The sequence below is a fragment of the Geotrypetes seraphini genome, chromosome 3 (assembly GCF_902459505.1).
Source record: "Geotrypetes seraphini chromosome 3, aGeoSer1.1, whole genome shotgun sequence".
NCBI lineage: Eukaryota > Metazoa > Chordata > Amphibia > Gymnophiona > Dermophiidae > Geotrypetes > Geotrypetes seraphini.
In genome coordinates this window covers 136,418,921-136,649,329 of record NC_047086.1, presented here as the reverse complement: position 1 = coordinate 136,649,329, position 230,409 = coordinate 136,418,921, and the positions used below count along the sequence as shown (strand labels likewise).

The 230,409-nt window shown below is 42.0% G+C and overlaps 1 protein-coding gene and 1 long non-coding RNA gene across 11 annotated transcripts; one reads left to right on the top strand and one right to left on the bottom strand.

Annotated features, from left to right (window-relative positions):
* Window positions 1–1,117: 1,117 nt before the first annotated feature.
* On the bottom strand, window positions 1,118–213,406 carry ASXL2 (ASXL transcriptional regulator 2). Of its 9 annotated transcripts, none has more exons than XM_033936465.1 (15): window positions 213,283–213,335; window positions 180,999–181,081; window positions 179,994–179,996; window positions 161,990–162,600; window positions 161,786–161,906; window positions 138,747–138,855; window positions 106,495–106,675; window positions 69,417–69,532; window positions 42,266–42,392; window positions 38,332–38,466; window positions 33,809–33,972; window positions 22,803–22,899; window positions 11,714–11,819; window positions 9,398–10,082; window positions 1,118–5,466 (listed from the first exon to the last, which is right to left on the bottom strand). In XM_033936465.1, the coding sequence occupies exons 6-15, from the start codon at window positions 138,822–138,824 to the stop codon at window positions 3,010–3,012; spliced, it is 4,146 nt and encodes a 1,381-aa protein (XP_033792356.1). In that variant the 5' UTR covers window positions 138,825–138,855; window positions 161,786–161,906; window positions 161,990–162,600; window positions 179,994–179,996; window positions 180,999–181,081; window positions 213,283–213,335; the 3' UTR covers window positions 1,118–3,009. The 9 variants fall into 9 exon arrangements, with proteins under 9 accessions (XP_033792356.1, XP_033792358.1, XP_033792357.1 ...); XM_033936467.1 differs by having other exon boundaries at window positions 162,018–162,600; XM_033936466.1 differs by having other exon boundaries at window positions 162,032–162,600.
* A 172-nt stretch (window positions 213,407–213,578) lies between these two features.
* On the top strand, window positions 213,579–227,068 carry LOC117356784. Of its 2 annotated transcripts, none has more exons than XR_004538709.1 (5): window positions 213,579–213,743; window positions 214,510–214,627; window positions 216,686–216,759; window positions 225,420–225,486; window positions 225,985–227,068. It is a non-coding gene; the product is annotated as an uncharacterized LOC117356784 (long non-coding RNA). The 2 variants fall into 2 exon arrangements; XR_004538710.1 differs by lacking the exon at window positions 213,579–213,743 and adding an exon at window positions 213,757–213,971.
* The last annotated feature ends 3,341 nt before the right edge of the window (window positions 227,069–230,409 follow it).

Below are 230,409 nucleotides of genomic sequence, written 5' to 3'. Positions count from 1 at the left end.
CCTCTTGCACGGTTTTGTAAAAGGGGGAGGGGGGTTAATATGGTAAACTACAAGTTTCTTTGAGGATAGTAATTTTATAGCATCTCATCTAGATAGGAGGGGCAAGTAGGCACCCATTTTGGGGCTATTGAACAAAAACATACAGGAGCCATTTTACTAAAGCCTGTTATGAAGTTAAAAGTGCAAATTAGCATGCAATGTTACTATGCTGGAATGACAATGTGCGCTAATTTATGCATTAATGCTATGCTTTATTAGTGCCTGGGAATGTTAAGTGCATGGACTGAAAATTCTATTTAGCGAACTGTACTTACCACACATTGTCACTTGTTCAATTAGCACAAGTGCATTTACAGCCATAGAGGGGGCCATTAAATGCATCCTTGCTCCGGGTAGTCTTAATGTATTCTAAACAATTTTTCAATGCGGTAACTGCAGAGGCATGTTGGGCACACCCCACAACAGTTACTGCACAGCATTTGCACTTACCACATGCTAATATTTAAGGTTAACGCACGGTAAGTGCAAAATGTTACTGCACTTCAGTAAAAGGGCCCAACAGACTTCTAAGTGTCTTTATAGAATAGCAGCACAAAAGCAGCCACAATTGTAGCTAAAATGTGGGCATATACACCAGCTTGGTATGCAGCCGAAATATGTGCATAGGTGTGTAACTCTGCCCACATTCCATCCAAATTCCTCCCTGAAGCTTGCCTCTACCTGAGTCACATACAAATATGCACCTACTGGGCCATTTTCAATAGTGCAACTAAGCCTGACTTTGAAGCTTCCCGCCAGACATCCAAAAGTCCAGGAGTAGAAACGTCCATTTTCAAAACCACTAGATGTCCACTTCTTTTTTTTTTTTAAATGAAAATGACCTATTTGGACATCTTGGCCCTTAGGACAAAAAATGTCCAAGTTCAAAACGTCAAAATCCAGTCCATTTGAATGTGGGAGGGACCATCAACAGGGCAGTGAGGCACCTTAAGGGGCACTGCTGTGAACTTCACGGATGGTGCCAGATATATATTTCACTAGAAGCCCCTTTTAGTGTATGATGAATCCTCCAAACCCCCCCCCATAAAAAATAAGTTACTATATCTACCTGTCTATCATCCCAATAGCCCTTATGGCCGCAGGCGGCAACTATATAGCAGTATAGTAAGTTTTGGATGTGTTTTGGTGGCTTCACACATTCCACCATAAAGTGGGTAGGTTGGGATATAGGCATGGATCCCCCTCTCTATGACTCACCTCATTGCCCACCAGGCTACTCCAGACACCTGCTTGCTGCTCTACTAGGATGTCCCATAATATCTGCAGCTGTCATACAGGCTGACATGTACTGTTTCTTTCACATCTTAGGAGAGTGGGATGCGGTCAGTGACCACTGGGGGAACATGGAGGGCCATGCTTCCATGGGCCAGTTTGGGTATCTTTTTGGCATTTAGACACTTTGAAAACAGGTCTAACTCCAAATGACGCCCTGGATGTCTTGCAAAAAGGTTTGATTATCCCTGCAAGATGTCCAAGTGCTAAGCCTACTCAGAGCCCATCCAAAACATGACCCCTTAACATTTGGACATCCTGTAGGGATGCAAGACATCTAAAAATTTAGTTTTGAAAATCAGAACTTGGACGTTTTGGCGATTAAAATGTCCAAGTGCCAGTGTATGCCATTTTTTGGATAACTATTTTTTTTAAAAAATAAGCCCCTCCATGATATAATGTGTGCATCTGAACTATTTTATAAGAAGCATTTTACACATTTATACTGGCACATGTGCATGAAAAACCCTTTAGAAAATTACCCCTGTTATGAAGGGCAGTATTCATACTTTACCAACAGAAGAAGTATCTGCGGACATCTGTCCTTCTTTTATCTGTGGGTACTTTTTGAAACATGCATAGGTCAGAAACTACAAATGTATACACATTGATGGAATCCCTTCTCTGTCCCCACCTCCAAGAACACCCCACTAAATGCAGGTAAAAGCAATGTGTACTTTTGCTCTATGTCAGTTTGAAATTGGATTGTTGCTATAGGAAATAACAATTTCTGGTGTGTTGAACTGTCCTGACACAGTGATCCTATCATGAAATATCCTGACAAATGACACTAACCAGTGAAACCATTTTCTCAAAATATCTCCATTCTCAATAATGACACCAGTGAATGAAAATATTACTCCGTTTTTGATATATGCGGACTGACCTTCAATGACCTTCATAAGAAATGTGGCATGTATAGCAAAGTCATTAATACAATAGTATGGAGATACCAGAAAACCTGAGAGAATACATCCTACATGTACTTCTTGATGGTCACAGTGAATATGTTTCTAACCCTGAAATTTTAATGTCTAATGCAACAAGATTTTGTTGTTTTCAAAAATGAAGAGGATGCAGAGAATCTAGGATTTTAACTTTAAAATATTCTGAATGTGGTTAGTAACTGCTGCTGTTTGGACAATGGCCTAAAGATTATTGCTGAAATTTTGAATCAAAGTGAATTTCTAGAAGTAATTGCTTGATTGATGGCTAAAATTTTCAATAAGAAACAGATTGCTCCTGCTTGGTATAGTGCTGTGTCTGAAATTTTAAAAGGAAGTGATCCCAAATTGGCACTTTAACTAGAACAACAATTTTTTTAAAAGACTTGTGTATTAGATGAGGGAGGGGTGAGGAAATTGATCAGGCTAATAACTGTTTCCTGTAACCATGAAAAACTATATTATTTAAATGAAATAATGGGACTTATTTACATGATTCCTCAAGTGCAACTCTTATCATGATTCACATGGTCTACAGTGACTCTTACTAACAAATAGCTTTTACTTAAACTATAATGTAATTCTGTATACCTGATTAAGCAGTCTGCATCTCCTGTGCAAATTGAGAACCATTTTTCTTGTTCCTGCCTTCAGTTTGTGGTTCCAAAAGGACGAAAAATAAAATAAGGAAAAAAAATCACCACCACTACTTGTGTCCCCCCATAAGTTTTTGTTACCGAACCACGAGGCAGGAGACACACAGTTTTGAAGGGCCAATGCATTCATCATGGCAAAAGGCCCCACAGCCCTTGCACATGATCATGGCTTTTAACCTGCAGTAGCATTTTGAAGAATCATCCATATTGCTGTCTTCAGTAAAGGCCTGAACAGAGATGGGTTGACCATGGTTGCCAGTCTGGCTGGTAGGGATTGTTGTGACAGTTACAGAGAAGGACATAATATTCCCAGTATTGTCTGAACCTCGGTTGCAAGTTGGCTGCAAGATAGGGCCATGGTTCACATCTGGAGAGGTAGAAACACTGATTGTACCTCCGTAAGCAGGTCCAATAAGATGTGCAGTGTTTCCATATATCCTTTGTGACTGTAAAGGTGAATACAGCTGAGACTGATGCATTTGAGAGTCTGCGGATCGGAGAGAAGTCTTATAGAAGTCAGAGGTGTGGTGTAGAATTTTTCCTCCTCCAATGACATTTGCCATTCTGACCTGGGCTGCTGGAAAGAAACCTCTGGCAGAGGATGATCCATCATAAACATGGTCTCCTGGCAAGAAATGAAAACCTGGCTTCTGACTTGCTCTTTTTTCAGGCAGTAGTGCATCCAATTTCAGACTCTTGCCAGGAGTATAGCAGTCAAATAGATCTTCTACACTATGGGAAGCTGGACTTTTTCCTAAATGATCAGAGATCATAATATGTTCATGCTCATCTGCCGTGTCTTCACTATCTAAATCTGTTACATAGTCATCACTACGGTCATCCACAGCCTCTCTTTCACATTCCCTACACTCCATTTTGTCTGTGTTGTCAGGACCATTCAGAAACATACAGTTGTCTAAATTCATGGCAGGAGCCCTTCTGAAGCTGTCAAGAACTCTGCCATAGGTGGAGATATTTAGCAGGTAGTGGCCAGACATAGCAGGTTTTGAAGTCCGTCTGCCCACAAAACCTAGCATAAACCTCTGACTAGTGGAAATATCTTCTAATTGAAAACCTGAGTGACTGAGGTTGAGCTGTGCAGGATGTGGGACAGACACAGAATTCTGTCCTTGTGCCCTCTTGATTAGAGTCTGCAGAATCTGCTCTTGGGTTGCTTTGTCGGGTGCCTCGTGGCCTTGGGACTGATCAAAGTTCTTCTCTTTCAGGTTTTTTCCTGCAAAGAACTGCAAGATCCTTTGGCTCTGAGGGAGATGTCCACTCTGGTAGAGGATTCTTTCAAGTTGCTGCCTTGCTAAGTATGATTGTTTTGCATCTCTACCTTCTCTTTCATTATCACTTCCCACTGATGGAAACACTGGAGTGCTTGCAATGGTGGGTAACTTTCTATCTTCAGCTGGAGCCAGAGGAACAGTTTTCATTTCTCCTTTGGTGAGTGGCTTAGGCATAATTTGTTCTAATGGGACATCCTTCCCTTGGAGCAGTTGGGTAACAAGAGGATTGTTAGCAGGAATGTTGGAACTTGCCCTAGAAAGGAAACCACCTGTGCTTGAGGGATCTTTCTGAGCTTTAAGGCTAGGGATTGCTGGCAAAGTGCTACAAGCTAATGGAGATGATATAATAGATTCTCTGATAACATGGGCCTGAGATGTGATGGGCACTTCTGAGCTTAATGAAATCAGAGTGGCAGTCTTACCGATGGAAACAGGTGACACTGAAGATATCAAAGCTGATGTTTTGCCCAAGTTAGCACTTGGGCTTTTTTCTGCAATGTCAGAAGCTACTGTAACGGTTCTGTTATTATTGGTCTTTGTTTTGGATTCAGTCTCATCAGCTGGTTTGTTACAAACTGGTGACACATCTAAGGTCTTTGTTGAAGATATGGCTGAACCTATTGAAAATGAAGGCTCTTTATCCTTTCTGTTACTGATATAAGTCTTTAGGAAGCCTGAGCCAAAACTTGCTTTTGAAACTGGATTTACTGTCCCCTCTGTGTCATCCAGATCAGCTTTCTTCTGTATATTTGTGTTTGTGTCTTCTAACAGAATAGGGCTTGTGCTAATTACTGTAGGTCTGGATTGTACTGTGGTGGTTTGCTGTAACTGTGCTCTTGAAGCAGTGTAAGCTGATGTCTGGTGTAAGGCCTGCATTTCAGCTTGCAACTGGGCTTTGGGATGATGAAATATAGACCTTCTCGAACCTCCCCCTCTTCCAGTTCTTCCCAAATCCGATGTGCTCCCATTTCCATTGGTTTCACTTGCTGTACTAGTCTCCCCTCCTCCGGGCCCTCCACCTCCTGGACCAGGCCCTGGGATGGTGCCCCCAAAAGAGGCTGCTGTGGCAGCAGCTGCTGCAGCTGCTGCTCTTTGGGCTCTGGCCAGCTGGGCTTTTGCTTTAATGTCTGCCAGGGTCCTGGCTCCTGTTCTTCCTGGACTGTTAGTGGAGGGTGGAAAACAGACCCCGGGAGAGACCTGGCTTCCAGGAAATGGCATTGAAAGGATTTGTGGGCAAGCAATCTGAAAACAGAAAAAAAGGAACAGAATTTGACAAAATGCAAACAAATGATCTAGTCATGCATTATTTTTATTATTCACATTTTTCACACCAGATGTCATCAGTCACAACCTAGTCACTGAAATCACTAGACTGAGTGCCTAAGTCTTTCAATGTGTACATTGTTGCTCATTTGAAGGAACAATAATGGAAGTATTAAAGTAAGCTTACAATTTGACTATGTTTGTAAGGTTTATTTTTTAAAGTTCTAAAAAAATGTTGGTTGATGAATTCTGAGAGGATATGGAAAAGACACACACTGGTAGTTTAGATATCATCATCCTGAGTTCATGTTATATTGACCTGACAAATTAATTATTAAAATCTAGCCACAAATATATAAGGTCAGTCCTAAAAAGGACAGTACCTGTGTATTCTTTGTAAATCTATATTTTACATATTTGAGTGGACTAAGAAGACAACTACATTATTTTTTTCCCCAATAATACTGAATGTGAAAGCTAGCTTTCAAAATCTGACAAATGATAAAAATCATGTTGTTACAAAATAACACCTGGAACCTGGAAGAATCAGACCTTTAAGATGAGTACACAGTAGTTTTTTGTATTATTCAACATTTTTAGCAATTGGAGTTTTCACCAATATAAAGTTTGAAGTGCAATGATTGAACATTGAAGACACTACTTTCGGGGGTTTCACCCCATTGTGATCTGCTTTTACCATCTGAGTGGTTCTGAGCACTGTTAACTATATTAAGTTCTAACTGTTCATATTAATGTTTAGAGTGGGTGTTTTCATATTTGTATGTGTTACAAAATAAAAGCCTGATCAGTTGCTCTAGGTTTTGCTATTGAAGGTGAACATCACAATACAGAGCACATGCTATGATTCTTTTGACATGCGAATAACATTCCCTATAAACATGAGTTACGCAATAGCTGGGAACAATAAAAGAACTCACAATATTTGGATTGTGACTTTTTTCTGCCACAGATATCAATATTTCATTTGTTAGAAATCTTCAAATGGAATAAGATCTATTGTAAAGTACTGTGTCTGAACATCAGTGGCAATCTAAAACAATATCTCAGAACCACAAGGAGGTCATGTTAGAAAACACCTACATGTGGAAGAAGCACCACTTAGGTGTGCAGATTGCACACACATGTAATTGGCGATTTCAGAAAGCCACTATTTATACATGTAGATGGCTGAGATACAGAGATTTCAAGATGGCTTGGTTTGGGCATGGTTTAAAATCCTGATGCTGGAACATAGGGCATTATTTGAGTTACAACTATTATATCTCTCTAATCTAGTGTTATTTTACAAACCTAGTCGCTTGTTGAGATCTTTAAATGACAATAGAGTAGCTGTTCCCCATACTTCAAAGGCTCACCTTGCCTCAACCAGAAATGGTGCATTTTTCTACTTGGTTCCAAAATTGTGGAACAATTTACCAGTAGAGTTAAGGAAGGAAGAATCATTTCAAAATTTTAAGAGACATCTAAAAGCACATTTATTTTCAAATGGTCTCCCAAATTGAATAATGGAATGGGGACCACAATCTGCTTTAATTTATATCAATTTGTACTGATTCGTGTTGATTTGGATTTATTTATTTCATATAACAGTTTTAGTGGATATGTTAATTTCTTTGATGCTCTCAAGCTCTGCCAGTGACAGATTTGTTAAGTGTGCTGTGCCGGGAGTTGTATTAAGACGTGCACTAAAATATGACCGCTATCAGGCCGCTTCAGAGACTTTTCTATCTCTTAAATTTTTTTTTTTTTTTTTTTTTTTAATTTTTCATCTTCTTTCATTCTTTCTATTTCTTTGATTTTTGATCTTGGAAATGTATTGTATGTTGTTATTAAATATTTTTAGTTTATCAGGTACTTTAGCTAGATTGTGAGCCTTCGGGACAGATAGGGTATTTTTTTTCAAGTACCTAATTTCATTTTAGGTTGATACTTTGTAAACCTCTTAGGTCAGTAAAATGCAGGAGCGGTATATCAAATCTTAAATAAACATAAACATACTTTATAAATTTCAATTCTGGGTTTTTCAGCTGCTCCAAGGCACACCTGATTGTTCTGGAGTCTTCAACAGTGACTCATGGAGCTAACCTTTGTAATGTCTACTAGTACCTCAAAAATTCAGAACAAAGAATTAATTTAGCTTTTCTTCTTAACTGACTCCTGCTCTAGCTATGGCTTTTTAAAATGTGGCATATATATATATATATATATATATATATATATATATATATATATATATATATATATATATAATATATATATAATTATGAAGCAAATGCTTACATATGTAGAGGCCAGCAAAGTCCTGAGTGATATTGTGCTTTTTCTGCCTATGTAAATTTATAAAATGGATGCATACTCATGCTCTCCTGCATGTCCATAAACTGGAAGAATTGTAAATGCCCAGTCCTAGACACCCTATTTCTCACATACAGCTCCATGCAAAACAGAGCTTCATATGTGCTAATTTATTATAATTTGGCTACCTCGATAAAATGTAAATAATTTAAATATATTTAATAGAAATAATAAATAGTACAGAAAAATTAGGAGTTTTAAAAAAGATAAATGATACATTAATAGCCAAACCTGAATTGTGGTGGAATCCTCACTGGACTGACAGCCAACCATATTTAACACTTATGATAATACACAGACCATAAATAAGAGAGCATTTTAATAGCCTGAGAGAATTTTTTGCTCATATACATAAAGGGCCAAAGCACCAAGCCATAAAAAAATGTGCTGCTCTTCAACCTTTTTGTAAAAGTCTGCTATGGGATACAATAAGCTCTGTGTACCTAGCTGTGACAACGTGTGAGAAAATGTTTAAAAAAATCTTCTTTTAAAAAGGTGGCCATGTGCCTATACATTGCACCGTCTTGAGTTCATTGTATGACCATTCGATCTGATTCTGTTTGCCCTAAGTGTCAGCATCCAACTTCTACTCTTGGCCACATATGCTTTTATCCAAGGTTTTTGGAGGAAGATTTTGCATCATATCCATGTTTTATGGAAGGCGAGGTGGTCCCTGATACCAATGGAGTTGTTTTCTCATTGCCCCATGGTTGTGCCAGTGCCATGGGGTATGCGAGATTTTCTCAAGTTTGCTCTCTTTTTGGGTGTCACATCTATTTTGCTTTGTTGGTTAGCCCCAATGGCTCCTTCTGTCACCCAATGGAGAGCGTTACTCATCCATTACTTGCAGTTGGAACATCTGGGGGTTCTAGATATTGATTCTCCTAAAGGAAGGTGACTGCAGGCCACATGGGAGCCCTTTTGGAATTCTTTGACTCCTGTAGCTCGAAGCAGATTGTTAAATTTGTTGTGTCACTGTCTGTTTTATCTTTAGAAAACTGCTGCTTATGGGTGGGAGGGGGGTGGGAGGGGGGAAAACATGAAAAATGTATTGTTCACCTGATTTGGTTTGCTTTGTTTATGGCAATTTTCTGACTTTTCTTGACTGCTATTACCTGTACTATTCTGCCAAGTTTAATAAATGTTTGTTTGATTTTTTAAAAAGGGTGTTTGTCTCCGGTGTTTGAAATCTTTTCCCTTGATATTTACCCTCAAAATGGCTGGTGCATACCAAGACTCTAGTGAACATATTTAATTTTACATAAATATAAGATGATGACAGCTGAAAAATCCAAAAGAGCTTACCTAACAGTCTTTGTGTTCTCAAGGTCTGTCCTCTGGTTGAAATGCTTAAATTCTGTAATTTTATATATTGTACAATAAATACTCAATTAAAAAAAAATGTGATCTGAAAAACTATGAGGCTTAGTTGGCACATATTCTTTGTGGTTGCTAAATTTAAAGAGAAATTAACACTTTAAAATTAACTACTGGTACACTTGGTACTGATACACAGCCCAATTTTCTTCTTTACCTTAACCTTGTAGTCTGATTCTTGTTCTGTTGCTTCATGAAAGGACTTTGGTAAGCTCCGAAATATCTGCTGATTGGTGACACGTAGCTTTTTCTCTGGACTAGAAGAAGTCCCATCTTGGTCTTCCGATTTTCTTTTGAGTTCCTTAGAACTGAAGTTAGATGCACTGGCCTCCTTTTCATCATTCTCTTGGTTGCCCTTTTGACTGCTGGTCACAGAGGCTGTTTTAACAATTTCTGGGCTCTTTGGTTTGCATGTGGCTAGAGCAAGGTCATTCTTCTGCTCCATCCTCTCATACTCCTGGGGTGTACTGCTAGGTTTCCCTTCTTCTTCTTTTTGGTAAGATGAATCCTCATTTTTCTCTTGAATGGATTTCTTGATGTCCTTTGGTGAGTCAGAGAGCTCCAGTGTGTCCGTCTCAAAGGGCTTTAGGGAGCTATTAGAATCTGATACTTCTGTTTTTACATCTTTGTTTTCTGTCTGTTTTACTTTCTTCACTGCTGCTTGCTCCTTATTTTCCTTTATTTTTTCTGAAGGTTTTGTCTCTTCTCTGAAGAGAAATACTTTTGGTTTTGGTATGGATGCCAGTTGTTCAGCTAGGGTCCTCTGGATTTCTGTGTCTAGTGGTAGACAGCTAGTGGTCTCTGCAGTCAATTTGGCCGACTCCTCAAGACTCAATTCAGAACTGAGAAAAGAACAGGAAATAAAATGTTACATGTTTCAAAATTCACATCTTTCAGAGATTAAGTACAGTATTTTTTGCTCTATAAGACACACCTAACCATCAGACGTACCTACGTGTAGAGGAGGAAAAACCAAGAAAAAAAAATTCTTAATCAAATGGTGTACCCTATCCCACTGCCCTTCCCTGTACTCTATCCCATCTCTGGTGGTCTAGTGGTAGGCAGCCCCCCCCCACCGGTATCTTGTTAAAATTCTGGTGGTCCAGCGCTGTATCGGCAGGAGCTTTCTGCACTCCTGCCCCTCCCTCACTAGATGGCTGCCTCTTCATCTCTTGTGGCAGAATGGCGCACAAGGCAGGCACGAGCCTTTCACGCTCCTGCTTGGTCCTGCGCCACTCCCTGAATGGCTGCCATCAGTTCTTGTGAGTCCCACGAGAACTGACGGTAGCCATTCAGGGAGCAGCGTGGGACCAGGCAGGAGTGTGAAAAGCTCGTGCCTGCCTTATGCGCCGCACTGCTGCAAAAGATGAGGGATGGGCAGAAGCGTGGAAAGCTCCTTCCGATACAGCGCTGGACCACCAGAATTTAAAAAAGGTACCGGGGGGTGTGCGTTTAAAAATATTGTTATATTCGCTCCATAAAACACACCTACATTTCCACCCACTTTTTTGGGGGAAAAAAGTACATCTTATGGAGTGAAAAATATGGTATATCATATGGAAATTATGTATTTCTCTATTATATAATCACATGTGGTACTTATGCTATGTATCTATATACTACAGGGAAGTAAAAAAGAGTTCTCTATTTGCTGGATTGTCCCACTCGATTAATTTTATAATTATTTACAATTGCCTACACTAGATTTTTATGTTTATTAATTGTCTTTCCTTCATCAATCATATTGTATAATGCAGAAAATATACCTGAATTTTAGTTTAGTGTGTTGACTAAAGTACAATATAACTGCAGACTAAGGTCATCATTTTAGAAACATCTACACATGGAAATAACATTTACACATGTAGATTAGCTATATATGTAAATGGTACTTTCAAAAAGTTGCTATTTGCAAATATAGATATACAGGACGCAGAGAAGGGCATTTAAAATCACCCCATCCATCTCACAGCCATGCTCTTATGCTGATTATAGCTAAGTAAACCTATTTTAACTGATATTTATAAATTATCTAAGTAAAAAAGAATAAAAGGCTGTATAAAAAGAATATAAGAGCATAAAAGAATACAAAAACAATTAAAATATAAGGATCCAATGACGAGTGGAGGTGTAAAGCCGCCTACTATGAATACAATTTGATTGGGGAGGTGGCCTCGCTGAGGATCGTATGTCTTTAGAATTTTTTCATGAATTAGGCTTATTTATAAGGATTACAACCCCTTATACTCTGGCGTTCATGATATAATATTGCCTTTTTCTTTAATAATTAAATAAGAGGGGTACTTTACATCTAAATTTCCAAAAATATCAGAGACACATCGTCCATGAGAATAACTAATGGGCAGACTGTATGGACTGTTCAGGTCTTTATTTGCCGTCTTTTACTATGTTACTATGTTAAAAGCAACTCTGCCAATTAATATGAATGTTTTCATATCTGGAAACTACTTACTTTTGCCCATAATAACTCTCATAAAACTGCTCCTTCCATGGATCCACCTTTTTCTCCTTCTCAGTTTCCTGACGTATTCTCAGTTGCATTTCTGGTGTGAATTCACCTGCAAAGGCCACAGTGAAAGAAGCAAAAGGAAAGGGAAATTAAGCTATAACAATACAAAAACTAAGGATAAAGTCTGTCTGCCATTCAGAGACCTGAACAACTTAGATCTCTAGAAAACACCATGAACTTCATTTACCACATCTTCACTCCCACACTATGCCTCTGGAAAAACAGTAAAGCCCAAGAAACTCCATTGATGGCTCTTAGGGGTTCTATATGAGGAAATGAGATGTCCAGGTCAAGATGGTCACATTTCCACAAAATTTATAAAAGGCTCTGACTAGCATATAGCCTTTTACAAAATAAATCTAAGGATGTGCAGGATTGTGCGTGTATATATACATAAAGAATCCATTTTGCAAATCTATATATGCAATCAAGGCTTTACACAGGTCAAAAGGTTAAAAGAAAAAGTTTGCCTCTTTACAGATGACACAAAGATTTGTAATAGGTGAGGTTCCATTTGGAGTACTATGTTTAGTTTTGGAGGCCATATTTCTAAGGACATCAATAGACTTGAAGTGGTTCAGAGGAAAATGACAAAAATGATATGAGGTTGTATCAAAAGCATATGAGAAGAGACTTCAAGACATGGATATTCATACCCTAGAGCAGTGGTCTCAAACCCTTTGTAGGGCCACATTTTGGATTTGTAGGTACTTGGAGGGCCTCAGAAAAAATAGTTAATGTTTTATTAAAGAAATGACAATTTTGCATGAGGTAAAACTCTTTTATAGTTTATAAATCTTTCCTTTTGGCAAAGTCTTAATAATAATATTGTAATTTATAGCTAAAGAGACATATCAAGAAACTGTTTTATTTTACTTTTGTGATTATGATAAACATACCAAGGGCCTCAAAATAGTACCTGGTGTGCTGCATATGGACCCCGGGCCATGAGTTTGACACCACAGCAGGGGGATATGATGCAGACATTTAAATAATTAGAAAGTATTCATATGAAAACTAATCTTTTTCAGAGACAGGGAAGTGGTAGAATAGAGGCCATGAGTTGAGATTGCAGAATGGTAGACTTAGGAGCAACTTCAGGGAATACTTTTTCACAGAAAGGGTGAAGACAAAAATGGTGACAGAATTCAAGAATGTGTGGGATAAACACAGAAGATCCCTATCTCAAAAAAGGATGCAATCAAATAAAGCAAAATTAAATGACCTCATAGACGGAGTGAGCTCTGGTAGCAATTCCAGTACTTGAGAAGAAGGGTCCATGCTGGGCAGACTTCTACAGTCTGTGCCTCAAAATTGGCAGGGAGAGATAGAGATTAAGTACTATATGTGTACTGTATATTACATCACATTTAAAGCATATACTATGATTGCAGATGCTGCATATCTCTATGGGAAGGAAGGATACATAAGAGTTGCTATACTGAGACAGACCAAAGGTCCATCAAGCCCAGCAGTGGCCAATCCAGGTCAGAAGTAAAACACATTTTATCCTGCTTATCCTAGGAATAAGTAATGGATTTCCCCAAGTCCATCTTAATAATGGCTTATGGTCTTGTTTTAGGAAATTATTCAAACCTTTTTTTAAACCCTGTTAAGCTAACTGCCTTCACCACATTCTCTGGCAATGAATTCCAGAACTTAATTACATACTGAGTGAAGAAATATTTTCTCCAGTTTGTTTTAAATCTACTATTCAGCAGTTTCATTGCATACCCCTTAGTCCTAGTATTTTTGGAAAGCGTAAACACGCAATTCACATCTACTTGTTCCACTCTACTCAGCATTTTATAGACCTCTATCATATCTCACCTGAGTCATCTCTTCTCCAGGCTAAAGAGCCCTAGCCACTTTAGCCTTTCCTCATAGGGAAATCGTCCTATCCCTTTTATCATTTTTTACTGTACTTTTTCTAATTCCGCAATATCCTTTTTGAGATGAGGCAACCAGAATTGCACACAATATTTGAGGTGCTGATGCACCATGGAGCGATACAAGGGCATTATAACATTTTCGTCTTTGTTTTCCATTCCTTTCCTAATAATTCCTAACATTCTATTTGTTTTCTTAGCTGCTGCTGCTGCTGCAGCACACTTAACTAAGGGTTTCAATGTATCTTCACTGATTACACCTAGAACGTTTCCTGGGTGGTGACTTCTAACATGGAAACTGCATCACAAACTTATAGTTCGGGCTCCTCTTTCCCACAAGCATCACTTTGTACTTGCTCACATTAAATATCATCTACCATTTTGATGCCCAGTCTCCCAAGTTCCTCTTGCAATTTTTCACAATCCTCTTGCGATTTAACAACTTTGAACAACTTTGCGTTGTCAGCAAATTTACCCTTTTTAATGAAGCTGCTCTAAATCCCCTAAAAACCCTATGGGTTTCAGGACAGTTACCGCAGGGTGGCTTTGTAAAAAGGAGGGGGAGGGGTAATTATCTAACTATTAGGAAATTAATGATGCTAGTTAATGGTGGGGAAAGGGAACATATTCTCAGGGTTGAAAGCAACAGTATTGTGGTATTATTTTCAAAGATTGTATCATATGACTGTCCTGAGATTGGCATAGCAAGTTGCTGACTGCCCTGTTTATGATGCCAGTTTTTAAAATAGACTCTATTTGTAAGACTTTTAGAGAACTAAAAGGGTTAATGATTGTTTTGTAGATTGCTGGGATTGACCAGTTTTCTATTTCTTGTAAACCGCATCGATCTGTGAGGTTTTGCAGTCTAGAAATGCAATGTAATGTAATCTGCACAGAGTGCTAAATAAAAACTCTGGTCAACTTATTGGGCAGCTGGTTGGATCATACAGGTTTTTATCTATCACTCTTTACTATGTTACTATATTCTAAACATGACACATGCAATGCTCTTAGTGTGTAAATGCAAGGGAGGTGCTCTGTCCTCCTCAAATCTTTAGATTTATCATCAGCTTTCGACACTATCGATCACCATCTGCTCCTGAGCAGATTAGAATCCTTAGGAATCTCAGATGTTGTTCTCCAGTGGTTTCAATCATACTTCAACGAAAGATCATCTAAAGTAATATTTAATGACTCCTTGGCAAGTATAAATTCGACAAATTTTGGGATTCCGCAGGGATCAATTTTATCTCCACTACTGTTTAATGTATTTCTGGCACCACTATTAACTCTTAGTCAGTCAATTGGATTCATACCCTTTGCTTATGCAGATGACGTACAGCTTTTGTATCCTATAGATAGTAGTTCAGATGTAGAAATCACAGAAATAATGACACAAAAGGTTGGGGAACAAATACCTGCTTGGTTTTAACTAGATCGTCTTTCTAGTCTATTGTAACTTAGAATGAATCCATTAGAAAGCATCCTTAAATAGCCAACTCTTTAGGAGACTTTTAAACTTGCTCAGTAATTTTTCTTCTCTTATATTAAGTGGAAGTGAGTTCCAAATTTGAGGGGCTTTAACAGAAAAGATCATATCTCTCCTAGAATATATAATTTTTAATGAAGGAACTACTAGTAAAGATTTATCTTCAGATCTTAAAGATTTTATGGGGGCGTATGGTATTAGATATCTTTCTGAGAATTTAGGGGCTTTGTTTATAAGTATTTTATGTGTAAGTAATGCTATTTTGTAAGTGAATCTGTAGTTTACCGGTAACCAATGTTTTTCCTTTAGAAATGGTGTTACATGATCAAATTTTTTCTTTTTCATAATTATTTTTATTGCGGTATTTTGCAGAATTTGTATTCTGCGTATTTCTTTTAAGGTGAACCCTTTGTACAGGGCACTGCAATAATCAATTTTTGATATGACTAATGAGTGTATTAATATATTTAATGATTATTCATTAAGGAAAGCAGATAATGATCTGATCAGTCTTAACCTATAGAAGCAGGTTCTTACAAGTGAACTGATTTGCTCATGGTTACTAAGCTTTTGGTCTTATATGACCCCAAGAATCTTCACCTTAGTGACTGTTTTAAGGTTAGTTGTGTTCATAATTATGTTGGTTCCTAATTTCTGCCCCTTCCTACATGGAAAAAGCATAATTTCTGTTTTAGCTGTATTGAGCGACAGCTTGTTGTCATGTAACCGTCTAGCTATTTTTGAAAGTTTCTCATTCAGACCTTCCTTTTTTGTTTATTATTTTTTTTTTAGAATTGTATTTAAGTCAATTGTTGTCGGCCCCTATTTCCCTAAATGTATTACTGTAATTAGTATTAATTGTTATGTTTGTTTGTTTTTTATTTTAACCTAACTCTTAACTTATGTAAATCGCATTGAATTTGGAATATGCGAGTAAATCAAAGAATTTAAATAAACTTGAAATTTGAAATTCATAGGGGAGGAGTATGGGCTAGAATTCAGAAAGTTATTAAAATTATTGAAGACTAGATGTTCATACACAAATTAAAATTGAACATGGAGAAGACAAAATTCTTGTTTATTGATAATTCTTCTGATACCAAAATTATGAATATTACAGTAAATAAAATAGTTGCTCATTGTTCTCCTCTGTAAAAATTTTGGGGGTCTGCTTGTATGCCAATTTCCCTTTATTTCCACAAGTAAACTTTCTGACCCAGAAAACATTTGTTCTTATGTAAAAGCTTTGTTGCATCTGAAAATATTTTGATTTTAAGCAATTTCAGTTATTGGTGCAGGCATTACTGCTAACACAAAATACACTCCGAAAAAACTGCCACAACCTAAACTAGATACTACGAAAAGGCAGAATAGTCAACAGGTTCAAGAAAGGGGGCGCTCAGAGGCAATACTGTACAGTATTGGTGTACAGTATTGCCTCTGAGCACCCCCTTTCTTGAACCTGTTGACTATTCTGCCTTTTCGTAGTTTCTGGCATTACTGCTAAGTCAGCTAGACTAGTGTTTCTCAACTTGGTCCTGGAGTACCCCTTTCTTAGTCAGGTTTTCAGGATAACCACAATGAATATGCATGAAAGAAATTTGCATATAATGGAGGCAGTGTATGCAAATCAAGTTTATGCATATTCATTGTGGATATCCTGAAACATGACTGGCAAGGAGATACTCCAAGACCAAGTTGAGAAACACTGAACTAGACTATTGTTATGTCATCTGAGCTGTTTTACTCGATTGATTAAAGTGTTACAGACAATCGTCTGTAGTACCTGAAGATAGGAAGGTGGCCAATGTTACTCCGATTTTTAAAAGGTTTTCCAGGGGAGATCTGGGGAAATTACAAACCAGTAAGTCTGACCTTGGGCAAAATAGTGAAAACAATTATAAAAAAACTAGTCTTTAAGCCTGTTACATTAACGGGTGCTAGAATAGATGTGTCTGTCTGTGTTTCTTTATCTCTCTCTCCTTGGCCACTGTCTGTGTCCTTCTGTCTATTCCCCCCCCCCCCGAGCAAAGCTGTCTGCCCCCAGCACACACTTCCCCCCCAAGCAGCCCCCTTTCCCTCACCCTAACTGTCTCTCAATGGCCCTCTTCTGCCTTCCCCCAGAGCAAAGTTGTCTGTCCCCAGCTCACATCCCCCCAAAGCAGCCCCCTATCCCTCTCCCTATCTCTCCATGGCCCCTTCTGTCTTCCCCGCCAGAGCAAAGCTGTTTGCCCCAAGCACACCCCTCCCCCCAAAGCAGCCCCCTTTCCCTCTCCCTGTTTCTCCATGGCCCCTTCTGTCTTCTCCCCCCCTGAGCAAAGCTGTCTGTCCCCAGCACACCTCCCCCCCAAAGCAGCCCCCTTTCCCTATCCTTATCTCTCCATGGCCCCTTCTGTCTTCCCCCCCGAGCAAAACTGTCTGTCCCGAGCACACCTCCCCACCAAAGTAGCCCCCTTTCCCTCTCCCTATCTCTCCATGGCCCCTTCTGTCTCCCCCCAGCACAACCCTCCCCCCAAAGCAGCCCCCTTTCCCTTCCCCTCCTCTTCTTACTTTCCCTCCATCCTGGCGTCTTCTGGCCTGCTCCTCTTCAAAGCAGCCTGCGATCGTGGTGGCCGGCTTTAGCGAACCTCACAGGCCACTCTCCAACTCGGTAGCACGTTCCCTCTGACGCGATCCCGTGCGTCAGAGGGAACGTGCTACCAAGGTTGAAGAGCGGCCTGCGAGGTTCTCTAAAGCCGGCTACCATCGCAGGCTGCTCTTTAGAGGAGGATCAGCATCAGCGGCAGCGGCGAGTAAAGGCGGGAGGTGTGATCCCTGCCGAGGATGCGGGCAGGGAGAGAGCTTGCCTGGCTTCCATGGTGAGTGAGGGCGGGAGGAGGGGAGTGGCAAGAATGTTCCCTGCCGCTGGGTTGGAACACGGCCACGGATCACACACCACGGCGGCAGGGAACACGAAACCCTAAATGCGCATGCGCGCTTAGGGTTTTATTATATAGGATAAAATTGTGGAACATGTAGACAAACATGATTTCATGAGACAGTCAGCATGGGTTCAGCCAAGGGAGATCTTGCCTCACCAATTTGCTTGACTTCTTTGAGGGTGTGAATAAACATGTGGATAAAGGCGAGCCGCTTGACGTAGTGTATCTAGATTTTCAGAAGGCTTTTAACAAAGTTCCTCATGAGGGGCTCCTGAGAAAATTAAAGTCATGTTGTGGATTAATAACTAGTTATCGGACAGAAAACAGAGGGTAGGGTTAAATGGCCATTTTTCTCAATGGAGGAGGGTAAATAGTGGTGTGCCTCAGGGATCTGTACTGGGACCTGTGCTATTCAACTTATTTATAAATGATCTGGAAATTGGAACTATGAGTGATGTGATTAAATTTACAGATGACACTAAACTGTTCAAAGTTGTTAAAATGCATGCGGACTGAAAATTTGCAGGAAGATCTTATGAAATTGGAAGACTGGGGATCCACATGGCAGATGAAATTTAATGTGGACAAATGCAAAGTAATTTAAAACGGGATGGTAAACAAGATTAAGAATGTTATAATGCCTCTGTATCGCTCAATGGTACGACCTCACCTTGAGTACTGCGTTCAGTTCTGGTCTCCTTATCTCAAAAAAGATATAGCGGCACTAGAAAAGGTTCAAAGAAGAGCAACCAAGATGATAAAGGGAATAGAACTCCTCTCGTATGAGGAAAGACTAAAAAGGTTAGGGTTCTTCAGCTTGGAAAAGAGGCGGCTGAGGAGAGATATGATTGAAGTCTACAAAATCCTGAGTGGAGTAGAACAGGTATAAGTGGATTGATTTCACTGCACAACAAAGTTTTTGCTTCCTGAACACTGCTGGGTGTTTCTTATAGAATTTTGGGTGCTGATCATGAATATTACATCAAAAATTACCCATCACGTACCATTTCAGAGAAATCTTCAATTTTGTCGTGATTTTTTCTTATATTTGGATGCAAACAATTTTTTCTCCCATAAGTGTCTTATCAACAACGGTTTGTGCCGCCTGGGTATGTCCATGCATAAAATCTAGCCAGGTTGGAAGCTGTTTTATGGAAGATGACATCCTGGGCATGTCTGGGCAGGTCTGAACGAGCTTGCGCTGTCTCACCATGCTATAATGGTGGCTTCCATACACCGATCCTGCTCATTTGGTTAATATAGATAGTCCGTGTGTGTATATAGTATCAGTATAGTAAAGTATAGTAGTATAGTAGCTGTAGCAATATAACAGTAAGTAAGCTTGATGCTATAGACGTTTTGGTGTCGGGCAATATGTCTCGTCGGTGTCGTAACAGCCGCGACACATTCTGCTATATCTGTGGGGAATATACACTTACGCCTCAGAGACATTCGATGACTGCCCTTGTAAAGAAAGCCTATCATCTGTATTTTGGCTGCAAAATAGGTGATCAAGACAAGCAATGGGCGCCTCACATTTGCTGTGCGACATGTGCTGTTAGTCTGAGAGCCTGGCTCAGAGGTACTCGAAAGACGATGCCATTTGCTGTTCCGATGATATGGCGAGAACAGAAAGACCATGTGACGGACTGTTATTTCTGTTTGACTAATGTGTCTGGTTTCTCTGCCAAAAACAAGAAGTCAATTGAATATCCTAATCTGCCTTCAGCAATGAGACCCATGCCACATGATGACAGTCTTCCAGTTCCGAAACCACCAGAGGATTGGACCTTAGACGAACCAGATGAAGAAACTGCAGTGCAGGGTTCTAACAGTGACATTGACCCGGATTTTGAACCATCCTCATCAGGCGATCCACATCTGATAACACAGTCCGAATTGAACGATTTGGTCAGAGATTTGGGTCTGTCAAAAGCAAAAGCTGAGCTGCTAGGTTCGAGACTGCAGGAATGGTGTTTGCTATCACCAGGTACGAAAATTTCTGTGTTTCGAGACCGGCATCATGATATAACCAAATTTTTTGCACAAGTCGACACTCTCTGTTTCTGTTGTGACATTGAAGGATTGTTCTCGGTCTTTGGTTGTGATCACAACCCGGAAGAGTGGCGTCTTTTCATTGATTCGTCAATGTTAAGCCTGAAAGCTGTTCTGTTGCACAATGGCAACGTTTATCCTTCAGTACCTGTTGGCTATGCAGCACATATGAAAGAAACATATGAGAATATGGAAATGTTACTAAAGTATGTCCAGTATACCAGGTATAACTGGAATATCTGTGGAGACCTCAAAGTCGTTGCTCTGTTACTAGGACTGCAGCTTGGCTATACAAAGTACTGCTGTTTCATCTGCGAATGGGACAGCCGAGACAGAGAGTCGCACTATTCTAGAAAGAACTGGCCACTCCGTAAAAAGTTAGTTCCAGGACAGAAAAATGTAGCACATGAATCGCTTGTTGACCCGACAAAGATATTTTTGCCTCCTCTTCACATTAAACTGGGACTCATGAAGAATTTTGTGAAAGCAATGAACAAGGAAGGGGAAGGTTTTCGTTATTTAAGACAGATGTTCCCAAGAATAACTGATGCCAAGATCAAAGAGGGTATTTTTGTTGGCCCCCAGATCAGACATGTTATGAGTGACAAGCGATTTGAAGATCTGTTAGTTGGGCCGGAAAAAATTGGCTGGAAAGCCTTGAAAGACGTTGTTGACAATTTTCTGGGCAATTACAGAGCCCCAAACTACATTCAGCTGGTAGACAAACTTCTCAAAGCATACAAGAGAATGAAGTGCAATATGTCACTCAAGATTCATTTCCTCCATTCACACTTGGACTTCTTCCCCGCAAATCTCGGTGCTGTGAGTGACGAGCACGGTGAAAGGTTTCATCAAGACATAGCTACGATGGAGAAACGATACCAGGGCAATTGGAATCCGTCAATGCTTGCCGACTATTGTTGGATGCTACAACGTGATGCACCAGACACTGAATATAAAAGAAACTCGGGAGCAAAACACTTTTAATTCTGTTTCATTTAGTCGCTTGTGCGAAACGTAAACTTGACTATATATTTTATTGTCAGTAAACATAAAAATGTCTATTTCTCATAGTTCTTACGTGATGCAGTAAAACCAAAACCATATTTGAGCATACCAAGTTGGTACCTGTCATAATCACCAAAAACTTTTCAGGAATCAAGACTTAACCAAAAAATTGTTGTGCAGTGTTTTTACTGCATTAAGATTTACAAAGATTAGGGGACACTGGTTGAAGTTACAGAGTAATACCTTTAAAACCAATAGGAGGAAATATTTTTTCACTCAGAGAATAGTTAAGCTCTGGAACGCACTGCCAGACAATATGGCAAGAGCAGTTAATGTAGCTGGTTTAAAAAAAGATTTGGACACGTTCCTAGAGGAAGAGTCCATAGTTTGCTGTTGAGACAGACAAGTGGGAAGCCATTGCTTGCCCTGGATCAGTGGCATGGAATGATGCTACTATTTGGGGTTTTTTACTTGTGATTTGGATTGGCCTCTATGGAGACGGAATACTGGGCTACATGGACCACTGGTCTGACCCAGTAAGGCTATTCTTACGTTCTTAATTCAAAATACTGCTTTGTGTCTCATCTTTTTCTCTAGGAAAATTCAACAGTATATCATCTTTTTACAACACCCCCCCCCCAAACTGGCTTTCTATTGCAGCAAGAATTTTATTTATATTTATTTATTTGCTATTTAAGGTACTAACATAAGAACATAAGAATTGCCGCTGCTGGTCCATCCTGCCCATTAGTCCGCTCACGCAGTGGCCCTCAGGTCAAAGACCAGTGCTCTAAATGAGTCCAGCCTCATCTGCGTACGTTCCAGTTTAGCAGGAACTTGTCCAACTTTGTTTTGAAAACCTGAAGTGTGTTTTCCCCTATAACAGATTCCGGAAGAGCGTTCCAGTTTTCCACCACTCTCTGGGTGAAGAAGAATTTCCTTATGTTTGTACGGAATCTATCCCCTTTCAACTTTAGAGAGTGCCTTCTCGTTCTCCCTACCTATAGTTTAGCATCCTCCTATCTGACAGAAATTTTATTTTTGCTGCACCTATCAGCTCTACTAGAAACAGGAAGCTGTTTGCTTTTCTTTCCCTAAGGAGTAAGAAAACAACTAAATAACTAGATAATCTTTTTTCTTTCCAGATCACTAAGCTGGGCAGTGATATTTCTAATATACTATTGACAACTCATAGCTATAAAGAATTTCAAAGCCGGATTAAAACATATATTTTTGGGAAGTTTCTAATAAGAGAAATCTAGGATGATATTTTGTTTTAGTTTAGATATGCGTTTTATTGTAATTTCACTGTTATCTGCATAAAACTGCAAGGTAAATGTAAAATACAAGATGGCTATGTTATATTATGTTACATTACATTAGTGATTTATATGTTATAGGGGTAAATTCAAGAAAGGCACTTAAAGTTAGGCACCTCGATAGAATTTGTGCTTAACAGTTTCTGTAACAGCAATTATTGCTCATTAACACCAATTAGTTCCTCATTATTTACACATGGATCTGACCTTATTTTATAAGGTGCTGATTTGTATGCTAAACGTAATTTTATGCATCCAGTTTTAAAGAAATTGGTGGGTAACCTCTGTGCAATAGGCAGAGATATGGAGGATGAATTTCTATTACAAGTATGAAGAGGAGATTCTACTTACCCTCTGACAGCCTCTCCTTCCAGCCCTGGGCTGCTGAGGTAAAGAACTCATTGTTAAGGGCTGAACCGCTTAACTTCATGGAACCATCTGCACCAGCCTGTGAGAACCAGAAAAAAAAAATTCATTAATAATAATAATAATTTATTTCTTATATACCGCTATACTTTGAAGTTCAAAGCGGTTTACAATAAAGATACATTTGACAGTACATGGGATAGAAACGGTTTACAATAAAGATACATTTAGTCAGTACATGGGATACAAGTGGGTTACAGTAAAGATATATTTTGTCAGTACATGGGATGCAAGTGGGTTACAATACAAGTGGTTTACTATCAAGGTGCATTTTGTCAGTGTACAGGTGGGTTACCATAAAGATACATTTAGTCAGTACATGGGTTACAATAAAGATATGTTTTGTCAATACATGAGATTCAAGGTGGAAAGTATAATTAGTTTCGGGCCTTGGAATTAGGGGGCGAGGTGGAAGGGTCATGGCGATGAAGAGTTGGGTATGTTAATGTTTGTTTGATTTTATTTGTTTTACTGAATTATGTATGTAACACTATGTAAACGGTTTAGGTTTAAACGGTATAAAAATTTGTTTAAATAAAATAATAACTGACGTGGAGGGGCATAATCGAGAGGAACGTCTAAGCCTGTTTTCGTCTAAGTCACAAGTCGTTCAAAGTAAAAAAAAGCTTAGGACACATTTTCGAAAAATACGTCCAAATTTTTTTTGTTTCAAAAATCGTCTAAGTATACATTCTGCCAATCTGATCGTCTAAGTTGCTAAATCATCCATCTTTATACCACATTTTCATCCAACTTTTTGTCTATGTCAAAAACGCCTAGAACAAGCCCTGTTGGATGTGGGAAGGGTCTGTAAAGTGATCGACTGAACACCCAGACATGGCACCTAAATAGTGGGGTACCTTACAGGGCACTGCTGTGAACCTCACAAAAAGGGTACCATGTCTTCATCTCACTACAGCTCCCTTATAGGTCATGGTGAGCCCCCCAAATCACCTCCAGAATACCCTAGATTCACTTATGTACCACCCCAATAGCCCTTATGGCTGCAGAAGCCACTTATATGCTAGTAGAAAAGGGTTTTGGGGGTGTATAGAGGAGTGCACATGTTTCAATATCAATGCAGTGATTACAGGGGCTTATGGGCATGGGTCCACCTCTCTATGGGTCCCTAACCCACCTCAAGACGGTTTAAGACGCCTCTGTGCAGCATGACTAGGCTTTCCTATGCCAGGCTGCCAGTTGATGATGTTCTGGAGGCACAATTTTCAAGTTGTGATTAATATTTTTATTGTGGGGGGTCGGTGATCACTGGGGTAGTGTGTGGGGGTCTGTATTATGTGTTTGCAGTGCTTATCTGGTCACTTTAGGTGGGTTTTTGTGACTTAGACTATGTTTTAAATGGTCTAAGTTACAACGTCCAAGTTATGTCGATCCTGTGCTGTATAACTTTCGGTTATACATGCAGTACGACTAAGTCTAAGCCTGCCCACGTCCCGCCTAAATCCCACCCTCGACACTCCTCCTGACACGCTCCGTTTAACTCTGGTCATTCAGTGGCACTATGAAGGCCTAGGTCATTTATAAATATGTCCAAAACCCAATTTGATTATCGGCACTTGGACGTTTTTGACTGATGATCGTCCAAGTGCTGACTTAGGTCAGTTTTTGGACGTTTTTCTCTTTCGATTATGAGCCCCATAGTTTTATGTAACATATTATTTTTGGTGTCAATTTTCAAACATCATTGCTAGGTGCAAAGACTGTACACAAAAATATGGTCCCTAATTTTGAAAGGGAAACTATAAGCTTACTTGTAGTTACCCTTTTAAAATTGCCCATGGCTATATAGGACGTAGACTTTGCATCAACTTTTACTATGGACAGAAATTTTGCTAGAAAACAATTTGTGTAGATTTTAAAATCTAATCTACGTATTTGTTTCCAACTCTGCCCTAAATATTTGCCTGGAAATGCCTCCCTTAATCTGTCTAAAAGTTTACACAAAGGAAAGATATGTTTTGGCAGACTGTGTGAAAAGTAGCCTAGTGGTTGAGACTCAGAGAAGCCAGGGCTTAAATCTCCTTGTCCCAGTGATGTCCCAAGTGACCCTGAACAAGCCACATCATCTTCTATTGCTTCAGGTACTTTACAAAGGGAATCATCTACAGTATCTGAAATGTAACTCGTGTTGAGTTTCGAAAAACAAATAAATCAAAACCAAACTATTTTCTGTGATTATAAGGTCATCTCTTCTAGAACATAGTAACATAGTAACATAGTAGATGACGGCAGATAAAGACCCGAATGGTCCATCCAGTCTGCCCAACCTGATTCAATTTAAATTATTATTTTATTTTTTTTTTCTTCTTAGCTATTTCTGGGCGAGAATCCAAAGCTTTACCCGGTACTGTGCTTGGGTTCCAACTGCCGAAATCTCTGTTAAGATGGGTCACAGTAGGCTCAGGAAGACTGCGACATGTAACACAGAAACATCCACCTTCACTAATATTACCTCTACAGAATTCCTTCGCTCCACTAGTGCACTGCGATACTCAGGAAAACAGAAGGGAGGTGGGACTGGAACCAATGAAAGAAACTCAAGAGAACAAGAGCACCCTAAGTACAAATAAAAAAGCCAAAAACAGAAAACTATTACTGTTGGGAGATTCCATCATAAGAGGCATTAACCTTGGAACACAGGGCGAGGAGTCCAAAATAGTGAAATGTCTTCCAGGATCCTCAGCTACCAGGAGTTCCAGGCAAATACTGACTATAATTAAGGAAGAAACTAAGGATTTTAACACTGATGTTGTTATCCATCTGGGAACAAATGACCTGGCCAACAACTCCACACTTGCAGCACAGAAAGCTTTTCGGGAGCTTGGTGAGGGCGTGAAACCTTTTGTAAAGACTTTAGCTTTTTCTGAAATACTGCCTGCATATGGAAAAGGAGAGCAAAGAATGAAAAACACAGAGGACTTTAATAGATGGCTCAGAGCCTGGTGTCATCAAGAAGGCTTCAGGTACATAGGAGGATGGGGAAATACATGGAAGGACAAGAAGCTATATTGCACTGATGGGCTACATATTACTACAGCAGGAAAAAGAAACCTTGCAGAGAAATTTAGACAATATTTTTCTAGGCATTTAAACTAGAAGGTGGGGGTGGTGTATGTAGAGACCACCCCCGGCAAAAGAAAAGATGTGATAGTAGTAAAGGCTGCAACAAAAGCAATATCAGCAACTCATTTCTTAGTATTGCAGCGGAAAGTGAAACGACACAAAAATCCATACGAAAAAGGAGATTATCGCTGAAAAATAGCTGGAAAGCGATGACCACAAATGCTCGCAGTCTAAGCAACAAAGTTCATGATCTGCAAGCCCTGATATTAGAGGCAGATCTAGATATTGCTGCTATCACAGAGACATGGTTCAGTGAATCACATGGATGGGATGCAAACATACCGGGATATAATCTTTTTAGGAAGGACAGAGATGGTCATAAAGGTGGAGGAGTAGCTCTCTATGTAAAGATCAATATCCAAGCGACCGAAATGCAAGGGACCTGGGGAGAGGAAGAAGCGATATGGATTGCTCTGAAAAGAGAAGATGGAACTTCTATCTACGTGGGTGTAGTCTACAGACCTCCGACTCAATCGCAGCAAATTGATAAGGATCTGATTGTGGATATCCAAAAGTTTGGAAGGAAAGAGGAGGTTCTGCTGTTGGGAGATTTCAACCTGCCGGATGCGGACTGGAATGTTCCGACTGCGGAATCGGAAAGAAGTAGGGAGATTGTGGATGCCTTTCAAGAGGCTCTGCTCAGACAAATGGTGACGGAACCCACAAGGGAAAAAGCGATATTGGATCTGGTCCTCACAAATGGAGAGAGTATCTCTAATGTTCGAGTGGGTGCTCACCTGGGTAGTAGCGATCATCAAACGGTTTGGTTTGATATAACGGCTAAAGTGGAGAGCGGCCGCACGATACTTAAAGTCCTAGATTTCAAACGTACGGACTTTAATGCAATGGGAAAGTACCTGAAGAAAGAGCTGTTAGGATGGGAGGACATAAGAGAAGTGGAAAGACAGTGGTCTAAGCTGAAAGGAGCGATAAAAATGGCTACGGACCTTTATGTGAAGAAAATCAATAAAAACAAGAGAAAAAGGAAGCCGATATGGTTCTCCAACCTAGTGGCTGAGAAAATAAAGGCGAAAGAGTTGGCGTTCATGAAATATAAAAAAACCCAAGAAGAGGAGAGCAGAAAGGACTACAGGGTGAAACTGAAAGAAGCCAAGAGAGAGATACGTTTAGCGAAGGCACAGGCGGAAGAACAAATGGCTAAAAATGTAAAAAAGGGAGATAAAAATTTTTTCAGATATATTAGTGAAAGGAGGAATATAAAAAATGGAATTGCTAGGCTAAAAGATGCTGGGAACAAATATGTGGAGAGTGATGAGGAGAAAGCAAATGTGCTAAACAAATACTTCTGTTCTGTGTTCACAGAAGAAAATCCTGGAGAAGGACCGAGATTGTCCGGCAAAGTTACACGAGAAAATGGAGTAGATTCTGCGCCGTTCACGGAGGAGGGTGTTTATGAGCAACTTGAAAAACTGAAGGTGGACAAAGCGATGGGACCAGACGGGATCCATCCCAGGATACTAAGGGAACTCAGAGAGGTTCTGGCGAGTCCTATTAAAGACTTGTTCAACAAATCTCTGGAGACGGGAGTGATTCCTGGGGATTGGAGGAGAGCGGATGTGGTCCCTATTCATAAAAGTGGTCACAGGGATGAAGCAGGAAACTACAGGCCGGTGAGCCTCACTTCAGTTGTTGGAAAAATAATGGAAGTGTTGCTGAAAGAAAGGATAGTGTATTTCCTTGAATCTAATGGGTTACAGGATCCGAGGCAACATGGCTTTACAAAAGGTAAATCGTGCCAAACGAACCTGATTGAATTTTTTGATTGGGTGACCAGAGAGCTGGATCAAGGACATATGCTAGATGTAATTTACTTGGATTTCAGCAAAGCCTTTGATACAGTTCCTCATAGGAGGCTGTTGAACAAACTTGAAGGGCTGAAGTTAGGACCCAAAGTGGTGAACTGGGTCAGAAACTGGCTATCGGACAGACGCCAGAGGGTGGTGGTTAATGGAAGTCGCTCGAAGGAAGGAAAGGTGACTAGTGGAGTCCCTCAGGGTTCGGTGCTGGGGCCAATCCTGTTCAATATGTATGTAAGTGACATTGCTGAAGGGCTAGAAGGAAAAGTGTGCCTTTTTGCAGATGATACCAAGATTTGTAACAGAGTAGACACCGAAGAGGGAGTGGAAAATATGAAAAAGGATCTGCAAAAGTTAGAGGAATGGTCTAATGCCTGGCAACTAAAATTCAATGCAAAGAAATGCAGAGTAATGCATTTGGGGATTAATAATAGGAAGGAACCGTATATGCTGGGAGGAGAGCAGCTGATATGCACGGACGGAGAGAGGGACCTTGGGGTGATAGTGTCCGAAGATCTAAAGGCGAAAAAACAGTGTGATAAGGCAGTGGCTGCTGCCAGAAGGATTCTGGGCTGTATAAAGAGAGGCGTAGTCAGTAGAAGGAAGAAGGTGTTGATGCCCCTGTACAGGTCATTGGTGAGGCCCCACTTGGAGTATTGTGTTCAGTTTTGGAGACCGTATCTGGCGAAAGACATAAGAAGACTTGAGGCGGTCCAGAGGAGGGCGACGAAAATGATAGGAGGCTTGCGCCAGAAGACGTATGAGGAGAGACTGGAAGACCTGAATATGTATACCCTAGAGGAAAGGAGAGACAGGGGAGATATGATTCAGACGTTCAAATACTTAAAGGGTATTAACGTAGAACAAAATCTTTTCCAGAGAAAGGAAAATGGTAAAACCAGAGGACATAATTTGAGGTTGAGGGGTGGTAGATTCAGGGGCAATGTTAGGAAATTCTACTTTACGGAGAGGGTGGTGGATGCCTGGAATGCGCTCCCGAGAGAGGTGGTGGAGAGTAAAACTGTGACTGAGTTCAAAGAAGCGTGGGATGAACACAGAAGATTTAGAATCAGAAAATAATATTAAATATTGAACTAGGCCAGTTACTGGGCAGACTTGCACGGTCTGTGTCTGTATATGGCCGTTTGGTGGAGGATGGGCTGGGGAGGGCTTCAATGGCTGGGAGGGTGTAGATGGGCTGGAGTAAGTCTTAACAGAGATTTTGGCAGTTGGAACTCAAGCACAGTACCGGGTAAAGCTTTGGATTCTCGCCCAGAAATAGCTAAGAAGAAAAAAAAAAAAAAAATTTAAATTGAATCAGGTTGGGCAGACTGGATGGACCATTCGGGTCTTTATCTGCCGTCATCTACTATGTTACTATGTTACTATGTTACTATGTTACTATGTTACTTACTCCAGCCCATCTACACCCTCCTAGCCATTGAAGTCCTCCCCTGCCCATCCTCCTCCAAACGGCCATGTACAGACACAGACCGTACAAGTCTGCCCAGTAACTGGCCTAGTTCAATCTTTAATATTATTTTCTGATTCTAAATCTGTGTTCATCCCACGCTTCTTTGAACTCAGTCACAGTTTTACTCTCCACTACCTCTCTCGGGAGCGCATTCCAGGCATCCACCACCCTCTCCGTAAAGTAGAATTTCCTAACATTGCCCCTGAATCTACCACCCCTCAACCTCAAATTATGTCCTCTGGTTTTACCATTTTCCTTTCTCTGGAAAAGATTTTGTTCTACGTTAATACCCTTTAAGTATTTGAACGTCTGAATCATATCTCCCCTGTCTCTCCTTTCCTCTAAGGTATACATATTCAGGGCTTCCAGTCTCTCCTCATACGTCTTCTGGCGCAAGCCTCCTATCATTTTCGTCGCCCTCCTGTAATGCTTCTGGCATTCTACTGCTGAAGTGGCAATTTGATAAACTGTGGAACTAATTTTACAAAATTTATGTTTATGTTTATTAAAAACTTTCTATACTGCATAACAGCCTAAAAAAGGATCCAAGTGGTGTACAATATATAATACATATTCATCAAGAAAGGAACTCAATTTAAAAATAGGATAGCAAAGAGTAAAAGCAAAAGTTAATTTATTTTTTCTTAAATACTAAGCAATCAACATCTCCATCCTAATAATTCTAATAACAATTCTAATAAAAATAGTCAAATCTCAATAAACCATAATTAATATATACATTTTGTGCCATTTACAGCATCAAAACCTACATACATGGAAGAAAGTTTCAGAAAAGCCACTGCTTACCACAGCATGCACAGTTTAGAAGGTAGTGTGTTTAGGGTATATTTTGTGGGGGACTTTAAAAGAATAAATGTATTTCCTATTTTACATAAGAAATACAAGTATAGTTTTCAAAAATTTTCAGCTGGCATTTACACCTGCATCTAGGCAGGTGCAGCTGTCAGTTAATTACTCTTAGGGCTTGGAGGATTGATTGGGGTGATTCTGCGTTTACATTTGTGGTGTCCAAAAGCATTTCAAACACCAAAACACTCTCAGGCTGATATTCAGCCCCAGGTGGGTGATGTTTTTTTAATCTTTGCCTTTCCGTTTTCTATCTTTACAATGTTTATTATCATGATCCAACCTATGTTTGGAACTTATGTCTCTTATCTTGTTTCCACATCTCTTTTAAATGCTTCCTGGCATGGGATAAATTAGACCTGAATATTCAATGCTGGACTTTATCCAGGGACAAGTACTGAATATCCTGTTTCTTTCCAATATCCATAGGTTATACAGGTATGGCCATTATTCGGTGCCATATATAGTTAAATTAAACTAAACCTTAAGTTTGTAAACCGCATCATCTCCATAAAGATAGAGCTCGACACGGTTTACAGGTAATTCAATAAATGACGGAATGACATGCTTTACGTTTTGGAGAAAAGCCAGGTTTTTAGATGCTTTCGGAATAATTGGAATGAGCCTAGGTTCCGCAGCGGGGCAGGGAGGTTATTCCAAAGTTAAGTGAATTTGAAGAAAAGGGATTTCCCTAATTTACCTTTTAATAAGGGGAAAGATAGTTTGAAACATGTGTGCGAAACTGGTAGTGTCAGGTCTTGAAGAATTCCAGGATAGTGGGATTAGGGAAGGAAGAATGCCATGTAGGATCTTGAGTATAACTGAATATAATTGATAACTGAGTATAATTAGTGCATGGATAACGTTTGGACTGCTCTGACACTAACTGGATAGTACTGCAGTAGTCTGTCTGAATATTGATATGGCGGTATATAAAAAATAAATTATTATTATTATTATTCAGTGGCACTATTTTGGAAAGTGCCATTGAATATTTGGATATGGCCTGATTAGCGGAATGTATTCAGATGGGAGCTTCACCTACATGGACAAATATTCCAGAATATTAACCCGCCTGAGTTTTGGAGCTTAATCAGCTCCCTTTAGACATGTAGTTTTGCAAAATCTATAACGTATGGGAAAATTTTATAAACAATTGATGAAATGTAGTAGGAGTATTCAATTATTAATCTTATAACAACTTATCTCAGATCTCCAAACTAAACTATAAACTATCAAATATAATAATAAAGTGTTTTAATGACACTCACATGAAAATGCACAAAAACCAGTTTTTCGGGCATGCTAGAAGCCAGCATTCTTAGCAAACTGTTCACAGAGAGCTGAGCATAGCAGAGGGGTACTCTAGGGGGTACTGCAATGAATGTCACATATCAAAGTCCTAGGTGCACATGTTGCTATAACCTGCTTATACTGTATGGTGAGCCCTCCAAAACCTACCCAAAACTTACTATACATATTTGTACACCACAATAATAGTCCTTATACCTGCAAGTGTCATCTTACTAGGTATAGTAGGTTTTAGGTGGGTTATTAAGAGATGGGTTTTCCTGTTGCATAGAGCACTCTGAACCCCTGTTCGTTTACAAAAATTGGATTGCTCTAGGTCTAATAGATGTTGGCATTGTAACCTTGATGCTGGAACTTTAGATCACTTGTTGTTTTATTGTCCATTTATTAAAAATTTTTGGATCTCTATTTGGGATCAAATAAATCATTTAATGGAAAATGATGTAGCATTATCATACGACACAATTTTATTTGGCATGCTGATGAGAGCTAAGCCTCAAATATCTGCTAATAATAATAATCTTTTGATGATATTGACAGGAGTTGCCATTCAACAAATAACGTATAACTGGAAAGATTATACAAGGTTGAATTATTGTTTCTGGTGGAATTCAGTATGTCATGTGTTTAAAATGGAAAGAGCGTTGGCAGTTCAAAAAGGTTACTATAATAAATTTAAGGATGTTTGGGGGCCATTTTTAAATTATTCTAATGAATAATTTACACTTTTCCCAATTTTAATTCTTACATGTGGATCGGGGGGGGTTGGATTTCTATTAATAATATATATGAATGATAAGATATTATATTCATGTGGTATATTTTTTGTTGTATATGGAAGTGGGAAGGGGTGGGGGATATATCTTTTTGTTGTATGATATGGTAGATTTTCAAGTGATATTATATTCTAATTGTTTGATATTTACTGTACACTTGTTGTGAATTATAAAATGAATAAAGAATTTTTTTTAAAAAAGGTTTTAGGTGGGTTATAGTGACATATACCTGGGACTTTTAAATATGACAATCACTGCAGCACCCCCTAAGAGTGCCCCTCTAATCTTCTCTGCTGGGTTCAGTTGTCTGTGTCTTGCAGTGGATTATTTTGCAGTTTGTGGCAGGAGGCATTGGACAATTTCCTACCGCAGACAGTGTGTGTGTGTTTGGGGGTGGCGGCGGGAGGGAGTGGGCATGAAAAAAAATTGTATATAATGGGGCAGTGTATGCAAATAAAGTTTATGCATATTTATAGTGGATATCCTGAAAACCTGACTGGCAAGGGGATACTCCAGACCGAGTTGAGAAATACTGGGTTAAACTGAAAAGCTGAACCAGGAATGCCTCCAGAGCTGTCTCCTTTCTGACTGTCTAAATTTATATACCCTGTGAATTTAGATGGACAAATTTAGTCACAGCTTTACTTAACTAACTTAGGAGCCCTTTTACTAAAGTTTAGTGCATGCTAACAGAATTAGCACACACTAAGGGCTGAATTCTGTAAACGGTGCCTACACTGGTGGCATCTACAAAAGTGGATGCCGGCCATGAGTCAATCACACTTTGGCGCCGTTAACAGAATCATGGCTAATGACACCTAAGAAAAAACTTAGACGCCTGCAATGTAGGCCAGCATTTTACAGGTCTAAATTACAGGCATCTAAGTTCTTTAGGCCCTCTTTTACTAAGCCACAGTAGAGGTTTCTACCACAGCCCAGGGTGCTAAGTGCTCCGAAGTTCACAGGAATTCTGAGTGTCGGAACAGCGTCGGAGCATTTAGTGTTCCAGGTTGTGGTAGAAACCTCTACCGTGGTTTAGTAAAAGAGGGACTTATAGAACTGCACTTAATGGTGCCTATGGCTCACTCTGCCCCTAACCAGACCTACTTAGGCATAAGGCACTGTTAGGCATCCTGCTGTAGACATGATTCCAGCACCTACACTACAGATACCTCCTGGAACCTGCTTTTCTTTTTTAATGAGTTTTTAATCGGTTCTAAACAATGTGGTCAATTACCATGCTGATTAAAGCCAAACAAAACAATTAAGTTAGGCAGAGGTAGGGTGCCTACCACTGCCTAACTTATGGTGCTGTTTATAGAATATAGTCCTAAATGCTTAGAAGTCCATTTTATGCCTATGGGCTGTTTTGTATTTAGCGTGTGTTAAGCCTTAGTAAAAAGGCCCATTAGAAAGTTAGCTGGTTAAACCTTTTGCGCACTGACCTGTTTTTAGCAAATGAATGACAAACATTTATACGTGATCAATTTTAAATGGGAATGTCTAGGGTTCTAGTGTTGGGAATGTATTCGGGTTACTCACCTGTCTGTCCACTTCTGGCAGAAGAAGGAGTAGACGTTGCTGACAGTCTCCAGGCAGAAGGGAAAACGTATGTTTGTTGATCAGTGCCCGTAGATTTGTATTCACTAGGATGGAATCCGGAGTTTCCACATCGATCTCGGCACATTTAGTTTTTTTGAGTTGTTCTATAAATAATCATTAAGGGTATTTTGGATAAACATGCTTCAGTTCACCACCCGGTCTCTATCTACAACATCGCCAAAATCTATCCTTCCTTTCATGATTATACCACCAGAATTATTACCTGCTTTCACATAACTTCTTACCTAGATTACTAAAATCTGTTTCCAATGGGTCAGCTATTGAATGGCCTCTCTCCATTATAGCTTATGCAAAATTCACAGACATCATTATGAGTTTTATTTTGTTATTTATAACTTAGGCCTCCTTTTATGAAGCCGCGTTAAGATTTTTTATCACCGGATGCAGTAGTAGTAGCCCTGACGCTCATAGAATTCCCGAGTATTGAAGCTAATACTGTCACGGCCGGCGATAAAAAAGGCTAATGCGGCTTTGTAAAAGGGTTTTTAAAAAGAAATTTCTGATACTCTAGCAGGCAGAAGTCATATTTATATGTAATAAAAATAAAACAAAAAAATTAAAATTAGATCAGATAACAAAATCCACTGTAACAAACACTAAAAATCTCTAAATCATCCATCATTTACACCAAACATTACATTACATTATATTAGTGATTTCTATTCCGCCATTACCTTGCGGTTCAAGGCGAATTACATAAGAGTTGTCAGGAGGTTACAAGAATTGTAACATTACATAGGAATTGTCGTAGGAATTACATAAAAATTACATAAGGATTGTCGAGAACTAAAGGTGATACCTGTTGGGTAATTAGAAACATATTAGATTAGATATGGGTAGAGAGTGGGTAGGTGAAGTTTGGGAAGGAACTGGAAAGTTGGTCCTCAACCTGGCAGCTAGGCTTCAATGCTAAGAAATGTAAGGTCATGCACATCGGAAGCAGAAATCCATGCAGGATGTACTTCTTGAACAGAGAAACTTTAACTAGGACTTCAGCAGAACGAGATTTAGGAGTAATCATCAGTGCAGACATGAAAACTGCCAATCAAGTGGAGAAGGCTTCATCTAAGGCAAGGCAGATATTGGGTTGTATCAATAGAAGTTTCGTCAGCCGAAAGCCTGAAGTCATAATGCCGTTGTACAGGGCCATGGTGAGACCTCATCTGGAGTACTGTGTGCAATTCTGGAGGCCACATTACAGTAAAGATGTGCACAGAATTGAATCGGTTCAGCGGACGGCCACCAGGATGATCTCGGGGCTCAAGGGTCTCTCGTACGAAGAGAGACTGAACAAATTGCAGCTCTACACTCTCGAGGAACGTAGGGAGAGGGGAGACTTGATCAAAACATTTAAGTACCTCACAGGACGTGTCGAAGTGGAAGATGATATTTTCTTTCTCAAGGGACCCTCGGCCACAAGACGGCACCCGCTCATACTCAGGGGCGGAAAATTTCATGGCGACACCAGAAAGTATTTCTTCACAGAGAGAGTGGTTGATCATTGGAACAAGCTTCCAGTGCAGGTGATCGAGGCAGACAGCGTGCCAGACTTTAAGAATAAATGGGATACCCATGTGGGATCCCTACGAGGGTCAAGATAAGGAAATTGGGTCATTAGGGCATAGACAGGGGGTGGGTAAGCAGAGTGGGCAGACTTGATGGGCTGTAGCCCTTTTCTGCCGTCATCTTCTATGTTTCTATGTTTCTATGTCGTGTTAAATAGGTTTTATGTATTTTTTTGAAGAGTAGGGTTTTAGTTTCTTTTTTTAAGGTTTTATAGTCTGTGGTCGAAGACAGCAAATTGGTGATTTGTCTGTCTAGTTTGGCTGCTTTGGTGGCCATTAGGTTGTCATATAGTTTTCTTCGTTTGACATTTTTGGTTGGTGGGTGTGTGAATCGTGAGTGGGTTCTCCTGTGCCGGGTTGAGGTGGATTGAGTTAGTCGGTTGTCCCAGTAGGTTGGGCTTTCTCCATTAATAGCCTTGAATAGTAGGCAGTAGAATTTGAAGTGTACTCTTGCTTGTATTGGGAGCCAGTGTGAGTTGTGGTATGCTTCTGTGATGTGGTCATATTTTTTTAATGAGTAGATGAGTCTTAGGGCTGTATTTTGTATTATTTGTAATTGCTTTATCATGGTCGCTGGGCAGTGGTGGTATAGTATGTTGCAGTAATCTATTAGTCCAAGGATAAGAGATTGTACCAAAAGTTGTAACTGTTTTCTGTCGAAGAATTTTTGGATTTGCCTTAGGTTTCTCATAGTCACGAATGATGCTTTTATTACTTTGTTGATTTGTGGTTGCATGGTACAGCCTCTGTCAATCTGTACTCCCAGAAGTTTTAGTGTGGGTTGAATGGGGTATGAGATCAAGTTTATTACTAGGTTAGTTAAGGTTGGAGTTTTGCTGTTTTCTAGGAGGATGAAGTTTGTTTTGTCAGAGTTAAGTTTTAGTTTGTGCTCTGTCATCCATGAAGCTACTGTTTTGAGTGTTCTGTGTATTGTGCCTGTCATGGTGGTTCTGGGTGGTCGAAGGGGAGGAGAATGGTGATGTCATCTGCATAGCTGTATGAGGTTATGCCATGTTTGTCTAGGTAGGAGCTGAGGGAGGCTATGTATATATGGAATAGTGTGGGAGATAGGGGTGATCAATAATATTGAGAGAATCAGACCAAATAAATACACCTACAACACCTAGAGATTAATTAAGCAAGAGCACAAATAATTTTTTTGAATAATTTTTCACAGGACTAGTAATTCATCTTCTGAAATCGTTATGTTGCCTCCCCATCCAATTCTGCATAAAATTTAAGTTTCTTGTGTTTTTCTCTAAGTACATTCATTCTGCCTCCTCATGAAATCTATTTTCCCTTTCCATCCCTCTTCTCAAACCTTGTTCATCAGGGAAGCTGCTCTTATCTACTCACTTTCCTCTACTGCTAAATTTAATTTTCATGTCTTCTACCTGGCTGCACCACATGCCCAGAATGGCCTTCTTAAATATTTCTCAACTAGACCAAGTCTAGTTGAGAAACATTCATAGTTGAGGCTGTTTTTACTTTAAGCCTCTCCATTCTATAGTGGGAGTCGTACTTTTCAGTTTCTTAGATAAAGCCGGAGCTGGTAATAAGAAAAGATTAATTAGCAGTAATATAACCTTAGGTCTCCTTCATACATTTCCAAACCTGGACTTGCTATCATACCAAAGCCTCTACCTGCTTTTCATTTGTTTGCCCTGTCTGTTTTAATTAGATTGTGAACTCTAGGGAATAGGGATTATCCACCTTATGCTTCTGTACAAATAATCTCTAAACATAATTTCATTATTTGTTTAGCCATTACAAGGGTGGTTTAAAAAGTTTGGTAAAAAAAAAGTAAGTTAAACAATGTAGTCTCCATCGAGGGCTATACATGTAGGGGCTGATTCTATAAAGGTGTCTAAATTGGCTAGCTCCCATAAAAATGGCACCGGCCACATGTCAATCACATTTAGGTGCCATTTACAGAATCGCAGTTAGTGGTGCCTATGCAAAAGCTTAGGCACCTGAAATGTAGATGAGGGTTTTAAAGGCCTACATTTCAGGAGCCTAAGTTCCGCCCACACAAATGCCCATTTAGGTGTTAGGCGCCGCTAAGCACCGTGCGATAGGCACCTATCTTTTATAGAAAGGATAGACACCTATCGCCCAATCTTTTTCTTAATTCTACCCAATACAGATGTTAATGAAGTTTTCATAAACGTTTCCAAAGGCACTGAAAAAATCTATTCTTGGGCACTCTCCAATAAAATTAAACACCACCAAAACAAAATTACTCTGGTTCCACACGGCCACACAGACTGCCCCCACTACCCTATCCCTACCTTCTGGCACACCGCTAAATGTGGAAAAAACTTCCAAGGTACTTGGTATCCTATTAGACTCCATTCTCTCCTATGAACTCCAAATTTCCAGCCTCTGGAAAAAAAATCTTTCTTTAGTTTAAAGCAACTAAGACTGATTGAACCTTACTTCAACAGCCCTACTTTGCTATACTAATCCAAATGCTTGTCCTAACCCAACTCAATTATTGCAATTATTCCCTCTATGCTGGCATAACCTCTTCTAATATGCACAAATGTCAAGTACATGCATTGTTTCCCCTTGAACATTCCCTTCACATGTGCTTGGAAACCCCTACTTACTTTCAGAGGCGCTTGGAAACCCTTGCTTACTTGATTTTATTGTAAGGACAATATTCAAAGCAATCTATCTGCAATGTTTTTGTAGAATGATAGATGATTTTGACATTTTTATGTCACTTTATATAATGTTGCATGCTGGATGGAATAGAAATCTGGCCTGGTAGGAAGCTTTCTCAGCATGGAATCAAGGTAGTGCTTAGCTGATTTTTCAGTTCCACTTCCTCTAATATGGAGAGCAGCAGAGCCATTTTAATATGGAACTTACTGGCTTGGAGTTTGTCAGAATGCTGTGATGCTTTCTTTCCTAAGCTAGACAAGATATTATCTGCTTTTACCGAAGGAGACGGACTAGAATTCTGAGGACTGCTAGATTGTCCATATGGCTGCTTTCCTTCCCAAGCTGTGGAAAAAAGAAAAATAAATTAATTTGTAAGAAATGTCAATATACCTATTTTTTTCAAAGACATCTATTTGCATGGACAGTTTTGCCCACCTTGCTAAACTTTGTTTTGCTTCTTTTCTGATACTATACCTCCGTGGATACACTTCCCAAAGAGCAAGTAAAGAGTCATATTAATTTAAATAACTTTCATTTGCCTTTTTCCTAATACTGGAGTATGAACCAATAAACTCCACACATTACATTACATTATACCCTATTGTGTGAGTTTGAGGTGACTCACCTGTACAGTCTTATTTCATGGCCATTGGTGCAGCAGCAGCTTTACAGAATAGGGACAATGGTTTGCAAGTAGCAAAGTGGGTTTCCCAGCTGGTATAGACACCTGTGTTAGTAGCTCAGCAAAGTATTAACTATTGAAGGCTCAAGGATCTCACAGTGCAGGAGACAAAGCCTTTCATTAAAGCACATTTCTACAATTTCCAGCAGAAATATCACAGTAGAGGAGAAAATGGCCTCCACTGCATCTAATGCAGGGTTCTGAAAGCCCATGCAGGATTTTACATTATAGCTGCTGAGCTAGATTTCTTTGTGATGTTTTTCCACTCTGGCAAAGGAGTTCATATACAAGAAGTACATTTATGAAGGGTTGCTGTAAAGTTCTCAGCCCAACCTGAAGGGAATGACATGGAGTCATGAAACTTACAAGTTATTCCACATAGTCATTCCTAAATTCAACACATGTCTTGAATTTCTGTAACTCTTCCAAAAAATACTCTGATGTCTGCTCACTGAAATACTGCTTGGCTGATGCAATCATCTCCGAATTACTCAATAATTGTCACCCTTTCAAACTCTTTTTAAGTTTGTAAACAGAAAATAGTCAGATGGAGCAAGATCTGATGGGTAGGGTGGATGGTCTATGCACTGAAACCCCAACTGCATCAAAACATCCATCGTTCTGTCAGCCTTGTGAGCAGGTATATTGTCTTGCAAAAAGAGAATTCCTTTCCGCAGCTTCCTTCTCAATGCCTCCTTTAATCAACACAGCAAGTTATAGTAGCATTCTACATTAACTGTTTGGCCCCTTGGAAGATAGACAGTCATTACAACACCTTCCTGATCCCAAAACACTGTGGCCATGACCTCACTTGCTGACTTTTGGATCTTGAATTTCCTTGGCCTTGGAGAACCTGGAGTTCTGCCATTGCATGGATTGTTATTTTGTTTCAGGATCATAGTGGTTTAATCATGTTTCATCAACAGTAATCAGTCGTTCCAAAGAGTTGGCACTAGCTCACTGAAAATGCTGCAAAATCATCTTGGAAGTGTCCACTCAATGTTTCTCGACAGCATTCAAATATTTGGGCACCCACTTGGCTGACAGCTTCTGCATACCCAGCTGCTTGTGGATTATACATACATGTTCACTAGATATCTGTAATGTCTCAGCAATATTTGCCAATCTGCCAAAATCAGGTCAAGGACATGGTTAACAATTTCAGGAGTTGACACTATTTGAAGCCTCCCAGACCTTGCTGCATCTTCAGTCTCAAAATCTCCATGCTGAAAGTTTGCACACCACTTCTTCACTGTGGACTATGATGGTCATTTGTACTTTCTTTTATTCCTGAAAACACAATCTTAACACTGCAGTGCTATTCTTCAGAACAGTATCTTCTCAAACTTTCAGCTACTTTGAGTTCTGGGTCTTCAAAGCACACAGTCTTAGCACTACATGCACATTCCTCGAGCAGTATTTCTCAGGGTTAACTCAAGTATTTCAACCCCCTTTAATCCACCAGCTTACTTTCTTCAGAAACATACTCAGAAGGGCTTTCCTCAAAGTCCATTGCCTCTTCTCTATTTAATGTTACAGCCTCTTCAGAACACACTGACGTGGAGGGGCATAATCGAAAGGGACGTCTAAGTCCGTTTACGTCCATCTCGCAAGTCGTCCAAAGTTAAAAAGAGCCTAAGACACATTTTCAAAAGAGACGTCCTACTTATTTTTACTTTCGAAAGTCGTCTAATTATACATCCTGCCGATCTGATTGTCCAAGCCGCTAAATCGTCCATCTGTATACCACATTTCCGTCCAAGTCCAAAACGCCTAGAACAAGCCCTGTTGGATGTGGGAGGGGTCTGGGGTCTGCAAAGTGATGGACTGAACACCCAGAAATGGCATCTAAATAGTGGGATACCTTACAGGGCACTGCTGTGAACTTCACAAAAAGGGTGCCCTAGCTTCTCCTCACTACAGCTCCCTTATAGGTGACGGTGAGCCCCCAAAACCACCTCCAGAATCCCGTAGACCCACGTATCAACCACCCCAATAGCCCTTATGGCTGCAGGAGCCACTTATATACCAGTCAAAAAGGGTTTTATGGGTGTATAGGGCAGTGCACATGTTTAAGTATCAATGCAGTGATTACAGGGGCATATGGGCATGGGTCCTCTTCTCTATGGGTCCCTAACCCACCCCCAAGATGACTTAAGCTGCCTCTGGGCTGGACGACTAGGCTTTTCTATGCCAGGCGGCCAGGTGATGATGGTCTGGAGGCTGAAATTTAAAGTTGTGAATATAATTTTTATGGGGGTGGGAGGGTTGGTGATTACAGGGGTAGTGTGTGTGGGTCTGTGTTATGTGTTTTAAGTGCTTATCTGGTAAGTTTAGGTGGGTTTTTGTGACTTAGACCATGTTTTACATAGTCTAAGTCACAACGTCCAAGTTCCGTCTAGGACACGTTAAGGGCACTTTTTAAGGTAGTTTGTTAAAAGTGCCCTTTAATAACCACGTAGTGCCAGATTTTCAAAAATTCTGAAAACCAAGGCCAACTGAATCCAGTTTTTTAAAGCAATTTTAATCATTTTCTCTCACCATAAAAGACAGCTTATTACCTATTCCTCCCATATTTAAGAAGCACTTGACTCCAAGCATAAAGGCACCACCAGTAGAGATCAATATACTTACATCTGTCAATAGCACTGAATATTTGGCAATGCCCAGAAGCTATCCAGGTGCAGCTGATATTCTTACCCACATAGCTAACCAGGCAAAGTCAGGACTGCTATTATGTGGTCCAACATGTTTGGCTAGTTATGCAGGCACCAGAACTGAATATCACTAATACTCAAATAACTCCTGACTCCACCCTGACTGCATCGCCGACTTCCCTGGCAGTAGCCAGTGAGGGCTGCAATGGTGAAAGTAGGTATTCAGCAGCACTGTGTCCAGCTAAATGCCGCTCAGTATCTGCTCCCATCCTCTCCTACCTGGTTTAATCATTTTGAATACTGGGCCCATAGTATTTGTTTCTTATTCATTTTACTTATTTAATTCATCTTTACAAGAGAATCCAATAACCCCAACTGACAAGCACTAGAAGAAAATTCATTTCAGAAGGGCCTAGAACCAGTGCTAAGGGGTCCTTTAACAAAGGCCCGCTAAGCGTTTTTAGCACACGCTAAATCTACGCGTGCATGTTAGTCTATGGACGCTTTAGCATACGCTAAAATGGCTAACACGCCTTTGTAAAAGAGGGGGTTAGTTTTGGTCCAGAGAAAGCAGTTTTACTGGTCATCCAAAAGTAGATCTTTCTAGAAGTTTTTAAAATCTCTCCCTAGTTGCAAGCTTTTTTCTCTCCCTGCTAGAATTTCTTCATAATACAATACAAAATCTATCATCACTTCATGTGAAATGAATTTTTAGCTGCTAATTAGAAAACTGGTAATTAAAAACAAAGTCATCACAATAATGATTCAGAGGAAAACCGTGACCTTACCATATAATAAATACCTGTTTTTGCAGATGTAGGATTGCCAGTTGTTTTGACGGCTTTCAACAAAATATGTGGGTTTGAGGAGACTGGCATACCTGCTCTACGATGCTGCTGCTTTTTTTTCTGATGCTGTTGTTTCAAAGCCTGAGGAGTAAAAAAAAGGAAAAAGTAAAAGAGAGGCAGATAACCCCCCTCCCCCAAAGAAAGATGAAGTGAGATAGCATGACAAACAAACATCAGATAAATCAAACAAATAGAAAATGGTTAGTGCTCACATACGAGTATTTATATCATTTAAACAGAAATATAAATGCTTCACACAACCTGCTATTTTTAAATCTCGCTCATAGTGTCATTCATGCTTTTCCTGTTTTCTAGCAGAATTTGCTTTTTTTCCCTCTTTGTCAGTATCTGACCACTCCCAACAGAGATCCATTCCCTCCCTCTAGTGTTAGCTTCTTCCTCTAAACACTTTAAAATTTGTTCTTTTTCTTCATTTGGATTGTACCAAGAAGAGGAGGAAGACTCGGTTTTTCCAAGATAGGATCTAAAATCTTACTAATGCTGCATATCGGTAAAACCACAGTAGGACTACAGACTTTTGATTTTTGTGCACAACTGGTTTTATATCACATGGATGACAGTGGTCTCCAACATATGGCCCCCACCCCCTAGCCCAGTCAGATCCCCCTACCTTTTTTAGTTGGCCAGCTGGCATCCATCCAGCAGGCCTGCCTTCACCCGAAAGGCAGGCCAATGTCCCTTCTTGGTGCATCGTGGGATGTACTGGGGAGGGACCTAAGACCCTGATTGGCCCAGGTGCCTAAGGCTCCTCCCATAGGAACAGTCTTAGGCACCTGGGTCAACTGGAATATTAAGCCTGTCTCCCAGTGCATTCTGGGATGCATTGGGAGTGGCCTAAGATTCCAATTGGCCAGATCCATTAGGCCCCTCCATTCAGGTGAAGGCGGGCCTGCTGGACGGTAGGGGGGAATCTGGCTGGGCTAGGGGGGTTCTGACTGGGCTAGGAGGTGGGGGTACAGCTGGTCGGGGGGAGGTGGGGGGTATAGCAACCTTTTGGGGGTTGAGGGGTGTCCAGCAGGAGGGATTAGGCATCCCTCCTGCTGGTGATGTTTTCGGGGATCATGGGGGGTGTCCAGCAGGAAGGATTGGGCATCGGGAAGGGCTGCCATTCAGGTGAAGGCGGGCTTGCCAGATGGACGGATGCATCCGGACGGCCAACTAAAAAAGAGGGGAGGGGTCTGGCTGGGCTAGGGTGGGTTTGGCTGAGCTGGGGGGGGTTTGGATGGGCTAGGAGGTAGGGCTCCGGCGGCCGCCTACCTTTCAAGGGGCTTAGCATATCTTAACATGGGTCTTTCCTGCACACTAAGTCAATTTCTAGTGTGATAGTAAAAGAGGCATTTTTCTATTTGTTAAGTTTCTGGTCATGCACTGTTAGCATTAGTGTGTGGCTATTTAAAAAAAATTAATTAAGAAGCACTTAACGCTTCTTATTTAAGAGGTATGCCAATAATTTTAGCACACTTCTATGTCCATTCCCTGCCCCAGACATACCCCATCCAAAATAACCTGCACACTTAGTATAAATCTAATGCAGAATGCTCTAGCACAGTGTTCTTCAACCTTTTTACACCTATGGACCGGCGGAAATAAAGTCCAGACCCCACTCATCTCCGCCCCCATAATAGTACTAATTCTAACACTATTGTTTCCATTCACTTTCATATATACACACAATATACTCTTATTAACAACACATAATGGTTAACCACAAAATTAAACTACACAAAGCACACTGTATGCTTCTCAACATTCATTTCTACTAGAACACAACCTCTATGCAAATACGGGACCACAAACTAAAAGTATTAATATATATAAACAAAATCCTAAGCTGCAAAACAGCATGTAGTACAACCCCAGAGAAAAAGAAACAAATGCATTTCTTCCTGAACAGTACAAAATACAGACAGCAGATGTAAATTCTCAAAATTAACACAATTCAATCACTAAATTCATAAATCTAGGCAAATGGATGTCAGGTCTCAGTTTATAAGGATAACTTTTAAGCTTCTAAATTCAGTTTGGCACAAATTTAGGAGGTCACCTTAGAATATGCCTCTCTGTATTATATACAAGTATTCCAAAGAAATAGGTACAACCTTGTACAAGCACCTACTTTATGCATGTGTGTGCTAGGGAAATTTGTTGTCTCCCTCCCTCCATGCTGTGACTTACCTTCTGGCCTGCTCCCGCCTGTTTGGTTTATGCTGTGTTATCTTCGGGCTGGCTCCCTCTTCTTCACTGCTGCAGTGCACAAAGCCAAGGGCAGTGGCTCCTCATACGTCCCGCATCTCGTCTGGAAGCCTTCCCTCTGACGCTGCTACGTCAGAGAGAAGAGCTTCCGGTTCAGGCGCAGGATGCCCATAGGAGCCGCTGCCCGCAGCTTTGTGCACTGCAGCAGTGAAGAAGAGGGAGCCAGCCCGAAAATAACATTGTCTCGGGCCCAATGCATGTGCCGGCCCTGCAGACTGGCAGGAAATTTCTGCGGACCGGCGGTTGAAGAACACTGCTCTAGCATGTCCTACATTAGGCCACTATTTTTAAGTTAAGGGTGCATTAGCTTAGTAAAAGGGCCTCTAATATAGGCTCCCTTTTATCAAGCTGCGTTAGGGTTTTTTTAATCACAGGTCACTGTGGTAAAAGCTTTGATGCTCATAGGAATTCTATGAGTGTCAGAGCTTTTACCGCAACGGCCTATGATAAAATCTCGAACGCAGCTTGATAAAAGGGGGCCATAGCTACTTACATACATTTTTCATTTATTTAATTATTTAAGCTTCAAAATAGCACAATCAAGTAATCACTTGTACAGAAAGCTGAAAATCAAGGGCAAAAATACATAATATCAATTTACAATACTCGAGTAAATAAAGAAAATTTATCGGCAACAGTCTACTACCTATGAGGATCCAATACTAAATAAAGAGAAAACTTTCAAAAGAAGAATCAGAGGAAAACAAATGTGTTAAATTATACTCAGAGAATAATCTTAATGAACCACAGAAAAAACTGCTTCCTGAGATACTGATACAGAAATGCACATAGTAGTCAGAAATGTAGTTTAGTAGTGTACAATATGTTTAATACATAAGGAAAACACAGGAAACTTGGGGCTCCTTTTACAAAGGTGCGCTATCAGTTTTAGCGTGTGCTAGCCGCTACCGCCTCTTTTTAAGCAGGAGGTAATTTTTCGGTTAGCACGTGTTAACCCGATGCGTGCGCTAAAAATGCTAGCGCACTTTTGTAAAAGGAGCCCTTGATTTAGAGAACCCCTTTCTAGATGAAATTTCCCTGTAGTCATTAATCTCCTGCAATGACTAATTTTTTCTAAAGCTTTAGAGCTTCTCTTTTTTTTTTTGTTTCCTTATTCTTGAGTATGTTTAAAATCTTTATAATTGTATATACAGTATAGTCTGTATTTGCATTTTTCTAATGTGAGGACTAATTTTCTTGCAATCAAGTGATCTTGATAATTAAATGTAAATTATAATTATAAAGAAAAAAGGGGCTCCCCATTGTATTAATTAAAGTCAAAGCAGACAAAATTGTTTACCTCATTTCAGAGTTTCTCAAGATATGACCGGGAAAATCAAAACTTTTACACTCCTGTAAAATTTCTCTTCAGTTCTGAAATAAAGCTTATGAAAAAATCCCTAACAGCATTTGTAGCCTAAGTTACAACTGAAGTTGTCCTGGAACTCCCTTTAGAAGGTACTCTAGCTTCTCTGATTTTCATTTAGTCCACAGTTACAGTAAGTCTAATCTAATCTAATCTAAAACTTAGCTTTATATACCGAGTCATCATTCAAGAAAGCTCGACTCGGTTTACAATAGTAACCACTTTCCATTTGCCTTCCCTGGGTCAGCAAGTAATAAGCTCCAACTGGAGGAATCAATTTGAAAGCTAAAAACACTTCTGCATTATTTTCTATTACAAAATTATTAACCACACAGAGGACAGCGTCCAAATTGACAGCTCCACCTCCTTCAGCTCAAGCAATTGCCTCATCTCATTAAGAAAGTCCAAAACATTTCTCAGCCAAGTATTACCAGCTTAAACCCTACTTTCCCCTTTACAGTGGACATCGTAAAAAAAACCTGAAACTATACATCTCCCCCTCTCTAGATGTTCAAAATTTTCCCTACAGAGAACTTTAAATACATTAAACATAAAGGCCCTGATTCTGTATAGGACGCCCAGGAGAGGTGTCCTATACAGAATCGGTCCTACATTAAACCCCGATTCTGTAACCGGCGTCCATGGTACAGACGCCGGTTAGAGAATCGGGTTAAATTAGACGCGGCCGCTATACTTATGGCAGCAAGGGATCTCCCTGCTGCAATAAGTATAGCGGTCGCGGCCGCCTGTCCCATCGCCGACAGGAGGATGCCCAGTCCTTCTGTCGGAACCCCCCTGGAACCCCCCTCCCCCCAAACTGGTAATCGCGGGCAGGAGGATGCCCAGTCCTCCTGCCGGAAAGCCCGACGACACCCCCTCCCCAAAACTAACCTTTACATGTTGGTCGGCTGGACGGGTCTTGCTGCCGTCTAGCCGACGGGCCCGCCTCGTGGAAATGAGACGGGCCCGCCCCTTCCCGGCCCATCCCCGCTAAATCTAAGGCCTGATTGGCCCAGGCTCTAGAAGCCTGGACCAATCAGGCCTTAGGCATAGCGGGTCCGCCCATCCCCACTAATCCTAAGGCCTGATTGGCCCAGGTGCCTAGCCTGGGCCAATCAGGTCTTAGGATTAGTGGGGATGGGCGGACCCGCTATGCCTAAGGCCTGATTGGTCCAGGCTTCTAGAGCCTGGGCCAATCAGGCCTTAGATTTAGCGGGGATGGGCCGGGAAGGGGCGGGCCCGTCTCATTTCCACGAGGTGGGCCCATCGGCTGGACGGCAGCAAGACCCGTCCAGCCAACCAACATGTAAAAGTTAGTTTGGGGGGGGTGTCGTCGGGCTTTCCGGCAGGAGGACTAGGCATCCTCCTGCCCGCGATTACCAGTTTGGGGGGAGGGGGGTTCCAGGGGGGTTCCGACAGAAGGACTGGGCATCCTCCTGTCGGTGATGGGACAGGCAGCCGCGACCGCGGCCGCTATACTTATTGCAGCAGGGAGATCCCTTGCTGCCATAAGTATAGCGGCCGCGCCTACTTACAATGTAGACCAGCATTTTGCTGGCCTACATTTTAAGCGTCTCTTCCTCTACTAGGGAGACGCGTAGGGCCACCTAGGTTCGCCTAAGGCCCGCCTAAGGCCCTTAGGCGAGCTTAGGCATCTTGCGGGTCTCCCTAGGCTCCCGGAGGCGCCTTCAATATAGGCGGCCTGCCTGGGGAGCATTTTTTTAAAAAACGTGCATCCCGATTGGCTGATTAGACAGCTGTAGGACGCCTACTGCTGCCTAAAATCAGGATGCACTTTGGAGAATCAGGCCCAAAGGGTCCAAATCAGAGATCATTCCACCAATTTTTCAAAAATGTTTTTTTTTTTCATTTTTTGGACTCGATATTTTAAATCTGATCTGTACTAGTTTAAGTACAGGTATCCTTCCAAAAGAATGGAAAGAAGCAGTTATTCATCCCATTATCAAAGACTATACAATCTGTTCATAAGAGGTCTCAAATTATTGACCTATTTCAAACATTCCTTTCTTGGCAAAGCTTACAGAAAAGATAGTTTTTCGCCAAATCTCAGATTTTGTAGAACAAACAAAAGTTCTCCATCCAAACCAAACCTGATTCCGTCAACATCATTCCACAGAACTTTCACTTATTGGGTTGACTACTAAAATTCTCTATCACCTCGACTACCACCACTTTGTCTTATTTATCTTTTTAGATCTATCATCGGCATTTGACACGATTCATCATAAGCTTCTTCTGTCTCGTCTGAGTGAAATTGGTATTAAAGACCAGGTCTTGGACTGGTTTTTATCTTTTTTTTACAGATCGTTCTTCCAAGGTAGTGTTTAATTCTACATCGTCTGACTCATTTACTACTGATTATGGGATTCCTCAGGGTTCTATTTTATCGCCCTTATTTTTCAATATTTTTTGGGCCCCCCTTTTAACATTAGGGCAATCTATCGGGTTTACAATGTTTGCTTATGCAGATGATGTCCAACTAATACACCCAATAGATCTAAATAATCCCTCAGAAATAAAATTTATACACCAAAAATTAGAAAAGATTAACTCCTGGTTGGACGTACATATGCTATCGTTGAACATTGAAAAATCCAAAGTAATGATTTTTCCCAACAAGGAGGGACTTTCCTTGCAGACCCCTCTTACATTCAAATCTCAATCTATTAAAACCGTACCTTCACTTAAATTACTTGGAGTAACTTTTGATAACAAATTTCATTATCATCTTCATATCAGTACAGTGGTCCAACATTGCTTTTATCGGCTCCGTATGATCAGATCATTATCGAAACTATTAGATGCCGCATCCTTGAACATTTTGATTCACTCTCTCGTGATCTCATGCATTGACTATTGTAATGCCCTTTATAAAGGTATAACCAAAAAAGAAATACAAAGACTTCAGATAATACAAAACACCGCCGTAAAAATCATATTCAATGCAAAGAAATCTGACCATGTCACCCCCTTGTTGCAAGAAGTTCACTGGTTGCCAGTGGAACACAGAATCACTTACAAAATTCTTCTGTTAACATTTAAGACCAGACAAAACAATCAACCTGAATTTATAAATAATCTCCTTATCCCTTATATTCCTTCTAGGTCCCTAAGATCAACAGCTAATAACCTTTCCTCTATACCGTCACTGAAGTTTATATATACAATGAAGTCTACTATATTCTCTGTCACTGCCCCCTCTCTTTGGAATAGTATTCCAAATTATTTACGTGAAGAATCAAATCTTAATAACTTTAAGCTGAAGCTAAAGACATTTCTCTTCCTTGATGCCTTTGAGACCTTACTGTCCTTTTAAGGGCAATTGAGCGAAAATACTATTGAGTTTAACAGCAGCCCTCCCTATTGTTTTTCCCTAATTGTTCTCTTTTACTTTGCCTAATGTAGTTCTTGCCTTTTACCTTTTGTTCTTGTTTGTCTTTGCTTTTAATAGTTTTTAAAAGTTTTTATAGTTACAGTTTGGGGACGTATTATCACCTCAAACTTGTATCTTAGTTAAAGTTTGTTTTTGTTTTTACAAATTTGTACACCGCCTAGAAGGCTGATTGGGCGGTATAAGAAATTTTAAATAAACTTGAAAAACTTGAAATATGCAATGAGGGGCATAATCGAAAGAAACGTCTAAGTCCATTTTGGGCATAAGTTGCTAGTCGCCCAAAGTCAGCAGTGCCTAAAGTCCATTCTCGAAAAATACGTTCAAAATATTTTTTTTTTCGAGAATCGTCTAACTGTACGTCCAGTCGTTTGATCGTCCAGACCGCTAAGTCGTCTATCTTTATACCCCATTCTCATCCCAAAATTCATCCAAGTCAAAGATGGCTAGAACAAGACCTTTTGGACATGGAAGGGGCCAGCAAAGGGATGGACTGGACACCCAGACATGGCAATATAGTGGGGCACCTTACAGGGCACTGCTGCGAACTTCACAAAAAGGGTGCCACATAAACATCTCACCATAACTCCCTGTGCTTAGATGTCTCTATCATATCTCCTCTCCCGCCTTTCTTCCAGAGCATATGTATTGAGAGCTTTAAGTTTGTCCCCATATGCTTTCTCAAGAAGGCCTCAGTGCATTTTAGTAGCTGTTCTCTGAACTATCTCCATATGGCCATCTACTTTATGCTTTCATAACTGAGCTTTCGCCATTGCATGGAGCACAATGTATTGATGAAACACTGGGATTGATTTCAAAATGGACCTCAAACATACTCCATTAGGCCATGAAAGATTTTCTCACAGATGCTAACAGTTATCTTGACAATGGTCTGGTGCATCAATCTTCTTTGCGGTTTAGCTCTGCAGAAATAGTGAACTGGATCAGCCTAAGGCATTCAAATGTCAAACCAGACTAAAATTCAAGCGCATAAGTGCCTCCACATATGCTATAATGTGTTTGAAAAAGTCCCAAGGATGGTATGAGCTCTACTGAATACACTCAGTTTGGTGTTACTTGTTCGCAGGGTAATCTCAGTGTTGACTTCATTCTGTGTTTCAGACACATGACATTACATATGGCCCCAGAATCGAGCTGACAAGGTTGCATCATATGTTCATTCTAAGATTCACAAACCCTATTTGTTCTTTTGTTCACACAGTGCCAGGGTACTCTTTTGAGAAAATTAAATCAGTACTGAACAAGTCTGCATCAATTGATTCTGATATTTCTTCCAACTTATAGTGTGTAGCTTATTTGCTGTGTTTTGCTTCCTACATGATAGGCACACCCTTGCTAAATAATTTGAGTCATCACAGAACTGACATAATCTCCATATGTTGAGGACTGTTCTGTCGCTCACTTCTGTGCACTGCTGTAGTATTTACAAGCTGCTTATTTGGTTGCAGATAGGTTGCTTTGCTGTTGCTTGTTGTGTAGCCACCCACACTGCACCGAGAATTGTCTGTTGCATGAACACTGTCAGCATACTGATCCTGTTTTATAGTTCTCATCTGCAAGACAATAAGTTCTGTAGTACATCATGTTTCAATGGATGTACAAGGCATCTTCAAAATTTTCCACACTTTTATTTTTTTAAACACTGTTTATTAAATATCTCAAAAGCAAATTACATTACTACCTGCAATGTGAGCTGGCTTGCCTGACACACTAGTCACCTGACATTCTACGACATACCCTCTTACCACTTCTCTTGCGAAAATATAAGAACATAAAAATTGCTGCTGCTAGACCACCACCATTGTGGTCCATTGTGCCCAGCAGTCCGCTCACCCGGCGGCCCTTAGGTCAAAGACCAGTGCCCTAACTGAGACTAGCCCTACCTATGTAATTCTGGTTCAGCAGGAACTTGTCTAACTTTGTCTTGAATTCCTGGAGGGTGTTCTCCCCTTTGACAGACTCCAGAAGAGCGTTCCAGTTTTCTACCACTCTCTGGATGAAGAAGAACTTCCTTATGTTCGTACAAAATCTATCCCCTTTCAATTTTAGAGAGTGCAGAAACTTTCTGAAGAACCCTCGCATTTAGAGTCATGTTCTCTTAAATGACAGTAAGGCTTGCTTTTGTTGGCAGTGCCAAGAACTATTTTATTCTGAGAAAGTCCATCATTCAGAGGGCCATAATCATATGTTGCTTCTTTCTTTCTCAAACTCTGCTCTGAAATTTTCCCAACTGCCACTTAAGTCACCACTAACTTCATGCTTTCCAGGGGTGGAATGTTGTTATTAGTTCACATGAGGACAATCAATATCACTGCAAGCCTTGCTATACACCAGTGTCTCTCAAACTGTGTGCCATGGCACAGTGGTGGGCCCTGAAGTGATTCCGGATGTGCCACAAGATATTCAAGAATTTTATTTTATTTTTAAAAATTCTCTTCATAAGTCTACACTAGAATAAATGGCATGTAAGTTGCATATGCAAGAGTCTGTCAATGTTTTAAATGTCTGTGTGCATAAGGATACAACCACCCAGACAAGCATAACTAAGGGCAAATAATTTTAGTAATTTTAGTTTTATTTTTTATGCAGTAGTTATCCTAACTTGATCTTAAGGTGGCCAAACAGGTTGAAAAAGTGACACCGAAAGCTAGAAGGATGTTAGGGTGCATAGTGAGCGGTATGGCCAGCAGGAAAAAAAAGCTATTGATGCCCCTGTATAAGACTCTGGTGAGACCCGATTGAGAATATTGTGTACAATTCTGGAAGCCGCACCTTCAAAAAGATATAAAAAGGATGGATTCAGTCCCGAGGAAGGCTACTAAAATGGTGCATGGTCTTCATCATAGGTGTATGGGGACAAACTTAAAGATCTCAATCTGTATACTCTGGAGGAAAGGCGGGAGAGGGGAGATATGATAGAAATGTTTAAATACCTACATGGCATAAGTGCGTATGAGTTGTGTCTCTTTCATTTGAAAGGAAACATAGAAACATAGAAACAGACGGCAGATAAGGGCCACGGCCCATCAAGTCTGCCCACCCCAATAACTCTCCCCTACCTTTCTCTGTGAAGAGATCCCACGTGACAATCCCATTTTGTCTTAAAATCAGGCACGCTGCTGGCCTCAATTACCTGTAGTGGAAGATTATTCCAGCGATCAACCACCCTTTCAGTGAAGAAGTATTTCCTGGTGTCACCGTGTAGTTTCCTGCCCCTGATTTTCCACGGATGCCCTCTTGTTGCCGTGGGGGCCTTTGAAAAAGAAGATATCCTCTTCCACCTCGATATGGCCCGTGAGATATTTGAACGTCTCGATCATGTCTCCCCTCTCTCTGCGTTCCTCGAGTGAGTATAGCTGCAATCTTGTCAGCCATTCCTCATACGGGAGATCCTTGAGTCCCGAGACCATCCGGGTGGCCATTCACTGGACTGATTCAAATCTCAGCACATCTTTGCGGTAATGAGAGGGCATAGGATGAAGTTAAGAGATGATAGGCTCAGGAGTGATCTAAGGAAATACTTTTTTACAGAAAGGGTGGTAGATGTGTGGAATAGTCTCCCAGTAGAGGTGGTGGAGACAGAGACTGTGTCTGATTTCAAGAAAGCCTGGGATAGAAAAGAAAGCTCTTGGAGAGAGGAAGAGATAATGGTTAATGCGGATGGGCAGACTGGATGGGCCATTTGGCCTTTATCTGCCATCATGTTTCTATGTTTCTATGTAACAAAGCAATCAAGACTTTGCTACTGTTTGAATCTTCTTATCTTTGCAAACTTGGATTTTCAGCTCTGATTGAAATTAAATAAAAAAAGAGAATTGATGGTGGATGATGAAATGCGTATTTGCTTGTCAACTATCGAGCCACATTTTAAGTTAATTTGTACTCAAAAACAAGCACATGCATTGCATTGATTAGCAATTCTATTCCATCTACTTTAGTTTCACCATTGTTGAAATTACCCATACATAGCTTCAAGAACTTTACATTACATTAGTGTCTTCTATTCCGCCAATACCTTTCAGTTCTAGGCAGATTACAAAAGAATTGGTCTGGGCATACCCAGTGAAGTTACAAGATAGATGATTAGAAGAAGCGCTAGGATCCAGCAGTATATTAGGCATTGGTGGAATGAGGCATTATGATGTCACAATACCAGCTCTGGTTATCAGAGGCTGAAACTTTTCATACTATTTATTTATTCAATTTTCTATACTGTTCTCCCAAGTAGAGAATGACATGGGGACAAATTTTCCCCGTCCCCGCGGGAACTCATTATCCCATCCCTTCCCCACAAGTTCTTGACAAATTTCCGAAACAGCTTGGTTTTTAATTCTCTTCTGAAGGTTTTGTAATTGGGTGTTGTGATCAGCAGGTTGGAGAGGTGGTGGTCTAGTTTTGCTGCTTGGGTGGCTAGTAGGCTGTCATACATTTTCTTATGTTGTATGCCTTTGCTTGGGGAGTGAGTAAAGGGTGACTGTGTTCAGGTTGGTCCATCACCATTCAGGGCTTTGAATAGCATGCAGTAGAGTTTGTAGAATATATGTGCTTGTATAGGGAGCCAGTGTGAGTCTTGGAATGCAGTGGTAACGTGGTTGTTTTTTTTTTCAAAGAGTATATCAGTCTGAGCGCTGTATTTTGCACTGTTTGTAATTGTTTAATTATGTTGGCGGGGCATGACAGGTATAGGAGGTTACAGTAGTCTAGGAGGCTAGAACCAGGAGTAGGAATAGACCAGGAGCCTGAATTGTTTTTTGTCAAAGTATTTTCAGATTTGTCTTAAGTTGCGCATGACTGTGAAGGCTTTCTGGACTGTTTTGTTGATTTGGAGTTGCATGGTGCAGCCTTTGTCTATCACAGTTCCCAGCAGTTTTAGGCTGGGTTGCAAGGGGTAGGTGATGGAGTTTATTTCAAGTTCTGTTATGGTTGGGTGTTTGTTTTTTTTTCAAGAAGTAGGAATTTAGTTTTGTCTTAGTTCAGCTTTAGTCTGTGGTCTTTCATCCACTGTGTCACTGTTTCTAGAGTTATGTGTAATATGTTTGTTGTGTTGGAGGTGGGAAGATCGAAAGGAATGAGGATGGTGATGTCATCTGCATAGCTGTATGAGATTATGCCTAACTTGTCCAAGTACTCTCAAATTTAATTTTTTGTTCATTTTGCAATTTTATAATTTCAATTACAATGTGCCATATAAAACATTTGCTCTGTTTTAGTGTGCCGTGAAAAACATTTGCTTCAGTTGGTAATCTGACTGAGATTCAAGATGGCGTCGAGGACGGATGTCTGAACGGGAGACAGCGAGTCGCTGAGTTTTCTGTATTTACCGCAGTGGAATTTTGACCCGTAATGGGGAAGAAAAAGGGGACAGTTCGCTCTAACCCTCCGGTGTCTGTTATCCCGCAGCAAACAACTCAGCTGACAATTACAGCTGCCTTTGCTCGCTCAGCCATGGTGACCCACTCTACTTCGGAGGTGAGCCAGGAGTTGTCTGGAGACCTTGGCGCTGGCGCTGCCTGGACGATTCTGAGCCCGGAGCAGAGGTCAACTCCTCCCCAACCCGGAAGTCTGGTAGTGCAGGGAGCTGCAGGAGCTCAGCAGCCCAAAGAGGGGAATCTGGACTCCAACAGAGGAGGGCCGCCAATGATGGAAACTTTGCAGGAAGATGTTGGTGTGGAAGTTCAACTAACCTCCACTAACAGTGAAGTAGAGGTGAGAGGAACTTCTATAGAGAACAACATTAGTTTTGGGGAGTTGAAAAGATCAGGAAAGATTGATATGGAACGCTGTGGCAAGCCATATCTATAATGGATGCCAACCTAAAATTGAGTCTTTCAACTATATAAAATGATTATGGAACTATCTACTCCAACCTGGAACAGCAAGGATTGTAACTATCTAAATTAAGTGAGAAATTGGAGAAACAAGAAGGAAAGATGTAGGAAGTAAAGACTGTTCAGTTGGAACTGGTTAAGGAAAGATCATTTATTTCACGCAAGTTGGAGAACTTTGAAAACTCACTCAGGAAAAATAATTTAAGAATATTGAATTTTCCTAAATGCCCAGTTATCTCCCCTGTGGAGATGGCGAGAAAATACTTTTGAGAAGTCCTAGCCATCCCATTGGAAAATTTACCTCCAATTGTTAGGACTTACTTGGATATAAGGAGACCTCAAGGGGAGTCGACCCCTAAGGAAAAATCTAAAGACAATGTTGATTTATCTCTATTTCTGGAGAGTTCTCTTGAGGTGGTTATAGATAGAACCACTCTTTTGTTGACTCTAGCCTTGGAAAGTGATAGGGAATATGTTTTACGTCTATATTCCAGTCATATAAATGACAAATTTTTGGGCTCAAATATCAGGATTTTCCCAGATCTAGCACAGAAAACCAAGAAGCGAAAAGAGTTCTTGGCCTTGCGGCCTAGAACCCTGGCCCTTGGGGCTACTTTTTTGTTAAAATTTCCAGCAAAATGTTTTATTTCTTTTCAAAATAAAAATTTTCTTTTTTTTTGAGCGTAAACAGTTGTTAGATTTTTTAGGACCAAAAGAAGGGTTGGTTTCTTAGTCCATTGATGAATGACCTGTCATCAGTTGTAGGGTGGATAACCATTGCTGTTACTCTAAATTAGAATAATTTGTTTACTTTATTGAAATGTATTTCCTTTCTTGAATCCAATATTTGTGGACTAAATAGCTGATTGTATTTCTATATACACTTAGGTGTATTTATATATGTAATTCTTCTCTTCTTGTATATTCTGATCCTTTGTCAAGATTGTTATGCTTCATGAAAATGTAAAAGGATATAAATAATAAAAGAAAAAAAAAAGAAAAACAGTGCTGCATTTAGTGTGCCAGAGCTAAAAAAAAGTTTGAGAGACACCGCTATACACTCATAGTTCTATAACTCATTATACTATAGCAAGAAAACAACACAGATTCAGAAACTTCTGGCACCATGCTTCAGAATTAAACATAAAGATACATTAAATGCTTCTGTGCACAGAAATCATGCTGTATTACAACTAAGGGGTCCTTTTATCAAGCCGCGCTAGCGGGGTTAGCGCGTCGGACATTTCATCACGCACTAACCCCTGCAGTCAGCTAAAAAACTAGCGCCTGCTCAATGCAGGTGTTAGCGGCTAGCACGGCAGGCGGTTTAACGTGCAGTATTACACGTGTTAAACCCCTACCGCAGCTTGATAAAAGGACCCCTAAAAGTTAAAGGTAAAAACAAATAGGAAGTAGAAAAACAGTGAGATACAATAATAAGCCACTAGGTGGCATCAACATAAATTAATATCTCTAACAGAGGTGGTGAGGCATCTCACAGATGACAGAGCTTACCACAGGGTTCGCACTTCGCAGAAAAGCAGACAGACAACAAAGAGAGGTAACAGCTGCTGAATGTTCATACTAGCACTAAGCCATAATCCTGACTCCAGAATCCTGTTGCTTAAATCAGAGCTTGTTACAAAACGGTAAATCTGTTCAGTCATCTCTGATTCAGGATGATAAATGATGCTTAGTGATAACACAGAGGTTAATACTGGAAGGCTAATAGTGGGGGTGCCAAAACTGAAATATTGTCTAAGGGGAAAGAAATGGCACAGATTCTGTGCACTTCATTGGATTTACATAAAATAATCCAGTCAAATTAGGCAAAGGGTTTAGGAATGGTTTTTTTTATTCCAAAACTAAATATGATTATGCATAGTTCACCATTTTGGAGAATTGTTTCCCACCTCTGGACAATCTGCTTATTGAGTTGCTTTCTGTACCAAACAAAATTAGCTACCCTAATTCAAGCCTTTACTGAAATATTCTGTGCCTTGGCCTACCAAAGAAAGCAGCACGGGAACTTCAACTTATTTCAGGATACTGCAGCCAGATCACATCACACTCATTTTACTGCTGCTGCTTTGGTTTCCAGTTCAGTTTAGGATGGTCTTTAAAATATAAGCTTTACTTTTTTAAACTTTCTATAATTTGAGCTTAAGCTATTATCAAAATGGCAGCCAGGTTTTAGTCCCAGGGGCGACCCAAGTCAGAATTGTATGCTGTGAAATAAGCCCCCCCCCCATGTGCCTCTGCCTTGCCTGCCCACTGCATAGTGGCCACCGCAGTGAAGACAATAGAAGGGGAGCCAGTTTTGCATCCACATCTCCCTTGTGCCCTGTGCGGCCACATTGTCTGCATAAGGCCCTGATTATTCCTTTTTGGAAATAGATTATCTATACCTTTATAGTATCATTCTTTACTACTGACTTGGTAATTTAAATGTGCTGTCTCTCTTTGAAAGTTTAATATTAAAAAAAAGAAGAATGCTTAGTAAGATATACCCATGGCAGAACAAGAAAATAATTTTTTTTCTGCATTGTTCCTGCTATGAATGATTTTTGTTGCTTATTAAAGGCTTAACTGTTTTTGCAAGCTTTTGGAAATCATAATTATGGGTTAAGATATGTATATTTTTGGGAAACATTTGAACAAGAATTATGTAAATCTTTAGTAAATTTTTAAACCCCTGATTGTGTTTATTGTTGGAATCCTATGGAATGCTAGATAGAATCTTCATTATTTATATAATTGATTTTTCTATAACTTTATTAGAATTTTGTTATATGTATTATTCATCTATTGTTATGTGTGTTGCCCTTCAATTTATTATTTTTTTGATTGGACAGCCCATCGGTGGCTCAGATATCTCCTCGGGAGCTGTGCTGCCCTGTATCTGTGTTGATGCACAGCTTATGTCCAGGGGAATTCTCTATATGGTACTGAACATTAATTCAGCATGCAAAAGCATTCTAACGGATGCAAGGCATTGAAATGGGATAGAAACAACAGATCTGCATGAAAACACACCTATGCGCCCATTTATAGACTAGTGCCTAAGCATTTCCGTAGAGATCTGCAAAGTGAGTGTGGCCATGGGAGGGGCACAAGTGAGTCGCGGACGTTCCCTTAAAATGCATGCAGTGATAGAATAGAGGAGATCTGCACACAGTTTGCACACCAGGATATAAACCTGGTTGCAACTGGTGTAACTCATCACGCCCAACGCTGAGTGCAGATCCTGGTGCAACATGCTATTCTATAAAGGGTGCTGATCCTAGAACATCTGTTATAGAATACTGTTTAATGACAATTTTATCAGCTATTTTTGAGCGCCATTCAATGAATCTGCCCATAGAGGATTTAATGCTCTGGGCCCTTTTACTAATCTGTGTTAGGTGCTAACATGTGCCTAAAGCAGTTTAAAATAGCATATGGTGGGACACACTCAGGCATACTGTGGTAAGTTCCAAATCAGAGCGCTAAAAAATATTTTTTTCTGGAGGTATGTCAGGGGAAGAGAGTTAGATAAATTATTACACACTAATAGCACCCACATATAGCACAGTTCTTATCTGTAACAGGTGTTATCCGAGGACAGGAGGCAGATATTTCTCACACGTAGGTGACGACATCCACAGAACACAGTACGGACAATGCAAAAGTATACTGTCACTTTAAACTTTTTGAAAGTCTCAGGACTGCCCACACCTTGCATGTGCCAGTGCCTTCCCACCCATCAGCTTGCAGGACCATCAGTTCAGTAAAAAGAGATAAGAAGCCAACTAGGGGAGGTGGGAGGGTGAGAATATATGCCTTGCTGTCCTCGAATAACACCTATTACAGGTAAGTGGATGCTGTGGAAGGGCAGACTAGATGGGCCATTTGGCCTTTGTCTGCAATCTTATTTCTATATTTCTAAGTAACTGTGCTTTATCCTAGGACAAGCAGGCAGTATATTTTCACATGTGGGACTCCCTAGTTGGAAAAGGGTTTGGAGGGTAATTAGCATTTAAGCAGAGAATACATTTTGCAGAACTGCTTAGCCAAATAGACTATCTCGTCTGGACTGATTCTCCAGTGTGATGTGAAGGTATGAACTGAGGACCAAGTGGCTGTTTTACAGATACCTTCAATGGGAGTGTAATGTAGATGAACTATTGAAGTCGTCATAGCCCTAACTTTATGTGCGGTGACACAACCTTCTAGTGTCAGCCCAGCCTAAGCATAGCAAAAAAATAATATAATCTGTGAACCATGTAGAGAGAGTTCTCTTGGTAACAGGGAGTCCAAATCTGTTTCGGCCATGGTGCGCCCTCACCTGGAGTACTGCGTCAAGCACTGGTCACCGTACATGAAGAAGGACACGGTACTACTCAAAAGGGTTCAGAGAAGAGCGACTAAAATGGTTAAAGGGCTGGAGGAGTTGCTGTACAGTGAGAGATTGGAGAAACTGGGCCTCTTCTCCCTTGAAAAGAGGAGACTGAGAGGGGACATGAGATACTGAAGGGAATAGGCTTTGTAGATAAAGACAGACTGTTCACCCTCTCCAAGGTAGGGAGAACGAGAGGGTACTCCCTAAAGCTGAAAGGGGATAGATTCCGTACAAATATAAGGAAGTTCTTCTTCACCTAGAGAGTGGTAGACAACTGGAATGTTCTTCTGGAGTCTGTTATAGGAGAAAACACCCTCCAGACAAAGTTGGACAAGTTCCTGCTAAACTGAACGTACGCAGGTGAGGATGGACTCATTTAGAGCACTAGTCTTTGAACTAAGGACTGCCACATGAGTGGACTCCTGGGCAAGATGGACCACTGGTCTGTCCCAGCAGCGGCAATTCTTATGTTCTTAAATGAAAGGAACAGTTGAGCAGAAGTCCTGTGAGGGTTATATCCAAGTAATAAGCAACAGCACACTTACAGTCCAATGTGTGGAGTGTAGCTTCACCAGGGTGAGAATGAGGTCTTGGAAAGAAGACAGGAAGAACTACAGACTGGTTCAAATGAAAATCCAAGATTACCTTAGGAAGAGATTTCAGATGTGTATGGAGGATCACCCTATCATGGGTACTGTGTGTCTGTCATAATTAGATTTGTAAGCTTTTACAAGCATGGACTGTCTCTTGTATTTTTAATGTACAGCACTGTGTGCATCTGGTAGCACTATAGAAATAATAAATAGTAGCATGAGTAATAATGTTGTATATGGTGGATCTGAGACAAGCTCTTGCAGTTCACTGAAGAATACTACTTTTCACATGAGATGTTTGAGAGATAAAGACACCATTGGTTCAAAGGGAGGGATAATCATGGCTGATAGAATAATCTTAAAATTCCAAGCAACTGGAGGAGGTTTGATTGGTGGTTTGGTATCTTGATGAATCTGGAGATCAAAGGATGGACAGATAGCGACTTTTTATCCAGAGGTGTATGAAAAGTGCTAATAGCACTAAGATGAACTCTGATTGAAGTAGTTTTAAGACCAGAGCTGGAAAGGTTTAGGAGATAGTCCAGGACTAATGGGACAGGACATGTGTCCGGATGTAATGAGTGAACTTCTCCTTTAATAAGTATTTGTTGAAAGTATGGAGATCTAGGATTGGACGAAGACCTCTGGTCTTCTTTGGTATTAGGAAATACTTGGAATAGAACCCCCCAGCCTCTCTCCTGCAGTGTCCATTGCATTGAGCTGGAGGAGGACCAAGAGCTCTTGGTGAAGAAGGATGGCCTGTTGGGAATTGAAAGAAGACTCTCTTGGAGGATGGTTTGGAGGAATGTGTTTTAGATGAAGAATGTAACCTTGTCTCACTATTTGTAGAATCCAATTGGTGATAGAAGTGAGTGAGATGACTCCTAATAGAAAGGGTTGTAGGTGTAAGCTATAGTATGCGGATTAGGCTCTCTAATAAGAAGTCAAAAATACTGCCAAGATTTCTGCCGAGTCTGCGGTTGGGTCTTTTGAGCCCTCTGTTGATTGAGGCATGTTTGAGGAGGAGCTCTTAAAGAGACAGATGATGGAACATATCTGCACCTGGAATACTAAGATTGTAAAACTGTTTGATAGGCTGGGATTTGGAAGATCTTGAAGGTGACAAGAGTGGTCATGTACTGCTCATGCCTTATGATCTTTTGGGTAGCCTTCTCTATTTTCTTCCCAAACAGCTCGTCATCTAAGCATGGGATATTGGTTATGTGCTTGAACACTGGAATCCAAGCCAGAAACTCTTAGCCATGCTTAGCCCATGACTTAGATAATACTGATGCTCATGAGGTGATATCAAAGGCATCAAAGACTGAACTAGCCATATACTTCCTTGTTTCCAGCAAAACATTATGTAAAAAATCATTTAATTGGTCATCAGGAATAAATTGTTCATAATGAGATAGTTTTTGTACTAATGACTTCATGTAAAAGATCATATAAAAATTGTAACTCAATATTCTACTGGTTAACATTGCATTCTGAAAAAGTCTAAGGGCAAGTTGGTCTAAAATTTTTCCTTCTCTACCAGGAGGGATGCTAGTCTTCTTTAACGCATATCCTACAATTCTGTGTGGATTACAAATTATTCAGTTACTCAAGCATTTTTCCCTAAATGTCTTGGTGGGCTCCCACTCTATATAACATACCTGGAGCAATGGGGATTAAGTGACTTGCCCAGGGTCACAATGAGAAGTGCGGGGTTTGAACCCACAACCTCAGGGTGCAGAGGCTGTAGCTCTAACGTAATACGAAGATGAAAGTGAGGTTAATCAAACTTTTACAAAACAAAAACTTCACCTCACTTAATATGAAGAGATAATCTTGTTGATAGTGTGGCTAAATCTCAAAAATGTTGTTAGCCCCAATAATCAAATCCAATATATAGTATGTCTTAAATACTTGCTGTGTATCATCATCTTCTAATCATTTCAGAAGTAAGACAAGCAAAAGGCAATGGTCCAATCATTTATTGTCCTTTAATCATGCAGCGTTACTAGCATGCCCCGACGGGACCCGTTTCGTTCATAAAGAGCTTTCTCAAGGATTCACAGTAGGCGCTTTTACTTTAGCATCCTCACACTTCATAGCAGATCTGGCTCCAGAAGTGTGAGGCCGCTAAAGTAAAAGCGCCTACTGTGAACCCTTGAGAAAGCTCTTTATGAGCGAAACGGGTCCCATCGGGGCATGCTAGTAACTCTGCATGATTAAAGGACAATAAATGATTGGACCATTAGATGCCTTTTGCTTGTCTTACTTCTGAAATGATTAGAAGATGATTATTGGGGCTAACAACATTTTCGAGATTTAGCCACACTATCAACAAGATTCTCTCTTCATATTAAGTGAGGTGAAGTTTTTGTTTTGCAAAGGCTGTAGCTCTAACCACTGCACCACACACTCCTACAAGGAGTGATTGATGTTGGAGTTGATGTCTGTTAAATCTTGAGCAAGATTGGACTCTGTATAAGGAGTCAAGCTTTCATGGAGTCAGAGGAACCAGAAGGGATACTTCTCAATTTTTAAACATAGTATCTTTCATTAAGTTATGAAAGAAAAGCTTTAGACCAGCGGTCTCAAACACGCGGCCCATGGGCCGCATGTGGCTCTCCAGGTGCTATTTTGCGGCCCGCGGTCTGGACGCGATGATCAACTGCTCCCTTGCTGAAGTTGATTGTTCCGGTCAAAGCTGCAGCCAGCGGCGGCTCCTCGCGCCATCCACACCAGCATTTCTCTTCCCCCTTCCCTTCCTTGTGGAGCAGTAGCGCGTCTGGCCTGCTCCCTTGCTCAGTTGATCGCTCACATCAGAGAGGCTTCTGACGCAGGTGCGGATCTCGCAAGGAGCCGCCACCCACCGCTTTGAACGGAGCAATCAACTGAGCAAGGGAGCTGGCCAGACATGCTGCTGCTCCACAAGGAAGGGAACGGAAGGGGAGGGGAAAGAGAAATGCTTCTGCTGCATAGGAAAGGGGGACCCTAGGGAATTGCTGCTACTGCTGCACAGGGAAAGGGAGGGGGAGGGAAAGGGGAAGAGAAATGCTTCTGCTGCACAGGAAAGGGGGAAGGGAAATGCTGCTTCTGTTGCTGCTGCACCCAATTGGGGAAAGAGAGGGAATGAAGGAGAAGGAAGACAAGGAAGAGGAGAGGAACAAGAGCTACTAAGTTCATGGGAGGGAGGGAAGGAAAGGAGATACCAGACCATGGAGGGGGAGGGAGAGATGCTAGGGCATGGGGGCAGGGAAGGAGGCATATGCCAGACCAGGGAAAAGGAAGGAAGGAGGGAGGAAGAGAAAGGAAGGAAAAAGATGTCAGACCATGGAAATAGGACGGAAGAAGAGAGAAATAGGAAGGGAAGGTAAGACATGGAAACGTAGATTTTGAAAAGAAAGCAGAAAAATTGAATATTAAGTTAATGCCAAAGATGGATGCAAGGAAGAAAGTGAAGACGGAGAGAAAAACAGTCAAAGGACAAGAAGGCCCTGGAAACTTAATTAAAAGCACAGAAAAATAAAGTCACCATCCAACAAAGGTAGGGAAAATGATTTTATTTTCAATATAGTGATTGAAATGTGTCAGTTTTGAGAAAGAAAAGATATTAAACTTTAAATGTGAGGACTGCAGAAAAAATAGTTAATGTCTTATTAAAGAAATGACAATTTTGCATAAGGTATAACTCTTTATAGTTTATAAAACTTTCCTTTAACAGTTAAAAGGAAAGATATATAAGCTATAAAGAGTTTTACCTCATGCAAAATTGTCATTTCTTTAATAAGACATTAACTATTTTTTCTGCGGCCCTCCAAATCCAAAATGTGGCCCCCACAAAAGGTTTGAGTTTGAGACCACTGCTTTAGACAATCGTCTGGTATCTGCTCATAGTCCAAAGTGTCAAAGAATTCTAACCTAGGTTCAGACTCTGACTCCATCTTTATTAGTAGAGCTTGTCCCATTTGTCTGATAATTTTTGTAAATGAGAGGCTCTCTGGAGGTGATCTCCTGCAAGGAGGAGTGGGGAGTGGAAGATGGATCTGTAGAAATTCCATATGGTTTCCCAGCTGAGAGCTCTGGGCATTGAGAGGATGAATGGTGAGACAAATCAGTCATATTCCTCGATGTCTAATGTTGGAGATGGGGAGCGTCAATATGTCCAACAAGGTGAGCGCTGAGCCTGACATTGAGAGGGAGAAGTGTGTCAACTATGATGTCAAGTAGAGTGTTGAGAGACACTTCTTAATCTTCTATGACATCGATTTGATGTAGAACAGGAAGAAGAAGCTCAATGCCTGGATGATGATGTCTCCTTGATTTCGACCGATGTCGTCGAGGAGTTTGAGACCTGGCTCTCAATGATCGTTTAGAGCACTGCTCAGACTGGTTATCGGATAGCACTGCTTGGAATTGGTTATCAAATAGAAAACAGAGGGTAGGGTTAAATGGTCATTTTTCTCAATGGAGGAGAGTAAGCAGTGGAGTGCCGCAGAGGTCTGTACTGGGACCGGTGCTATTTAACTTATTTATAAATGATCTGAAAATTGGACTGACGAGTGAAATGATTAAATTTGCAGATGACACTAAACTATTCAAAGTTGTTAAAACGCATGCGGATTGTGAAAAATTGCAGGCAGACCGTAGGAAATTGGAAGACTGGGTGTCCAAATGGTAGATGAAATTTAATGTGGACAAATGCAAAGTGATGCACACTGGGAAGAATAACCTGAATCACAGTTACTGGATGCTAGGGTCCACCTTTGGGATTAGCGCCCAAGAAAAGGATCTGGGTGTCTTCCTAGGCAACATGGTGAAACCTTCCGCCCAATGTGCGGTGGCGGCCAAAAAATCAAACAGGATGCTAGGAATTATTTAAAAAGGGATAGTTAACAAGACTAAGAAAGTTATAATGCCCCTGTATCACTCCATGGTATGACCTCATTTGGAGTATTGCGTTCAATCTTGGTCTCCTTATCTCAAGAAAGATATAGTGGCGCTAGAAAAGGTTCAAAGAAAAGTGACCAAGATTATAAAGGGTATGGAACTCCTCTCGTATGAAGAAAGACTAAGGGCTCCTTTTATCAAGCCGCACTAGCGGTTTAACGCACATAATAGCACGCGCTAAACCGCGGGACACGCTAAACGCTACCGCCTCCTCTTGAGCAGATGGTAGTTTTTGGCCCACGCGGGTGTTAATGCATGATGAAAAGTCATGCGCGTTAACCCCGCTAGCGCGGTTTGATAAAAGGAGCCCTAAAACGGTTAGGGCTCTTCAGCTTGGAAAATAGATGGCTGAGGGGAGATATGATTGAAGTTTACAAAATTCTGAGTGGAGTAGAATGGGTACTTTGAAAACCAATAGGAGGAAATTTTTTTTCACTCAGAGAATAGTTAAGCTCTGGAACACGTTGCCAGAGGATCTGGTAAGAGTGGATAGCGTAGATGGTTTTAAGAAAGGTATGGACATGTTCCTGGAGGAAAAGTCCATAGTCTGTTATTGAGAAAGACATGGGGGAAGCCACTGCTTGCCCTGTACCAGTAGCATGGAATATTACTACTCCTTGGGTTTTGGCCAGGTACTAGTGACCTGGATTGGCCGCCGTGAGAACGGGCTACTGGGCTTGATGGACCATTGGTCTGACCCAGTAAAGCTATTCTTATGTTCTTATGTACCAATTTTTTCATGTAGGGGCCTGAAGCGCCTTCGTCTGCAATATGCCGGCCATTTTCTCTAGTTTGGTCCTGTAGAGAAGGCACTAGTTCCATGGTAGACATTGGTACAGATGGTGCAGTTGGATGTTGAGGCATTGGTGACCTCGATGATGAGGCATACCTTCGAGGTGACACCACTTTTAAAAATGGTGACCTTGTTTCGATGTGTCAGTGCTTAGAATGTGTTAATGGAGTGGATGCTAGAGAAGACTCTGATGTACGTTGGGATGCTGATGCATGGCTAGATAGAGAAGGATGCTTAGCCTTTTTACCAAGTGCCAAGGCCATTTTTTCCACAGCTTAGTAAAAGTGGCCCTTTGAGATTTATGCTCATAAATTGGCCTTGTTAAAAATTTATTAGGGCTGAGAGTATAACTTTATACTTAACATTTCACTAAACTCTTATATTTATATGCATAACAAGTACTAGGGGTGAATTTAGAGCAGGAAAAATAAGGTTATTAATTTATTTATTTACATAAAAGCTTATCACTGATTTTCAGCATTATGCTCAAAAATCTAGGCAAATGCATGGCAGGCCTAAATTTATAATAACAATCTTTAGACTCCTAAATTAAGATGAGTTTTCCCATCGAAAATTTAGCTAAAAATAGGGCACAAATTTAAGAGCTCAGCTTTATTTGAAAATTATTATCATTATTATTATGTCTTCCTATTTGGCCAGTGCCGACTGATTTTAACATCCTTAATTTGGATCCTACCCAAGGTCCTGGGAATTACAGATACAGTGAAAAATATATGCCATTCTAAAGTAGGGTATTTTTGTGAAAAAATTGATGATATTATAGCTTTTAAATTTAAAATCTCCAAGTATTTTAGGAGTCTAATTTGTATTGCTCCAAGAGTTCAAATCACAATTGCTATTACTATTTGATTGTTATTGTGGTTTTGTACATCCTACCAAATGTTCTCTGCTAGGTTTGGCACTCTAAATAAATTACATTAGTGATTTTTATTCCGCCATTACCTTACGGATTACAGAAGAGGAAATACTGAAGCCTTCCCAAGAAGCTAGCATATTACCGTATATACTCAAATATAAGTTGAGACCCCCCTTTCCCCCACAAAAGGAGGAAAAATGGTTGACTCAAATATAAGTCGGGCGGCTTAATAGTCAAGTATCCTGCCCTGTCAGGCTCTGCACCCAGCCCCTCCCTGCCAAGCTTTGCACCCAGCCCCCTTCCCTCCATCCCTCCCCAGCCAAGCACTGCACACAGCACCCTTCCTTCCTCCCCTCCCCTGTCAGGCTCTTCATCCAGTACCCTTCCTTCCTCCCCTCCCCTGTCAGGCACTGCACCCAGTACCCTTCCTCCCTCCCCTCCCCTGTCAGGCTCTACACCCAGCACCCTTCCCTCCTCCCCTGTCAGGCACTACACCCAGCACCCTTCCTTCCTCCCCTCCTCTGTCAGGCTCTTCATCCAGTACCCTTCCTTCCTCCCCTCCCCTTCAGGCTCTGCACCCAGCACCTTTCCTTCCCCTGTCACTCTGCACTCTTCCTCCCAGGCTCTGCCCTCTGTCCCCCACCCTCCCCAGCCCTATCTTCATACCTCTGCCGATCCATAGTGGAGGTGCAGGAGCAGCGGGTCCCCTGCCGATCCGTGGTGGAGGTGCAGCAGGCAGGAGCAAGCTATTCAAACTCCTACCCCGCTGCTAACCGGCTGCGCAATCTAATTTCCTCATCTGAGTGGCATGAGCAGCAGCGCGATTTGGCGCTGCTTCTCAGCGCTCAGCGGCTTCCTTACTGGCTCCCGTGAATTCAGCCAGTTAGCAGTGGGGCAGGAGTTTGAAAAGCTTGCTCCTGCCTGCTGCACCTCCACCATGGATCGGCAGAGGACCCGCTGCACCTGCACCTCCACTACGGATCGGCAGAGGTATGATAGGGCAGGTAGAAGGGGGGCAGAGCCTTGCAGCGGCGGCGGCCTTAAAAAAAAGTTCTGGGAGGAGGCATTGATTAGAGTATATACGGAAGTATCGATAAAGGATGTGAGAAGCTCCAAACAGCACAACATTCTGTAGTTGGCAGATGATGATTTTGTCAGTGCTCATTGTGTTCAGATGTTGTTCCAGATCTTTCAATATTGCTCCAAGAGAACCAATTACTACAGGGACTACAAGTACAGATTTTTTTTCTAGAGTCAATTAGTTTAAAATCTTGATATTTTGTGATTTTCTCCAACAGTTTATCTTCAGTATGGCTGTCTCCTGGTATTAGGGGCTGGTCTCAGCATGGCTGCACTTTTTAAGGCTGTGTTGTTTGTTACCCTGATGAGCCAGGAAGATTGGAGAAGACGTGACAGCGTTGGAGCTCAAGTCATCTTTTGTCAGCTAAGTCCTTGAACGTGCCTCCAGGTGACTTTGCCTTTTTCTAAACCTGAGCTCTTCTGTGAGGGAGTTTTTTGCCAGTGAAAGTATCAAAAGCAATTTTGATTTTGGTTCTATACTGCTACACTAGTCTGAGGCTTTTTCTCCCTATTTTTGGGTACATTTTGGGTTTGAAGAGGGGGGTACCTCGGTGCCAAGATCATACAACATTTTGAATCATTATATGAACATCTATTACCCACAATTGCTTCTTTTCAACCACAGTGATATGAGTTATACTGTGCAGCAAGAGTTTGTCAGTCTGTATCCTGAAGTCCTAAAGAATTTTGGCTTATCCAGTGTTGTGGTCTCTCTAAATTATGGTTATAGGCAAATGATCTTTTGGTAGATATTCTAGTGTTTCATGTATAATAATAATTATTATTATTAACAATACTAATTTTGGTGTAATACTGGACTCAACTCTCTTGGAAACCAGTCAATAAGGACACCTATAAATGTATGCACAGAGATCAGGTAGGAATTTGAATTAAGACATTTGTGAGAAATTCAGGGGAATCTGCAGTTATAACCCTGGGCAGTAGACAAATCTGTGGGAACTACCTTCCCAGAATGTCCTGGGTTTCGTAGTTTAGTGATGAGATCCATTAGGGAAAGGATTTCTCAATAAATCCAGTACCAGAAAACAAGCAATCAAGACCCCTTAGAACCTATGACATAATCAGCTGAATGTTTAATACCAGGTTAGGAAAAAGGCACTACTTTTCTTACAATTAATCAATTTTTTAAATTATCTGTATAACTATCTATAAGAGCTTCGAAGAGAGGATGCATATAAATATTACAATAGTTTTGGATACAGATTGAGGAAGAAAGGAAACAACTTTAATCACATATGCTATGAAAGTGTAAGTATATATATCAATGGATATGATGAGCATTCAAGCAGCAATTCTGTCTTACATTAGATTAAACTTTGTCCCAATACATGTTAGGAGGTAAATCAGCAAGGTCAAAGAACTTTTTGTGCCACCAAGTATGGTCACAACAAATTGATATAATTACCAGCCTTTTGTCAAACGAATATTTTTCAACTAAAGTTCATCCATGTATTCATCTTGGATGTCAAGCCAATAGACCACAAAATTAACCTCTAGCTACATCAGCCTGATTACCTGTTTAAGTGCCTTCTTGCTGTGCTTCTGAGATGGAGAGATAACTTTACCCGCTGAGATGGAGGGAGATGAACAGCCTGACTGAGGGGAAGATGGCTGGGATAGTCTAGACGGAACTAAAGAAATAAACACACAGAAAGAAAAAAGAAAAAAAAATTATGTAGGCAGTGATTGATAGAAATACGTTTCTAAGGGGATTATTTTTTCTGGTCATGTAAATGAACATTGAAAAGTCATTGGTGTGATGCATACTACATAATTGTATGGTTTGTTATTTGCTAATTTTTATCAATTAATTCCCACAGAAAATTTGTTGGTTATACACTTCTTGGAAATGGTTTACAGATGATGAGTTTTTTGCGGATGGTAAGGTAGGGGGCATGATTTACAGAAGCGTCTTTACAAAACACTATCAAGTCATACAAAAGTTCTGGAACAATATGAAACCTAATTAGTAAAAATCTGAATGTAGAGAAAAAAGGCAAAATCCATAAATTGCTTCAAAATTTAGATAAGTAACAATTGTATATTATGTATATTGATATTAGATCCATGGAGGGGCATAATAAAAAAAACAAAACGTCTAAGTCCCCTTTTGTCCTAGGCCCTATACGCTGAAAGTAGAAGCAGGGAAAATGTCCATTCTCAAAAAAAAATCCCAAATGAGGGTTTTTTTGAGAATGGCCTACCTCTACGTTCAGCAGTTTAAACGGCCATACCACCACTACGTCTACACTTACAACACATTATCAACCAAAAAATAGCCTAAGTCCTAAATGCCTAAAACAAGAACTTTTAGGTGAAGGAGGGGCCATCCCAGCCCATGTACCTAAGGCCCTGCCCAAAGGAGGAATATCAGCTTTTAAGTGGCCAAGTGTTAACTCTGCCCCAGACTTTCCAAGTGAGAATTTTGAGAGAGCAAGATGTAAGCAGCTCAAAGGGAGACTTCATGAAAGTAGACAGTACAATGTAAGATCCCAAGCAACAAGTGAAGACTTGAGGGGTGGTTTCATGTGGAATAGGCCTTTCTGCAGCAGGCTACCAAGGGATGAACAGAGACTTTTTGTCCATGAAAGAAGGAAATGCACTGATAGCACTGAAATATGTGTGAACCAAATTGAGTTTTAGACTAGAGGTAAAGATGTGGAGAAGGTAGTCCAGTGTGGATGGAACTGGACAGGTGACAGGTTCTAGAGCAGGGGTGCCCACCCTTTCTTGGCTTGCAAGCTACTTTAAAAATAACCAAGTCAAAATGATCTACCAACAATAAAATTAAAAAACAAACGCAAAGCACACTGTATGCAGAGAAAATGTTAATTATCATTTATATTTGGGGGGTTTTCAAAGAGGTCAAGGCAGATGACTTTAAAATATGCAATGTCACCTCAGTAACAACTATACAAAAATAGACAAATATACCCCCTCCCCTTTTACTAAACCACGATAGCGTTTTTTAGCACAGGGAGCTGCGCTGAATGCCCCGCGTTGCTCCCGACACTCATAGGCTCCCTGCACTAAAAACTGCTATCCCAGTTTAGTAAAAGGGACCATAGTGCAAAATATAGACAGCAGTTATAAATTCAGACACATTTTGATCATTAAATTTAAAATAAAATAATTTTTCCTACCTTTGCTGTCTGGTGATTTCATGAATCTCTGGTTGTACTTCCTTCTTCTGACTGTAAATCCAATATTTCTTTCTCTCTGCCTTTCTTTCTTTCTGCCTCCAGACCTCATTCCATTTCCCAACCAACATCTCTCTCTGTCCCTCCATGAGTCCAACTTTTTCTTCCTCTCTCCCTGCCCCTCCCCTTTCTTTCTTTCTCTCTCCCTGCCCCCTTTCTTTCTCTCTCTCTTCTTGCTGCTGATTTAAGAACATAAGAATTGCCACTACTGGGTCAGACCAGTGGTCCATTGTGCCCAACAGTCTGATCATGCAGTGGCTCTTAGGTCAGGCCAGGCACGTACAAGCGCCGGGCCCACAGCCTTCCCCTCCCTCCCTCCTCTCCGATGTCAGAATTAATGTTTGGAAGGGGAAAGGCTGTGAGCCTGGTGCTTGTACACACCTGGGCTGACGTCGGGGAAGCAGGGAGAACAGAAAGCAAAGGCAACACAAGTCTATTGCAGAGCCCGGGATGGGCTCCGTGATCGACTCGCGTTGCCTTTGTGATCTATTGGTTGATCACGATTGACCTTTTGGCCACCTCTGTTCTAGAGAATGCAAAGCATACAAGGAAAAAATTTTCAACCATTTGAAGCAGTAGCAGCATTGAGTGGGAGGTTTTCTAGATACTTCAATGACAGCAGATATTGCATCCGAGAGGGAGAAATCATTTACTTGCTTGGTGAAAAAACCACGCTGTTTGTGGTTGGGGTGAAGGAGGGATCTCTCATTCTGTGCCAGTAGTATTGAGAACAGTTGCAACTTCCACGGTTTCTTGGTCAAGAGATCTAGGAGGAGTGGAAACCAAACTTGTCATGGCCAAAGGGGTGCTGTGATTATCATGGTACCACAATCTTGGTGAAGCTTGAGTAGAGTTTTTCTGATGAGAGGTATTGGAGGAAAAGCATAAAGGAATCTGTCCCCCCAATGAATGAGAAAGGCATCCGCTGCAATGCAATTGGGGGTATAGAGTCTGAAGCAAAATTTCCCAAGTTTATTGTTGTGATGGGGTCAACAACAAAGAAAATTGTATTCTGGGTGAATGAGATTGTCAACTCTCTGCTTTGGTAGAAAAGCTTGACCCTGAGTAGATCCAAGAGAGCACCTATGATCTCTAGCACCTGAGAAGGGTGTATATGTGACTTTCAGTAGTTAACAGCAAACCAGAGTAGCTCTAGGAGATGAATTGTTGAGCTGTTTGCAATGATGAAGCCTTGATCAACCAATAGTCTAAATAGAGAAATATGTGAAACACTCTATGCAAAAGGCTGCCACTACTACCAATATGCATTTTATGAAATCTTGAGGGGCCAAGGCCAGTCCAAAGGGCAAAACTTTGTTTTGAAAGTGTCAAGATCCTATGTAAAAGCAAAGATACTTTCTGTGAGCAGGCAGAATGCATATGTGAGTGTAGGCCTCTTTGTGATCTAGAGAGTGAAGCCAATCGCCTTTTCCTAGTAGAGGTAAAAGGGTTCCCAGAGAGAACATGCAAAACTTCTCTTTCAACAAGTATTTGTTTAAGCTCCAGAGGTCTAGAACAGGCCAAAGGCCTCTGGTCTTTTTTGGTATTAGGAAGTACTTTGAGTAGAACCCCCAACCTATCTCCTGCAGAGGAACAGGTTCTATTGCATTTAGCTGGAGAAGGGCCAAGAGCTCTTGGTGAAGGAGGGTCTTCTAGAGGGAACCGAAAGGAGACTTTTTTGGTGGATGGCTCAAATGGCGTAACCCCAAGTGATGACTTGAAGCATCCATTGATTTGTGATAAGAGTCCTACGTTGGTGGAAGAAGAGTAAATAGCCTTCAATAGGGAGATTGGGTAGAAGAAAAAAAGAACTGCTGGCAATGTCCTCTGGAAAGGAGTCAAAAGGATGACTACTGTTTGAATTGAGAATGAGGTTGTGATTTCTGTGTCCTTTGTTGCCTTGCATGGGGTTGTTGAGCAGCAGGCTTAGAAGATAATGAAGATGGCTGATTGGAATGCTGTTTGGTGTTATAGTAATATGAATGTCAGGATGAAGCAGAACATCTTCTAGATGATGAAGTAGATTGAGAAGTTTGTGGTTTTAGATAAAGTTGTCATAGTATCAGTGTATTTTCTAATCTTATCTGCAACCTTTTCAATTTTACCTCCAAACAGCCTTTAGAAGGGACATTCAAAAGGTGTTCTTGAACCAAAGTTTCCAAATCAGAAAATCTAAGCCAGGCCAATTGGTGTAGATGTTCAGGAAAAAAACATCAAATGCATCAAAAATTTGTCTAGCTATATACTTTCTCATAGTGAACAAGTTCTTATATAATTGTCGAAAGTGTTTTAGTTTGTCTGGAGGGAGAAATTCTTCAAACTTTGACAGTTGTTTAGGTAAGGATTTAAAATAAATGGACATGTAAAATTGGTAATCCATAATTCTATTGATGAACATAGATGACTGGAAAATGAGATTGCTAAAAGAGTACAATGTCCTGGCTTTTCTGTCTGGAGGAGCAGAAGTGTAAGATCATGAGCTGTGTGAACGTTTGAGGGCAGATTCCACAACTAATGAATGATGTTCAAGTTGAGTTTTGTCAAATCCTGGACACTTGAATTCTATCCATTGTGCCTATCTTTTTAGGACTACCTGGACTGACAGCAGATTCTCCCAGTTTTTAAATAAAGTATCTTTCACAACCTTATGTAAACATACTTTAATGCATTTGTTTGGTGGCGCTTTAAAGTTGATGAGTTTAAAAAGCTCAGCGCGAGGTTCTTCCTCTGTTTCCATTTTGATGGGCAAAGCCTATAACTGTTTGTCTACACCAGTGATTTTCAACCCAGTCCTTAGGGACCACTTGGTCAGTCAGGTTTTCAGGATATCCACAATGAATATGCATAAGAGATATTTGCCAGGAAAAGAAGTTCATGCAGATCTCTTTTATTCATATTCACTGTGGATATCCTGAAAACCTGACTGGCCAGGTGGTCCCTGAGGACTGGGTTGAAAAATACTTATCTGACTCACTTCGGACCAGATTCACTAAAGATAGCGACTCAATCGCTGTTGGCTGATACTCTGGCCGATTTTAAAACATCGACTGATTCACTATCAAGTTTGCATGCAAACTCCCCGACTCAATTGCTCAGTGAGTGATTGAGTTGGGGCTGAGCACTGACAGTAGTGATAGGAGAAGCAGCCTTCTGTCATTGCTGTCAGGGCTTCTGCCAGGTTTTTTTTCCCCCTCCCCATCTCTCATACCTTTAGTTAAGAGCAGGAGGAATTGCAAAACATCTCCTGCTCCTCCACCCAGTTGCGACACCACTGGGCCTTAGGCCCCTCCGCATGGGGTGGAGTGTTCGGCACAAGGGGTGTTCGGGATGTGGTTGGGCCCGATGGTGCCGATGGCAGGAGGGAGTCGGCATCCCTCCTGCCATATTTTTGAGCATGGTAGGGGGAGTGCTGGGTGGCAGGAGGGAGTAGGCATCCCTCCAGCCATTTGTGGGTCGCCGTGTACCAGGGGGAAAGGGGGGAGCAGGGTTGCTGCACTTCTTCGAGGGAGTAAACAAGCAGATAGACAAGGGCGAGCCGGTTGACATTGTATATCTGGATTTTCAGAAGGCGTTCGGCAAGGTCCCGCATGAATGACTACTTCAAAAAATTGCAAGCCATGGAATTGAGGGTGAAATACACATGTGGATTTAAAAACTGGTTGGCGATAGGAAACAGAAAGTGGGGGTAAATGGACAATACTCGGACTGGAAAAGAGTCACGAGTGGAGTGCCGCAGGGTTCGGTGTTTGGGCCTGTGCTTTTCAACATATTTATAAACGACCTGAAAATTGGTACGAGATGATTAAATTTGTGGACGATACGAAGCTATTCAGAGTAATGAAGACGCAGAAGGATTGCGAAGACTTGCAACGTGACATAAACACGCTCGAGAAATGGGCCGTGACATGGCAAGTGAGTTTTAACGTGGATAAGTGTAAGGTGATGCATGTCGGTAACAAAAATCTTATACACGAATACAGGATGTCTGGTGCGGTACTCGGAGAGACCCCCCAGGAAAGAGACTTGGGAGTACTGGTCGACAAGTTGATGAAGACGTCCACGCAATGTGTGGTGGCGGCGGCGAAAAAGGTGAACAGAATGCTAGGAATGATTAAGAAGGGGATCACGAACAGAACGGAGAAGGTTATCATGCCACTGTACCGGGCCATGGTATGCCCCCACCTGTAATACTGTGTCCAGCATTTGTCGCTGTACATGAAGAAGGACAAGGTACTACTCGAAAGGGTCCAGACAAGAGCGACTAAAATGGTTAAGGGGCTGGAGGAGTTGCCATACAGTGAGAGGTTAGAGAAACTAGGCGTCTTATCCCTTGAAAAGAAGAGACTGAGAGGGGACATGATCAAAACATTCAAGTTAATGAAGTGACGATCGCTGACTTTAGTAAATCGGGGCCATAGTGGATTCCAGAAGAGTTGCAAGTACATTACAACATCAAAGCAGTAAATTCTGGCAAGAGAGCAAGTTCTGAATAGCATATTCCCACTGAATGATGTCACTAATCAAGCTCTGAATAGAATCATATTCTAAATTTCTTTCACTTACAATTGTGTCAGTGATGTTAGGCTTCTAATAGCATTGTGCCAGCCTAACTCCATCTTAACAAGATCTTTGCTTAGGTAAAGAATATACAAACACTTAATATGATTATATTGTAACTAGTCATTAAACCCGTTACATTAACGGGTGCTAGAATATGTCTATCTGTCTTTCTTTCTTTCTGTGTCTCTCCCTGCCCCTGTCTCTTTCTTCGTCTCTCTCCCTCCCACTGTCTGTCTTTCTTTCTGTCTGTCTCTCTCCCTGGCCCCCTTTGTCTGTGTTTCTTTCTTTCTGTCTCTCTTCCTGCCTGCTGTCTTTCTGTGTCTGTTTTTCATTCTCGTACGCTGCCTGCCTATCTTTCTGTCTCTCTCCATGGCCCCCTTTTGTCTCCCCCCAAAGCAAACCAAGATTGCTCCCTGGCCCCCTTTCCCCCCTCCCCCACTTCCCTGTGCAGCAACAGCAGCATTCCCCCCCTTCTCTGTGTAGCAGCAACAGCATTTCCCCTTCCCTGTACAGCAGCATTCCCCCATACTTCCCTGTACAGCAGCAGCATTCCCTCCTTCCCTGTGCAGCAGCATTTCCCTTTTCCCTGTGTAGCAGCAGCATTCCCCCCCCCACTTCCCTGTGCAGCAGCAGCATTCCCCCCTTCCCTGTGCACCCACCCCTTGCCTGCTCCCCCTGTTCCCTTCCTTTTCCCTCCCCCCGTCCAGCAGCATTCCTTTCCTGCTCCCCCTGTGCATATGACCCACAGAAATCTACTTGCCTCACAGAAAAGCGCTGCACCGCGCTGTTGCTGGCCTCGGTGTCTTCTCTACACTGCGGCCAACCCTAGCGGAAACAGGAAGTTGTGAGAGGACGGGCCGCAGTGGAGAGAAGATTGTGAGGCCAGTGGCAGCACAGCGCAGCGCTTTTCAGTTAAAAGCTGTGAGCAGGCGAGAAGGAGCAGGAGGAAAAATAGATGCCGGCAGGGGGGTTTGGAGGTCAGGGCGCGTGCGGCAAGCTGCCGCTCGCGCCTGAAGATTTTAAAAGAGCGCTTGGCGTTGAGGCGTGTGCGGCAAGCCGCTGCTCGCGCCTGAATATTTTAAAAGAGCGCTTGACATTGGGGCGTGTGCGGCAAGCCGCCGCTCGCGCCTGAAGATTTTATGGTAATTGTCGGATGGCTCGGTGTGGTCCCTATGCAGCAGGAGCTGAAAGAAGCGCTGGGGGCTTGTGAGAGGAGCCGCCGCTGCTGGCGACCAAGGTAGGTTCTGGGAAGAAGGCTGGGGACTCGCGCATGCGCACTCCTGCGACCACAGACCTACAGCGCACGGAACACGCAAATAGGAGTGCGCATGCGCGAGTTAGCCTTTTATTATATAGGATAGCATATGATATTGCATTATCAGTTTGAATAATTTGAAACTTAATTAGAAAATTGCATGAACTTAAACTCTGTCAGTCATCTTCAAAATGTATTTTGTAGTTAAAATAGATGTTGCTAATACAGCTCCCCAAGAATACAGATATAACATGAATTGTGTCTAATCTGCCCACCTAAATGTTCTTTAGTTGGGAAAACCAACTTTAAATGTGTTTTTCTAAATTAAGTTTAGTACTTACCTCTCAGCTGAATGTAGTTCAGTATCAAATCTATTACTTTTCAGTCTTTTATTTAATACATAACCTATATTTCATTTAAATTGGAATATATAATTAACATGCATGCTAGAGTATCTCTTAGGGTTATTACCCTGAAAAGTACTCATTTGGAATAAAAGTATGGTACAGTTACATTATAATATTGTCAGGATGAACTAAAACTGCAATACTATGTCCCTTCTTCTTCAAATATGTGCAGTCATCAGCTTAAAATTTTGTAAAACAGTTAATAGGATCCAGATGTGTTAAAATTGCGTGCAAGTAATCAGAATTGAATATCAAAAGTACATGAACATGGGGGCCTTGTGAACTGAAAGCTTGTACAGTTTCTCTTATTTTCTGCTGTATTGGATTACCAAAACATACTAACACAAGAGAATCACCATTTAAAACAAAAACAAGCTTAAAAAACACCCCCTCTAAAAATCAAATGCTCATCTCTGAGCAATGAAGAATAAAAAAACTGAATAATGCAACATATTGTGTTGATGTTTTCCCAATACACCCACTTCTGCACTTTGACTGACCTAAACTTTCATATTTGCACAAGGATTAAAGATTTTTGGCTACAGGATGACATTTCATTATGCAAAAGGGCTTTGTGCCATGCTCAGCAAAATCACTTGGAAAAGACTGCTACAGTAAAATAGTTGGTATACTAACAGGATTTGAAAGCATGTCTGCACTCATTCATGCATATGCACAAACTTGAACTCACTTTATTGCTTAGTGTTACCACTTTCCCAGAAAATAAAATGTGTGCTCAGTGAATAGTAAAGACTTATCTTGACTCTCTTTCTTCCTACTTCATTTTCAGTATGCCTTGCATAATTAGAGGGCAAACAAAGACAGCATCAGATGCTGCTAAAAAAGAATTAAAAGTGTATGAATCAAATGGCAGAGTAAAATAACAACAAAATGAGGAAATAAGCAGGAAATAAGATGAAAACCGGTTTGCAATGGCAATTTTCCCACATATCAGACAGACCATGCAAATTCATGGTTCGAACACAGCAGTGAAATCTAAAGATCCAGGTTTTAGCCTCTACTTCCTATACCTCTTATTATGGGATCAGATGTATGAACCGTTTTCAAAGAAATACATAGGGGGGGGAGAGACAAACATTTCTATAAAGCATCCCAAAAGCTAGGCACCAAAATGATGGTGTTAAGTACAAATCCTGTAACAGGATTTGGATGCCTAGATTGTAGAATCGTACTTAGCACAGATCTTTCCCGGCACGCAATTTTGAGCACCATTTATAGAATCTGCTCTTTATGCATATAAATGATCTTAAATAGAATAATGACAAGCAAAAAGGTGTGTGCCTGTTTGGATGGCGCATACTTTGCTGGTGGATGGGAACAACCAGAGGCATGGGATCTATGATGCATGCATAGTAAAATAAACAGCAAACCCCCAAGTTCAAAATGAGTAAAGGAATTTAATAACACAAGCAATACAATGTCTGGCATGGCCACATTTTACCAAGTCGGCTGCGTCAGTGGTAAAACTAGTTGGGCAATCAACATGCTTCCCTCACAAACTAATATTCTGGTTAAATTAGCCTTGTAACAGAAACCTCTAGAATTCTCTGTCAAAACATTTTTTTTAAATTGACTCATTTCCCTCTGATTTCCCCTCTTATCCTACCACCTTGACAGTCCTACCCCCTCAACCTGCCCATTGAAGCAAGATATTCCCCACCCGCCACAAGTCCATACCCCTACCCATCCCCCAACCTTCTACTTCCAACTCAGGCTAGGCCCCATGGGCATACCTGAAGTCCCTGGTGGTCCAATGGGAATCCCCTAGTGGCTGCTTTGATAAAATGACATTTGTGACTTCTTTAGGCAGCTATTTAATACTTCAGTAGTACTGCAAAGCTGTCATGAGAAGTCATGGCAGCCATTTTGTCAAGGCATCTGCTAGGGGCAGGAACAAGTAGAGTTTGCTCCTACCATCATTACCCTACTGGACCACCAAGGACTCCAGGAAGGCCTGGAGAGACTTATGCTGAGTTGGGGTGGGGGGTTTGGGATGGTAGGAGGCATAGACCTGCGGAGGGGGGATCTTGTTTCTTCAGGGCTAGTTCAGAAGGGGTTATGAACCTCATCGAGGGGGGGGGAGGAGATAGGGATTAGAAGGAAATGGGGCATTTTTCTTAATGCATGTCCTGGATGATATTCAGCCAGGGTGCACATAACTGCCTTATGTGGGCCCTGGCTGAATATTGGCCAAAACCCACATAAGTGCTGGTGGCCAACCCCACTTAAATTAGCACCAGATATTCAATACCAGTGCCCAGACGTAGCCGGGTACTGGTGCTAATTCTACCCAAAACTGTCAGTTTTCTGAATAAACTAATATATTACATCCTAATCAGATGGGGTTCAGACTATGTCATAATATAGAGACTACATTTACTGGGATTACATCTTTTATTCGACAGACAGAACGCATCTCCTCATACCAATCTGGCTTCAGAAAATTCCATAACACTAAAACAGTCCTAGCGGACATTATCAGTGACTGCTGGGCATACTAGATAAAGGAAATGATGGACTACTGTTCCTTCTAGACCTCAGTGCCCCTTCAATATCATCGATTACCCCTGCTTCCTCACCAGACTTGCAAATATTTCCTTTACCTTTTGTGATTGTATCAGGCTGTTTATGTACTGGACCAGACCCAACCCCTGCATCAGCAGCAGTTAATGCAGGTGCAATTGGAGCAGCAGCAGCAGGTTATACAAAAACAAATGGAACTGCCACACGGCTCTTAAGCCCAGACATCCCAAAGATTACAGGGATCCGGGTACCTCACAATGGTGCCTATGCCCATATTAAGTTTTAAGTTTATTATAAAATTTGATTAATCGCTTATTCAAAATTCTAAGCGATGAACAAATCAATAAAATTACAAAATAGGGGGGATAAACAAAAGTAACAAAAAAAAACCTGAACCTTACAAAACATATTAAAGACTAACTTAACAAACATAATAAAACGTGAGGAAAGGATGGGGACAGAAATACAATTTGGTTGATAGAAGAAAAGACACTTATGGTTGAAAACAATAGGAAGGGAAAAAATCTCTAAGAAGTTATGAAAACAAAATGAAGCTCCTAGACAGTCCTTTTAGTCATTAAATGCGTCTATAGAAAGAAAGCTTTTAAATCTGTTCTTAAATTTATCCAAATTTTTTTCTTCTCTTAAGTAAATAGGGAGGGAATTCCATGTTTGAGGAGCTGTAACGGAAAAGATGAAGTGCCATCGTGTATTAATAATTTTAAGTGAGGGGATGACTAAAAAGTTGTTGGTCATTGGACCTCAGTAATCTGGATTAGGTATAAGAAATCAATGATTTGTAAATGAAAGCCGGAGTTTTGTATATCAGAGATTTGAAGGTAAGCAAACTTAATTTGTACATTATGCGATGTGCGATAGGGAGCCAGTGTGCTTTATTAAGAAGAGGAGTCACGTGATCGAATTTCTTAGCTTTCATTATAAGTGTGATTGATGCGTTCTGGATAATCTATAAATGTCTGATTTCCTTTTGTGCTATTCCCTTGACTAGGGCATTGCAATAATCGATTTTTGAAATAACCAAGGAGTGGATTAATATGTTAAGAGACCTTGGACATAAAAATTTTGATATTGAACGGATTTGACGGTCTGTAAAAAGTTGATATAACAATGTTACTAATATGATCATGGTAGGTTAATTTATCGTCGAAGATAACCCCTAAGATCTTAATGCTACTTACCAACTGTAGAGTGATACCCTTAATAGAAATGGGAGAAATAAGTTTGAGACTGTCTTTCCAAGGAAAGAACTTAACATTTGATTTATTAATATTAAGAGCTAATCATCCAGCCACTGGTGAATCTGTTCAAGTTTCTTATTAATTGCTAATGTTTCAAGAGAATTGTTGGGATCAAGTGGATGTAAAAGCTGGATATCATCTGCGTAAGCAAATACGGTAAATCCAATAGATTGACAAAGGGTCATGAGAGATGCAAGAAAAATATTAAACAAAAGAGGAGAAAGAATGGATCCTTGTGGAATATCGTATGTTGCTGAGAAACTTTCAGAGGTTGTATTGTTGAAGGACACAGTTGAGCGATTTTCAAAATAGGATTTAAACCAAAGAAGAACCTGGTCCGTAATACCTATGGATTGAAGTCTATCTATTAAAAGATTGTGTTCAATTGTGTCAAACGCTGATGAAAGATCGATAGAGATCAGAAGAACAGATGTATGGTGATCCAGGTAGTAAAGTATGGAGGTAGACATGCTAATCAACGAATGTTCAGTAGAGTGATACTGTCTAAAGCCAGTGGTCCACCTAGCCCAGTATCCTTTGGCACAGTGGCCAATCTACTAACTGCTTTCACCACATTCTCTGGCAATGAATTCCAGAGTTTAATAGCCCGTTGAGTGAAGAAATATTTTATCTTCTTTAAAAATTGAAGGAAAATATAATGTCATTAGATGCACCATAATTTTTTTCAGATTTTCTTCTCATAGCTATGTGCTGTTCTGGCAATTTTACAAGCAAAGTGCACAGGATACATTAGCTTTTTTAGCAGACCCATGCCCCTTTAAATGATCCAACATAAGAACATAAGAATTGCCGCTGCTGGGTCAGACCAGTGGTCCATCGTGCCCAGCAATCCGCTCACGCAGCGGCCTTAAATCAAAGACCAGTTTCCTAACTGAGTCTAGCCTTACCTGCATACATTCTGGTTCAGTAGGAACTTGTCTAACTTTGTTTTGAATCCCAGGAGGGTGTTTTCCCCTATAACAGCTTCCGGAAGAGCGTTTCCAGTTTTCTACCACTCTCTGGGTGAAAAAGAACTTCCTTACGTTTGTATGGAATCTATCCCTTTTTAACTTTAGAGAGTGCCCTATCATTCTTCCTACCTTGGAGAGGGTGAACAACCTGTCTTTATCTACTAAGTCTATTCCCTTCATTATCTTGAACGTTTCGATCATGTCCCCTCTCAGTCTCCTCTAATCTCTCACTATATGACATCTCCTCCAGCCTCTTAACCATTTTAGTCGCTCTTCTCTGGACCCTTTTGAGTAGTACCGTGTCCTTTTTCAAGTACGGCGACCAGAGCTGGATGCAGTATTCCACGTGGGGGCGTACCATGGCCTGGTACAGCGGCATGATAACCTTCTCCGATCTGTTCATGATCCCCTTCTTAATCATTCCTAGCATTCTGTTCACCCTTTTCGCCGCTGCCGCACATTGCGCGGACAGCTTCATTGACTTGTCGACCAGTATTCCCAAGTATCTTTCCTGGGGGGTCTCTCCGAGTACTGCACCAAACATCCTGTATTTGTGTATAAGATTTTTGTTACCGACATGTATCACCTTACACTTATCCACATTAAACCTCATTTGACATATTGCAGCCTATTTCTCAAGTGTGTTTATGTCACGTTGCAGGTCTTCGCAATCCTTCTGAGTCTTCACTACTCTGAATAATATTGTATCATCTGCAAATTTAATCACCTCGCTCATCGTACCAATTTCCAGGTCGTTTATAAATATGTTGAAGAGCTTTCTGTATGTGAACTTATCAAATTCAAACTGCGTCAATAGTAAAGGTCCAATAGGGTCCCCTGATTGGTAAAAGGGTTTGCATATATATCTTTTTGTCACAAATAAATTTTGCCTACGTCTTGTACAGATCTGCAGTTTTGTCTTGTTTGCTAAAGGTCCAATAGGGTCATTTTTGAACACAGTAGGGAAGGGCCCTTCTACTGTGTCTGAAAAATATAGTAACTTATTCCAATTGAAAGCTATCCTTTTATTTTCCATTTTCCATTTTTTATTTATATTTAATTTATAATGTACTGTTTGTAATATGTCAGTTTTTAAAATTTACACTTGCTATTTTTATATTTTCCACAGTACAAGAGGACACAAGTCAATGTTTCTCTTTCTGTGGTGTTGCATTGTGTGCAGTGTCTGGCTTCTTAAGGGTTTCTTTTAATTTTTGTCTACATATGTTGTATTTTTTTATCTATTAACCTTTAGAGCAGAATAACACAGCTATGACACTATTTTATCCTAAATTTAAAAATATAATTATTTTCTCTATCTGTGTGCTCTGGTCATTTAACTTTTCTAATTGTGTTGATTCCAGTCTCCAGTTTCTGCCTTGCCAGGGTTTCCTGTCCATTTGTCATTCTTCCCTTTTCTGTCTTCTTCACTTCCTCCATTACATCCATTTTCAGCACTGATCTTTTCCTTTCAGTTTCTTCCATATATTTTTCTGCTTCTCTCTCTAGATTTCATTACTACTACACAGTCTTCAATTTCCCTCTTTTTACTACATCTACATGAAACATCTCCATCTCTTTCTCTCACCCTGGACCTCCCCTTCCACTTCCTCATATTTCTCTAAATTTCACTAACTGTCCTCTACTCTCTGTGCAGGTATCAATGGTGCCATAGGGATATCCTCCCCAATACCTGAGACTGAGCTGGTAGCAATGATGCCATAGGGTGTCGAGGGGTAGAAGACCTCAACGAGGATGTATGCCCAAGAGGAGAGACATCCTAAAAAACGGATAGAAGAGAGACATTAGCAGCGATGTGGAGTTAATCTTCAACAATGTATCCCGGAGAGGTACCACTGATGTAGACACCGTAGTATTGAAGAAAAACTGCTACATGCAAGGCAATACTGCATAGATATTGATGCTATGATGTAAGAAGAACCTGGAGAAAGTACTGTCGTTGAATATGCTAAGCTTAGCATGGATCGATACCGATGCAGATCAATGTATAAAGTAGTGATGCCTGATCCACAATTTGAATCGGTTCACCAATTCACTTTGGGTGAATCGATTCGAATCGGTTCAAAACAAAAAAAAAAACAGCTTCCCGATTCATCTGACCCTCCCCCTCGCCCCCTAAAGCAGGAGCGGCAGTCGGGAAGTGCTGCTGTCGGCTCCCCCCCCCCCCAGTGTCCGGCTTCCACCCCCCTGGCCTTCCGCTTCCCCCCCTGGCCTCCCTGCACTATTTACCTTCCAGGAACAGCCTGCAAACAAGATCGCAGTGCTACCGATCTTAGTACCACTTCGGAGCTGTTTCCTCCGTCGCAGTCCCGCCCCTCCTCTGACGTCAGTTTATAAAAAGTATAAGCGGGAAGGCAACTTGACGGAGAAACAAGAGATATGTCTTCTTCACTCCGTGGAAAATGAAAAACTGACAACTTCATGAGCTGGCATCGGGCAGGAAGGCACTCGTGCATGCGTGGTGCGGGCAGTCTAAAAAGCTTGCTAAAGCTTAAAATGATACTACACTTTTCACTGTCCATACCGGGGTTCCATGGATGACATCACCCATATGTGAGAATATGCTGCTTGCTTGTCTAAGGATAAACACACTTACAACATCCCTCCTTGCTATTTGGATGAACTGCAGTGTAGGACATCCAAATTCTGCCTTTTGAAAATTGAAGTTTGGATGTTTTTGGCAGATGGGACTTTTGGGGAGCATTTTGAGATGTCCATCTGCATTGAAAATGAATGCTTCAGTGTTTCCTCTTGAGGTGGCAATAAATGCAGCCGTACAACTGGCAGCTGTGATAGCTAGTGCATGGTAACTACCTGTGCACCAGCTGTCCACTTCTCTGATCCACTCACGTCACGCCTAGCTCCTACTCCTACCCCATTGAGGAAGCTAGTTTAGGTCCATGTGTGTAAAACTCTTGCTAACTGCTTAACACTGTCTAGTAAAAGACCTCCAAAGCCATGTATTAGGGTCTTTGGAAGGCTGTTCAGATACGTATTTTGTCACTTTTGGGATATCATGTCTCATGGGACCCCGGTATTTTCTTATTGAGCAGGCCGGTCCCAGGATTCACTACTGTGATGAATTTCTAAATTCAACAGCACCTATTTATGACCGATTGACCTTAGCACGGTTTTGGAAGAACCCTAGACCTCCTTCAATGCAGACTTGGCTTTGTCACCTTCGCTATATTTGTATTATGGGCAAACTGCGAGCAGTGTAATTGAAGGCCCTAGTGAAGTGGGAAAGATTGTGGGGCCCTCTTACCTCAATGATTTACTGTATTTAAATATATTTTGCATTGTATCATTCCATTTTTCTGGATTGGGGGGAAGGGGTGGGAAAAGGAGCCATTGTTATGTTGGGGGGAGAGGGGTTGACCTTAAAAAAAGTGAGGTTGTTTATTCTTTTCCTTTTGTATTATGCTTTAGTGGAGCTTGTCATTTATGTTATGGTAACCTGCAATTCTGTCTTTGTAGACTTGTTTATGTTTTTATCATTCATTTGTTTTGAACAAATTATTGGGGTTTTTTATATTGCTCTGTTTTACTAATAAAAGACCTTGTTGAATTATAAAAAAGAAAATGCCATGTACATGCATACTTTTTTTCTCTCAAATAACCCCTTTCCTCTATGTGGTTAAAAGCATGTAGAAGAAAACACTGACAGGACAATTGTGACAGCTGATTAACTTCAGTAAAATGCTTTTTACCTGTGTTTCATAGTTTATTTAAATTTTGATTAAACACTTATCCAAAAGTACAAAGCATTGTACATAATAATTTAAAAATAGCTGGGAAACAAACATTTTAAACAATAAACATGAACAAACATTACAAAGATACTGGTAGCATGAAAACATTGAGGAAAAGTAGGAGAGCTACAATTTTTATAAAAGAATACAAATAAGGAAATTACAATAGGGAAGGGAAATGATTTAATTCACAGGAAGATAGGTGTGTACGGAAGTACAATCAGTTAAAAGCTTCTTTAAAAAGCAAACATATTGGCTACTTTTAAATTTCTGCAAGTTTTCTTCGGCTCTGAGGAACAGAGGGAGAGAATTCCAGATTTGTGGGGCAGTGACTGAAAAAATTAGAGTACGACGAGTACCGATTATCTTTAAGGAAGGAACATTGAGGGAATGTTGTGAGGCAGATCTTAAAGATCTAGGAGGGTCATATGGAATTAATAATCTATCTAGGAAAGCAGGAATATTAGTCTGTTTGATATTAAAAGTCAAAAGTGTAAATTGCTTTTGAATATTGTCCTCAAGTAAAAGGATATATAAAAGAGACCACCAGTCCTCAAGTGACAGTCCTTCCCCTCTTTAACAAGGGGACCTGAAATCAAAGGCAGGACCCAGGGAGGAAGATAAAAGCCCATGACACGAATGATGCCTATACGTCCACACTAGGAGGAAAGTGGCCCCAGGAGTATGCTCATAATATACTTGTATACTCTATGCTTGAAACAGATGTTATACTGTTTTGAAGGCCCAAAGAAAACCCTATGATTTGCCAAAAATATGAATTTCAAGACCAAAGAAAACAATTGGCAATAAAGTTTTAATCTCACTCACGATAAACACTGGCGTCTAAATCCAATATCAATATACAGACTTCAGTACGGGTAAACCAAGTGTGTCATTTTTTCTTTTCTTTTACCCCAGGCAGGAAGCTCATAGGTGACAAGAACCAGACCCTAAGGGGCTCATAATCGAAAGAGAAAAACGTCCAAAAACCGGCCTAAGTCGGCACTTGGACGAACATTTCCCAAATATGTCCAAGTGCTGATACTAAAAACAGGTTTTGGATGTATTTCCAAACGACCTAGGCCTACATAGTGCCGCTGAACGACCAAAGCTAAACGGGGCGTTTTGGGAGGAGTGCGAGGGCCAGGAGGGAGCCCAAGCCCTCCTAGCCCGAGAACGATCCAGGCAGGAGGGAGCCCAACCTCTCCTGCCCAGGCGATTCCTGTACACCCAACCCCCACTAAGATAGGGGCAGGAGGGATCCCAGGCCCTCCTGCCCTCAACGCACCCCTCTCCCACGATCGCCCCCCCCACCCGCTGACCAGCGAGACCCCCCACCAATCCCGTGATACGCCCCCACCCCCGACACCCCACCGTACCTGGAAACAAGTTGGACGAATGGACGTCCAGTAGGCCCGCCATCCATCAAATGGCAAGCCTTAGGGCCTGATTGGCCCAGGCGCCTTATATTCCGCCCACAAGTGGGGCCTGAGGCGCCTGGGCCAACCGGAATTGGCCCAGTAGTCGTAGGCCCCTCCTGTGGGTGGGATGGGGGCAGTTGGGAAGAAAAAGGGATTTGGGGATAGAAGGGACGGAGGGAGGGAGAAATATTAGGAATGTGGATGGAAGTCAGAAAGATGCAGCATCTCTCTTTTTTCCCTCCATTTAATTATTCAGCATGAAGTGGGGAGGGAAGAAGAATAACAGAAAAGAGAGGGAGCAAAATGTTGGATCATGGGGATAGAGAAGGAGAGATGGACCTATGGGGAAGGGCAGGAGGGAAGAGAGCTGGGATAAGAAGATGCTAGGCAGGGGATGGAAAGAAAGGGACCTGACCAGTGGAGAAAGAGAGGGGATTCTGAAAGTGGTGAGCCATGTGGATGAGGTCAAAAGGGAGATGACAAGATGAGTGAGAGAGCAGTGAGTATAGTGGTAGAAATGTGGTAATGAGGAGTAGATAGAAGGAAATAGGAGGCTGGGAAAGGTGTGAGATGGAAAATGGGAGAGCTAGGGACTGAGAGGAGATGGAGAATTGAGAGATAGCTGAACATTTAAAAAGAAGAAGAAGGGTGAGAAAGAAGGCAAGATTTGAGTGGACAGAGGCAAAAAAGAAAAGAAAAAGTTAAGAAAGCTGAAAGAGAAAAATCAATAGGTTGGAGACAGGCATAAGGAGGAAATGGAACAAGAGAGAAGAGGAGAAAAAAATGGACAGCAGACACTGAAAAGAGAATTAGTTGAAGATAGACAAAAATCAGAAAGAGAAACTGGGACCAAAATGATGGAAAAACAAAATATCCAGACAAGGTGGTAGAAAAAATTGTTTTATTTTGAATTTATTAACTGGAATATGTTAGCTTTGGGATATGTGTATCACAATTATTTTTGTATTCAGTGGCATAGTCATATACAGCTAATTTGAGGGAGGGACTAGAGCCCAAAATTAGTGGATGGGCACCAAAGTTTCTCCCTGCCTGAGTGCAATTTATAAATACTTGAGCTAGTGGGGATTCCCAAGCCCTGTTGACTGAAGACATCTTCCTCCAGTCTGGCAACCCAAAATCTCCAAGCATTGCAGCCAATGGCAATATCCTCAAGCTGTCACTGCTTTCATGCATGCATGAAAGCCAAGGGGGGTGGTGGCAGGGAGGAGGGAAGGCAGCAGCTCTGCAATATTGCTGTCAGCTGCTGAGCTTGGGAAGTTAGAGGGGGAGGAGGTGGCCATCAGTTGGTGAGACTTGGGGATCCCTACTAGCTACAGCAGGGGAGATGGAAAAATTATGTTCTTACCTGTTAATTTTCTTTCCTCTAGACGCAGCAGATGAATCCAGAGACTGGTGGGATAGTACACATCTACCAGCAGGTGGAGATAGAGAGCTGATTTAACAGGTGGTCCTCTTGGTTGGCACACTCCCTGTATCCTCAGTATAGCTCCTTACCAAAGCAGTCGGAATCAGAATACGTCCAACATGTAAAAAACTTCTTTCCCAATACAAATTGCAAAGGTAAAAAGAGAGAACAACTACCAACAGTAACATAACAGCGGAAAAAGCGAAACACGCACAGAGATCCAATAGCCATAAAAGGGTGGGGCTCTGGATTCATCTGCTGCGTCTAGAGGAAAGAAAATTAACAGGTAAGAACATAATTTTTCCTTCCTCAGCAGGAGATGAATCCAGAGACTAGTGGGATGTAGCAAAGCAATCTTCAATCAGGGTGGGAAGCGAAAGCCGCCTCTGCAATAACCGACGCACCAAAAGCTGCCTCTGCCGCCAACTGAGGACTGCGGGTACCGCTCTGCTTGTTGATATATGCCACCGCCGTGACACTGTCAGAAAAAACCCTCGTCGGATGGCCTCGAATCACATGTAGGAACACTTGAAGGGCTAGCCTGGTCACTCTCAATTCCAGAAGATTAATGGGCCTCTGGCCTCCTCCGGAGACCAGACCCCCTGCGCTGTGGACTGAAGGTAGTGAGCTCCCCAGCCCACCAGACTGGCATCCGTCGTAACCACCATCCAATCCGGAGTCATCAGAGGCATGCCCTTGAACAGATTGAGATCGCTGAGCCACCAAGACATGCTGAGTGACGCCTGCGGTGTCCAATGCAGACGACGGTTGTAATCCTGAGACACTGGGGACCATCGAGAGAGAAGGGACTGTTATAGCAGTCTCATGTGAAAGCGCGCCCACGGCACCACTTCCAGCGTAGCCAGCATCGAGCCGAGAGCTTGCACATAATCCCATGCTCTCAGCCTGGGCGACTGGAGAAGCAGGCGAACCTGTGAGCGTAACTTCTCTCTCTGGTCGCAGTGAAGAAACACTTTCCCCTCCTCCATATTGAACAGCACCCCCAGATGTTCCAAAGACTGGGACGGAGTAAGAGAGCTCTTTGGAAAGTTGATCACCCATCCCAAGGATTGAAGAAGAGAAATCACCCTCTGGGTTACTGTCAAACTTTCCTGTCTAGACGACGCCTGGATCAACCAGTCATCCAAGTAAGGATGTACTCGAATTCCCTCCTGGCGAAGAAAAGCTGCCACCACAACCATGACCTTCGAGAATGTCCGTGGAGCTGTGGCAAGGCCAAACGGCATGGCTCGAAACTGATAGTGCTGACCCAGGATTGCAAAGCGAAGATACTTCTGATGCGGAGGCCATATGGGGATGTGCAGATAAGCTTCCTTGAGGTCGAGCGCCGTCAGAAATTCCTCCGGCTGAACTGCCGCAATGACAGACCTCACAGTTTCCATCCAGAAATGCCGGACCCGCAGAAAGCGATTGACCCTCTTGAGATCCGAACCCCCCTTTATGGGCACGATGAAGTAAATGGAATACCTTCCCCTGCCCCTTCTCCGCCAGAGGGACAGGAATAACTGCCCCAATCTCCAAAAGAACTTGAAAAGTGTACCGCACCAAATCTCTCTTGGCAGCCCCCGTACAAGGGGAGACCAAGAAAGAATCTGCGACGGGAGAGGTAAATTCTAACTTGTAACCATCTTGAATAATGTCCAAAACCCACCGATCGGATGTGATCCAGGCCACTCCGTCAGAAAGGAAGACAGCCCCCCCCCCAATGGTCACGACGGAGGGAGCCGACCTCCCGTCATTGGGAATTACGCAAGGCCGGGATTCGCGCTGGTGGGGCAGGTTGGGGCTTCGAAGGATGAAAGGAACTTTTAGGCGGAAAGCGAGTCCTAGAATTATAGGAAGAACTGGAAGATGGTGGAAAGGACGGTTTCTCAGGTCTATATCTCCTAACATCCCGGAAACGATTTCTGGCAGACAACTCCCTCAAAAGTGTCTTAGGTTTATCTTCCGGCAACCTTTGCATTTTGGTATCCCCAAAATCCTTAACCAATTTTTCCAAATCATCATCAAAGAGTAAACGACCCTTAAAAGGAAGCCGCACGAGTCTAAGCTTGGAAGCCGCATCCGCCGCCCAGTGACGAAGCCACAAAGATCTTCAAGAAACCACCGAGAGCGCCATTTGTTTCGCCGAAGCTCTAATAATATCATAGATGGCATCCGCTATATACCCCAGACCCGTTTCCACATCTGGAAAGTCAGATGGCACCGGCACCCCGGTCTCCATCCACCTATCTGCCATACCTTGAATTCATTGCAGGCAAGCCCGTGCCGCATAGGAACTGCACACCGCCGCTTGTAAGGTAACCATCGCCACCTCAAAGGACAGCTTAAGGGAAGAGTCAATCTTTCTATCCTGTATGTCTTTGAGGGCAATACCTCCCTCGACCAGCAAGGTAGTCTTCTTGGTAACCGCGGCCACCAAAGCATCTACCCTGGGGTTCCTAAACCTGTCAAGTTCGTCCTGAGAGATAGGATACAACTGGCGCATAGCCTTCGACACCCGGAGACCGACCTCCGGGGTGTCCCACTGGGCAGAAATAAGCTCAAGCATTGCTTCGTGTACCGGGAACACTTTAGCTGGCTTTTTCATGCCCGCCATAAGAGGATTAACAGAACCCGATGCCTGCGTATCCCGCTGAGAGATATTAAGGTCCTGTAGCACCTTGGAAATAAAGGAAGGCAATTCCTCCCTATGAAAAAGCCGGAGCGCAGAAGGATCATCCACCTCCCTCGTCAGCGCATCCTCAAGCTCCAAATCTTCCACCTCACTGTCTTCCAGCGAATCTGGACGGGACAAAGAGAAAGCGCTGTCGGAGAAAAGGGCATCGCTGTCCATAGGTGTCACCGATGCCTCTTAGCAGCCTGAGATTCCAGAGGAGATCCACTGGCCTGAAGGACCAATTCCTGGCCCAACATACTGGCCTGACTCTGAGCAGGCTGAGAGGACTGCATTAAATAGGCCTTGTGCATTAACATCAAAAACTCTGGAGAAAAAAACACCGGAGTTAAATGGGCCTGGGTGGAAACGGCCATCTCCTGCCCCGAAATCGGACCCACAGCAGAAGAAACTGAAGCAACATCGCTGACATCCTGCGCGGCCGCTAACGTGCACCGAAGCGGAACGGCTGCAGCCACGAGCACGGTAGATGCAGGGCCGCCTTTGCCAGCGCGGGAAACGGCCAACACAAGAGGAGCGAACTGCACATCATCCCCCACAGCGTCCACACACCCCGCTGCACATAGGCCCGACGGTGTTAACCGCTTCCCACAGCGGGAACACCTTTTAACCGTCTCAGCCGCCATGAAAACACAACCACCGATCAACCATGTGGCACAGAACCTCCGCGACAAACTCGGCAGAACCAATAACCCCAACGATCAGATAAAAACAACAAAAAACAGCACTCACCCCGGAGTTCACCGACGTTAATGCCGGTAGCTGCTGACTGGGACAGACAGCCAAGCTCTGTCCAGGAACAGCACAGGAGCCTCTGTGCACAAGTTGTTGGTTTTTTTTTTGTTTGTTTAATGGGAAAGAAGAAAAACACAGAGGACCATGAAGAACCCTCAATCCAGGGGAGAGGAGGGTGGAGCAGGGACCTGGGGGGGGGGGGCAGGTGTGACTCCCAAAGTTGGCACCGCTCAGCCAAACACCCCAAACTGACTAAAGAGAAAAATTTTCAACAGCAGAATACACAAAAATCCAGCCAGAAACCAGGAGCTTGTGGAACAGCGACCATCACCTGCTGGGAGATAGAGAATACTGAGGATACAGGGAGGATGCCAACCAAGAGGACCACCTGTTAATCAGTTCTCTATCTCCACCTGCTGGTAGATGTGTACTATCCCACTAGTCTCTGGATTCAACTGTTGCTGTTGCTGAGGAAGTTCATTTTTAAGGAGCCTAAGTTCAAAGTGGGAGGCCCAAAAAACAGTAATATTTACCCTGACTGAACGATCCTCCACGTACGCTGCTGACAGCTGAATCAACATCCCTGCTCTGCTGAGGCTCACCTCTGAAGAGGTTCACTGTAGCTGTAACAGAAGTGAATGGGAGAACCATCAGAGTGGGGATGCAGAAGCCTTTGGCTGCTCCCATTGTCAGCGATGCACGTGGTGGATCACTCAGTCAGGGTAAGTATTACTGCTTTTCTGGGTTCCTCTCCACAGTGTCCCTTTAATGAAGGTTTATTATTAGATAAGTGCATCTTCTATATTAGTGATTGCAAATTTGGGACCGCCTCAACCTTTTTTTTGCTCATCAGCTAGTGTTAGTATTTGTGTGGCCCCAGAAAAAAATTTTTCCGCCAATGCAGGCCAGGGAAGCCAAAAGGTTAGATACCCCTGATATACAGCATCTAATATTTTTTAATCAGAAATACATTGGCATTTCAGTAAACACATACCTTTATCAGCAAAATGCAGATAAAGTGAATTTAGCAAGTACTATTGGAACCATAACATATGTGTTATTCACAATGCACCAATAATCAGAAAAGACCCAAGGGAAACAGTCTACTCTAGGACATTAAAGACTTGATCTAACAAGCAAAATGGTTTGGCAATGCAATTGTACCTGAATACTTGTTCCTTTGTTGAATGTTCTAAGTACGAATTCTCTAAATTCCAGAAGCTTCCAAAATGAATAAATCTGAGGTGTCCGTATTCTAAGTAACCAGCAGTTTATGGGATTTTAAGGTACAATAAAATAAGTAAATCACTCATCCACTAAAATCAGCTTCTGGACTTTTAAGTAAATTAATATTTTGTTTCACTTTACACTCCCTAGTTGTTTTTATTATTGTGCCCCTACTACCTTTCACATACACATACAGTACACTTCACTGCAAATGCAACTATTTTCCATCTGAGGGAGAATAAGATGATCCTCTGATCATATAGAAACTAGCTTCTGAAAGCTAGAGGCAGCTAAAAATGTTAAATCAAAATTACAGCCCAAAAGACTAAAACCATTTCCTGTCACTGCAGACTAAGCACTTTCAAAGTTGTTTCAGCAGCAGCTCGGTGCATTCATCAGACTTTCCCAGATTTGCATCACAAGCCTTGGAAAGAATCACAAGTAATCAATCAACCAATGTTCCTTTAGTTATTAAAAGCATGTATGGAGAAGTTAGTGCTTTTTTTGAGCTAAGAACATTCATGTAATTAGTTGGTTTTCTTTTAGAAATCTTTAGCAAGCCACAAACAGAAATACAGAGGCTCTTACCTGGGACTTTTCAAACAGCAGACACAATGGACAGAGCTAATAATTGTGTTAGCTGCTTACAAAGAACCGACTGTCTTTCTCAGCTGCATACTTGATCAGCTTCATCTTACCTCCGAGTTGATTTTCCTCACACTGCTCTCTGAACATGGTATCTCATTCCGAAGTTTAGCAATCAATGCTTCAGGCTGGTGAATGGTTTCTTTCAGTTTGTGCACAAATATATGCATTTTAAATGTCACAACAAAGGGTACAAAAACTGTTTTCAATTTTGTTCCTGATTGGATAATTTGGGGCTCATAATTTCTTGAATTACTCTAGATTCTAAAAGTCTATCTGTTTTGCTGCTGTTCACAGCTCTATAATTTTGTGCATATAAGGAAGTGGTTGTGGACTATCTCGAATGTGCTTCCTGTTTTACTTATGTATATGAAAAAGAAGAAAAAAAGTGATGTCACAATGAGTTAAACTGCAGGCAGCTGTTCTTTCAGCCTCTCATACACAAACAGTATGGCAACAAAATGAACTAGATGTGACCCACTTTTCCTGAATGTTATTGATTACTGCTATCAGGCAGCTTTCCAAGATGAAAAATACATTACATTGGGTTGGAAAAAGTAAATGAATGAAATAATCATCTTATGCAAATACTGTTTAATTTTCCCTTAAGATGAGCACAAAAGGTTTTAGGAAAACTAGTGGTGACTTCAGGTACTTCAGCCTCTCAGGTTCCTCTCATTCACTTATGGACTAGACAAGTTGAGCGGCTGAAGTGGCGCCAAGTCATCACCGTTTTTCCTTTCTCTGGAAAATGTTTCCAACTCTGTATTCTCAGCTCTACTAGTAACATAATGCACTGCTCTTGAATACAGAGCTGTCCTGAAGACTGTACAGGTGGTGCGGCTGCAGAGTGTACAAGGGATATGGGGGAACACAGTGGGTGGGTGGGGGAGGGTACTAGGGGGCACGTCTCACAGAGCACAATTCTGGCTCAGGACACTCCTGTTTGAATGGAAGGAAATACGCGGGTCAGAGCTAACCAGGCAAAGTTAAGACTACTTTTCTGTTTTTTTATACTGTATGTTGCTTTGGATCCATAAGAGATTAACTAAGCCCCAGGCTGGGCAATTGTTGTGGCGAGGGAATCTTTATTAGAAAGGTACTGCAAATATGTGGACTGTATTTTTGCAACCACTGATGTAGGAAATTCCATTATATAATTAAAGATACTATACATTTTTTAAATTGAAATTGCAATATCTGCAGCAGATAGATTATCCTTGCCTACAGGTTACCTTGGATAAGAACATAAGAATAGCCATACTGGGTCAGACCAATGTCCCATCAAGCCCAATATCCTGTTTCCAACAGTGGCCAATCCAGGTCACAAGTACCTGGCAGAATCCCAAATAGTAGCAAGACTCCATGCTACTAATCCCAGGGTAGCTTCCCCCATATCTATCTCAATAATTTACAGACTCTGTATATAACTATTCCACAAGAGGCTGTGCAAGTCATGGCAATTGTTTTGGATTTGCATGCATATCTTCATCTGTTTCCTACACACTTTTTGGCTGATTTAACAGCATTAGCCATGTAGTATAATCGTTTCATATTTAAAGATCGTATTTATCAGCAAAAGTCTGAGATAGTCATAAGAACATCTTTTGCAACATCTTTGGTTAATTTATGACACACATGATACACATTGAACAAAACTGGGTACAGGTATGTGCTCCATAACATCCACATTACATTCTGCAAGAGTTGACGTTATGCAATTTGGACACTGTGTAAATTGGTCATTTTTTCACGTTTTAAAGTTTTAGATTACTGTATTTATTTGAAAAATTATTTATTGATTTCACCCTTGGCATACAATAAAAGAGTAAACATTATCCATATTAACAACAAAACATCCATAATATCTGTTGCAATCTCAAACCATTTCCCCTCCCCCCATCAGACGCCCCCCCCCCCCAAATGAGGTAAGAACTGCCCTTTGATTATCCATATACAGTAACTAAAAGACTATAATGGAGAAAAAACCCTCAACATTGGCTATATAACAGCTTGTTGAATTAAACAATGTCAGCCCAAATGAGCTTAAAGCAAGTAAATAATGTGAGTGTTATTGGGTGAATGAAGGCATTTGTCAGTATCTGAGCAAGCTGAGAAGATATAAGGAAAAAAATCTATTCTTGAGTAAGTATTATGTGGTGGTGAAAAATGAGAGTACTCTTTTCCTTTTGGATTTAAAAATCTCCAAGGATCTACAAGAGAAAAATTATCAATGAGATTATGAACTTCCAAATGTGTTTTGGATTTTGATAGTTCACAAGAAGACGATCTGTCTAGAAAAAGATCTTGGGTCTGGTTAAAGTCTCCTCCAATAATTAAGGGACAGTTCATATAATCTAATAATACAGTTTGGAGTTTTCTGAAAAATTCTGGTTGATCATATACTGGAGCATATACAGTATATTCAGTAAAACATATTCTATAGAATGCAACACAATATGAGCTAGATACAACCTTCCCTCTGTATCAGTTTTATGTGAGATAATGGAAATCGGCATATTGGTTTTATAGAGACACCATTTTTCTTTTTAATAGTGGCTGGGGAAAATAGATGATTGGAATAGCCCAGAATGGAAAATTTGAGAAGAAGCAGAGAGAAGGTGGGCTTCTTGAAGAAAAATTACATCTGGATGTTTAGATTTAAAATAGTTGTCTATTTTTTTTTTTTTGCTTAATTGGGTGATTCAACCCATTGACTATTGAAGGAGATGATGTGTATATCAGCCATTATCAAGATTGTACAGTAGTATGGTAGTAAGCAGAGAGACATAGAGAAATCCAATGGGTCTGCAGTAAGGACTCAAACAACAAAACCAAAAGGAAGGATTGCAGATATGATGTACAAGGCACAGGAACTTTATTTACTGTATTTTCGCTCCATAAGACGCACCCTAGATTTAGAGTAGGAAAGCCAGAAAAAAAAACATTCTGAACCAAATTGTGTACTAATATATACCAGGCTCTGCACCCAGCCCCCCTCATTCCCTGCCAGGCTCTGCACCCAACCCCACACTCCCTGCCAGGCTCTGCACCCTGTCTCCCCTTCCCTGCCAGGCTGATCCTTTCATTTTTCATATACACACCATACACACAGCAGATATAAATTATCAAAACTGACACATTTTGATCACTAAATTGAAAATAAAATCATTTTTCCTACCTTTGGTGATATCATGAGTCTCCTTCCTTCCTTTCTTTCATCCTTCCTTTACTCAGGCCCAACAATTGTCCCTTTCTATTTCCTCCCTCCCATGTCCCAAGTTCGTGCCCCCTCCCACTCACTGCCTTCCAGCCTTTGTTCTTTGACTGACCTTCCTCCCATGTCCCGAGTTCGTGCCTCCTCACTGCCTTCCAGCCTTTGTCCTTCATTCTCCCTCCCATGTCCCGAGTTAGTGCCTCCTCACCCTCACTGCCTTCCAAGCCTTTAGCCTTCCTCCCTCCCTGCCGTGCTGAAACCTGCCTACCCTCCGCCGATTCCTCCTCCTCTGGCCCAGGTTCACTGCTGCCGCTGCGCCGCAACTCAAAGAAGGGAAGGGTCAGCATGCAGTGATTGCACGTCGCCAGCACACAAACCTTCTCCCGATGTCAGAACGCTAGCCCTTCCCTTACCTTCTTTGAGTTGCGGCGCAGCATCAGCGGCGTCAGTGGACCCTGGCCAGAGGAGGAGGAATTGGCGGAGGGTAGGCAGGCTTCAGAACGGCAGGGAGGAAGGAAGGCAGTGTCCCTCCTCGAGGGCCACAATCCAGTCGGGTTTTCAGGATTTCCCTAGTGAATATGCATGAGATCTATTAGCACACAATGAAAGCAGTGCATGCAAATAGATCTCTTGTATATTCATTGGGGAAATCCTGAAAACCCGACTGGATTGCGGCCCTCGAGAAGGGACTTTGACATTCCTGATCTAAGGTATAGCATCAAAGACCAAAAAACATTTTGCAGTGAAAGAATTCAGTCACCTTGAGACACCCCCTCAGATTCTATATACGTTGCCCGAAATTAGGTGTGGAGCTCAGATGCATGCATAAACTAATTAGTCATTTGGGTACTAACAACCAATTATTGTCATTAATTGGAGTTTATTGACACTAATTTGGGTTTACACATGCATCTGCCTATGCCCAATTTTATAACACTTTATGCCCAAAGTGTCTCAAGGGCAAATCCAAAAAGGGGTGTGGCCTTAGGAAGGGCATATTTTTCCAAGAACCTAAATTTGAGCATCATTTATAGAATTTACTCTTTAGGGACAATTCTACAACTAGTCGACTTCATTTAGGCACCCTGAGGACACCCAGCAGAATCTAATTTCATATTGGCACAGGGATATTCATGCCTCATTATAGAATACTAGTGTAATCTGGTATTGGGTCATCTAACATTTATGCACCCATAGACCTGATGTAAATGTGGAGGCCCAAATGCAGCAAGGAAACATATAACTTATGGTATTCTGTCCATGTGTAAGTCCTTCTTGCATTTATGCATTATGTAAATTATGGATGCCATGACAGATTAGTGCTTAGGAGCCCTGCTGGCACTTTTGCAGACAAGAATATACAGTACTTACATTTACGTGTGCTAGGGGCTAGTGCTGCCTGATTCGCGATTCAAATCGATTCACCGATTCACGTCGGGTGAATTGATTCGAATTGATTTGTTTTTGAAAAAAAATCAAACTTACCAATTCGTCAACCCCCTTGCAAGAGACCTGTTCGGGCTTTCTCTCTGCCACTGGAGTCCTTGCTTCTGATGTAACTTCCAGTTTTGCAAAACCAGAAATTACACCAGAAGCAAGGACTCTGGTGGCAGAGGGAAAGCCCAAACGGGTCTCTGCGTGCAGATCGGCAGCAGCAAGGCTCTCTCTTCCCCGGCCGGAAGTATTTCTCCTCTCCTCCCTGGCCAGGCAAAAGCGTCAATAGCAAATACAATTCACTACCCTGACGCTACTCCGGGCACCTACTCTCCATTCGGATGCCCAAGCGGAAACAGGAAGTTTTCACTGAGGGCGGGCCGCAGTGGAGAGAAGATACAAGGAGTGGTGGCAGAAGTTGATCTCTAAATAACTACCGTCACCGGCAACATGTTGTAACATCAAAATAAAGGTAGATGGGGGGGAGGGGCGATGGACTTGGGGGAGTTGGTGGACTGGAGGAGAGATGGGGAGAAGATGGATGGGAGAGATGAACTTGGTGGAGGGGGAAGATGGATCGTGGAGGTGGGAGATGGACTTGAGGGAGATTATGGAGGGGAGATGGACTTGGGGGAGAGGGAGAGATGTACTTAGGGGAGTTGGTGGACTGGAGAGGAAGAGATGGGGAGAAGATGGATGGGAGAGGTGAACTTGGTGGAGGGGGAAAGATGAATGGTGGAAGGGGAAATGGACTTGGGGGAGATTGTGGAGAGGGGAGATGGGGGAGGGATAGAAGAAATAATCTGAGAGGGACAGAGATGGGATTTAGAGAGGCATGGGATTTAGGAAGGGAAGGAACAGAAAGGGAGAGAAGTTGGACACAAGGGATAGTGTAGAGAGGGGATAGAGATACTGGATAGGAGGGTAGTTAGAAAGAGAAAGGGAGAGCTGGTGGGGAAGGAGGGAGAGATGCTGGATGAAAGGGTAGTTGAGAAAAGGAGAGATGGTTAATGGTGGATGGTGGATCTGGGGATGGCAGGGTCCATCGCTGCAGCTACAGGAATAAAGATGGAAAAAAGGAAAGATGCCTGACCTCCAGGGGAGGGAAGGGAAATGGAAGGGGAGGACAGAAAAGGAAGATGGATGGTTACCACGGAGAAAGAAGAAAACGACAAATGGGCAAGAGACCCTGGCAAGCAAGTTATCAGAAGACGTTTGTTGCAGAGCCTGGGACCAACATGATTTGAAAAATGACCAGACCACAAAAGGTAGAAAAAATAATTTTATTTTCTGTTTTGTGATTATAATATATCAAATTTGAAATTTGTATCCTGCCAGAGACCGCGAACGTGAGCTAGGATTAACAGAGAGAGAAAAAGTCTTTTTTGTTTGTTTATTTTGTTTACACCACAGCACCAGTGTGGGTAGGAGAGGGCAAAGGGGATGAAGAGGCTATAAAATAAACCCACCAGGATGTTTGGAAAAAAAAACCCAATTGGGCAGGAAAATCGAATCGAAAAATCGATTCAATAGGCTGAATCGAATCGAAATATTTTTTCCTGAATCGGGCAGCAATATTAGGGGCATGTCATTATGAGCTGTCATTATGTGTTCTTAGGACTGTTTATTAAAAACTGTACGTTGGAGTAAAGGAGGGAGGAGGGGATACCAGAATCTTTCAAATACCTCCATTGGCTAAATGCACACAAGGCAGGCCTTTTTCAAAAGAGGAGCAAAGATGATTGTAAAAGAGACAAGACCTAGAAGCAATTTGAGAAAATGTCCTTTCACAGGGATAACAGTCTCCTGAAGGTGGTAGAGGGAAAGAAAGCATGGGATGTGCTGGGGGATGGGCAATAAACTGAACTGCAAGAATGGATTAAAGTAGCATAGAAGATGGAGGTGGGCACACATCCAACATATTCTCTGTTTCTATAATGGATTATCACTGTGAGGAGAGTGTGACATAGTGGTTACAGCTACAGCCTTAGCACCCTGAGACTATGGGCAAGTCACTTAATCATCCACTGCCCCAGGTACATTATACAAAGTGTGAATCCACTGGGACAGATTGGGAAAATGATTAACGTACCTGCATGTAAACCGCTTTGAGTGTGGTTGTATAACTACAAAAAGGCAGTATACAAATCCCAATCCCTTGATAGTAAACCACTTGTATTGTAACCTACTTGCATCCTATGTACTGACAAAATATACCTTTACTGTAACCCACTTGTATCCCATGTACTGACAAAATGAATCTTTAATGTAAACCACTTGCATCCCATGTACTGACTAAACATATCTTTATTGTAAACCGTTTCTATCCCATGTACTGTCAAATGTATCTTTATTGTAAACCGCTTCGAACTTCACGGTATAGCGGTATATAAGAAATAAATTATTATTATTATTATTATTTATTTATCTATCTTATCTGTGATGTAGTTCACTTTAAGTAATTGGAAAAGTGAATCACACAGTTATACAGAGAGATGGCTTTAAATTTGCCCTCCTTCTTGACTGCTTTGTACTACTTAGGATAATGGAGAAACAATCTGCTTTTTAATTATATGAATATTTCTAGTATAATAGGGTGTGGTTGAATTTTTCTGTCTTTCTTCCCAAGCCTAAGTACAATCAGTATTTATATGAAAAACTACTTAGGAAATGTAATGTCTTTGTTTCCTGTAGGTTATACCATCTCAAAAACTAACCCCTCCCACCTCTGTCCCACCACTTTGCAAATGGCTCTTATGCATGCCTAAAAATTACCCCCCTCCTCCAAACCACACCATTCTCTAAAACTGTACCCTGCAACCAGCGGTGTAGCGAGGGGTAGTTGTACCCAGCATCCCTCCCCTGTGGGAGGTGACTCTTAAAAATTCATTCTCCCCTGCCTCCCCTGTACCTCTTATAGTTGTTATTGGAAGTGAATAAGATCACTTACCCACTGCTCATGCCGGTTGAGCCTGCCCTCTGATGTCACTCCCTGGTCCTGCATACAGGAAGTGATGTCAGAGGGAGGGCTGAGGCTGGCACGGGCAGCAGGTAAAGACTTTACTCACTGCCAGTAACTACAAGAGGTATGAGGGAGGTAGGGGAGAATGCATTTTTAAGAGGACCCCCCTCCCCCCACAGGGGAGGAATGCTGGGTGCCAACACCCCTTGTGCATAATAATAATAACAACAACAGTTTATATACCGCAGGACTGTGAAGTTCTATGCGGTTTACAATGATTAAAAATACTACAAATTGAGTGGATCTAACAGAGTTACAATGATTAAAGATGCTTCAAATTGAGTAGAACGAACAAAGTTAGAAATTAGTGACTAACAATTCTAGAGATCAGTTGTTGTGAGAAAGGTTGTGCAGATCAGCTACCTAAGTACTTCAGGAATAGATATGTTTTGAGGTGTCTCCTAAATTCCCCATAGTTATCAGCATGCATGCATAAGCAATTGTTCTAGATCTTTGACCCATAATGCTGCTTGATAAGAGAAAAGATGTTAATGATGTCTTTTAAATTTACATCTTCTAACCGGTGGAGAAACAAACTTCAAGTGTGAGCTTCTCTTGTGTCTATTGGTTGAGAAAGAGAAGAGGTCAGTTATATATTTAGGGGCTAAACCGGATAGTACTTTGAAGCAGAAACATCCAAACTTAAACTTCACACGTGCTTCCATCAGCAACCAGTGCAGGAATAAGTAGGAAAGAGTTACATGATTGGACTTCTTCAACCCGAAAATCAGCCTTTTGCACCAGTTGTAATAGCTGCATATTCTTCTGGGAAATTGCCAGATGGGCGATATTATAGTAATCAAGTTGGCTCAGTATAAGGGATTGTACCAAAATTCTGAATGATGACATATCAAAATATGCTCTAATGGACCGAAGCTTCCAGAGAGTAAAAAAACCCTTTCTAACCAAAGAATCCACCTGGTCTTTCATGGTTAGGCCCTGGTCCAGTATTAACCCCAAGACCTTCATAGTAGATTGAATAGGGTAATTAAGTTTATTGATGTATAGTGATGCTTTAGAGTCAAGTGGGCGTGGCGAGGCTATAAAGAATTTTGTTTTTTCTGAGTTAAGCTTCAGCCTAAATTCAGTCATCCATTGTTCCATCAAGTTTAGTACTTCTGTTGCCTTAGGAGTAACTTCAGAGAGAGAGGTAGCGAATGGGATAATGATCGTAAAGTCATCTGCGTAACTAAATAATTTTATCCCTAGCTGGGTCAATTGCGCACCTAATGATGACATGTAAACATTGAAAAGTAATGGGGATAATGATGAACATAAGAACATAAGAAATGCCTTCACCGGATCAGACCGAGGTCCATCTTGTCCGGCGATCCGCGCACGCGGAATGCCAGATGAATTACTCCAGGTATCGGATAGATTGTAATTGTAACGTACTTGATAATTGCGGGACATAAGAAAACCTCGGAACCAGTCTAGCACCTGTCCTCTGATACCAATTGCGTCTAAGCATTGTAACAATTTCCCATGGTCCACTAAGTCAAAGGCAAAACTCATGTCAAATTGCATAATTGAGGCCCCTGCTGAATAAGAAGCGTAAGTTATCCAAGATGGCCGCAATTACTGTCTCAGTGCTAAACAAAGGTCTAAAACCAGTTTGAGTTTCATGTAAAAGAGAGAACTGATCAAGATATTCCATCAATTGGGTATGTACCAATACTTCCATGATTTTTACAAAAAATGGAATGGATGTCACTGGTCTATAGTTGGTTACTAATGCTAAAGATTCTTTACAATTTTTTGGAATTGGGGTTATTATTATGTGACCATTATTAGTAAGGAATTTTCTATTTTTAAAATTATTCAGCAAAGTTAGTTTGAAGTCTAATGGAGCTGCTTTCATAATTTCTGGGGGGCATGAGTCCAAAATGCAGTATTATTTAGTGTACTTGTTATAGAATTTGTTATAATTGTTCCATTCTAAATCTTGAAAGGAGTTCCAAATCATATCTGCTGTTATTTCATTACCTTGTAAGGTAGCTATTTGATGGGCATATATGTCATTTGGTATTTCATTACCTTGTAATCTATGTCATTTGTCGAACAGTTATTTCTTAAGTTTATAATTTTTGAATTAAAATGCTGTGATAGATCATTTGCTGAAGGTAGCTTAATATTATGCATGGATTGAGTGTAGTGTGTGGTGTCAAATAAATTTGTAACCAAGATGAACAGTTCTTATGTGTTGATTCCATTCGAGCTTGTATTGGATGAGTTAATTTTGGATGAGTAGAATGCTTTACATTTTTCTTTTATCAATTGTTTGTAGCTTTTTATGTTGGATCTCCAGTTGTTCCGGTCTGATACCTTTCCCATTTTTTTCAAGATCCTTTCCAAACATCTTACTAATTGTTTCATTTTTAATAGTTCAGTGTCAAACCATTTATTATATTTATTTGAGCAGCTTTTACTATTTCGTTTAGGGGTGATTTCATCTAAAATGGATGTGCTTGTTTTCATCCAGTGATCCCAAAAATCAACTCCTTCTCCTTTCTCCGCTCGTAATTCATATTGTGAGCAATAATCCTCTGGATTGATATGGCCCCTAGTGAGATGTTCTATTTTTATCCTTGGGTATGTTTTAGTTTTTAGATGGAACCAGTTTAAATTAAAATAATAAGTAAAGTGATCAGACCAGATATCATGACACCAGGTGCCGTCAGATAGAGAGATGGGAGGATCTAAAATCTCCTTTGTGGGCATAGCTATCACATCTAAATGATGGCCTTTTTCATGTGTTTATGTGGGTAAAGGGAGATTATAATTAAGCAAAGATAGAAAGTTTTTAAAATCTTTTGCATCTGGATTGTCCTCTTTGTCTAAATGTAAGTTTATGTCTCCTGCAATAATATTATATGAAGGGGTAATTGAATTATGTAGAACAAATTTGCAGAAGTCTCCCTAGCTTTTGACCAACTTTTTGGTGGGGCATAAAATAATATACAAGAGAGGGATTCTTCAAGTTCCTTATTGCTAATTTTACAGGCTAGTATTTCTAGCTGGTTGGTCATTTTGGAATCCAATGATTCAAATTCAAATCCTTCTTTAAGAAAGCTGCTAATCATCCCCCTCTACTGCAGTTTATCTTTTTCACTTCATGTTTATTATAAATATAAATTGGTCTTGGTTTAGATTTTTTTATTAGCCTTTAGGGTCTTTGGGTTTCTTGAATAACATAAAAAATATGCATAAAGTTACTCCTGCATCATAGCAGGTACAACTTTTGGGTAGGCTATAGGTACAAATCATATTTTTCACACCTGACCATAAGACGCACCCTAAATTTAGAGTAGGAAAACAAGAAAAAAACCCATTCTGAACCAAATTGTGTACTAATACATACCAGGCTCTACACCCAGCCCCCTTTACTCCCTGCCAGGCTCTTCACCCACTCCCACACTCCTTGCCAGGCTCTGCACCCTATATCCCCTCCCTCCCAGGCTCTGCACCCTGTCTCCCCTTTCCTGCCAGGCTCTGCACCCTGCAAGGCTCTGTTCCTTTCATTTTTCATATACACACAACACACACAGCAGATATAAATTCTCAAAACTGTCATTTTGATCACTAAATTGAAAATAAAATCATTTTTCCTACCTTTATTGTCAGTTGATTTCATGAATCTCCTTCCTTCCTTTCTTTCTTCACTCAGGCCCAACAACTGTCCCTTTCTATTCCCTCCCTCCCATGTCCCAAGTTCATGCCCCATCCCCTTCACAGCCTTCCAGCCTTAATTTATTTATTCAGTTTTATATACCATTCTCCCAGAGAAGCTCAGAACGGTTTGTCCTTCATCCTCCCACCCATGTCCAGAGTTTGTGCCCCCTCCCCTTTGCTGCCTTCCAGCCTTTATCCTTCATCCTCCCTCCCTCCCATGTCCCAGGTTCGTGTCCCCTCACCCTCACTACCTTCCAGCCTTTGTCCTTCGTCCTCCCTCCCTGCTGCACTAAAGCCTGCCTTCCTCCCTCCCTGCCGTGCTGAAGCCTGCCAACCCACCGCCAATTTCTTCTCCTCTGTCCCTGATCCACCGCCACTTGCCACAATTCCAAGAAGGGAAGGGCCAGCATGCAGCGATTCCATGTCGCTGGCCAACAAGCTTTCCCCCGACATCAGTTCTGACATCGGAGAGAAGGAAAGGACCAGTTAATCAGCCAATCAGCTGGCCCTTTCCTTACCTTCCTGGAGTTGTGGTGGCGGCGACAGGCAGGCAGGGAGCAGCGGCGGGGGAAGGCAGCAGTCAGTCCACGAACCCCCAACAAATACGACGGTGTGGGTGGGGGGTATTTTAAAAATTTATCTTCGCTGCATAAGACACATCGACATTTCCACCCACTGTGGGATGGAAAAAAAGTGCGTCTTATGGAACGAAAAATACAGTATTTACCAAATTACATTCACAATACCAAAATCTATCCAGACTGTATCTGCAAAATGGAAGAAATTTTGACATAAACAATAAAAAAATAATATCTGAAGCTAAGTCTTATCAAAGGAGGCAGTCAATTTTAAGAAATTGAAGAAAAAAACAGAGAGACCTATGCTCCATAAATCTTAGAACAGCTAGTGCCATAGAAAATAATTTTCTTAATTCTAAGGCTTAAGGTATTTGGTCTGTGAAGTTACTTATACATAAATGTTTGTTTTTCTCAATATGATTCTTTTTTTCTTATTTAGCAGAAACCATTTTAACCAGCATAATAGGAATTCACAACTTCTTAGTTCAACTATTAAGGAGAAAGATGAGACCTGAAGCACTTTATAACTGTGTTTAAAAAGCAACTAACCTTTCCTTTTCCACCTGCTTCTCCTTCCTTCCCTGTTGCTGTTGTCAGTGCTGCTGCTGCTGCTGCTGCTGTTGCTGCTGAGGGTGCTGCTGCTATTTGATAAGCTCTGTGAATCTGATTGGACGTCACTGCTCTCTTCCGAGACTTCATAGAGTTCTTTCACCTCATCCCCAGTGTCCTTCTGCAAATTCAGTAGGTATTTAGGTAAGCTGTGTTTTCTTTTTTTTTATTTATGCAATTTTACATTTGACAATAATACAAGTCAAAAAGAAAGCATACAATGTAAACAGAAATAGTATCTGGAACAAAATGTTCTTACATCACAAATTTTTAAAGCCATAAACTATATATCCTCTATAATAAAACCCTTACCCGCGCATGCGCTGTTGAAACGGCGTGATCCCTGCTGCTGTGATTTCTGCTTCCATGCCGAATTCGATTTGCAGCGTGAGCAATTTCAGCGGTGGTGGCGGTTTGACTCCTGTGCTGCCGCTGACGGGACGCCTCTTCTCACCCCGGACCAGCAAACGCAGCAGCCACGGGGCATTTGATAGGCCGGCCCACTTCAATAATGCGAGGTGGGCTGGCCTAGCAAAAGCCCTTAGGCTGCCTGGGCTAGTGGATGCTGGACAGGGGGAGCAGGGAAAGGAGAAGGGTACTACTGGACAGGGGGATCAGGTAAGGGGTGCTGCTGGACATGGGGGGAGCAGGGAAGAGGTGCTGCTGGACAGGGGGGAGGTAAAAGGAAGGGAGAAGGCTACTGCTGGACAGGGGGAGCAGGGAAGAGGTGCTGCTGGACAGGGGGGAGGTAAAACGAAGGGAGAAGGGCTGCTGCTGGACAAGGGGAGCAGTGAAGGGGTGCTGCTGGACAGGGGGAAGGTAAAACGAAGTGAGAAGAGTTGCTGCTGGACAGGGGGAGCAGGCAAGGGGTGGTGGTAGACAGCCGAGGAAAGAGAGAGAAAGAAAGAAAGACAGAAAGACAGCGGCCAAGGATAGAGACAGAAAGAAAGACAGAGAGAAATCAGCCAAGGAGATAGAGAGAGAAAGAAAGACAGACACACACATCTATTCTAGCATCCATTAATGTAACGGGCTTAAAGACTAATTACAAAATAAAGTTAGTCCACAATATGAGGGGACAAAGCTGAAAAAAATAGGCTGAGTAAAAAAGAAACCAAAAAAGTGGACAATAAAGATGAAGCTAGAAAGCCCCCGAACAATTCTCACTGAGCAGATTACTTGAAATCAATTTTCATGGAGTGCTTAATCTTTGTCCTTTAGTAGAAATAAATTTAGACAGCTGCTGCAGCTCATAAAAAACAGATCTATTATCCTTATAAACCATTACACACTTACAGGGAAAACACAAAATGAAGATAGCTCCTAACTGCACTACCTGAGGTCTTAATAGGAGGAATTGTTTCTTCTCTTCTGTGTAGGTCTAGAAACATCCGGATACATTCTTACTTTATACGTCATAAAGTAAACATCTCTATGCTTACAGAACATTTTAAGCAACCATTTTCTATCAGAACCAGAAGAGTAGCAGGAACCTGGGCTTCAGTATCAGACCTCTTCAGGAAATTAGTTAAGTCCAAACTATCTGCAGATAAATTATACTGATTAGGACTCTGAGCTTTTATCCTCTAGGCAAATAATACATTTTTGAGAGAGGTAGATATGAGGCCTCTAGTACTTTCAAAATCTCAGTCAAATATCTTTTGAACATATCTTGAGCTGTAACTGAAAAGACTTTTGGAAAGTTTATGATCCTGCGATTGCACCTTCTGATAGCATTTTCCAGCATTTCTTGTTTAAAATGTAGACTCCCACAGTCTTTTACCCATGTTAAAGCTTGTGCTTCCAATACTTTAAACCTGGTTTCACAGTCTAAAGATTTATTTTCCAAGGTTGATATTCTATTCTTTATTTCTAAATTCTCTGAGAGTACCATTGTGTAGCAGGAAGAAACTTGCTGTATTTGATTGCCTAGAGAGAGTTGTAAATTAGAAATAGCTTCCCAGATAGCCTCCATATAAAAAAACCCTAGGCCTTTGCAGGGGAGCAATCTCTATCCAGAACCCTCGGTGGAAATTAAAGTACCTGGAGCCGCATTCAGCAAAGAAACCTGCGTAGCCTCCACTTCGTGGGATTGTTTCAGTTACTCCACCAGTTGTGCCGACAATTCCTCTTGTCCTGAATCAGAAATGGACCTTCTGCTTTGTTGAGCCAACAGGGAGACATCCCAAGCCGGCTCAGCCCCCAACATAGCCCCCGTAGCCACACAACGATTGGAGGGATCTTCGGCTGGAGGAAGCATGCAGGCTGAGGCATGTGAGAACTCCTTTGAAGGCGCCACTCTATCTCCAGTTAAATAACACTAAATATCAGATAATGAATATCTAAATTCCTCTTGGTGAGAAGGAAGATGAAGTAAAAGGATCCTACATAAAAGAATCTCAGTTGTATTTAAATTCAGTATAAGACGATTGTCATCCACTCCTAAATTTTACAAATAATCATTCCTACTTTATAAAAAGCCTCATCTGATGATTTCTTAAAAGAAGAAAGAAGATGCATCATCTGCATAGTCGATTAAACATTCCAAGTTCATGTAATAGAGTGTAGAAAGAGATTAGGTTCTTACCTTGATAATATATTTTCCAGTAGATAGGGATGGTATGCTGAACCATAGGGTTGTCCATTTGTGTTAACAAGCATACTACAGAAGATGTCAATCACAGCTTTTCAATTCCTCCTCCTTCTCTACAGTTTTGCTGCCCCCTTCAGTTCATACCAAAGCCAGCGACAGCCCTACAGAAGAAGACAGGAGAAGGAGAGATACAGGGAATTCCCCAAAACCAAGTGTCTGATCTGCTCACATGACTTTAAAACAATCACCGAAGAAACAGTAATGTAGTTAAAACATTAACAAGTTTCAAGTTTATTATGTCTTGACATACCGCTTTTCATACCAAAGCGGTTTACATCTTTACAGTGTTAAAAAAATTAATTAAAAGTTGGGGAAAAGGACAAATAAACTAATAGTAACTATTAAGACAAAAATTGAAACAAAGGGAGAAAGGGTAGGGATACAATATTAAAAATAAAAGGAAAAGGTACAGGAGAAAACATCAAGGAAGTTGGGTTGTCTGAAACAAGCCTCTTCACTTTTTTTTATTTCTTATCGTAAATCTCATAAGCACCTTTGAAGAGAAAAGTTTTAAGATTGGTTTTAAAGTTATTTAAACTAGTTTCTTGCTGTAGGGTTAGGGGAAGGGCATTTCATAGTATTGGCGCAACTACTGAGTAAGTGGTTTTTCGTGTTGTAATATAGAATAGCTGTCGGATTGAGAGGAGAGTCAGAAGATGTTGCTGAGATGATCTCAGTGATCTTGAAGATTCATAAGGAATTAAGAGCCTGTCAATGAGCATGAGGGAGTGATTGAGTTGAACTTTAAATGCTAGTAAAAGAGTTTTGAATGAGATTCTGAGAGTCATGGGTAATCAGTGAGCTTTTTTCAGAGGGGAAACATGGTCAATTTTTTTTGCCTTAAAGATAATTTTAATAGCTGTATTTTTAATTATCTGTAATCTCTGATCTGTTTTTGGGTGATTCCCTGATAGAGGGAATTGCAATAGTCTAAGGTGGAAATGACCAAAGAATGGATATGAATATTGAGAGATTTTGGGTCTAGAAGAGATGAAATAGAGCATATCATCCTTAGTTTAAAGAAACATTTTTGCACTACAGAGCTGATTTGGGCTTTAAAAGAGAGTGCATTGTCAAGAATTACACCTAAAAGTTTAATAGTCCATACCAGATGGCTTGGTATGAAAGAGATGCATAATTGGGATTTCAGCATTTCATTTTCTTTAGTTGGAAAAAGCATAGCCTTCGTTTTGGCAATATTAAGGGCTAGTAAATTCTGAGATAACCATTTACTAATAAGGGTAAGTTTTGGGTTGATTTCCTGAATGAGTTGAATATCATCCGTGTATGCAAAGAAAGTAAACCAACGGATTGTGCGATAGTAAGAAGCAGAGAAAGAAAGAGGTTGAACAACATTGGTGAAAGAATGGAGCCTTGAGGTGCATCTGAAGCTTGTGTGTAAGATTCTGATGAGGATGTTGGAAGGCAAACCTGGTATTGCCTTTCAAAGATGTATGATTGGAACCATTTCAGAGCGGTCCCTGAGATACCTAATGATTCAAGGCGGTTAAGAAGAATTGAATGATCAATAGTGTCAAACGCAGCAGACAAATCTAATGAGATCAAGAGGACTGATTTTCTTTGATCAATGTAATTCCAAATGGTTGTGACTAGGCCTAGCAGCAAAAGCTCTGTGGAGTGATGGGGTCTGAAACCAGTTTTATTAGGGTGGATTGCATTTGTTTGGTCCAAGAATGGTGTCAGCTGATTAAAAATAATCTTTTCAGTGACTTTAGCGAGAAACGGGATGTTAGCTATTGGGTGAAAATTGCACCAATCTGGAGAAGTGCCTGAAGGTAGTTTCAAGATCGGTTTAATGCTGGCTAACTTCCATTGTTTTGGAATAGTGCTGGTGGAAAGGCTATTTCCTATTAAACTTTGGATGAAAGCTCCGAAGATGGAGAAGCTTTTTTTAAGTAGGAAAGGTGGCAAAGAATCAGAACTATTACTTGACATGTTGACTGATTGAATTGTTCTTTAAATTTCTGATAATGAAGGGATACTGAATTTGGTGAATGAACTAAAAGAAATGAAATTAGGCTTGTCCAGTGAACTGATGGGAGCTGCTAAATTTTGCGAAAGTAATCTGTTACGGACAGAATAAAATTTTTGCCAAAGTAATTAGCTAAATCTTGTGCAAGGGGGATGGAAGCAGAAAAAAGGGATGGAAACAGAAACTGATCCTTCCTTATTTCTACTGGAGGTAAGTGATTTCACAATGGCATAAAGGGCAGACATATTTTTGGCCGCAATGATTTTCTTGTTATAATAAGGTTTTTTGCCTTCTTGAAGGGCAATTTTGTAATGTGAAGCTTGCTCTTTAAAAAGATCTTTAGAAGAGACAAAACCAAGACAATTCATTTCCAAATTCAAAATCCAATTGAAAGCTAAAGTGCTGGTGTGCAATAATAACTCCAGTGATAACTCCAGTGAAGTGCAATGATAATTCCAGTAATGTGAAGATCTCTAAATCTTGATGCAAAAGGATACTTAAAAGACGTTCCACAATTGTCCAAACACAAAGCAGGGGCCTGAACGGCAACAAGTCTCTTGCCCTTCCTCAACTCAGTTACTCAGATAAGATGTTTGGGTTATGTTGTTTTTACATGAGTGTTTGTACATTTTATTTGCAGTTTAGTTCCTCCTCTTGACAAAGACTTTATTGAAACATGGCTTGTGTTGAGGAAGGGCAAGAGACTTGTTGCCATTCAGGCCCTTGCTTTGTGTTTGGACAATTGTGGAACGTCTTTTAAGTATACTTTTGTATTAAGATTTAGAGATCTTCACATTATTGGAATTATCATTGCACTTCACTAGAGTTATCACTGGAGTTATTATTGCACACCAGCACTTTAGCTTTCAATTGGATTTTGAATTTGGAAATGAATTGACTTGGTTTCGTCTCTTCTAAAGATGGCTGGGCCGCTCATCTGCTACTTTGAGTTCATTGGACTTTCTAGCTAAGTTATTATATTTGTTTATTTTTGCCCACTGAACTGAGCGTATCCCTTGTGCCATCTTTATATTTGTGCTTGTACCTGTCTCCGTCTTCATACTTGTCTTTTAATCTTGTAGATGTATGTGTTTTAAATGTTTTGATTATCATTAGAAGTATTTTAAGCTAATAAAGTATTAAAGTGTTCATAAATATGACAAGTTCTGTATATTATACTCATGCTTTTGAGTTTCTATTAATTGGATTATGTGTTTAAGGGATTCTTTATGTTTATTATATTAACTATTTTTGAATTTCCTTTGCTTTCTGAATTTCTCTCAGTTTTGTTTGATTGAAACTTAGTTGCCAAGTCTTTGACCAATGCTCCAGTAGGAGTAGTTCCTGCGTCATACTGTCGGGCACTGTGCTTTTGCCTACTGTGCTTTTGCCTACTATGTTGCATAGTTTGGCGTCATCGGCGAATAATGTAATTTTACCTCGAAGCCCCTCAGCCAAGTCTCTTACGAAGATGTTAAATAGGATCGGGCCCAAGACCGAGCCCTGCGGCACTCCACTGATCACCTCTGTCGTTTCGGAGAGGGTACCATTTACCACCACCCTCTGAAGTCTACCTCTAAGCCAGTCCTTAACCCATGCAGTTAATGTTTCACCTAATCCCATCAAACTCATCTTGCTCAATAACCTGCGGTGTGGGACGCTATCAAACACTTTGCTGAAGTCCATATACACGACGTCCAGGGACTCGCCTATATCCAACTTTCTTGTTACCCAGTCAAAGAAGCTAATCAGATTGGATTGGCAGGACCTTCCCTTTGTAAATCCATGTTGATGGGGATCTCATAGATTCTCTCCGTTCAGGATCGTATCCAATTGGTGTTTGATTAGTTTTTCCATAAGTTTACTCACTATCGATGTGAGACTCACCGGTCTGTAATTCGCAGCCTACGTCCTCCATCCCTTTTTGTGGATTGGAATGACGTTAGCTGTTTTGCCAGTCCAACGGGACTTTTCCTGTACTTAGGGAAAGATTGAAGAGCGCGGATAACGGTTCCACCAGGACGTCACTCAACTCCCTGAGCACCCTGGGGTGTAGTTTGTCAGGTTCCATAGCTTTGTTCACCTTGAGTCTTGATAGCTCATAGTAGACACTGCTGGGCGTAAACTCGAAGTTTCGAAACGGGTCTTCCGAGCTTTCCCTTATCTGCAGCTGAGGGCCACGCCCACCATCTCCCCCTTAACCAGTTTGAACGGGTAAAGGGAGGCTAAGTAGCAAGAGCTCAACCTACCTTATTAGGTGGGCTAGTTACGTCTTTAAAGAATGGCAGACAGCCAGTCTGGTTCCTCTCTATGGGAACAGGCGGTACCTTTCCGGTTTGAATGGACACAATAGGGTGTCAATAGGTGAATACTCACTGAGTAACTAAGTTACTGTGGCTGGGAGGCCAGTGGGGAGCATTGTAGAAAACAAGAGACTGTATTACGATACACCATTTCAAGGCAGGAGTGAGCAAGAACAAGTTAGCAGGAGGATCTGCTTCTTCCTAGCGCGCACGCTGTAAGTTCTTTTTAGCAGGAGGGCAGGAAAAGAAGAGGAGAGCCACTCGGCTCGAGCTGCCTCCAATCCCACAGGATCCCAGCAACCCCCACGGGATCCCCGTGACCTGAGGGAGCGTCCCCATGGGATCCCCGTGACCCAAAGGGGGAACCTGCGGGATCACCGCGGGTCCCGCAGGATTCCCTTGATCCCGGTTCCCGTGCAGCTCTCTAGCTCATAATTTAAAAAAAGTCTAAAAAGTGGCCTAAATGGGTACTTGGACGATCAAAAAACCTGATCGTCCAAGTACCCATAATCAAAGCTGGTTTTAGACGTATCTAAAACCAGCTTAGGCCTTTCCCCTGCCTCTAAACACATAGAGTGAAAAGAGACATTTTTAGAGGAGGAGAAAGGGCAGGAGATGGGCCGACCTACACCTAGGTGTACAGCAGGTATAACCAAAAGTTTAGGCAGTTTGCCTAGTCGGCACTTATATGTTTTGACTTAGACCAAGTCAAAACAGGTATAAGTGCCGAAAAGGGGCCGCTGAGCAGATGGCGGCTGCCGCAATCAGCTCAGCGACCCAGCAACCTACCCACTCCCCACCGCAACCATCGCGGCAGGAGAGATGGCTCATCTCCCCTGCCGCGATAGCGATACCACCAAGTGCCACCAAACGCGGCACTTGGCTATCGCTATTGTGGCAGGAGAGATGAGTCATCTCTCCTGCAGCAATCCACCCCCTCCCCACCGCCCGACAACGATCAGGGCAGGAGGGAGTCCAAGCCTTCCTGCTCCGCCGAAACCCCACCCGGCTGACACAATCAGGGCAGGAGAAAGCCCAAGCCCTCCTGCCCTGCCGAAACCGCACCTGGCTGACACAATCAGGGCAGGAGAGAGCCCATGCCCTCCTGGCCTGGCGAATGCCCACCCGGCCGATCCGATCGGGCCAGGAGGGAGCCCAAGCCCATGTGCCACTGGAGGGGCCTAAGACTACTGGGCCTATCCTGATTGGCCCAGGCGCCTCAGGCCCCACCTGTGGCGGGGTTAGAACCGCCTGGGCTAATCAGGCCCCAAGGCCAGCCATTCCGGGGATGGCTGGCCTGCTGGACGGACAGGCTTGACACCTGTCCGTCCGGCCAATGATTTTAAGGTACGGGGAGGGGGATTGGAGGTGTGGGGGGGTCAAGGGGTCAGCGGGGGGCGATCGGGGGTTCGGGGGGGGCGTTCAGGGACAGGGGTGCATTGAGGGCAGGAGGGCCTGGGATCCCTCCTGCCCGTATCTTAGTGGGGGTGGGGTAGGGGGATCGCCTGGGCAGGAGGGCTTAGGCTCCCTCATGCCCAATTGTAATAGGCGGGGGGGAGGGGGTTGGGGGTGCTGCCTGGGCAGAAGGGCTTGGGCTCCCTCCTGCCTAATCGTAATTGGCAGGGGGTGGGGGTGCCATGGGGCAAGAGGGCTTGGGCTCCGTCTTGCCCCGATTGTAGTCGGGGGTTGGGGAGTCACCGGGGCAAGAGGGCTTGGACTCCCTCTTGCCCCGATCATAGTCGGGGGTTCGGGGTGTCGCCGGGCAGGAGGGCTTGGGCTCCCTCCTGCCCAGATTGTTGTAGGGGGGTGGATTCTGTAACTGGTGTTGTTTTAGACAGACACCGGTTACAGAATCCAGCTTTTAAGCAAAGGACTGGCTCCTCCTTCGCCTAAAAGCCCTTGTTTTGGGCGTATGGGACTTAGGCTTTTTTTAGGTTGATAATATGGTGTAAGTGTAAATGTAGCTGAACGTAGAGACAGGCCATTATTTTTAAAAAAACCTCCTTTTGGCCGTTTTTTTTTGATAATGGACATTTTCCCTTCTACTTTCAACGTTTAAGGTCTTAGGCCAAAAGAGGACTTAGATGGATTTTTTTATTATGCCCCGCCATGTATTTAATTGTATAAAACTGTTTTGTTTTGTCCCTTATTTTTAAAATGTTTTACGCATTGAAGTATTTGACATTGCGTATACAACAAACCTTAATAAACTTGAAACTTGATCAAAGGGATAGAAGTCGCTGAGACAAAACCACCCTTGACACTCTCTATATGCCCTGTATGTCCCTGATCTGCTTCCTCTTGCTCAGTATGTTTTAGTAGCTTAAACGTTGTGTCCTACTCTTTTGTAAAATACTGGCTTATATGTTTTGGTCAGAAAATATATAAGTGCCAGAACTGAGACATTTAAAGTACTGTTCTTCAACCGCTGGTCCGCGGACTGGTGCTGGTACGCAGAAAATTTATGCCGGTCCGCGCAGGGCCAGCGAGATCGAATCGGCAGTTCAAGTTCCTGCCGACTGCGGTTCCTCCCAGCCTCGGGCGATCAATACAGCCCGTCGACATCGGGGCCTTCCCTCTATGAGTCTCACCTGTTCAGAAACAGGAAGTTGAAACAAAATAGACGGGACCCAGAGAGGGAGGGTCCCGACGTCGGCAGCCTGTCTTGATCGCCCGAGGCTGGGAGGAATCGCAGTACCCTCAAACTATCCCATTACTGTCCCATCATCCCTAAAACTTCCCAACCCCCCCAAACTATCCTCACCCCAAACTACTTCTTTGCAACTACCCCCTCCTACTACACCCAAAGAGCTCCACCCCTAAAACTACCAATGCAACTGCCCCACCACTCCCCCAAACTGTTTAACTCCCCAAATTATTCATCCTGCACCTATCCCACTACCCCAAATTGTTCAACCTACAAAGCACCCCCAGGAATTTCCCCTCACTCCTATAACTAGCCCTCTAACAGTTCAAACCTATCCCCCACACCACCATCACCCCAAACTCTATCACCCCACAAATCTACTCTTTGTATTTGCTCTACCATCTGCCCCACCCCTAAACTACCCCCTGCAACTAAACCTAGCCCCCCAAAACACAGATACACACACACACACATTGACAAATAGGATTTATAAATAATTCCCTGTGGGATACATTTAATTCATTCTACAAGGGGTGCTGTAAAGTTCTCACCCCAACCAAGAAGGGAATGACAGGAATATGGTTCAATCAATGATCTACAGGGAGAGAGCTGCAGGTTCAATGGAGATGGTAAGCGTGTGCAGGAGCAAGATCCTGGGGAGCCTTCGACGGTGGCTGTCTCCCCTCCCAGCAGCTCTCCTACTTGCCAGGGCAGTGATTCACCCGCAACTTCCTCTTTCCCAAGAGGCGGCAATGGACCCAAGGCTGCCTAAGTAAATCACTGCTGCAGGCAAGTACTGAGAACTGTTGGAAGGGGAGGAAGCCACTGTAGGAGGCTGGGAAGCTGCTGGATAAAGGGAGAGCTGCTACTGGACCTGGAGGGAGGTAGAAGGAGAGATGCTGCTGGGAGGGGAGGAGGGAAAGGGATGGGAAGAGAGTTAATGTTGGATAGGGGGAGGAGTGAAGGGAGAAGGAAAAGAAGAAGGAAAGCTGGCAGGGAGATTACAGGAGGGGAAGGGGGTCAGGGTGGAATGGAGAGATCTGATGAGGGAAAGGGGAGAGAGAGGAATGAGAAAGTAGAGAGAGATTGATGCTGGAAAGGGGGTCAGCAGAGAAATGAGAGAAGGATAAAGATGCTAGATCTAGTGTAGGAGAGATAAAAATGAATAAAGCAGTGAAGCTGGAATGAATGATGGAAAAAGGAGAGAGGAAGCACAGGCTGGATGGACAGGGGAGAGGGGCATAGAAAGAAGTCAGATACATGTGGAAGGGGGAGAGGGCAGACAGTGGATGGAACGGGCAGATGCTGGATTGAAGAGACAGGGCAGACGCTGGAAGGAAAAGAGTGAAAAGATGAAATCAGAAACCAGAGACAACAAAAGGTAGAAAAAAAATCATTTTATTTCTATTTAGTCATTAGAATATATCAGATTTGAAATATATATCCTGCTAGAGACATAACTGAGGACTGCAGTATTCTGTTAGCATGATATTTCTGTGTAGCATTCTATAACTTGACTTGTTCAGTTTTCTTGATAGTAGAGGGGATATATGTGAAAGGGAGGGGAGACAGGGGTTTTGTTGGTCCGTGCTCTGTATATTTGTATTTATAAAATCACAATTGTTCAGAATATTGTTTCTTTTTTTTATTATTATTATTATTTACTAGCTGATGACCCGGCGTTGCACGGGTATTTAATTATAGCAATAACACAGTAAATGGATTGAAATAAAGATACTTTATAGTGGTAAATGAAATTATTTTTTTACAGCTTTATAAAAAAGTACAATAATCAAATTATAATGTGAAATATTTGACAAAATGAATACAATACAACTAACACAAAACTTGATTATAAACAACAATTTTAGTTTCATCTCCAGGAGCAAGAACATATAAATTCTTGGGTGAACCCACCCTTGATCAAGCAACATAGAGTTGTCCATGGGAAAAACAGGGGGATCTTAAATCCACTCCACAGTATGTAATAGTCTGTCCCTGTGATTTGTTGATTGTGATAGAGAATGCAAGTCTCACTGGAATTTGCAATCTCTTAAACTGAAAAGGAAGATCTGTTGGAATAAGTGGCATCCAAAAGTTTCAGTATTGATTTAAACAACTCAATATGTGGAAACTCAGGTTGAAAAGAAACTCCACGCAGTTTGTTCCCGGTTCAGAATGGAACCTGTGTTCATAGGTCAGGATATGTGAGTACTCATGTAATGTAATAACACTATGAACTGGGGTGCATGAAGGAAACAGTTACAAACACAGTTAGAACATACAAACTCTATATGTATGGTGTCCGTGGTAGAATAGAAACGATGTCCCTAGTGGTTATAGTGTCATAGAAAGTGTTTTATAGTTGGAATTACAGTGAGAATGGCAGCTTTTTACATTTTTTTCCATTGACATGAATGGGTGAAATCTGATTTTCTGTTTGTAGCTCTGCCCACGTGTGCAGGTGGGCCGCGAGACCCCCAGAACATATCACCCCAGGTAGTGAGGGATCTGCATACCAAGTTACGTTCAAATCGGTCAAGTCGTTTTTGAATTACTGTGAGAATGGCAGCTTTTTACATTTTTTCCATTGACATGAATGGGTGAAATCCGATTTTATGTTTGTAGCTCCGCCCACGTGTGCAGGTGGGCCGCGAGACCCCCAGAACATATCACCCCAGGTAGTGAGGGATCTGCATACCAAGTTACGTTCAAATCGGTCAATTCTGTCCGTGGTAGAATAGAAACGATGTCCCTAGTGGTTATAGTGTCATAGAAAGTGTTTTATAGTTGGAATTACAGTGAGAATGGCAGCTTTTTACATTTTTTCCATTGACATGAATGGGTGAAATCTGATTTTCTGTTTGTAGCTCCGCCCACGTGTGCAGGTGGACAGCGAGACCCCCAGAACATATCACCCCAGGTAGTGAGGGATCTGCATACCAAGTTTTGTTCAAATTGGTCAAGCCGGTTTTGAATTACAGTGAGAATGGCAGGTTTTTACATTTTTTCCATTGACATGAATGGGTGAAATAAGATTTTCTGTTTGTAGCTCCGCCCACGTGTGCAGGTGGGCCGCGAGACCCGCAGAACATATCACCCCAGGTAGTGAGGGATCTGCATACCAAGTTATGTTCAAATTGGTCAAGTCATTTTTGAATTACTGTGAGAATGGCAGCTTTTTACATTTTTTCCATTGACATGAATGGGTGAAATCCGATATTATGTTTGTAGCTCCGCCCACATGTGCAGGTGGGCCGCGAGACCCCCAGAACATATCACCCCAGGTAGTGAGGGATCTGCATACTAAGTTTCGTTCAAATCGGTCAAGCCGTTTTTGAATTACTGTGAGAATGGCAGCTTTTTACATTTTTTCCATTGACATGAATGGGTGAAATCTGATTTTCTGTTTGTAGCTCCGCCCATGTGTGCAGGGGGGCCGCGAGACCCCCAGAACATATCATCCCAGGTAGTGAGGGATCAGCATACCAAGTTTCGTTCAAATCGGTCAAGCCGTTTTTGCGTGATCGCGGCACATACACACACACATACATACACACATACATACCTCCGATTTTATATATATAGATTTATTCAATTTTCAAAATACAATTCAAGATTTACTTGTACAGAAAGCTTTAAGTCAAGAAAAGAAAATCACAACAATATTATAAATTTCAAGGATACCAATTAACTTAAATCAGCTCAAGTCCACAAAAGATCCAAAATGTAATTATAAACGGAAAAAACAAAGAAATATTATTAAGGAAGATAATGCAAGTCAGCTGATGAGGACATCTTAAATATTCTATACTCCTCCATTCTTTTCCTTCTCAAGCCGAGAAAGAGATAGGAAAGTTGTCAGCTTGTAAAGGCTCAAAGAAAACATATTTTTGGGAATTATATTGTATAACACATTTACAAGGATATCACAGGAAAAAGGTTGCTCCAAGAGCTATAATTCCTGGTTTTATCATAAGAAACTCTTTTCTTCGCCTTTGTGTGTCCCTGGCTAAATCTGGGAACATTTGTATTTTGAGTCCCATAAATTCTTTTGCTCTATTTTTAAAGAAAAGTCTCAAAATCCAGTTCTTATCCATTGTTAGAGCTAAAGTTGCCACTAATGTTGCGGGAGTAGCCATTTCTTTATCTGATAATTCCAATAATGCCGATACGTCTATTGGACCTTGGCTATCTTCCTGTTGCTGAATTTGATTTTTCTTGGGAAGGTAGTACACCTGTGTAAATGGAGGTAATGAACCCTCAGGAACTTCTAATATTTCCATCAGGTATCGTTTTAACATTTCTCGCGGAGTAATTGTAATTCGTGGAAAATTAATCAATCTGATATTGTTGCCTCTTGAAAAATTTTCAAATGTTTCAATCTTCCTTCTTAAATTTACATTGTCCTTAATTAAAGTCTCTTGAAGCTGTTTGGAAGATTTTAATTCATTTTTGATACTGTCTAATGATATATTTGAGTCAGCAATATCTTTCTTTATTAAGGTAATTTCTTTTTCTTGGTCTTTCATTTTCCCCTCCACTTGCACTTGTTGGACATTAAGGCCTAAATTCTCTATTAGTACGTTTAACTTAGGCGTGCTTTGGACGTCCGGTAAACGTAAATACCAATTAACTATATTTAGGCGTGAGATAGACGTCCCGCGAAATAGACGTGCGCAAAATAGACGTCCCTCGTCGCGCAAAATAGACGTCCCTCAAAATAGACGTGCGCAAAATAGACGCAGGTTTCTGAACCGTCTCTAATGGACCCGTGATAGACCTGAGTACGGGTTTGTTTTTTGTTATTTGTTTTTTTTAAAAATTATACTTTATATATACTCTTTATTATCACACATTCAGCATTGATAAGTATAGGATGATGAAAAACATAACTAAAACACTGTATCAGAATTGTACAATTTACCATTAATACAAGGAAAAGAAATATGTTATGTTTCAAAGGAAAACTAGAAAATGAAACGTACCGAGTGGGTGTTGAACTTACATTATCAGTAATGGAAGGTGGGAACCAGTAGATGTGTGCTACACAGAAAGCTATACAGGAATGTCATACTCACCTCCTATTAGAAGTGGAAAGGATAGGACTTTGAACACCATATAGACTTTTTATAAACTTCGTTTAACTTCCACAAAGACTGGCAGGAAAGGCACCCTAAGTCATCCAATAAGCTTTCTCTCGATTTGCCAGAGACATTATTTCAGAGAGGATAGTTTAGAAGTGATATCTTGCTCCAAAGAACACTCTCCTGGTCTTAAAACATTCCTACTATCAGCTCATTCTTCACAACAAGAAACACAATCAAAACACAGATTCAACCTGAATGTGGCTTCCAGTTCACAGGAAGAGGAAATAGCAAGCAGCACAATGCTGATCTCATTGTGACATCATCAAGGTGCACCTGGAAGGTAGATATACCACAAGTAAAAGACAAGCCGGGACTTGAACTCACAACCTACAGATGATCGATATAGTGCTTTTACTCACTGACCTACACCTGTGTCTCTAATTCCCCTGTCATAGCATACCTTAGTAATGTGCTAAAGTATACTCTACTTAGCTATCATATCACAGTCAGTTGAGGCAAAAGACTGGTAGCTCAATGGTGTAAAGCACTGTTGTCACGGATGCAACACCCATATTCTTAAGTATGGTTCAATAAATGTAATACAGAGTCAAAATTATGCTGTTTATTTTATCAAACCCAAGCTCAACTTTGTAATGTATTGTGTATAGTCTTGCTAATGTGTTTGTGATGAAACTTAGATGCGATACGTGTATATATATAAACCCTAGCCACGCATGCGCACATACCTGCGTGCTTCTGTGATCTCTGCTCTGTGATCAGTAGGTCTGTGGCCAGCAGGAGTGCAGATGCAGCAGCCAGGTGACTCCCCCCCTCCCTCCCTCCCTCCCTCACCACCAAAATCACCACCGCCAAAGCTTCCTCCTTCTGGCCAGCCGGGAGGAGGGCTCTGAGTCGCTGAAGACTGTCCCAGATCGCTCAAAAATTAACCTTTTCATCTGAGGTGCGAGGCTGCGGGGACCTTCCTCCCCGGCTCACTAAGGTTTCATCTTAAGAAATTCAAATGCATTGTAGAAAATGCAAGTGACTATTCTCTGTCATCCTATACACCCCTGCAACACCCCAACAACACACTCCTGCAGCATAAACCCCTCATGTTATAATCAAGTAAAAGACAAGCTGGGAGTTGAACTCACAACTTATGGATAACTGGTACAGCATGTTTACTAACTGAGCTACCGAGCTACTTAACTGTAGCCCTAACCCTAACCATAAAGTAGCATCTGACATTATAGAAGCCGTTAGAATTTTAAAATCGTTTTGGACGTTCATTGGGTGTTCTCAGATCAAATACACCTGTAGATACTTGCAATGATTACCCCTTGTCAAATCTTGTACCTAAAGCCATTTCTGGAGACTTCCATTCCCAAGTCCCCAACATAGCTCAGTGCTTAAAAGCACTGCATGTATGTTGCAAAGGTCAGGGGTTCAAGTCCTGACTAAGGTTACCAAAGGCATAATATTTTTTTTTTCCACCCACCCAAACATGCATAGCTAAGCATGTGAACCTCTTCATTTATTTAATTTATAACGTCATTGTGTTTGGGGGGGGAGGTGAAGTTTCATTAGGTTTACATGGTAAGCTTCTAAGCTTGTACCTAAAGCCATTTCTGGAGACTCCCATTCCCAAGTCCCCAACATAGCTCAGTGCTTAAAAGCACTGCTTGTATCTTCCCCAAAGGTCAGGGGTTCAAGTCCTGACTAAGGTTACCAAAGACAGAATATGATTTTGTTTTTCCACCCACCCATGCATAGCTAAGCTAAAATATGTGAACCTCACTTCCCAATCTTCATTTATTTAATTTACAAATTGTCATTGTGTTTCATTAGGTTTACATGGTAAGCTTCTAAGCGTTCTGCTGTACTTTTTTGTATAACAGCTATATCGGCGTGGTTTAGGATGTAATCTATAGTGTTGATGTAGCGCGGAGCGGCTGCTGCAAGCACACCCAAGCGGCACAAACACGTCATCGCGTTTTTATGCGTTGTGACGTCATAGAATCGCCCGTTCTTCATACGCAGTTATTTCTCCTAAAATGGCTGCCAGAAGACAGCCAAATTTTACCACACAGGACACCAGGCTGCTAGCCAGGCTGTTTCTCTCCCGGGAGCACCACTATTTTGTAGTGCCTGGCCATCGCAGGTCATACCTGCAATTCAGGGAGTCATGGAGCCGCCTGACCCGGCGGTACAATCGCAGAGCCTCCTGTCCCAGGGAAGTAAGTATTCCAAGTCAGGCCCTCACAAATAATCATGTAAAATGTAATGATGGAAACCTGTCTCAATCAAATTGTTCATGTTTTTGTGGGTAAATTTTGATTCCTTTTAAAAACTACAATTGTGCATAATAAATCTTTTACATTGAATACTGAAATTAAAGCACATCCCAAAGGAGCAGTAGTAGGATTTCAAATGACAAATTCAGCTCCTAGAAGGCATCTATTCCATTCACAACATGCACACAACTAATTTTTGGGTCACAAGCTTCACATTTGTAATCGAAACATCTTGACATCAACTTTCCCAAAGTGCTGCTATGTCATTTCAAATACCTTAAACACTCCTGTATCAATCTGCTGGTCTAGGGAGATAGTGGCATGACATTTAAAGTGACAGCGTCAGTACCCTGACGTCAGGGGTTTCAAGCCACGCTGCTCCTTCTGACCAAACTATTTTATTGCCCCTGCTGCATGATTGTAAGCTCACCAGGACATGCTGTAATGTGGGGCAGTGCTGATAGGCTACAGCCTCAGCACCCTGGGGTTGTGAGTTCAATCCCACCTCCTCCTTGTGATGCTGTCCATATCACCTCACACACACCCCCTCCCCCCCCCCCCCCCACTGTCCCAGGTACAGTAGAGAGATAGCGATGCCTCCAGCACAGAAAGGGGAAATGCTGGAGTACGTGAATAAATTCATGTAAAACATGTGGCAGAAGGGGGTGGAGGCAGACAGCAAAGCGGATAGGGGCTCTTGGAGGGCAGTGTACTCCATTTTTATGTGCTTATAGAGGTCAATACTTAAGTAAACATGTTATGCCATAGTGCTAGATGGCACTCATCATATCCCTCCCTCTCTGTTCTTTCTCTCTCTCTATTATCCAGGTTGAGGATCTCAGGAAAAGGGGGCGACTGCTGAGGCGCCAGGAGCGGGCCTTCCTTGAGGGGGTGAGGGAGGAATTGCGTGCACAAGCCGGTGAGTAATGAGTCCAGCGTGTGTTTCTTTGTGATCAGCCTACCAGAATAAATAAATGAAAATGCTTGAGTAGCTGTAAACCATTCTTAATCATAAAATCTGCAGTAAAGCTGCTATTGTGATATCATGTCACAATGGCTTTATGGTGTTCTACTTGCCTCACTTACTTACGCTACATTTTGATGTTGACAGTGGAGTAGGTGCTTTGCATCCTGTTATTAGCATTTGAAGAAATTAACGTAGTAAATAATGTCATGTTCAAAAGTGTTGTGGACATATCTGACTGTATCCTATTTCTCTCTTGTCAAGCAGCAGCGCAGGCACCCCCTCAGGAGGCCCCGCAGGTGATGGAGGGAGCCCCACCCTGGTCCTCGGCAGACGAGGAAGAGGAGATGGAGGAGGAAGAGGAGGAGATAGAGGCGGAGATGGAGGAGGAGATGGAGGAGGAGGAGGAGGCCTGGCAGCCCTCAGGACCACCCACACCACCACTGCCCCCTGGACCTCCACCACTGCCCCCACCACTGCCCCCTGGACTGCCTGCCCCACCACTGCCCCCTGGACCCCCACCGCCTGCCCCACCACTACCTCCAGGACCACCACCACCATCCCCTGTTGGACCTTCCCCTTCCCCCACCCATAGCCCTTCCCCTCACTCTCCTGCCCTTCCTGTTCCCATCCCACCCCCTTTCCTTGCTGTTCCCCCCCAGGAGCAGCCCGACCAGCCTCAGGAGGGGGTGGCCAGGGAGATGGCGGCCTACTCTGCCATCTTGGAGGAGGTGCAGGTATTGAGAGGGTGTGTGGAGAGGATGGAACATGCCCTCTTGCGGCTGATAGCCGAAAGAGGGCATGGTGCCAGCAGCCATACACCCTCTCAATGACTGCACCTCTTCCGCCCCCCTCGCCTGAGGTAGCTCAAGCTGCTCTTGGGGGGCACCCACCCTTTTTCCCTGCGTTATATGTTATGTTATATATGTAAATAGTTTTTTTAAAAAGTTTACGTTTTTAAAAGTTTTAATAATTTAATAAAAATATTGGTTTATATTTACTTTAAACTTTCCTGTGTGGTTTTAGCCTTGTAGCATCATCAGCTTAGTGGACAGAGTCCAAGGTAGATAGGGGTTCAGGAGGGACTGCTGAATGGGCCCTTTTCACTATAACAACAAGGTGACATATAGAAAGTTTGACAATCTTTATTGGGGTCTGTCATTCATTCTATTACCTGCTAGCCACTCTGATGTCAAATCATTGCAGAATCTAGGAAAAAAGCAAGTGAATGCAAGGGTATATGCAACTGTAGGTAGATGACGACATCTCAGCTATGATGTGCAAAGTAAGCCAGTCCCTGTTCCAAAGTAAATGGCTACATAAGGAAGAGAATATAAGTCACTGTGGTAGATTTGTTGTTAAGGAATAGGGTTATTTCTAGTAAGAGTTGGCTCCACACCAGGAGAATCCAAATGAGACATGTGGGTTTTTCTTCCTTTCAATGAAGGTGATGGAAGTAAAGGCCAGATCCCTCAATCTATCCTCCTGGTTCTTGAGCTACACTATTTTGGTAAAGCAGGTGTGGAAACCACAAAGATGCTCACAGCTGCACTGCTCTCAGTACTATAAAAACTCCATCTGACAATACTGCAGTTGCCTGTGTAAGACACCTGAAAACTGAAAAGAGGAGAAGCTGGTTTACACAACGTTCACAAACAGGGGGGTTCAACCCCAAAGGTCCTCCCTTCCCTGAAGCAATGTGTTAACCTCATATATGTTGAGCTGCTTAGATGTCACCGTGGTATAGGTGTTAAGGCAATAACCTTAACTTGCTGATGGTGTGGGTTAGTATCACCTGTAATCCTCCACTGCTACTGTTTAGAACTCATGTGAGGGAATAGACTAACTGAAAACAAAAAGTTTGTGTGCATATAACAGCAGGAATGCGTGCCATGGTGTTCTATGAGGCCAACAATATCAATTTACTATTGTTCCTGAAAGTCATCAAGGATACCTGTGTGAAGAGAACAATAGAAGTGTGAAACATTTATTTCACTCATCAGAAGAGTGACTCAAGTGAAGAATAGTAGAGTAAGCAAATAAAGGTTACCATATATATTCTCACCTACAACTGTTTGGCTAGGTGCAAACTGGTGTGCTGAGCTGCTGCTCTGGTCTGAAATGAAGAATAGAGAGAAACTGTTAACAAAGACCTATGTCTCCTAAATTAAACACTGAAGTTGTGGCAGAACACACACCTAGAAGTAACAGAGCTGCTAACATACCTTTAGACTCCTTATTAAAAATGGCAGCCATTAGCCACTCATTAGGAGTTTTCCACCTGAACCATGTTGATTGGATATCCATTGAATGGCAGTGTTCCCCCCCCAACATACCCGACCTATTCTTATCAATGAGTTAGTACACAGAACCATTCCTCACCTGATTTTAATTTGCCTGTAATTTGATTCTACAAAGAATTAACTTTAACTCTGAGTAAACCCTCTCAGATGTATGAACACATCCATTTTATTTACATATCCATTTGTGTACCAGCAAAATATATACCAGCATGGTCTTTATCAGTCTTCTCAGTCATTTTTATCAGCCCTGTGGAATGGAGAGTAGGAGATATCAGAAATAAAATAACTAGTATAAACAATAGCACACAATGAAAGGACATAAAGAGAAGTCAGTTTTTGTTGGTTGGTTTCTTTAGTTCTATGATAGTTCAAAGTAGCTTACAAAATATCATTCTCACCTGGACTTACTATCTGAGCTGCTTCTAGAAAAGATAAAACAACATATTAGAATGGCCAGTATTAATGGCTCTGTGGAATAGAGGGAAATGGGAGGCAGAGATAGGGAAAGAAATGTAAAAGACTAAGACAGAGTAAAGTCTCAAACATCTGCATAAGCAATAGGATAGAATAGAAAGGAAACACTGCTCACCTGGACCTTCTTATACCCATGCACGCCTATGTAGCGTGTGACGTCATCATAGCAGGAAAACTTTCTCTATGCCTATTGGGCGCCGTTCGGGTGCGGTTCCTTAGCCCGCTTCCTAACCACGCCCATCACACCTCATTGGTTGTTGTACAGGGGGTGTGTTTGAACGTGTTCTACAAGTAGCCTGAAAAGATGGCTACACCTTGCAACATGGCTTCAAAGCGAAAATCGAATTTCTTGCATGGAGAGTTGCAGATATGGAAAATGGAGGTGGGGCAGACAATGACATTATGAAAGCAGGGAGAGTGGTGGGTGTGGGCATCTGTGTGTAACCTGACCTGGCCCCTTCTTTTCCCTAACAATTTATTCCCCTCCACACTTAACACAAAATTTAAGTCCCCAACAATCCCTCACACCAACACCCAGAAAAATCCATAAACTAAGGAAATACAGATAATGGGGGTGGGGAGGAGTGTCAAAGGCAGAAGGGAGTATAAAGGAGAACAAGCAAGTCATAGCACAAAGTTTCATCATTGAGGAAACAGAACACCACAAACACCAACTCACATGAGGGGGTCTTACATAGGCAAAATGGCTGTGCCAAAGCTTTCTATATACTAAGCACGCCTAAAAAATTCGACCATGTGACACCACTCCTTAAAAAGGCTCATTGGCTTCCTGTCATACACAGAATTACACACAAATTATGTACTATTATCTTTAAAACATTAGAAAATAAAACTCCAGCATTTTTATTCAGACTACTTATCCCATATTCTGTTAAAAGAACTTTAAGATCTAGTGAACGGAATCTCTTATCAATTCCTACTTTGAAAGTAATAGGCACGAGAAGACAATATATCTTTTCATGTACAGCCCCCCAGATCTGGAATGCGCTTCCTATGTTTTTACGGGAGGAGAAAGTGTTCGGGAAATTTAAATGCGAATTAAAAACCTTTTTGTTCAAGGATGCATTTGCAAATTAAGTAAAATTTTTTATACAGTGTTATTTTAGTAAATTATTTTTCAGCCAATTTTAACTTCCTTATGTGTTTTCCCTTTATGTTCTTTCTTTACTATAAAAAATGGAGTTCTTTCCCTTTTTACCCTTTTTTTTTTACGTTATAATTGAGAAATTGTATGTAATGTTTTTGTTTCCCTTCATTTATATTTTATTGTACATCGCTTAGAAGTTTGATTAAGCGATTCAACAAGCAACCTAATAAACTTGAAACTTGAAACTAATTAGCGGCGGACGTCATAGAAACCGTTAGGATTCAAATCTAATTGGATGTGCATTGGATGTGGTTTTGCAATATACAGCTGTAGTGACGTTGTAGTCATTTCCTTCACATCTCTAAGCTCTATGTTCTAAACAAAGTTACCTCTATAGCTCTATGCCTTAAGGCATTGCTTTTTCATCGTCCATACATCAGGGGGTTCAAGTCTTGAGTAAGGTTAGCAAATAGGTTATATTCATTTCTCAGCCAGGACACCTGGTAACTCTTTAGCCTTGCCTTTACATATCAATATTTTGCTTCAGCTTTTATTATGTGCAGCCCATTGTCTAATAGTTAATGCAACCTGTTCTCTCTCATGCTGAACACCCTCCCCCCACCAAAAACATCCCCCCCTAACTGGATCATTCTTCAACACCTGTCCAAGCCCTCTGAAGTTTGATTTAACTCATAGAAAACAAATATGAAATATGTATTAAAGAATTGCAGCACAAATAACGCCTAAACGGAACAGATTATTTACAGTCCTATATGCATTAGTACAGTGCTCAGAATGAAGATTAGCGTGTAAGAAAAACAGAGCTCCACCTCACATGCATTCAAGCACACTTGGGAATATGGGTTTGGGGCTCAGTGAAAGCAGCGCTTTTAGCCATTGAGCTAACACTCTTTTGTCTCAGCCTACTATGACATTATAGCTAAACTCCTTTTCCCTTAGCACTTCACTAAGATATGATATGACAAGGGAACGAGAGGAATTGGAGGTGTGGGTCAGTGAGGAAAGGCACTCTCTACCAATCGTGCGGCCTTTGAGGGTTCAAATCCCAGCCTGTATTTTACTTGTGGCGTATCAGCCTTCCAGGTGCACTTTGATGATGGTTTCCACTTCTTATAGGAGTTGAATATAACATTTCTCCATTTAAACATGGCATACGTTGTTAGTTTTGATCGTGGTAAAGTATACATTTCTGAAATGGTGAAGAAACAATAATATACAACGTCAGTAAGCGGTATAAGCAAATCCAAACTGCTATAAGCGCAAGAAAGCATTTGTAGCTCAACACGCTAATGCTCCTTTTCTGAGCTTTGCCATCTAAAACTCCCCGGTTTGACTCCCACCTTTGCTCATTTTAATAAGGTCCTAGTTTTTTCCTATTAGATCTTATAACATTTCCCTTTGCAGGCAAACCTATTTTCAACTTACCATGGCTCGGACATCCTAAGCAGTGATGAGAGAAACCTTTCCTCTGACAGCAAGATGACATTTGTGGATCGCCTGGTTAATGTGCTCTCATCACTGCGTAGGATGTCCGAGCCATGGTAAGTTGAAAATAGGTTTGCCTGCAAAGGGAAATGTTATAAGATCTAATAGGAAAAAACTAGGACCTTATTAAAATGAGCAAAGGTGGGAGTCGAACCGGGGAGTTTCAGAGGTCAGAGCTCAGAAGAGGAGCATTAGCATGTTGAGCTACACATGCTTTCTTGTGCTTACAGCAGTTTGGATTTGCTTATACCGCTTATTGTTTCTTCACCATTTCAGAAATGTATACTTTACCACGATAAAAACTAACAAAGTATGCCATGTTTAAATGGAGAAATGTTATATTCAACTCCTATAAGAAGTGGAAAGCATCATCAAAGTGCACCTGGAAGGCAGATACGCCACAAGTAAAATACAGGCTGGGATTTGAACCCTCAAAGCCCGGAAGTTTGGTAGAGAGTGCCTTTCCTCACTGACCCACAGCTACAATGCCTCTGGCTCCCTTGTCATATCATATCTTAGTGAAGTGCTAAGGGAAAAGGAGTTTAGCTATAATGTCATAGTAGGCTGAGACAAAAGAGTGTTAGCTCAATGGCTAAAAGCGCTGCTTTCACTGAGCCCCAAACCCATATTCCCAAGTGTGCTTGAATGCATGTGAGGTGGAGCTCCGTTTTTCTCACACGCTAATCTTCATTCTAAGCACTGTACTAATGCATATAGGACTGTAAATAATCTGTTCCGTTTAGGCGTTATTTGTGCTGCAATTCTTTAATACATATTTCATATTTGTTTTCTACTTGAAAACGTTCCAAATCTTTAGGCATTCCTTTGCTTAAACTTATTTGAGTTCATCCTGATATGATACCTAATGAAGCACGGACAGTTCAGTCAAGCAGCTGTAGCTCTATCGGTTAGGAGCCCAGCCTGTGCTGCTAACATCCAGAAGTTGTGGGTTCAACACCCACCACGTCTTTTAATTGTGGCATATTACTGGAAGATGCAGATTGATGAGGTCACAATGAGGTCAGTTTTGTGCAACTGAACACCTCCATTTTGCAATGAGGGAAGCTGGATTGTTAAGGTGTGTATCTGTTTATTCTCTTTTTAAGTGCTGATAATGTGTGCTGGTTTTTCTTTGCTTTCAAAAGAGAGCCGATTGCAGTGCTGTTTGTTGAGACAAAAAAGGGGGTTGTAAAAGCCATGTGAAAATTATATTATGGTTTGGGATGAAATGTGGTTTGTTATCCATGCAATATAATGTGTTCCATTGTTATGGTGTCATTATATTTATTCGGACAGAGAAAAGATGAAATATACCTATTGAAATTCACTATTGGAATTATTGATGAAAAACACAGCGGACGTCTGCCTCGCGTGTAACAAAGAGCCGCAATTACGATAGTTGAAACGGCATTGAAATCCAAGCTAGACCAGGGTTTCTTACGTCTACATAATTCACGAGATTTAGACGCACGCGTTCGCCCAAGTAGCGCCTATCTAGCGTCCCCACTTGGCACGCCCAACGGAACGCCCACGGAACGCCCACGTCCAGAGCTGCAGACGGGACTATGCTTTCAATAGACGTTAGTTCGTTATGTACTACCTAGGGACGTCTATGTGTCGTTAATTACCCAATTAACATCAATTAAGACCCTTAACTCCGTAATTATTCACTTGCAGCGGACGTCCAAAGCACGCCTAAGTTAAACGCAGTAATAGAGAATTTAGGCCTAATTGTTTTCGCCATATTTGCCACCAGGTCTCACAAGGCATCTAAAGTGACTTCTTGGGGCTTGACTATGGTAGGAATTTGTAAATGTGTAATCAAAAGTTTGTGCTCACCATTTGACCGCTCTCCTCCACTTTCCTCCGCTTGGGTAGGTCCAGTTTCAGTTGTTGCAGCACTCCCGTCCATATTCAGGCTCTCCTGCAAAGCCTGTGAGCCTGAAACGGCTTCCTCAACACAGCTCCGCGCAGCCTCTAGGGGAGAGCTCATCCTGACTTCTGGTAGGCTCTCTACCCCTGGGGAGCTGGTTGCACGGGGGTGCAAAGGAGGAGGTCTTACGTCGGGGCTCAACGTGGTCTCAAGACTTCGGTGAGACACCTCCGTTCCATTCCCATGGGGTGTCTCTAACTGCAATCCCGACGTCATCATGGTGCTCTGGAAACGCCGAAACAGCGCTTCAATATTGCTGGAGGTAAGTGTTCCGGAGCGCAGGGAGGCCCCACCGGTGCTCTTTCCCCTTCTTTTCAGCATATTAGGAGACAAGATACAGCTCAAAAAGAGCTCAAAAACTTTCAAACTTTAGCGTCTGTTCGGCGACTGCTTCAGCGGCTTGCATCCGCGGCCATCTTGGATCAGCTTTTCAATATAGGATAATATATAAATAATATATAAATAATAAAAAAATATATATATATATTGTTTCTTTTTATACTTTAATAAAATACGTTCAATATAAAATCATAACTGCGGCTTGTGCAGATGGGATCAGATTGTTTGTGGGAAATGTTTTTGTTTTTTTTTATTTCAGTCTTAATAGTTTGCCGATTCACAAAATAATTCTTTTATTTCTCCCAGTCCACGGGTGTAAAAAGGTTGAAGAACACTGATTTAAAGTATGATTACAATAAGGGAAGCCTTAGCATAGGCAGCCAAGTTTAGCCACACAGGTTTAGGAGACTATTCAACCACAACTCTAAAGAGCTAAACGTTTTCTTAAACAGAATCAATCAAGATTTGGCTAAGTTAACTGTTTAGCATCTAAAAAAACCTTCCTTTTTTCTCCAAATCTTTCTAAAATTCTGCAGCTTCATTTAATCCATATAGTACATAGGGCAACTTTGTATCTGTATAAGTAAAGAATAACATAACAGGAGGCAATTGTAGGGACTTTCCATAACTGAAGAATATTTTTTCAACTTGGTAGGACAGTATATTGCAAACTATGTGCCGCGGCACAGACACCGGAAAAGAGGAGAAGCACTGGCGCCGTTTGACTGCTTGTAGGACATCCTCTCACGGAAAGAGGCACATCCTATAGTCAGTCAACCAGCGCCGACAACTCTCCTCCTCGCCGGCGTTTTTCCTCTCCTCGCACCTCCCCTTCTCCAGGATCCCCCATCGACAAAGTGATAGATAGGTTCAGGGTCATGGCTGGAGGACCTCCACACATGTGCAGACGTTGACATGATGATGTCATGCATGATCTTGATGTCTGTGTACTTCCAGATGCCTTCCGGCTGTGGCACCGGGTTTAGTGTGCCGTGGCGCTAAAAAGTTTGTGGGACACTGTGGTAGGAGTAGACCATGTAGAATTCCACTTTTTATGTTGTTTTATACCTTGAATCCCATTATTAAAGGAATAATTTTGCTACATATCTATTGCCAGTAATCTGCAATAAAGGAAGACACATTCAGAAAGGGTGTCTAGTGCTGTTTGCCTGCCTATAGCCTCATAGCATTAAGCCTGTCAACCAACTAATGACTAAACAAGGACAATGGAACAAAAAATAGCTTCTCCATGATCCTGAGCTATATATATCCTCAACCAAAACTGAAATCAGTCTGCATAAAGAACAAGTTCTCCAAAATCACTATTCTAGTCTTCTCCCATATATCAAGACTATCTCTACTTCAGGAAACAGGTGAAAGCTCTAACTGAGATCATCTTCCTGTACCTTTTCTGACTTCCTGTGCAATTTTTCCTTGTTAAGTACCCTTATTTCTATCTGACTGTTATTATTCTACCTTATCTATTTGTTCTATCTCCACTTTTATGCTATATATTAAGATATTCTACTATGTAATGTGCTGGCATTGAAAGTAATATACTATGTTATAACATGTACTGTTATTTGCATATTTTTACTGCTATAATTGTCTATTGCTATGTAGAGCTTATTCTTGCTGTATACTGCCTTGGGTGAATTTCTTCAAAAAGGCAGTAAATAAATATGTACATCCTTTCATATAACCACATGTCTATTAGATGGACAGTTTCTTTTTTCTGTTTTTCTCCTATTTATGTTTTACCTGCTCTCTGTCTAATAATTGTACATCTCTGAAACACATCAATCCATCTCAAACTCTAGAGTAGTAAAGTAACAGAAAATGCAGTTCTATAATATTTGACATGTTTTTCTTTGAGGTCAATTTTTAACTAAATAGGGGCTTGTAGGCCTGTAGGACAGAAGAAAGGATATAAGTTATCGTAGGCATGATGAGATTTTAGTTAAGTGTAAAATTTTAGTTATGATTTTTAAAGATAACATTTTAAAACTCATAATTGCAATATCTTTGATCAAGTTACAAATATGACTGAATGTGTCAAACTCATTTATGATTTTTTAAGAGATATTAAAAAATGATACATCTATATATATTTTACTATAGTCAAAACTATACTATTCACTAATAACTACTCATTCCTTCTTTATATGTTGACAAAATAAATGTTTTTCATTGTCCTTTGATATGTGGTGGTTGTTATTCCCGAGAGACTTTGGGTAGAGGGAAGGAGTAATGGCAGGTTATTGTAAACAATTCCCAGATTTACTGTTTTCCAGTTTCACTGATGGTTTCATTTATACCATTATGTTAATTTTGAAACTATATGTGTTATTTTCAGTTGTGCAATCTCTATAATTTATGGTTTAGGGAGGGGTGAGTTGGTCTGCATTTAATTCAAGCCTGCTCCAATTCAAATACTGGGCCTCCATTTATTTTTGCCAACACTCATCCACACAGATTCACATATTTGACCAAGAGCGCTGACCCAGACAATAGTGGCTATGAACTGGAAACTTACTGGGGATAAATTTTCTAAAATGTGGTCCACACTTAGAGATCCAAGATGTCCAAGTTTGTCACATGTTGGCTGTTACAAAGCTGTGGTAGAGGTTTCTACCGTGTGCCAGCGAGGTAAATACTCCGACCCTCATAGAATTCCTATGAGTGTCAGAGCATTTACCTCACTGGCCCATGGTAGAGCCCTTAATCTCATAAGAATTTTTTAAAAGCAGGGTTTTCTGTGCCTAAGTTGATAGAAAGCATGATTTCAATTTGGATGCATGGATATACAGGCAGAGTTTAGACAGAATGTAGAAATCAGACTTGTAAGAAGAAAGAAAAGCAAAAGAGGTGACCTATGGTGATCAATGTTTTTATTCATTCGGGGTCTCGAATGAATAAAAACATTGAGCACCATAGGTCGCCTCTTTTGCTTTTCTCTTGCAGGTTTCTTTGATAGTTAGGTACAGTAGTTAAATCTCTGGTTTTGGAGGGCTCACAATTTATAGTTTAAAAAAAAGGAGAACTGAAGTGGGATTGGAACCTGGGTCCCCCGGTTTACAGTCTATAGCCTGACCACTAGGCTACCCTTCAGACCTGGTCATTGCTGTGTTCAGAATACCCATAATAACTTGTCAGGGGGCCTAGTTTCCCTTTCTGGTGTCACTTTCAGGAGTGAGAGAGGAGAACAGTAACCACTGGGGGTTAAGGAAGAGTTATGCCTTCATCCTTCCAGTGGTCAGCTTAGCTACTCAATCACGGCACCTTTTTATACTCTGGCTGTGATTGAAACAGGTCTAAAATAGGATGTCTTTCATTTTTTTCACCTGGACATTTCTTCCCATTCAATTATTACTGTTGGACATCCTAAATTTGGGCCTTCTTTAGTCCCACCCTAAACACACACTCCTTGCTATTTGGCCAAACTGTAGTGTAGGATGTCCAAATTCTGTCTTCTGAAAACCACAGTTTAGACACTTTTTGACAAAGGGATTTTGTTTTAGCCATTTTGAGATGTCCATCTACGTCGAAAATGAGCACTGTATGTTGCTAAAGTAGTTACATTTATTTTGAGGGACAGAAGAAGCTATTTTACAGAATATAAATGCTCAAAGCAATATTACTCAGGACTCTGCATATGGATAAGCAATAATTTAGCTGCTTATATGTATAAGTGGTGAATTTTGTAAAACTGCACAACTGCAGGCAGCTGATTAAGAAGCTGAGTTCATAAACTCAAACTTCTGACATTTTGAGAATTAAGCACAAATTCTTCCTGCCAAAATCAGATCCAAACAATAGGGAAAGGGACTTTATACCATCATTTTGTAGTTACACATTCAAACAAAGCACTTTACAAATTTACAGGTACTTATTTTGTACCTAGGGCAATGGAGAATTAGGTGACTTGCACAAGGTCACAAGGAATTGTGCTGGGATTTGATCCCACAACCTTAGGGTACTGAGGCAGCAGCTCTACCACTAGGCCACTCCTCAACTCAGCTAGCTGATAGTTATATATGACTTAAAGCAGGTATAAATGCTGATAATGAAATTTCCCTGGATGTACATGTATTGCTGTTCTATAGTTACAGTTAATTAGATTTGTCATACTATCTGGCTTTATACAAGATCACAGCAGTTTACAAATTAAAACCAACAAATATAAAAGAAATAAGAACACCAATATCAACAAACAAAAGACCAGAGTGCTCTGATTCAGGGGCTACAACCTACTACCTTGCAAGGAACTAGTGCTACCTACAGGTGAGATGCTCATGATAAACAACTCCACTAAGGTGCTAGGAGTACCTTAGATTCCTTTCTGTTGTTTAAAGACCAGACCACATCCTTGGTAAGGAAGTTCTTGTGCAGACTAAGACAATTGAGAACAACCAGGTCGTCTCTAACCCAAGACAGCTTTAGAAAAGGTGGCTCAAGCTGTCCTACTGCCCTACCTAGATTACTGCAACTCCCTCTACTACAGCATTACAGAGAAGGAACTAAAGCGACTACAATTGCTCCAAAACGCAGCGGCGAGACTGATTTTTCAATCCAGTCATTTTGAGAGGGTCAGTCCTTTACTACTTAAACTACATTGGTTACCAATGAAATAAATAATTCACTACAAGTTAGCTTGTATGATCCACAAAGCTATCTATGGAGAGAACTCCAACAGACTAGTGTCCAACATTAAGGTCTCACATACCTTCCTCAATTCAAGGTCTATGAAGCGTTTCAAGATATTATCCTGTCTTATAAACAAGTACGCTGAAAGAAGATGTTTAACTCCACCTTTGAGTTCCAAGGACCACACATCTGGAACACTCTGCCTGTATATCTGCGACAACTCAAAACATTGGGCTCCTTTTACTAAGGTGCGCTAGTGTTTTTAGTGCATGCAGGAAATTACCACGCGCTACGCTTCTAGAACTAACGCCAGCTCAATGCTGGCATTAAGATCTAGCGCGCGGCAATGTAGCGCGTGCTATTCCGTGCATTAAAGCCCTATCGTGGCTTAATTAAAGAAGCCTATACAGTCACTTCAGGAAAAACTAAAGACATACCTTTTCTCCTCGTAGCTACTAAATGCTGTTCGAGGACTTCATCTCCTTCCCATCTATTGTTCCCTCTACACCTGAGCTATCAATGTTAAATTTGCTTATCTCTAACCTTGAATCACTAATGTAAAATCCTCTTGCTGTGAGCTGCATTGATTCCATGTAGAAAATTATGGGATACATGAAGTTGTATTGTATTATATATGATATGACAGCCCATACATAACCAGATCATTTCACATAACCAATAGCTACCTTAGGCAATGAATCAATCAGCAACCAGGAAGGGTAACATAATAACTGTAACCATAATAATGAGTCTTAATTCTTTCAAGCCTGGACTGTCTCTTGCATGTTTAATGTACAGTGCTGTGTGCATCTGGTAGAGCTATAGAAATAATAAACAGCAGTAGTAGTAGTCATAAGAAAGCACTTAAAACATGGTAAAAAGCTTTCAGCCCACAAAGCCCATAGGAGTACATTCCAATGCACCTGATCCAAATTTTAAAAAATGGAATATAGGTATATATTGAAGGACTACCTAAATTGGTTTCAATCAATCAGTCCTTAACTTTTTTAAATTTCATATTCACTTTGAAAATGAATGAAAAACCATTTCTCTGTATTGGAGTGAAAAGCTAACGCAGCTTCTGTGTTTCCTAGTGATAGCTTCAGGACTATATGAACCCATTCTATCATATGATCGTATTAGAATGCAATAATAAAAAGGGAACAACAAAACTAATTGCAAAGCTACTAAAATATTGCTAAACAAAGTTTTCATGTGATCGGCGGCTTGCCAAACCTGCTCTAAAATGAGTTGGAGACAAAAAAGCCTCAGACTTATATGACAGCAATTTATGGAAAGTCCTCCTACTGTCATTAAAAAATACTTCATCTTTAAAACTAAATACACAAAAGGAAAAGTTGCATTCAATACACGTTGGAGATGCAATTCTACAATTAAAATAATACAGAGGGGCATTTCCAATATGATGTTTTGCAGAAAACATCCAAATATCTAGTAGGTAAACATGACCATTTGCAAAATAGAAAAATATCTGTCTTTTTGTCTCGAAAATGGTCATTTCCTAGATGTGTTTGGCCATAACATCTGAAGCTGCCGCCATCAGCTCAGCGGGCCCTTTTTCAGCACTTATACCTGTTTTGACTTGGTCTAAGTCAAAATGCATAAGTGCCAACTAGGTAACCTGCCTAAAGTTTTGGTTATACCTGCTGTACGCCTATGTGTAGGTCGGCCCACCTCCCGCCCTTTCCCCTCCTCTAAAAATGCCTCTTTTCACTCTATGCGTTTAGAGGCAGGGGAAAGGCTTAAGCTGGTTTTAGATAAAACCAGCTTTGGTTATGGGATACTTGGACAATCAGGCTTTTTGATCGTCCAAGTACCCATTTAGGCCACTTTTTAGACTTTTTTTTTTATTATTATGAGCCCCATAGTAAACAGTCAGTAAGTTTGAGTTTGATATAAGCCAGGTCAAACTCTTACCTTTAGTGTATAGACTCCCATTCTACCAGGGACTTTATAGAAAATTCCTTCTTCTCCTCGAGAATTTGTGTGTAGCATTGCATTCAGACATGCAAGCGGAGAGGTTCCACTACAAAACAAAAAAGTTCTTTCAATACATCAATCATAGAAAACTGTCAAAAGCTATTCTTATTACTCAAGTATGGTCAACCTTCATATTTTTGAAACAGTGTAGATTTGTAATTTTTTTTTTAATAATCTTTATTCATTTTAAAATAATTTCAATAAGTGAAGAACAATAAATAAAATATTTACACTATAGACATCACTTAAAATATTACAATATTCTTACAGACCAATAACCCTCCCACCCAAATTATTCTTTATCATTCAAGAATCTATAGATCTATCATAATTCACTACATATTTTAAACATAAAATTACACATTTATCCACTTAGACATATTTTAAACTTATAAACCACCCTGCCCCCATCCATAATAATATTTGATTATAACCTATATATTCCTCCCACCCTCCCTCCCTGAATGTGCAATTCTTCTAACAACAAATGTATAATTATATTAAATCTACAAAAGATGTCAATGGACCCCATATTAGATTAAAGATTTTAAAATTCCCTAACTGATCAGCTCTCATTTTTTCATATTTATATATTTGACATAAACTTGCCCACCAGAATGTAAAATTGAGACGATCCCAGTTTTTCCAGTTGCGTGTAATCAATTGTATAACTGTACTTGTCATAATCAATAAGGGACTTCTTTTATATTTATCTAGGGGGTCTTTGATATACAAAATGGTACCACAGATTATTACTTCATAAGTTAAAGGAATCTCAGATTCTAAAATATTAGTAATATAAAGATTTGTAATTTTTAATTATTCCTTATGTCAGTAACGAAATTCTTCATGATGTTGCAATCATGATGCTGAAGTTGCTGGTCTTTAATGGATGTTCTTTGTAGAGAAGAGTAGTTTACCATGAACACAGGTGTGTCATTTAACCACAATCAGCACTAAATGCAAGGGAAACCTTCAGAAATTCCTGAAGAGATAAAAACCTTCCATTGCACATGCACAACAGTTCTCAACAGCTCCCTTCAGTTCAATGAATAGTTTTACATTGTGAATTAACTCCAAAGGAGAGTTGAGTGGAGATGTACGTATAACTAGCAAACTGCTGTTTTCAGGAACAACTTGGCTTTTTCTGATGACATGTTGATTCATCCTAAATAAGAGCTACTTCAACTATAAAGCAAAGCTGCTTACTGATTGCAGGTGTATTCTGTCGATAATATAATTAATGAGGAGCACAAGTGGACAGTGACATCATATGATGCTGAGACAAAACAGCTCTCAGAGCTCAAAACTGGGGTAAAGTTCTGAGCATGTATGATCCTTCTGGCATGCAGCAATTTCCTCAGTCTTCTCAGTTAGTTTAAAACTCATGATCAGTTTTCAGTGAGGCAGGTGTTTAAGTCATCCTTTTGTCTACAGAACACATCTATTACAGGTAAGCAACTTTGCTCTCTCCTTTGACAGGCATGCTTAAATCAGGCAGAGCAAGCTCAAGGTTTCTCCAATTTCTTAGATAAATGTATCAGTGCTGAGAAACAATCCATTCACCTGATTATGCAAACATCTCAGTTACAGGTTGCTCAGTACATATTGTTTAACTGAATATAGGTACTCTCTCTCTCTGGTCTTAGCAACAGTGTAAAGATATGAATACCAATACACTTCTCCCTTGTTATTCACGGGGGATATGGGCAGAGCCGGACTGCGAATGGCGAAAAACCGCGATTATCTGGCTCTGACCCACCCCCACCTCCCTGCCGCCTTCCCGGCCTTACCTGGTGGTCTAGAGAGCTTTCAGGGCAGGAGCGATCTTCCTACGCTCCTGCCCCGTGCAGATCACCATGAGGAAATGGCTGCTGTGAGTTCCCGTAGTCTCTCGAGACTACGATGTAGAACTCTACTGTAAAACCATCTCCACTTGGAGCGGAATCAACTCTAAGGGACTTCAATGCTGCTTGAAACTCTTTTATTGATATTGGCTTTTCTAAGCTTTCTTTTATATGCTCAGGAATTTTCGGCCCCTTAATTAAATTTAAAAATTCCAATCCATCCTTTTCTTTATCTAAATAAGGCTCAGAAGAATACAGATCTTTATAAAAATGTAAAAATAGGACCAATTTGTGTAGAAGCATTTCCTTATTCATCTTTTATCGCCACTACTTTTGTTTTTCTTTTTTTTTTTGCTTTTAAATAATTTGCCAGTAATCTTCCTGCCTTATTTGAATGTGCATAATACAATGCCTGTTGAGAAAATAAATCTTTCCTTATCATTTTAGAAGAAATCTCATTATATTTCCCTTTAGCTTTCAAGAGATCTTGTAATGTAGAGTATTCCCATTTGTCAATCAATTTTGATTCTATCTTTATATCTTGTTCCAAACTATAAAATTGTTTTTTAATTTGTTTTTTAATGTATTCCAAAAAAGAAATAATTTGACCTCTCATAATTGCCTTAAAAGCATCCCACAACGTTTCTATAGAGATATATTCCACATTATTAATTTGAAAATAATCATTTATTTTCAACTGTATTTCCTCTATAAAATCTCCATACAGGTCTACTTTCCTCTTGGTCAGTAATTTTAATTTTAATCCACACCCCATCATGATCAGATAAAATAATTGGATCAATGGAAGCTTGTGTTACTTGCTGAATTAATGCATTTGAAGCAAATAATAATAATAATAATAACTTTATTCTTCTATACCGCCACAATCTTGCGACTTCTAGGCGGTTTACAATCAAGAGAGCTGGACATTCAGCGAAACACAATATGCAGATATACATATGAAATACAGATAGCATAGACTTTAAGAAAGCAAGAATATAGAAATACAATTTGCTTAGCAAGAGTATAAGATGTACATTTTGGTAGGTAATGTCCGAGAGGACCTGTTTGGAGTAAGCCGTATGTTTAGAAAATAACAACGAAAAATAACGATAATATAAAGATAATAGATTATATGAATCATAGTTCAGTGTGATTCAGGTGGACTAAGGAGGGGAGGGATAAAGGTAGGGGGTGGTGGGAAGAGGTAAGGGGGGTAAAGGTAGGGGTAGGGATAGGGGAAGGGGGGGTATATAGTCTATCTTTGAAAATGATTTGTAAACATGGGAGCAAAACGAAAATTCCCGATCATTAAAATGAAATATTTGCCATATATCTTTCAAGTCACAATTGTGTACCAAATAATCTAATCCTAATGATTTCATAATTCTACTAGGTTTTTTTGTCCATTAAAGGATCCATAACAGCATTAAAATCCCCTGCCACAACTAATTTAAAAGCAGCCAGTGGTAACAACAAATGTTGTAGAGATTTAAAAAATTCAATCTGGTTGAATTAGATGCAATTTCCCATGCTCATGTCTACATGTATCCATCTTCCTGCAGGATCAGCGGCAATCAGCTTAAACGTAGCATTACATTTGTTACTCACTAATATTGCTACACCTGCTTTTTTCTTAACAGCTGGGGCAAAAAAGCAATGTTTTATCCAACCTCCTTCTACCATTTTGGACTCTAGCTGATAAATGAGTCTCCTGGATATAGCATCTAATATAATAAAACGGTAAGCCGCGCATGCGCACTTCCTAAGCGTGCGTCCGTTTTCTGTGAGCTGTAGCGACCCATAGAAGTGCGCATGTGCGGCTTACGGTCTGGCCTCACGCGAGGCAAGACAACTGCGCACCCTTCTCTGCTCTCCATCTGCAGAGCGGCGGCTGCCGCCTGCTAGCACACCCTGTCCTCTCCAAGCCGGGACCGCAGCCAGCCAACGATCGCCTCCACAGCGCGGAACAAGTCGACGACTCCCCCCTCCCGCACCAACCGCTGCCGCTCCTGTTTGAAGCGGCCTGATGAGGTTCGCGACCGGCTGTAGCGAACCTCGCAGGCCGCTCTCCACATGAAGCACGTTCCCTCTGACGCGATTGCGTCAGAAGGAACATGCTACCATATGGAGAGCAGCCTGCGAGGTTCAAAACAGTCGCCCATGAACCTAAGCAGGCCGCTTTGAACAGGAATAGGAGCGGCAGCGGCAGCACTCCCCCCTCCTTTCAGCGGCCGGCAAATAACATGGAGGACTGCTTCCGGGAGGAATCGGCTTCCAGCCTCATATCTCAGGCCTGACCCGTGACTCAAAGGGGAGAGGATATGCTGGATGGAGGGAGCAAGACAGATACTGGTTAGAAGACTGAAAATAAAGGGGGAAGAGAGAGAAAGAGAAGATGCTGGAAGGGAGGAGTTAGCAAAAAAAAAAAAAAACCAAAAAAAAACCTCCCAAAAAAACAAACAACTGGAGAAATAGAAGCAGATAGAGATGCAGAAAAATAAATGGAGGAAAACTGAAAGATAAGGTTAAAGTCTGAGATGGATGTAGGAGAGGAAGTGAAGACAGGAATGAGAGAAGAGCCAGATAGACTGCAAACCCTGGTAAGAAAATTGAGAGAAGAGAGCAGAAACTGGGATAAATATGAATAAAATGGCCAGACAATAAAAGTAGAAAAAAAGAATTTTATTTTTAATTTCATTAACAGAAAATGCAGTTTTACTGTAAATTTGCACTGCTTTCTTTTTATATTCCAAAGTGTATAGTGTTTTTTCTCTTTCTCTGGTGTTGAACTGCATATTGCTGGACAGGGGGAGCAGGAAGAGGTGCTGATGGACAGGGGGGGATGAAGGGAGGCCTACTGCTGGACAGGGGGAGCAGGAAGAGGTGCTGATGGACGAGGGAGCAGGAAGAGGGGTGAGGTAAAATAAAGGGAGAAGGGCTGCTGTTGGATAAGGTGAGCAGTGATGGGGTGGGGGAGGACACAGGGGAGGTAAAAGGAAGGGAGAATGAACAGGGGGAGCAGACAAGGGGTGGTGATGGACAGCCAAGGAAAAAAAAGAAAGAAAGATAGAAATACAGAAAGCGGCTAAGGACAGAGAAAAAAAATAAAGACAGACACACACACACACACATATTCTAGCACCCGTTAATTTAACGGGCTATAAGACTAGTATATCTATATTCTGCTGTTTTACAAACAAAAGAGTTTTCTTCCTTTTTATTGGATGGTTGAGGCCATTAACATTTAATGAAAATAATTTAAACTCCATTAAGATAATTATTCCTATGACACCTGAACTCCAACAAATACATCATCTTTTTATAATTTTCCTGCATAAAACTTTTTTCCCTTAATTTACAATATATAGCGTCCTCCCTTACCCTTAAATCTATAAATTTTATATTTATAAGATTACAAAATCCCCTCCCTTCTCCCTCCCTTAACCCTCCCCCTTTATATTACGATAACTTGAAGACATAAGGTCAGACCAGCCATGCACCCCCTCCCCCAAGCATACTACTTCACTATTTTTTCACTATACACATCAATCTATATATTACAACCCTCCTAATTATTCCTTTAATTATATCCCAACCCCATTACGTAAAATCTACATAAATTCATTTTAATAAAGAAATGTATATTATAAATTACCTTATGTTTACAATATCAATCTAAATATGAAAATACATTAGAATTTCCTTTACCCTTCCTTTTTAAAATAGTAAATTAATTGCAAACCATAAATGCATTACAATATTACAATACATCAAATCTCTTAAAACTAGGAATTCCATCGAATTATAAATTTATAACATTCTTTCAAACCTTCATTCAATATATTAAATATTTTATATAAATTTAATTTTATCCATTCCTCAAATTCATTTTATGTATTCATTTTGGGAAACAAATATATAATAAAGTATCTTATAATATAAAACTTAAATGCATTATAAAATTTCCTTCTATCTTTACTCCATTTATTATATATTTCATTTAACTCAACCATTCATACATTTCATTTGTCTATTCATTTAAGGAAACAAATCATAAATATAAATATATTTATAGATGTAATAAAGTATTATTAGAAACCATCCAAAACAATTAATTAATTTTGTTCATATATTTCTTATTATTAAAAAGATATATTCTTGAAGTGCTGTAGTCAATATTAATCTTATTTTTCATGTTTATTACGCAATCTAAACAAGCAGATCAAGGCAGTTTACAAAATTAGTAGCATGGTAAGCTTGACATCTTTGGTGATCCTCAGAGCTTTCTCTTAGGGCTCCTTTTACTAAACTGCGGTAGCGGTTTTAGCACGCTCGCTAGAGGCTAATGCCACCATTGAGCTGGCATTAGTTTTCACGCATAGCGTGGGGGGCAGCGCATGCTAAAAATGCTAGTGCACCGTTGTAAAAGGAGCCCTTATTCAAACTGCAGCTCTTTACATGAAAAAGGTTGGAGACCACTGTTTATAGACTATCACAGGTGCCAATAATTGGCAGTTATGAGCATAAGTGCTAAATGCTGTTCTATAATGCAAACCAATGCTACTTAGCATCTAAGGCCCTTTTACTAAGGTGAGCTAACTGATTAGCATGCACTAATCGATTTAGCGCATGCTAAACGCTAACACGTGCATGTTAGTCTATGGATGCGTTAGTGTTTAGCACGCGCTAATCAGTTAGCGCACCTTAGTAAAAGAGGGGGTAAGTGTGATGGGGTACAAATGGGAGGAACATGGGTGGGCCATGATATCACCATACAATATTATATTTGTTGCATGTGTTGTATGGCACACTTAGGTGGGCCAATTTATGCCAGCTGTCCAAAATTAAGGTGCATCAATAAGTCTTTGAACTAGTATTATAATAACAGATGTGCCCTGAAGCTGTTATAGAATTGGTACTAAGTGCATCCATCATGGCTCCTACATCTAGGCACCAAGTTATAGAATTGTCTCCTAATTCCTGAAATTCTGAGTCTGTTTACTAAAACATAACATTTTCTATAATAGGTACTTCAGCTCCAAAGTGCTGAAAAGCTTTTAGGTAGCTTTCTTCAGCTGGGTTAAAACCATGTTAATTTGTATTTTTAAATCTAAATTTTGCCCCTTCCCAAATGCAAGCTGAAAACAAAAAATAATTCAGGTACTATAAATATCCTCCCTGTCCTAGAGGACTTACAGTGAGAGGATTTGGGATTTGAACCCTAGTTTCCATGATTTTCCGTCTGCTCTAAGGTGATAGTATACAATAATTACATAAACATAGATTTCATTGGCTCCAGGAGTGATCTGTAATTTCCAAGATCACCGAGTCTGAGAATAGTGCTAGGCAAATGATGGAAATGATCATTTAAGAATAGAATTGAGGGTCATATGGACAAACATGATATAAAGGGGAAGAGCCATCATGGAATTAGAAAAGAAATGTCATGCCTGATTAATTTATTAGAATATTTTGAGGATATAAATATGGATAAGACTGAACTAGTTGATGGGTTGGACACATTTCAAAGTCATTAACAAGGTAAGTAGCAATTTCTTCTGATAAATTGGCTGTCTGAAAATTGTCTTCACTCAGTCTAATTAAAAGCATGTGTGTGGTTCCATAGATCACATCATTGTAACTAGACTGAGAGAAGCCATTTCTGGGAACATGTTTAGGCTGATGTTGAAAAATAGGGCATGTAGATTATTGGTTTTGTACCTGAAAACAGGACACATAGGGCCCGACATCAGCCTGAGAAAATTTGCTAGGGCTGTGCCTAACTTTCACAGGGTATATGTTACTAAGGGGTCTATATTCAAAGTGATTTAATAGGAGAGGAGAGGCTCCTACCTGGGTAAATCGTGCTCAGTGTGCCAGCCACTGATTTGGTGGCAGTTTACCAGGCAATACATCTGAATATCAGCTAAGATGCAATAAGCAAATCCAGGCAGTGGAAGAGTGTTTGGGGTAGCATCAGGGAGGAGCTGGGAGTGTTATTGCTTGCTTAGCTAAATGATCACATAGGACAGCCTTTATGTTTATGCATTCCTGACTTAGTCATTCAGCTATGCAGGTGTTGGAACTGAATACTGGCCAACACTTGCATAAACTTCATGGCTGCAGCCTTATTCTCCCTGCCTTCCTGTAAACACAACCAAACCCTCTCACCCTCCCTATCCCAGGAGCATGCACCCACTCCTGAGCCCTCCAAGAACATTTACCCCTTTCTGATCCCCTTCCACACCAAGAGTATGTGCTTCCCGAACCTAATAAGAGCATTTGTCCCCCACTTGGACTTCAACTTCCATGTCATTCCTCCACTCTCCACCCACCTTCCCCTGCCTGTAAGCTCTCTGGACCAAATTTAGTATCCATGGTCTTCTTTTTTTTTTGGAAATAATTTTTACTGGTAAAGCAGCCAATACAAGATGAATAACAAGGAGCGCAATACAAGGAAATCTTGCAACAGTACATACACCCCAGGAAGGGGAACAGGAAATGCAACACGGAACAACAATCTGGAAAAAGCAGCGTGTACAAGGCCCTCCCCCCCCCCCCCCCGGAAGAAGGAGTAAGTCAGCAGGCTGTTGAGAAATCGAGTGTAATGAGGAAGGCCATAAAAAAATCATGGAGAAAGCACCTTCCTGGAGGACCAATATCCATGGTGTTCTAGTGGAGTAGGCTGGGCAGGTTAGAATCCCAAGTGTTCCTGACCATGTTGGTCATAAAATGGCTGCTGTGGCCTCTTGTGTGTGTGTCTGTATATATGTGTATGTGGGAGGGGGGAGGGGGGAGAAGGTTGGCGATCAGGTTCAGAAAGAGGGGGAGAGAAATATGGGCACTTCACAGATTCTCTTAATCATGTCCTGGCCATTATTCAGCCTGGACTCACATAAGTGTCTTAAGAAAGTCCCAACTGAATATCAGCCAGGATCCACATAACTGTGGCGGCCAAGACACTTCCAAACATTCCCAGATTTTCAAGGACATACCCAGACAAAACCCAGCATTGAATACCCAAGTCTAATTTAACCAGTTACTGTCAGAGCTAAAAACAAACAAACAGGAAAACACTGACCGTTGCAAGATGAATACTGACCAGCACAAAAAGTAGGTGACAACAGGGATAAATATAAGGCTGGGAAAAAAGAGTTAAGAACTTAGCACTGATTTTCAGAACTAGGTTCATAAAATAAGCTCATAAATCTAGCCAAATAAGTTTGTAAGCAAAACTATTAAGCTCCTAAGTTAAGATGAATTTTCAGCTGAAAATTATCTCATAAATTTGACTGAAAACACAGTACAAATTTAAAAATCTAAATTAAGGGACTCACCCTTTTTTTGAACTTTGGGTCCAGAGATAATTACTGTATAATTTTGTACGTGTGGAACAGAATTATAAACATCAGGTAATTATAAGCCCTCAGGTAAATGAATCATTAATTACATCACACATGAGAAAAAGGTGCATTGTCTGGAACGCATTATACTACTAAAAAGAGTGAAACCGGGCCCACCATCCATTGACACATGCCCAATACACCTGATGAGAGAGCTTGAAGGCCCAGGACTTGCCTACCTCACAGATCTTAGCAATAAATCATTACAGTCAAGAGAGGTCCCACTCAAATGGAAACTCTCAGTCATCAAGCCCATTCTAAAGAAAAAGATCTTAGAAGATCTGTCCAACTATAGACCAGTAGCCAACCAACCGTGGGTATCTAAACTAATAGACAAGATAGCCTGCCAACAAATATCAGACTTCCTAAAAAACTCATCAAAGTTAGACCAAGCCCAATCAGGGTTCAGGAGACACCTGAGCATGGAAACATACTGTAAAACAAATTGGAGAAAATATTTCTTCACATAACATGTAATTAAACTCTGGAATCATTGTTGGAGAATGTGGTGAAATCAGTTAACTTAGCAGGATTTTAAAAAGGTTTGGATAGTTTCCTAAAAGAGAAGTCCCTAGGCCAGCGATGGCGAACCTATGGCACACGTGCCAACTGTGGCACGCGAAGGCCTTGCAGCTGGCACGCGCAGGGCCGCCATCAGGGCAGTACTACCAGGGGGTGCACAGGAGAGAGAGCTGAACGGGGACGATGGGGGACCCGCGGGGTTAAATATAACTCGAGCCGCAAGGCTTGTCTTCTACTCCGACTGCCCTGCCGCTCACACAGCCAATCGGAAATCTTCCCCGACGTCAGCGCTGACGTCGGAGGGAGGGCTTAAGCAAAGCCCGCCCTCCGACGTCAGCGCTGAAGTCGGGGAAGATTTCCGATCGGCTATGTGTGCGCGAAGGGACAGGCAGGAAATAGAAGACAAGCCTACGCGGCTCGAGCTACATTTTGCTGAGAAAGTTGCTAAGATGGGCTGGGAGACAAACGGGGAACACAAAAGGGGGAGGGAGTGCGTTTTGGACACAAGGCATGAACTTGGGAGAAAGGAAGGGAGGGAAAGAGATGCTGAGGTGGGGGATGGAATGGGTTTTTGGACACAGAAAGCATGAACTTGGGAGAGAGGAAAGGAGGGAAAGAGATGCTGAGGTGGGGGAGGGAATGGGTTTTTGCACACAGAAGGCATGGACTTGGGAGAGAGGAAGGGAGGGAAAGAGATGCTGAGGTGGGGGAGGGAATGTGTTTTTGGACACAGAAGGCAAGGACTTGGGAGAGAGGAAGGGAGGGAAAGAGATGGTTGTGTACACGGGAAATAGAAGAAAGGAGAATTTTTGGTCATAGGGAGGGAGTGAGGTACAGACAGTGGCATACCAAGGTGGGGGTGGGGGCGGTCTGCCCTGGTTTTACGCCCCAAGGGGGTGCACAGCTGGCCACCCTCCAGTGTTCTCCCTAGGCTGGCAAACTGCGTCTCTTTAGCCACTTGAGTGCCACCGCCGCCATTGGGAACAGGCCGGTGCCAAGTTCTCCCTGCTTTTCCCTGTGGGGCCGACCAACTCTCGCCACCCGCGTCAATTCTGATGTCGGAGAGGACGTTCTGGGCCAGCCAATCGCTGCCTGGCTGGCCCAGAACGTCCTCTCCGATGTTAGAATTGATGTCGAGTGGCGAGAGTTGCTCGGCCCCATGGGGAAGAGATGCAGGGCGAACTCGGCGCCGGCCTGTTCCTGATAGCGGCAGTGGCAGCCTATTCCCCAGTGGCGGTGGCAGCATTTTCCCAATGGTGGTGGCATAGGGGAGGGCAAGGAGAAAGAAAGAAAGGGGGGGACTGGGAGCAAAAAAAAAAAAAAAAGAAAGAGGGCTGGGTGAAACAAAGAAAAATGGGACACGGAGAGAGAGAGAAAGACAGACATACAGAATGAAAGGGGGTATGGAGAGAGAGAAAAAGAAAGAAGGGGGCAGGGTGAAACAAAGAAAAAGTTTGGGGAGGGAATGAGGTCTGGAAGAGAGAAAGCATACAGGAGGGTGAAAAAAGGGAAGAAATATTGGATGCACAGTCAGAAGAATAAAGTGCAACCAGAGACTGATGAAATTACCAAAGGTAGGAAAATGATTTTATTTTCAATTTAGTGATCAAAATGTATCCGTTTTGAGAATTTATATATGCTGTCTATATTTTGCACTATGGCCCCCTTTTACTAAACCGCAATAGCGTTTTTTTAGCACAGAGAGCCTATGAGCTTCAAGAGCAGCGTGGGGCATTCAGCGCAGGTCCCTGCGCTAAAAACCGCTATCGCGGTTTAGTAAAAAGGGAGGGGGAATATTTGTCTATTTTTGTATAGTTGTTACTGAGGTGACATTGCATAAAGTCATCTGCCTTGACCTCTTTGAAAACCCGCGGAATATAAATGATAATTAACATTTTCTCTGCATACAGCGTGCTTTGTGTTTTTAAAATTTTATTGTTGGTAGATCATTTTGACTTGGCCACAAAGGTAAGGGGGAGGGAGGGGAGCTGCTGAAAGAGTCTACCTTGACGTGGTTGCAGGCTTACAAATCTTTTGGTCAAAGAGTGCGGCGACAGAGAAAAGTATGTGTGTATTCGGCCCATGAATGAAATCATTAAAACATTATAAATTGCCAATAAATTGAAATGAAAACCAAAGGATTGTGAATCAAATTGATTCTCTGACAATACAAAGATTCCAACCTTTAAAAATGATGTTACATAGTTCAGGCAACTTTATAAAGAGTTTTTAGATACTAAAATCTTGTTATTAAGGTTTAATTGACGTGCTGGCACTTTGAGGAAATTCTTTGGTTTTGTGCGGCAGTTTGGGCACTCGGGCACAAAAAGGTTAGCCATCACTGCCCTAGGCCATTATTGAAATGGCTTGGGGAAATTCACTGCTTATTCCTAGGATAAGCAGCATAAAATCTGTTTTCTGTTTTACTACTTGGATCTAGCTAGGTATTGGGGATCTGGGTTGGCCACTGTTGGAAACAAGATACTGGACTTGATGGACCTTCAGTCTGTCCCAGTATGGCAATTCTTATGTTCTTGCGTAGACCTATATACTATTTTTGTAGGAGCAATGGAGTTCACTGCCTCCAACATTGCTCGATTCCATTTATCTACAGCAAGCTCCACCTCAGAAGTTTCTGACAAGACAAGCCTATCAGAAAGAGCTGAATTTAAATCAGATAATTTATATTTTCCTCTCCTTGAAAAACTCACCGAGGGAGAAAATTTTTCTCATTCCTCTAAATGAAAAAAAGGATAATACGGTCTGACTATGGTAGTGGCTGAACACTATCCAAATGAATTGCCCTAGAAGGGGACAATAGGTCCTGTTCAATGAAAATCAGATCTATAATATAGCCCTTCTCATGAGTATGTTTATCAATAAGCATTATCCTATGGCATTGTATTATTTGGCATGTCAATGAGGGCTAAAAGCCAAATATCTTCTAATAACAATAAGCTTCTACTCATTATGACAGGGGTTGACATACAACAGATTATGAATAATTGGAAAAATTGGGATAGGCTGAATTATAGCTTTTGGTGGAACTCTTTGTGTCACATATTCAAAATGGAAAGGATAATTGCCATGCAGCAGGAACATTTTAAGAAATTTCAGGTTATTTGGGAGCCATTAACAAGATACTGTAAAGATTGAAATTATTGCATAGAATAAATATTATTTTTTTCCCTTTTGTTCATACACATCCAGGGTGGGGGGTGGGTGGGAATATTTCATGATTTCTTTTGCTTATGAATAATTGTTGGGTATAAGGGAGAGGGAATATTTGATGAGAGTTCAAATTTGATGATATATTAAGTGATGTTAAATTATAAAATGATTGTATTTTATGTTACACTTATTGTGAGTTTTAAAAATGAATAAAGATTTATATATATATATATAAAATAAGCTGTGTCAATCAAAAAAGAGAGGGGCTTGAACTTGAAGTAGAAATCAGCAAGAGGCACAAAAGAAGCAGACTCATTTCAGCAATGCTAAAGCCTTTACCCTGGTTTCATTTGACCAGTTGTTTTTTTTTAATTTTTATTGATTTCTCAAGAGAATTGTATTGAATGACCCCTGACGCAGGCGGGTATGCTGAAACACAGCCTGTGTCAGGTCCATCAATAAATAGAAATTTGGTTGCTTGGAACTTGAAGGCCCCTTGTGCTTCTTTTTGTCCCAATAAGCTGTGACCATTCTAAAATTTCCAATACTACTATTGCTACTACTATCCATTCAGTTGTGTCCGACCCTTGGATACTCTGTAGGCCAGTCCTCGCCATGCTTCCCTGTTTTGTTTTCCATGGCTTCTTTCAATTTCTTGATATTCATTCCTATGTCATTCTTGATGGTATCCAGCCAACGGGGCTTCCAATAATCCCAGAAATTGGTCAACAAAAGGGTCAATTTCCTTCTCATCAACATGGACATTAAAATATCCATGCATTATAGTACAATTATTATAGCAAAACTATTAAAATGGGTTAGCCAGTCAGCCAAGCAATAAAATCTTCATAAATCAAAGACAAAGCCCCAAGAGCATAGTAACACAAAATAATATTTAAAAGAGATGAGGAAAGGTAAAGCACTTCAATATCTTGAGGATAACAAACCTCTAACTTAGTAAATTCAAAACTATCTTTATCAATTATGATTACACCACCACCAATTTTACCTTCTTGCAATTGACTAAAAGCACAATGCCCTGGGGGATACAAACAATTAATAATCACCGTATCTTCTGGTAATAACCAGGCTTCAGTGACACATAATAAATCTAATACCTTGTCCTTTACCAAATGAAATAGCAAATTGACTTTATTACGCACTGAATGGGCATTAATCAATGCACAATTCAAGGACAACTTATTTGAACTAATTGAAATTGATTGTGTAAGGGACAGACGTACAGGAGTAAGAGTTCTCAGATGGACTTCTTTCCAAGTTTCCAAGTTTATTATATAGTTTGATTAATCGCCTATTCTACATTCTAGGCGATGTACAAAATAGTTAAAAATATCTAAAAACATGGGTAACATATTACATACACTACGGTGAAGTCTCCTAATGGGAAAAGAATCACAAAATATTAGTTATCACTATATTCCCATATATAAGTGAATAAAAAAGTGTATAACACTAATGTATTACAAAGGATCTATATAGGAAGAGACCTCAGTAACGGAGCCCACGCACAGTCGTGTTCATAGACCGAGAAATTCAGCGTGGTTATGCTGCTTCTTAGCTCCAATCATTGGTCTCCTTCCTATGTTTATTTATGTGTTCTATCTATAATTACTTAATAAATAGTCTAAAAGAGAGTAATCTTATTTATAGTGAATTTCTTTATTTGGTTTTTTTAAAAAAAATTTTTATTTGAACTTTTCTAATATAGTTGAACTTTTCTAATATAGTTTGTCGTTTGTAGTGTATCCACACTCTTTCATAAGAGACTAGACTGACAGAAATTACGCACGAATCTAGTTTTAAGCTGTTATAAGGCACTTTAGTAATGAAAGAGTACTTAGCTTTTTAACAGTGCTTGTGTATCAAATAGATATCAACATGGCCAGCGTTTCGTAGAACTGAATTTATGTCCACTGCTTCAGGGCCATTCTAACACATACCAAGCTATTTTTCATAACACGCTAACAGCCGTCTAGTATCTATTTGATACACAAGCACTGTTAAAAAGCTAAGTACTCTTTTTCATTACTAAAGTGCCTAATAACAGCTTAAAACTAGATTCGTGCGTAATTTCTGTCAGTCTAGTCTCTTATGAAAGAGTGTGGATACACTACAAACGACAAACTATATTAGAAAAGTTCAAATAAAATTTTTTTTTAAAAAAACAAATAAAGAAATGCACTATAAATAAGATTACTCTCTTTTAGACTATTTATTAAGTAATTATAGATAGAACACATAAATAAACATAGGAAGGAGACCTATGATTGGAGCTAAGGAGCAGCATAACCACGCTGAATTTCTCGGTCTATGAACACGACTGTGCGTGGGCTCCGTTACTGAGGTCTCTTCCTATATAGATCCTTTGTAATACATTAGTGTTATATACTTTTTTATTCACTTATATATGGGAATATAGTGATAACTAATATTTTTTTAACATATTACATAGACATACAGTGTTTCATAAAAAAGAAAGAAAAAATATGTAAATACAATGTAGAAACAGCAGGAAAGTTATTTAAAAGTTACAATCTGTATTAAATTTAATATTTAAAGGTAAAAACATTAGGAGGGAAGACAAACATGAAGAGAAAGAAATATAAGATAAAGATAGATTGAAGAATCGTTTATTCACTAAAAGCATCATTAAAAAGGAAACTTTTAAGCTTAGTCTTGAATTTGTCTAAATTCTTTTCTTCTCTTATATAGAGTGGGAGGTCATTCCAAGACTGAGGAGCAGTCACTGAAAAAATAGTATGACGCCTCGAATTAACGACTCTCAGTGAGGGAATGGCCAATAAATGTTGATCCTGTGATCTCAGTGTTCTAGAAGTAGTATAAGGAATTAAAACTCTAAAAATAAAAGTGGGAGTTTGAAATATTAATGATTTAAAAGTAAGTAAACATAATTTAAATAAAATGCGATGTGCAACAGGTAGCCAGTGTGCCTCCTTGAGTAATGGTGAGACATGATCAAATTTTTTAGCTTTGTGAATTATTTTAATAGAGGCGTTCTGAATAATTTTCCTGTTACTACAAACCAGAGAGCTATAACAACCCAATCCAGTCAGCACAGGAATCTGAAAACATTCCATATCCAAAGAGAATAAAATCAAGAAACAAAAATAAAACCCCTCAAAGTCTGCAGGAAGGAGCGCACAAAGGAACTTAAATTTCTTCAGTGTGACATTAGCTTTTAGCGCAGCATTGTCCAAAATATGAGTCACAACCCTAAATGTAGACAGCACATTCACATTTGGGGCCATGACCATGATAGGGCCACCCTCCAAACATATCATTGATCCATACACCTTGTTGAGCCTGGGATATAATTAGGCCTGCCTGGGCTCTATGGGAGCCAAAGGACTATGGCTGTTTTACTACTGATGATGCATAAGGGCCAGGATCAGTGGCACAGGGCTTGGGTTGGCATGTTCATCTTCCCCAATAAAATGGGGTTGCAGATACAATATTTTATATATGTTACTGGCTACCACACAACCCCACTGCATAATAGATCCACCCCTCTGCTTAATTGTTAGCAAGATGCTCTGTCCAACAAATGCTTAACCTTTTTTTCTCCAAATATATCTTTTGTGGTTGTGGTCAAACAGTTCAAATTTTTGTTTCATCAGTCCAAAAATGCTTTCTTCCAAAAAGTTTTCAGGTTAGCAAAGTTTTCTTATGCATACTTAAAATTATAAGTTTGTGATGAGATTGTAAAAAAAGATTTTCTTCTGACATCTTGCTGATGTAGATCTTTGTTGAATAAGCACCGCAGCACTGCAGACATGTGGGCAACCACCCCAGTGTCAGTTAAACTTTTCAGCATGTTTACAGTAATTTGTGGTTTCTGTTTGGCATATCTAACCTGTTTTAGGCCAATTATCAGAGATTTTTCTTGGCCCTTCAGAACTTACTTTGATTTCAATAGTTCCCTGTAACTTAGATATTTTGTATTATTCAAATATTTTTGTCATTTAAATAATACAGATAAAAAATCAATAGACTACAATTGAACAGTTAACTTCTTGGAAGTACAGAATTATATGTGACTTGAATATTAAACATCAAATAGTCTTCACATAATGATCCAATATATGCCATATTTCTTGAATATTAAGCTTGCTTTTGAGATTCAGCTGCTGTATAACAAAGTATTCCACTACATATGCATCTCAACCGGGGTTGGAGCTCTCTAATGATTAATTACCACGTTTGGAACTAAAGTCAGCATACAAATTGAGTAACTGAGCATCAGGCTTCTTTAATTTGTCAAGTCCCAAAGATATCTTTATAACATCTAATATAATAAAGCCATAAGCGCGCATGCGCACTCCCACCTGCGTGCTCCCGTTTTCCGTGCGCTGTAGGGACCTGCAGGTAGGAATGCGCATGCGTGCGGCGGCGCGGAGACTGTCGGCCCCGGTGGCTTTTGCCGTCTGAAGGATGTGAACTGGCCAGGGCGACGTCAGCGGTGGCCGGAACGGACTTTAATTCCTGTCTCCCAGGCTTCTCCTCCTGCTCCGGCTGGGTCCTCCTAACAAAACCAAAAACCCCCAGAGCTTGCTTCAGGTCCAGCAAGGGCTGCGGGTCCTGAAACCTTCCGATTCCAGCAGCGTCTGCAGCACTCTACACACGCTGCTCTGGGGCCTTCTACTGCCCTGATTTGCTGGGCAGTAGAAGGCCCCGAAGCAGCAGTGTGTAGAGTGCTGCAGATGCTGCTGGAATCGGAAGGTTTGTTGGGACCGCGGGAAGGGAAGGGGGGACGGTAAGGGACTAAGGGAGCCGGCCAGACCTTGGGAAGGGAAAGGGGGGGGGGTAGGGGAAACGCTGCTGCTGCACAGGGAAGTGGTGTGGGGGGAAGGAAATGGAGTGGGAGGGAATGCTGCTGTGGCTGCTGTACAGGGAAGTGGTGGGAGAGAAATGCTGCTGCATAAGAGGCAGGGAAAGAGACAGATAGATAGAAAGAAAAGAAGAAAGACACAGGGGCAGGGAGAGACACAGAAAGATAGACAGACAAAGGGGGCCAGGGAGAGAGACAGACAGCGTGAGGGAGAGAGAGACAGAAATAAAGACACACAGACATATATTCTAGCACCCGTTAATGTAATGGGCTAAAATACTAGTTTCATATATTCTCTCTGAACCAAAAATCCAATATGTTTCCAGACATGATCAGGAAACATAAACTTCCAATGTCATTTTTAAAGTTTCAATATGTTATGTTAATCAGGTTTTCTATTCCACCTTTACCTATTCAAGGTGGGATTGATTACATTACAAGAGGTTGGGTCAGTTACCCAAGAAGTTACAATGGACAATTTGATATGGATATTCAATAGAGTTGCTAGTACAGGTAGATCAGTATAATTAAGTCATAGTTACAAAATATCTATTATCCTACTGATTGGGGGAACTTTGTATCTTTAAGTGAAGTCCAAAGAGTATAATGAGTTATGAATAACATGAACTGGGTAACAGATGCTGACAAAAAGTATCTGCTTTTACTACCACATTATTTAGGTGACATGTGCTACCTAATTCATGATCCCAAACTCTCTGCAATCCTTTGGTGCTCATTTGCTTTTTAATGGGGGGAGGGGGAGTGCAAGACCTCGCCTTAGGAAACAGAGCAATATCCTTAGCAACATCTTCTAGCTCCCTTTCGTCAGTAAGATCTGTTAGCCCAAAGTCATTACTCTGTAAAGAAAGTTGTAGTTGCCATAATCTTTAGTGACAAGAAAGGGATACGAGTAAGTTACACTACTGACTTTACTGTAATTTTAAACAGGTGAAATGTACATTTCTAAATAGTGTTTCTCACAGATGAAATTGTTACCTTGAAGCATTTGGAGATAGTTCTTTCTTGGGTTGTATGAGAACATTATCTTTACAGTATTTTCAAATGTTCAGACAGCTGCATAGAGTGGCTCATGCATGAAAGTAGAATGAACAGCAGTCATAAGCTGAGAGGTTAGAAGAGTCAGAGTACAGGCAGTTCCACTACATGTCTCTGATGATGGAATCCCCTAAAAGCAATAATTTATTGGATTGAGCTTTCTTTGTGGGTGCTTTTCTTCATCAGTTACCTTTACTGGTTCCAATTCCATTTCAGTTCTTACTTGAGCACTGCAATGCTCTAATGGAGGAAAAGAATTTTGTAAGTGCAACTGTGAGAGTGGATATTTCTGTGTCACATGTCGCAGTCTGCCTGACCCTGATTGCATTACTCTTTGAGGCTGTGATGGTAAATTGGTATGATTCTGTGGAGTGATGGAAGCTGCTTTGATTGCATCCAATTCCTGCTTAAGATTACTGAGCTCCTCCTTAATACTAGAAAGCTAAAGACAGATGAGGCAAGCCCCACGTCTCCAGATGGTGCACCTTGGAACTAAAGCACCACAATGATTGCACTGAATAAAAGTCATTTCATCAATCAAAATTTTAGGTGTCATCATCGACAACAAACTAACCTATCGTCCCCAAATTAGTGCTCTTGTTAAAAACTGTTTTTATAAACTGAAAATGATAAGATCTTTAATCCCTCTCCTAGATACTCCTAGTCTCAATATTCTGATCCACTCTCTTGTTATTTCTAAAATTGATCATTGTAATTCGCTATAAAAAGGGTTAAGTTAAAAGGATATTAGACGTCTCCAATTGATCCAGAATACAGCTGTTAAAATTATTACAAATTCAAAAAAATACGATCACATCTCTCCCTTGCTTAAGAAGATGCACTGGCTTCCCATCGCTCATCGAATTACGTATAAAATTGCTCTTCTTACTTTCAAATCCCTAAAGTCCAATGAGCCGGCATTTATTAATAAATTGCTGATTCCATATGAGCCTTCTAGAACTCTAAGCTGCTTTGCAACATACTCTTCATGTCGCCTCATTAAAAATTATTGGGACATGCCGCGCTTTCATTTTTTCTGTTACAGCTCCTACTATTTGGAATTCCTTCCATTACACATTAGAGCAGAACAAAATTTAGATAAATTTAAGGGCAATTTAAAAAGCTTTCTTTTTAAAGATGCTTATGAGTGAGTCACCATTTGGATATTTTATCACTTTTTAACTTACCTACCTCCCCTCCTTGATGTTATTTCCTTTTTTGTTCTCTTTTCTTTAATTAATGGAGTTCTCTCCCCTTTCCTCTTGTTTTATATCCCATCCCAGTATGTTAGTAGATCTGTATTAAGTCATCAAGGTTTTATTAAAATTTGATTTGATCACTTATCCAATTTCTAAGCGAGTTTACAATATAAAAAAGAAAAGAAAAAACAGAGCATGAACATAATAAAAATGCCATTGACAATACCATTAACACATACAAAAAGAAAACAATTACAGAGAAACATTAAATAATACGTGGCATATTAAAAGGGGATAAATGAGAGACAGATGGGAGACAAAAGGAAATAGGGTTAGAAATACAAATTTGATAGGAACGAAAGCCAAATAAGGAAAAAAAACAAAAGCTCATTGCTGCTTGATTCCCCCATTTATTTTAATGTACAATGCTTTGAATTCTATGTGTGGAGGGGCATAATCGAAAGGAACATCTATGTCCATTTTTGTCCAAGTCACAAGTCATCCAAAGTTAAAAAACAGCTTAGGACACATTTTCAAAAAATATGTCCAAATTTTTTTCCCTTTCGAAAATCGTCTAAGTATACGTCCTGCTGATCTGATCGTCCAAGTCACTAAATCATCCATCTTTATACCACATTTTCATCTAACTTTTTGTCTAAGTCAAAAACACCTAGAACAAGCTCTGTTGGATGTGGGAGGGGTCTGCAAAGTGATGGACTGAACACCCAGACATGGCACATAAATAGTGAGGTACCTTACAGGGTACTGCTGTGAACTTCATAAAAACAGTGCCATGTCCTCATCTCACTACAGCTCCCTTATAGGTCAAGGTGAGCCCCCCAAACCACCTCCAGAATCCCTGTCTAACACCCTAATAACCCTTATGGCTGCAGGAGCCACTTATATGCCAGTACAAAAGGGTTTGGGGGGTATATAAGGGAGTGCACATGTTTCAGTATCAATGCAGGGATTACAGGGGTTTATCAGCATGGGGCCTCCTCTCCATGGGTCCCTAACCCACCCCCAAGATGGCTTAAGACGCCTCTGTGCAGGACGACTAGGCTTTCCTATGCCAGGCAATGATGGTTTCAAGGTTGAATTTTAAAGGTGTGATTACGATTTTTATGGGGTTGAAGGGGGGTCGGTGATCACTGGGGTAGTGTGTGGGGGGGTCTGTATTATGTGTTTGCAGTGCTTATGTGGTGATTTTAGGTGGTTTTTTGTGACTTAGACCATGTCCAAGCTCCGTTGATCCTGTGCTGTATAACTTTCGGTTATATATGCAGTACAACTAAGTCTAAGCCTGCCCACGTCCCAGCCAAATCCCACCCTCGACACTCCTCCTGACACGCCCTGTTTAGCTATGGTCATTCAGCGGCACAATGAAGGCCTAGGTTGTTTATAAACACATCCAAAACCTGTTTTGATTATGGGCACTTGGACGTCTTTCATTTATGATCATCCAAGGCCGGTTTTTGCACGTTTTTCTCTTTTGATTATGAGCCCCTTAGCGTTTAATCAAAATGGGAGGGATGGGAGAGGGGTAGGGATAAGAATTTATGTAATGTACCAATGATTGTTGATAAGTGATGTATTTATTGTTACTGTGAATGAAAATATTTAACACTTAATGTAATTTTTGAAAACGAATAAAGAATTTAAAAAAAAAAAAATTTAATAAATTATGAAACTATCTTGATTGGTTGGTATGGGAAATAACTAATATATAGACAATAATACTTATCGGTAACAAACAAGGGGTGGATGGAACAATTAGTCTTTATTTCAGCAGAGAACCAAGCAGATGAGAATTAGGTACTGGTAGTATAAACACAGGGGTGGGTGAGCTGAGGGGATAGTGGGAGGGCCTAGGCAACCAGAGATCTGTGAGGTGTGTTAGCTATAAAACCTATCTCCAGTGCAATTTCCTATTAAAGCACCTATCTATAACTCTGTTTGTAATAGAGCCTGCCTCCAGACAAGAGGTGTGGGGAGGAGGCTAGCAATAAATGTATATATAGCAAGTTATTGCCCAAGAAACCAGCTGCAAGACTTACCCCCTCTTTTACTAAGGCGCGCTCAGGTTTTGTGTCTTTCAGGTGGATTTCAGCTTGGTTTTGCCAAGCCCTTTATGTTATCCCACATTTGCATAAGGTTACTTACAAAATATCTTGGATCCCTGAAAAATCCTTGTATTCTTTGGGAGCTGCCCATGAGCATCCACTGCCCACCGAGAGCAGTGCGGCCCGGTGTTGGATTGTTCTATCTCTGTGCATCTTCTGCCTGGAAGCAATAAGTCGTGGCTACAGCAGCTGGAAAGCCTGAGCTGATATCTGTCCCATCTGGACTTTTGCTGTTGGGATTATTTAAAATATGCTGAGGCAACAGAGCCGCTTCAGGAAATTGGACTTCTGCCAGACTTATTTGATCTTGTTTTTCAATTTTTTCTTTCAATTTATGAATTATTTTAAATTTTATTCCATTGTTTTTACCCCTATTCTTTTTATTTTATTAACTGAATTTTATTGTTTAACTGTTCCTCCCTTCTATTTCTTTTTACATATTACTTTAATTCATTTAGATATCATTTACATAGATGTTGCTCCTATCTATGAAATATTCTACATGCTTCTCTCCTCTCCACTCCTTCCTGTTCTCCATAGTCCTCCCTCCCTCTTCTAACCCATTCCTCTGTAATGTCGCCTAGAACTTGTATAGGTATGTGCGATGCACAAATGGAAGAAATAAATAAAATAACTTAAAAGGCGAATTTTGCCGAAACACGGCCCGTGTTAGGTCCTCCAATGACAAATATGGACATTGTATCTTAAAGGTTTTTATTGAATAGAGGAAGTGTCAAGAACATTGTATTTCCACATTCTCTTTTGTTTACAATGATTCTTACATCAGAACAAAAGGTTCCTAGCATTGCTGGAGAGAAAAATAGCATTCCAGGAAAAGTGGTAGTCTCATGGAGATGCTGGTGCTGGGCAGTGAGAGGCTGTCCTGGGATGTATGCATCAGGCCTGTAGAAGAGATCAGAAAGATGAAAGTCATACACAGTTCCTGAAACCAGGCTGATGCTGTTTCTGTATCCCCATACATTCACATAAGAACATCCATCGGTTATGCTGTACCCTATTATCTTTACCTGATTTCTTGGAGCAGCTCAATGTGCCAGGTAAGGATTTGTTACCAAACTCTGAGTCACAGACGTCTATATGGTGCAATACAGAGTATGGAAGGAGAAGAGGGAGGGTTGTACCACCACAGTGCAGGCAGTCCAGCAAACATTAATGTTTATCAGTGTAAAACACTGTAAATAAGTATGCTTCTTCACAAAATGGTGTGAATCAAGTTATTCCTCATTGTCAGGCCCTGATTGTAGACATGCTGTCTTGGTCCTTCTGCTATTTTGTCTGCCTTCTCTCTCTCCATTCTTTGACAACTCTGACATGCCCTCTTCTGGAGAAGGCTGCCTGCAAATTAAACAGAAGGTCATAGATAAATGCATGAATATATCACAGACCTTGGTGGATTGGGTAAAGGGGGTCTGAACAGAATTTCTACACCCTATCCTGCCCTGAACCTGTTCTTGAGACCACCAAACACTAAGTCTTTTACAGCTCTTCTCTGTCTATAGATTCCACTGTAGTGTTCCCCTGCTTCATGTTGGGTGCTGGCCATCGGAGTATCCAGGTTCTCTGTAACCTTTATCACCTGTGCAAAAGAAGGGAGAGAAAAAGAATGAGTAAGATAGTGGGGAGGTGCCAGGCTGCTGTGCATTGCTGGGATTATGTGGCCCAGGTGCAAGATGCTTTTGAAGAGACCAAATACCAGTGAAGAGGTATAGTGCTTATGTGAGAGAGGTAACTTACCTAGAAGCCATCACTAGTGAACTGGCCGCTTTCAAATTTGTCACATATTCCAGGCTGGCTGGAATATGGAGCTAGGAAAGCTGGGTAGAACATTAGTGACCATCTAAATTCCTCTTTAAGACAATAACACCGGTCCTAACCCAGGCCAGTTTCAGGATAGTAGCACAATCTGTCCTAATACCATACCTAAGCTAGTGTAATTCATTATATTCTGGCATTACAGAAAAAGAACACAAACGACTACAACTATTACAAAACACTGCCACCAGACTAATTTTCAGAAAGAATAAGTATGAAAGGGCAAGTTCACTATTGGAACAACTGCACTGGCTGCCACTGGAAAAGTGAATCCAATTCAAGATATCTTGCATGGTTCATAAAGTAATCTATGGAGAAAACTAGGACAGACTAACCACTGATATTAAAGTCTCACACTCCTTCAATTTACAAGTATCGCAACACTTCAAACTATCCTTCCCATCGCCTCAACAAGTTTGGCAAAAGAAGATGTTTGAGATTACCTTTGAATACCAAGGACCTCTTCTCTGGAACAAACTGCCAACATACTTAAGACAACCCACCACTTACCTTGATTTCCGAAATAAAAAAATTAAAACACATCTCTTCTCTCTCTCTAATCATTTTCTTACCCTTTACATCTTTCTCCTAACAACCACAAGATCAGACTTAAACATGTAACTTCAAGAACTTGATCTAGCTCTTATTGTAAACCGCATTGATTCCTTACAGAGAATTACAGTATATAAGACACTATTGTATTGTATATGTTGGAGGTACTTTGGTATATATGTGCAATCAATCGCCTTGAAAAACAGTGGGAAATATAGAACTTGCTGTCTCTACAAAATATCCTAAGGGAAGGCAATGTACTCAGCCGTTTTACTGAGAAAGGCACCGACTTATTGTTTGCACTCCCCCAAAGTGTTTTTCTTGCCTTGTCACTTCTTGTACCATCAATTTCACCTCTCCAGGGACAAAATTAGTTTGTCTAAGTAGAGAATTACTTTTTACAACCACTAAACATTTAAGTGCAAGCAAGAGTGTATGTGTATATGAAACCACTACCTACTGGTAGAAACACTGCTGTTTATACATGTCTGCTGACTCACTGGATGCACCTTTGTGAGCACTGGGGTTTGTAAAATTGCATTATTACTTACATGTTTCAAGTGCACAGATTTACACATTCTTTAGAGCAGGTGTAAATGGGGGCATCTGCAATTTGGCTCTATCAGGGCAAGATCAGCTAACCTATTTTATATAAAGGCACATAGGCGCTTATGTTACCTTTATAAAACCGGTACTTTTTTGATTTATTAACCCAATACAAGAGATGGATTGAAAAACAAAAAAAAATAGCTATAGCTCAAACCAAACAAAACCTCTCATAAAACCTACAAAAAACCTTTCATAAAAATATATTAAGGTGGCGATGTTGAGAAGATGAGAGGTTTATTGCAGGATCCATGATTGAAATCTGGAACTGATAAGTCTCAGGCTTAAATCTTTGTTATTTCATCAGTTTCTGAGCAGGTTTCTGAGATCCTTTTTTCCTCTCATTTTTAATTAACATCTATTACCTGTTGTTACAAAGCCATTGTTTGGTTTGAGCTATACCTTTTTGATTTATCACATGGGCATCCTATTATAAAATCAAGTCCAACCAGTTAACATAGTAGCCCTGTCAGAGATAAAATTTGTGGCATCTGGTCTTTGAACACTTTGGAGAAGAGGGAACAGAAGGATAGGGTCGGTCTAGATGAAGGCTACTAAAATGGTGCGTGGTCTTCATCATAAGGTGTATGGGGACAGACTTAAAGATCTCAATCTGTATACTTTGGAGGAAAGGCAGGAGAGGGGAGATGATAGAGACATTTAAATACCTACATGATGTAAATGTGCATGAGTCGAGTCTCTTTCATTTGAAAGGAAGCTTTGGAATGAGAGGCCATAGGATGAAGTTAAGAAGTGATAGGCTCAAGAGTACCGTATTTTCGCGGATATAACGCGCGCGTTATACGCATTTTTACCTACCGCGCATACCCCTCGCGCGTTATATGCCTGAGCGCGGTATACAAAAGTTTTTAAACATAGTTCCCACCCCGCCCGACGCCCGATTCCCCCCCCCCAGCAGGACCGCTCGCACCCCCACCCCGAACGACCGCTCGCACGCGCTCCCACCCGCACCCGCATCCACGATCGGAGCAAGAGGGAGCCCAAGCCCTCTTGCCCGGCCGACTCCCCGACGTCCGATACATCCCCCCCCGGCAGGACCACTCGCACCCCCACCCCGAAGGACCGCCGACTTCCCGACAATATCGGGCCAGAAGGGAGCCCAAACCCTCCTGGCCACGGCGACCCCCTAACCCCACCCCGCACTACATTACGGGCAGGAGGGATCCCAGGCCCTCCTGCCCTCGACGCAAACCCCCCTCCCCCCCCAACGACCGCCCCCCCCAAGAACCTCCGACCGCCCCCCCAGCCGACCCGCGACCCCCCTGGCCGACCCCCACGACCCCCCCACCCCCCTTCCCCGTACCTTTGGTAGTTGGCCGGACAGACGGGAGCCAAACCCGCCTGTCCGGCAGGCAGCCAACGAAGGAATGAGGCCGGATTGGCCCATCCGTCCTAAAGCTCCGCCTACTGGTGGGGCCTAAGGCGCGTGGGCCAATCAGAATAGTCCCTGGAGCCTTAGGTCCCACCTGGGGGCGCGGCCTGAGGCACATGGGCCCAACCCGACCATGTGCCTCAGGCCGCGCCCCCAGGTGGGACCTAAGGCTCCAGGGCCTATTCTGATTGGCCCACGCGCCTTAGGCCCCACCAGTAGGCGGAGCTTTAGGACGGATGGGCCAATCCGGCCTCATTCCTTCGTTGGCTGCCTGCCGGACAGGCGGGTTTGGCTCCCGTCTGTCCGGCCAACTACCAAAGGTACGGGGAAGGGGGGTGGGGGGGTCGTGGGGGTCGCGGGTCGGCTGGGGGGGCGGTCGGAGGTTCTTGGGGGGGCGGTCGTTGGGGGGGGAGGGGGGTTTGCGTCGAGGGCAGGAGGGCCTGGGATCCCTCCTGCCCGTAATGTAGTGCGGGGTGGGGTTAGGGGGTCGCCGTGGCCAGGAGGGTTTGGGCTCCCTCCTGGCCCGATAGTGTTGGGGAGTCGGCGGTCCTTCAGGGTGGGGGTGCGAGTGGTCCTTCCGGGGGGGGATGTATCGGACGTCGGGGGGGGGGCATCAGGCTTTCAGGAGGGGGACAGACCTTCAAGGGGGGACAGGACTTCAAGGGGGGACAGTGCACGGAAAGTCAGGGGGGTGAACGGAGAGTCGGGACAGCGCACGGAAAGTCAGGGCAGTGCACGGAAGTCAGGGGAGGTGAACGGAGAGTCGGGACAGCGCACGGAAAGTCAGGGCGGGCGAAAGGAGCGTCGGGCATCATGCGCGGTATACCCGTGAGCGCGGTATACAAAAGTTTTTGTACATATCATCGTGATTTCTGCGCGCTATACCCGTGTGCGCGTTTTACACGGGTGCGCGTTATATCCGCGAAAATACGGTAATCTAAGGAAATACTTTTTTATAGAAAGGGTGGTAGGTGCATGGAACCGTCTCCCGAAAGAGGTGGTGGAGATAGAGACTGTGTCTGATTTCAAGAAAGGCTGGGATAGTCACGTGGGATCACTTAAAGAAAGGAAGAGATAATTGTTACCGCAGATGGGCTGACTGGATGGGCCATTTGGCCTTTATCTGCCATCATGTATCTATGTTTCTCTATGAACCTTGAAACAGAGCCATATGTGTTTAATAAGGACCATGGCATCAAAACCATCTAAATTATCTACCTGACTCCATGTCATAAGGCACAGAGTAATCCAGTCCTGGTTTTATTTATTTTATATTAGGTATTTATATACCGCCTATCAAAATTATCTAAGTGGTTAACAATCAGGCACTCAAGCATTACCCCTATTTATCCTGATGGGCTCACAATCTATCTAAAGTACCAAAAGGGTTAAAATGTGATCTTTTTTTTCTTTAATAACTTGTATGATTGTTTATTTATTTAAACATTCATATCCCTAACCAAAAACCTATGTAAGATACAAAAGAAAACACATAAACATAGCTGAACAAACACACACTGATCTTAAAATACTAACATGCAAATTCTTAAACTTCCCCAAAATAAACAATCATACAAGTTATTAAAGAAAAAAAAGATCTAATTTTAACCCTTTTGTCTGCACAGTTTTGAAGGAAATCCAAAGTACCCAACCTAGATGCAAGAGAGTAAAACCAGGACTAGATGAGTCTCTTTCTTATGTCTTAGGCTACCCTACACTTCTTTCAATCCTGGGTCTACCCTGCAGTATTGTCTTACACCCTGTGGCCACTTTGTACTCTATTTATAGACTACTCTGAATTGTCATCAAGAAATCTATTTTTAGATGTACAAGTTTGTAAACAGGAGAAGGATTTGGAAACTACAGCATATATCAAACCTACTGATTGTAACAATTATCTTCATTATTCTAGCTTCCATCCAGGTAGATTGTGAGCCCGCCAGGACAAACAGGGAACAATGCTTGAGTACCTGAATACATTCATGTAAACTGTTCTGAGTTCCCCTGGGAGAACAGTATAGACTAGTGCTGCCCGATTCACGATTTGAATCGGTTCACTGATTCAAATCAGGTGAATCGATTCAAATTGGTTTGTTTTTGCTAAAAACCGGACTCACCGATTCAGCTGCAAGACAATTTTCACGCCGCCGGCAGCCAGACTCTACCCATCTAATGTAACTTCCGGTTTTGCGAAACCGGAAGTTATATCGGAAAAAACGAAAGTAGTGGGAGAGTCAATCGGCGAGCGAGCGGACCTCGTGCAGCAGACCTCGGCAGCAGCAAATACTATTTTTGGCTGGCTTTTCCCGCATTTCTCCTCTCTGCCCTGCGATTTAATATCCAGTCCAGTAAGTAAATGAATCAGAATGGGGGCTGGTGAGTCTTAGGGGCTGGGGATGGAAGCTGAAATCGGCAGGGGGGCTGGGGATGGAAGCTGAAATTGGCAAGGGGGCTGGGGATGGAAACTGAGAATCGAAATGGGGGCTTGTGAGTCTTGGGGCCTGGAGAAGGAAGCTGAAATTGGCAGGGGGGCTGGGGATAGAAGCTGAAATCGGCAGGGGGGCTGGGGATGGAAACTGAGAATCGGAATGGAGGCTTGTGAGTCTTGGGGCCTGGGGATGGAAGTTGAAATCGGCAGGGGGGCTGGAGATGGAAGCTGAAATCGGCAGGGGGGCTGGTGAGTTTTGGGGGCTGGGGATGGAAGCTCAGAATAGGCAGGGGGGCTGGGGATGGAAACTGAGAATCGGAATGGGGGCTGGTGAGTCTTGGGGGCTGGGGATTGAAGCTGAGAATCATTTCTGTAGGCTATCAGAAATTTGCTTAATTATCTACTCACACAGAAAAGCAGTAAAAGTCAATAGGTTCTCTGAGTGGGAACAACTTGTTTGATCTTGCACTCGTGTGATTGATCAATTGTATATCACTGTTTAATTTATCACATTGATTAATTTGAGCACACATGAGGTGTCCTATGATGGTGTGCAGGCAGAAGGTGATTAACCTTAATGTGTAAAGCGCTGGAGAATTCTCTCCCCTCGCTTACCTCTCTCATTGAGGACACCCTGCTTCAGTATAATCATTTATATGATTTATCTTATAAACATTATTACGTGGTCTTTTCCTCAAGTGCTGAGACATCAGGTCGTTCCCACTTGGAGAACCTATTGACTTTTACAGTGAATCGAATCGAAAAATCGATTCAACAGGGTGAATCGAATCGAAATATTTTTCTCTGAATCGGGCAGCACTTGTATAGACTCGTTACCTATTAGTCAGTTTTTGAAGATACGGCATATCTGTAGATCAATTTAAGGAGGAAGCACAACAGAGAAAAAAATTCTGGATGAGGGTTATCCCAAGAGTGTCATCAGAAGTGCATATTTCAGAGCGTTATGTGCCAGCAGAGAATTATTGCTCCATTCTAATACCAACAACAAAAAGATGATGGATCAACACATTTGTGTTCTCAGCTACTCAACAGTGGTCACTCGGGTGGCAAGTATTATTTGTTGCCACTGGCATCTGTTGGAATTTCACCCTTTTTCTTTCTGGCCAATGCATAGCTTTTTCCACAGACAAAAATGTATGTGATCACGTGGTGCATTCTAGGTTGCAGGACATTAAAGAGATATTGAGGGGACATCATTAGCCATGCAATCATTGGACTATGTGTGATACCTCATTGGATACTGAGCAGTAGGCTCACCTGTACACTTCATGAACATATGTTTTGAGAGCTACTATGTGTGAATCGACATTTGTAGTTTATGTGATTTTTATTCCCAAGTAACAAATTGGACATGGGACACACTGTTATAGAAATCAGAACAAGATTGATAGAACATCATAGCTGATTATAGACAGCAGTTATGTCTGTTCCTCTGGTGGAATATTTTACAACTTTCAATCACACTTTTGAACATATTCATTGGTTTGTTATTGAACAGATACAGACTGTAACAGGAGGTGACATAGAATACAGATTAAATGTCAGAGAGCAATTCTGGATACATTAGATGGGAGCAGTGAGTACATGGGGTTCGGAATTCCATACTTTAATTTTTAGTAGGTGTTTTTCTTTTTTCTTTTTCTACATGCAGTTTTGCACACGTAAGTTAAAAATGAAACTGCAGACCTTTTACTAGTAATCATTAATTTTATTTATTTATTTAATTTTATAGCCCATCCTCCCCAGAAGCCCAGAACGGGTTTCAGCGATACATTCACAGTGTTTTGGAGCCATAGGATTAAGGGTACATGCACATTATGCAGAAGAAATGGGGCAAGGGATATAGCAGCATATTCACAATATATTGGAGGCAGAGGATTGAGGGTACATTCACAATTTACTGGGGAATTGGAGAAGGGTTACAGAGCTACATTTACAACTAGGCAGGGGACTTTAGATTGACAAGGTAGTGTGGTAGGTGCTAGAGCAGCACAAATTAAAGTGGAACCTTTGAATGTTCTGGAGGCATAAAAGGATACATTCACAACGTATTAGAGGCATTTGATTAGAGTACTTTCTCCACATACTCGAGTCACGGATTAAGGGTGACAGCTGAACTCGAGATATGAAACTAGTGGGACCTTGGGGTGTTGGAATCAGCTATGGTACTTAATTAGAAGATGGCTAATTGATTTGCACTGCTGGGGCCTCAAATAAGCTAGACTGGGCCACAGGGTTCTTTCCACGACTATTATGCAAGGAGCAAACAGATCCACTCAGATACCCTGAGTATGTGAAATTATACTTACCTTTTTGTTAGCAGACAGTGATAATATCCAGGGGCCAATGTTCCCTCTAAGCTGCACAGCCGCATAGCCGCACACCTTTTAACAAGAGGCTGTCCAGCCATTCAGTTCTACCGTGAAGCCAGAGAAGTTGAGGCCAGCACCCCTCTGGTATCACTCTTCCATCTTGTGCCACTGCTGCTGCTTTCCCAGAAGTGATGCGGCAGAGGAAAGGCCCTGCTGGGACTGGCTAGAAGCTGTCTGTTTACCAGTGCTTTCTCTGCTCACTGGCTGCCGCTACATCATCAGGTGAGTGAAGGAGGAGGGAGGGAGGGCAGGAGGAAGGTTGTAAGGACCAGCTGTGCTGCTTTGGGAATGGAGGGAGGAGGTCGTCCGGACAGGCTCTACTGCTTTTGGGGAGGGAGGAAGTTGTCAGGACCAGCTCTAATGCTTTGGGATGGAGGGAGCGGGTTGTTAGGATCGGCTCTGGTGCTTCAGGAATGGAGGGAGGGAGGGAGATTGGTGGCTGCTGCAATGCTTTGAGAGCTGGAAGGATATTTTTGGCTATTGCTGATGCCTCTGGGGCAGGAGTGAGGGGAGGTTATTGGGTCAGGAGCACCACTTTGGACATTGTCTTAGGAGCATGGGAGACATTTTTTTTGTTTTGCAAACAACTTTTTGCTGGTTGGTTGAGAGCACCAGTTATTTGAATGCCTGTTAGCTGAAATTTTACTGTAGAATATTAGGAATTATTAGTAAAAGAATGGATAACAAAACTGAGAATATTACAATGCCTTTATGTTGCTCCGTGGTGCGAATGCACCTCGAATATTGTGTGCAATTCTGGTCAACTTGGAGATGGGAAGGCTGAGGTGAGATATAATCAAGATTTATTCAATTTGGAGTGGAGTGAAACAGGTAGACAAGAATCTCTTGTTTACTCTTTCCAAAAATATAAGGACTAGGAAGCATACAATGTATGAAGCTACATTTAAAACAGATTAGAGAAAATATTTCTTCACTCAGCAAGTAAGCTAGCTATGGAATTTATTGCTAGAGAATGTGGTAAAAATGGTTAGAGTACCAGGGTTTAAAAAGGGTTTGGATGAGTTCCTAAAAGAAAAGTCCATAAACCATTATTAAATTAGACTCGGGAAAATCCACTGCTTATTTCTGAGTTAAGCAGAATAAAATTTGTTTTACTTTTTTGGGATAATGCCAGATATGTATGACCTGGAATAGTCACTATTGGAAACACAATACTGGACTTGATGACCCTCTGGTTTGTTCCAGTTGATGATACTTTTGCACTTATGACTATTCAATTTACAGAAAACAAAAGTCAGTTGTTGAAGAAGCTGGATTTTGGTCTTTCTTATTACTCCATGACCTTCTGATTATACAATACATATGGATTAGGAATGAAGGTTTTCTTCTTGCCATGATTCAATGATGTGTCAAGAAAAAGAATAAAAGTGAGTGAAAAATCTGGAAAGATAATTGTGTTGATATAGAACCAGTGTCATGGATGCAAGCAGCGCTGAGAAGCCTCAGCGGAAAGTTGCCAACTTTAAAAAACAAAAGTTAACTAGGCAATACAATTAACTAAACGGGAGGAAAATACCTTGAAGAAGAGCACAGGAACAACTTAAAAAAGAAACAGAACACAGGTGGTCTTACATCCTTAAAACTTCTACAGTTGCACAGAAGCTCCTTCCATATGATATACTAATCATATGATGTACTAATGGGATTCTATTAATAAAGTTCAGCTTTAAAGTATATAGAAATACTGAACAGAAGACAAACTCACTATCACAATGTGAAAAAATGTCAGCTGACCTTAAAATGTTATTTTCGTATACATATATACTTCTGTTTATTCAATATCTTGAACACAGACTATGAAATTAGCCATTTATGTTGTAAAATCTCAAGTAGCGCTAAGTTAATAATCTTAAAAGTTTTTCTTACCTTCTGGAGTCGAATTGCAAACCAAGAAAAAGAAAAGAAAAATACAAACTTGAAATCTAAACAATAATTGTAATAGATGCAATTATAATATACCTAGTGCTCTGAAAGTCTTCTGATACAGCACAATACGTGCCATAGGAAACTGGAAATATGCTCAAAACTTGTAGGTCACAGAAGTAACAGAATGTTCATGATCAACATTTGAAAATATCATGTAAGCTCTCTTCCATACTAGGCCTGGGCAAAGCGGCAGATCATAGAGCTATTGGGTTATTATGCAACTCATGGGGCTCCTAAGATTTCCTGTGGCAAGGGTGAAGAATTTCTTCAAAGTCCTTAAGACTTAGGAGACTTTCTTGGGATATATAATCAACAAGTCCAACCAGTTTGGATTGTTTTAAAAATCAGTTCTCAAAAATAAAAGATACCTCCTCCCCAACGCCACACACAATTTTGCTAGTTACAGTACATTCCTGAAACCAGTCAGTTATATATACAGTTCATCAGCCACCAGAGTCTTCATCCAACCAAAAAAACAAAAACCCAACCCTACTAAGCTACACCAGTTTGGGCTGTTTCAAGATAAATAAGCTACATTTCAAACATCATTTAGCCTTTGGAACTCCTTTTATTGCAGAACTGTAGACTTCGTACACCTGAATGAGATCTTTCTCAGTCCAATTTATTTATTTATTTTAAAAATTTATATTCTGCTCTATCAGCATTTCTACGCAGATTCCAACAAATATGCATAATTTATAACAGGCAAATGCATTAAAACATCAATAACTTAATAAATTTCAAAACACTTAATAAAAAAAATCTAGGAAATCTACATTGATATACCTCACTAAACAAAAATGTTTTCAACAAAATCTTGAAACACTCAACATCACCAAATGAGATTTCTCTGGTAATACACCACTGAAGAAGCTGCTGTTTCACCCTGGGCAATTATACATGCAAATATGTTCATGCATAATTTATAGCAATGCACTCAATTGCATAATTCTCTGTGCAAATATAGCCAGGCCAGAGAAAGAAGTGCACAGATCAGCAGAAGATGTGCACTGCTGAGATGCAGTCATAGAGTATGGCTGTGAGCAGGAAGTTGATTGGTAGTTCAGTCAGATGCCTGTCACTGGTGCTGCTTGCTCCCATATATGCTCTCATTGGACAGTACAGTCACAGTCAGACATCTACTTTGGGGGCCATGACAATATTATGACAAGCTAGATGAACTTTTCAGGAATATTGGAGATACTGTTATCATTTTCACTCACCAGCTATTCTAGATCAGCCTTCTGTGCATCTGACAGTTTGGTACTTGAATCAGATGGAAACAATTCAGGATATAAATTAGACTTCTGGTCTAAAATCTTCCTCCTGGACTAGAATGCAGGTTTTGGTGACCCGCTTCTTCAAGAGGTTCACTTGGAAGATCTGGATCTTTTTCCACTTCTCCAACTGGACCACTCTATAGTTTGCAGTCTGAACCCTCTCAATGATTTGCTTATTATCTAATGATGACTGGAGTACTAAGAAACAATCTCCTGGGTTGAAGACCCACAAGACCACAGAGTGAATATATTCCCAGGTGTGGATGGGTTGAGCTTTCTTCAAACACAGCCTGACAGGTTCCCTGGCTTTCCTCAAAAGCTCTTGCATTTGAATGACATAGCCATCAGTTTCCTCTCTGGGTTGCGCTCCTCTTTCCATGTTTCCTTCTCCACCCCAACCTGCACCTAATGCTATGAATGAAAATGAAAAACATTATCCATGTACTCTTCCCCCACCCCTCCATCTGAGAACCAAACAGTAGAGAGATCCAAGATGGCGACGGAGTGAGTCACCCTTGAAAGCTGCTCCTGCTTGGCTTGGTGATTTCTATTTCATTTAAAAATTTTTTTTTACCTTAATTATGCCTAAGCGCAGAGGCAAACAGAGAGGCGTTCTTCCAGCCTCATCTGGTACTTCAACGGCGAGACAGGTGGCAATTACAGCGTATGCCACACCGGCTGGATCGGGCACATCCGCTGACCGAGGGGGGCAGACCTCGGTCTTGGAGAGCGATATTTCGCTTAGCCCTATGGGTCCTGGAGCTCCTCCGCGGCCCGGGAGGATGTCGGGGACGCCATCGGCAGCGCAGGTGGCGCCGGAGACGAGTTCTCCGTTGACGCTGCTGAACTCACCCCTGACCCCAGAAGTATTCCACGGCTTGCCGACTCTCTTGCAGTCGACAATGGAGAACAGAGGAGCAGTTGCTGGTGAGGAAGCAGGGACAGAGGAGCAGCGAGCTAATGGGGTAATCCCCGGAATATCTTTCCCCCCTCCTCTAGTAAGACCTGAAGTCATCGATATGGAAGCAATCTGGAGTGGACTTGAATCAATACATAAGGTATGCTCTCAACTTTTTCCTTCAACACAGAATACTAATTTACAAGTTAAAACTTTGGAAGAGAAACTCCAAAAGCAGTCCAATAGAACGGACAATTTGGAAAAATCAGTGTCAGAAATAAAGGCTTCTATGAATTTACATTTGAAGGAAAAATCTTTGTTGGTTAGAAAAATGGAAAATTTGGAAAATGCAAATAGAAATTTAAATCTTAGACTGTTGAACTTTCCGGTATCCAAATTTCAAACTCCAAGAGACTTATTTAATTCCTTCTTACAATCAGTGTTGAAATTTCCTGAAAATAATATGCCACCGCTCCAAAAACTATACTATTTGAATATTCCCAAAGAAGAGAAAAGCAAAGGGATTGTATCAGGAGACTTGGATCTCACTGGTATGCTGGAAACATCAATTCAAGAAGAAATAACTGTTAGAGCAACTTTACTGGTAACCTTTGTTTTTCTTCAGGATAAAGAGGCAGTTATCCGTTTATTCTATAGGACTGAGAATGTGGAATTTCACGGTTCCAAAGTTTTAATATTCCCTGATGTATCAAAATTGACGCAAGCCAGACGGAAGAAATTCCTGGCCTATCGACAGTTAACTTTGAATATGGGAGCAACCTTTCAGTTACGCTTTCCCTGCAAATGCTGTCTTACCTACCAGAATGTTAGATATATATTTTATGATCCTGACCAATTAAATTTCTTTTTAGAGGGTAAGATGGAGTCTAGAGCTCCAGATCCTTCCATACAGTCCTCTATCCAGGCAGATGGTTAAATCCAACCGCACTCTGTAAATTTGTATGAGTTTTTCTTTTCTTTTAGATCCAACTTCCCTTGGAGGTGATGGACTCTCTCTTCAATATGTGGACTCTGATTAGTCATATATGTGGAATTATTATATATAATTTAATATAATTATTTTCTTTTTCAATTGTTAATTTCTTTAGATTGTTGTTAAACAATTTGTGAAAAATTATAAATAAATAAATAAAAAAAAAGAGAACCAAACAGTAACACACTTAAGCATTCTTCCAATTTGGCATTCTTTCAAGCATCCTAAGGGACTCTGTTCAAAAAGTGTCCCCATATAATTTCCCAATTAGAAAGAATACCCACTTGTATTTCTGATAAGTGTTCCATATCATCAAGAAAATGCAATTTATTAAGCTACCAGTGAGTCTGACTTCGGTACCGGGAAAGATGGTAGAGGTGCTGATAAAGGACCGCATCATCGATCACCTTGACGGACACAAACTGATGAGGACCAGCCAACACGGCTTCAGCAAAGGAATATCTTGCTTGCCAAACTTACTGCATTTCTTCGAAGAAGTAAATAGGCAGATGGACAAGGGTGACCTGGTCGACATCCGTTCGACAAGTCCCGCATGAACGTCTACTTGGAAAAATTGCGAGCCATGGAATCGAGGGTGATATACTCATGTGGATTAAAATCTGGTTGGCGGATAGGAAACAGAGAGTGGGGGTAAATGAACAATACTCGGACTGGAAAAGCATCACGAGTGGAGTGCCACAGGGTTCAGTGCTCAGGCCTATGCTCTTCAACATATTTATGAATGAACTAGAAATTGGCACGACGAGTGAGGTGATTAAATTTGCGGATGATACAAAGTTATTCAGAGTAGTGAGGACACAGAAGAATTGCGAAGACCTACAACAAGACATAAACACACTCGAGGAATGGGCTGCGAAATGGCAAATGAGGTTCAACGTGGATAAGTGCAAGGCGATGCATGTCGGTAACAAAAATCATACACACAAATACAGGATGTTCGGTGCTATACTCAGAGAGAGCCCCCAGGAAAGAGACTTGGGAGTACTTGTAGACAAGTCAATAAAACCATCCACGCAATGCCCGTGAAAAATAAACTCTCAGGTGGAGATCTACGATGTGGAGGATGTGGAGAAGGAAGGGGATACCATATGACTCATCTGCAGAATAATTCAGAAGGTCTTCACTGGAATGTATAGACTCAGGTTCATCAAAGTGTTTTCTCCGAGATGTCTCTGATGTAGAGCATCAAGAATGTGTCAAGGAGCATCAAAGTGAAACAGATGAATCATTCTCCCTCAAGAACGATGCATGCATCAAGTGTCTCCTGAATGTCCTCCAGGAAGTAACAAACAAATAGAAAGTATATACTGTACCCTTCATGTTAACTGCTAACATGGCTGATACAGTGCAGTTAAGTACAGCTCCAGAAGTGGTGTAAATGTTCATAGTGTCAATTTACCTGTAATTTCTGCCAGTTTACCCCTAGTATTTTCTAAAGACCCATAAGGCCCAGATTCTTTATACAGTGCCCTGAAAAGTGGCCGCCGATCGCACGTCAATCACACAACGGTGCCATAGAACCTCTGGGATAGATAGACACCAGAAATGTAGGCCAGAGTTTTCCAGGCCTACATTTCCGGTGCCTATCTATGCCATGAATTGCGCCTACATAGGCGCTTTATGGTGCCTAATGCCACTTCTGGCATTAGCCACACCCATAGTGGCATTAAGAGCCGCACGATTTCAGCACCTTTTATATAGACGTCAGTAGGCACTTTAATTTTACCATTTTTCATCATTTTAAACAGCATTTCTCAATTAACTGATGTACTGGTGCCTACCAGCGCCTAAGGTTCGGTGCTGTTTATAAAGTATCTCCCTAAGTGCCTAAGTGTCCTTAGTAAAATAAGCAAAAACTAAGGCCCAGACTCTATAAATGGCACTACTGTTGACAGCCGCCTTAAAAACGGCTGTTGATTGCATGTCAATCATGCAATAACACCGTTTATAGAATCGTGACTTTGGAAAAGGTAAGCAAAAGAAATATAAGCCAGGATTTTCAAAACTTTCATTTCTGGCGCCTACCTTTTTACGTGAATCGAGGCTATGGAGGTGCTGTACAACGCCTAATGCCACTTCCAATGTTAACCACACCTTACAGTGGCATTAGGTGTCGTAAAGCGTCTCTGTAGGCACAATGCAGGTGCTGTTTTTTATGACACTGGTAGGTGCCTACATTTTCCTTTTTAAAATGCTTTTTAATTTTTTTTAATGGCATTTTCAACTTAAATTAAGCGCTGGTACATTGCCTACCAGTGCTTAGCTTAAGGCACCATTTACAGAATATTGTCCTAAATGCCTATCTGGCCTTCACATATAGGTGACCTGTTAATTACCTCTTATTCCCACATGTTCTTCTTTCATTAGTATATGTAATAATTAGCCTAAAAAAATTGACACATAGAACTGTAGTTTCAGAATAATAGGTAATACTAATCTTTAAGCCCGTTACATTAACGGGTGCTAGAATATATGTCTGTCTGTCTGTCTTTTTTTCTGTCTAACTCCTGCTGTATTTCTCTCTCCTTGGCCCCCTTTCTCTGTCTGTCTTTCTGTCTCTTTTCCTGCCCCTGTGTCTTTCTCCCTTTCTTTCTGTCTGTCTCCCTCCCTCCTGCTGTCTGTCTTTCTATCTGTCTCTCTCCCTGCCCCCTATGTAGCATTCCCTCCTCCTCCATTTCCCTGTGCAGCAGCATTTCCCTCCCCCCACCCCACTTTCCTGTGCAGCAGCAACAGCATTTCCCTCCCCCTCCATTTCCCTGTGCACCAGCATTTCCCTCCCCCATCCCACTTCCCTGTGCAGCAGCCTTACCTCTGAACAATAAAGTTTTACAGAAATGGGTCATTTTAAGACTTATTTGCATTCTTTATAATCATGCAAATGTTTTCATTTTTGAGTGTCATGTTTCTTTCTTATCTCTTTGGCCTCTGAGGGACCTCCTGTTCTTTTACTTCTCTTTCTGCTTTCCCCCCTTTCGTTCTTCTTTAGTTTCCTTCCCCCCTCTCACTTCCTCCTTTCCTTCCCCTTCTTGATGCATAATTCACGCCAAATACTGCAGAAAAGCACTTAACATTGCAGAACTAACCAATCATAGGGGCACGAACAGGTCCTCCCCCCCTCACGCGTCGAACAGCATACTTCCCACATGACATGCTTCCATATGGTCGTCAATCCTTGGCAGTCTAGAGTCGCACAATTATGGAAAACTCACCTTCTGCTGGTCCTGGAGCAGAGCTAATTTGGCAAACGTTTAACTGGGCTTGCTCCTTTTGTCTCTCCGTGCCTCGGAGGAGCACTTCTGGAGTCTGAACAGTGAAGAGAATTCACTTAAAGAGTGGGCAAAGCAGGAAAAATGGCACTACCGGCCAAAGTTTATTTTTAAGTTTAAAGGTGCCGCGGCAGCTCCTCTCACGATCGCCGCCTGTGTCGGAAGCCTTCTCCGATGCAGGTGCGGCTCGTGAGAGGAGCCGTTGCTGCACCTTTAAACTTAAAAATAAACTTTGGCCGGTAGTGCCATTTTTTCTGGATGTCGTAAACTTCAGGGGTCTGCGACAGAAGGAACTTTGTAAGCGTGCATGGGGTGGGCGGGGCTGCGCTCGCACCTCTCCCGCGCTGGTTAAAGGCCATTGCTCGTGGCGCCTGGAATTCCCTCGCGGAACGAAGAACTTCAGGAGACCCTTGCTCAAGGGAAACGGTGGGTGAGTGAGAGGTGGCGCTACCCCTATCCCCCCCTTGAGGAGGTAAGGTCGGCCGTCCCCGCTACCAGGTGCCCGGCACGCTTCATGGAGAGGTGGCTCCCTTCGCGGGGGCGGGGCGAATGCCGACCAGAGCACGCGAGGCGGGCGGCTACACGGATCATCGGGGACAGCTGGAGCTGCCGGAGAGGGTGGCGGCGGGTGTGCTGTGGCGCTGTTGTCGGTGTCAGAGCTCGCAGCCTTCTCCGACCGTTAGCGGGCCCTTTCAAAGCAGCGCTAGGTGGAGAGCAGGGAGGCTGTTGTGAGGTAATACGCGCGCATGCGCAGTCGTGCGGCCACATCCCGACAGAACAGGGATCAGGGAACACGTTTCGCTACTGCGCATGCGCGGGCTAGCATTTTATTATTTAAGATAACATACAAATAAATTGGGATTTTAAACAGGACTGCAGAATATGTTATTTCAACTACTAATCCAAACCACAGTTTATTACAGAGAAAAACTGCATGTTGTTAGGTGTATAATAAAAATGTATCTGGATTAAGTAAAAATAGAAATTCAAATAAAACTGTGAAGGGGAGGACCAAATGTAACTGGAATACAGAGCATGACAAACCACTTTGTACTTCCAGAAAGGAACCCTTGATTTAGTGCCTTTGCTCTAAGAATAAAACACTAGCATTTCCTTGGGATAACATGTCAGAGGTGATAAATACACCTCTGGAGTTAACAGAGAGCTAATATACAGTATACTGAATATAATAATGTGGTGCCAGTAGATGGCAGCACCACAAGGCTATAAAATGGTACTGATGCTGTATTGAGGGCTTCCTTGCTTTCTCTCATAGAGAATGGAGGTGTTCATTTTTGTCATCCCTAGGAAGGAGCAGAAATTAAGAAACCAGAGTAAGGTTAGCATCTGGAGTATTCTATTGAGAAATGCATGGAGACCTTCTGAGTTCATAGAATATTTTCTTACTCTGAGATCATAAATAATCAGACTTCTTTGTGACTGTATAGCACTGCGTATGTCTAGTAGAACTATAGAAATAATTAATAATAGTAGTAGTAGTTCCTTGGCAAAACCTTAAGAGGACCAGGAACCTTGTTGCAAATTTCATGCTAAGCTGCATGAGTCTTTCCTACACAGTACTAAAGGATAAGCGAATACTGATATTTAAAGACCATAATTAGTTATGCTTTGGGCTCATACAGATGAAATGTGTTTAGAAGATGCAATTATATGCTGTTAATCACAAATAAAACTTTTATTTTATTTGGAAGCTCCACCACAGTTGTGCTCCCTGGTTATTAATTTTGGAAATACTAGAGATAGTGAGAGGTCCAACAGACAACTCTGTTCCTTTAGGGAAGAATCTCTGCATGAAGTGTTTGTATAACCTGAATAGCCTTGGGGGAGGGGGGGGTGACGAGAAGGTTGCTGCATGTATAATCCAGGGGTGAAAAACTCCAGGTCTTGAGTATTATAAGCAGAGATCCATTAGTGTCAAATGGCGGAAATTAGAGAATGACACGGTGACAAAATTCATCACCGTTCCCGTCCCCGCAGATAACCGCGGGAAACCATCTTCATGTCATTCTTTAAGGAGAGAGGGAAGAATCAGAGTATAATTGGGCACAACCACTGACCCGCAAACTTTGCTTTGAAGAATGCTGGTGTAGAAGGACTGAGGTTGAAATAGACACTAGAAAATGACATGGGATTATTTCCTGTGGTTATCCGCGGGGACGGGGACGGTGATGAATTTTGTCACCGTGTCATTCTCTAGCGGAAATGTGCTAAATTCAGTGCATAAATGGAATCATTTGCTTACAAATGCATCTTGTGCATATTCAAAGTGTTTTTTTTTAATAGGCTGAAGTTGGTGAGACAATTAAGAGATGTTCTGTACCTTTCTACCATATGCTAATGATTCAACTGATTGCCAAACTCACCTGATCTCTTTCAGTCCTTCTTTCTGGATAACTTGTAGTATTTCTTTATGGCTCATAGGTGTATTTGGGTATTTTTCCAGGACCTGGCAGTGAGAAATAATGAAAAATATGAGCTACAATCACAAATTCTGGTATAAATAAACTAGAAAAGGGGCATCAACATAAAATCAGGAGTGTAGATAACTTATGACAGAAACTGGCTCATACAGGCCCCCTTTTACTAAACCGTGCTAGCGGTTTTTTTAGAGCTGGGAGCCATGCTGTATGTCCTGCGCTGCTCTTGACATTCATAGGAATTCTATGAGCGTCGGGAGCAGCGTGCAGCATTCAGCTTGACTCCCGATGCTAAAAAACGCTAGCGTGGTTTAGTAAAAGGGGGCCATAATGTAATCTTGGACTTACAAATTCAAATCTGTTTTATAAAAATGTATCATAGAATCCATGTATACTTCCCAAAACCCACATAAAAACCCTGTTTAATATATTTTATTGAATTTTGTCATATAACAAAAAAGATAAACAATGCAATACATACTAATCCTAAATTAAAACAAAAACCTAACTTGACGCTGGGTATTGCCGTCATCTCTACTCTATATTATATTCTTAACTTTAAATCCATAAACAATTTTACATTAGATTACACTTAGGGGTCCTTTTACTAAGGCACTTTAGCCGTTTTAGCGCACGCTACACGCTAACACGTCCATTATAGTCTATGGACGTGTTAGTGTTTAGCGTGCACTATTATTTAGCGCATGCTAAAACGGCTAGCGTACTTTACTAAAAGGACCCCTAAGTCTAAGTTCACAAAGTTACATAAAAGGTCCCACATTTTTTTCAAACTTGCTTACATTGCCGGATCTTAGAGTTAAACCTTTCTCATGCTTAGCATAAAGCATAATATATTCCACCAATTATAATAATCTAATTTTGAAAATTCTTTCTAATTAGAAAGTATTATTTTAATAGTATTCATTATTAGAGTTTTTAACCTGGCTCTAGAACCGCAGTATCTGGTATGGGGAAGCCTAGTAGAGCATCAGGTGTGTAGAGTTACCCGGTGGGTTGGTTAGTGCAGTGGTTCCCAACCCTGTCCTGGAGGAACACCAGGCCAATTGGGTTTTCAGGCTAGCCCTAATGAATATGCATGAAGCAAATTTGCATGCCTATCACTTCCATCATATGCAAATCTCTCTCATGCATATTCATTAGGGCTAGCCTGAAAACCCGACTGGCCTGGTGTTCCTCCAGGACAGGGTTGGGAATCACTGGGTTAGTGAACCAAAGAGAGGAGGACTCATACCCATAAGGCACTCCACAACCTCTATGGTATTAAGTATGAGCCCATCAAAACCTGATCTCTCACTGCACCATAGCCTTCTCTAAGCTGGTAATTCTTGGGGACCTGAATCTACACCTAGAAGAGGACAATGACCCTAAAGTCCATGCATTCAAAAACATACTGATGCAACTAAATTTTGATAACTTCCCTCTAGAACCAACCCACAAGGGTGGTCACAGTTTCGACTTCATCACTACCATATCAGAAGAACTAAACTTTCCCTTAATTAACCATGCTAGCTGGGAACCAGTCATCTAGTTGGAACACCATGTCCTAACTTTCTATCTCAAGGTACCTAAGGCAAAAATAACAGTAGCCAAAAACAGGGCATATAGGGAGAAATGGAGTAAGATACCAGCAGAGAGGTTCTGGGAGGAAATCATGGACCAACTGGACTTCATGAATGATGATGTAGATAAGACCATAACCTCCTGGCAGCACCTCATCACAACAGCCCTTGACAAGATATCCCCAACTAAACTTGTAAAAGTGAAACAAAAAAATAATCCCTAGTATGAAGACAAGAGAGGGCATGGAAGAAAAGCCAAAAAGAGGAACAATGTGTCAGCTGGAGAAGGGAAATTAAACAATACAAACTGGCAGTAGTTGAAGATAAAATAATTCATTATGATACCTTGATTAATCAGTCAAAGAATTCATCCAAATGTCTGTTCAAGATCTTTAATTCGTTAATACCCATTAACAAATTCCTCAAACTAAACAAACAGAAGACAGAGATGCTCTGATTTGGCGACCACAGTTCACTACAACACTCAGAGCTAACTCTGTCCTCAAATAAGAAGCTAACAATAAACAAAACGTTGAAGGTTACTAGGTATGGTCCTCGACTTCTATCTTACCATGTGAGAGAAGATAATAAGTTTTAAGTTTCAAGTTTATTATTTATTTGATATTCCGCCTATCATTATGTCTAGGTGGTTTACAGAAACACATAGTTAAAAACGGATGGATTAAAAATAAAACTTCAGACTGATATATATAATCTTGGAAACGTGGAGGGGCATAATCGAAAGGGACGTCTAAGTCCGTTTACGTCCATCTTGCAAGCCGTCCAAAGTTAAAAAGATACGTCCAACTTTTTTTTTTACTTTCAAAAATCGTCTAATTATACGTCCTACCGATCTGATCGTCCAAGCCGCTATATCGTCCATCTTTATACCACATTTCCGTCCAACTTTCTGTCCAAGTCCAAAATGCCTAGAACAAGCCCTGTTGGACGTTGGAGGGGTCTGCAAAGTGATGGACTGCACACCCAGACATGCCACCTAAATAGTACCTTACAGGGCACTGCTGTGAACTTCACAAAAAGAGTGCCATGGCTTCTCCTCACTACAGCTAAACTAAACTAAACTAAACCTTAGGTTTGTATACCGCGCCATCTCCACAAGCGTAGAGCTCAGCACGGTTTACAGGGTTAGGTTGAAAAGGAACTACAATGAAGGGTTATAGGAAAGGAGCTAGGAAGATAAAGAGGGACAGGGGACGGTGAGCCCCCCAAACCACCTCCAGAATCCCCTAGACCCACTTATTTACCACCCCAATAGCCCTTATTCCTGCAGGAGCCACTTATATAACAGTAAAAAAGGGTTTGGGGGTGTATAGGGCAGTGCACATGTTTCAGTATCAATGCAGTGATTATAGGGGCTTATGGGCATGGGTCCTCTTCTCTATGGGTCCCTAACCCACCCCCAAGATGACTTAAGCTGCCTCTGGGCTGGATGACTAGGCTTTTCTATGCCAGACGGCCAGGTGATGCTGGTCTGAAGGCTGAAATTTAAAGTTGTGAATATAATTTTTATGGGGGTGGGGGGGTTGGTGATCACTGGGGTAGTGTATGGGGGGTCTGTGTTATGTGTTTTCAGAGCTTATCTGGTGAGATTAGGTGGATTTTTGTGACTTAGACCATGTTTTACATGGTCTAAGTCAGTGTTTTTCAACCTTTTTACACCCGTGGACCGGCAGAAATAAAAGAATTATTTTGTGGACCAGCAAACTACTAGGACTAAAATTTAAAAATCCCATTTCCGCCCCATCTCCGCGAGCTCGGTCATCTCAGTAACTATAGAAAAATAGACAAATATAGTGCAAAATATAGACAGCAGATATAAATTCTCAAAACTGACACGTTTTGATCACTAAATTGAAAATAAAATCATTTTTCCTACCTTTGCTGTCTGGTGATTTCATGTGTCTCTGGTTGCGTTTCCTACTGTCTGTGTATCTTTTCTTTCATTTCTTTCTTTCTGCACTCGGGCCCAAGAATTGTCCCTTTCTATTAGCTCCCTCTTTCCTTCCTATGTCCTTAGTGCCCCCGGTGCCTCCTCTTTAGTGCCCCCAATGCCTCCTTCCCATGTCCTTAATGCCCCTTCCTGTCTTTACTGTCCCCAGTGCCTCCTTCCCATGTCTTTAGTGCCCCCAGTGCTTCCTTCCCATGTCCTTAGTGCCCCTTCCTGTCTTTAGTGCCCCCAGTGCCTCCTTCCTATGTCCCTCTCACTGCCTTCCACACTTTGTCCCACCCCCATCCCCGAAGCCAGTCAGCCTGCCTGCCAGTATACTTCTCTCCCTCCCTGGCCAAAGCCAGCCTGCTTGCCTGCCTGCCTCCTTCCCTCCCTGCCCCACAAAAAAAAAAAATCCTCCCTCCTTCCTTTCCCCTGCTCTTACCACCCTGCTCTTAAAGCAGACAGGAAGTCTTCTTTCTGACGTCAATTCTGACGTCGGAGAGGACATTCTGGGCCAGCCAGGCAGTGACTGGCTGGCCCAGAACGTCCTCTCCGATGTCAGAATTGACGTCGGAAAGAAGACTTCCCGTTGGCTTTAGCAGCAGCGGCAGGGCGGTAAGAGAAGGGGACCTGGGGAAAGGAAGGAGGGAGGGACAGGAAATGATCAGCTATCCTGTTGTCCCCGAAGCTGTGTGTGGGGGACAACGGGACAGGAGGTCTGAAAATGGACCTGTGGTCACTTTAATCTTGCCGGCCCTGCGCGGACCGGCAGAAATGGACCAGCACCGATCCGCGGACCAGTGGTTGAAGAACAGTGGTCTAAGTCACAACGTCCAAGTTCCGTCTAGACTCTGTTGTAAAACTTTTGATTATAAATGCTGTACGACTAAGTCTAAGCCAGCCCACATCCCGCCCAACTCCCGCCCTCGACACGCCTCCCGAAACACCCCGTTTAGCTTTGGACATTGAGTGGCACTATGAAGGCCTAGGTCGTTTTTAAATACGTCCAAAACCCGGTTTTATTCTCGGCGCTTGGATGTTTTTCAGACATGTTCGTCCAAGTGCCGACTTAGGCCGGTTTTTGGACGTTTTTCTCTTTCGATTATGAGCCCCATAGTGACTAGAAACAAAAGGGAGGGGAAAGGGGAAAAATACATTATTTAAAAAAAAAAAGAATAAAATGGCCACACACATTGAGAAGGGGTAAAGATAATGTTCTGCACTACCTAAAGAATGAGATTTCTTAGGAAGTAAAGGCAGCCTTAAACAGAAAGGTCTTTAAATTTGTCTTATATTTTGGTAGGGATGTTTCTTGCCTGATGTGGCTTGGAAGTGCATTCTATAAGGTAGGGGCTAAACAGAAAAAAATTGTCTTACGTCTTGTATCATATAATATACTAGTCTTTATGCCCGTTACATTAACGGGTGCTAGAATATATATCTGTCTTTTTTTTTTTTTTCTTTCTGTCTCTCTCCCCCTCCATTTCCCTGTGTAGCGCTGTCTCTGCTTTCTTCCTCACTTTGCACTCTCCAGCTGTAACATTACTGCCTAGCTTTTTCTCCTGCAAACATGTCTGCTCTCTTTCTCATCCCCAGTCTCTTTGCTCTTTTTCTCTTCTTGCAGGGGTCTCTGCTCTACTTTCTCTATGTGTTCCTTATTCCTGCAAACCTCTATGCTGTATTTTTTTCTCTGTATGCTCCTGATCTTGTGTTTCCCTGTAGGTATTTATTCCTATTTTTTTTCCTTCTTCAGTCTCAGCTCTTCTTTCTCTGAACATTTCCTACCTCAGTCTCTCCAATTTTCTTTCCTTCTTCAGTCTCAGCTCTTCTTTATCTGAACGTTTCCTACCTCAGTCTCTCCAATTTTCTTTCCTTCTTCAGTCTCAGCTCTTCTTTATCTGAACATTTCCTTCCTCAGTCTGTCGAATTGCAGCTCTCTTGCCCTCTAAGCCCCTGCTGCAAGTGGCTGTGCATGTCTTCTTTCCTGCTCCCCTTTCCCGACAAACCTGCGACTCCAGCAGCGTGTGCAGCACTCTACATACGCTGCTTCAGGGCCTTCTACTGCCCTGATTTACTCTGGCACGTGCCTGATGACAACATAAGAGACGCGGCAGAGCAAATCAGGGCAGTAGAAGGTCCCAAAGCAGCGTGTGTAGAGTGCTGCACATGCTGCTTGAATCGGCGTTTGGAGTCGGGACCGTGAAGAAAGTAGCGGCTGGAGTCTTTTTTCGGCGCCTCCTTTCCCGCCCCTTGAGGTGTCACCGCAGCTCCTCTCAATCCCCGCCAGCGTCGGAAGCCTTCTCCGACGCTGGTGCGGTTCGTGAGAGGAGCAGACAGGAGCAGGATGTCCACCGCTGGGGTCCAGTCCTTCCAGCGAGTGTAGGTAGGTGCTGGGGATTCACACATGTGCACTCCTGCGGCCACAGACCTACTGATCATGGAAGCACGCTGATAGGAGTGCGCATGCGCGGCTAGTGTTTTATTATATAGGATGGCGAAGTGATTAAATTGAAAAGAGATTTTGTGAGATCGTAGTAGTCACAATGACCCTGAACTGACCCCTTCCTAGACAGGACCCCCCGAGCCAACCCCTCTTCTTCCCTTCCACACTCCCATTACTTTAAAAAAAAAAAAAAATTAGCAGGAGGGATACCCACTCCCCCCAAACCTCCCCCATTCCTGTAAACGCAGTAGACAGCAGGAGGGCTGCCCAGTCCCTCCTGCTAGCAGGACTGCCACTCCAAAATGGCAGGCATTCCCCTCCCGCTGCATCCTGGGATGTACGGGAAGTGGCCTAAGGCCCTGATTGGCACCGAGAAGGGGAAGGCCTGCCATTTAGGAGTGGCGGGTCTTCCAGCAGGAGGGACTGGTACGGGGGAGGTTTGGGGCTGTGGGTATCCCTCCTGCCAATATTTTTTTTAGTAAGGGGATTGGGGAAGAGAAGAGAGGGGAGTCCTGGCGGGGGGTGGGGTCAGTTTGGCATGAGAGTGTCAGTTCAACAGGGTGGTATCAGTTCGGTGGCAGGAGAGCGTGGGCATTTCTCCTGCTGATTTTAGCTGGTGACAACAGGGGCATCCCTCCTGCTGACCTTTTGGTACCGGGGTTGTCGCGGGGTCATTGCGGGGGGGTGGCTCGCATTTTGTTATGATGGGGACAGATATGTGTGTGTGTGTGTAACACATGCACATCTGTAGCCTTTTTTTTTTTAATGTTTTCTACCCCTAACAGCTGAGTGGCAGGAGGCTGCTTTGGGGCTTCCCCTGCAGCTCAGCTGTTCGGGATTCTCTGTGTATATGTTGAGTCAGTTTTCCAAAGACTGATGGAACAGGATTATGGCAGACATTTGACCCAATTCATTTGCATGGGAAGTCTTTTGAGCACGGATCGCTGTTTGGAAATTGAACCCTACCACTATGGGCAAAAGGAAGGCCAAAGTTATTTCATCTACCTTAATGATGGGCCTGATGGATTGTCATCTTTTGGCTCCTGTTTTACCATATGTGAAAGCAGGTAACTTTAGATATTCAAGCTGCCTCATTATCCTCTGGGGAACCATCATCACCTCCTCAACTATTACATCTCATTGGGAAAGTAGTGTGTTCCCACTTGCAGGCGCGAGCAATCTCGTCCCTACAATTATCTATGTTGTCTGGACTGGAGGTTTCAGGACAATCTTTATTGGGAGCAAAGTGCAGATGGCTATGGAGCCAGACTCTAATGTTCTCCCTAAAGATAAAGTTATCACTCTAAACGATGTATGGCTAAGTGTTAATAGAATTCGGTCTTCATTACACAAAACCGTTTTGAATTTATGTCAATTTTCATCTGTAAAAATCAATGAGCATGAAGGTAAAGGAGAAACAGCTAATAATTAATGGTAAAAACCACTGAACACAAACAGGCCAGGCCGACAACAGTGCTTTGAAAGTTGTGGTTGAAAGCAGCAGTTAGGATCTGCGTACTGTAAGTAGTTGGATGAGCTTTTGCTCTTTTTCAACTTTTAGCAGGTGAGCAATTTCATTTCCCTTTTGGTTTGGGTTTTGTGTTATAGGAAAGCCTGGATTTGGCGCTAAGGCCCTGAAGCAGTGGTTACCGGACACGAAACAATCGTCGGCCTGGCCTGTTTGTGTTCAGTGGCTTTTACCATTAATTATTCTTGGCTATTTTTTTGCTCCCACCTGCTAACTTTAAACTTGTGTGAAAGTTTTTTGCCTATGATGCTTTGGTGGAAGAGTGTGGGTACACCTCTCCGTTTGTCTGAGGCTTTTCTTTCGCTTAAGTAATAAGCTAGCTTTCTTGGCTTGTGTGGTGCTTTTGTTTTGGAGTGATATTTTTTAATTTTTGGACTATACTTCCCTCCATTCCTCCCTGTTTTTTATGACATAGTAAAGTAAGCCACAAATTATGCCTGTCAATGATGGTAATGTATAAATAAATAGATTTAATTTCCTAGACTAGGAACTGGTGACCATTACAATGTGGACTACATCATTGATGAATAATTTCTTTATACTTATTTTAGTGTATTTTATATGTTGAAATTCTGTTAATATTCATGAATATTTGTTATTTAATTGTAACGAATAATGATAAAGAAATAAAATTTAAAAAAAAAAATCGGCCAACGACCCGCACAGTCTTAACTGCTATGTTTTGTGCATCTATCCCACAGTTCCTCTCCCTGTTCTCTTCTGTTTCTCTTTCTTCAGCCTATCCCTCACCCACTTATTTTTTATCACAGCCCATGCCCCCCAGCTTGCATTCACTACAGCTTTGTTCTCCCTTTCACAGTCCATCTCTTCCCTCAGCCTCTTCTCAAATTCTACCAGAGCCTATTCTTTCCTTCCTCATTCCTTTCTCAATGCCTTCTTCAACATTTCTTCCCCTCTCTATGGTTCATTAAAGGCAAGAAGCGTGTCTGACCTACATTTCATTACATTAGTGATTTCTCTTCCGCCAATACCCTGCGGTTCAAGGCAGATTACAAAAGAAGTTATCTGGCCATTTCCAGAGTAATTGAAGAGAAGAGCGAGTTGTTTCATAGTATTGGGAAGAGTCTTGCGGTGTTAGTTTGTCTTCAAGGTTTTCTTGAATAGCATGGTTTTTATTTCTTTTCTGAACGATTTGTAGTCTGGGGTCGTTATCAGTAAATTGGAGAGTTGGTGGTCCAGTTTTGCTGCTTGTCTGGCTAGAAGGCCATCGTACTGTTTTGTTCATTTGACGTCTCTGATTGGGGGATGCTTGAACGGTTTGTGGGTTCTCCTATGTCTGGTTCAGGTAGTTTGGATTAGGCGGTTGTTTAGGTAGACTGGGCTGTCTCCGTTCATGGTTTTAAATAGTAGGCAGTAGAATTTGAATTGTACGCTTGCTTGTATTGGGAGACAGTGTGAGTCGAGGTATGCCTCCGTGATGTGGTCGTGCTTCCTCAGTGAATAGATGTCTTAGCACTGTGTTTTGAACTGTTTGTAGTTGTTTAATCATGGTTACGGGGCAGGGGAGATAGAGTATGTTGCAGTAGTCTAGAAGACCTAGGACTAGAGACTGGACCAAGAGCTGGAATTGTGTTCTGACAAAGAATTTTCGAACTTGCCTCAAGTTTCTCATGACCGCGAATGATTTTTGTATTGTTTTGTTGATTTGTAGTTGCATAGTACAGCATCTGTCTATCGTCATTCCTAGAAGTTTTAGAATGGGTTGTAAGGGGTATGTGATTGAGTTTATTACTAGATTTGTTCTCCTTTGCTCTCTTCTATTAGCACATTGCTTAGATTTTCCTTAGACAACCAATAGGCTACAGGGGGAGGTGGGACCAGTAGCTTAGAAGATAACAACCTTCTGCCCTATTGGCTGGCTAAGGAATGTCTGACCATTGGTGTTTCCTATGCTACTGACCCTGACTCCTTTACAGCTTACTGAGTGGCTAAGGCCGTCTATCGCAAACTGTGTGCCTCCTGAGATTCCAAGTGTGCCGCGGCACACTGAGGAGGAAGAGAAGCACTGGCTAGCTGACTTGCCTCTCGGAGGACCGGAGGAGAAGAATGCAGGAGGAAGAGAGAAAGAAATGTTAGACTGGTGCAAAGGAGGGAGAAATGTTGGACTGGGAGTGGGGCCAGAAAGGAGGAAGAGAAGGGAGATGGACTGCAGGGGGCAGAAAGGAGGAAGGGAGAGAAAAATGTTACTCCGGGGGGGGGGGGAAGGGAGCGATTCCAGACCAGGGAATAGAAGGGAAGGAGAGGAGTCTGGTAGCGCAATAGAAACAATAATAATAATAATAGTAGTAGTAGTAGTAGAGAGAGATGACAGATTATGGGAAGGAGAGGAGAGAGATGCCAGACTGGGAAGGGGGAAAGGAAGGAGAGAGATGTCGGACTACAGGGGGGAAGGAGGGAAAGAGAGAGATGGCAGACCATGGAAACGGTGATGGAATGGGAGAGAGAGAGAGAGAGGAAGGGAAGGGAAGACATGGAAAAGTAGATTTTGAGAAGAAAGCAGAAAAATCTAAAGTTAAGTTAACACCAAAAATGGGTGCAAGGCAGAAAGTGAAGGAGAGAAAAACTGTCAATGGATAAGAAGGCCCTGGAAACATAGTTAAAAGCACAGAAAAATAAAAGTCACCAGACAACAAAGGTAAGGAAAATGATTTTATTTTCAATATAATGATAGAAATGTGTCAGTATTGAGAATTTATATCTGCTGTGTATAGTGTGTGTATATGAAAAATGAATGGAAAAAAATTGCATTACAATTAGTAAAGGGGGTAGGATCTGCGGAAGAGCTTGGGTGGGTGTAGGATGGAGCTTGGGAGATCTGTGGTTGGAATACTCAGTTGATATTTGTTAGACTTCCCTGCTGGCACGCCCTACTGGCATTTCAAGGCCTGTCAGGAGGGCATCTGCGCATGAGTGGATGTCGATGTGATAATGTCATCATGGTGACGCCCGCATAACTCTGGGTGCCTCAAGCCGTGGCCACTACCTTTAGTATGCCTCAGCTCGAGAAAGTTTGAGAGATGCTGGACTAAGGAATTTGAGAGATACTGGACTAAGGAATGTCTGAAAAATAGGCTGCAGGGGGAGGTGGGAACAGTAGCAGCAGGAAGCGAGACACAGCTTTACTTCCTGCTATTCCCTGCATCTCTACATCCAGAATATTTCAGCTCTGATGTCTGGGCAGTGCTCAAAAGAATATTGGGGGAGGGGTACTCTAGTCTAGTTGTATCTCAAGGATTCTGTTTTATGATTTAAGGGAAGAGATCTTGTCTCCCAACAGTTTTTTTACATCAAGTATATGCCTATTTGCGTAAGGGACCTACAAGAGCTTGGGTTGAGGCAACTTTGTCCTTTATAGCCCATTCTTGAATTGCAGTTAAGTCGGTAGTCAGGTGCAGGTTATGTTCCTTTCAGGAAACACGTCAGAACTGAAGCCATGTTGTTTGCATTGGAGGACCCAGAAGAGAGTTGTAAGAATGGCAAAAATGGCACTGCCATTCTTAAATTCCAGGAAGAATTCACCTATGAGCCCTGTGTTATATACAAGGTCTGGGTCAGTTTCCCCTTTTGCCCAGAGGTGCATGCAGATCTGGGCTTTCTATGGTGAATGAATACGTTGAACCATTTTGCAGGGCATAGCCTAGATTTGATATTTTATTCCTGTTATCTCACTGGTGACATTTTATATGGTTTGAGGTTTGGATCCTTTCCTTGGTAAGATCATCAAGCGCTATATTTTAATGATAAAGTGATACTTTAAAACTAGAAAAGACAGGTTGTGTGCAACTAAAGCTGATTGTTACAAAGACTATAAGAACATAAGTAAAGTTCTACTGAACAAGATCAAGGTTCGTCAAGCCCAGGATCCTATCTCAAACAGTGGGCAGTCTGAGTCACAAGTATTCAGTAGAACCCTCATAATTTAAGATGTCCCTGCAGTGGTGCAGTAAGGGTGAGGGGCACCCCTTCCCTTTCCCGTACATTACTTCCTGTGTCCCAGAAGTGACATCAGAGAGAGTGCCAAAAAGGTACAGGGGAAGGCGGGCGGGGAGCGAGCAGGTGGGTGAGTGAATGGGGAGGGGTGTGTGTCGAGAGGAGGAGTGCCACTGCAACCCTAGGAAGACCGCGCCCAGGACAGACCTCACCTCCTTACTACACCACTGTGTCCCTGAGGCAATGGAGGGTTAAGTGACTTGCCCAAGGTGACAAGTAAACACAGTAGTTCTAAGCCTAATGCTCTAATCCATAGGCTACTCTTCCAATTTTAAACTCAGAAAAATACACAGACACATCAGCCATTCTTCTACATTCTGAACATTAGTGCAGAAATCTGATAAATCTTGAAGAACAAAAAAGAACAGATGGTTAACAATCCTAACCTCCCGAGTACATCTCACCACATTCTCCAAACGTGCGTAGATTGCTAATTCCTTAATCTGACCCTGCTCAGTACACACAGCAAGCAATAAGAGAACTATATGATTCAGTCATTAGTTTTCACATTACAGTTAACAACAACAAAGAAAATGAAATGTGATTTATTATATTTGATATTCTGTCTTTGATAAACAAAGTATATCAGCTCAAAGAATAAATAAAAATATATTCCATCAAACAGCACTTATCAAACTTTCAGTAGTCCTAGAAAGCACACAACTTCCCAGATTTATGGGCTAATCCTATTTCTATTTAAAGCCTGACCAGGTTGTGATCCCCAAACATGGTTTTGGTCCAATTTTTCAGAGAGAGATTTTAGTGCCCCACCCTCTCTGCCTTTTGGTTCCACCCCCAGCCATATCTCAATCCTACAGCATTCCTTATTTATATCAGTGACAACAGGGATGAATGAGAACTACAAATAACCATTTTCCCTGTTATCTTCTCTCACAGCTCTTCTTTTATGTCAGCTTCTCTATCATTCACTTTCCCTGTCTTAGGATGTAGGACAACATTGTAGTACTGTATATTACATCAGGCTCTAGACCACTGTACTTCTGGGGAAACTAGAACAAGCTGGAGTGCCACAGATCCCTACACAGGAACTACATGTTTAGCAAAATCCTTTCCCTGGAGAAGAGGAGACTTAGAGGGGATATGATAGAGACTTATAAGATCATGAGGGGCATAGAGAGAGTAGAGAGGGACAGATTCTTCAAACTTTCAAAAAATAAAAGAACAAGAGGGCATTCGGAAAAGTTGAAAGGGGACAGATTCAATACAAATGCCAGGAAGTTCTTCTTTACCCAACGTGTGGTGGACACTTGGAATGCGCTTCCAGAGGACGTTATAGGGCAGAATACAGTACTGGGATTTAAGAGAGGATTGGACATTTTCCTGCTGGAAAAGGGAATAGAAGGGTATAAATAGAGGATTACTGCTCAGGTCCTGGACCTGTTGGGCCGCCGCGTGAGCGGACTGCTGGGCACGATGGACCTCAGGTCTGACCCAGCAGAGGCATTGCTTATGTTCTTATGTTATGTTCTTATGACTCCATCACACTTACAGAACACAGGCCAATCATCACTCATCCAAGCAAAATAAAAGGCCAGAAATCAGAAAGACAATAAATCAGAAAGAAACAGGCAAATAAAAACTGACTTGGAAATGTCAAGGAAGAAGAACTCAACCAAGTCAACTCCTGAATAAGCCAAAGCCCCTACATCACCCTTGAGCTGCCGTGAGTGCTCCCATCCAAGACCCCCCTAAAATTAGCATCTGTGTTCACTACAATCCACTCCAGAGGATCCAAGGGAACCTCGGCCTCAACAGATGATTTGCTCCTCTGAATTTCCTAAGGAAGAGGTGTCCTGGCCTCAAAATCTTGAGACCTTGGGGGCCAGTGCAAAAGCAAGGCCCCCTGAAAAGGTTGCCTATGTACTCACAGCTACAGAACATAAGAACATAAGAATTGCCGCTGCTGGATTAGACCAGTGGTCCATCGTGCCCAGCAGTCCGCTCACGCGGCGGCCCTTAGGTCAAAGACCAGTGTCCAAACTGAGATTAGCCTTACCTGCGTACATTCCGGTTCAGCAGGAACTTGTCTAACTTTGTCTTGAATCCCTGGAGGGTCTTTTCCCCTATAAAACCTCTGGAAGAGTGTTCCAGTTTTCTACCACTCTCTGGGTGATGAAGAATTTCCTTATGTTTGTACAGAATCTATCCCCTTTAAGCTTTAGAGAGTGCCCTCTTTTTCTCTCTACCTTGGAGAGGGTGAACAACCTGTCTTTATCTTGAATGTTTCAATCATGTCCCCTCTCAGTCTCCTCTTTTCAAGGGAGAAGAGGACCAGTTTCTCTAATCTCTCGCTGTACGGCACCTCCCTTAACCATTTTAGTCACTCTTCTCTGGACCCTTTTGAGTAGTACTATGTCCTTCTTCATGTACGGCGACCAGTGCTGGACGCAGTATTCCAGGTGAGGGCGTACCATGACCCAGTACAGCGGCATGATAACCTTCTCCGATCTGTTTGTGATCTCCTTCTTAATCATTCCCAGCATTCTGTTTGCCCTTTTCCCGCCGCCCGCGCATGGCGCAGACAGCTTCATCAACTTGTCAACCAGTACTCCCAAATATCTTTCCTGGGGAGGGTCTCTCCAAGTACCGCCCCAGACATCCTGTATTCGTGTATAATATTTTTGTTACCGACATGATTCACCTTACACTTATCCACGTTGAACCTCATTTGCCAACTATTTCCATTAGTCAATTTCAAGTATCTTAGATGGAAATTATTGAAAGATTAAAAAAATATTTTTTTCTGCTTTCTTGTGGTGTGCAAAGTTTGTTCCCTAATTTTCACAGTAGTTAGTGTGCCCCGGCTCAAGAAAGTTTGAGATGGCCAGGATCCAAGATGGCTGCCGCTGTCTGATGCTGGAAGGACGCCTGAGAGTGTTTTCCTTACCTCTTTGGAAATGCCGAAAAGAAGGGGCAAGAGTGTTGGTGGTGCCTCCCAGCGCTCAGGACCCACGGTTCCTACAATTGAAGACATCTTCAGACGCCTTCAAAACGAGCAAGTCGGTTCGGGGAATCGCCCGATGGAAGCGTCGGCAGAGAGGAGTGCTTTGACGACATCCCATGGGCTAGACGTGACTCTGAGCCCCGACGTTAGGACGCCTCCCCTCCAGCCGTTGCCGCTGGGAGCTAGCTCACCGCGAGAGGAGAGCACGTCAGACGAGAGTGTGTTCTCCCCTCGAGAGGCCAGCACGTCGGAGGGCTTGCAGCAGGAGACAACTCAGAGGGACTCGCTCCCTTTGGAGAAACCAGCGACTGGGACAACTCGTGCTATGGAGGAACAGGGCACTGAAGAGGTAGACCAGACATCTGAACTATCTTTGCCTACACTAACAATTCCTTTTGTTCCAGTTAAACCCCCAGAAGTCACTTTAGACTCGCTCTGGGAGTTAGTTATGGCTTTGGGTAATTCTCTGACTCCTCAAATTAAAAACTTAGATAAAGAACTTAAAGACCAGAAAGAAGTTATTAAGAATTTGAAAGAAGACATAGAAATATTGAAATCTGATACCCAAGAAGATAAGAAGGACATAAAAATGATAAAAAGTAATCATGACTTATTGGTAAAAGATAACTTGATAATGAGGAGAAAATTGGAAGCACTTGAAAACAATTCCCGGATTAATAATTTGCTTTTAATTAATTTTCCAAAGGTCTCTTCAATTTCCCCAAGAGACATGATAAAGCGTTACTTTCTGGAAATATTAAAAATTCCTGAGAATTCATTACCTCCATTGATAAGAGTATATTATTTACCTATAAAGACTCAGGATGCTCAGAAGAAAGACGTAATTGGAAAATCCCAGGAAAGTTCTATGGATGTATCTGCTTTATTAGAGCAATCGGACAGAGAAGTGGCTATTCCAGCCACTCTCCTACTGACTGTAGTTCTGGCTCCAGATAAAGACTGGATCCTTAAACTTTTCTTTAAAAATAGAACCACAGACTTCCTGGGTTTTCATATTCAAATTTTTCCGGATGTCTCTAAGGAGACTCAAAAGAGAAGAAGGGAATTTCTAATGTTGAAACCTGGTGTGACCCAGATTGGGGGTTTATTTTTCCTTAGATATCCTTGTAAATGTGTAGTAAGGTATCATACTTTGAAATATGTGTTCTTTGAACCAGCTCATTTGACAGCCTTCCTCTCCACGAAGCGCCTTGGGAATGAAGGAAAATCAGCGTCCAAGGAATAATTACCGTATTTTCGCGGATATAACGCGCACCCGTATAAAACGCGCACACGGGTATAGCGCGCAGAAATCACGATGATATGTACAAAAACTTTTGTATACCGCGCTCACGGGTATACCGCGCATGATGCCCGACGCTCCTTTCGCCCGCCCTGACTTTCCGTGCGCTGTCCCGACTCTCCCTTCACCCCCCCTGACTTCCGTGCACTGCCCTGACTTTCCGTGCGCTGTCCCGACTCTCCGTTCACCCCCCCTGACTTTCCGTGCACTGTCCCCCCTTGAAGTCCTGTCCCCCCTTGAAGGTCTGTCCCCCCTTGAAGGTCTGTCCCCATCCTGAAAGCCTGATGCCCCCCCCCGACGTCCGATACATCCCCCCCCCCGGCAGGACCACTCGCACCCCCACCCCGAAGGACCGCCGACTCCCCAACAATATCGGGCCAGGAGGGAGCCCAAACCCTCCTGGCCACGGCGACCCCCTAACCCCACCCCGCACTACATTACGGGCAGGAGGGATCCCAGGCCCTCCTGCCCTCGACGCAAACCCCCTCCCCCCAACGACCGCCCCCCCCAAGAACCTCCGCCCGTCCCCCAGCCGACCCGCGACCCCCCTGGCCGACCCCCACGACACCCCCACCCGCCTTCCCCGTACCTTTGTGTAGTTGGGCCAGAAGGGAGCCCAAACCCTCCTGGCCACGGCGACCCCCTAACCCCACCCCGCACTACATTACGGGCAGGAGGGATCCCAGGCCCTCCTGCCCTCGACGCAAACCCCCCCCCCCCCCCAACGACCGCCCCCCCCAAGAACCTCCGACCGCCCCCCCAGCCGACCCGCGACCCCCCCCGCCCCCCCTTCCCCGTACCTTTGGTAGTTGGCCGGACAGACGGGAGCCAAACCCGCCTGTCCGGCAGGCAGCCAACGAAGGAATGAGGCCGGATTGGCCCATCCGTCCTAAAGCTCCGCCTACTGGTGGGGCCTAAGGCGCGTGGGCCAATCAGAATAGGCCCTGGAGCCTTAGGTCCCACCTGGGGGCGCGGCCTGAGGCACATGGTCGGGTTGGGCCCATGTGCCTCAGGCCGCGCCCCCAGGTGGGACCTAAGGCTCCAGGGCCTATTCTGATTGGCCCACGCGCCTTAGGCCCCACCAGTAGGCGGAGCTTTAGGACGGATGGGCCAATCCGGCCTCATTCCTTCGTTGGCTGCCTGCCGGACAGGCGGGTTTGGCTCCCGTCTGTCCGGCCAACTACCAAAGGTACGGGGAAGGGGGGTGGGGGGGTCGTGGGGGTCGGCCAGGGGGGTCGCGGGTCGGCTGGGGGGGCGGTCGGAGGTTCTTGGGGGGGGCGGTCGTTGGGGGGGGAGGGGGGTTTGCGTCGAGGGCAGGAGGGCCTGGGATCCCTCCTGCCCGTAATGTAGTGCGGGGTGGGGTTAGGGGGTCGCCGTGGCCAGGAGGGTTTGGGCTCCCTTCTGGCCCAACTACACAAAGGTACGGGGAAGGCGGGTGGGGGTGTCGTGGGGGTCGGCCAGGGGGGTCGCGGGTCGGCTGGGGGACGGGCGGAGGTTCTTGGGGGGGGGCGGTCGTTGGGGGGAGGGGGTTTGCGTCGAGGGCACGAGGGCCTGGGATCCTTCCTGCCCGTAATGTAGTGCGGGGTGGGGTTAGGGGGTCGCCGTGGCCAGGAGGGTTTGGGCTCCCTCCTGGCCCGATATTGTCGGGAAGTCGGCGGTCCTTCGGGGTGGGGGTGCGAGTGGTCCTGCCGGGGGGGGATGTATCGGACGTCGGGGAGTCGGCCGGGCAAGAGGGCTTGGGCTCCCTCTTGCTCCGATCGTGGATGCGGGTGCGGGTGGGAGCGCGTGCGAGCGGTCGTTCGGGGTGGGGGTGCGAGCGGTCCTGCTGGGGGGGTGAATCGGGCGTCGGGCGGGGTGGGAACTATGTTTAAAAACTTTTGTATACCGCGCTCAGGCATATAACGCGCGAGGGGTATGCGCGGTAGGTAAAAACGCGTATAACGCGCGCGTTATATCCGCGAAAATACGGTAGCTCCTTTTCAGTATCAGATAATGTGATTTCCTTTAGTTGTTATTTTGTATCCTTAAATCACTCCGTTTCTTAAGTCTTGGATCCTAATTTTGAGGACTAGTGTGCGATTAAGTTGAGAGTTATTTCTTCTTTTTTGGATAAAAAGTTTTTTTTAATGTTGTGTTTAATATTATGTTTTCTTAATTGCACTTTCTGTACAAGATGATATGCTTGTTAAATAATGTAAAAATTTCTAAAATAAATAATAATAAAAAAAAAAAAGAAAGTTTGAGAAATACTGCTTTAATGTCTGACTGACATCCAAATTTCAGTCTGGACTCAAATTTTCTGATTGAAACAGTAGGCAGGCGCAGGAAATAACTAACAGGATGGAGCTCCAGAATGACACACTTATCTGCTAGAAAAGATATTAGCAAGCCTGATCTCTTTTTTTAGTATAATAGGTGTGTTATTCTGGATGAACAGGACGTACAAAAACAGTCCCAAAAAATCTAGGGAAGGATCACCGCGCCAGCTCGTAACACTGAGGATCCACAATGGAGTCCTCCTTTGCCTCAATATCCACTCTGTAAAACTTGGAAAGTGTATGTAGAGTGGACCAAGTCACTGCCCTACAAATCTCCTTGGGGGAGACTGCCCAAGCTTCCACCCACGAAGAAGCCACACTTCTAGTTGAATGTGCCTTTATGGAGACTGGTGGCTGTTTTTCATAGGCAATATATGTTGATGAAATGGCCCTATGGATCCCTCTGGCGATTGTGGCCTTAGAGTCTGGTACACCATATCTAGTCTGATTAGTGAACACAAAAAGATGGACAGATAGGCAAAACTCGTTGGCAACCTCAAGATATTGGAGAAGCACTCTTCTCACATCCAACTTTTTCATAATCCAGTCCTTCTTCTTAGAATCTGTGGACTGGAACACTGAAAAACTGAAACAACCTTCAGCAAAAAAGGATGGAACGGTGCACAAAGAAACTCCAGTCTATGTGAATTTGAGGAAAGGCTCTCTGCACGAAAGCCTGTAGCTCTGAGACTCTACTTGCTGAGGTAATGGCCACAAGAAAAACAGTCTTGAGTGTCAGATGCATTGAGGATACTTCCTTCAGCGGCTTGTACGGAGCCTGGCTGAGGCCTTGCAAAACTACATTAAGGTTCCATGAAAGGAATGGGAGTTTTACTGAGGGCGGAGCCTGGCTGAGGCCTTGCAAAACTGCATTAAGGTTCCATGAAAGGAACGGGAGTTTTACTGGGGGCCTGAGACACAGTGCACCCTTTAGGAATCTGCCAATGTCTGGATGAGACGCCAACAAAGTCTATCAGTCTCAAGCCCTGAAACATGAGAGGCCTGCCATTTGGACTCTGAGGGACACCACTGTTAACCCTTTATCAAGGCCAGCTTGGAGGAAGGCTAACATCATGGAGATCGGTGCAGAGAAAGACTCCTCCTTTTTCTTAATGCACCAGTGCTGGAGAGTTTCACGGGCCATAGCATAAACAGGGACTGTCATAGGCTTTTTGGATCTGAGCAGAGTAGCAATGACTACCTCTGAGTATTGAAGGACAGCATTATTACAGATATTTCCCATATAGTCACACCTGAGGGAAAGAAGTAGATAGCTGTTTAGACAGAGTGGTTAAAAAGTTCACCCAATGTTTCCAAAACTATCCAACACGGACTTCAGATTATTTGCAAATCACTATTAGTTTTCACAGCATTGTACAATGTATCAAAGTTATGGAAAATAAACACAGCATAGAAAGCAAACAAAAAACACCCAGGCACATAAGGCTGCCAGTCCTGAAGTGCTTGCTATATAACACATGACAAAACATCTAACAAAATACATATATAGAAGAAACACACACTCTATTTACCCTTAGATCTCTCTAATACTCTTTTATCTATCAAACATTATCTAAAACCCATAATTTCACCCTATTCTTATTTCCTAAAGACCTCCACTTCCCTTTGATAACTCTTTACCCAATATATATTACCTTAAAAATTCTATGTCATCGCTTATTCTATTCCTTCAAATTTTGAATATAATTTTGTTTTAGTTTGGATGTAATCCACCTTGAACCGCAAGGTAATGGCGGAATAGAAATCACTAATGTAATGTAATGTAATATTTGTGAAAAGACTTTCTATAAATCATCCATTTTACAAATCAGTTTAAAAACTTGAAAAACAAATGAATTGATCTTTTTTTTATATGTAGATATTTTTTTATGCCAGTTACATTGTAAAGCCATGTTATTGCTTTTCAAGGGTAATAACTAAGATGCCCTTTTACTAAAGGATGTGAAGCCCTTATCATGGCTTTAGAATGGGAAACAGGCTATTTCAAAGCAAGTAAAACCATGCTGCAGCATTTTGCCTGTTTTTGTGGCTAAGCACAAATTTGTTAATTATTTTTTAAAGGAAGTGTGTCATGGGTGGAGAGTGGCCATTCCTATATTGTCCAGCTAGCATTTTAGGATTATTGTGCACTAACTGGATAATGCTGGGTTAATGTAAATAGCGATGTAATTTCATTCAGGTATGATATTTTTGATATATTTGGGCTTAAAATTATTGTAAATTTGATTTTAATTGGGTGTTTTCTTTTATGCTTATGTCTAGAATCCCCAGCCTTGATAAAGAGTGGCAAAATGCGTTGGCAAAGGGGAACACTATGTTAATGCTGGAGAAGCATGAAACAACACTATTTAAAAGCTAAGTTATCTAATGCACTTAAATAATTTATACTTAAGCATGCAATGCACAAATAAGATAATATGCACAAACAAGACAACATGGATGAATGAGGAATTGCCAGACCCGATGAGTTAGATAACTCAAAAGGTCATTCTGATATCCTATATAAGCCTTATCAGAACTGTCTAGTCTTTGCTACATCACTGAGATAGTGCATTTATTTATTTTGATTTTTTTGAATTGTTGGAAATTTTTTAGTATTTGAAGGGGTTAATGTGGGGACACTTAGCCCCTCCTACATAGGAGGCAGTAAGTGCTCCCGCTTTAATTTTTTGCAGGTGCCATGCGTCAATGGGAACATTAGCACACAATCTGCCACACAAAGACCCAACTTTAATGCTGTGATAAATCTGGGCTTAGCACATGGAAAAGTCCCGGGAACTGTACCCTAGGCCCCTAATTTGGGTTAATAATCAGCTACCATGGTCAGTGTTTTTTAAACGATGGCTGGGGTAGTCAGAGAGTCAGCACCCCTATCCAGATAGTGAATGCTATTATCCAGATAACTGCTTTTGAATACTGATCCAAACATATCCCCCTTTTACTAAGCCACAATAGAGGTTTCTATCATGGCCCAGGGGCTCTAACGGCTTAGTATAAGGGGAGTATAGGTTGGTTTTGTTACTTCATATACAATACTGAATGCTTTGTTCCCAAAAAAGAAACCATTACATTACATTAAGGCCCCCTTTTATGAAGTCTTGTTAGGTTTTTATATCGCTGGCCGTGGCAATATTAGCTCCAGCGTTCATAAGAATACTATGGGCTCCTTTTACGAAGGTGCGCTAGTGTTTTTAGCACACGCACCGATAGCGTGCGCGAGCCAAAAAACTACCGCCTGCTCAAGCGGCTAGCCCGGCATTTTAGCCCGCGCTATTCTGGGAGTTAAGGCCCTAACGCGCCTTCGTAAAAAGAGCCCTATGAGTGTCAGAGATTTACCGCTTCGGTCAGCAATAAAAAAGCCTAACACGGCTTCATGAAAGGGGAGTAAATTACAACGAGAATTTATAACCCACATATACTTCAACAGTTCAATGCAATGTCTGGGTATATATCCCAGGAAATTATATAGCAAACACCAAAAACAATCAGAAAAGGATGCAATTTCAAACAAAATAAACTAGGCATTGCCAAGATTTATATTTGTAACATATTTCTGAAATAAAGTTTTTAGCAATCTCCTAAAAACGGAATATTCACGAAGGGGCTGATTCTATAAAGGGTGCCTAACTCGGGCCCCCTTTTATCAAGCCGCATTAGGGCTTTTTAATTGTTGGCTGCTGTGGTCAAAGTTTTGACGCTCACGGAATTCCTATCAGCGTCAGAGCTTTTACCGCAGTTGCCAGCGATAAAAAACCCTGATATGGTTTGATAAAAGGGGACCTTAATTGGCAAAATATCCTTAATAGCCTCAATAATCACTAAAAAAAATTGTGTGATAGGTGCCTAACGCCTAAGTGGGCATTTCTATGGGTGGAACATGACTTAAGTGCCGCTAAGCTCGATTCTGCAAAACCTTAGGCATCTAAAATGTAGGCCTTTAAAACCCTCATCTACATTTCAGGTGCCTAAATTTTTAAATAATAATAATAAAATTTTATTTATAACCCACTATAACTTGACAGCTCAGAGCGGTTTACAACAAGAAGATCTGCCAGAAACAGATGAAGTACTAACAGAAATATATCCGTCATATAACTAAAATTTCTTAAACAAATTTATCATATAAATATGTCTTCACAGATCTTCTAAACATTCGGTAAGAGATTGAATTCAAAAATAAACCACTTAGTCCGCTAGCTGTGATTCTGTAAATGGCACATGGCCGGTGCCATTTTTTTAGGCACTGGACAATTTGGGCGCTGTTTATAGAATCAGAACCAAATCGATCTAATCTTAAACGGAAGAGAGTTTCAAATAAAAGCAGCCCAATAAGATAAAAATGTTAACGCTTTCCTATACAGAAGGAAAACTAAGTAGAAACCAATTCCTGGTGCTTGTGACAAACCCAGCACCAGCACTAGTCCGGTCCCTGATAGGATCGGATGCAGAAGAGCAGACCAGATCGATTCTGGCACTCACCTTGAGGCTGACCTCCCTTGCCCCCATAACCAAAGAGATAGTGAACTGGAACAGAGGCAGGCAGATTGGCAACAACAGCCTCCTGGCTTTAGAGCAGCTAGTGAAGCCACGAGGAAGGTAGCTGCAGTAGAAAAACCTAGGCAGAGAAAAACTGCTGTAGAGCCAAAACCCATCCCCCGCTACAGGCTGAAGGGGATTGGCTCTGGTCTGTTTAAAAGCAGGCTGAGTCAAGCAGGAGGAGGAGGAGCGAGTGACCAGGGCGAGTCACTCCCACAGCTCAAGGCAGGTGAAGAGCTGTGGAACAGAGCAGGAGAGGAAAACGTGCTGGATTATTCCATGCAGGATTTGGAGGAAATCCTGCCTACTTCAAACTACCAGGTTCTAGATCGTGTGGAAGGCATGGAGATAGAACTGGCTGGCCCTATGTTAGAAAGCCAGACGGAAGGTATGGAAGTTGCATGAAAGAATGCAGCAACTGAGAAACCATTAGTGGTTTGTGTTTCTTTCTTTCTTTTGCTGATGTTTGGTTTGTTTCTGCTGTGCAAACTATGCCTGCAGAAGTTAAGATATGTTTGAACTTTATAAGTATTTTGAGAGTAAGAATAATACTTGCTTCAAACTGAGGAATGGATTTAAAAGCAAGTTTATGAACCTGAAGCTCCAACTGACATAGTTAAGTTTGGTTTTTGGAACTTTAGAAATCCTGCTGTGACTCCCGTTCTTGAAGCTAATTAGATTATCTGTCTCAGCTGTGTGATTTTGCCTGCATGTGGGAGCTGAGAGAAAAGCTGAACTGTTACCAGAGTTTGCTGTGGCTATGGTTGCCTAAGGAGTTTTGATTTATTTTGAATTTGCAGTAAAGCTTTATTTTTGCAAATCTACTATTTTTGTTGAATGACCTGCAAAAGTGATGTTTGTTTTCTGTTGCATACTTTTGACCTGTGGGTCAGAATAAACAACTTATTCTTTCCTAAAGAACTTGTTTTGGCTGGTGATATGGTGAAACCTTTTTACTTACCTTGCATCTCTTAGGCCCAGGCAATTGCCCAGGGCCACCTGAAAAAGTCCTGAAGGTACCCCTGGTTGGAGGGGACACGCCAGAATCCCTGTGTTTGTCACCCGACAGCCCTACTCTGCGGAGGGTTGGTGACATGCTGTAACAGGAACTGCCATTCAGCAAATAAAAAATTCCATCACGAATGAAGGTAACAATCCATAAAAGAATTTAAAGACCAGAAAACAAATTTTAAATCATTTCTTTAGGGCTCCTTTTACTAAGGTGTGCTAGCGTTTTTAGCGCACGCAAGAAATTACTGCGCGGCTAGAACTAACGCCAGCTCAATGCTGGCATTAAGGTCTAGCACGCGTGGCAATGTAGCGTGTGCTATTCCACACGTTAAAGTCCTAATGCAGCTTAGTAAAAGGAGCCCTTAGTTTTTCAAACCAAATACAAGACCTAACACCTGTATGTCAAAAGCTAGTGTTAGAAAACTTAACCTCCAAACTCTAGTCAAAAACTAGGGTCAGAAAAGTTTGAACAAAAACATGCCACACCTATGATGCAGGACATTACAAAAGGAACCCTGAAAATCTCCAATGCACTTAGCTCAGACTGGCCAGAAAATTCAAGCATGCCCTCCGATATCACCACAAATACTGACAAATAAAATGATCTTGTATGCCTGCAATTATGTCACTTTAAAGTTGCAGATATGAGGGGCTGCTGAAAAGTTCTTAGCCCAACCAACAAAGTTGAGGCAGTCTCTGTCGAGGGCTTTACACTTACCCCCTCGTCTGTTAAACTGCGCTAGCAGTTTTTAGCACAGAGAGCTGCGCTGAATGGCCTGCGCTGCTCCCGACTCTCATAGAACTCTATGAGCGTCGGGAGCAGCACAAGCCATTCAGCGCGGCTCACTGCGCTAAAAACTGCTATCACAGTTTTGTAGAAGAGGGGGTTAGTCCAGGGTTTTCCACTTTTTTTGTTCTTTTGGAAACATATGGAACGAAAAAAGTGGAAAATTGCTGGACTGAAGTGTATAGCCCTTGATGGAGACTGTCCCAACTTTCTTGGTTAGGCTGAGAACTTTTCAGCAGCCACTCGTATGCCAAAGTTTGCCAGTAATACTACAATTTCATGTATTTAAAACCTCAAAGTATCCAAAAGCATCTCAAATAGAAGTTATACTCAAATCAGCCTTTGTCTTGCTGGGAAGCTAAGCAAACCACTGACGCAAAACCATATCAAAGAATACCATCTTTAAAATGCTGACTTCAACTGCTCCTCTTCCTTGTCAGTCATACCACTAGCAGTAATGATCCACTTGTGATTTGCATTATTCTGTAAGATGTTAAAAATTAATAAAGATTGAACTAGGTCATACCACTGGCAGTAATAATAAGCTGATGGTGTAGGTGTCTAATAGGCATGCACTCCCAGTTGAGGAGATGGAGGGTAGTACTACCTGCTCCCCCACCACCACCACTTTGCCTTTGGCACTATCCAAAGAAACAGAGAGCAATCTAGAGGAAGAGCGAAAAATAGAGAGTGCAATGTGGGGGAATCCAAGAGATAGAAAGAAACCTGGAGCAATAGCAGAGATGGAGAAAACCTATCTACGTGGGTGTAGTCTACAGACCCCCGACTCAATCGCAGCAAATTGATAAAGATCTGATTGTGGACATCCAAAAGTTTGGAAAGAAAGAGGAGGTGCTGCTGTTGGGAGATTTCAACCTGCCGGAATTAGACTGGAAAGTTCCATCTGCAGAATCGGAAAGAAGTAGGGAGATTGTGGATGCCTTTCAAGAGGCTCTGCTCAGACAAACGGTGACGGAACCCACGAGGGAAAAACCAATATTGGATCTGGTCCTCACAAATGAAGAGAGTATATCTAATGTACGAGTGGGTGCTCACCTGGGAAGTAGCGATCATCAAACGGTTTGGTTGAATATAACGACTAAAGTGGAGGGCGGCTGCACGATCCTAAAAGTCCTAGATTTAAAATGTATGGACTTTAATAAAATGGGAGAGTACTTGAAGAAAGAGCTGTTAGGATGGGAGGACTTAAGAGAAGTGGAAAAACAGTAGTATAAGCTGAAAGGAGCAATAAAAATGGCTACGGACCTTTATGTGAAGAAAATAAATAAAAACAAGAGAAAAAGGAAACTGATATGGTTCTCCAAACTAGTGGCGGAGAAAATAAGGGCAAAAGAGTTGGCGTTCCTGAAATATAAAAAAACTCAAGAACATGAGTACAGAAAAGACTACCAGGTGAAACTGAAAGAAGCCAAGAGGAAGATATGTCTGGCGAAAGCATAGGCAGAAGAGCAAATGGCTAAAAATGTAAAAAAGGGAGACAAAAATTTTTTCAGATATATCAGTGAAAGATGCTAGGAACCAATATGTGGAACGTGATGAGGAAAAATCAAACGTGCTATACAAATACTTCTGCTCTATTTTCACAGAAGAAAATCCTGGAGAAGGACCGAGATTATCTGGCAAAGTTACACGGGAAAATGGAGTAGATTCTGCGCTGTTCACGGACGAAAGTGTTTATGAACAACTTAAAAAACTCAAGGTGGACAAAGCGATGGGACTGGATGGCATCCATCCCAGGATACTGAGGGAGCTCAGAGAGGTTCTGGCGGGTCCTATTAAAGGTTTATTCAACAAATCTCTGGAGACGGGAATGGTTCCTGGGGATTGGAGAAGAGCGGATGTGGTCCCTATTTACAAAAGTGGTCCAGGGATGAAGCGGTAAACTACAAGCTGGTAAGCCACACTTCGGTTGTTGGAAAAATAATGGAAGTGTTGCTGAAAGAAAGGATAGTGAACTTCCTTGAATCTAATGGGTTACAGCAGGGGTGTCCAATGTCGGTCCTTGAGGGCCGCAATCCAGTCAGGTTTTCAGGATTTCCCCAATGAATATGCATTGAAAGCAGTGCATGCACATAGATCTCATGCATATTCATTGGGGAAATCCTGAAAACCCGACTGGATTGCGGCCCTCGAGGACCGACATTGGACACCCCTGGGTTACAGGATCCGAGGCAACATGGCTTTACTAAAGGTAAATCTTGTCAAATGAACCTGATTGAATTTTTTTGATTGGGTGACCAGAGACATATGCTTGATGTAATTTACTTAGATTTCAGTTGAAGCCTTTGACACGGTTCCTCATAGGAGGCTCTTAAACAAACTTGAAGGGCTGAAGTTAGGACCCAAGGTGGAGAACTGGATTAGAAACTGGTTGACAGACAGATGCCAGAGGGTGGTGGTTAATGGAAGTCGCTCGAAGGAAGGAAAGGTGAGTAGTGGAGTCCCTCAGGGTTCGGTGCTGGGGGCTGATCCTGTTCAATATGTTTGTGAGTGACATTGCTGAAGGGTTAGAAGGAAAGGTTTGCCTTTTTACTGATGATACCAAGATTTGTAACAGAGTAGACGCCGAGGAGGGAGTGGAAAACATGAAAATGGATCTACAAAAGTTAGAGGAATATGGTAGTCTAATATCTGGCAACTACAATTCAATGCAAAGAAATGCAGAGTAATGCATTTGGGGATTAATAATTGGAAGGAACCGTATATGCTAGGAGGTGAGAGGCTGATATGCAGGAATGAGGAAAGGGATCTTGGGATGATAGTGTCCGAAGATCTAAAGGCGAAAAAATAGTGTGACAAGGTGGTGGTGGCTGCTGCCAAAAGGATGCTGGGCTGTATAAAGAGAGGCGTAACCTGTAGAAGAACGAAAGTGTTGATGCCCCTGTACAGGTCGTTGGTGAGGCCTCATTTGAATTATTGTGTTCAGTTTTGGAGACCATATCTGGCGAAGGACACAAAAAGGCTTGAAGCAGTCCAGAGGAGAGCGACGAAAATGATATGAAGTTTGCACCAAAAGAGGAGAGACTGGAAGCCCTGAATATGTATACCTTAGTGGAAAGGAGGAACAGGGGAGAAATGATTCAGATGTTCAAATACTTGAAAGGTATTAACGTAGAACAAAATATTTTCCAGAGAAAGGAAAATGGTAAAACCAGAGGGCATAATTTGAGGTTGAGGGGTGGTAGACTCAAGAGCAATGTAAGGAAATTCTTCTTTATGGAGAGGGTGTTGGATGCCTGGAATGCGCCCCCGAGAGAGGTGGTGGAGGTGAAAACGGTGACGGAGTTCAAAAAAGCGTGGAATGAACACAGAGGATCTAGAATCAGAAAATAATAGTAAATATTGAAGAACTAAGGCCAGTACTGGGCAGACTTGCATGGTCTGTGCATGTTTATGGCCATTTGGTGGAAGATGGGCTGGGGAGGGCTTCAATGGCTGGGAGGGTTTAGTTGCACTGGAGTGACCTTTACTGAGACTTCAGTAGTTGGAACCTAAGAACAGTACCGGGCAGAGCTTTGGATTGTTGCTCAGAAATAGCTAAGAAAAAGAAGAAAAAACCCAACAAATTTTTAGATTGAATCAGGTTGGGCAGACAGACTAGATGGACCATTCGGGTCTTTATCTGCCGTCATCTACTATGTTACTATGATAGAAAATAAGGGAAAGGATGAAATCCAAAGTTGATGCGATGAAAGAGAAAGAGGAACTGAGGAGGAATTACATGTGGGGAGATAGGAAGCTTCAGAAAGGCGAAGATAAAATAGAAAGACACTTAAGGGGATGTAGATGACTTTAAAGGCAACAGGAGGTATCTAACGTAGGTACAGAGAGACACAGGGATCTGGGAAAGACAGAGAGAGAAATGAGAAGGAACATGCATGAAGGGCCTTTAGAAGAAGCATGGGTAAGAAAACTGAGAAGGAGGAAAAGCACCAGTGAAGATGACAAGAGAGTGGAAAGAAATAGAAATATGTCACACCTTTTATATACCCTCTTTATAAAAACCTGGATCTGTCCATATGTTTCATGTATGAAATGTAGTATGAATATATTTGTATATACAGCTAGACTAATAAACAGGACAACTGTGATTGTATTCTTACCTGAGTGGGCAAAATAAGAAATGGTTTTAAAACAGGAGTGGGCTTTTTTTGTTTTTATTATTTTTTATAATGCAAGCACTTGACCACCACATGGAAGACATGGGTTTGGGAATAATGCACTCAGATCATAGAGGAAAAATAATTGCCTACATTAGGGATAACTCCTACTAAGACACTAAAGCACTTTCCAGAAGGGAATCAAAATTTCTCAGTATAACTGTAAATACGGGGTATAAAACGGACTAGCATACACCAGATGCTGAAGACGCCAATTAACTTTCACTACAATGCTTTAACATATTATTTAATGCTTGCAACTACTAGAACTGCTAGACCAAAATAAAGTGCCTGCTCCCTTAGGTGTCCTTAAAGATTTTATATATAGTCTGGGAGACTTTTAGCTCAACAGGTTATGCTAATGACAACCCTGCAAATTGGGAGGGGGGTACGACGACGAAGGAACCCGGCTTAGAAAGCATAGACAGTGGCGTACCAAGGGGGGGCGGGGGGGGCGGTCCACCCCGGGTGCCAAGCCCTGAGGGGGTGCTCCCGCTCCGGTCCAGTTCCCCCCCCCCTGCGCCGGGTGTCGCGTCTGGAAACAGCCTGCAGCAAGATCGCGATGCCAGAGATCTTTGCCTGCTTCGACTGTTTCCTCCGCCACGGTCCTGCCCCCTCCTCTGACGTCAGAGGAGGGGCGGGACCGCGGCGGAGGAAACAGCCTAAGCAAGCAAAGATCGCTGGCATCGCGCGATCTTGTTGCAGGCTGTTTCCCCAGGGCAGTAGCGTACCAAGGGGGGCGGGGGGAGGTCCGTCCCGGGTGCCGCCTTGGGGGGGGTGCACAGCTGGCCCGGTCCCTATCGCGCTCCTACCCTCCCAGCGAAAGCAGCAACGGCGCCATTACCGAAAAAGGTAATGGCGCCAGGCCTTGGAGCACCAAGGCAGACCGCTTCTCCCCCCTCCCAGCCAAAACCCCGCTGACCATCCTATCTCTCCCCCCCCAAGTGAACCTTTCCAACCCTCCCAGCGAAAGCAGCAAACCTCCCTCCAGTAGCGTCGGCTTTATCCTCCCTCTGCTGCATCACTGATGACGTCATCAGTAACGCGGCAGAGGGAGGAGAAAGCCGCGAAGGAGGTTTGCTGCTCTTGCTGGGAAGGTCGGAAAGGTTCACGGGGGGGAGATAGGAGGGTCAGCGGGGGTTCGGCTGGGAGGGGGGAGAAGCGGACTGCCTCGGTGCTCCATTACCTTCTTCGGGCAGCAGCAGCGTTTACAATTCGCTGCTGTTGCCGGCTTCAGGCCTTGTTCTCTGCCGGGTCCTGCCTACTTCCTGTTTTCATGAAGACAGGACCCGACAGAGAGGAAGGCCTGAAGCGGGCAACAGCAGTGAATTGTGAATGCTGCTGCTGCCCGATGAAGTTCAGGACATCGGGGAAGGAGTAGGGAGAAATCGGCTGCTGGCTTGGGGGTGAGGGTAGGGAAAGAATCGGGGAAGTGGAGAAATTGGCACGATGGCTTTGTGCGGGCTAGGGGGAGAGAGAAAGAAAGGAAAAAATAAAGAGGGGGGGTCAGGGGGAGAGAGAAAGAAGAAGAAATAAAGAGGGGTCAGGGGGAGAGAGAAAGAAAGGCAGAAAGAAAGAGGGGGACCAAGGGGAGAGAAAGAAAGGCAGAAATAAAGAGGGGGACAAGGGGGAGAGAAAGAAAGGCAGAAAGAAAGAGGAGGGCCAGGGGGAGAGAGAAAGAAAGGCAGAAAGAAAGAGGGGACCAAGGGGAGAGAAAGAAAGGCAGAAATAAAGAGGGGGGTCAAGGGGGAGAGAAAGAAAGGCAGAAAGAAAGAGGAGGGCCAGGGGGAGAGAGAAATAAAGAGGGAGGCCAGGGGAAGAGAGAAAGAAAGGCAGAAATAAAGAGGGGGGCCAGGGGGGAGAGAGAAAGAAAGGCAGAAATAAAGAGGGGGGCCAGGAGGAGAGAGAAAGAAAGGCAGAAATAAAGAGGGGAGCCAGGGGGAGAGAGAAAGAAGGACCAGAAGAAGGACCAGAGACTCATGAAATCACCAGACAAAAAAGTAGGAAAAATGATTTTATTTTCAACTTAGTGATCAAAATGTGTCCGTTTTGAAAATTTATATCTGCTGTCTATATTTTGCACTATGTCCCCCTTTTACTAAACTGCAATAGATTTTTTAGCGCAGGGAGCCTATGAGCGTCGAGAGCAGCGTGGGGCATTCAGCGCAGCTCCCTACGCTAAAAACCGCTATCGCAGTTTAGTAAAAAGGGAGGGGGAATATTTGTCTATTTTTGTATAGTTGTTACTGAGGTGACATTGCATAAAGTCATCTGTCTTGACCTCTTTGAAAACCCGCGGAATATAAATGATAATTAACATTTTCTCTGCGTACAGCGTGCTTTGTGTTTTTAAAATTTTATTGTTGGTAGATCATTTTGACTTGGCCACAAAGGTAAGGGGGAGGGAGGGAGGGGAGCTGCTGAAAGACATCTAGTAATCCTTGCAGGCTTGACTGCAGGGAATTATTTTTGTAAAATCATGTTTTGTTATGTGACTGGCATTATCTAGACTTTAATTTCTATGAATGAATAGAATGAAAATGATATAAAATTACTTGCTTGTTTTTATGTGCGTGCGCTGAAGGAAAGTGGAGAGAGAGTGGGCTGAGGATGCTGAAGGGAAATGGGGAAGAGAGTGGGGAGAAGACGCTGATTTATAAATTGACAATTGTACAGAATATTGTTTCTTTTTATACTTTAATATAAACAATTCAAGGCTTGTGTGGATGGAATCAGGTGGTTTGCGGGGATGGGGACCGAGCTTACGGGGATTAGTCCAATAAAATGGTATTTTTTTATTTCTCATTATTTGTTTTATTTTTATTTGTTAATTTATAAAGTGGTGATTGTTATGTATCAGTTTTTTCAAATTTACATCTACTGTCTTTATATTTTGCACTGTATTAGAGGACATGTGTTACTGTTTTTTGTGGTGTTGCATTGTATCCAGGTTCTGGTTTCTTGGCAGATCAGTTTAACTTTTGTCTACATATTTCTATTTTTAGTTTGTGATTATTCCATTTTGGGCGAGGGTGTATCTCTGTTCTGTGTGTATGAAAAAGACATAGTTTTCAGTTGGCATTGACTACAGGACCAATTGACTGTGCGGGATCTGGCTTGTTTAGTTTTACAATGTATGTGTTGGTGTTCTAGTGCTCACTGCAGTGTTTAAGATGCAGCCTTTTCCTAGGTACACTCTTGTGGTGCGATATGTAGATTGGTACTAAAAATCATATTTTTCATATAGATGGAGGGGGTGTCAAAAAATGATGGGCCCCGGGTGCCACATACCCTAGGTACGCCACTGAGCATAGATGTATATATATATATATATATATATATATATATATATATATATATATATATATATATATATATATATATATATAATTATTTTTCAAAAAGAAGAAAGCGGAAAGCACTATGATGTGTTGTGAAATAAGAAAGTTCTATGCGCCTCAAAGCACCTTATGGCACCAGTGACAGCGCCAAACGGAGATTGTCCCCTACCGGGACCCGTACTACCCCTAGCGGTGACAGCGTGAGATCTCAAGCCAAAGCGCGACTGACACTTAAACGGCTGCCGGACACTCACCGTCTTGGCCGCCTCTGCCCAGGTCCTGCCTTTCTTCCTCCGCTGTCTGTCCCTCATGTCGGAGCCTGCGGGCGGTAAACTGACGCGGCGGCGGAGGGCGCGGCGGACCCCGTGCCCTCCCTCTCCTTACTTCCCACTTTATTCGCTCAGTGACAGCGCCGGGAGCAGCGCGAGAGATCTCCTCTGACGCTTGTTCTACAGATCAGTGCGGAGCAGGGCAGCGTCCCTAGCTGGCGCCCTCGCAGTTGTAGCCGTTCTCCCTGCAGCAGCACCTCCTGCCATATTGGCCTCTTACTGTACAAGGCAAAAGCCAGGGTCATGTGACGCGATCCCGCGCTGACGTCACCTACTGTACCAGCCGCGCGCCGGTTGTCAACAGGCGGGGGAGGGGCGAAGAACCCAGCTCCCCTAGAGGCGGTGACGTCACCGGCCGTCGCATTTACATCGTGTCCAAGAATAAGGTGGCATCTTATTTTGTGTTGTTATTTTAACAATTTTTTGTTTCGCAGGTGTACTCACGCAGCAACCTTATGGCCTATCTTGTGAAACTGAACGGCCTGATAGGAGACAGCCAAGACCGGCAGCTACATGAGTACGACGGGCGGGGAGCGTTCAAGGCGTTTAATTTCCTGTTGGAGACGTGGAGAGAGAGAATAGGATTGCAGCCAGATCACCTAATACCCACTTTTGTAATTAAAGCATGTTGTCCATGTACCTTGTGGTAGGATCACGGTGTCCAGCAGCAGCCTAATGCGTCTAGATTACTGTAGTAGGAAATAAATATCAAGGCAAAAGTCGGGACGTTTTTACCTTGCTAAATAAAAGAACACCCTGAGCAACTCGCCTTTTCGGTGTGCTGTAGAAAACGGTTCGAAAAGCAGCTAAAACCGCAAACATTTCAAAGTCGGCAATTGATATGACATCTGTAGATTCTGTTGCAGCCTTTCTAGAAAAATGCATGTTTTATTAAGAGTTTTTTGTTGTTGTTGAGCGGGCTTTGTTTTAACAGGATTTGGTTTCTGTTGAGCCATTCATGAGTATCCAGAATATTTTTTATGCTGGTTTTTAATCCTCCTAATTCACGTGGAGAGACATAATCAAAAGATAGGTCTAAGTCTGATTCGGACGTATTGCACTAGACACCCAAAATGGGCAGCTGTAGTCTAAAATTATATACAGTATATATAATATATTCAGTATATATATAATTTTTTTTTTTTTTTATAGAATCATCTATCTGTCCAGACTATTGTTCGTCCAGACCACCAGGTCGTCTATCTTTATACCACATTCTCGACCAAAATTTCATCCAAGTCCCAAACGCCCAGAACAAGACATGTGAGAGGTACCTTACCAGGGCACTGCTGTGAACTTCACAAAAAGGGTGCCACATAAACATCTCACCACAACTCCCTTATAGGTTAAGGTGAGCCCCGCCAAAAAACACACTATACCCACCTGTCTACAACCCCAGTAGCCCTTATGACTGCAGTTGCCACCTATATGGCAGTACAGTAGGGTTTTGGTGGGTACACATGTTCCACCCCCTTGTACTGGTTAGAGTGGCTTATGGGCCTGGATCTTCCTCTCTATGGTTCACTAGCCCACCCGCCAGGCTATTTAAGAGACTAGGTTTTCCTATACTAGGTTCTGATGTTTTAGAGACAGGTATGTACATTTTTATTCTGATCTTTGTGGGGAGAGGGTAAGGGGGTCAATGAACACTGGGGGAATGTATGAGGTTTTTTACTTTGTCTCTGCACTGGTTATCTGGTCACTTTGGATACTTTTTGGACACTTATACTGTACCTGTTTTTACATCGTCTAACTCACAACGTATAAGTTTCATCCAGGAAGTCTAGTAAAGCATTCGATTATCCCTGCAGGACAACTAAGTCTAAATCGGCCCACATCCTGCCCCAACCACTCCTCCAAATACGCCCCTTTCAGCTCTGGGCGCAAAACGGCATTCAGAGGCCTAAAAAGTCCCTGGATATGTCCAAAAATAGGTTTGTTTATTGGCACTTGGACGACCGACCTGTCTTTTAGTTTCTCCAAGTGCTAACTTGGGTGGGTTTTTAGACTTGTTTAAGTTTGAGCCCCTTAGCTGTCAGTGCACCGACAGTTTAGTTGAACCCTGACTTATGCTACTACTAAAGCAGTGGTCTCAAACTCACGGCCCTCGGTATGTTTATTGTAATCACAAAAGTAAAATAAAACAGTTTATTGATCATATGTCTCTTTAGCTATAAATTACAATATTATTATTAAGGCTTAGCCAAAAGGAAAGATTTATAAACTATAAAGAGTTTTACCTCATGCAAAATTGTTATTTCTTTAATAAGACATTAACTATTTTTTCTGAAGGCCCCCAAGTACCTACAAATCCAAAATGTGGACCTGCAAAGGGTTTGAGTTTGAGACCACAGATCTAAAGCATCCCCTCCCCTGGCCAGGTCAGGGAGCAGAAGACCCTTATTTTTCTGCCAGCAGGCTGTTTGTGTTGAACTGTGTGTTCAATATTTCTTTTAACATATACAGTAAGCACTTTCTGTAGCAGGTTCTGCTATTGTGCCTTAAACAATGAATCCTCCAGCTCCCCCTGTGTATTGTGGGATGTTTTCTAGTGGTTGCTGACACTCTAGCACTGGTCTGGTAGCCTCTGTGTTATTCTCAACTGCTCTTTTTCTGTCTGAACAGTAGCTAGATTTCTGTGTTTCAGTAACTGCATGGCTTGCAGAGAGCACTGTCTCATATAAGAATCTTTTCACCTTTAGTATTGTTAATTTCTAATAAAAATACAGCATTATTCTCAGCAAGCAGCTGAATTACCCTTCCCAGTTTCCTGAGGTAAGGAATTACATTGACAGAGGGTGGACCTTGCCAAGAGCTACAATTCTGTGCAAGCAACAAACTGGGGAAGATTCTCAAAACTTTAGCATGATCACTAAACTGGTTCCAGCAGGCCTGCCTCTTCAAAATGGTGGATGCACTGGGGAAGGGCCTAAGGCTCTGATTGGCCAGGTTGCGTAAGGCCTTTCCCATAAGAGGGGGGAGGAGTTGCTTGACAGCAGCAGGAGAGAATGGACATCCCTCCTGCCAATCTTTGACTTTGGGATCTTTTTTGTTTGGGGGTTTATTCTGTGCATGTGCCGATCATTATCACCAGCAATCGGCACATGCAAATTTAGTGACCTTCCTCGAACCTCATTTGCATGCGCCATTTTTAAGAATGACTTCCCTTTTTTAAATTGTTACAGAAGTGGCCGCTATAGCGGCCCATTGGATTTTACCACAAACATTTGAGAATCTTCCCCTGTGAGTTTTTCTCTTGTTTTAAGTCCATATTAAAAAAAGACTTGCTTAATAATAATAATAACTTTATTCTTCTATACCACCACAGTCGAATGACTTCTTAGGCATTTCACATCAAAGAAGGCTGGACAATCAGTGAATTACAGAATGCAAGAAGTGCGGGTACAACTTATTACATAAGAAATAGATAAAAAGAAAATATGAATCTTAAGTATGTGGTATAGATCTCATGTATGCAACCTAAGGAATAAAGCTGATCAATCTGTGAAATTTAGAATAGAGCTGGACAATGAGGCGAATTGCAGAATGAAGCGAATTAAGGTGGATTACAGGATAAAGCGAATTACAGAATAAAACTGGACAGTCGACAAATTACAGGATACAAGTAGTGAGGGTACAACTTATTAACAAGAAATAGTTAAAAGGGAAATATGAATCTTAAGTACCGTATTTGCCGGCGTATAAGACGACTGGGCGTATAAGACGACCCCCCCAACTTTTACAGTTAAAATATAGAGTTTGTTATATACTCGCCGTATAAGACTACCCCTTCTTCCGCACACCTTCTGCACAACAAATAAAACTTAAAAGAACATCAGAATTTATTTCAACAATTTTAATTAATTCACTAAAGCTGAATAGAACAATAAACCCATGGGAGCTGCCATGCTATTTGTTTTCTAAACTGTTAACCAAACTGAAACTGTCAATGATAGAAGGAAGATAACACATAGAGGGAGAGAGCAAGTGCCGGGCAAGTCCCTAGCAAGTTTGCTGGCATGACAGTTTCCCTTTAAAAGCCTTCAAAAGCCTCCTGTTCGCCCCCGCAACTTCCTTAAGGGCATCTTTATCCCTCTCTCATTTCTCTGCTGATCCCATTTCCAGCATCAATCTCTCTCTACTTTCTCATTCCTGTCTCTCCCCTTTCCCTCCTCTAATCTCCCTGCCAGCTGTTTCCTTCCTTTTTACCTTCTCCCTTCCCTCCTCCCCCCTATCCAACAGTAGCTCTCTTCCCAACTCTTTCCCTCTTCCCCTCCCAGCAGCATCTCTCTTTCTACCTCTCTCCAGGTGCAGTAGCAGCTCTCCCTTTATCCATCAGCTTCCCAGCCTCCAACAGTGGCTTCCTCTCCTTCCAGCAGCTCTCAGTACTTGCCTGCAGCAGTGATTTCCTTAGGCAGCCTTGGGTCCGTTGCCGCCTTTGAGGAAAGGGGAAGTTGACAAAGTGAATCACTGCCCTGGTAAGTACAGAGCTGCTAGGAGAGGAGACAGCCACTGTTGAAGGCTCCCCATGATCTTACTCCTGCTGTGCCCTGCACATTCGCGACCCCTCCCCCCCCCCAAGCCGGCAAAAAACAGCTTTGCACCGCAGGCCCAGCCGCCCAAGACGAGTCGGAGGCCCCTACCCGCCGCATCCTGCACGTGGGCAGACTCAGCACAAACGCTGCTGATGACCCCAATCGACACGCTGACCTCCCCGCGCACGCTGACCATCTTCTCTCTGCCTGCACTTTCCCCGCGGCCCTCTTCGGCGACTCAGCAGGGGCAGCGATCAAGACAGGCTGCAAACGTCGGGACCTTCCCTCTCTGAGTCCCGCCTATTTTGTTTCAACTTCCTGTTTCCGCATAGGCGAGACTCACAGAGGGAATGACCGCCTGTCTTGATCGCCCGAGGCTGGGAGGAACAGAAGATTTCTGCAAACACCATCGGGGCAGAAAATTTAACGGGTCCATCTCGCCGGTCCTGTGTGGACCGGCAGGAATTTTCTGCGGACCGCCATCGGTCCGCGGACCGGCGGTTGAAGAGCTGTGATGTAAACAGTACCCGGCGTATAAGACGACCCCCGACTTTGGGGAGGATTTTAAGGTACTGAAAAGTCGTCTTATACGCCGGCAAATACGGTATGTAATTTAGGTCTCATGAATGCAACCCAAGGAGTAACGCTGGACAATCAGCAAATTGCAAAATGCAGAAAGTGAGGGAACAACATATTACACAGAATTTGACAGAGGGAAAATATAACTTTGTAGGTAGTGAGGCTACTGTTTAGGAGATGAATTCCTCAAACAGTATGGTTTTAATTGCTCTCCGGAAGGCGCCGTAGGTCAGCCTGACTGCTTTAATGTAATTACCCAGCCAGGACTGCTGTTTACTTGCTTGGAACATGAAGGACCTGTCCAAAAAGGATTTGTATTTGCAGCCTGTGATCTTTGGGTATGTAAATATGTTACGGTTTCTGGTTGACCATGTGGGGTTATGTAGTATGAAATGTGGTAGTAGGTAAGAAGGCGCTAGTCCCCAGACCTGCTTGAAACAAATACAGGCAAGCTTGCGCCTCCATTGGCAACCAGTGCAACATTCTGTAGTAAGGGCTAATGTGGTCATTTTTCCTCAATCTGAAGATCAAGCGAACCACGGTGTTTTGCACTATTCTTAATTTTTGTACTGTTTTCTTTGGGATACCTAGATAAACTATGTTGCAGTACTCCAGAATTGATAGGATCAGAGACTGCACCAGTAATCTAAAGGATGTATTGTCAAAGTATTTTTGATGGTCCTTAGTTTCTACAGTGTACAAAAGCATTTCTTCACCACTAAAGAACTGAGAGTCCATCTGGTAATGTTCTGAGACCAGTGCAGAAAGCATTTAACTAATACGGTAATATCCCCGGCGAGACTCATAATACTTATCCCTTGCCTTTGCTGGCCTGGGAAGTGGAAGGTCTGTACCATTAATTAAATCCAGGTTTTTCTATGTGGCAGCATACATCACTGTCACTAGCCTAAGAAATGTATTTTTGTTGTCAAAAGCAGTGTACTTTGAGCAGGTAGTATAAGCTCGAGGAATTACTTAAGGTTCTGGCTCTGAGGTGAGGCCCTTTAAGCAATAAATTAGCCAAGCCAGGTCCCAAGCTTAAAGCAAAATTTTATTCAGCATAAGAAAACAATTTATGACTTATCCTTGCAGGCTTTACAGTAGCATATTCTCCATTCAATATAAACTGTATGTATGCAAATTGGAGCCCTCCCTATTCCTGATCTGAACCTCCTTGTTATCCCAGGACAAGCAGGCAGCTTATTCTCACGTGGATGTGGGTGACGTCATCCAAGGAGCCTGGATGTAGACAGCTTCGCAAGCAGACTTGTAGAACTTTAGAAAGTTCGTGACTGCCTCACCATGCATGCGCGAGTGCCTTCCCACCCAGTTCAGGGCGTGTCTCTCCTCAGTTCTCAGTTTTCCACAGAGCCAAGAAGTTTTATTTCAATGCTCTGTGCTAGACTCAGTTCTACTTTGTGCCTTCTCTCACTGCGGCTCGTGTTTTATTTCTTTTCAGGGTCGCTGTGTATTTCTTGCACGTTTTATATTTTTTAAAAAAGACTTACTTTATTTTTCTTTCAGTCACAGCGGGGCCTGCCTCACGGCCTCAGCTGGCAGGTTTCGACTTAGCTGCAGCTATCTTTCCGTTTATGTCCCGGCCAGTCACAGGCTTCAAGAAGTGTAGCCATTACCAGCACGCGATCTCCCTCACTGACCCACATCGGTGGTGTATTCAGTGTTTGGGACCTGACCATCGTCCGGAGTCATGTGTCTACTGCGCTGCCCTTCAACCTTGTGCCCGCAAACATCGTCAAGTTCAGCTGGAAAAACTCTTTGGAGCTATGGATCCACTTGCCCCGGTCTCGACCTTGAATCCGGTCAAGTTTACAGGGGTTCCGCCTCTGCCTCGACCTCGGCTTCAACTTTAATCAAGCCATCCTCGTTCGGCGGGTCCTCGTCCTCGAGTAAATCTACTAAGTCTTCTCCTGACGAAACGCTTGCTCACTGCCTCCCTCAGGTCTGGTACCAGCAGTAGTTATCAAGCTACCCAAGAAGCATGTCTCCAAGTAGAAGAGTCATTATTCCTCCTCTTCCTCGGAGACTATAGCCACACCAAATGTACCAGATCCTCAAGTCTCAGTGTCACATTTGGAGGCTATGATCCAGACCATCTTGGATCGTCAGTTTGGTTATATGCTTGCCAAACATGCTCCTACCTCGACTCTGCTTCCTGCAGTCCAGCCTGAGCACTTAGCAGCATCACAAGGAGACGAGTCCTTGGCTGTACCTTGAGATGGTCCTCCTCACTCTATACAAGGAGTCGAGGCCTTGGGAGTGCCTTGAGAGGACTCTTCACACTCTATGCAAGGAGTCGAGTCCTTGTCAGTGCCTCGAGATACCTCAACACCAGGCGTTCAATCCCTTTTGGTATCTCGATCTCCAGCCTCCAGCCCTCCCTCCTCATATAAGGCATCACCCTTCCTGAGGCATAGGGCAAAGACTCCTCAACTTTCTTCTCAGCGAGACCTGCCTGCTTCGAGGTATGGTTCTCCACATCAGTTGAGGCATTCATTGAGGCATAGATCTTCTTCTCGAGACAAGACTCGTTTCTCCAGGCCTCGAGACTCTTCGAGGCCTCCAACTCCGAAGTCAAGAATACCACCTCCAGACACTGCTGCTACTTCCCCTCAAGGGATTCTATCCATTCTTTCAGGTATCAGTACTACAGAGAAGCTTCACCTTCATTCTCTGCCTTGAGAGGCACCTTGAGGTCACCTTCTTCTCCTCAAGGTAAACCTTCTTTGGAGCAGATATCTTTTTCTTCTTTCCTACGTCAAATGAGTAAGGAACTCAATATTACTTTGGATTCTGATTCCAAATACTCCCAGGAGTATTTAAAAGAAATGAATATGTCTCGTCCTCCTGCGGAGTCTCTCAAATTACCCATTAATAGACTTCTTTCTCAAACCTTTAAGAGAAACCTTGAGATACCTTATTCCATTCCTGCAGTCCCAGGAAAGCTGGAGTCTCGTTACAGGATGGTCCACTGCAAGGGCTACGAGAAATCTCAGTTATCCCATCAGTCCCTTCTTGTGGAGTCTTCTCTGAAAAAGACCAATCCTGCCAAAGTTTATGCCACTGTCCCTCCTGGAAGAGAGGGCAGGACCATGGATAAGTTTGGTCGCCAGTTGTATCAAAATTCTCTCATGGCAACTAGAGTTTTGAGTTACAATTTTGTTTTCATTTCTTATTTCAAGCATTTGGTTGACATACTGCCTGAATATTTAAAATATATTCCTCAACATCGTCTTGCAGGGTTTTGATGCATTTGAGCTTTATTCGAGGGTTGCTGCCTTTTCAGTAGTAATGCGTAGGCTTGTTTGGCTCCGTACTATAGACATGAACCCTAATCTTCAAGATCGTCTTGCCAACATTCCTTGTCAAGGCAATGAATTGTTTGATGACTCCATCGAGGCAGCTACTAAACAATTGAACATGAAAAATCGTTTGCTTCCATCACTCGTCCTAAGCCTAAGACTTCTACTTCTAAAGGCTTCAGACCTCTTCCAACTTATCAGAGGCGTTTTCCACAGAGAGCAGCTTCTTATACAAGAGCGCATACTAAGAGACAACCACAACAGCAGCAGAGGCAACAGAAACCTTAGACTCCTGCTGCACCTAAGGCCTCTCAGCCTTTTTGACCATCTAATACAGAGCATATCCTCCATCATTCTAACTCTGTCCTCTCCCCTTCCCATTGGAGGTCGTCTCCATCATTTTTACCACCGCTGGCAGATCATTACATCAGATCTCTGGGTGCTGTCCATTATCAGGGAAGGATACTCTCTTCATTTCATCTAGGTTCCTCCAGATCTGCCTTCAAAAGAGTATCCTTCCAATCCATCCCAGACCACCCTTCTTCAGGAAGCTCAAGCTCTGCTTCGTCTCTGTGCCATCAAGGAGGTTCTATTGGAACAGCAGAGCAGAGGGTTTTACTTCCATTACTTCCTCGTTCTGAAGAAGACGGGCGATCTATGCCCTATTTTGGACCTCAGAGCCCTCAACAAATTTCTTGTCAGAGATAAATTTTGGATGCTGTCTCTGGCATCTCTATACCCCCTTCTATATCAGAATGATTGGTTATGTTCTCTAGATCTCGAAGAAGCTTACACTCACATTCCCATTCATCCAGCCTCTCGACAATTCCTCAGATTTCCTGTGGGGAATCTGCATTTTCAGTACAGAGTGCTACCTTTCAGCCTGGCTTCATCTCCAAGAGTGTTCACTAAGTGCCTAGTTGTAATGGCAGCAGTTCTGCAGAACCATGGCCTCCAAGTGTTCCCGTACCTGGACAACTGGCTCATCAAGGATTCAACATCTCAAGGGGTTATTGTAATGACCCAACGGACTAAGTGATTCCTACAAAGCTTGGGATTCAAAATCAACTTTCCCAAATCCCAGCTACAGCCCTCTCAAAGTTTGCAGTTCATCAGAGCTGTTCTAGACACTGTCTGACTCAAAGCATTCCTTCCTCAACAACGTCAAGATGCTCTCATTCATCTCTGCCACAAAGTGTCTTCCTTGACTACAATTTCAGCAAGACACATGATGGTTCTCCTGGGTCACATGGCTTCTACAGTTCACGTGACTCTTTTTTCCAGACTTCACCTAGGAATTCCTCAGTGGACCATGTCATCTCAGTGGGTGCAAGCTTGCGACCCACTATATCAACACATCAGAGTAACTCCTTCATTGAGACAGTCTCTCCACTGGTGGATGCTTTCTTCCAGAAGTTTACTGTTTCAAACATCCCCTCATCAGAAGGTCCTCACAACAGATTCTTCAACCTACGCTTGGGGGGGCTCATCTCAATGGTCTCCGTACTCAAGGCCATTGGTCTAGCACGGATCGCCAGTGTCACATCAATCTGTTGAAACTCAGAGCGATTTTCAATGCTCTCAAAGCATTTCAGCATCTTCACGACCAGGTAGTCCCCATTCGGACGGACAACCAAGTCGCCATTTACTATGTCAAAAAGCAGGGAGGAACAGGAAGCTCTACAGGTGTGGGATTGGGCAATCCTTCACAACACTTTCCTCAATGCTGTCTACATTCAAGGAGAGAAAAACTCTCTGGTGGACAAATTGAGTCGTCTTCTATAACCTCACGAATGAACACTCAATTCCTCACCTCTTCATCACATTTTTTCTCAGTGGGTGACTCCTCAGATAGATCTCTTCATGTCTCCCCACAACAATAGGCTGCCTCAATTCTGCTCCAGGATATACTCTCCTTACCGACAGGAGGCAGATGCTTTTCTACTGGAATGGCCGAATCAGTTTCTCTATGCGTTCCCTCCATTCCCTCTCATTCTCTAGACAGTTGTCAAACTCAAACAGGAACATGCCACCATGATTCTGATAGCTCCTCGGTGGTCCAGGCAACCTTGGTACTCCCTTCTACTTCAGCTCAGCAGCAGGGAGCCACTGCTTCTACCAGTTTTCCCCTCTCTGCTTACACAGAGTCAGGGGTCTCTACTTCATCCCAACCTGCGCTTGGTACCTCTCAACTTAACTGCCACTCTACAGTTCTCTCAGTTTGTACAGGACGTTTTAGATGCTTCTAGGAAGCCTACCACTAGACAATGCTACAATCAGAAATGAACATGGTGGCATGTGCTTTTTTCTGTTTGGTGCAACATTCATCACAAGGAGCCTCAATCTACCTCCTTGTCATCAGTATTGGATTACCTGTTCCGTTTGTCTCAATCAGGCCTCAAATCCACATCCATTCGAGTCCATCTCAGTGCAATTGCTGCTTTCCATCAGCCTATCAAACGGAAACCCCTCTCTGCTCATCCTGTGGTTTCCAGATTTATGAAAGGTCTTTTCAATATCAAACCACCTCTCAAACCGCCTCCAGTGGTTTGGGATCTCAAAGTTGTTCTTGCTCAATTGATGAAGCCTATGGATTCGGCTCATCTTAAATATCTCACTTGGAAAGTGGTTTTTCTCATTGCTTTCACGTCCACTCGCAGGGTCAGCGAGCTCCAAGCTTTAGTTACAGACCCACCTTTCACAGTATTCCATCATGACAAGGTCCTCTGTACTCATCCTAAATTCTTACCTAAACTGGTTTCAGAATTTAATCTCAATCAATCCATTGTCCTTCCAGTGTTTTTTCCAAAGCCTCATTCTCATCCTGGATAATCAGCTCTTCATACTCTGGACTGTAAGCGTGCTTTGGCTTTCTACTTGCAAAACACTCAACCACATAAATCTGCACCTCAACCTTTTGTTTCCTTCAATCCAAACAAGTTGGGACATCCGATTTCCAAGCACACCATCTCCAACTGGTTAGCTGCTTGCATCTCTTTCTACTATGCTCAGGCTGGACTGCATCTACAGAGTTGAGTCACAGCCCACAAAGTCAGAGCCATGGTGGCAACAGTGGTTTTCCTCAGATCTACTCCTATTGAGGAAATCTGCAAAGCTACCACTTGGTCCTCTGTTCATACTTCCACTTATTATTATTGTCTGGATACTTTTTCCAGACAGGATGGCCATTTCGGCCAGACAGTTACAAAATGTATTCTCCTAAGTTGCCAACTCTCTCACCATCCCATTTTGGTTAGCTTGGAGGTCACCCACATGTGAGAATATGATGCCTGCTTGTCCTGGGATAAAGCACAGTTACTTACCGTAACAGCTGTTATCCAGGGACAGCAGGCAGATATTCTCACAACCCACCCACCTCCCCTGGTTGGCTTCTCTGCTAGCTATCTGAACTAAGGAGAGATGCATCCTGCTCTGGGAGGGAAGGCACTCGCGCATGTGCGGTGCGGCAGTCGCAAACTTTCTAAAGTTCTACAAGCAAGTCTACTTGCGAAGCTGTCCGCATCCAGGCTCCGTGGATGACATCACCCACATCCACATGTGAGAATATCTGCCTGCTATCCCTGAATAACACCTGTTACGGTAAGTAACTGTGCTTTTTTCTTTCTAGACCTGGACTTTTAACTTTCTTCTCTGGACTCTGCTAAGTCAAGTTTCCCAGATCTGCTCCTGTTAAGGTATGTTGTGCTGTTGTCCATTAAGGAGCATTAGGTTTTTCTCCTATATTGCTCTTTTACACACCTGCCCCATCTGCTCAGCCATTGAGTGCCTGCCAGTGTTGCAAATTGGACTACTTTTGAAAACCAGCTGCAGGAAATTTGTAGCAGTTGCAGATTTTTGGAATATTTTCTTGCAGTGTGTGCAACATTTGGGGTAATATTCACTATTCAACAAATGAGCATCCCAAGCCTCTGCTTGATGTTCTGGCTGCCTCTCTAGGCATTCCAAGCCTCCTTTTGATGCTCCAACAGCCCTTTTTGTGTTCCAAGCCTTATATTTGTATATGTTGTGTGTTATGTTTTCTGTGTTCTATCCTATCTTTTATGGCATTCCTTTTATATTTAAAATTTTACTGATGTAAACCGCTAAGAACTATATTAAGATTTGGCGGTATATCATATTTTAATAAACATAAACATACTTTGATATCAGCTTCTACTTTCTATGTTTTTTAGAGCTTTGTGATGATTGTTCTGTCTTCCTAATATGACGACACCTGCAAGCCACCTTACAGGGGGAGTTTGGAGGCTTCTATAGAACAAGTTGTCAGGATCAACTGCCTTTTCTACACAAATTTAAATGGTTCCAGTGAGGAGCTGGCTCCAAATATCTCAAGGAAAATGAATGCCAGATATTCTTGGAATACAGATTTGCTTTCTGACCAAATTATTATCAATTTTGGCAATGCTGAGAGCTTTCTGACAGTTAAAAATCAGCATAAACTAAATTGCTGTGTTTAGATGATACAGAATGACAGTTGAGATGGAAGAGTTTTCATTGGCTGTCCAGGCCAGCTCACTTACATTTCAGCAAATTATTATATACTGTAAGATGATTAATATACAGACTGAAACACCTCATTTTTTGTGTTTTCGATATTTATTAAGTACATTTATGTAACAAACCTTTTCTAGTCATTAGCAAGTGTTATGAGTTGTATAATATTAAAATTTGAACATGGGAATCTAGTAATGGGTAAGAACTGTAGTATTAGTCCAAAGAAGAAGGGCCAGATTTGTTTTCTTTTGGAGGAAACAACCTTAATGTAGAAGGAAATTGCTTGGAAACGGAACATCTTACCACAGTTTGTGAATGTCTGTCAAAAAAAGTTGGCAAGAGGTGAAACTTTGTCACCAAGAAGAATATTTGCCTGTTGTCACAAGTCCTTGTCCATTGCCAGGGATGACTGAATCTTGGTCAACATATGTCTGTAGAACAGGAAAGCAAGTTTGCAGTGCTTGCAGCAGGAGTGGAGAGAATATGCAATGGCAGCAAGTGTGAGAACTGCTTGATGTCAACTTTTTAGAGCAGGTTTGAAGACATATCATCCCTTGAGAAAGTTGTTGCTCACAGAAACCATTAAGAAGAATAGATTATCCTGGGTCAATAAATATTCATCCTGGACTGTAGAAGACTGGGCCAAGGTAATTTTATGAAAATAAATTTTAAAATCTTTCACAGCTTTAGAACAACTTCATTTTGAATTAATACTTAATTAAAAAACTTATTATTCATTTCAGCTGTTCAAGTCATAACAAGGCTGCCCTGTGAACTTCTAAAAGCTAAGTTACTCAACATTTCATATTCTGCTCTTTTCACTGGTTTTCAGCATTATATCTGCTTAATTTCTCTTCTCCTCCCTGTTTCTTACTAAAAAAAAAAATATATAAAAAAAGCACAAAAAAATAAATCCTTCTCTTTCCTCTGTTAAATCTTATTTCCTCTTCCTGCATTTTTGTTTAAAATACTGTGTTTTAGGTGGTATAGAGCCTATATTTCTGGTGCCTGTGGCTCAGGGTGACTAAAGTAGGGAAAATCCTGTTATAAATCCTGTGTTTTAGGGTAGCACTGATAGAACCTGCATTTTTGTTTAAAATACTGTGTTTTAGGTGGTATAGAGCCTATATTTCTGGTCACTTCACAACCAATCAAGATGACCTTTATTCTATGCAATCACTGTGGTGCTTTAATTCCAAGACATACTTGGAGGCTTAAGGCTTGCCCCATCTGTCTTCAACTTGCCAGTATTAAGGAGGAGCTCTGCAAACTTAAACAGGAATTGAATACAATTAAAGCAGCTTCCATCACTCCACAAAATCATACCAACTTACCACCTCTACCTCAAAGAATAAAACAGCCCAGGAATAAATGGGTCACAGTAGGCTCAGGAAGACTGTGACATATAACACAGAAACATCCACCTTCACTAATATTACCTCTACAGAATTCCTTCGCTCCACTAGTGCACTGCGATACTCAGGAAAACAGAAGGGAGGTGGGACTGGAACCAATGAAAGAAACTCAAGAGAACAAGAGCACCCTAAGTACAAATAAAAAAGCCAAAAACAGAAAACTATTACTGTTGGGAGATTCCATCATAAGAGGCATTAACCTTGGAACACAGGGCGAGGAGTCCAAAATAGTGAAATGTCTTCCAGGATCCTCAGCTACCAGGAGTTCCAGGCAAATACTGACTATAATTAAGGAAGAAACTAAGGATTTTAACACTGATGTTGTTATCCATCTGGGAACAAATGACCTGGCCAACAACTCCACACTTGCAGCACAGAAAGCTTTTCGGGAGCTTGGTGAGGGCGTGAAACCTTTTGTAAAGACTTTAGCTTTTTCTGAAATACTGCCTGCATATGGAAAAGGAGAGCAAAGAATGAAAAACACAGAGGACTTTAATAGATGGCTCAGAGCCTGGTGTCATCAAGAAGGCTTCAGGTACATAGGAGGATGGGGAAATACATGGAAGGACAAGAAGCTATATTGCACTGATGGGCTACATATTACTACAGCAGGAAAAAGAAACCTTGCAGAGAAATTTAGACAATATTTTTCTAGGCATTTAAACTAGAAGGTGGGGGTGGTGTATGTAGAGACCACCCCCGGCAAAAGAAAAGATGTGATAGTAGTAAAGGCTGCAACAAAAGCAATATCAGCAACTCATTTCTTAGTATTGCAACGGAAAGTGAAACGACACAAAAATCCATACGAAAAAGGAGATTATCGCTGAAAAATAGCTGGAAAGCGATGACCACAAATGCTCGCAGTCTAAGCAACAAAGTTCATGATCTGCAAGCCCTGATATTAGAGGCAGATCTAGATATTGTTGCTATCACAGAGACATGGTTCAGTGAATCACATGGATGGGATGCAAACATACCGGGATATAATCTTTTTAGGAAGGACAGAGATGGTCATAAAGGAGGAGGAGTAGCTCTCTATGTAAAGATCAATATCCAAGCGACCGAAATGCAAGGGACCTGGGGAGAGGAAGAAGCGATATGGATTGCTCTGAAAAGAGAAGATGGAACTTCTATCTACGTGGGTGTAGTCTACAGACCTCCGACTCAATCGCAGCAAATTGATAAGGATCTGATTGTGGATATCCAAAAGTTTGGAAGGAAAGAGGAGGTTCTGCTGTTGGGAGATTTCAACCTGCCGGATGTGGACTGGAATGTTCCGTCTGCAGAATCGGAAAGAAGTAGGGAGATTGTGGATGCCTTTCAAGAGGCTCTGCTCAGACAAATGGTGACGGAACCCACAAGGGAAAAAGCGATTTTGGATCTGGTCCTCACAAATGGAGAAAGTATCTCTAATGTTCGAGTGGGTGCTCACCTGGGTAGTAGCGATCATCAAACGGTTTGGTTTGATATAACGGCTAAAGTGGAGAGCGGCCGCACGATACTTAAAGTCCTAGATTTCAAACGTACGGACTTTAATGCAATGGGAAAGTACCCGAAGAAAGAGCTGTTAGGATGGGAGGACATAAGAGAAGTGGAAAGACAGTGGTCTAAGCTGAAAGGAGCGATAAAAATGGCTACGGACCTTTATGTGAAGAAAATCAATAAAAACAAGAGAAAAAGGAAGCCGATATGGTTCTCCAACCTAGTGGCTGAGAAAATAAAGGCGAAAGAGTTGGCGTTCATGAAATATAAAAAAAACCCAAGAAGAGGAGAGCAGAAAGGACTACAGGGTGAAACTGAAAGAAGCCAAGAGAGAGATACGTTTGGCGAAGGCACAGGCGGAAGAACAAATGGCTAAAAATGTAAAAAAGGGAGATAAAAATTTTTTCAGATATATTAGTGAAAGGAGGAAGATAAAAAATGGAATTGCTAGGCTGAAAGATGCTGGGAACAAATATGTGGAGAGTGATGAGGAGAAAGCAAATGTGCTAAACAAATACTTCTGTTCTGTGTTCACAGAAGAAAATCCTGAAGAAGGACCGAGATTGTCTGGCAAAGTTACACGAGAAAATGGAGTAGATTCTGCGCCGTTCACGGAGGAGGGTGTTTATGAGCAACTTGAAAAACTGAAGGTGGACAAAGCGATGGGACCAGACGGGATCCATCCCAGGATACTAAGGGAGCTCAGAGAGGTTCTTGCGAGTCCTATTAAAGACTTGTTCAACAAATCTCTGGAGACGGGAGTGATTCCTGGGGATTGGAGGAGAGCGGATGTGGTCCCTATTCATAAAAGTGGTCACAGGGATGAAGCAGGAAACTACAGGCCGGTGAGCCTCACTTCAGTTGTTGGAAAAATAATGGAAGTGTTGCTGAAAGAAAGGATAGTGTATTTCCTTGAATCTAATGGGTTACAGGATCCGAGGCAACATGGCTTTACAAAAGGTAAATCGTGCCAAACGAACCTGATTGAATTTTTTGATTGGGTGACCAGAGAGCTGGATCGAGGACATATGCTAGATGTAATTTACTTGGATTTCAGCAAAGCCTTTGATACAGTTCCTCATAAGAGGCTGTTGAACAAACTTGAAGGGCTGAAGTTAGGACCCAAAGTGGTGAACTGGGTCAGAAACTGGCTGTCGGACAGACACCAGAGGGTGGTGGTTAATGGAAGTCGCTCGAAGGAAGGAA

Excerpts from the sequence above, each read along its gene's own strand:
- ASXL2 (XM_033936461.1), bottom strand. The coding sequence starts at position 213,339 with ATGAGGGACAGACAGCGGAGGAAGAAAGGCAGGACCTGGGCAGAGGCG. Across the intron at positions 33,973-38,331 it reads TTCTGACAAACTCCAAGCCA|AACAACTCAAAAAAACTAAA; the intron begins GTAAGTTCCATA and ends GATTATTTATAG. Across the intron at positions 5,467-9,397 it reads AATCAGACTACAAGGTTAAG|ATTGCTTGCCCACAAATCCT; the intron begins GTAAAGAAGAAA and ends TTCTGTTTTCAG.